The sequence below is a fragment of the Toxotes jaculatrix genome, chromosome 8 (genome assembly GCF_017976425.1).
Source record: "Toxotes jaculatrix isolate fToxJac2 chromosome 8, fToxJac2.pri, whole genome shotgun sequence".
NCBI lineage: Eukaryota > Metazoa > Chordata > Actinopteri > Toxotidae > Toxotes > Toxotes jaculatrix.
The window spans coordinates 21006106-21294463 of NC_054401.1; the positions used below are offsets into that span (position 1 = coordinate 21006106).

The following is a 288358-nucleotide window of genomic DNA, read 5'->3' on the forward strand; positions in this document are numbered from 1 at the left end:
AAGACTTCACCGGCCATTTTAATTAAATGTAGTTGCTTGATTATATTATTACATGATAAATTCACACAAGGTGCTTTGATTAATAGTAACACATCCTCTGGAATGAAAAATGATTAATAACATTGTGTTGGCACACAGAGACCGTGCATGTCATTATCAATGCATCCAGGCTGCTAAGCTGTGTTGGAATCTAAAAACGATGTCTTGTTGAGGAGTTTTATGATGCCACGTCTCATAAAAATGATGAGGACAAAGACGGTATTGTAAAGACTGTATCGCCCCTGAACTATTTCCATGCTGGTTTGCGTAGGAGTGGGTTATAGCACAATAATGGGGATCTGATGTAGGAAAAGGAAAATCCCTGCAGCTCAGACTGACTATCAGACATGTCTTGGTCAAGGCCGAACTGACATCAGCCAGGACGCTTTCCTGAAAGGAAAACAAAATGAGATGAGTTCACTCCAAACTCTCTGCTGCTACTGCTGCTGCAGAAATGTGTCTCTGTATCTTTACACTCACTCACAACAGGAAATGTTACTGTTAGAGTTAGGCACATAATGTATGTCCAGCATGTTTTCTTAATAGCAAAGTTCAGATACAAGTATAATTTTCTTCCAAGCCTTACACAGAATGAAGAAGTGTTTCAGATGCAGCTTAACAAGCACAAATTCCCTGTATAAAGACATGCACATTATGTTCACCATAAAACGGGGCCGGCAAGGGGTTCCCAAAAGGCCAAGATATTATGAGCAAAGAAATAATCACGCATTAAATGTCCAGAGAACATAGATGGTAAACATGCAGTCAGCATGTCTGCCTCCTCCTGAGGCAGCATTAAACAGCTAACTGTTGACGTATCCCTCGAAACAGGGAGAGGCCCAACAGAAGAATGGCATCAGCGTGTTGATTCTGACAGATAAAACTGCACAGGAGGGAGTTTCAGTGTCCAAGTGGTACAATGACATCAGTGTTACACTGCTGGCCAATGTATGGGAACTAAGTGGAGATGTTTAAGACTATATGTTTAGCACCTCACCCACTATTAACACTCACTGACACTGGATCTCACAACGTCATCCCACACACTCACACACTCACACACACACAGACACATAGTTGTGACACTTAGAAGATACTTAAATTTCTCACTGGTACTTGAAGGATCATTCTAGCTTTCTGTCTACTCCCAAACAGCTGGACACCAATACCTGACATTCATGACATCTGTTTATTTAGTTCAGCTGTGACTTCAAAGGGCATGTGATCTGCTGATCTGAATGAGTCCGATAAACGCTGAGGAGAGAAGGAACAGAAGTATATGAAAATGTTTTGTGTGTGCGTGAGTGGGTGTGTATGGAGCTTTCCCAGATCTCATTCAACAATACTCAACAGGTGCATGGAGTGGCTCAGCGCTGCCGCACGTATTCTTTAGCCTGCACACACAAGCTTTCCACACGAGAAGGTCTAAAAGTGCGGGTTCGTGTTCTAGTGTGTGAACTAGTTAACAAGTCTGTATATATACTTGCATGTTAAGGAGTGTTTGTGTGTGTGCGTTTGCACTTCATATGATACTTTGCCTGTGAAAGGTCCCGAGGGATGAATGGAACACAACAAGCAAAGCTGTGAAACTAAAGGTGGCGTCTGCATCCTGTATATCACACATAAAATAAGACGAACAAACCACTAACAGTTTAACATTGTATTTACTTTTTGTAATGTCTTACATGTCCATTATACCCACCTATAAGCATCATGATGTTAATTGGGATAATGTAATTCTGCATGGATTTTGTAAAATGTCTTTCTTTGCACCTGGAATACTGCATAATACATAACATTTTTGCTTATAACTTACTTTTAAGGATGTAAATATGAATCTAGACTTTTTTTGCTGGATAGTGTACCACTATTAAAGATTTTATTACATTTTCAAACTATAAACAGCATTCGCAACATTTAGACCATTTACTGCATTCCCCAGTGGTTAAAGAAGCTGTACAGCTGGCCGGTAAACAGTGTGTCCCTCTGGTTTTTCCAGGTATGTTTCCTTCTGTTTGATATTCGTGTGGGACCAACTCACAAGACAGGTGACGCTACATCATTAACATTATTAATGTTTTTCACACCACTCTGTTCTGAGGATGTGATGCTCGTCGTCTTCACAAATCACAGCACATTTTTTATATTCAGGCATCAGGGGGATTACTGAAGCACAGCTCACCGCTGACGGAAAAAGCCAAGGGGGAAACAAACAAAACCCCGTGTACACACACACGTACACACACACACACACACACAATAGAATTTAAACACACACACAGGCAGGAGTCTAATATCGGCCAACAGCTAGACTGATAGTCTGGCTGTTGTCTGACAGCTAGACTGATAGTCTGGCTGTGGAAGATGACAAACCTCTCAACAACAGTGTGACAGCTGCTATTATGGGAGAATTTATGGCAGGCTCTAACTTAAACAGGACTTATCCTCTGCTGGATTTTGCTGGAATGGAAATTATTTTGTCAGTGGAGGCATGGTTTGAAATCTCACTGTTTCTTTTCTTCCTTGCATTTCCATCTAAACACAGTCCTCGATCTCGAACAGATTCATCTGAATCAGATCAGCCGGTGTCTTTGACAGTAGCAGACAGACTGTGATCAATGGCACTGCAAAGGCATTAGCTGTACATAAAGTCCATGCAATGTTTAATGTTTCTCCATAAAAAATCATCACCTCACATCCCTCTGTGTGTGTGTGTGTGTGTGTGTGTGTGTTATGGCCAGTTATTTTGCTGTTGCTTGTTTGGATCCCATCACACACATCACACGTTTCGTTATGGTTCATCTACAGAATTTCAAACTGATGGCGCAGTTCAGCATTCCTTCCCTGGTGCAGCATGTAATGGGGGGAAAAGGCATAAAGGTCATATCTTTAAAAAAAAATGGCAGAAATAAAGATGTTCTGTCTGACAGGCTGCCTCAATGAACGTAAAACGTATTGTCTGCTGAAATAAGGCAGAGCACTGTACCGCCAGGAGCACAAGGAATACACTATGTAGTCAATGCTATTTGAGATGAGTGTGGGAAATGAGACACATTTTCCAGAAGCTGTGACGACTCTCCAGAATGAACACTCTCAGCCAACCGGCCCCTTTAATAAAAAAGTGCCACCTGCTGGCCAAATGGGTTATTGCTGTCTGAAGGAGCTGATAGCTGTGTTCACTCATCAGCATGGAGCTTTTCCTATGAAGAGATGACATTTAATAAGCTCTTGTACTGTTTCTAAAACTGCAGCTGAGATCAAAGAATAGGCAGAGGCTAGAATTTGCAGAGAAAACCAACACATGCCCTTAGCATTTAGTTTGCACAAGACATTTCTCAAACCTGAGGAATATAATTAGAAATACAAAGAGGCTGTCATAAGTGAATCTTATCAACAGTCCAAAACTCTGAGGCATAATATAATAAAATGTCAGTGTATTCAGCTCTAAGGCTTCTGTGAAATTCTCTTTATTGCACCATTGTGAAAGCTGCTCGGTAACAATAGACAATATGTGTCTGTGCAGAAACTGTGTATGATACAAGTGTGCTTGTCTGGTTGAAGATTTACACTTGCAAGGGGTCATCTTTTCATTGGGCAGTTTTAACTGATAACACTGCCTGAGGGTATAGATATTGTATGACTGACATATTTTCCATTTAGTCTGTAATATAAGAGCTACGCACAGTACTGCTGTTCAGATGATTAGGGCTCTGTTCATCTACACTAATCCTTTCCACAGTAAATCTCAACACTAGTGTGTATGTGTATGTGTGTGTGTGAGACACGGACAGAGTCTGTGTACGCTATCATCTCAGTATCAGATCATAGCCTCTCCCATAATAAATAATTGAGGAGGACTCTGCAGGGATGTTTGCTGTTTTAAGTACAGCTTGAATTCTCAAAGCCAACACTGAAACACACTCACCACGGCTGTAAGAGTAGTAAAACATTCAGCAAATAAAATTCAACAAACGTGATCCACCTAAATTACCACCTAATTATTTTTGATTTTTAATATATTTACAAAAAATTCTAAAACCTATATATGTTTAAACAATATAACTAACACAGACTGGTCAACTAGAATTTAGCAAAAGAGGTGAAGAGTCTCCTTTATAAAGCTGTCTCACATTCATGACGCTGTGTCTCTCCCGCGAAGGTCAAATAGTCAATTTCATGGTAGCAGGCTGGAGAGTCTGACCTTATACTGAGTTATGTTGTTGAGTATCGAGTCATCCCTTGAGAACTGGTCTCACGAGAGCACTAAGGACTCTGTACATTCCACTGACCAGGATCAGGGATGACCTCTGACCTCCTGTTGCACTGACCCGACAGCCATACAATGGACAGTAAATTCTCTCTTTGCCCAGTCGGACAGCTGACTGACTGGAGAGCTCTCAACTCAATCTTTCACTGGTTTGTGAATGAATATACACTGGATCCCAGTAGCAAATAGTCCTAGTAATCTTCACTGCCTAGAGATCTTTCAGGAAAGAGACTTTTATTATAGCTGCAATAGATAGGAGCCCCCTATCAGACTCTCCGCTAACGTTTTTACTCGCCCTCTCCGTGTACCTGTCACTCAGGTTAAGGAAGAGTATGTGCTGCATACACATCAAGGGACTGGGTTCAATGGCCACTCACAACCAAGTTTCAACCCTCACTCTCACACTGAGCAAACATTAGCGTGTATAAATCAAACCTCAGCATAGGACAGTTGTAGACATGTTGCCAGTTGGTGACATGTTGCATGGATGTTTTCCACACAGGAATGGACTGAGAGCAGGCTGGATGCTACCGTGACCCACTATCACCTCTTCAGGTACAAAGTGGTGTTACAAGACATGGGATAGGCCAGGGCTAACTGTTTAGCATGGTAACTTCATTAGATATCTCTGCAGCACACAATACATAGATGCTTTTGACAATAACAAATCAACTGTTGTTTCTTCACATTCTGCTGATAATCTTAGTTATTTTTTTTAAATGTTTTAAACTAAAATACTTACATATTGGCCCTTTGATCCAGATGGAGTCTACTCATTCCTACAAGCTGCTAATGCCACTACTAGGTAATAAGATCCAATGGTATTTAACTGAAGGCTTCACTTAACACCAGGTCTTAATAAGCTCTCAGTCTCATTTTTCTTAGAGACTTGTTCCCACAGGTGATTAGAACAGCATCTAAGCTGCTCTAATAGGTTATTAGAAAGATGAATGTAATTCAATGTGTAATTCAGAGATCTGCAAAGTTGAGAGTTGTCACATATTTCAGTGGCTGCTGACAAGACACAACAAAAGAACACCTCCCTGCTCAGCCTGAGATCACCAGACCTGCAGTCATACACACACACACACACACAGTTACATAGGGAAATAATTCTAATAAATGATCAGTTTTCATACTTCTTGCACCGTTTGTTAAAAACCAAAAGGGATTCAAGCTAATGAAAATGTTCACAACAACGGTGCTAATGTGTTGATGTTTAGCAGGTTTGATTGTTATGCTATGCAACGCTATGCATAGTGCATATGTCAAGAATCGTCCTCGCTACAAAACCTTTACAGCCACAACAAGCTGAACAAGACTAAAAGTCTACAGCCATGCAAGTGGCTCTGTTAGGCTGTTTAGGCCCAGTGATGCTTTGAGACTGACCAACACTGCCATGCTGTTACCATGGTTTAAAAAAAAACACTAGGAGTTGTTTCAAACTCCTTCATGCACAGAACAAGTAAGAAAGCAGTGTTTTAGGCCCCTATTATCAGGTGTAAAGCCTGCAAGAATTATAACCTTGTTTCAACCTTCTATTTGACGTCTGTGCATTTTTGCATTTATCTGTTTAGTTAGAAAATGTTTTTTTCAGTTCAAAGTTTGTAGGACTCTCTCTTCCCAATGAGGTCTACTGGATACATCCAGAGAAGAGTGCAGAGCTCTCTCAGCAACACGGTAGGTGGCTAACAAAAACTGTGCATAGTCCAGTTCTGATACACCTCTAGCACATGCTAATCTATGTACAGTAAGGGATTCTACAGCAGCCAGTTAGTCAGTCAGCAGAGCCGACAACAAAAGCTCAGCCTCACCCATGGGTGCTGACACAGCCTGACCTGGCCTTCTGATGGATAGAGGAAGAGAAATAGAGGATGTGGACGCAGGCCTATTGTAGGTGCTAAAGTTATCCAGACTTCCTCCTCGCCCAGCAGGAGCTCAGCATTCCAAAACAAACTTGATCAAAGACTTACTGCACTAAAACTGGCTCTATGAAAATTAGCACATCACAACATAAAAGGGGAACGCTGCACATCTTATTTTTGTGCAACAATAACAAGGAAGTCACACAAATAAACACATTCTACTGTGTCTGACCGGTCCATTATCAATCATCATTTTCCCACCATCTCTGCATCATTTCAGTGCAGACGTCAGGCTGTCCTGCCCCTCTTACAGAATTCATTTAATGTGGGTTTTTTTATGCATGTCTGCAAACACTTATACTCATGTGATAAGCCAATCTTAGCTCATAATATCAGCCCGCTGAGTGGGATCTACTGTTTTAAAAGCAACACATTGCAATGGATGAGGTATTTAATTTACACAGACATGAGTTAGTAGCAATGCCACTATAACAAGATTCACACCACTCAGGAGTGAATTAAGATGTTAAATGAGAAGTATATTATTTATACAAATCATGTTATAGAGGTGATACTCTAAAAATACATATATGGTTATGGCTGTTCACCTATTTCTTCTGTATGAGGCCTTCTCTGGCCATAAACTGTATAAATGTATCTAACACTCAGCGTCAGGCAATCAGCACATTACAGAGACAGTGCTGCTAACCCATAGTGTAAATAAATAATCTTCTTCCAGCATCCCTCAGTTGAATTGGACGGGATCCCAGCCTATTGTTTGAGCAAAGAGAGCCACACCTTGAACTTGGAAACCCACTGTCTCCTGCTACTTTCTTTGCTTCGGTGTGTAATGTTTATATCCTGTTCAGCTGGCAAAACTATCATCAGTCTGCAAGGGGAAAGAACTGCCTTACACATGTATGTACAAAACAATACTGTTTAGTTTCCTTTTTCCACTTACAGTATCACTTACAAGGTTAATTGTTCCTCAGTGACCTGGCATTTAAAGCTGCACCATGCAGGTCAAGGCAGCCTAAAATGCATAGTAGGGCTACAACAGAGAAGCACATACCACCATATCACTAACAGGAGTCCTGTTCTCCACCCCTCCCATTATCAGACAAAGAAGGCATCTCTTTTACATAATTTTATGATATTTAAGTCCACAAAATACAGGTGCGTCTCGCTGCTATTTCAAGACACCAAGAAGCAAACATGCATAAAAAGAAACATAGTACAAATTTGTACTAGTAAAAACAACTAGAACAAATTTGTGATCTGTTCAGTGGTCAGTCTTTCAAATTGAGCGCACTACGAATTGATGTCATGTTGTTTGACAAGCCCTGCCCACTATGTAAACAAGGACATTACCACAGACAACAAAGGCCCTGACATAATTAATAAATGCAAATGCTTTTCATAAGTAGAAGAGTCAACATTATGAATTATTTTCTTTCTTCTCTGCTCACAAAGGTTTCAAAAGCTTGATCAACCACTGGAGGTCAAATATAAGTTACTTAAGGTGCTTTTTATTTATTTTATAGTCACGGTTAAAAACGAGTACATGTACACACTGTACAACGGGTGTGAGAGTAACGCTGCAGTTTTTATAGTCATCCTACCTGCGATGCGAATTACAGCCCTCTCTGCTGGATCCAGGACCTCCCCTGAAGCTGATTTGGAGCGTTTGACCCTCTGGTGCTTGGACAGGTTCCAGGGCAGGGTGTCTCCAGGACAGGGGACGCTGCTCCTCTCTCCACAGCTTTCCTCCAGTGGGGTTCGATCCCTGCGTCTGTCTTTACGGGTCGCCATCACCTACCTACCGGAAAGATTAAACGGCAGTGTTTGAGACTGATTGCCATACTGACAATGAATACAGACCAGAATACACCCCATAACCACAAATGGTACTGAGGGTTTTCACATTATGCAGACCAACACAAGCTTCACACAAACTGTGTTTCGGTAACCTTAACTGGTACGCACCTGTCTCTTTAGATTTTCACCTATATGATATAATAAAAATATTACACACATATCTCATACTGGTAACGTTTTCTGATGCTACATTTGATTTGATTTTTTATTCTACTGTGTAACATCTTCTCTCTGAAGTTAAAATGTGCATTATTAAAAATGTAATATTCCATGTTGGTTAAAAAAAAAACAAAACGCTGCAACAGGGAGAGCGGCAACATGCTCATAGTCATGGTCATGATACAGTACAGAAGGTGGCCTACAAGGAGGGTAACCTCTGCCATCATTGATCACAAGGTGTTCCAGGGATTCCAAAAACTATGTTAGTTAACACTCAACAACTTGAAGTTCTCCACCTGAGTATTGGGCAAATCATTGAACCACCAGCTCTTTAACCTCACTGCCAAGAACCACAGTGTAAAAGAGACACCCATGTATTAGTAAACCATCCAGGGGCGGCTGTTGTTTCAGGTTTTCTTCTCTGTGCTGTGACCTCACTGTTCTAATGTTTAACTGACCCTGAAATGTGTGACGAGATAAAGCTAAAAAAGGCTTGATGATAGAGCGCCATAAAATGCAAAATACAGGGCTCTGACACACAGTGTACTTTGTGAAACATGATCAGTGGCGTGTGGCGATGCCTGCAGGGAGAGGCTTCATGACCACGATAACAGAGCTGTACGGATCTTTACCTGCTCATGCAAAATAGAACGGTGAAGCAACATTCCTAAACAGCAATCACGATTTTTTTTAAGTCAACTCTACATGAGCTATAGACTGAATACAAAACTCTGTACAGCAGCTGTACAGACATATAGTCAATAATATGACAAACATTCTGTATTTGAATATACTTTTAAAATATGCATAACTGTCCTTAACCACAAATGTGTGGGAGTGTAAAACCGCCTTACACTGGTGACAGTCTTTCTCTGTGGATTTTGTTTTGACTGTTTGTTCAGTTCCTGATCTTTGCCTGGTTAAATATTTACCAATAAAGTGCAGCATCATGATATATGACAGAGTGTGATTATGTGACGGAGCTGAATAGAAATAATCTGTGTCACTGTGAAATATCACAACTCACTACACATGACATCATACCTTATCTTATTCCCTGTTCATACTTTGAACAGGACACTGTGTACAGAGCTAAGGGGAAACAGATCCTCAATAATTCTCCTATTTGCAATTAAAACTCAACACTGGCTGATATCCACATAACACTTAAAAGTGTGTGAAAATAAGCTCTGGCTAATATAAGAACCTTGGCAATGGTTACTGCCTTAGTGAAAGTACAACCTCCACTGATGAACCTGAGCTCAGTCAACACACAGTAGGTAAATGAGTCATTAGCACTCATAAATACAGTGAGCTGGTGTTTCCTGAAAGGCTCACTGATCTGACACCTCCTGTCACTCTCTGTCATGTCATGACACAAATCTCATAACTTTCTGTCAGCACAAATATTTTAAGAGCGCCGTGTTACTGAAGAAATTGAGCAAAGAAATATTTCTGGAGGCCACGTTATGACTATGACACAGCCTCTATATGAGATAACACTCTGCTCAAGGACCTGTGGCGAGCACCGTTACAGTGGGTGATAACACTCCCCTGACATGCCTTAATGTTGTCACAGCTGACCTGAGTTCAGAGTTCAGTCCACTGTGGAGATATCGTACTGTACATGTAAATGTTTTGGCAGTCTAGCTAGCATTTGGATCATGATGTCATCACAGGCTGCAGGCTACAGCCAGCAGACACAGATGGAAGGCAAATAATATGATCAGAGCCACATCGGTTAATTAATTAGTTTCCATGTCAACAGAGAAAATATTGTTTCTGGACACTTGTAAATATAAATGGTGACGGTAAACATTCTTGAATACTATAAAGCAGCATACATACTGGAAAAGTTCCACAATACTGAAAAGGAGACTTTAACTTGTGTCAGTATTAAATAATGGTACATTTACATTGTGTCATTGCACATTGATATCATCCTAGAAATATATGTTTTTGGCCTATTTCAAAGTTTATTAGTGAGAGTTGTGTCCTTTTTAATACGAGAATGTGTTCTTTTTTTCCTTTCCCATTAGCTTGTCTTGTGGTTTTAATGCATTACAGACCACACTGATGACAGAAAAATTCATGGCCAGTGCTGCTGGATTATAATAAAAGCAAGTCCAACTAATTGGCTCATAAATTTTGTAATGTGAAAGTCTAAGATCTCATTGTGAGTAACCCTTCAGGCCCTCACCTAGTGCTCGTGTGATTCAGTCCCACATTTTTAATATCGTTGACAAGATTAAATTGCGAAATTGTCTGTATATTTGTAATTAGATGAGGTCATCCTCTGACTGATGCAGTTTATTAAGGGCAATGGTGAAATTAAACTATGCATGCTATTGCTGGGCACTTTCAGGGCTCCAAACCCCGCAATTTCAAACTGCTGGCCTGAGGCACCTGCAACAAACTGATCCCAAACGCACACCGGAACATATGGCATGACTCAGTAAGGCAAGTTAGCACCGGACTACTATAACCTACCGCTATTTCTTTATAGTACAGCCAAAGCCACACACACAGTACCAGCGTCATCATGCATTGTCTTACCTTACTGCTGTGCTTGGTCAGTGCGTAAAAGCCTGTCAAACAGCCATTAAATGCAGGTGCCGGTGCTTCAGTCTGCGTCTTCCAGGTTATCGTCAACCAAAACAAATAAAGTCGCCGTAAGCCCGTGTGTGTGTGTGTGTGTGACAGCGCACTGCACGCGTGTGCCGGTAACGTTGAAACAGCCACTCCTTTTACAGGAGGCAGGGCAGGAGGAGGCTGGAGAGACGACCCGCCGTCCAGAATCCGCAGTCATCTGTGATGTTTCTCTAGTCCTGCTCGCTCTTTCTCGCCCAACATCCCTCCCAGCATGGCGACACCTCTGAATTCAGAGTACGGTGAATCATTAATGCATTTGCTCACTGACACCCCAAAGCCGTGAAATGCCGCTTCTAATCTTCATAACTGCAGAGGAGGGACGGAGCAGGCGTCCTTGATGGGACGCTCAGTCCACGCCGCGGACCTGCTGTGCAGATACTGTACCGACCGAGACTCAATTAACGGCGTTTGCTCCAGCAGCATGATCCGGTGCTGCGGTGAAAAGCTGCAGCACTCGCTGTTCGATTAGTTTGCCTGGTTGTCCCGGGCTGATCATTGATGCCTTGTTGAGTGTAGATTACAAGCAACTGTAAAGATTTAGGCTGCAGTGATGTTTGGATTAATGGCGAAAGAGCAAGCATATATCATACATTCACATACAACATATATCACATGGCACAAGGTGCCAGTAAAAGTATAACCTGTTACTGAAAAGACTAATAGGAAATTCAGAATTTGCCATCATACCCTTTTGATCTCCCTCAGGATTCAACACAAGGCCAGCAATTACTATGAGCAGGCCTGAGTCAATGTTTATTCCTGCTGTGTTCTGTGCTTTGTAATGTTTGTTTTCTAATGCTTATCCACTCAAGTTCCTAATTAGATATTTTTAGACAAAAAGTATAGAAACCTACCATAGCAGGTGTTATTCGATCACTTAAAAAATAAATCAATTCAGTGGTGGTATGAAAATTGTAAAATATGAGTGTAAAATACATATAGTCTTATCAGTGTTTTCCAACCTGGGGGTCAAAACCCCTTATGAGGCTCCAAAATAAACCTGAAGGACGTCTAGATGAAAACGGAATGATTTTTGTCCCCAAAAATGTATTTTGAAACCAGGTAAGTTAGTCACACACACGAAATACTGAATGAGTATTGTTTCATTTTAAAGGGTGACAAGCCACTGATCTACTTAGGCACTTAATCAGGAGATATACTGTCCCCTGTCATTAACTCAATAAATCAAGTCATTTACGGTGGGGTCCAAAAGGCTAAGACCACTTTCCTGTTCACTTGAATGAGAAAGTGGTCTCAGACTTTTGGATCTTGCTATGGGCAGTTAGCTAAATGAAATTAGCATTCGGGAGCCAGGTGTCCATCCAAATGTAGCAGAAATTTCTCCAGAATCAGCAGAAGGAATGCAAATGAATGCACAATTTCACAAATATAAAGAGCTGTGGAAAACATGGAGGAAAGTTACAGTCTCCTCACTGGGCTACACAGATCTGATGTTTTTTAATTCATTCACTAAGTCTGTTTCCATTACACTTTGCCGCATTTTGTTTTTATTGATATACCAATGTTTTAAAAGGTTTTATGGTTTTTCTGTGTTCTCACTTCTGCTATTTTTTTATTAATTGAAAATGTGCAGAAAAGCAAGTGGAAACCCATTTTCATATACAATATTATACCTACAATATTCAGCTTGATTGCATATGGAGTAATGCTTTATTGATTTCTGTAAAATGGAAGCAGACTGTGAATCTGTTATCTACAGTGAATGCTGTTACCACCGGATATTCTCAGCACATGCATTATAACACCACAGTGCAGTTATAAGGCCCGTTGGAAAAAGCACAGATGAGTCAGGACACAATCAAACCCCAGCACAGAGGTCAGGTAAGGCATCTGCTCAGTGAATTTAGGTAGCGTTGGTTTGGAGATTCAGAACCAATAGTTGCAAGAAGATATTCAGGTGCTGACCATCCTTGATTCCACTATTCAAACAGAAAACAAATGGGATGAACAAAGCTTTTTAACTGTCCATCTTTTCCATGCTCAGGGCTGTTATCATAGACAGAAGTGATCCATGTCCTGGCTGAGTCTCACGGACAGCCTGAATTGTTCAAGGATCCCTCCTCTCGAGATACCTTATCTGTGCACCCGCTCACCTCTGCATATGTCAAGGAGAACTCAATTATCTTGTCAGTGACAAATGTTTCAGTCTTCTCTCACAGCCAGATGTGCACAGTTGACTGCAGCGCATGCACCAAACATTCAGGGCATGATTTTCATGACCTTCAGTGGCAACGGACAAAGGAAGGGATAAACAGATATGTGCAGAATCAACTGTCTCAGTATTTTTAAACTCCATCCACATGGTTTTTTGTTGCTGTTTTTTTTTGTTTATTTCACATAACCAACTGTTTACATTCTAAGCATAAAGGAGAGATTATAATTCTAAGGCTAGAGACCTGGAAAACAATTAATTGTGATGATGGATGGAATGACATTGGGAGATTAGGGGACACATCAAAAAGACTACTTAAAAAAAAAGCTACTTAACAAGTACACACGATAAAAAGATGTTTTCAATCTATTTCAAAAGATGAACTTGACATTTCACAGCAGACAAACTCACTAAACAAATCCTCTGCTATGCTTTTCATCTCAAAACTACAGACTAAAAAAGCTGAGCCTGAGCTCTTTCCGTTGTGACACAGGCTATACTAGCTTAACAGGCTGAAATTGGTGTGGTGCCAGTATAACCGTTGAATGAATTAAATAAAGGCTCACTTCCTAATGCAGTATGTACACTTATCATTATCTTCTCTTTGGTTGTATCAGTACAAATGTGGCAAACTGACACCCTGTGTTGAATTACAGTTTTAAGAATGCATGTTTTTGTCCTTGTGAATGAATCTTGCATTACTTTAGAGCAAGGTACACCATACAGTGTTTTAAGTATCGTCATATCGTTCGACCATTCGACTTACTTACTTCCACTTTACATTTTTTGTCTTATACTTAGGGAGACCCCTTAGAAAATGCAAAATTACATCTATAAAATGTGGTTAAATAACATTGATTTTGTCTTCTCTGTATCTGTGACTGGTGTTGACAGTATTTTTCATGTATCACCAACCCTTCTAATTAACAAATAACTCTATTTTAATTTCTTTTATATTATTGTTGTACTATGGTTAGAACAGTTTGAACGTAAGAGGTCTAACAGGTAGTTCAGCCTCTCTGAGGTTCAACCGGCAAGAAAAATGAGCAGTGTTTCCATGTAGGATGCATCTGATAAGGACTTTTGCATCTGATAATGACAATTAAATAACTTTTTTTTAATGCGCATCCCATTTAATGTTATTGTCATTATTTTACACATCTAACAGTGATGTAAATCAAATCTCAACAAAACAGGGTCAGCCTCTGTCTTAAAGTCTCTCCGTCATTCATTAACATTTCTCACTCCCCTGTTTAGTATCTCCTAGCTACTCCTCAGACCTCCCTGCTCTGTATTCTGTATTCAGACTTGTGTCTGAAGTCTTTCAGGTCTTGCCAAAACAAGACAACCAAATGGCTCTATTAGGTTTTCCTGTGTAATAGCTGTTCTCTGTTTGTGGCTGTGCATTATTCAGTCCTGCATTTACTTGTCCGTGCACAAGAGTTAGCAGGCAAAAGATTTATAGGCCAACATTTACATTCCCAGACTGAAGCTGTGTGCATTTTGTGCAGAATTCTTTATTAGTAGCTGAGTCTTAAACTGGACGATGTTAGCAAGCATATGCGACATATACACACCTCACCCTTTCTCTACCCTTACAATCTCACTGCTGGTCACTCTGTCCAAATGACTAATCCCAAAATAGCTCAGTAGTCAGGTGTCCCTCAGTATGGCTGAATCGCCATATAGTTTAGTGCTGAACAAGGACTGCTGAGACAGGTGCCAACTGAAGTCAGACCAGATGAGGTTGATTCCCCCTTTGAATGAGCTGACCTCAACGCCACCAACTCATCCAAACAGCATGTTTTACGCCCATGTGAAAGCCTGCGCCGACTTTTTTGTTGCCCACTGTGAACAATTTGGGAGGTTTATGAGTCATTGGGGGTCATACTAAGTGGGCAGGAGGGAACATAAAAGGAAGGATCAGTCACACTGACTTTGTCCATGTTTCCAATGACATACACACACTGAAAACACACATTCACCTGCAGCGGCAAGAAGTTATTACAAGACCAACACTGCCCTCCAGTGGAGATATAAGAAATATTTCCTCAAATTCTTTTAAAAGTGGGACTGAGTTCAAGACAGGTCATGGATTATTTGACCAATTCCTCGTGAGAACAGTCTTATTAAACCAAATGGAAGAAACTTTGTTTTATTCACAAAGCCTCAGACATAACAAATTGCCACATCAATAAAGATCATCTTATTCCTTAAGCACTCAACATTCTCCAGGCATCTACTTCCTCACCCAACGGAAATACCACCTAAGCCACTGAGAGGCTTTTTTCTGTTTAAAACATCATAGGATTCTTATTTTTTATGTGTTGGTGTGATGGAAGGCGCATATTTTCAGACAACGGTCATGCCAATAAAGCCATAAAGTAATGATGGAAATCTGGAAGTGTGGCAAATGTTATGTTCAGACTCTATATGATTTACATAAACGGTAAATGGAAAGACTGCACACTCTTTCGCAATGAGTCACTTTGGAGCAGACTGTATCATGGGAGCGACTGAGCAGGCAATAAAAGTGCATCACTGCACTTTGAGATATGCTGGCTATAATGTATGACTGTGTATTATTGATATTAAAGTGGATACGTAATGTGATTATCACTAACCGCCAAACACACTCGCACACACACAGTCACACCACACAGGCATGCAGGATGCAGTGCAGGCCAGATGCACACACAAGTATGCATAATCTACACACACAGCCATACACCCAGGAGTCCACACACAAACACACACACAGTCGAGTGCGAAACCACATACAGACACACAGGAGCACTCACTCGTCATAAACCACATTCATACACACACGCACACTCCTGCAGTGCATACCTCCCCACTATTGGTCCAGACCCAGACACCGCATGCCAGTGCACCTCGCTCCCTGAGCCACAGGCCGCAGGAGTAGAAGAAGAAACAGATGGGTACCAGCTGTTTGGATGAGAGCCCCGGGTACACAGCTACTGTATTGCACCACACACACACACACACACACACACACACACACACACACACACACACACACACACACACACACACACACACACACACACACACACACACACACATGAATGCATGAACACAGACTCATTCAAGTTGTTTAACTGCACCCTTGCCTATACTGTCTCCAGCATTTACTCACACAGCATTCACAGGTAACGTATCGTTGGCTCTCTGTTAAACAGCTTGTGGATGATGTGAGGTCACCAGCCTGAATTCAAAAGCTTTCACTCTGTTTGTGCTGGAAACAGAGCTTCCTGTTTCACCATTAAACAGCTTTTCTGCTAAGTACAGTGTGGTGTGTTTATGGTAATTATGCTGATGTTTCAAATTACTACCAATTTACTGATGTTAGAGTTCTACACAGAGCGCTTTAAAGAGGATATACGGTGCAGTTTGACAGTGTTTGGACAGTGATATCATTTTAGTGCTCTACCTTAAAGGCACACTTAATTTAAGGAAAGAGGGAGAGGAAGATAGAAGAAAATATAGAAAAAGGGCAGTATGCAATCCACATAGTAAAAGTTAAAAGGTCAAGAATAATCCAAAGAAAACAAGTGGGTTTTTAGATGCTTTTTAAAGATGTGCATTTCTTCATTTGGCTTCTCTGAGACTAGCACATTGGATTTGAAATGAAAACAACTGAGGTTAAAGTGCTGACTTTGAATGTGTTCACATCCATGTTAAACAGTGTAGGAATGATACAAGGCAACCAAAGAGTTTTTAGGGCCAAAATATAGTCACCCCTCTGAACATGTGTTTGACTTGCTGAGGAAAAGACTGAATGCAAAAATCCCCAAAAACAAGCAAAGAGTAACCAAGCTCTTGTCTGTCGTCTCATAGACTTCAGTGACTGATTGAAAAGGATTTGCTTCCAAATATTAAAGATGGACTGAACTTTTTTTTTTAAATAACCTTGTGTAACAGGAAAAGTTATTACTTGTAGTGACTATGTCAGAGAATTATTATCTAGTGCTGCAGTTCTCTTTCCACAATATGCACATTGTCTGTGTCTTTCAGCACATTGTTTTGGATTTAGGGCTCGCAGCTTCTCTGTTATAGTTTAGTCTCATGGCTCTGATCAAACTTGCATCCAGGTAGATGATCCAGGTGCATCAGGTAGCTGTTTTCATCAAAAAACGAGGCTCTGATAAACCCACAGTTTATTACCTGCCCAGCACCAGCAGAGAGAAGTAATTTGCTCAAACATTAAAAGGAGAGCGAATGTTGTATTTACATTTGACCTTTGGCCATAAACACAACTCCAAATGAATGCTCATGTCACTTCATGTCTGCCAGGCGTGCAAATAGACAACTGTTTGCTAACATGTTCACCATTTCAAGTTTACAAGGCCATAATTCGTCAATGTGGTGTTTACAGCTTGTTTTGCTAACCTAAAGAGGCAATAAAAAAATCCATGAGTACTATTTTAAATTTGATGACTTTTAATTGTCCATGTTAATTGTCAAAATTCTTAATGGTCCATATGTATAAAAAGGGCTACAATTACTCATCTAGTTCATTTGATGTAAACTACATGAAGTTGGTTGATATTTCCTAAATCTTATTGTTTCATTTCAAATCTAATGCACTGGCAGTAAGAGGTGTCAAAAAAGTGTCCCTATACCACTACTTACAAACTTGGCTGTATAGCAACAGTGTCATTATTACTGGTTTAAGGCTGCACATGTATGTCCTTAGAATTGTATTGGAGCCATACATGTACAGCTCTACAAAAAAAAAAAAAAAGGTTATGAAATGAATTTATTTCTACAAGTTTGTTTTCTCAACAACTGTGACCACTTTTCCATAAATAAATGTCAAGTTAACTGTCCACAATGAGGCCAGCAGATGCTGTTGATCATTCAGGATTCTCTTTTTCTTTCTTTCTTTCTTTGTGTTTCCTCCCTGAACCCAGCAATTTCTGATCCAACCTCAGTATCAACTTTCTTCCTATGAGTCAATTGAGGTGGTGACTCCTTCAGCTCATTACAACATGACTTACTCAAACCAAAACTCTCCTTCTTAAGCCTGAGATGCATGCTTCCTCTGTCTGAATGCCATTAGTTACAGCCAGTGGTTGTTCCCTCTTATTACATTCGCTTTGAACAAAATCTGTCTCATTAAATAAAAATACAGCATTGTGTGAAGTACAGTAAAGTTAGGGTTTAATTCATCAGTACTTGAGGCTGCTGTGACAGTCCTGCCACTACAAACGTGACATTAAACATCACAGAACACCATCTGCAGAGCTTACCGGCATCCTGGAGCAACACTCAATACTGTACCAGCTACTGAACCGTGTGCAGGAAAAAAATGACAAATGGAAATGGTATTGTGTGTATGGTTGACCACGGTCATCCTGTGACTTCCAGTTTCAGCGCTGATGTGGTCTGGCCAGTGTGGGTTTAGAGGGCAAACCGGAGCAACAGTAGGCTGGTTTAGGATCTTTTTCCCTCTCGAAGCCAACAGGATGTCTTTAATGAACCACAGCGTGTTTGAACTGTCGCATCTCACCATGCAACAGTCCAGCCCTCATTGCTGGCGTGCACAGCTTGAAAAGAAAGGAGCAGTGAAATGAGAAACATGCTAAAAAAAACTGAAGATGTGTCAAATCCAGGAAATGCTGTCTCTGGGACAAAGACCACAAATCAAAAGTTGGCCATAGAAGAGGGGAACGTCGTTGGATAACGTATTGTGGAGGTTTCAAGTGACGGGGGCAGCCCTGCTCTTGTTGTGCCCAAGTAAGTGTTTTTTTAATTCCCTGCCGCAAACGTCAGTTTTGATGCAACCTCAAAATCAGATTCCAGCCAATGCTTTAGTGAAGACTGTAGCTGCTTGTTGATGTATTTGAGAAGGTTTTAGGGAAACACTGTTGTTTACCACAGGTCTCACTGTACTGGGACTGACCCTGCATGATTCCTAGCTGCCGGTGAGTGAGTTTACCTGTGACGTCCACAAGATGGTGTTGCTGGTTTATGCTATAACTGACCAAGCCGCAGTGCCAGTTATTGTGGCAGCAACAAAGAGAAAACAAGCTCACATTATTATCACAATATCTGCAAACTGTGGTGATGGTTCAGTAACTGTGAGTGTTGATATGCTGCATATTGTTTCAATTACTCCAAACTGTTGTTCCAGACCATGCCATAGCAAAATGCTCAAAATACTCCATGTTTGATCTTGTGGGCTCTTGTGAAACTGGAAATGAATGGTGATTAACTATAATGATGATCATCATGGTGAAAGGTTTTGTGCCACAGGTTATTTGACTGTGCGAGCCAGTCTACGTAGAGAAAGCCTAAAAAGGAAAGCCCTTTAAAACTATTACTGTTTGTAAAGAACATGATATTGCACATGGATCATAGGAGCCACATTCCAGTTGATGAAACAAGGTAAATGTTATTTACAGTCAGCAAATAAATGTGCACCATGTTAAAACCATGTGTGATGGCAATAAATCAGAAATAAAAGTTGTGTAACAAGATTGTTTTTCTTTCCGCTTTGCATGACAGTTGGAGACAAATGAACTGCTTAAGTCTAGCTCAGTTTTATTTGTGTCAGTGTGTGTGTGTGTGTTTGTGTGTGTGTGTGGTGTTGTAGTGGGAGGCTTTGTAGTGTTGAGTGAGAAAAAAGGATATGGCTATGATTAAAGTAAGGCACTAAAGCAAAGGTGGTAATTGGGATCATAAACACTCACTTTTCCATTTACCCCTCTAATGAAGCATTTGTGTTTATTCTAAGCAGCCGATCAGAAAAGCAGCATCCATTCTCAGTGTTTAGCACCCTTCAGATCTGCTTATTATTGTGGCGCCATGATGAAGGATGTCAACAAATACAGAGTGTAAGGTACATGGCACAAACAGACATACCCGTGTGCAAAGACACAAGGATTAGGAGCAACTGAAACAGTAACAAAACCTCCATCTGAATTTAGAGCAATTGCATGATTAAATTAAATGTGATGGAAAAAGGGGATTTATTTATTTATTTTTATATATTTTTTATGTTTTAGATATTTTTTATGTTTGTGTATTAACTTGATGAAGGTTACAGTCTCCTCACTACTCCACACAGATCTGACATCTTCATCTGCCACCATTTTTTGGCAGTGAAAACATGTTTACATACATGTCATGATTATTTCACCGAGTCTGTTTCCATTGCACTTTGTCATATTTTGATGCATTTTGATTTTATGGATACACCAACTTCTCCATTTCAACATTTAAATATATATGTATCTTTATGAAAATGTGTAATTCTGAAAATATGCATAAAATCAGGTGGATGGAAACACAAATGTTTCAGAGGTGACACAGAATCCTCGGCCCTCGCAGATTAAGGCTGGAGCAGATAGTGACAATGTGTACTGCAGCAGGGAGTCTCAACCTGCCGACTGTCATACACGCAAACTTGTGTTAAACCACCTGTTTAGCCCCATTTAGTCATACTCTCTTCCCAGCCACTCTGGATTGGATTGCTTATTTTTCTTTCATAACTGCCTGCAGGTCTTGTTTATTTAGTTATATTTTTCAGTGGTCAAATTTAAATACATAGAGTCTAAAAATACCGGAATCAGTCCATAAAATACACAACATGTACAGTCCCCTTCTAAGGTTGTTGAAGATTTGACCTCACCGTCCTCAAAGATAAGCTGTAGCCCTGTCATCAACAATGACATTTTTATTCTTGATTTCACTGTTGATAAGTTTCTGTACGTGTTGCTCTTCGATTCATCTGTTCAGCTGTGAGAGTAACTGCTTACGCAGTTCTTACTCAGTTTATTCCAAAAACACATGAAACACGTAGCACATTTCTCTCAGGAGAGGCCTATCAGGGTAGAGCAGCACCGTGTAGAACAGCAAATATCCACCAAACTGGTGGAGGTTGAATGTTGTAGAAACTGGCAGTAGAAATTTACTCACAGGAAAATATTAAAGATAATTACTTTTTGGCAGGATGAGGTTGGTCTTAATTGCAGGTTTTACAGACTGCCACTCTGAAGCTGTTAAACAAAACAGAGAGGAAAAGAACATACAAAAAAAAAAAAGTAATATAGACTGTAAACATAATAAAAACAGTATATCTGCAAACTGATACATTAGTTTCAGCCTTGCACACTCACAAAGCACAACCACAGCAGAGCAAGAAGACGTAGTGTCTTTAGCCTCCAGGAAATTGTGATCATAAAAAGTTCTTTATAGTGGCTGAGATAAGCAAAAGTAAAGCTGAAGCTTCGGAGGTCATGAAAGTGTCGGAGCTAATTCTTAGCTAAACAGTAATTTTTCATCTATTTCTCTGCAATTAACCTTGCAAATGTTACTCAGTTTGGTCTCCCCCCGGTTGTTTCTTTATGAAAGTACATAACACTGGAGGACGGGGCTGTCACGCAGTCCAGACGCAGGCTTGTTTTACTGCTGATCTGAGTTCTGCCAGCCTCTCCTCACACCCTGGCAGTGGCTGCTGTAATACAAGGAGTCAGACAGAAGAGATATAAAGCCAAAGCAACTGGCGGCTCATAATCGTAAATATCACCGTTGCTTTTCGCATCAGGGCGAGGGTGTTTTTCATCAGTGAAGAAAAAGTCACAGGTTGTTCTATTAGGACATTAAACTCAGAGATGTTTGGATCAAATGTCGGGCGGCTGACGAGTCTGATATGTGTTTTAATGAGACATATCCTCCCTCCGCAGTATCACAGGACTGGTTTGACAGATGCTTTATTATGACTGGAAGTGTTTAACTAAATATTACGCCTGCCCTCTGGCTGCTTAGATTAGGATCTGTTTAACTTTCTTCCCTTTCCCTTTAAAAAGCTACACATATCTATTAGGCCATCTGAATTTCCAGTTCAGCCCTGCTTTTAAACATGATTCTTTTCGACTTTGCCGCACACCCAGTACAAGGAACTTTAATTTATCGTAATCCTTTGAAGAAGGGACCTGGAGGAAGCTCACCCAGTGAGTGTGTTCCCTTCACCTTTCCAAGTCCAAATGCTGTGTGGCATGTTTGACATAGCGAATGAAAGGGATAACGCAGGTTGTCAGGTAGGAAAGAGCCAGGCAACAAGGCCACAGCAATCAGGAAAACTGGGTCCGGCAACTAGGCACAACTTCAATAAAATACCACCAGTCCTACTTTTAAAAGCATTAGTCCAGGGCAAATTAAAAAGTAGAGTGCAATTAAAAGAAATCACTGTGTAAATGTTAGCATGTGGAAGTTTTTCTTTTCCTTTTCCCTTTTTTCCCCTTTCCTCCTAGCTGAACAAAGAATGCCCCAGAGGCAGAGCTGCGCAGCTGCTGAATATTACTACATCCATGTGTTTTGAATAAGACCCCATTATAATCAAAATCATAAAAAAGGTAGTGTGGTTCTCTCAAACATTTAAATTTGAGTTAACCAATGTAGAGTTCAAGCCTTTGAGAGCATTTTTTTGTAGTTCCTAATTGAATGAATCTCTGGGAGAAACAGATTAAGCAACCATCAAAGGGGTCATTATTTGTAACAAATATATTGCTCTATTGAAAGTATTTAAAGCAACAGTACATGCAATTCTGGGGATACTACTAGTTGTGTTTCTCTAAAATTTTGTGTTTGCCTTTTGACCTGATTCTGTGTCCGGGGAAATGCCTCTGTTGTGCAAGACGGCGATAAACTGTTTACAAAGGATATTGATTGATACGGTTCACTGTAGCACAAATGTAGGTAGGTTTTCATTCCTAACAAAATCAAATCTACACAGGCTCTGCAGCTGAGCAATATTAACAGCCAAATTATGGGGTGTCCTGTTGGGCTGGTGGTTCTTCCAAAAGATTCCTGGGTTTAATACAACTGACAATCATTGCTGCAAGTGTCTGTCTGCTTATTTCCTAATTTGATGTGAAAGACAGACTGTTTTCTAATGTGATATCTGTTATAAGAATTGAAGAGGTGACCTTCAACACTTGGAGAAGAGGTTAAAAAAGCAAAAGAATAAATAAGAATGTGAGAAAAACATAAAATATGCTTAAGCGAAACAGCTGACAACCTGTAGTAGTCAGAAGAGCTCACACAAAGTGGATCTGAATAACTTTATTTCTATAGCACTTTTCAAAACTTGGTTACAAAGTGCTTTACAGAATAAGAACAGACAATCAATAAAACAGCAAAAGAGAAAAAAAAAAAAAAAAAAAAAAAAAAAAAAAAAAAAAAAAAAATTAAACAATAAACAATAAAAGCACAATAAAAGTAGGATAAGACACACATTTAAAATCAGTCATATAAAACAATTTGGGCATTTCTACCCAAACGCCAATCTATAAAAGTGTGTTTTCAGTTTAGATTTAAAAGTGACCACAGAGTTGGCCAACCTGATCTCCTCAGGTAGAGAATTCCAAAGCTTTGGAGCAATAACTGAAAAAGCCCGATCTCCTCTGGTGAGGAGTCTGGAGGAGGGCATGGCCAAAAGGGTCTGACCTGAGGAGCGCAGGCAGCGAGCCGGAGCATAGGGAGAGAGAAGGTCACAGATGTAGGAGGGGGCAAGGCCATGAAGAGCTTTAAAAGTAATTAATAAAATTTTAAAATTAATTCTAAAACTAACTGGTAACCAGTGAAGTGATGCTAAAATAGGTGTTATGTGCTCGTACCTCTTTGAGTCAGTTAAAAGTCTTGCTGCACTATTTTGAACCAGCTGAAGACGATTCAATGTTTTTTGACTCAGTCCTGTGTATAGAGAGTTACAATAATCTATTCGTGAGAAGATGAGAGCATGAATGACTTTATTAAGGTTAGCATATGACACAAATTGTTTAATTTTGGCAATATTGCGTATATGCAGGAAGCATGACTGCACCACCTTTGTTATATGTGTCTCAAAGTTAAAATCCGAATCTAAAATTACACCCAAGTTACGAGCAGAAGGCATAATTAGAGGTCTCAAATTTCCGAGGCTTTCTTTCAGGTTTTCTCTCGCATTCCTAGGCCCAAAAACTAAAATTTCTGATTTAGATTTATTTAACTTTAAGAAGTTTTGAGACATCCAGCTCTCCATATCCGAGAGGCAGTTAAAGATGTGGGTCAATGAATCTGGGTCATTGGCTGCAAGAGGGATGTACAGCTGTGTGTCATCAGCATAACAGTGAAATTGGATGTTGTGTCTTCTGATGATGTGGCCAAGTGGGAGCATGTATATTGAGAACAAGATTGGACCAAGAGTAGAACCTTGAGGAACTCCACAGGACAACAAGGCTGAAGAAGAAGCACACTGTCCGAGTACTACAGAGAATGGCCTTTCTAGTAGGTAGGAGTTAAACCAGGAAAGTGCAGTGCCTCTTACGCCAACCCAGCTTTCCAGCCGCTGTAGTAAAATTCCGTGGTCAACTGTATCAAAAGCGGAACTTAAATCCAGCAGGATCAAAATTGAACAGGACCCATTGTCAGCGGCTAAAAGCAGGTCATTCATGACTTTAAGGAGGGCAGTCTCTGTACTGTGATGGCGACGGAAGCCTGATTGAAAAGTTTCAAAAATGTTGTTATTATTCATGTGTGCAATAAGCTGAGACGCAATTGACTTTTCTAAAAGTTTTGATAAGAAAGATAAATTCGAAATTGGTCTAAAGTTATTAAAATCTAGAGGGTCAAGTGTAGGCTTTTTAAGAAGTGGTCGCACTATGGCTTTTTTAAAACTGTTGGGACACACACCAGTAGACAATGAACAGTTAATAATGGAGAGAATATGAGGTCCAATTGTATCCAGAATCTGTTTTAAAAATCTTGTAGGCATCACATCCAGCTGACAAGTGGAGTTATTTGTTTGGTTAATGAGATGGTGTAACTCTGCTAGTGTTATTTGTTTAAATTGAGTTAGGTAGGAAGCAGGTTCAATCAGCAGGACAGTATTAGGTGAGGCTGGTGGGATGTGGAGCCTGATGTCTTCAGTTTTTTTCAAAAGGTGGTGAAGAAATTGCTCACACTTTGAAGCAGATATCTCAATAGGAGTACTTGGTGGAGGTCTGACTACAGAGTGGATTGTTTGAAAGAGTATTCTGGGATTGTTGCAGTTTTTGTTTATCAGATCAGATAAGTAGGAATTTCGCGCATCTTTTACTGCTTGTTGGTATGCATGCATTAGATGTTTGAGGTTTTCCAATGACACAGTGAGGTTATCCTTTTTCCATTTTCTTTCTGCTCTTCTGCATTGCGTTTTCAAGTTTCTAGTGTGTTCATTTAGCCAAGGTAAATATTTGTGCTTTGGTTGCTTGTTTTTGAATGGGGCAATTACATCTAGAATTGCTGTACATGTATTGTTAAAGCCATCAAGTAGGGTGTCAACGGATACATTAGTTGTGTGACAGCTATTAGATGTCAGAAACATTCTAACAAAATTAGCAGATGCATTAGGTTTAAATGTCCGTGTGCGTATACTTAAATGAGGTGTGTCTAGCTCAGGAGTATATAGTTGCAACAAGCAAGTTACAGCTTTGTGGTCAGACACACTAAAATCCAGAGGTTGCACATTTCTAATAAGGTCGCAGGTTGAAAGTACCAAGTCTAGTGTGTGTCCCTTGCAGTGAGTGGGAACAGTTACATGCTGTACAAGACTAAAAGATTCGACAAGATGAACAAAATTGGTGGTCAAACCAGAAGACATAGGGCAACAAACATGTATATTAAAATCGCCAAGGATGACAACCCTGTCATATCTGCTCATAATATTGGAGAGAAAATCAGAGAATTCATCAATGAAACTATTGACGCTCTTGGGGGGCCTGTAAATTAAAATGCATACTACTGGATGTCGGGCGCATATGCGAAAAACCAATGACTCAAACGTTGTAAAAGTGTCTGTTGGTAAATAGGAACATTTAAAACAATTTCTATAAATGACTGCAACTCCACCTCCACGGCCAGTGAGTCGGGGTTGGTTCAGACATAGGTAGTTGGGTGGGCATGTTTCAGACAGTGGAACGAAGTAACCAGGGCTTAGCCATGTTTCAGTTATGAATAGGAAATCTATGTCATTTTTTAAAATAAAATCCTGACATAGGAAGGATTTGTTGGCCAGAGACCTGATATTAATCAGGCAGAGATGAGCCATCGGGTTGGGGGACTGAGTTGAGGTCCTTACAGGAATCAGGTTATTTAGTCGAACTGAGTTGGATGAGTGAGATACTACATTTTGCCTTTTGGTGATTCTGGCTGGTATTATAGAAGGAGCAGAGAGAGTGGTAGTAGGGTTAGCCTTGGGCACACTGTCCTGATTTTCGCTCAGGTCTAATTTTGTTATACCATCGTCCGTGCTGTCAGACTTGCTTGTCATTGTGCCTGGGGTTTTGCAACGGTGCAGTGCACAGCTCGACAGACAGGGGGTGTACGCAGATTGATTGAGTGAAGATGGACCGATAGTGTGTTCCGGGAGTTCTGAAGGAGTGTGTGTTGTAAACAGTCAGTCACGTGTGGAGTTCTGCACAACGTGCTGTAGATTAGCCGCTAACAAGTCGCTGCCCTGTCGGTTTGGGTGAAGGCCGTCAGCACAATACAGTGAAGAGCGGCCCCAGAACAAGTTAAAATTATCTATTAGCTGCATGTGGTTCGACCTGCATGCAGACTGGAGCCATGTGTTGAGACCTAGTATCCTGCTAAACCGACCAACTCCACGGTTCAGAGTGGGGATGGGGCCGGAGATGAAGACAGATAATCCATTTTGATGGTAGGGTCGCAGAAGTTGAAAAAGTTCATTAAAATGTTTTTTCGTGACTTCGGACTGCCCGTGTGTTGTGTCATTAGTGCCAACATGCACTATTACTCTGTGGATTGTGGATGGGAGGGAATCAAGCAGAGGTGGAAGTTTACTTAGTAGGACTGGAACTGTGGCTCCAGGGATACAGTGTGTGACAGCATTGAAGAATCGACTGTTTCTTATGATGAAGTCTCCGACTATCAGGGTAGTCGGAGGAAAGAGTGGACGAGGCAGGGAAGAAGAGTGTGGCACCGTCTGTGGATCATCGGGGCTGCCTTGCTGAAGTGGTGGGCTGTTAGTCGGGGCTTGATCCACCAGCGCTGGCCGCTGGTCTTTCGGGATTATCGGTGTACGGAGTCCGCCAGAACGTCTCAGAACCGCCTCCTTAAGAATTCTCTTCCGAGCAGAGGACTTTGTAGGTCGACGTGACAGTTTATTGTTGGCACTGTCCAGCTGGCCCAGAGCTGTTCGAGGTGCAGGAGCATTTGGAGCTGGACAGGATAGCGCCTGATGCAGAGCCGGGGAACTGTCACAGCCGACGGGCTCAGTGGACACAGAGTGTGGGGCATCTCTCTGTAAGGCAGGAAAGTCCATAGACGACTCCAGATCGGGCAGAACCTGCGGTGTCACTGAAGCTGCAGCTGGTGGGACTGGTGATACTGGGGCCAAGGCTGCATAGCGGTTGGAAAGGCTCAGGCAGGGCACGTTTATGGACCCAGCCGAACGTCTCATCCGTACGTGGACTGTGTCCTCTCCGTCCAACGATTCCTTCTTCGGAGTAGAGTACGAAGATGGTCGTGATCCAGAGGACCGGTCCCAGATAACTGTGTCCAGGTATGCAGCGCTTATAGACGTTAAACGCTTATGTTGCCCACAAGCAACGTCCATAAGCTTGGAAAACATAGCTTCCTTGCTCTGTAGTTCCAGGGACAGTCGTCTAACATCTTCTTTAAGGTTAGTGATTGTTTTGAGTGCAATTGTCAGTGTAGTGTTTTCAGATTCAGTCTTATTCGGATCCATGTCAGAAAACGTCTAACGGTGTGTCTCCACTGAAGTGAATTAGTTTTCAAAGAAACCAGAGGACCACATTGCAGATACATTCTGTGGGGCCTACTGGTCTGCAGAAGTCTGCTATGCTCAACCCTCTGGTTAAAAGTCACTGAGGGTGTCGCCTCACGCCAGGACAGACGAGTTTCCATGGGAGGAATGAAGATGTCTGGCCAAATCCACTTTTCCCCCTTATTAAAATGGATATTTCCGAGCTGTCAGAGGGTGAAGTCTGGGTTTTCAGAGACTCGCACTGACTTCTCGCTGACAGTGGGCTTCCTTTCCCCATAGGTTCAGTATCTCCTGTGGCTCTCCCTCCCACCGTGAGGTATAGCGGGTTCCCTGTGGGTCCCAAGCCAGCACAGCTCTGGCAAGCTGTTCACTTTTCACTTAGCGGCACACACTAATTTACTGAGACTCGACACTGTTTTGGGTCCGCGGTGCAATTCCCACGTTCCAGCTGAGAAAATATATCATTAGTCCCTCATCGTGTAATGCTTGCCACGTTACGTTATAAAAGCTGGGTGTAAAGCGACATGGATAAAACAGGAGCGATTTCCAGTGTGCCTCATTTTGACCGCCTGCTTGGAATAAGTGGTGGGCGTCAAGAATTTGAAAAGGGGACAAGATGCGGTGTTGAAAAGGCCATTTTGCTTACTAAATACTCCTGGGTGGCTGGAAGACTAAGCATTTCCATTGCAAATGTCTCCAATAATGTATTACTGCCATACGAGTGTAGGTCTTTACGAGCCTGCCTTGAAAGTTATATGGATTAATTAACTTTCCAGGCAAATTAAGATTCCATGCTAATTGTAGTCTAGGTATGTTTAATGAGATCTGGACAGAAGATGGGTAATGCACAAATAAGTTCCTTCCCCCGCAGATGTTTACTCTCTGCTGTAATGCTTAAAATTAAAAAAAGAAGTTTGTTTACCGCTCAGGGGCCGAGTGACTTCACAGTAGACCAACAAGCAGGGGGACTGTTGCTGAGTTGAAACCTACGTGTTTGCTCTGTCATTACACACAGAGAGTGAGTGAAGACCCTTTTTTGGCACAAGACCACAGTTTTCTGGGTTTTTCACTTCACAAACATTTTTACAGGCGTGACAGGCTGCAACCGAGCATGCCGCAACAGACAGCTCTGTCACCTCAAAACAACCACCCCGCAGGCCCACACGAGACAGCTAAATATATCACCTCCCAGGAAGCACAAGAAGAAAAAAAAGAAAAAGAAAAGAAAGAAATCGTTGAGTCTAACTTGCTATCTTGTGGCTTAATTAACAAATACAGGACATTGCAAATTAGAGGCCAGTGGAAGCTCTCTGACTGGATTCTTTGTAGGCTTTGCCACATGGTGACCACAGTGCAAATGGCCTCTCATATCACTCATCGATGCTACATTGCACACCCAGTCAGCCCACTTCATGTACGCATGTTTACTCCCTGTTTACCAGTCTGCTTGGTGCTCCTGCCTGTTGGGGTTACTAGGAAACCATCTTCTACATCTCCATCCCTCTATTTTCTTAATCACAAGCGCACGAGTCACTCATGTGGCAGCAATTTGGGCTGGCCGACACCCAGTGGTGAATGTGCCTGACCCCCTTTCTGCCCCCTCTAGCCTCCCCCGACACCCTCTAGAAAGCCACATCTATCGTACCAGCCTTCAAGGCCCTGACTGCTGGCCCCAGCCCATCAAAGCCAAGCCGTCTGTACTGTGTGTCTGTGTAGTTCCTCATCTATGAACTGGAGGGATTACAGGTTACAAAACGATGTTCTGGGCATATGTGACCTAACTAACCTACCTAGCACACGGGCTGCTCAGTAATGAGCATGGCAGTGTACGGTAAACTGTATTAAACACATATAACAGTTTCAGGTCTGTAATTATATTTAAAAAGCCTTTTCCTGAGCAATTTTTATGGAAGTCTCTAGCAAGCGTCAGTGCAATGTCACGGATTTAATGAAAGTTATAAGCATCCTTGTTCCTTAGCAGATAATTAAAACAAACGAAACCAGCATGGCTTTGCAGTGGTATCTGTTTTATATATCTTTTATCAGAGTTAATGGAGAAGGATAAAAAGAACTTAGAGTAAAGTAAAATCCATTGATGCATTTATTAGATCCACATATTAGGAAATAGAGAAGTAGTTTAACATTTTCTTGCGTCCAAAATAGCAGAGCCCAGGTTTTTCTTTGTGCAAGTGCTCCTGTTAAATTGTTTCACTGCCACAGAAAGGCAGTGCCCTTTGACTCTGTGCAGAAGACATCATCCGCTTACAAGCTCTCACAATAAAACCCATGCGCGCCGTAATAAGCCCCGCTTTGTTTCTAATACATCCAAGTGAAAACATTTATTGGACTAATTACAATGGTCTCCCATTGGATTTTCTTCCTGTGTTACACATGCTTTGGCAAAGTTCCCAGTATTATGCCAAAACGTCTCACGACTCATGACTATGGTACCAACCGCCAAGCACAAAGAGGTAAGGACGGCGGGAAAAGCACAGTGGAAGAAAACGAGGAATAGTGGGTTAAATATTTGCTCCATTGCAACACCCAATGCATTTTCTCTGATGGTATTTTTTGCTGAGTCACACTAGCTTTTGCTTCCAGGGGCAAAACACAAAATTTGGAAGAGACAATCAAGACTTAAATGGTGGCCCAACAAAAAAATGAATGGGCAGCCCACTAGCCTGAACCTGACCGTAACACAAGGCCATCTGAGTCTGAAAAATGATAATCATTTCTCATGTTTATTTACACATAGAAATGCAGTTGAAGTACCATCACTGTTCGTGCCATAAGCCAGTTTTGAGGGAAGATGTAAAGACTCACAGTGCACAAATTTGTGCAGACAGTGCACAAATCTGCCTGTGGTACAGAAGGTATTGGTGTGAGAGGTGCAATTAGGAACATAGGGCCATGTATTATGTGGTGGGTTTGGTGGCAATCAAGCTGTTAGAGGTGTAAAAGTTGATTTGAGAGGTTAAAGTGATTAAAGTAAAGCTGGTAGGAACAGAAATGAGGAAGGAGAGCACATAGGATCATGCTGAAACATGGACAGACGGGGGTCAATGCCCAAGACCACGGAAGAGTGGTAGAGTGAAATGTGCCTCCTGAGGTGTGTCTGTCTGCTGTGCTGGGGCCTCATATGTAACCATTACATACACACAAAATGGCACTTGAAACACATGTACGCTATTTCCCATGGAAAGCTGAGATTAATAAAAACAAACTTGATGAGAGAATGTACGTACGAACATTTTCTGGGGACTGGGGAAAATGGAGACACAGATGGTGAAGTAGTGAATTGAGCCAAATTTTATGATGATCTTCTCATAGGTTTAATTTCACTTCATATTAAACAAGTACTCGTACAATATATCCACTATGTGATAAAACATAGTGGACATAAGTCCAGTTGTGTTATACTGTGTACCTTTTTATTTTAAAAGACACAAACCAACTCAAATCTTAGCCATTTACTTGTGTGACTCATTATTAATTACCTGACAGAATTTTGTTTTGTGACTGGTGAACGCTGACTGCATAATGAAGAGGGTTGGGCCAAATGATGCTCACACGCTGTCGCAGTCCAACCATTTCCTGACCTTGAAATTTGCTTTGCCTCTCTGTGTATTTTGGTGCAGTACGCATGGTGCACAGGTGGGAGGTTTATTCAGATGGACTTGTTAGTGTTGCTGTGCAACATCACCCCACTGGCACATCAGTGATTTTATCAATAAGAGAAAACAAAATGGCTTTGTAGCTTTGTTTGCCCAGAATATTGATGGCCACTGTTACTGTTAAAGGAGAATTTCAGGTTCCTGTGTATTATGCAAAAACTGAAATGAAAATCAGGGCATATAATTTCATATGAGTAGTTGTAATTGCTTCCTTTATACTGAGCAAAAGAGATTCAACAGGGGTTCCCATTTCTTGGTGGAGGATTTTCCATGTACTGTAGGCCAAAAAAGTACAGCAGTCATCCATGCAGTTATTACACCTGTGTAGTCTTGTCACCTAGCTGTTTTGTCCTAATACTCTCAGGTATAAGTATATAACATATAATATACTTTAAAACGAAACCCTGAACGAAAAAGTTCAAGGTTGATTTGATGTGGAACAGAAAATATTGACCACAGTCAAAAACAGAAAAAGTCCCAAGGCCCAGACAAGGTCAGGGATTGATGCAAAGTCCGTTCCTGGAAATAGGTCAATTCTGCCACTGGATGTAGAAATTTGATATCATGAAACAAACAAAAATACAAAACAAAAATAGAGAAATTCCCTTTCCCATTCCCAGAATTTCTCAAGGAGTGAAGCAAGCCCATTCCTGAAAGCAGGTAGAAGGCCGTCGTGCTCGCTTGTATTTACATTCAGCAGAGCTCTGCCACATTTACTGAGGTAAGAACCTGAGCACAACTTATTTCATTTGCTTATTAGCCATGACTGTCTTACCAAAACACTGAGTTTTGGTTTCTTCATGAACAGATACAACAGCTGGAGGAGGCAATGCGCAACAACAATCCAGTTGCTGAACATCAAGAGACATCAGTGGACTCATGGATGGTATGTTGAGTTAACTGAATGAATGAAACCAGTTAACATGACATCATTCAGATGGAACTGGACATTTCAAAGCCCACAAAGTTCCCTGATGCTGTGTTCACGCAAGCAGAGAGCATAAGCAGAGTGAGTGATGATGTTGGAGATGAACACCTTCTCATGTCTCTGCTCTTTCACACAGGTGCCATATAACAGACAGAAACGTGCCTTTAAGTGTCGCTTTTGCTGCGGCTGCTGTAGGCCTGGTGTCTGTGGACTGTGCTGCAAATTCTGAGGAGGATTCCTGCTCCAACAACCATTAAACATTCATTCAAGCAGTTTTATCCTTTAAATGGTTCTGATGGTTGTAAAATTGTGCTGATGTTCCTGGATTTAGTCATGCTGTAGTTAATGTCTGCTCAGTGATGTGACTGTATCATCCACATGTTATCCTAAATATCTGATACTGCAGTGAATTATCACAATAAACTTTAATGTCTCTATGATACTGACTGCAAAATTATTTTCATTATGAACATAAATCAGTCCTTTTCACAGAAAACATTTTGACAATTAGGAAAAACATGTAAATAATTAGTGACTGCTGAATTCTTTTCAGCTGCTTCAATTGTGGTGTTTCAAATGACAAACTGACAATTCATCTGTTAACAACTATGCAGAAACAGCCTGGGATTTTATTTATTTATTTATTTATTTATTTATTTATTTTTGTTAAAAGTAACCAGAAGAGAGCAAACTTTTGCTTTAGGCATCAAAGCTTTACCCCTTCACCTAAGATGCATCAACATATTTACACAGGATTTTGATTATTAAAGCTGCCATATCACTGTTTTTAAATCATGTGAAAAACTTGTTTGTCACAAAGACAGGACCGAGGCAAACAGGAACACAAGGGAAGATAGGACCAAAACGCAAAAGAGCCCCAAGACAAGCATTTGAGTAAACTAAAAGTCTTTTAATAAAACCAAAATCACTGGAAAAGTCCAGGGCCAGGGAACAAAACGTAAACAACTAAACTAAAAATCATCCACACAGGAGAAAAAGACTCAGGAACAAAACTAAATGAAAATACAAAAGTCCTTACTTGAAAACAAAAGGAAGGTAAGTCCACAAGAGGGAAAACACAAGGCACAGGAACATGAACGAAAATGGAGACTTGACAAGGCAGAGGAGGCAAGGCAGAAGCACACACAGGAATCAACACAGGGAACCAACACAAGTAAACACATGAGCAGACTCAGGTACAGACACAGACAAACTGAAAAGGACACAGGGAAAGAACGAGACTTATATAGACAAGGCAATGGGGAACAGGTGACACCAATTAGGGCGGGGCAGACAATCACAAAAGGCAGGAAACTAGACAAAGACAGGAAGTAGACTAGATACACAAGGGCTTTGACTTCAAAATAAAACAGGACCTACTAACAAAACTTAACAAACTAAACAAGAGTCAAAAAAGGTCCAAATGTCCACAAAAGAGTTCAAAACAAAACAAAATGGTTCAGAAAGCAGCCCCCTTAGGGACTGGTCATGACATTATTGTTGTATTATTTTTCATTCAGCTCCTGAAACCATGGTGAGGTCTTTCAATGTGACATCAGAGCTCACCTGAGAGCATGGAGTTCAGCTTTCTGTGTCTCTGTGTTGTTCAGGCTGCTGTTGACAGGGTTTTCAGAAAAAAATGAGGCCCGACATAGACACACAAATCAGTTGGACAAGCTGTGGCCAATTGACTTTATGAATAATGTTCACAACCAGTCAGCAATGCTTAATACAGTTGGACGTTGAAGGTTTCCAAATCATACTTGAGTACCCCTCATACACCCCATAGTCTTTCAGTCTTTATAGAAAACACATGAACCTGGCAGCTCTGCATAAATTTTAACAGAAACATTATGTGGAATCAAAATGACAAGATCAATGAAGATTGGTAAAAATATTGGACAATTCAGCAGCACCTCAACATTGGTGGAGACAGGTCCTTTGTGTCCATACCCAGAGCTATACTGAAAATTCAAACGGCCCCTGGTTTGATCAGCACCAGCAGCCCACAGTTTAGCATTTTCTACCTTCATTTGTCTTTTTTATCATTTTGTGTCCACAATTATTCATTTATTTATTGATTAATAACCTGAAGTTTTCTCAGATGAACAGGTCCATTGATTTGAAAAAGGAAAAGTGATGAGGAAGAAAAATTCCAGTGGAATCTAAAGTGTATTCTGAGCTCTTTAGGCAGTTTAAGTATAATAATCATTGTCCTAAGCTTTTGTGTGACACTGTTTAAAGAGATCCAGTGGATATGATTTAGCTTCATAGCTGCTAACAAGTGTCAGGACATACATAACTCGTTTTTAGTCAAACAATGCATGAAGCAAAAACATTAATAAAATCAGTTGTCACTGTCATTTTGTTTATGTGTGTTTGTCAATATGCTTCATAAAGATTGACAATAAACATTAAGCATAAGCATGTTGTAGGACAGAGTTGTACTTCTAGGCAACTCAGGAAAAGAGAAGAAGAGCATGTGGATTCAAAGTTGTTGACAAAAACTGTGGCAAACAAACAAAACTTGAGAATTTCCCATTTGTCAGGAATTTCCCATTCCCAGGATTACATACTGTAGAGATGCTGGGAAGAGGGAGTGTTCCTGAAAGCAGGTAGAGTAAGTGCTGCCAGTGATGACGCAACAATGGCCCCAAGTGAGTATAAATACCAGCACATTTTGCACATTCATCCATCAGACAGGTAGAAGTCAAAGGCGGTGAGAAGAGCCACCAAGACATCTGAAGACATCTTAACAAGCAACCCACTTCTACTCTCTGAAGATGAAGACGTTCAGTGTTGCAGTTGCAGTGGCCGTCGTGCTCGCTTGTATTTACATTCAGCAGAGCTCTGCCACATTTACTGAGGTAAGAACCTGAGCACAACTTATTTCATTTGCTTATTAGCCATGACTGTCTTACCAAAACACTGAGTTTTGGTTTCTTCATGAACAGATACAACAGCTGGAGGAGGCAATGAGCAACAACAATCCAGTTGCTGAACATCAAGAGACATCAGTGGACTCATGGATGGTATGTTGAGTTAACTGAATGAATGAAACCAATTAACATGACATCATTCAGATGGAAGTGGACGTTTCAATCCCCACAAAGTTCCCTGATGCTGTGTTCACACAAGCAGAGAGAATAAGCAGAGTGAGTGATGATGTTGGAGATGAACACCTTCTCATGTCTCTGCTCTTTCACACAGGTGCCATATAACAGACAGAAACGTGCCTTTAAGTGTCGCTTTTGCTGTGGCTGCTGCAGGCCTGGTGTCTGTGGACTGTGCTGCAAATTCTGAGGAGGATTCCTGCTCCAACAACCATTAAACATTCATTCAAGCAGTTTTATCCTTTGAATGGTTCTGATGGTTGTAAAATTGTGCCGATGTTCCTGAATTTGGTCATGCTGTAGTTAGTGTGCTCAGTGATGTGACTGTATCATCCACATGTTAGCCTAAATATCAGATACTGCAGTGAATTATCACAATAAACTTTAATGTCTCTACGATACTGACTGCAAAATTATTTTCATTATGAACATAAATCAGCCCTTTTCACAGAAAACATTTTGACAATTAGGAAAAACATGTAAATAATTAGTGACTGCTGAATTCTTTTCAGCTGCTTCAATTGTGGTGTTTCAAGTGACAAACTGACAATTCATCTGTTAACACAACTATGCAGAAACAACCTGGGATTTCTTTTTTTGCTAAAAGTAGAAGAGAGCAAACTTTTGCTTTAGGCATCAAAGCTTTACACTCTCACCTAAGATACATCAACATATTTACACAGGGTTTTGATTATTAAAGCTGCCATATCACTGTTTTTAAATCATGTGAAAAACTTGTTTGTCACGAAGACACGACCGAGGCAAACAGGAACACAAGGGAAGATAGGACCAAAATGCAAAAGAGCCCCAAGACAAGCATTTGAGTAAACTTAGTCTTTTAATAAAACCAAAATCGCTGGAAAAGTCCAGGGCCAGGGAACAAAACGTAAACAACTAAACTAAAAATCATCCACACAGAAGAAAAAGACTCAGGAACAAAACTAAATGAAAATACAAAAGTCCTTACTTGAAAACAAAAGGAAGGTAAGTCCACAAGAGGGAAAACACAAGGCACAGGAACATGAACGAATATGGAGACTTGACAAGGCAGAGGAGGCAAGGCAGAAGCACACACAGGAATCAACACAGGGAACCAACACAAGTAAAGACAAGGGCACACTCAGGTACAGTCACAAACTTGGGTACAGACACAGATGAACTGAAAAGGACATAGGGAAAGAACAAGACTTATATACACAAGGCAATGGGGAACAGGTGACACCAATTAGGGTGGGGCAGACAATCACAAAAGGTGGGAAACTAGACAAAGACAGGAAGTAGACTAGATACACAAGGGCTTTGACTTCAAAATAAAACAGCATCTACCAACAAAACTTAAACAAGAGTCCAAAAAGCTCCAAATGTCCACAAAAGAGTTCAAAACAAAACAAAATGGTTCAGAAGGCAGCTCCCTTAGGGACTGGTCATGACGTATTATTTTTCATTCAGCTCCTGAAACCATGGTGAGGTCTTTCAATGTGACATTAGAGCTCACCTGAGAGCATGCAGTTCACCTTTCTGGGTCTCTGTGTTGTTCAGGCTGCTGTTGACAGGGTTTTCAGAATAAAACGAGGCCTGACATAGACAAACAAATCAGTTGGACAAGCTGTGGCCAATTGACTTTATGAACAATGTTCACAACCAGTCAGCAATGCTTAATACAGTTGGACGTTGAGGGTTTCCAAATCATACTTGAGTACCCCGCATACCCCTCATAGTCTTTCACTCTTTATAGAAAACACATGAACCTGGCAGTTTTGCATAAATCTTAAGAAACATTATATGGAATCAAAATGACAAGATCAATTAAGATTGGTAAAAATATTGGACAATTCAGCAGCACCTCAACATTTGTGGAGACAGGTCCTTTGTTTCCATATGTGGCGAGGGGCACTCAGGGGAGGATTGAAATCACCGACAACGCCACCTGGGGACTTGCACCCCAGGAAATTCCTAGCATAAACTTCTTAGTAAATGTACAAGACACAGGTATGTTACTGAGGCAGAGACGTGAGTTAAAAGATTTATAAATGTATTTAATAATCACAAAAAAAAAACAAAGACTGGAACTGATGAGAACTGCTGGAAAAAAAAAGAAGGAAAGGTGAAAAGAATACCAGCAACTGAATGAAATAGTTAAAATGTATTTTATTACATTTTATATACTAAAAAAAGGAGGAAGGCCTCAACAATCAAGTTAAAAGAACAATATATTTAAGATTTTAAAATTCAAGTTAAAAACACTAGGCAGAGGCCACATGCAGAGAGGCAGACTACACAAAGGAGTGCCAGGAGTGCTACCTCTACTCACCCTTGGTGTAGCAAGTCAAACTCACGGCAACCTCACAGCAAATGGTGCAGTCTACAGTGTCCCTGTGTATTAACGCACATGCAATTCAGTGAAGGGCCCTCACCACAGGTGCCTATAGCCTCTCCACAGTAGCACTCCACCTAGAAAGAAAAGAATCTCAAAACAAAATTAAGCCACAAGCAAATGAACAATGATGGTCAAGCAAATATAACCCAATAAACAATAATCAGCCAAGCAAAAATACAAAATAACCCAGTTGGCCAGGAGCAAATTCAAACAAAAGAAACCAATAAGAAAATAACTAAAGAAATGAAGCCTAAACTCAAGGCAAAAGTCAAAAACAAAAGGTCATACTAAATCTGCCAGCCAAAACTAAATGTTAAAGATAAATCTAAAGTAGACAAAGGTTAAACTAAGGTCCAACAAAGGCAAACTAAGGGCAAACTAAGGGGCAAACAAAGGGGCAACTAAAGACAACTAAGGGGCAACCGAAGGGGCAACTAAAGACGACAAATGAAGGGGCAAAACAGCAATAGTGCAGGTGAACCACAGGATGATAAAAACTATTATCAAACCACTCACAAGCAATGCAGCACCTGGACAGCCACAGCAGGAACAGAGCAGGAGGCAAAGAGAGAGACAAAAGATCACAGGTGTCTTATATAACTTGTTCCTGATTAGGAGGAGTTAGGAGGGACTGGCTCAAGGCTGCACTCAGCAGCTCCACCTAGAGTAGGGGAGGATTCCCCACCACACATAACCAGAGCTATACTGAAAATTCAAATGGCCCCTGGTTTGATCAGCACCAGCAGCCCACAGTTTAGCATTTTCTACCTTCATTTGTCTTTTTTATCATTTTGTGTCCACAATTATTCATTTATTTATTTATGTATTAATAACCTGAAGTTTTCTCAGATGAACAGGTCCATTGATTTGAAAATGGAAAAGTGATGAGGAAGAAAAATTCCAGTGGAATCTAAAGTGTATTCTGAGCTCTTTAGGCAGTTTAAGTATAATAATCATTGTCCTAAGCTTTTGTGTGACACTGTTTAAAGAGATCCAGTGGATATGATTCACAAGTGTCAGGACATACATAACTCGTTTTTAGTCAATGCATGAAGCAAAAACATTAATAAAATCAGTTGTCACTGTCATTTTGTTTATGTGTGTTTGTCAATATGCTTCATAAAGATTGACAGTAAACATTAAGCATAAGCATGTTGTAGGACAGAGTTGTACTTCTAGGCAACTCAGGAAAAGAGAAGAAGAGCATGTGGATTCAAAGTTGTTGACAAAAACTGTGGCAAACAAACAAAACTTGAGAATTTCCCATTTGTCAGGAATTTCCCATTCCCAGGATTACATACTGTAGAGATGCTGGGAAGAGGGAGTGTTCCTGAAAGCAGGTAGAGTAAGTGCTGCCAGTGATGACGCAACAATGGCCCCAAGTGAGTATAAATACCAGCACATTTTGCACATTCATCCATCAGACAGGAAGAACTCAAAGGCGGTGAGAAGAGCCACCAAGACATCTGAAGACATCTTAACAAGCAACCCACTTCTACTCTCTGAAGATGAAGACGTTCAGTGTTGCAGTTGCAGTGGCCGTCGTGCTCGCCTGTATTTACATTCAGCAGAGCTCTGCCACATTTACTGAGGTAAGAACCTGAGCACAACTTATTTCATTTGCTTATTAGCCATGACTGTCTTACCAAAACACTGAGTTTTGGTTTCTTCATGAACAGATACAACAGCTGGAGGAGGCAATGAGCAACGACAATCCAGTTGCTGAACATCAAGAGACATCAGTGGACTCATGGATGGTATGTTGAGTTAACTGAATGAATGAAACCAGTTAACATGACATCATTCAGATGGAAGTGGACGTTTCAATCCCCACAAAGTTCCCTGATGCTGTGTTCACACAAGCAGAGAGAATAAGCAGAGTGAGTGATGATGTTGGAGATGAACACCTTCTCATGTCTCTGCTCTTTCACACAGGTGCCATATAACAGACAGAAACGTGCCTTTAAGTGTCGCTTTTGCTGTGGCTGCTGCAGGCCTGGTGTCTGTGGACTGTGCTGCAAATTCTGAGGAGGATTCCTGCTCCAACAACCATTAAACATTCATTTAAGCAGTTTTATCCTTTAAATGGTTCTGATGGTTGTAAAATTGTGCTGATGTTCCTGGATTTGGTCATGCTGTAGTTAATGTGTGCTCAGTGATGTGACTGTATCATCCACATGTTATCCTAAATATCTGATACTGCAGTGAATTATCACAATAAACTTTAATGTCTCTATGATACTGACTGCAAAATTATTTTCATTATGAACATAAATCAGCCCTTTTCACAGAAAACACTGACATGTCACAGTAGGAAAACCACATGTGGAAATAAAATGGCTGATGGATGAATTCCATTCAGCTGCTTCAGTGTTAAGGTGCTGGTATCGTTCATTCTGCTTCACTGTCGTGATTCACTGGGACATATCTAAGACATTTTTAAAATAACTCATGTAACTCAGAATGTTCAGGTGATACATCTATAAAGAAAGGTAGTATTTCATGTGTGCTCAGTGATGCGACTGTATTATCCACACATTTTACCAAATATCTGCTAAATGCTACTTTACTATAGTGTGTTTTGAACATTTTTTTTTTTTATCTCACAACCTTCAAAACATTCTCTAAATGTTCTACACTCCAGTTCTTTCAAATATGCACTGGTGAAATAATCTATAGAGAGTTCATGAATCATCAGTGTGGTATGATTCGGTGCGAACAGGAAATGATTCATTTGAGGTTTCCGGAAAAATTAGAAAGTTTAAACCTATGTAATTTTTGTAGAGGAACAGGACACTACCAATGAGGACATGGGTTAAGTCCTAAGCTTTATGGAGAGGTGCCACCATTCATGGTATAACAACCAGGAGCCAAGGATGCATCCTGCATTATATCCTATTTGACTGAAATTACCCCCAGTAGCCTCAGAACCAGCAGTATTAATAACTCAGTACCTTCACATTAATATTCGAAAAGGAAAAGAAAGATGTTGTTTTTGACTCAGAATTGCCCTCTGATGCTCAGGTGACTAAAGTGATGCCACTTGCTTTGCAGATAAGGTCATTTCTTTCCTCTGCAGACTCAGAAAAGCCTTTATCCCTTCTAGACCTGACTATTGCAACGCACTCTGTTCTGGTGTCAGAGGGCGAAACATCCAAAGACTGCAGCTGATACAAAAATGCCGCCAGGCTGTTGACACATACTAAGAGAAATGATTACATTACACCTGTCTTCGCTGCATTTCACTGGCTTCCTGTGAATTTTAGAATTCATTTTTAGATTGCTTGTTTTTACAACACTGGCTGAACTGGTCTCCAGCTGCATTTTGCTAACTAAACACAGTGTTTTTCCTGGCAGCTATAATCTGATCTGTTCATCATGACAAATTATAATGCTCTAATTAAAAAGAAATTGTCTGCAATACATTCAAACAGATGTGGAACTATTCATGTTACTGTTTGTTGGCACAGAGTGATCATTTGAAACCAGCACTCAGGTTGTGAAGGTTATCAGTGAATGAGACAGAGTGACATGAAGTGCGGGATTTTGGTTATTGCACAAGATTTGTGGAAAGACTGAAATTACTGAAAATTCAACAGAGTTAACTGTACTGAGTGTATTTGATAACTTCTACTATTGTTCATTTCTGTATTTATATCCAAATTGTTTTCTTGTTTGTTTGAATAGGCTTTTTGCACTGAGTAATAAAAACAATTTGAGCTGTCATTAAATCTTTGTTACATTCATGTGAAACTGATGTTTTCACAGAATTAGCTGTCATTTCCATTTTGTATGTTTATCATGTTCAGTTCTTTGTTGAGGAAGTACAGATGAAGTTTAAATAATTGGACACACTGTTGGTAGCACAGGAGTGCAGGATACATTTTGCTTTCACACTATGTATTTGAATTTTTGTAAAGAATACCATATTCGACCTGTTGAAAATTATTTAAAACTTTCAGTTTGTACTGTTTAACAGATAATCCCAAACAGAGAACATCCCATTCCCCAGGAATTTCCTACAACCTTTCCCAGAATCACCCAGGAACCTATGCAAATCCATTCCTGGAGGCAAGTAAGTGCTGCCAGTGATGAGGCAACAGTGGCCAAAGTGGTTATAAATACCAGCATGTTTTTCACACTCAGCCATCAGACAGGAGACTTCAAAGGAGCTCACAACAGACACTAAAAGCGGCAATAAACTCCTTCAACTGTCCAAAGATGAAGACATTCAGTGTTGCAGTTGCCGTGGTCATGCTTGCTTTTATTTACATTCAGGAAAGCTCTGCTTTCCCATTCACTGGAGTAAGTCTTTTTACCTAAACTCATTTAGTTTTGTTTGCTTATTAACTGTGAGTGTTTTGTCAGGATTCTGAGGTGTTGTCCATAAATGTGCACAACTTCATCAGCAGGTGCAAGAGCCGGAGGAGACAGTGAGCAATGACAATCCAGATGCAGCAGAGGAGGAGACGTCAGTGGAAACATGGATGGTGTGTTTAGTTGGTCAAATAAATTAAGTCATTTAACATGAGCTAATTCAAGTGTAATGTAAATGGATGTCTTTCCTGGAAAAGTGCTCTGATACTTTCTCATTTCTCTTGTGTTTGACACAGATGCCATATAACATCAGGCAGAGGAATTACACTGGTCCTATTAGATGCCGTTACTGTTGTGGCTGCTGCGTCCTTGATGTCTGCGGTATGTGCTGCAAGTGAGGATTCTTGTACCTGCCTGGGACTCCTGCTACAAGGACTGAAATTTAATTTGCTGTGCTCTCTGTCATAAATTGAAAATCTGATGTCACCGGATTTGGTCATGTTATAGTTACTATGTGACTGCGTCTTCAACACTTTATATTAAACGTCTTTAGATCCTGTGGTGTATTATCATATTTCACTTTAATGTAAATAAAATATCGTACCATCGAGATGAGTGTTGTGGATAAACTCTCAGCTCAGAGCTCGAATTGCTGTTATTGATATACAGTCAACAACTCATAACTAATATCCAAATCCACATTCTGGGATGTTAAGAAAGTTACATCCTCCACTGGCCTCTGACAAACTTCCAGAGCCGGTTTTATTTTCCGAGGGTGGTCTGTTGTCCAAGTGCTAACCAGGCCCAGCTCAGCTCTGCTGTGCTTCGCTCATTATCCAGTACAGTACAGGGAGGTATGGCATCTGGCCATGGTGGTATGCATGCTATTGTGTTACTTTCAGCATGGCTGGATTGTAACTCACAATTATAATGACCACAAAGGTCATCAAATAAATGATCTGGTGTTAATTCAGTGAGGAAATTATTAGGGAACACAGTCTCAGATGGACATAGAGTTATGAATAGTGAAGCAACATACAGAGAGGTCAACATATTGCAAGGGACAAACAGAACAACGGCAAACCTGTGGTTTTAGCCTGTGTGATGTGGCTTTAATTACCCACGTACACACAGAAGTGCAGGCACACTCTGAAACACACACTTTTGCTCGCACTCACACATGCACAGACTACCAGTCTGGAGCCTGGCGGACTCCAGCTCTGATCCCACCCTCATGCAGCCTTGCAGGGGGCTGAACGTGGTGCCAGGCCTGCCTCGCGCCCAGACAGATGCCCGTTGTACGCCCCCATACCAACAGGGCTGCTGCCAAACCACACAAGGAGATAGTAAATGAGAGCAGAGGGTTCTGTTCAGCTTCCTCACACACACACACACACACACACACACACACACACACACACACACACACACACACACACACACACACACACACACACACCATGTGGTTTATTTTATCCGACTCATACCCACATACCTACACACACATTCACGTAACACAACGCAGGCAGGCAGCAATTAGGGGCCTGTTCATCGGTGAACTCCAGTGTACTAGCTCTATAAATCTTCAGGCTAACATTTTTAAAGTGTACAATCTAAAGTGCTTGGGTGGTAAGCTGAGAAATCCACAGGAGATTGCTATCGTTGATCATTTGACTTTGAGACACTCTTGACTGGATGACATTCAAACAGAAGCTAATTAGCACTAAATGCAAAGTAAATGCATGAGGCTGATGGGAATGTCATTAGTTCTGCAGGTATTTGGTCATGAACCAAATTATTGTACATGTTAAAACTCTGACTGGATCAGGAAAAGTCAGAGGACAACCAGAGTTATTACTGCTCATCCTGAGGGGGACATGAATGCATTTACCAAATTTTATGGTAATCAATAGGAGACATTTCACTAAAACCCCAAAATGTCACCTTCACTGTGGTGCTAGAGGGAAAGTAAAACGATCACAAAGTCTGTATGCTTCATCCTCTGGGCACCTTGAATGGCAAACAGCAAACCTTCCATTAGTTGTAGAGATATTCCAGTTTGCAGCAAAGTGGTGGCTGATCAACAGACCAGCAGACCAACATTTTCATCCCTAGAGCCACGCTGCCATCATTGCTATGAATTATGAACTGGACTTTACTTTTAATGTGAAAAATAACAAGATTTAACTGAATGCAGAAAATTAGATCATTTCATGGTACGTCCTATCAAAGCTAGTTAACTCACTCTGTGGTTGGCAAAATAAAAAACATTTTACAAACTCATTTCTCCACAGTGAATGACGTATTGTGAGTAATATGTTTTTAAACAGATATCTAACACTGTGGAGTAAAACTTTGGAATTGCTTTCTATTAATGTTCCTCTTGATTGGATCCAGAGGGCCATATTACATACAATATTGCCCGCAATATCTCATTTGACTGCAATTGTTTCAGACTCTTAACCAACAGATTAGTCATCACTTTCTACAGTTAATCACTTAAACCAGCAACAGCAGAGCGTAGAGTGTGAACCAGAGGCTCCACCGCAGGTCACACTCCACAGCAAAGGCTGGGAGCCATTCATACACACACACACACACACACACACACGCATACACACAATCAAGGCTGGGAACCACTGACATGAGGTCAAGACCTCCCCGACAGCTGAGTTGATTAAACACGTTTCTACAACCCACACACTGCCCAATAAAATCTGCTGTGCTGAGGGATGATGAGTGCGTTACACTCACTGGGAGCATCACTGGCTCCAGTCTTCCTAGAGAGCCCAGCCCAGCGAGCGAGACTGAGGTACAACACCCTGCTCCATGGCTCCACTTCCACCTACTCGCTGTGCCTTGGGGCAGCAATCAACCTGGCTTCTTATTAGAAGGATAATGCCTGTTTGTACATGTGTATGTGTATGAATGAATATTTCCTCCACAGACCCTCCACTTGGGGGCAAAGGTTGCTTGTGAAGCATGGCACTGCATAATCCGGTCCTGAATGAAGGCCTGGGGGAAGATAAACATTCCTGGACAATGAGACCCTACTTTACCCCCTGCTGTACTCAAACCCACTTAAAATCTGCTTACCCACAATGCAACACTGGGCCTCAAGTGAATAGCGCCCCCCCCCCCCCCCCCCCCCCACCTACCGGAAGCAGTGCAGTGCCACAACAGAACAACATACCCCCTCTCCTAAAAGCCACAAGTGTCAGCTATGGCTCAGATACAACCCTTCTGGGTCCTTACTGAGCATAATATACCAGTTCAACTGGTCTTAATATATTTTAATAAGACCTGTTTTCGATTAATTCTCCCTTGAAACCGGTAGTAACACGGCTACTAGGCACATATAAAAATTGAATGAATGGAGTAGGGCTGCCAGAAAGTCAGGAGGGGGAAAATAGGAATCCTTGTGGATTTGTCCTCACCAGCTGGCTCTTGAGCCCAATATAATGGTTGTGCCCATGGCTCTCAGAGCACCGGTAAGAGGAAATATTTGCCCAGCCTGTAATGTGTTTAAGGTGCGCAGTATGATTCAGTTCAGGTCATAAAGCCCTTGCGTGTCACATCCTGAGTGGAAGGACAGAGCTGCTCTGCCTATATTCCCCTCAAGTGAACAGGGACAATGGCTTTGTGTTGTGTTTGGATGTCAGTGTTGGAGGAAAAGCCTGGTATTTCAGAGGAACATGGGGTTAAGTAAGCCAAAAAAATAATACTTATAGCACCCATAGGAAACGCCACACTGGGTCAGTATAAAAATGCCTGTCTGTTCCATGTAATAAATAAAAAAAAAAATCCCATGTCCCCCACTGCACCTGTCATTATGAAGCCTAACCACAGGAAAACTACCACCGCCAGTGACTCATAAATATTCCCCCATTTATTGTCCTGGAGTGAAAAAAAGTCAAACACAGCGTGCTTATGTTAATGTGCAAGGTGAACATTAAGGCCATGAATCTTTTCCGCTTCCTGTCGAGCAGGTGAGGCAGCTGTGGTGCGGCTTCATGACTGTGATCATCATCCACAAGGCTTTAGCAGCGTATTTCCACTACGGCTCAGAATCTTTTTACAGTTTCTCATTTCAAACGTCACTGCAGCAAAGCAAATAACTGTCACAGACAATTAGCTTTTATTGTAGAACGTATTTATTTTTGGGATTAGCTTGTTGCCTAGCAACTCCGAATGAAGCCAAAATCTGCATTGAGAGTTGACTTTGGATTGCATTGTTGCAATTAGGAGGGAGTTTAGTAATAAAAGTTGCCCATTAATGCCACCATTTAGCGGGCTTGTACACACCATGATGGCTAACATATGGCAAACTTGTTCAAAATATTAAGATCCGCTTGTCCTTTGACACCACTATGTTCCTGCTCTCGTTGCTGTTTTGGCCTGTGCCAAACACCATGGCTAACCAATATGAAGATTAATGATTCCAGATTTCCCTCGACTCAAAGGGCAAGCGATGGCTCATAATACAGTTATTAAAAACAGCAAATTATTACAACATTTATTATCCCAGGCAATCTTATTTGCCCCACCAATGTCATAACTTCCATTTCTGCCATCTGCATTGGAACGAATGTGTCACATGTGCCACAACTGCACGCTCACAGTAGGCCACAGTATGTGAATGTAGAGCAGAGGTCCCTTAGCCCCTTCTCTTATCCTCTTACTGTCATGTGAGGTGCATATAGTATGTACAATAGATGCACTTACATGCCATAACAACCTGCTTTAAAAGCACAGATTGCTATCAGTGATCTATACAGTTTCGAGCCCACTGGGTCGTTTCCTGTTTGTGGTTTCACTTGTTGTGCCTTTGAAGCAGGCTTTAATAATAGGACCCAACAGAACTAATGAAAATGCTCTCTGTCAGATTAAAAGGGAGCTTCAGTCTCAGCCACCTAACCACATTCAGTACAAACATTAAAACAGACACACACAGAGGCATGCATGCACACACATACACACACACACACAGAAGTGGTTTACACAGGGAGGACCATTCCTTCTGATGTGTGGATGACTGCTAACCCTCTTAACAACACTAAGAATACCATCAGTGTCCTGTTTCTCACAGCGGTAGAAAAAAATGAGTGGATTGATGTTGAAGGGGAAAGGTGAGGGGAAACAAACTGACCCATTCATCCAAAATTTGCAGTGTCATTCTTTTTTTTGTACCTCTTGCTTTTTCCACTGTGGACGCTGCAATGTGTGCTTTAGTGGTGGTCTTGTGCTTAATGAATCCACTTCAGTGCAGTTCCTCTCCGTAAGCCTTTAGGTTTAATCCCCCAGTCTGGAGCAGTGATAGTCTGGCCCAGAGGATGACATCTGTGAATCGTTCATTAACTTGTAACCAGCAACAGATGTCTTTAAAAACAACTTGCTACATCTACGCCTTATTTCATTCCCTGCAACAGTCAGTTTTGCTTTGCTTCATTCGCTGCTGGATCTGACTGGATACATGGAGCTGCTCACTGGTCTCAACTGTGCGATGTCAATGATTGTTTGGAAATAGTGCGCTGTTTTACAGCGGCGGAGGCAGTTTTCAAAACCCGCACTAAGTAAATTCAATAATGTAAAAATATTCAATTACAAGTAAAAGTCCAGCTTGCATTAATGTAGCATACAGTTTATATACAGTTGCATACAGTGTATACAGTTAGTAGTTTATTTCAGCTGTGACCACAAATCTGTAGTGATTTAAAAAATCTTTCTCTAATCTTTGCCTTTTGTGAAATAGTGGATAAGTTTATCTCGCCCTCCAACTGTTATTTGAATGAAAGTATCTGAGGAGTTAAGGGGGGAAATGTCTCTGCTAACAACTTGTAGACAGCTGAGACATGACAAGATGACCCAAGTATGGGTCTATGTTTTGTTTTATATTTTACAAGCTTATCATATGTATTTAAAAAAAAAAAAATCTTAACTTGAAAAGTGGTAAATAGAGCAGTAAAAAATACAATGTGAGGTTTTTCTGACACTGAGGGGAACAGAAGTATAAAGTAGCATAAAATGGAAATACTCATGGAAAGTACAAGTACCTCGAAATTGTACGTCTACAGCACCTGAGTAATGTACTTACTTTTCACTTTGAAAAAATACAGTTTTATACAGTGAGGACTTATTCAATGTGCAATTTTATTTGGAGAGGAATTTTTTTATATGCAGCAGAATGAGTAGCTTTAGTTGTGTAGCTTTTTATTTATTTGTTCATGATGTTTTTTGATTTGTCTGAAAACTTTTTACCACATTTTGTAAGTTTCGGGGCTCCACGGTGTAAATGTCACTCTGTGGAAGTGTTAAGCTGTGAAAATGAATAGCCTCCTGTGTAAAATATGCCGTGCCTCTCTGAACACCTGTGAAAGATGTTCAGGCACTTATGACTGCTGAGTATTAGGCCTCAAGGTAGACACGAAGTGCACAAAGAGTAGGATATTTCAACACGGACAGCCTCCCTATGGAAATATCATGTGTGATTTCAGGGGGGTTAACCAGGGCAGGAAGACTGTGGTCTGTGTCTCCCAGGATGATATATATGTGACACAATGTGATTCATCTGTTACTGTGCATCCATAAGCTGTCTGGCAGATCTGGATTTTTTTCTCCTCTGGGACAATGATTATACAGTGTGGATCTTGGGCTAAATTAGCCGTGACTTGCATTAAAACATTTTCTCTTCGCCCATGTAAGACTTTTATAAGTGGTTTTTTGATGTTTTCAGGACCATAAAAGTGAATAAGTGCAACGTGCATCACATAAAGAGCTGATCGAATGTGTGTGCGTGATGAAAGACAAGTGCCACCGCCAAATGCATGTTGTTAGGGCATTACAGTATGACGGTGGAAATGAATGAGCCACCAACGACATGCGCGGGTTTTGTAGCATTCACGAGGCTACGTCATAGTGAATTACAAACCCTTAACAGTGCCGTCATGCTGTTAAGGCCCAATCGACCATATCCAATCCTTTGGCTGGAGATAGAACTTGTGTCATGCAGTGTGACATGATTGATTTCACAAATGTTTTTGAAATCACATAATTGTACACTGAAGTGAGACAAGGAAACGGCAGTTTCGGAGTTTAGCCACATATATTATAGCCATAGACAATAATGAAGGCTCCATCGTACAGTCACATGAAGTGTAATTTAATAAAACACAATGTACACATATGCAGTCCTATGACCATACATTTGCTGGATCCTAATTATTAAACCTAGAATATGTCAAAGCATAGTTTAATTTGTCTTTTTTTTTCCTCTTCGTCTTTAAAACATTGAAATCAGTAGATGAGGTCAAATGAATGCAATACAACACTGTGTGACATTAGACAGAAACCTTTTCCACGTGTTAAAGATATGCACTGTTATAAGGAGCTCAAAGAATATTTCAGCATATAAGAGTAACAGTATGAGGCAAAATTCTCACTGAACAAAAAAAAAAAGGTACAAAATAGAATTAATAAATAAATCAAATATATACCATATAAATGAAATAGCTATGTGGCGGCTATGTTTATTATTTGTTTTTAATCATTTTAATCTGTAGCTTGGTATTACAACCTTTTTATCTCTAAAACATTTAGAACGGTGAACGAGTCAATACTGAAAATACAGTAATAAGCTTTCATAATTAGATAAACTATGTACACGAGTCTGTTGCCATGCTAGTCGAACAACTAAATTTTTTTTTATCCACACTATACAGTTAGAGCATAAAGCGGTCTGAACGTAAACAGTTTGTGCTGAGAATAAAATACTTTGCAACTATGCATGGTAATTTCTTTAATATTACTCTCAAAAATGTACATAACATAAAGGCCACACATGGGAACACTCCGTCTCCATTTAGAGGAAAGGTGAGGGTAGCTTTGACATAAATATAGGAACAAAAAACAGTCTCTTTCAGTTCAAGATGCCATTTTCTTGTCCATCAGCAACATTTGCTTATGCCGAATCTCTTCTGCCTCTCCATCCTCCATCTTTTTTATTCATCCTCCCTGGTTCAACCTCCCCCCCGCTCCACCTAATTGCGTGAGCAGTTTAGCTCGCCAGCTCCCTCACTACCTCTCCTATCCACCTCCCTCTATCTGGCTCTCCCATCTGCACAGTCTCTGGTTGTCCGTCCGTTTTCCATCACCTTGGATGGTTAATGACATTGTTAATGATGGGAAATGAGTTCAGTAATGTCAACTGTAAAGGTCCACAAGGCAAGGCAAGGGGTGGGGCAGGGCTGGGGGAACAGAGTCACCTGGCTGCTCACTGCAGTAGGGGGAGAAGCAATGGGAGGCAGAGACATGAAGCATGTGTTTAGTGTGTTGATACTGATACCGTACGTTAGACATATATTTTTTGTAGTGACAGATTTGTGAGTCGTGGCTGTGTGGGGAGGTGGGGGAGGACTGGGAGGCAGGTGGGGAGGTGGTGGGGTTCATGATAGTCATTTGTCAGAATATGGGTGCAGCAGCGGCTAGCAGCTTTGCGTTGGTTCTTTGTTCAATGGGTAGTTTCAGTCCTCACTGGCTGGAGCGCGCAGAGGCCAAGTGGTCACTGTGCTGGTTCTGGGCCCGAAACCGCAGCCTTTGCTTGTTCTTCTTCTTTGGTTCTTTGGGTCGGTGCTTCCCTGAGCCACCTGGGGGTAAAAAGGGAAAAAGAGAGAAATGGTTATCCCTTTAATCATTACTACCCACAACTGTTAGCTTCTCAAAGTATTGACCATCGTGTGTTTTGAACAACCTTATGCCAAAGTCCTTCTACTCAGTGTGATCTGGTCTGTTCCTTTAGAAAATATAATACATGATATCCAAGGCTAGATTACTAACTGGGCAAATCAGGTAACTGCCCAAAACCCTCAGGGGCCCCCAACTGCTTTGTAGTAACATGGTTAATCGTAAATTACTTGGTGATATGCGGCACTAAAACACAATAAGAACTTAAATGGTAAATGCCCTGAGGTGGCGCTCACACTCTGACCAGATTATTGCAGATTCTGAGGCTCTTGTCAAAGTGGGTTATATGAAAACTGTGGGGGGGCTCAATAATGGTCCTCCAGTGCATTTTTTTTCCATCAGGCCCCATAGTAGGTTCATCTAGCACTGCGTGTAATCCACCAAGCTTGTCTTCCAACAAATTCTGCGGTTTTCGACAAATAGTGTTCTACTGATTGCAAAAATTCAGAATGTCAGCATTTATCAGGTATTTTGTTTGTGATGATGTCCATGCAGGTCTGTCTTCCACAGAAAAACACCATTCAACAACATACATTCATCTCACAACCTCTCTGACCTGGCCTTACTATAACGAGACTGTTGGCAACTGTGTGGTGCTGTACTAAGCGTATTTGCTCTAAGTGCATCGGGGACAGTGCTCTAGTACTTATCACTGCACTTACATATGAATATTAATCAGTTTTTCAACATCTTGTTAAATTTGTACCTGATCATCAGCTCCGAATATGGCTAACAAAACAACAACTGATGGAATGATGCATCGTATTGATGGATGCAGAGGACTGGTTTCAAACCAACAAATTAATGATCTGTGAGCTACTTTATTGATTTTACCATAAAGCAAGGGTATATAAAAGCACAATCATGCAGCAGACTGCTGTAGGATGGAGTTTGTGAGCTCAACTTGTTTAGTTTTTGGGCTGAAGAACTCTGGACAGGATTTGAGACTTGAGCTTGGTTTTATCACGTTGTCCAAGAGATAAATTTGATAAAGGTGAAGGAAAAAAAAGATTTTAAGTACAAGTTTCTTAAAAGATTCGGCTGAACTGGAAGTGTGCTTGGAGTATTGATGGCCAATAAGGATTCTGAAAAAACCCTTTTAGCGTGAACCTCAGTACAGTATGAGGGAGAATCACATATCAGGTCTTAGTTTGCTCCAACCCTCAGGACTGAACCTCATTTTTAAACAACTGTCTGTTGAGTCCAACACTTTTCACTGTCACTGCTACAGAGAGGGGAGATAAGTATGGGAAGTTGCATAACTCTCTTTCCAAGTTGGAAAGGTCCCCCAGCCCAAGGTTAATCCATCCCAGGTTTCACTGGGATGGGCAAAGCATGCTGGGAGCTGACTTCCTGCTCTCATGGAAGCTTGTGTGGTGAAGGGTCTGCACCCACGGCTCTCTGTGACAGAGAAAACTCTGGCTACCGAACCACAAAGCAACAATCTGGCTGCCAAGGCCACAAATAAGATAACGAGGTGTGTGTGCGAGATGTATGTGTGCGAGGGGGGAGTGAGTGTGAGGGAATTTAAGGGAAAAGAAAATCTAATGGGGGAAAAGTGGAGTAAGGCTTGGATGATGAGACGCTATCTGGATACTGATCTAGAACACAAAGAAACAAGCCACGCTATGGTTCGCTGAGGGGGGAAGCACAGGAAAACGCTACAGAAAAACAAGTCTCGAACACAGGCTTTCGCTGCCTCATTCTGGGTCTTATTATTGCACTTGTTCAAGTTTTTTCTGTCACGAAAAATAGGTAACAGTGTGTAAAATGTGGCATTATCTCTAATTGCCTTCTCACATGTGCTGGCATTGGGGTGGCCTTTTAAGCACCCCTGCAAAAGACCTATTTCCCATTCTCAGGGCTACACTGTGAGGTAGATTTGAAAATATTCGCTCGTTTAAGCCGACACGCATGAGAGAGCAAGATATTGCTCTGCTAATAAGGTCTCCCAATGAATAATACAGATGCATGCAAACATCAAACCATCTCAGAGCTATTTCCTGCAATTAATCTAATCTTGTTATTTTGAGTCACATTGCCAATCTGAGCCATGGCAATAAAGTTTCTCGCACACGGCTCCCAGTTAAAATCACCGTTTCAAAACAACTTTCACATCCCCTCCATCAAAATCTCATGCCCTTCAGTTGAAAAAATATTACCAGTGGACTTGTGTACACTTGCTAAGCTGATGCCACTTTAGATTTTTTTGCGTGACTTATGGTACCATATGTTTGTTAAAGTAAATCTGGAGCTGAAAGGCATTTGGCCTATAGGTTTGTTTTCCTAATTGCTCTTTAAAGAGGTAATTTTCATTCAAAACAGTGTTGCTAGGTACCTGATAAACATGGCTTTCAGTGCAATCAACTCAAGATGAATTACATTTGACGGCAATAAAGTACATTGTGCAGCATTAAACTCCCTCTGTAACGGGCAAAGCCCTCGTGGGCCATTCCTTGGACGCAAGGCTGCATTTAAACTGAAAAGGCCTGCATTTACAGCAATTGCTTGAAACACAAATAAATATGTGAGAGTTAAGTTAAAAAGTAGTTTTCCTGGCTAGTTCAGGACTGGGAAGGAGATCTGTAATCCAAAGAGTTTTACGCTCTGTAACAGTGCTCACAACACACACAGAACTGCAGGACAGAAACCAATTCAGTAGCTGCACAAACAGACTGAGCTACCGAGGTCAACAGATATAAATTACAGATAGAGTTTCTAGGTTCACTGATTAATCATTTTACACTGATACAACAAGGCCTGGGAGACCTGGGCTTGTGTGCCTCACAAAGGCAAACTACAGTAACTACTACCACACCATTTGGTTAAATTGAGTTAAGCGCTGAATCAGTGAACTTCCATCTGTTTTACTATACAAACAACTACACAAACAAACTAGTTGGAATGAGACCAAAAAAGCTGAAAGATCATATTTTGTTGGCAATATACTGCGTTTTCCCCACATTTAATAAAGATTAAAGGCACAATCTTTATGTTCTAGATATTATTTGGGTTCTATGGCAGTGATTTGAGGGGGTAAAATAATCAGCTTAAAAAGACAATGAATTGATGATTTTATAGAATTTTAGTTTCAGGTTGTTCATTCACCCTGAAAACTTGAAACCCCCTTTTCTCGACTTCATTCCCTCTGCAGTTACTGGTCTTTGCATTTGTAGTGCAGCTTTGTTTCCAAGACTTTTTTTTTTTTTGTTCCTTGTTGTGTCTTTCACTGTAAGTTGATGACAGCCGTCAAGACAGTGTACAAGTCAAATTATCACACAACACACGGAACACACAAAACAAAGTTATGGAGGTCTTTGGAGCAGGAACCAAATCCAATCCATGAGCTGATCCCTGATGTTTCCCAGTCATTGCTTTTAAATTGTACCCTTATAAATTACTAGATTCTGGATAATGTAAAGATACTATGCAATATCCAGGAGTACTGACAGCTCCTTTCTACAGTGTAGCTCTGACATGCAGAAAACTTTTTCCCATCCTGGAAGATTTATTTTGTTTGGTAGATAGATATTGACAAGTTCAGATGTATGATCCACCAGTTTTCCTGTAGAAACTGAATACTAATCAGACTCCTCAATACTGTACCAGCAATATCTTTAAACCTTCAGCTCAAACTCCCCGAAATAACTGATGGCACTTCATAAACTCCCCTCCTCAGCAATTTTAGACCATATTTCATAACCCAATCTCAGTGCTGACAACTAGAGGGCAACCAATCCCCACATAAACCCCTTCCCCCAGCATCTGATACAGTCCTATTGAGATGGTCTGTCATATCTACCCAAGAACTCCCATTTAGCCTTTCCTCAGGGCACTATGCACTCTGAACACTGAGCTTTCATCATCTCATATTTACGACCGATGTAATCACTTAAGCTGATTACCAGGGTTCACAGAGGAAACAGTTTAATTTGCCTGGAAAGAAATGATTAAGTCATCTCAATTGCTTTCAAAACCAAGAACAAATTCATAAATCTTAGAGCATGTAAAGATAATTTTGTCTTGGAAGGCACAGTAGGTTTCAAATCATTTTCTGTCTTTGTTTTGCGTCGTAACTGGCACAGTACGAATCAAATCAAAAGAGTATGTCTTTTATCAGAAAATTATAATCCTTCTTTATACTTTTCTTTCCGTTCTGGCTACTATCACTATAGCAAACCATAATTTTGCCAATGTTTAGTTTTCCTTCATAGATACAATCTTTCCCTGCCAGCTTGACGTTTGTGTTTGAGTTCAAAATTAAAAGTAAATCAAACAAACAAACAAAAATCGCAAGAGTAAATCAAAATGTTTTGTATTTCTGAATCAGAAGCAGAGCCTGTGGTGGGCTGGTTGTTTACCGCTGTCAGAAATGACCTTTGTGGAATTCTTTTATGTATCTGCCCGTGTGTGTGTGTGTGTGCGCGCGTGCATGTGTGAATGATATACATGTCCTTTATGCCTGTGCGTCAGTGATTGTGAGCTTCTATATCACCTATGTGAGCTTGAGAAATACTTAGTGTCATTTCCAATCTTTTCAGCTGCCAAACCAGCGAGCAAAGAAATATTAAACTCCTCTGCACGCACTGTGGTGGACGTTCTTCAATAACCTCCCAAAGCCAGTTGGGATCCACCGCTTTTTCTTTTTCTTCCCCATCATTCTCCTTCTCCCTTTCCTCTCCATGTCCCTGCGATGCTATTTGAAGCTCTCAGCAATAATTGAGCCGACTGCATGGTGAAGATCCAACTAAGAGTTAAGCGCTATTATACGTATCATATTATTAGGCTTGCACTCCAGAATAATATCTCCTTGCGGAACGGCAATATGACTACTTGTCCAACTGATGCACTGAAAGATAATCAGTCAAATCCATATCCAGGGGGAAGGAAGCCAAAGCCAAAGCTCCCATCATCTGTGTCAAAGCTAATATCTTTGTTTTGGAAAAGGGGACCAAACTCAAGAATATGTATAAGTTTACATGAGAGAAAGTCTGCATCATGAAACAGTGTCATATTCCTCTGAAATCAGGCGTTTTTGTCACTGAAGATTTTGCCACTAAAGAGAAGAGACTTTTTTTCACTTTGCTGGCCACGAGGCTACCGTGGGATATCTATATGTTACCCTATAATCACAGAGGCCATGACCTGCTAAAAAGAGCAATGCACCGACTGTCGGCCAAGTGATTTCATCCACTAACGGCTCCGTCGGCATTGCAGGAATTGAAGGCCTAATCTTATCTCCATTGCTTGCGGTTTGAGAAAAATCGATGGCTGACCTCGAGAAGGCATTAAGACATACGGTAAATGGGATCCTATACTGCTGAAAACTCTCCCCCGCTCTCCTGTTACCCCATCCCTCCACTCGACGCAGACGGTCAATTAATAACTTTTGTAGGACACGGAAGGGGGAGGGGGCAGAAAAAAAAATCCAAACAATTTTGAAGAAGATTCGGGTGGACTTAAGGAAGGTAAACCCGGAATTTTTGGCGGCTCGTCTTTTTCATAAACAGGCCAAAGCGGAGGCCATTATTTGTGAGGGAAGGAGAGAACTACTGGCGCCAGTGAGATTTGATTTCAGTGGCAGAAATTGGATTAGCAGCCATTAAGGGCCTCCTCACACATACATTTATAATGCTGTGAAGGGGAAAGGATCTGTAGCCAGCCAGTGCTCTCTTTACTCACACACCGACAACTCCTCTGTCTGGGAAAAGGTTACGGACGCTGACACTGATCTATACTGCTGCTGAACTTAGCTTTCACTTGATTTATAGGTGGGACACACTTGTATGACTTCAAGTGACCCATAGTTCATTAAGGCGTAGGCCAGAGGTAGGCCAAAACTTTTAATGGCGCTTTGTGCTGTTGTCTGCCTTCAGGGAAATGCTGTAGAGGACTGATTTGACATTTGAGGCGGGGGAGACCATGATACAGATTAAAATAACGCTTAAGTGTAAAAAGGCAGAAGTGTGTAATAGATACAGATCTGGACGGAGTGAAAAAGCTTCAATACTTGAGAGAAAAACAACTGGGAAATACTGTGGCAGAGACACAGACGTCAGATGTAGGAAAAAAGAAATCAGCCTTTTGACAGAGAGGACAATCATTTACAAGAAGCTCATCTTGCCAACCAACTGACAAGAGGCTCTCTGCACAGCGTCACTTAGCCCTAACAAGGTTACTCTGGATCACACTCTTTCATTCACTCTTTCATTCTGTCGTTCCCTTTCCCCCATGCTCTGCTTACTATCACCGCGTTTCTAGGCGAAAATGATTTAAAACATACACATTCCGATTTAAAAAGCTAATGTTGGGATTAGGTCGGTCATTATTTTCTCATCTATGACCCGGTGGAGGATCTGCGCAGAGATTAAAAAAGCAGGTTAGCTCACCGCTCCGCTCTTTGATGCTTCGTTTCACTGACAATAAGTTAAAGCGAAAACCCGACTCGAAGATTAACGTCTCTAAGCGGAGAAGTCCCGGCAAAACATGCATGACTGACACGGTGATTAATACGCCCTATGGTCAGTGCAGACAGCATGCTTTTTCCTCTCTGGAGAAGGTCGATCTTACCAGCAAGAAGCAGTCACAACCTGCCCTGGAAGGTTACAGAACAGATGATGACCCAGCACATTAAAGTTCTTCTCCATCAGTCTACTCAGAGTTCAAAGTCATGCTCTGCTGCATTTCACAATATGGTAACTGTTCCCTTGTGCTGTTTGGGTTACCACCTCTGGCTTGAGCGCTCAAAGGTAGGTTATCAAGTAGAAACCTTCCATGACAGATGTTAAATTAGGCCGACTTCCAAAAAAGTCAAAAGTAAGTTCTGGCTTTCCAGAGCTCTTTCCTCTACTATACCTACACTTAAACACTTACACAGTGTTTCAGAAATGTTGGAAAGTTAGGAACTGCTTCTTCCTACTGTAGCACTGGGAAAATGCAATGGAAGGATCTCTTACGTCAGATTTCCATGTTGGAAACTTGGGGTATGATTTCTCAGGTTTTCAAGATACACTTTGATGTTGGCTTGTCAACACTGCATTGTCCCCTAAACACATCTAAGGATGATATTCACTGAAGCTGCACATTAAAACCCTCTAAATGACTGTGTGATTTGGGGCAAGTGGATTGGAAATTTTAATCAATTTGCCATTACTTATTACATGACCAACTGTTAACATTTGTAAACAGCAACTGTAATTAGCAGTATTAGGAGTTACATAATTTTTTGTTACTCAGACAGGAAAAAAGACAGTCAAAGCTCAAACGAAAGAAAAACGATGAGGTGAATGTGAAGGAAATTTTGTTAAAAAGTTTGGAATTTGTGGAAATCTGAATCCTTTACAGTACATCACTAAAAAGAATAATCAGTTACTAATAAATGCTTTGCTACCAAGCACTAGTGTGGCGACTTGCTAAAGATAATAATAAATAAAGTATACATTTTAAGTTGCGCTTTCAGTTGCTAGCTTGATATGATAACTTATGCTGAATATCACAGCAGTGGCTGTTTCACATACAACAGGATTTTACATGAACCATAAAAAAAAAAAACTTAATAGTGATAGTAAGTGTCCATGTTTCTCTGGCTCTATATCACTGAAATGTACAGAGGCACAAATTTTATAAACTCTGTAACTCTAAAAGTAGCATCTTTGTGGAAGAAATGCATATCCTCCAATTTTGAATGGAATCCAATTTTTCTGACCATATTGGCCTTAACAAATGAAGGAGACAGAATGCCATGTTAATGAATAACATTTATAACAATTGTTTAAAACAGCTGTGAAGTGCATTGACTTTTTCTGGACACTACTGCAAAACATGGCTACTGCAGCTCCAACTCTGTACTGTGGGAAGTCTAAAAGGGCTCCACACAGGACCAGATGGTTTCTCACCAATCCATGTAACGTTTATTAGTTTAAAGCTGCACTAGGCAAGATTTATAGGGAAAAATACACCTGGCTTTTTAGCCTAAATTGCAAAGCGAGGATTCAGCAGGGAATATCGTCTCATGACTGTTGTAACCTTTTTGCCTAAATTAATTTCTAGTAAAATATACAAAAATATAAATGCCTCTCCTGAACTGCAGTGGACAGATGCCTCATCTTGAGACAACTGCTCTCAGTAACAAGGGCTAGATTTCATCATCCCAGTGGTAAAGTGGTTCAGCCATTATTTCTAAATGTCTGGTGGGGGTACCAGACACTGAGAAGAAGAAATTACATCTAAGGAGTTCAATCACATGACGTTATATGGTTTCTGGGCAATGACATCCTGCCAACTGTTACAGTTTTCCCACTTCCAGTTGGAGCTGCCAAAATGTAAAGACTTGTAGTTTAGCTTGAAAGCAGAAATCTGTACGCACACTGTCGCCCCCTGCAGCAGTGAGAGGTTATTTTAGTGGAAGCCTGCTGTTTATATGACTCAGTCTCTGCAAAACTTAGAAAATGTGCCAGCTTGAGAGGTATGATAGTCACTCTTCATTTTTCATTTTTGAATCAAGTAGTATAGCTGATGATTATCAACCTTTTTTTCCCCTCTAAATTGATCCTTGCTGTATTGCAGTGGCTTAACGCAGCCCATGGTGTCATGAGGGTAACGTCAGCAGACAGGCAGTGAACAGGCATCACGACTGGCCCGCTGAGTCTGATGCGCCTTAAAACCGCAGGGCTCAGAGCGAAGTGAGCAGCCCCCTCTGCGGTCTGCTATCTCCCGACTGACTCATCGACACATCTGGGCCTAAGTATATGGGGCTCTCCTGCCCCACGGGTACTCGGGTAAATGAGGGATAATTAGCTTTAGTTGACTTTAATGAATGGCTTAATGTTGTGTTTCATTTCTGATGAGAAAAATATAAAGCTCAGCACTTATCAAAGGGAGGCCCCGCACTGATGTTCCTGAAGGCTGGTGTGGGTCTGTTTGTTTTTGTATTTGTTGTATGCATTTGGCTGAGGCAGAGCGAGCTGAAGATAGCTGCAGCATATGAGGGAGTGGTTTCAAATGTGACCGCAGAGCCAAGGATCAGGAAACCTGCTGGGATATACAGTAGCAAATTCATCATTCTAGCTGGGAAGTTACTACAGATGTGAACGCTGTTTTTCTTTACTCAAAGATAGAGAAGGTCATAGCACTTTGATTTCCATAGCTTCTATATCAAGATGAGATTTTTATAAAGGCTTTGATCCATCTTATAATTCCCACATGCGGTGATATAAAGCAGGAAGTGTCTTGCAGAGTTATGATAGTCATCCATCTTAGTTTCCGATAAGTGTATTGCATTGCGCTGATGAAATTAATCATTTTCAACAGACACAAGATCCAGCATGGATTTATTTGTTCTACTCAATCTTTGATAACAAGCTGCTCTCAAGCTTTTCTGATATAACTGTCATCTACATTTCCATGTCTTTACACTGATGCACTGTTACTTGCCGCTGCAGCTCAATACAGTTCATTATCTTTGCAGTACCATTAAGAAGTAAAAGCTAATAAAAGCGTGACTTGGCAGCTCAGTTTAGTGTACTTTTACACACTCTACCTTTTTGTTTTTACAGCAAATCAGGTTCCAGAGGACCTCACCAATCTTCCACTCTCTGTTAGCCAGCACCCACCAGGATTAACTGTGCCCTTTTAAAAACACACTCACACTGACAATGGATCAAAGCAGGAAAAGCACATCTTGCAACAGAGGAGATCTCTTTGCACTATTAAACAAACATTTGGAACACTTATTCTTTATCTGAGGAGGTGAATCTGCATTTCCAGGATCTGTGGAGCATACTTTAAGTTTAAGCTTCAGGTAAAACGGGAGGTCAACCCCCAACGAAGGGCCCTGGCTTTGGGATTGAGGCTACCTGGCTCAGTTCCAACCCCTGAGCATCTAGGTCTTCACGAACAATCCCTCTGCATTACAGCATATCACCCCACTTTATGGAGAGGAATTAAATGGTTGTTAACACAGCCATGAGGGGGAAGGCAATAAGGTGCACTAAGAGTAAGAGGCTTTCTGCAGCCCTATGGGTCTGTGAGGCGAAGGAGGGAAGAATAGCTGAGGTTTTCTATAAACAATTTGTCAAAACTGTAAACTACCAGGACACACTCGATCAGCAGTATATGTCTAAAGTAAGCCGCACTCAATAGCTTGACCAGCTAACAAAATTACCACCTAGTAAACCTAACCAAGCATTACATCCAAGGCCGAGAAGCATATCAATAATAACTACATCAGTTTGTGGGGTTCCAGGCTACATTAAAAGGTTCACGAGTAGCACATCCACTGTATGATACGATATTACTCCACTGTGAAGAACCAATTCTGAATGCTACGATTATGTTAGCAGCCATAAGCAAAGCAGGTGAGTGGTTATGTTAGAATGCAATAAAAGTCCAATATTAGATTTTTCTTTATCATCCTTATAATACAAGGACTTACTATTCTAATATGGCAATACAAGGAAAGTATTGTTTTTTTATTTCCATGTCTTCTACATGGATCGTCAACTGGTGAGGACTCTCACTTACAATATAACTCATGCACATGATTAAACTAATGTTAGCTCAGTCAGCTAACTGATAAAAACTTCCAGCGATCACCCTCAAAATCGACTGCTGTCTGCAAGATACAAGAAGCTGTCTTTTGTCTACATTTGTCTAAAATCAAGAACCTATTATTTCAAAAAAATATATAAATAAATGTGCCACTGTTATCACTGTAAACTGTAAGGTTACGTGCCATGCAAGAAGGGAAAGCTTGACAGGTGACAGTAACCGAGTGACGGAGATTGTGACATTACGGCTACATGAGGACAGAACAAGATGATCCTGTGTGATCCACAGTCACCAGCTCCAGTGTGCATGTGTACAATTATATCTGCTTGTGTTTTAGAGCATGCATGCTCATGTGCTCACTCTTCATTCCACCTGGTCTGCATCCTCCTGGTCTCTGTGGGTCTCTAGAGGAACAGGGGGAGATACAGGAGGAAATTGTCCAGCATGATTCCCTCTTTATATCTCATTTCTGAGCAAGTCCTTTCATCCCCCCTTCTCTCTACTGGGAGTCTCCAGGAGGAAATCCCTCACATGTTTGTACATGGTGCACAACTGTCCCAAAACAGGACCAGACCCTAACGACTGGGGAGCCAAGCTAAGTCAGATGGGCTTAGACACCAAAACAGAGACAGGGGCCATCAGGATCATGCCGCAATCCCCGTGCAATGGCCAGTGATGAGGGAATGAAGCCTGTCCGGTGCTTTTTGTTTTCTTTGATTGTTCTGCTAACTCTCAAAGGGCACTGTTGTTCAGACTCCTCTGATGATCCAACAGACTGCACATATTTTTCGATAAAAATAGTTCATTCGTTCACGGCGGAAGAAAGGGGGGTGGGGCTGTGTTTGATGTGTTCGCGGAGCTCCTGTTGCACAGGGAGAGAGGTAAAGCCAATTCAGGAAGGGCTTGATCCTCTGTAAGGCCTGTGCTGCATCAAACACTTGTCAAACACCAGGCAGACAGACAGCTGAGTGGCTCTGACAGATCTGATCACAGACACGAGCAATGAGAGTCACCGCCACTCAGCTCCTCTATCCAGGCACCGCTCTCCCACTATTGTCAATAATCCCCCTTCAACTCACTAAAACACAAACAGAGGGCTTTAAAGCATATGGCAGACATTTTCTTGTTGTTTTTAGCTGTGTATGATTACAGTGCAATTTCAACGGTCATTTCAGGGTCTCACCTCACAGAGGAGAGGTCTGTGTACTCCAGAAGGCAGCAGCATCTGTTGGAGATGCAGCAGGGGAAGGAGAAGGGAATCAAATCAAAGGGAGAGTTAAGCTCTCACTAATCCCAAAGAACCGTCTCTAGGCCTGTCGGGATCACGGTCCTGAACCTTGCCACCCAGCGGGAAGGAGCATTTATGTTTGAAGGGATTTGATATGGTACCTGGAATGGGTTGAGTTTCATGACACCAACCACTCAATCATGTCTTGAGACTGTCCTTGGAGAGCCATTATGTTATATGATTTGAAAAGGCGATTTAAGGGATATTTCTCACATGACAGAAGACTCAAAATGTTCAAATGTATTTTGAAAATGATGTAGAAGGACTAAATGCAAATATCAGTAAATGAACAACTACAGAAAACTAAATTTTAAAATTAAAGTAAAATAAACACACTGGTCTATATGTTCTGAAAATCTGGCTGCAACCACCAAGAGAGAACACATACCAATGATCCGTTCTAACACTGCACCTACAACTGTTTAAAATTACATATCATGTTCATAGCAGCATATTCTCTAGAAAAAAATTCCCCTTTGACTTCAGCACTGTGGAATCTCCCAAGAGAAATGTCTCCTTCCAGGTTTTTGTCATTAAGCCCACTTTTTTTCTCTTATTGTTCTGGTTTTAAATATGAGTTTACATTTTCTAAAAATGAGTGAAAATCTGTGAATGTGTGACCAGTGGATGAGTGCAGGGAAAAAATCATGTCGCTGTAAAAACCCCAAAGGGGTTTAAAGGGTGACATGTAGTCAGATGTTTATTTTAAAGAACATCTTAAAAGCTGCATGAATCATTGTTTGTGTATTATCAATGGCTGCCACTCACACCAATAACCTCAGACACGCTTATGGAAGCTTGTTGGCTGGTTGTGGTTTATGCAGTGAGAAAACGTGCTGAGGTCACAAACTTGTGATGATGCATTTTCTCCTGTAAGGTGAAATTGCTAACCTGTGACATCACTAGTGTTTTTCTCTTTTGTGTTGATGGGAGTGTAGTGCTCTACCTCCTTGGTAAGTTGGCCCTGGCCTCTACTTACCACTATAATGGCTCTGTTTTCTGTCTGCAGCCCCCCCGCCCCCCCTCCGGCCACTGTATTTGTCACTGTTAGTTCACACACACAGAAAAACATCCAGACACACAGACGTACACATAGCCAGGGGCCAGCAGGCCTATACTTGCTGCTTTGTTGTGTCTGCATGTCTGTACGCTGGGTCCACGCTCATGGACATGAGTGGGTCAGAAGCCACAGCCTCTCTCTCTCTGAATCACCAGCTGTAATTAAAAGCTGTGATGTCTCTATAAAGACGCCCGCCAGAGATGGAGCAAGAGAGGGAAGGAGGGTGGAAACAGGAGGAGAGCAGTGGAGTGGAGGGGAGAGGAGAAGGGAGGAGAGGAGAGGAGAGGAGAGGAGCTTCTGGTGGCTGAGCCAGTGCAACTGTGCACCAGATGTTTTCAGGCTCCCGTGTTCAGCTCCTAGCCTTCTTTCTTTTCTCCTCCAGCCAGACCACTGGAGAGGGAGAACTCCAGCGTACACTGAACTGCTTCGAACAATGTGCGCCACGCGAACACATCCCTGCTCTGTGGCATGCACATTGTTCCTCAGACAGCCACGCACTGATATGTGATACATGAGTGAATGTCATTTGAGTGTGAGACACGAAAAGAGAATGGAAACAGGGACGAGGAAAAGAGTAGATAATGTGGTGACTTGTTCTGCCTGTGAGGTCTTTTTTTTTTTTTTTTTACTGTTTGTGTCTATTACATGTTTCTCACACTCTGGCTGTGTAAATGTGTGTGTATGTGTGCTTTTGCGTGCATCCTCGTCTGCCTGGTGTGGTGTAGATGTGGAGATGAAAGCTTTTGCGGCCCACAGGAGAGCTGGCAGCAGTGCCGGACTGGAGGTCTGGCAGACAGAGAGAGGAGGTGCAGGGATACAGCACAATCAGACAGATCCCGCTCTGACCAGCTCCAGTTATCTAAATATGAAGTGAGAAACCCCGACACTTCAAACTTGGGTTAAAGCGAAACGGATACTTGATATTTTTGGACTGGACTGAGCCAGAAAACAGATGAATCTTTGCACCCGTATTTGACTTTGCTAAATTTCTCCTGCTTCAAAAAAATCTCCAATACATTTACGAAATTCAGTGTTTACCTAGAAATTTATGCCTGTCACAGTGGAAGAGCCTCTAGAACCACACTTGGGCCATCATGACACACTCCAAATCCATACTAATGAAATTGTTTTAAAGCAGTGTGAGCAGGTTTGATTACAGGTTTTACAGATTGCCACCCCCGAAGCTGTAAAATCCTTTAACACCTCGCTGTATTGATTCCTCTGGTTGGTCATCTGATATAAAATAAGGAAATAATCACCAACTGTGGTCATTGGTAAACCTCTGTCTTATCACAAGTGGACATCTCAGGGCATCAGATGTTTTAAAAAAAAGACCAAGAAGAGCCCCATATAGGAGTTGAACCCTACTTCAAAGACCCCATCACAAGCTGCTGCCATCCATCCTGTAAAGACACAGACTGTGTCTCAACTGCTGTAAAAAATTAAAATAAAATAAAAAAATCACAGAGTGTAACAGCACAAACTGCCCATCAAGGGATCATCCACCGAAGGTGGGCTTTACAGCCCCGGGCTGCGTCATTGACGATATCAGCCCATATACTGCACAGTGGGGGGAAATAGCTCCCGTTTGTGGGACATGAGAACATGCAAACACTCCACTTCTGTACAGTATCTCCCCCTCCTCGTCCTCCGCCTTCTTCTTCCCCCCTCCAGTTTGCTGCCACTTTGTTTGTTTGTGTACGTCTGTTTTTGATGGGGCTGTTGATGTCGGCCCATATGCCTCATTTCCTCTGCCAGAAGACGACAACGGAAGCCTCACAACCAACGCAGTGTTCCTCCTCTTTGACAAAGGGACACTCTGAACAATATGGATAACCAGGTTTTCAGATTTGGAAACGATTGATTTAGGTCACTGTTTCATAAACCTGTGCAGACTGTAGTCACAGATGAGTTTAAACATCAAGTTTTGGCAGTTGGTCATCTATTCAGCCTCTAAATGTTTTCTATAAAGATTCATACGTCTGCCAGTTTGAATTTATTGGGATAACATTATTACCAACGCACACTTCACAGTAAAGGGAGTCAAACAAATAAGAGCACGGCTGTATCTAATGTGTGTACATGAGTCTACAAAAGGCAGTTCAGCAAAACCACAACTCAACTGGGCCAAAGAGTGTGAAAAAAAACCCTTCACTCGCACCCCTCCTCTTTCTTCCTGCTTGGAAAAGACCAGATGACAATAATGTGGAGTATGAAGCCCCAATGAGTGCCGCTGACCCCTCCTCTTCCACCTCCCTCCTTCCATCCCTCCACCCCCTGGTCTTTGAAAGGCCTCCACATGTTTATGGCTCATGCCTGTGGTATGACGATGGATTCTCCATATAAAAGCCAGCAGGATCATGGGGTGTTTCAAATATTGCTCTCTGAAGGCAGTTGCTGACAAAATGACAGCAGCCATATTTATTTTGGTCAGAGAGCAGGGGCACTTAGCGGGAAGTTAATCAGAGACCCCCCCCCTTCTGGGCTTCCAGCATTGCACCCCGCCCCCACCCCCATCCCTCCACCACCACCCCCATCCCTCCACCACCACCCCCAAAAAGGAATGTACCCAGCACAGACAAGTCTCAGAGACTACTGGTAATGACTTTCTCCTCCAATGGAAGATTTAACACCGCTAAACTGCACGAGAGGCAGAAAAATAAACCCGAAAGTTTGGTTTGAGACTATCAGCATAAAGCAAGTGTTGATTGCCTGTCCAGACATGAGCCTAGATAATGAATTTTCATCTGGTTAGGAGGAGATATAAAACATAAATGTGGAAACGGGGGGAAAAGAGAATAATCTATGGCAGAGATTTGTGAATATGGGATAGCTGAAACAGAACTTGTGTTAATTTGTGACTGTGACCGCAGCAGTGACCATAACTGCCGCTGGCATAGGGATGCTGGAGACCTGGCCCAGTCACTGACAGGTTGATGTGTCTTTCCTCTTCACCCATGCTCTTATTCACTACAGCGCAGTGCAAATGTTCCAAAATACTCTGTCATCTCAGCTTTACGGTTTCACAGTCGTGTGTGCAGCATGAGGAAATCATCACCAGGTTTTTTTCATCTTCACAACCAGACCTGGGCGGTATTTAATTAAATTAATGAACATTGCAAGACTGAGGGGTGGGCGGTGGTGGCAGGGGGGTCGTCCCAGTCAGACCCCAGCCCAGGCTCTGTGTCCGGAGCCAGGCCATCCATGCTGTCCAAAGGAGGCAGGGTACTTCTGAGGCCTTCTCACCAGCTACTGTGTCAGCCCCTACGGAGCAGCCTTATTAAATGAAGATTAAGCCGTGGCTCCCCCAGTCACAACAGGCTGCGGTGTGAGGCACACATAATCACTATGACAGGGCAGCTGCCAATTAGTGCTCTCCTTCTGTCCTGGGAAAATGCTCCTCACTCTGCTCCCGCTGGCGGGAAGAACTGATCCGGATTGTCCGTGATATTACCCAGGCCAGAGATCGCCGTTAATCACCACCCGTCATTCCACCGCGGCAGAAATCAGAGCGAGGCTTGTCATCTGTGCTCCAGCTCTCCCATCCAGAAGTAGTGACTTCCCGTAGAGCACACCCGGCTAACATTAATTGGAATAATGAGATAAGTACATGAAGGAAGAGAAGTGCAAACCTCTGGTCTCAAGTGCTTTGGGTAGAGCTCAGAGTGGTGGCTCGAGCAGCGCTCGATTGTTGTTTGGCTTGGACAAACTGCACCATGAGCTCTTCTGCTGAGACAAGAAGAACATGCTCCATCAATTAATCTCAAGTTGAAAGCATGTGTCTGTTTTAGAAAAAAAAAAAAACGCTGGCCTGATGGTAGAAGGCTACGTCTGACAAAAACACATCCAGAAATGTGTTTGGATGTTGGGTTTCCAAGCCAAACACAGGCCAGACTCAGATGTGATCATGCTGAGTGCGTAACTAAAATGCTCAGAAGTGAATGGCATCTTTCGCCAGAGCTTAAACCTCTTGGCTCAGCGAGTATAAACACCAAAATTGTGTGTCACACGCTCATACGCATGCATGCGCATTAACTGCTCGCTCGTATGCGAAGACTGCCAGAAACCGGAATTGTTTGGCGTGTCGAGCGGTATGCGCTACAGACAAGGCGGCTGAGCTTCCTCCAGAGCGGATTTGAGGCAATCACCATTGCTCTGTGCATCGTTTTACAGGAGCAGAAACTTTGCAGCAGATGGTTTGCAGACGGTGAGGACCAGGAGGTCCACAGTGCTGTGGATTCACCGCAGAACCAGACTGACTTCAGACAGAACCTGGCGTAAATCCCACCACTCAAATCTTCCTGGGGTCTGGTCGATCCGGGGTGGAGCTGGGTTCACTTTGGTCCTCCGCACCAGACTGTAGGTGCTTGTGGGGTAAATTAAACAAACGCCCGCCTCTCTGTCACATCCAGTGGCCTTAAATACAGACAAAGAGCTTTCAGGGCCTTTTAGATTTCACACTGCAGAGGAGGGATGAGGTGGTAAACTGAGTCTAGGTGGGTTTATCCTCTTCTACAGTCCTGCCACAGAGTGTGTAACAAAACATGTTTATCCATGGTTTCAAATTGATGGCAGTGAGAATGGATTGAGCATTGTGACTGGAGGAGGTAGTTATCACAGTTACAGTATAAACACAAATTGCACACAGAAGTTATGACAGACAGTATTAGTGGTGGCTGGACCCAAGCACTCAGATGACTGATGGGATGGAGGGCTTGGCCTCGGTTGAGCTCTGCAGCAGCAACGGTTTCTCTGGTTACACACACGGGAGATCAATACTGCCACAAAGGCCTCTAGCTCTCCAAGTACAGGTACATAATCCAGTGGCCAAAGATAATCATTGTATGCTCCTTCTCTCTCTCTCTCTCTCTCTCTCTCTCTCTCTCTCTCTCTCTCTCTCTCTCTCTCTCTCTCTCTCTCTCTCTCTCACTCTTCCTCTCTCTGCCTCTTTCATCTTTCCTTCTTTTTCTTTCCGTGAGGTCAGCAGGATTATTGTGAGTCTTCATGGACTTGTAGAGGCATTTTCAGCATTGTTGTGGGAAACCAGGTCTTATGTTTCTGTTATCAGTTCCAAAATTTGCTGAGCTACACATTTTTATAACTCATAACTTCATATTGTCAAACTTCTATTCTTGCTTGTGTTAACTTTGGGCCTGGCCTCCTCCTCTGCTGCAAACACCTCTTTAAAAACTACTTTTACCTACAAATCAAACAGTGCTCCACAAATGTCGCTCCTTCCTGCTCCCATAAAGACTTTTGTGCCTCAGAGAATCTGAAAGCCGATTTATAAAACTGTCGGAAATTAGCCCAGGTTGCAACGGTGTGTTTGTGTTGGACTTTACTCCGTCTTAAATCCCAAATCAGGGATTACATTAAGAGTAGGAGTTTTGAGGGCTTTACCATTTTAAGTTGTTTACACAACATCTAATGTCAGTGACATGGCAGAAGCAGCTGTTGTTCAAAGATTAGAGGGGAGTGGGTGAGCAAGAGAGAAAGAAAGGAAAATACACAGATGGATTGATAGGCAAAGCAGGGAAGTAGAAAAAAAAAGAACCAGAGAAGGAGGAATTAAACTTGTCACACACATCTGTTTGTAAACCAGTGAATCCGATGACAGGGGGTTGCTGGGAAATATCTGTAGGGAATTCCTTAATGGCATCAATATGGAACAGCTGGACACTGCAGTGTTATCACTCTCCTCACCTTTCCTCTCCTCTCCTCCCATCAGCTCACAAGACAGAGTGAGAGAGGGGAGGGGGGACCCAGTCTGTCAATGCTGACAGGGCCGGAGCAGCTATTAATAAAGTCTCTTTATTGTTTATAGCCCGTTCAGAACACCACCACTGCAGGGAACAGGATGATAGAAGAGCATTTTACCGCCTCCAGGGTACAGTGCAAACACCTGGCACACACGCCAACCAATCAGCCACGAGACCAAACTTACTTATTCATCTAGAGATTTTCTAGCACACTTTCCACTCAAGTATGATATGAAACTGAAGCACCAAATTCAAAAAGCTGGATGGAAATTGACAAATATTTTCATCAACATTGCACGGACACTTTTCTGCTCATTTGATGTTTACGGAAGTTATGTGATTAATAGTAATGGAAACGTGTTTTCTAAATAAATAATGTGCCGGCTTTGTTTAATGTCATTGCCAAAAGCAAACAAGCAGGTCAAAGTATTCAACAAGGGTTTAGATGCTTTGTAAAATACCTGTCCGCTACAGCCTTCCTGCACTGTCATACATGCAGTTGTTCATTTTAACTGGAGTGCTGCACAGAATATTGCCTAAATATTCAGTGAAACCCAGCTGGTGGCTACGCATCAAATTCACATTTTATTTTTGACAAACTTCAAAAATTTGCTTAAAATTAAGTTGACACTTGGAGGGAAATGGCTCCTCTGAGAGCGCACCAGCACATACTTTGTGTGTCTGTGTGCTAGCGTGATACCGGGGACACTGCTGTTCTGGCAAACACTGGCAGAGAACAGCAAATGAATCCCAGCAGTGCGAATGATATACAGTGTTTACACTGATCGGCAACTTGTACGGAACACATCAGACACGGTTTACACAACTCGTCATGTTTGCTGTGAAAATGGCTCGCCTCCTTCATATTATCTGGGCATTCCTTTCTCTGCATGTGCACGCAGCACAGGGGGATTAGACCTTTGCAGACACAGAAGGGAAAGAAGAAGATCATTCGTATTGTCCCTGTGCATCTCAGCTAAGCTGGGAGACAGGGATCTATCACTGACGTCCAGTGTAATTTAAATTCGTAGAAATGTAGAAATGCAAGCCCGGGTGATCAGATAAGCATTGCCATAAATAGTGTACACCTACATGCTGCTTCCTCTTATTTCCAGTCTCCATTTAATCCACAGCATCTTTATGGTCTGCAGTTATATAATCCTATGCCTATCCTAAACATCGGTGTCTGGTGTCCAGTGACAGGAGCTGATGAAAATGTTCACTTTTAGACTGTCTTAAGTTTCAAGTGATCATTGTAAGCGCTTCCTATATTTATATTTCTGTCGGATTATACAGTCCATACATTGAGGTTACAGTTTTCTAAACTCTATTTAAAGATGAAATTGACCATACTGCATTGCAACACGTTTTAGTTTTAAGTAGCACTCAGGGCCTTTAGCTTTCAAAGTTCCTGAAATCTGTATAAATTAACCAGGTATTTCATCGGGAGCTCAGCCATACTGCAGCCCATCCTTGAACCTCTCGATCTTCTTCCACAGGCTTCCCACCACTTCCTGATCACCTGTATTTCAGAGGGTGGCCTCTCCTCCCATTAGACTGAGCTTTATTATCACTCACGGGAAGTGATTATTTTACAGTGTCAGCTGGTTGAGCTCCCATACGCGGCAGCTCTGGACCTGTGGAGTGGTTCTCCTCTCCCTCGACTTCAGTGGCTTACATTTTTACATTGTATTTATTTGAACGGAAGAGTGTTGCATTTCACTGGCTTATGCCAAGTGGGGATTTTTTTCACTAGCGGTCGAGTGGTGGGGAATTAACAACACATGCCTAAGTCTGAAATTTACCTTTATTAAACAGGCCACCACAGCACTTCACGAGCCCGGAGAGTCCTAAGATGCACACACAGTGACACTTTTACCACAGCTTTTAACTGCGCAGCTGAGGCCACTGATCTTCCACAGAGACGCAACTCAGTCATTGGATAAGGAACTGTACTGAGAGGTTTACAATGACCACATCACCAGGGAGCAGTAGTTTTAAGTAAGATGGACACGGGGAGTCTGCTGTCGGTTTCTAAAGGACTGAAGAAAAATGGTCTTGCTACGCACTCAATTTAGGCTTCACAACAACTTCCCATCAGTGACTTCATGCTTGAGATAATTGATGGCAGTAACCATGGACAACAATGCCAATTTTTAATTAAAGAAGGTCATAAAAGTTTCTTGGAAAAGGTCAAGCAGGCACGGTAAAGTCATGAGGTGGTGCGTGGGGGTTGGGGAGAATTTCCCTGACAAACGGGACAAGGATTTAGAAACTAAATGTGCCATGGAATCACAGTTTCCAACCCAGAGAGCAGGAACTGCCTTGGTAGTGCTGAAATATGAGAAACTATCAGGGTTTATTTCAAGTTTATTTACTCTTTCACCACTTCACCAAATGATCCTCCCATTCAACACTCCAGGCCAAAAATGGAGAAAAATCCTTGAGGTTACAATATTTTCCTCTATCTGTTAAACAATGTTTTTCTTTTTTTGACAGCCTGAATGATATCTGCCACTGTAATTGCTTCCTTATTTGGCAAATTAAATATTTAGACTTGGCCTAATCTAATCCAAAGTTTATGAGAGATGTAGAAGTACATTAAGGGAAAAGACATTTATTTTAAAAGCACTGCTGACTGAGGCCATCACCCCCAAATGGTGTGTTTGGACCATCAGAGAGCAATGGTTTACTTTAAAAAAAAAAATAGCTGTAGCTGTATTCAAACACAGAGAAATTCCAGATTTAACTTCTCATTTAATGGCCTGACGTACATGCTGTGCACACCACAAATATCTCTCAAGCTGATGGGAGGAAACAGAGACAGCCATTGAGGAAACCTGCAGCTCTTACTTTGAAGAATTCCACTGAGGAGAGTAAGGGAGATGGGAAAGAGGGGGGAAAAAATATACCTCAGAAAAAGAGCTGGCTCAAACAAGGCCGCCATGGAAAAATACTGACATTTCATGCACGGAAACGCAACCGCGCACCTCAAAAACACAGACGAAGAAAAAAAACAAGGCTGAGTGCAAGGTACAGGGGTTACATGAGACAGGTGGAAGTGAGAGAGGGGGAAGGGGTTCTCCTATGGGATAAGTGGGCTGTTTTCTTTAATATTCACCAGAGTGGCGTAACGTGTACGTGGATGGAGTTGGGACTGACTGACAGAATATCTCTCTCACACACACACTAACATATGGCTGCTTCACATCCTTACCTCTCCTGCAGTGCCTCATGGCCATTTTGCACATCCTGGACTCAGCGATGGTAGGACAGGGTATTGTGTCCTTGGGTGGTTTCTTTACAATGTGTCGCGTCCGGGTCTCCAGACCCCACTTATAGCCACAGGTTTTGTTTCTCCTGGTGCAGGCTCCCCATTCGCTCCACTGGCCCACCTCGCAGCCCTCTGCAGACACACACACAGGAACAGCGATGTGCAGTGAAACCACAGCACCCGGGCCATTTAGGGGCAACTCAGAGACCCCAGGTCAAGCTTTAATACAGGGTGAAGAAGCTTTACTGGGGTGCTAATAACCTCTTTGTGTGTGGTCCCAGTTGCACTGCTTTGTTTTTAGATCCAAAATAAGCAGGCCAGCTGAGAGGTTACAGAATACTGTGTACAGGTAAGGAAAGGTGTAAAAGACAAGTTTGTTTACTCTCTTGAAACTGGGTCTTTTCATGTTTTGTACATATCTGTGCTGTTTCACATACCTCCACACTCCATAGTATCCTCCAGTGGAGCAAAGCCCTCGGGGCACTTATCAAAGCAGCGCCCTTTGTGTAGGTAAAAACCCAACTTGCACTTGGTGCAGAAGTCTTTACTGAAGCAGGACTCGCAGTTCTCTATCCTGCACCCTGGAGGAAGAAGGAGAGAAAGAGGAGAGTCATGAGGGTCTGAGCAACCCTCTCATCTGGAGTTGATAGAGAGCTAAGGGGTTTGGGGAAGGGGGTTCTTGAAAGAATTATACTGTCTCTCCTGCAAAAAAAAAAAGAAAATCATTTCTCTCCGGGGCTCAAGTATATTTCAGAAAACTTGTTTTGCCTGACAGAGATTTTTTTTTCATGTTCCTGTTCTTGTTCAGAGTGTGAAAACACAACAGCAGACATGGTAAGTAATGCCACACTGACCTTTTTCGACAGACTGCACTCATATACAACAGACTGGATACAAACACACTAGCTCACGTTTTCAAAGAACAGCGTGCTGCAACAGGAAGAACTCATCTCATTAGAACCGAATACTGTCTTTAATATGCTGTCTTATCACTCCACACTGGTCCAATCTGTGTCTGTTTCCATAACTAAGGATTATTGGGAAGTCAGGTTTTCATTAATGTGTGAGTGATGGCTAATGATCACACAGCTGGCCAGCTGTGTGGATCGTTACGGTTTTGGCTACGATATGAAAGGGGGGCGGTGGGTTAGGAAGTGGGGGGAGGCGTGGGGGACAACGAGATTTTGCGCCACCTTGCCAAACAAATGCTGATACATTTAGTCAGCGAACACAACAGCCGCACTTATCCTCCCACGCCACACCCTGCCGCTGCGCTCGACACACTGTGCCGCGCTTGCAAAGAAAGGCCCGGCAATATGTCATCAAGCTCTTACTCTGCAAATAGCACGTCAGGCAGGGCCAAATTACAACAACCACACCAACAGGGCGACACACAGGCCCACATGATTAGAAGGAGCCTCCCAGTGCTGTCTAATTTATAACGCTCCTCAGAAGCTCTATGTGGCCCTGTTGCTCAATAGGCTTCCAGTGTCGGGGAACCACAGTCTATAACCTGCAGCCACCATCTCCTTGAGCTCGCAGGGGTCTTCCCAGGTAGTGTGAGTGTCATCTGCTCCGCTGATTGCACCGTGCATGGGGGACGCAACCATGCATTAACGCGTGTGCGTTTCTCCACACGTAAACCTGCGTTACTGTGATTTTCCACATGTGAGAGCGACGGAGGCTGAGGGCTGCTCTTTTATCTGTGACCCTTGCAAGGCCCGGGGAAGGGAAGGTTCTCACAATCACACCCCTTAATTACACCATCTCCAGCTAACCATCAGGCCTCCTCCTCGACATTCCTACAAAACGAGGGGGTCCCTCCCCGCTTTACTTTGAACCCTAAAGTATGGCCTCTGCCCACTCACTCTGGTCTCACGCTTTCCCGACCAGTCTAAACAAACCATGGACACACATATACACACAGATGCACAAACACACACACATACCAATCAGATATGGCTGGAGATAGAGCCACTCTGCAATGAAGCTGTACTCCACATTCTGAAAATATCATTCTGACCATAAATCACTAATCTGTTTGGTAATTTCCTGTGTTTTCACATTATTTCTACATTATTAATTCAATCATCTGATATTATTCTGCTTATCTAGGTATTTGTCTTGCTCCATTGGTCCATTGCTCCATTTTATCTTATACCTCAACATATGTCTTGGACCTCTGATGTTATGCAGTGCTGTAGAGATTTTGGTGTGAGAATGTGTGGGGAGGTACAAATACATTGTCCTGTTTTAGCCTTCTGTCTTCTTGTCCACATGTTTCTGGGTGAAACCAAATCAGATTTGGGTCTGATATAGGACAAGTCCAATACAGGGAGCAGGCTAATAAATCACAAAGCTAATTGGAAAGCACAAAGCTGTCTTTTACCCTTCACACTTCCCAGGCCTGTCATCACCTGAGAGACTTTTAGCTCCCAAACAAAAAAATAAAAGCGGGGGGGGGGGGGGGGGGGGGGCACACAAGAACATCTGGCAGTACTCTGAAACACTGGGGTTGTTGTGCAATCCTCAGTTATTGACAGTAAATGCGAGCAACACAGATGTGCAAAATACTGTATCCCTGTAGCCGCAGTAGCACATGACAGGGTTTTTGGTTTAAACATCACGTTATCGTGTTTTCTAAATAGAAGATAAGTAATAATGTCACTCCATGAGATGGATGAGGTGGACGACACATCAGTGCGGCTCCATGGGATTTAGAATGCAGGGAGGCAAAGCTCAAGGGTCAGAGGTCATCAGAAAACGAGGTGGGTAGGAAGGGATCACTACGACCGACATTTATCCCTCTGTTCAGTTATCAGGCAAAAGGCTATCTGGGACAGTGGGGGCTATCTGTGACACAGGAGGAGCTCCCACACTGGAAACTGGACGGTCAGCCAGCCAAGTCGACAGTCAGGCAGCTTGTCCAGCAGCTCCAGAAACAGATACAGGGGAGTGGGTTCATTCTCCCTGCAGGATTAACCTCTGGACCACCTTTAAAGTCTTCATCTAGGTGCCTCAGGGAGACTAATGAGAAATAATGAGGTCATCAGATCCCACTGAAGGCCCAGTGTTCCTGGGACTTAAACGTATTATCATCATTATCTCCCGGCCTGGTTCTGGCCGTGAGTTATATTATGAACACAGGAGGAAAAGCCTTATGTTTCAGCTGTCAGAGGGTGCACAATTCAAAGAGATGTCGTCAGCGCTGCAACAGCTCCACCATTGCCCATATCACTGTTACCCTTTTTCTGTTTGTTTGATTTTGCACTTGGAATTTATGTGGTTTGCATGTCAAGTGAATTTGAAGTTGAGTTGAGATGAGTCACACAGCGTCACTTGCAATCTGACGGCGCATGCTTGGCAGAAGCAGATCCCTCAGCTGCGGTCTGGACAGAGAAGCTGCCGATTTTATCACGGACACTCAAAGCCTCATGTCAGCTTCAGTCAACTACTGTTCCTCCACAGGCTGACAGCACCATCTCTCCATTTATTCACATGAATATTCACTGTGTAAGGAAAGGGTGATAAATCATTTTGTGAAGATGAATGAATCTCTCGTGTTCCACACGGGGTCTTTTATGTTAGTTGAGCTGGAGGTGGGTTGTGAGACTACTCATCAGTATACCGAGAGAGTCTCAGCCTCCTTCAGAAAGCTAACCAGACCCGATGTTGCGCAGCAGGAGTGTCCATGTCGTAAAAGGCCTGGCAGTGTGAGGGGGAAAACAAGCCCTACTTTTTCCATCCCTCGCCTCCAAGCTGAGTCGAAGAGCTCTGACCTACTCTCTAGGCTCTGGGTTTGGCTGACATGGAAGTTTTCGCTTGCTCGCTGCCACCCAGCCATATCGTGTGGAGCTACGGATGGCAGGAGTTCATGGCAAAGGCCAGAGCTGCCATGTTCTTCCCAACTCTCTCCAGACTGTTTTTTTCCACATGGGTGCTCCTCCGCACACTGGTGAAGAGCTAGGTGAAGCAGAGGTGGTGTTCCTGTCAATCAGCATCTTCCAGAAAGAGATCAGGGATGACAGATGTGTCAGCGGTCCTCCTAGCTTCTTTACTCCAAGGAACACAACCCGTGATATACCGGGATCTGCTCAGCCAGCTCCAGCATACACAAAGACAGACCAAGCTTCAGACAGTGGTCAAGCACAGACAGCTCTTCCACTCACACTATAGTATGCACAATTATGCACTGTTTTGAGAAAAAACCCAGTTCAACTCTGCGTCTGGCTGTAATGTCCTGGGATCAGGGCTTGGTTTGGTGGGTCCATTGTATTGTCTGGCAAATCTGAAAGTGCGGTTACTAAAGCTGTGATGATTAAACGTCCCTTGGTAAAACTCAAAGGCCAAAAGCAACTGGTCTTTTTGTTGGTTAGACTGTGCAATGGAAATACCCACAAGCTCAGAATTAGAGCAAGAAAGAGAGGATGTGAATGAGAGACATGTAGAGGAAGAGAGGTAGAGAGCACTGCCAGCGCTGCCAACTCAAGGTTGCAAAACTCGTTAGTTATTTTACACACAGCCTTGGTACCCATTTGGCTGAGTCCCATGATGCACGGCTCTTATCCACATCCAACAAAACATATTCCCATGGTGTGCTTTAAAACTAAAATGATCTTGGAAAAGATACATCCAATCAGCTTCTACTTCCAGCCTTAATTTGATGTGACAAAGCAGTTAGAAATACAACAATAGGATTTGGTAACACATTTCCTGAGTCTGCGAAATGCAGTAAAAAAGGAAATCACAATAAATTTTTTCTTTTTTTTTTTAAAATTACCTCAGACAGAGGAGTCTCTGGTGGCGCATTACGCTGGCACTGAATGAGCTGTGATATTTAAACCGTTCTTCCAGGATATTGGCAATCTCAGGCCTTGATCGGACTGGTTGCTGGTTGGCAGCAGACACAGCTGGGGTTTCTCTGTGTTTTAAAGCCACTGCACTGGGGTAAGGCAACTGGGTTGGTGGCTAAAGCATGCATATGCGTGTGTAGCAGTGGGGGGTCCATAATACACCCCGAGGGAGGAAGTTTTGAATGTAGCCTTGCTCTCATGCTGACCCTCTCAACACTTTCGCTCTTATAAAAGGCAGCTCTGATAGTTGCCTTTCAGCTCATAATTCTTTCAGCCAGAGAGCTCGCTTGTGATACAGAATGACAGAATATGCTTTGGCTTGGGAATGTATGTTAAAACCGAGGTATTATGAAATGTGACTGAGGGAAGAGCATGACTGCACCGCATTCACACAGATTTGGCTGTACATAACGCAGTACTCTGTGTGACTGCTGCCACAAATCTTCCCTGCGGAGCAGTGGGTTGACACCCACAGACATTGGTGTGGGGCCTCTTCTGGGCGGCTGATAAGAAACTCTGTGGATAACACTGGACTTGCTGTGTATGCTTTATGGCTCATATCAACCCATCCATTAGCTGCTGAAAGGAGTTTTTGCCAAGCAAAACCCAAGGAACATAATATATGGACGTATAGAAAGGTCTTATGTAACCTTCCTAACGAACCAGCAACATCTCAGTAATGGCAGTTAAAACTGGGGCTCCCACATCTCGGGCCTCGTTGAAATGCAGCTGAAGTGTAGCTGTAAACGGGCTTTCAGTTATGTTGCAGGAAAATATAGTTCCCATTGTTTTTGGCTCTAATTATGGTGTCATTTTCTCTGCAGTGAAAGGGAAACCCCCCACCCCAGAACAGTGAGCCTTAAATTTAACCTCCATCATGTGAGGCACAGCTTCTTAACTGCTTCTGAGAAATTAGCAGGTTATGCACAGTAAGCCTGATAAATTAGGATGCTGAATTAGTGTATACTGGGCTGCTTCTGGTCTTTTAAAGTCGTAAATTTTCCAATATTTATGACCAGATGGTTGACCTATAATGGCTAAAAAAGTGTATCTGATACCTAATTTATAGTCTAAGCTGTGGAATTTCACATCAACACATGGTGAAGCTGAATAGCTCAGTGATAATCTGATGACCTGCCCAGAGTTTTTCCCTGCCTTTCCCCAGTGCATGCTGGGATAGGCTGCAGCTCACCCATGATGAAAAGGAATACTTAAGAATGTTTTTAAATGCTGTTTTTTTCCCACCAATAAAAACATGTAGGCATATTTCACAAACTGATTATTTGTGTCTAAATTTAGCAGTATTTCACAGGCCTGAAAGTTCTTATTGCTCAATCTATAGTTGTCTGGTGACTTTCCTTGCGTCAAATTGCATCACATTGTCTGTATTCATCTCTCCACCCATGGCTCTCTCTGTCACATGCCTGTGAATCCTCGGGAGCCCCTTCAGAAAAACTGAAAGTGAGGTTTCAGCCAGCGAGTGGCTGAGAGTATAAGCCTTTTGCTTGTCTAGCCCATGTTTTCCTTTACCCAGGCAGTCCACGAAAAAATTCTTGAATGAGATAAGATCACAGAGACAAACTCTGGTGTAATAATAAGCAGCTGCTCCCTAAGAGATTTCAGAGCCTGTGTTTAAAAAGCTCATGATAACACAGATGTAAAGCCACGTTCCAGGCCTCTTTGGAAACCAGGAGCACACGGCACGTCTGACCGTGTCGGCAGAGAACCCCTCGCCGTTATCTGTCCACGGTGCCGTTGAGGCCTTGCAAACCAGTTGCCTGTGTCCACTCACAACTATTCACTGACCTGACGATTAGCTTCCAACCCAATAAAATATCCGTTTATGGACGTTGGACATGAACTGTTTAGTGAAAATGACATGCGGAGCGCAGCTGAGAATGAGGGTCAAATAGGAAACTGGATTAGAGAGCCATGACTGAAGCAGCGATCACATCAAAGTAGGTCTCGCTCTGAGATCTGATGCTACGTGACAATACAAGATGTTTCTCTATGAGCAGTTTAGGAGAAGGATTCAGATTAACTTGCCACACAGGGTAAGTTTAAGTCAAAATTCACCCAGCATGGGGATATATAGCAGTTAGAATAGCAGGGTTAGGGTAAAACAAAAAAAGACATTTTACAAGAGAACAAGATGTCTTTCTCTTCCACTTTTCTCTGAGTTGTGAAAACAGGGTGAAATGACTGTGGGGCCTTTAGGATTTTGCCTCTAATGTGGGGAGATTTGATGAACAGAAATACACCAACCCAATCAGCCACAACATTAAAACCAGTTACAGGCTTTAATATTGTGCACAACTATATAGATTATATATATATAGACGTGCCAAACTTCTGTGATCTCATTAGTCTAAACAACACAGTAATGCTACAACAAAGAACAACATCCCATCACAGGAAGTCTCATAGACTGACTCCAATTGAATTCTGATGTTTGGTACTGACACTGTTGGGAAATCTCTGGCTTCATTTCACAAAATCCCAAAGTGTCTCTTAAACATTACCATCAAGGCAATGTTAGATTCAGAGTGTTTGTTGGTCTCCTTTGATTTAAGTGCTGAGAAAGTTAGTGGAAAATAAAAGGTCCAAACCTTCTACACCCACACCTCACAATAGAAAGGCCTCTTTGGAAACCAGGAGCACACGGCACGTCTGACCGTGTCGGCAGAGAACCCCTCGCCGTTATCTGTCCACGGTGCCGTTGAGGCCTTGCAAACCAGTTGCCTGTGTCCACTCACAACTATTCACTGACCTGACGATTAGCTTCCAACCCAATAAAATATCCGTTTATGGACGTTGGACATGAACTGTTTAGTGAAAATGACATGCGGAGCGCAGCTGAGAATGAGGGTCAAATAGGAAACTGGATTAGAGAGCCATGACTGAAGCAGCGATCACATCAAAGTAGGTCTCGCTCTGAGATCTGATGCTACGTGACAATACAAGATGTTTCTCTATGAGCAGTTTAGGAGAAGGATTCAGATTAACTTGCCACACAGGGTAAGTTTAAGTCAAAATTCACCCAGCATGGGGATATATAGCAGTTAGAATAGCAGGGTTAGGGTAAAACAAAAAAAGACATTTTACAAGAGAACAAGATGTCTTTCTCTTCCACTTTTCTCTGAGTTGTGAAAACAGGGTGAAATGACTGTGGGGCCTTTAGGATTTTGCCTCTAATGTGGGGAGATTTGATGAACAGAAATACACCAACCCAATCAGCCACAACATTAAAACCAGTTACAGGCTTTAATATTGTGCACAACTATATAGATTATATATATATAGACGTGCCAAACTTCTGTGATCTCATTAGTCTAAACAACACAGTAATGCTACAACAAAGAACAACATCCCATCACAGGAAGTCTCATAGACTGACTCCAATTGAATTCTGATGTTTGGTACTGACACTGTTGGGAAATCTCTGGCTTCATTTCACAAAATCCCAAAGTGTCTCTTAAACATTACCATCAAGGCAATGTTAGATTCAGAGTGTTTGTTGGTCTCCTTTGATTTAAGTGCTGAGAAAGTTAGTGGAAAATAAAAGGTCCAAACCTTCTACACCCACACCTCACAATAGAAATAGAAATGAGGCGTTATGGTTTAACAAACAGCCAGTCTGTGTTTTGTAGCATCCACAGCTAGCTTTCAAGTTAATATCAAACAAACAAAGAAAAACAACTATTGCTAGGCCCCTAACTATCAGGCTCAAGCACATGCTACCCTCCATTACTCGAGCCACTCTGCAACTTCCCCTGGTTTTATACAGAAAGCCCCTCCTACAGGGCGTGCCACAGTTGAATGAAAATCAATCAAGCAACATTTGCAACTTTTACATACAAAACATTTCTGTGTATATCACTTAGTCCATCCTGACACAGAAGCACCTAAAAGTAAGCTCATATAATCCTCTGAAAGAGGATTATATGAGCATTTTCATTTTTATTATTACCAGAAACACCCCTCTGGACTATCTTACATGTGGTATATTCCAGGTCCCCCTCTCTACTTAAGGTCTCTGGAACCTGCCACTTTTGAGTCAATAAGTCAAACTGAAACCTCTGTATAAAGGTGATAAGAGATGGGTGCATTTGTTTTTTTAGCTGGTTGGGATTACTGTTATTGTTACCTAGTGTTAGCTTATTATACTAATGCTAATTGCTAAATCTAATGCTGATGGCAAAGACTGTCAGGGATACTTGGACAATGGAAAGAATAGTGCAACAATGGTGTTAGTCTATCACAATGCAAATAGCAACAATCCTACTCAGCCAACCAGAATTAAAAATAGACCTGTACATCCCTCGTTTGTGTGAAAGAGCTGTGTGCACCCTACTTCCTGGAAGTCATGGGGTGACTCATGACACTGCCTCCTGAAATATCAAGGGAGCATTAGCAGACCTCTTACATAACTGCTGAATTTCAAATTACAATGCTCGTTACTGAAAAAATCACAGCTTGACCAGGTGAACACGACCTCACTTTGCGGGATGCCTGGGTAGGGAAGTGTCAGTTTTCTAGACTATCTGGAAAATTATCCAAAATTGTCTGGTGCCTGCTTTAACATGCTTTTCATTTTCATAATCAAATGGAGTTAGCGGATGTATTTGCATCTAGGTCGGCAGTGATTGGATAAGCAGAATGTCGTTTTTTTTACTCTTCCTGTGGTTGCTGCGTTCATATTATTGGGCCTAAAGGTCCGGACACCCTCCTCTGGGGCTTCGTTTCAGTGCATCTGTCAGGAGTTTGGCTCAGGGAACCAAGTGGGTTCAAGTTCCTCTATGTTTTCATATGAAACACTCAGCCAACACCTCAGGCTCCGTGTAAACCCATAACTCTCTCTCTCTCTCTATCAGAGCATATTCCATATTAAAATAAGGTTATGACATCTGAGTGCTACTTGGGGAGGAGAGGGAGACATTTCATTAATTGGATTTTAGAGTTGTTCTTTAACAAGAATCATGGGAACTTTTCAGTTTCTAAATGTTACTGTTTGGGGTTTCTTTTTTTTTTTTTATAGTAAAACATAATTCAGAATGAAGACGTAGTCTGTTTTATGTTATGAAAACAAAACAAAGTTTTCCATAAATCAGTGTAGTAAAAAAAAAATTACTTTCTGTACTGAAGTCCACAAGAGTAATATGTGTAGCAACACAATGCTTAACAGCAAAATATCACACACAACTTTATCACTGAAACAATAAATAAAATTTGAATTTAATCATAATTTCCTTCCTCATAAATGTACTACTAATCTTAAGGGTTAATGCTATGTTGTCCCTTATCTAACTTCAATCAGTGTACAGTGGTTGGTGGAGCTGGACACAAAGCTGTGACTGGCTTTCTGTTCAAGGCCAAAAAATACTTCCTGCAGCCAAGAAATTACACTGTCTGGTGAAAGTCTCAATCCACAAACGCTTGCAGACAGTCGACAAAAGAAGTTAATTTCATGCTTTAATGCTCATATATAATCATTCCTGTAGCTGAAGTGATATTAAATGTCATGGCCAGAAGGGCTGGTTTTTACGTGTTTCTCTTAATGTGATGATAGGAGCCCCTGGAGAACGTTTGGCCGAATCTTCAGCGCGGATTTCATGCCTTCAAACATCCTAGTGGCAATAGGATGTTAGGTAATGCAGGTGTAAAGGGAGTGTTAAAGAGAAATGAGAAACAGTGCTCATTTCAGCCAGAGTTCACTGCTAAATCCCGAGGGAGACACTGCTGCACTACTTACATCCACCTGTATGAACAGATGAGCCGTTCAAATTGTGAAGTATGTGTGTCTCCTCTGGATAATTGACAATAGCTCATGTGTTCTGGGAAAGGGGGAGTTCAGAGAGTGTCTATGTGTGTCTGGGGAAGGTATTGGGAAAAGGAGGGGGAAGTCAACAGTGTGGGAGACAGAGGGGTAGAGGTGGAGCGCAAGGCTAGGTGGATTAGACTCGAGAGGGACTTACTGGAGCACATGTTGAGTTCGGGGCTGCGCATGCCGTAGTATCCGGCTGGACAGTCGTGAAGACACTCCCCGTACTGCCTCATCCTCTCCCTCCGCAGAAACAGGAAGAGTTTGGGCTGGCAGTTTACACAGCCGTTGTCCCTGGAGCACACCGAGCAGCCTTTACAGATGGGATACGCTGCATAGCTAGCTGCAGGAGAAGACAGCAGAGGTGATTAATATGATGAAATGAACTTGACAATGCCTGATGGACAAGCAAACAGTATCTGAAACTTCTCCACATACTTTTCTGACATCAATTTAGGGATGCATCCAACTATTTCTGTAACTTTCTGAAATCAATTCAGCAATTACACTCAATGCAGGCACCAGCTGAACAGGTGTGTGAGTCAGAGAAAGCAGGCAGAGTTAGAATTTCTCTAAAGACCTCTGTTTTAATTATTCACACAACTACTTCTGTCAAACGAGTGTGATATTGTGAACGCCTTTGAGGAAATATTGAACAGTGTGCACAGTTATCTTCATTTGAATGACTATCATGTCTCACTCCTCTCTATGACAGTGGGCCTGTTGAATGTGGTCCCTCACAACAGCTTTAGACACTTTTTCCCTCGAACGTGGTCAGACGACGACGCCGGCCTTAAGACTGAGTATTAACAAAACAAACAAGTTGCCCTCTAATTACAGCAAACACTATATCTGGCTTCCAGATCTTGCTGGGACACAGTGTCAGAAGTGCTTTCCATCATCTGTGATTTACATGAAAGTGACTGGTGATCCCCAGTAACAACGAGAAAGTTTAAATGCACCCATCTTCATTGATCATTGGATTCCTACCCATCTTCCCCTCTGAGGGAAGATCATTGCCAGTGTGTTTAATCATTTGTGTTTAATTTAAAGACATAATTCACTAAAAGTTCTCGCAAAGGCTCATTGGGTTAGTGTTATGCTACAGTGAGCATAGCTCATACTGCTGATCATGTGTAGAGGGCCTGAGAGAATGTAGCAATTTTAAATGTAGGTCAGCGCCGCTGTTCGTTTTTTGCTACAGCCGCATTGGAAAATGCATCGAGCGTGGTGGTTCAGAAGACTGTTTATTCTGTACTAGCGACAGAGAAGCAGAACTCTTTCAGATTGTTGTATCATCACTCATCTGTGGGTGACCCCGACTTCACCCGACGACGAGAACAGGGTGAACTTGAGACAATAGACTCAACTGTGGGAGGGCTGACCAGTAGAATACAACCCGAGTACAAGAATAAAACCAAAACAGCCATAATAGATATATCAGCAGGATATTCTCTAATTCATAGTAAACATGTCCAATTCAACAATTTGTCATTCATGCAAACTCTGGTTCCCCTCTTGACGTTCGAATGCTGATTGGTTATGAATGTGAATATTGCATTAATTCTGGTCAGAGCTGGCCTCCTGAACAATTGTGTAGAGACAGCCGATGAAAGCCCCCAAAACCGCAGTGGCTCTGGCCTCTGCTCGAGTTGCCTGTGGAGGACAAAGGAGCCAGTAAAAAGACAGTCCATTCCACAATAAGTGACTTTCAGTGTAAACTCCTTAGCGTCCCGTTTACAGGAAAATGTCCTTGGGCGAATCCAATCTCTCCAAACGAGAGACACTTCAATTGATCTATGCCAAGTCTTAAATATCACAAGCAGGGACCGGGTAACAGCGCTGCTCAAACCGAGCGACCTACCACAACGCTTAATAAAACACTACGCAGCAAACTGGACAAACCCTGAGAGACAGAGCAGAGCATGGCTGCGTTACTGGCCGTGGATCCGCATATTAGATTTCTCTGAACAGATTCACCCAGACGAAAGTGTGTGCTAAGTGGGCCCAGTGCAAGCATCAGTTTGTAATCATGTGAAAATCAGTCAGCAGATGTCAGTGGCTGCCTTGGACACATCTTTTTTCATTTCTTGTGCTGGAGCGCTGGGAGACACTCTTCAGAGAGGTATGCTGCCTCTGCCAAACTACACTCATTCTCCTGAAGCTGGGGAGGATGGAAGTAAGATTAAGTGCTAATCAGAATGTGTCTCTGATGGTCTTTAGGGATGAGGTTTACAGCGACACCCCATTGATCACAGCAGCACCGGGATGTGCACTCTAGGCCTATTCATCACACAAACCGGTGGTTGTTCATCTCCAGTCGACGCTTCCTCTGTAAGACGTGAAGGAGAAATGAAAACCCCAAATTATGACTAGTCTTGGCTCTTCCAATTCTCAGATGGAAAATTGTGTCTTATGTTCAACTGTCAATCCAGTGTCCAAAATATTATTTCTTAATTCAGATGCAGGTTGTCTCTCAATTCAATACAGCATCCTCAGAGTGAGTTGGCTCTACTTGGCAGACACAGGTGCTGTTTATCAAGAGTGTAGTATAGTGTAGTATATCAAATGTACAGCTGTCTTTTTAACTTTCTAATACAGTTTTTCAATCTAAATGAACCTTTCAGAGATTTCTAAAATAATGTGCAGGCATTTTTATCGTAACATATATTCATATTTTTATATTTTAATGTATAAAATTAAAATACTTGAGTTAAAAGGAGCTAAAACCAGAGTGAATGTCACTTTTACTGTAGAAAAAAAGTCATTTCTGCATTAAAAGTGTTTCTTTTTCCCATCAGGTAACAACACAAACAGAATTTCTCTAATATATCTCAAATTTCATTCTGTCAGTCCTTCCATTCAGTAAAACTAAACTCAAACATTAGACCAAACCTCAATACTTAACCATATGTTTCTGTAGAATGTACAGTCTGGATGTGTTTACTGCAAACTGACATTCACATTAACTTGGCCATATTTACTCCCTCTGCCCTCGCCAAACTTGAACACAACACTGACAGAAAAGGAAAGCCAACTTGGCAAAAGTAAAGAACTGTGAGGCTGGGAAGGTTATGTCTCCAGCTCATTTTGAGTGGGACAGACTCTACATAACTATTAACAGTATGCTAACAATACTATCCAAACAATAATAGAAAAATAAAATCTGGGATTGTGGTCACCTTAGAGCATTGGCCGGTCAATCAGCAAAGAAATTATAGTCACTGAAAAGCCTCTTCATGAGTCTGGCTCAAAGACCGTGCTCACTCTTTCTTGTTAAACATTTGTTTTGCTGGTTGCTAATCTAGCAATGCCCACTGATTGAGGATAATATAATCACACGCCGTTTGAATGCAGCAGATCCCACATCCTGGAATCAGCGTACAGCCAGGGGGCGGGGAAGGCTGTAAACTGCAGAGAGAAACTCTTTTGGTTCTGATCTTGGGAGATAAGCTTGAGTGTGTGTCTGTGGAAAGGTTTGGAGGTTCAGGCCACAGGTATGTCAGGAAGTAGGCCACAATTCACAGCGTCTGGAGCAGCGCGGTCCAACTCACGTCCTACACTACCGGCATAATGTCTTGCGCACTTTACATCAATCTGTCGACTGCCAGCAGGTTTCAGCCGTTCTGACAGAAAACACTCATTCATATTAGTCTGCCTTTTGAGACTAGAAGAAATATAGGAGTACTTCTCCTTCACAGCAAGAAAACTAAAACTGTAGAAAAAAATAGTTGCAAGAGGCTTGTGAGTAAAGAATGTTCTACCTCAGCATGCTTTATAGGCATGAAAATTGAATGCAGTTTACCAGTGCATGTAGCAGCCATGTTTTTAAGCAGCACCAAAGAGTTCTCCTCTCTGGTGCAAGTTTCTATAGATCACTCCATCTTAACCTCATGTGGCAGGAACATAAAGCTGTATGTTCAGTGTGCTGGGGGCTGTGTTCTCAGTTCTAGATGTGGTTTTTGTTTCGCATATTGTATCTTTCTCCTGTTCTCAACCAGCAGATACTTTCAAACCCAGTCTATCCGAATGCTAACCATGTTTTGACACATGCTCGACTGCCTTCTATGGCTCGGCTTCTTTCCCCACAAATCATATAATGCCTTGGCTCTTCTAGTGTTTCCCCATGTCAATCATGTTGAAACCGAAGTGACATATAGAAAAGCCGCACAGAAAGTGGTCACTGTGAGATTATGGATACCAGGTTTACCATACATGTTTTTCGAGACAGGAGAGGAGCGCACACGTCATTTGAAGTGCCACTCCCTGCACACGAACAACCAATGTCGTTTACGGTTTCAACCACATAGTACATATTACGTGAAACAAAACAAATCCGCAGTTCCCACTTCTGACAGCTAACTGAGGATCCCTCTGAGCCTCAAGTATTGTATTTACAAAAGCCAGAGTCCATATGAGCATCACTGAAGAAGGACTTTTTAATGCAAAATCTTATTAAGTGCCTCAGCATGTCATGTCTACAAGGTAGAGGGCTTTTATAAAGCTGCTGCTCTTGTTCAGGGACCACATGGATAATGCTTCCTCACTCATCAACAATCTACTGTGACACCCAGACTGAGCATGAGTCTTATGGATTAAATAGAGACAAATATTTCAACAGTTTATTAAGTATGCTTATTTGTGTTCTTGCCAAGAATTAGATGATTAGACCCACACCACTGATATGAAGTATCAGAAAAATGAAGCCAGTCAGTCAGTTAGCTTAGCATAATAATAATAATAATAATAATAATAATAATAATAATAATAATAATAATAATAATAATAGTAATGATGATCAGTTATTTTCTTGATCATCACTGTTTTTGAAACCATTGCATTTGACAGTTTCAAAAATCATAAATTCAAGCCATGAAATCTACATTACACAGTGAAATGGGCCTCACAGATATTCACTGATAAGCATCCAGGCTGTTCAGGTGAAGCTTTACTTTTTCATTCATGTGAAACAATCAGACTCACAACATGAAGAGTGATAGCATGTTTGGAGCGCAGCACTTTCATTGCTGGGAGGTTTTCTCTGAACGCAGCTCAAGAGCAATTAGGGCTGCAGTGAGATCCAGCAGAAACCCAAACTCTGTCTCAGGTACGTTTTTATGAGTCCAAAGCAAGCGTGACAGACTGCGCTCGCGGCTGCCAAAAGCCTCCACATATACAGGGGGTTCCACCCACAGCCGGCTAACTTCCTGCCTTCCATTCACCTACCGTTACCCATGAAATCATTCACATTGACCCATTCCAACTTTCTGCAACCCGAAACCCTAACAAGGCAAATTGCACATAATTTTTGTGTTTCTTTTAGAGCCCCGAACTTAACATAGAGAACAAGAAGACATTCTTACGTAGGGTTTCACTGAGCTGGGGCTTTCGCAGGCTGACTTCAATAAAAACATGTTAAAGCCGGTGCTGCTGAAAACTGATACTTTGCAACCATTTTCAGTTCTTTAAATTTGACTATTTTATGGTACTTCTAAAAGAAAAAATAACCTAAAGAAAATGCATTAGAGTATAATATAAACAGACTTTATCATAGCTGTCATATCAGAAGTAGACAACACACACTGTAAAGGATATTTAATAAAAGTTACAACATGTCCTTACAGTTTTAGTTGCCTTTCTTTATGTAAGACAAAATTGGATTAAGGAATGCCAAAACACATCATATAAATGTTTATATTTTCATCAGACATATATATTTTTTAAAAATATGGTCTGCCTAACCTGCTACCTCTACTTTTATAAGGATTAATGGGGGTTTTTTCGCCTGGAGAAACCCAAAGAAAGTGCTGTGGGTCATCCATAGTTAAATGGTAGACGTAAAATTGAAATTAATTCACATTAGATGCTGATGATATTGGGGACCAGACATATATAATGGAGGCTTGTGAGATGGTTGTTTTGATTAGAGCTAAATTTATCTCATCACATATTATTTTAACTCCACACTAAATGGAAAATGATAGCACAGGATACCAAATGTAAAGAATTGATTAAAATACTGAGATGATCTGGAGATGCAGCAGATTTGAATCATACGAAGCAATGAATTACAAACGCAGCAAATGGAAAGCAAGAGCTCATATTAAAACACAACCGTTTCTATTCTCACAGTTCTCCTCCATTTCTCCAAGGGCCCCTGGTATGTAAATCTAATAATACAGACTGAATGCAGCTAACCAGCAGCCGCAATGTCCATTGTTAAGAAAAGGCTCTTACAGTACAGAACACATGACAAAGTTTGGTATCGTCAAGTAACAAAAAAAGTAATTCACTTCATCCACTACATTTATACTAACTATAAATGTCATATGGCAAAGAGGCAGCGATGGCAAACCTCAGGTTTTGGAGTTACATAGCAGCAGCAGGTCAAGAAAATTTGTGCTCTCATGTGGAAAGCATCACAGTCACCAACAGAATTATACGCTTTCCTCGTGGCACTGAGACAATTATTGTTTATTGTCCACCTCCCTTGTTCCCCCTAAATGATGGTATAAGCTTACTGCTGCTCCACTTTTGAGGAGAAAGCTTGCGAGAGAGAAAGGGCAGACACAGGACAAGGAAGCGTTGCAGCCAGCGGCCGAAGGGTGGCAGGCTGAACTGAAAGAAGCAACAGCCGATTTCTGGATCTCAGTTCAAACTGCCTAACCATCCAGGTTCACACTCCATATCTGTTGTGAAAGGCAGGAGAGCCAGCAGCATCAACCCTCGCACCCAGAGTTCACCAGCTGTTGTAACGTCTCAACATTGTTCGAGCTCGTTAAAAGCTGGTACACGGAAAATGACATCAAACCGCCGGCTTTTCAGGCCCGTGACTTTATTTGTCATGGATCTGGAAGTCGCACTTAGCTCAAAAATTGTGGAGAAAAAAACAGAAGGGGTAAAAGGGGGGTACATCGGGCCTGTGTGCGCTGAGGGCACATTTCTGTTCCAATTTAGCAGAAAATATGTTGGACTTGCCTCCGTCTCTTTTCCAGCTGGAAATAGTCAGGTTTTAGGATCTACATTTCTTCCCCCCAGTTTACTTTAACAGATCATACTGTAAGCACATGTTTATAATTTAGGACAGTCCTGCTGCTTATAATGATTTTGCAGCATGAGGCTGAGCAAACACATTTGCTGTCAGACGTATTAGCTCGGCCAGAGTGTTCCTGTGACACAGATCCACCGCGCGAGACGGGCAGCGCTGAGATTTGAACCCTCACTTGAAAGGGTGGTGGTTTATATAGAGCCGAATGGGTAAAACAGGCAGCCTCGGTTCAAACAGGCAACTGGAAAATGGGGGCCAATTTAAAGCTACACTTTTTAGTGCACAATAAAACACAAGCTCAGGGTAATTTACTTCGGTGTGATTCAACAGGTTGAGCCGCAGTCACATGCAGGTGAGAAAACCGCATTTGACTCAATGGATGACCACATTATCGTCACACAAAGAAAATGTTATTAAAGGAATAGTTCAACCCTTATTCGTTTTCTTTAAGCGAAAAGACTGTCGAGACCACTCTCCCATCCACGCCCAGCTTAGTTGAAGAGACTACATTTCCCAGCTGTTACCTGTGCAGTGTGTGTCGATAATCTTCTTCCTGTCTTGTGTTTTCTGAACATACAGCCAGTCCGATAGAGACACTGACAACCTGGAGACGCTCTCTGCACCTTTCATCTATCTGTCCAGCTGAACTCATCATGGCTCTCACCCCTGCACTCCTTCCAAGTCTATATAAGGACCCCAGGTTAGTTCACTTCCTTATTAATATCTTTATGGTGGATTATAACTTAAATCCCATGTCCTGGGTCAGATCCCACATCTGGATCCCCTGATGTGAAAGAGACCTCATAATTCCTGTTCGTGGAAAATTAGAAATAAAAGGTGACCTAGCCGACCTAATCTCACGGTATGTTCTGCAGTCTTTTCACACTCTCTGCCACACTGATGGACACTTAAACCCTTGACCATGACAGACTTTTGACCGCCCTGGAAAGCTCTATGGTCACGTAAGAGGAAAAAAAACTGAGAGAATGACCTTGATGTGGTGGCCAAGTAACAGCATCGCCTCTTCACTGTGGCTTGCGGTCCCATAAAATGTTTTACAGTTCAGCCTGACCTTGAAAACAACGAAATATCTGTTCACAGTCAGTGTCCATATTATATAAACAATGCACTAAAACAATGCAAAACTTCTAATCAGTTAAACGTCTGTTCCAGTGGAGGGAAAATCCATCCTAAAAGAGTTCTGACACTGTTAAAAATAGCTATGAGTGAGGCTGCATTTATGGGTGCATTTTTATTTTTGGTGTTGTACTTTGTGTATTTATGGCGCAGCTATGACGCGGTTACACCAAAATATGGTGCATATTGCGGCTCTTCGTGGGAATATAATGACTGGAATATCATGAACTGAGGGGGATTTTCTCTCCAGTACACTTCTACCTCAGCACATATGACGAGAATAAAACCAAAACATGTTCTCCTTCAACATTTAAAAAAAAAGTTCAACCTGGAGCTTCCTGCTGAGTGGCATGTCATCGCTCAGCATCTGTCTTTGATTCTCTTGATGGTGATACTCGTCATACGTCGTGGTTGGTCAGCACAGGTGCAAAAAGGACTTTATGACACTCAGGAATGAAAGCACTAAGGGAGTTAAACCATAACTTACGAGTATGGACTTTATCACTCTCTGGGCAGAAGACGAGCATGTGGTTCATGTCTCTTGCCAACACTTCTACTTCTCCCCTCACCCATCTTTATTCAAAGAATCATGTTGATGTTCTTGTGAAATGCCCCAGTAAATTTCTACCCATCTCCATCATTTCTCAGCAGGTCATACCGTACCTTCGCTGCTGTTCCACAAATAGACGATCTAAGATCTGCATTTTAGCATTAAAATATGAAACATGCAGGCTCTAAGCAACGTGGCAACTATGGATCAACTAAATACTTTTCAGGTTTAGTCAATATAAAAGTTCACAACTTTTTCTAAAGAAATTAGATGATGAAATGATGGCATTTGTACGATTTCCGAAGATTGGACTGGATAAATTATGGCTCCCTTCATAAATTTGCGCCAAAAATTATATTGGCCTTTAGCTGCAAAACTATATGGAGTATAATAAATCGTTTTATAGCTTTCAGTCATGAGAGTCCAGGGATGATGCATGCCACATTTGGAAATTATTAGTTCGACTGTCCAGGAGGTGTTTGCAAAATACAGTGGGTTTTTTAGGAAATTGAAATTGTTGGGGAAATCTCTTCAAAGGATTCTTCAAAGTTTTTTATTCCAAGAAATCCTGTAAGCTGCAGAGAAATGTACCGCCTTTCTGAGGACAGGGGTGAGATAACGCAGGTGGATATAACTGCTGTGATTAGTCTTTGTTATATCTCATATAAATCTAAAAAGAAAAACCTTTTTTTCCCACAGGTTTATGACATTAACCAATCAAACTACAACCTGACGATGAAGTACAAGAAATGAGCGCCAAAAGAAGGGGAAAGGGTTGGAACTTTTGAATTTTTCAATATTTACACTCCCTCAAATCCAGTCAAGCTGTGGGAGAAATGTGTTTTCCCCTCAGAACAGAAAGAAGAAAAGGGAAAAGAGAAAAAGGTGGGTGGAGGAAAAGGTGGAGTGGCTCCGATTAGCCCACATGTTGGTAATTTATCACACATAAACCTCACACCTAATTTTCACACCTGTGGCTCAACGTGCTGGAAGTCTAGTAATTCACTCACTCACACACACCCACACCCTCCCACACACACACACACATACACACACACACTGCTGAGTGGGGCCTGGCCGTGGATTTCAGTCGATGCAGAAGGAGAACGAGGACATCACAGGCGAGGATCAGTAAAGTCGGCGGGCATGCTTGGCATATTTGCACCCCATGTAGGATTGCTCCATCTCTCCCACCCTAACCCGTGTTGACTCTCCCTTCCCCATTTGTCATCACCTTGACTAAACTCATCCCGACTTCCAGCTCACACATCTGAAAAACAAAGGAGTTGGATGGGGATTTTTTCTCACTTGCCAGAAAGCGCAACATATATGCAGATCCAGATGGGAGATACTCATCTTTTGCTGAGGTGTCACGCAAAAACAGACTGTAAACTAAAAAAATCTGAAATGTTCGCACAAATAACAGTGTTTTATTACTTCCTATCACTGACAGCGCAAGAAGAAGTAGCCAAATCCCTCACTTAATTAAAATGAGAAAAAGCCGGACGGATCATTAAAGCGGGAAAAGTGATGATATCCATTAAAAATGGATAAAAAAAAAACATAGTATTAAAGAGAAATGAAATGCACTGGAATATCAAAACTGGAATAATTTATTTCACAAATAAATCACGAGGTCCACTTATTTGCTTTTTCCAGAGCTTTCAACAGTATCTTAAGGCCTTTATCAGGAAATGGAGTTTGCTCAAAGCAATTAACTTTAATGTGTTTGAAATGTTTTTGTTTTGTTTTTTTCTTTTTCTACCAAGACCTTTGGTGCTGAATCTTAATTTATGGACTTGTGTTACATTTAATATGCAAACTCTTAGTAATGTGATGAGTCGAGAAGATGAATACGACACAAAATACTTAAAGAAAAAGTTTTTTTTTTGCTGAGAGTGAGATGAAAAGAGTCATACCACCCTACAATTAACAGTTTACTAAAGTAAAAGTACAAAAGTCATATCAGCAAAATCTGCTTAAAGGATCAAAAGTATTTATATTCTGCAGAATTGTATTATTATTATGTATTTTGTTATTGGGATATTATTCTCTCATTCCGATCTCAAGTAGGCATGACGTGAACGTCTCCCACAAAGTTCTACCTCATTAACCCTTTAACAAGATACAACCTCACACTCCTCGCCCGCAGAGGCCATCAGGGAGATCTGAGGTGATCGCCTGGGTCAAAAGTGGAGTGCACCACAGGGGACAGATGGCAAAGACCTGGTCTCACTTTCACACATGGTGCCTGCCACAGAAAAACCCCTAAACATCAAAGCGTTATTTTTCTCCCCCCCCCAAAAAATGGGCTGGATCCAATATCTACATTATGTCTTCCATGGGAAAAGGAGACAACCTTGCTTGTTTTCTCACCTAACTGAAGTCTGTTTCTTACTAGAAAAATGGCCACACTACTATTTAGACGGTTAAAAATAAGAATTTTTTTTTTCCACGGAAGCCTCACACAGGCAAACATGTTGTTCTAGCTGTCTTTAAATGTGGCCATGTCCTGATCAATAACTTGAAGGTTGTCACTAAAGTTCAGGCACACAAAAGAACTTTAAAGGTCCCACATCATGAAAATGGGTTTCAGGTCTTTTTTTGTTTTTTTACACACTCAGAGGTGTAAAACAAAAATCTGTGAAAATATGGAGCCACTTACTACTGCCATTCCTCTAGCTCCCCAACAATGAGATGCCCCCCAAGCTTTACAAGCCAGTAAGAATTTGATCAGGATAACCAATAGGTACCCAGCAGCTGAGGTTTCTGTGGGGACAGTGTAAACAAACTTGCGTTGGCAACCCTGAACTTTTCTAAACATTACACAAGAGAGTTTTGTTAACAATTGTTGAAGAGCAAGGACTTTGACATTTGGGCGGTCAAATCAACACTATTTGTGTGTTAACACCATTACAGGAGCGTTTCATAGACACACATAAACAGAACAGATATTAGAATATGGGACCTTTAAAGAGAAACAGTGTTTCACAGGCCTGTGATACACAGTTTGTTTAGATGGGTATACCGTATCCAGATGAGAACCCCTGCCTCCTCCTCTAGCAGGTGTCTGGGTCACATCTGGCCTCATGTTCTCACAACACCACAAAACTGCACTTGAATGGCTGGCACTGCCTGAGGTTCTTAACAGGAACCGGCTTGTGTTGGCTCTAAAAGGCCACGCTCAGCCCTCAGGAGCACACATTTCTTTTCTACAGTGCCCTTTGAGAGAAACTTGGAATAAATGCTTTCATAAAGTATGAAGGATGAGTGTATTCCACAGGCCAGAATGGAGCACATAAGGTAAAATGAACGACTATAACTGTGGTGCAAAATTAATTTCATTTCACTAGAAGTACTACATGTGCTCCTACGTGTTGAAATGTAATCTGTTGCCAAAAAAAAGGCTTTGGTATGCAGGTGAGTTAGAGTCTAATGAAGGTGTTAGATGTTGTGATAAAAAAAAAACTTTTGGATGAAGAGACAGAGACTTCCATCAAAAATCTCTGGGTGGCACGAGGCTGCTAAGAGTATTATTTCATGGAGGCAACAGAATCAGACACATGGAGCGTTACCTGTCTTGTGCCTACATGCCACAGTGTTTACTGATACAAATGAGCAGCAAATCGGGTCATGTATTGGCTGCTGTTACAACAATGTTCCACGGAGCTGGATGTGCCAAAGAGCTATGCACTAACTCAACCACAGAAGTTCTCTCTTCTTCTCTAAACAGCAAAAAACACACTTAGATATATTCTCTTGTTTTCCAAAAACAACCTTTAACCTCGCAAGTTATGTAAGCTCTTTTTTTAAGAATGTTTAGCCACTCCTATGAATATGCATGTGTGTGTGTGTTCATGGTGGTTGATGATGATAACCAGCCGCACATTGTCCATTACTGCACCGAGGCAGTACCATCTCTAAAGCCATTAGCTGGTAAACATGTAAACTACATGTGACCCCTGTCTACAGATACCTATTAGTTATGACTCCTGCTGGTGACAGCTGTTTACACAGCTAAGGCCGCTGCTCCTAAGACCTGGACCCAGTCCAAATAAAATAATATCCAGTTAAGGAGAAGTCAGCCAAGATGTAATACAAGTGCATAACAAGAAGGGAAAAAAGAGCGAAAGAATCTGAGAAATGTTAATGGACTTCTTTTTCTTTTTAAGCTTTATACTTTTCTGTCTAGCATTTGTCTCTACCACAGTCTTGTTTCATTGTCTGGATCCTAAAACAAGATTAGTGAGAAACCCTTATGGGGAAAGAAAAGTCAAAAGCAGTCACCACAATTGATGTGCTCTTTCACAAAGTGCAACATAAAAATGCGCTGCGTTCAAATCATAACACAGCTCACAAATTTGATCCACAATTAGACTTCCACTCTTTCTTTTTTTGTGTGTGTATGAGTGTGTGTGGATCTGTGTCCCGAGCCGGTGTGGCACGCAGCCCGAGCGAAGCCAAAAAAAAATCATACATGGGCTTAAGTCAACACAGACAACAAGAAGACAAACAACAACAAAGACCACAACCACACGACAGCTGGGTCAGTCATGCATTGTATTACACTGAACAGGGCTGGGCTCATTCTAGTGGAGATTGAGCCCAGCCACGGAGAAACGTCTCGGCTTAGGAGAGCGAATTACAGCTCAAATGCACAGGTGAACAGAATTATAACCCTATGTGCAGGATTGACTGGAGAGCAAAAGTTCAACTCAGCGAACTGTGACCTGGAAGGACTGAAAACGGTGTCATGATAGCCAGTTACACCTACAATTTTTTCCTGTATAATATTTCTTGTAAATACATTTAATTTGCAGCTGAAAATTTTATTTTACTGCCTGAAAAAAAAACTTTACTTGGACAAAGATCCTTTGCCAGCCTACATACACAGTCTTTTCACAGTCATCAAACTTTTGAGTAACCCCCGCTGCATCTGCACTTGTTTTTCCCCATTCATTTATCATGTCTTTCCTTTAATTTGTCACCTGTCTGTAGGCCATTTCCCTTATGAAACCCAACTGCAACAACCATGGAAGCAAACTGTAAGCTGTAATTGGATTGACAAGATGTTGGATCCACCCACAAAAGGCTGATTGTGAGAGGCGTCGGCAAGGCCGCCATTCAGTCTGGGTGTACTCACACAGTGAAAAAAATCCCAGCTTCTTTGGATGAATTTGCAGAGACTAACACCAACAAACCTAACCTTAAAGCAGCAGCAATCAATATTTTTATAATAACAATGGATCAAATGACTATGTGCACTGTGAAAGTTGTCACTCGCAATGATGAACCAACAGAGAATAATCACCCAGCCCTACAGTGCATTTTATAGTCTTTCAGCTCATTGTTTTGGTTTTACAACCACACAATTTTCCTGTTTTGGTTTTAGACACAGCAGGCAGTTAAAAAGTTAGTGAAACACAGGTAACGTAGAGCATTAATATTAGCAGCTGAAGTACCACATATTTCCCTCAGGTGTTGACGGAGATCAGACCATGATGTGTAAATAAGCAACTGTTTGCAAACAAGTTCCCCATATTATCTTTATAAGGTGATAATATGTTGTCCTTACAGCTTGTTGGGCTGCCCCCATGTGGACAACAAATCCATTAAAGTGCAAGTTTAAATATCCAGAACCAACAGCACTGTTGCCTGGAAGACTCAGTGAGTCTCAGAGAGTCCGTTTTTTTTTTTGTTGTTGTTGTTTTGTTGTGCCTAGTAAGGTAAGGCTATGAGGACAGTCACAGCAGTAACAGTAAAGAAAGGCAGAAAGGGAAAAAGTACAAAACAGCTTAATGTGTTCAAACATCAGTGTGGTTTGTCCAAGCTCAAGGACAAGAAAGAACAGAAAGACTAATGTGCTTGACAAATGTGTTAGCAAAAAAAACAGAGGTGCTTTCTCATCATAGAAGTAATAAGTTCATCAAAACGAGTGACAATCATTACACTGTGAGCAGGCAGGAGAAGCAATGCATTCTCCTGCCTTGAGGTAAAATATTATGTGCTGTAGCTTCCATTACATGATTGATCCACAGTCTTATTGCTATGGTCTGATAACAGACAGATGCATGCCTCATTCAATCACTCTTCTACTGCTCTGTGCATCCTCTCTTCTTCCCCATCACTGTCCTCTTCTCTTCTGATCATATAAATCTGCCAGTGATGAACCTCTAAGACCTCTTTACATCTTTACATCTGAAACGCACACTACATTGCCCTCTGCAGCCCCCCACCCCCCCAACACACACACACCACATCTCCACCCCTCTTTCTGTGTCTTCCTCTCTCTCCACAGAGGGAGTCAGGGAGACAATGAGCTCAGCATCGAGGCCCAGTAATGACTCCCAGCCTTGTTCCTGATTAAAAACACACCGGGTGCTTCTGCACTCCGCAGGCAACCATGAGGCCTTCCCCTTGTCACACCACAAGGCCTGAGAGCTAGGAGATAGAAGCACAAGCCAGCCACGACAAAGCTCCATGCCCAAGAAAACAAAAAAATCCAGTGTAAGCCTTACCCGCTGTAGTATTCAAGGCTCTTGTCCCAACTAGTCCAAGCATAATTCCACAGGCAAGTCTTCATTTAGTCTAAGGGTGCCCAATTACCAACATTAACCCCAACCTCAGCCAAAACCATAACAAAGCCATAACAGAGTCTGTATACAGTCCCTGGCTCGGATACATCAAGGGTGGGGCTAAAATATCCTGTCACATATTTGCACCTCTTCTAAAGTGTGCTAGGTTTACCTTTCGTACGAGATGATCAAACTGGCAAACAACCCAGGTGCTCCTGAAGTACTGGAGAGTATCTGTGCAACAGATTTGCTGTAATTCCTTAGTTTCACCCAGAGCCTCAGACAGTCAGTAAGCGACAGTGGGGGCTGCAGCACCTTTACCTTTACCGCTCCATGTCCATACTTGGGCCGCCAAATTACAGAGAGACGCTTTATTGCATCTGACCAGCTCACTTCCTCTCCATACCAAAGGCATTGCATGCTGAGCTTTATTTTGATGTGGCATGTAAGTATAATTAGAGGTCCCATAAAACCAGGGAGAGGGGGGGAAGAAAAGGGTTCTTGTCCATCTGTCGAGTGTTAAAGGGTGGGCACTGGGGTAACAATCAGAGCCCCATACCTCCCTGCTGCCATTCGAACAGGCACTGATGCAAACAGCCGTTAGCACCAAACGAGAGTCAGTGTGTGTATTTGTTTCTGCACACGTTGGTGTATTTTCTCATGGGGCCTCCTTGAGTTTCAGATTTCCAGGCCTTGCAGATCGATGCAAAGTAGGTACTGGTCGGCACGCACAGAGAGAAACACACTGACATGGCAAACAAAAGCAGACACAGAGTGTTGCCTTTTCTAGAAACATTCGACATTAAGATTCCTTCCAAGGGCTCTTGGATCACTAAGTCCTCCTCAGCACATTTAGGGAAGGTGCGAAATCAATTTCACAACGTGTCAGATATGCTTTTCCAAAGTTAACAAGTTGCATGACATATGTTGTTTGACATTTTAGGAAAAACACTATTAATTAGATGAGATGATTCACTCTTACATCTGTACGATGAATATGTAGCTGGCGCTTGCAGGCAATTAGATTATCTTAGCATCAAGACAAGCAACAGCTAGCCCAGTTCTATATGAAGATAACAAAATCCGCCTAGCAACACCTCTAAAGCCAATGAGTTAACACATTATATCTTGCTTAATCTGCACAAATACCAAAGAGTGAAAACAATATCTTGCTATTTTCTGAAAGGTTCTAAGTTATTTCATGCTAAGCTAAGGGCTGCTGATTGTAGCTTTACATAAGTGGTATTGAGCTTCTCATTTAACTCTTTGCAATAAAGCGAATAAAATTGCTTGAAACAACTGTTTAGCATTCACCTTAGTAACTGAGCCTATTTAAGGTAAGTGTGATTTAGTTGCTTTATTTTGTAAACAACAAAAGGGAAATTGGTCATTTTTAACAATCCCCATGATAACATTCATTGGGGAAAAAACACAATGGATGCCCATTGTGTCCGTGTCATTACCTTTAAACAGCTCTTCACTGAATTCTTTTAGAGGTGTGTATTAGTAATGTGAGAGGTAAGTAGTCTGGAAGTGCATTTCAGTGTACGCCTGAGGGGCTCCATCTCCGGCTCTGGGCAGCTCTCCTACCTATGAAGCCCTTGCATGAGTCATTTTTTCAAAAAATGCTCCTTTTGTGTTGTTGTTTTATGTGTGGCACTTAGAAATGATTCCCACATTAGAATTTTTACGGCCCAATAAACTTGAGAGCATCGGACCAAATTGGCTGGTCATATTTAGTAGCTTTATAAGGAAACGTATTAAGGTGTAATTGCTTCGGGGGAGTGTGCAATTGAGGCAACGGGCATAGGTGAGGGTTACAAAATCACCCTTGCGCTCTGGAGGGACACTGCAGTTTTTGTCTGCTGCTCGGGAGTTTCCAATCACCATGAGGAAATATGGAGCGTGTTATAAGATTTTATGTAATAAGTTCGTTTTATTTCACATTTCCGAAAAAATGAACGTTTACGGTGTGGTAAAATGTAGCATGAAATAAAAACATCTGTTTGGCATTTAGCTTTGCCAGCATATGAGATCCTCTGATGACAATGATTGAGGGTGGAAGAGAGAAGATCCCCTCATGTATTCCCCCCCACTGAAAGGAAAAGGAAAAGGAGGGACCAAATCTGTGCACAGTAAACATTTTTTTGCCCTGTGATGTGATAGATGGAAGTGTGCAGAAGTGTTACAAAACAAGCTTTCTCATCCATGTGAAATGGATCCTGCAACACCCAGAGATGACAGATGAGTATAAATCCCATCTTGCACCTCCCTGCCTTGCTCAATTCACAAAAGTACTGCAGAAAAAATGAGATAAAGGTTTGTTTGTCCGATCAAATTCACTGGGATTCATTCAGTTTTTTAGGATTATTAGGCGAAAGGAAGATTAGATTTTTTTTTCTTTTTTTAACCTGAGAGAATACAAAGAAAAAGTGAAACAGATCATTCCCACTTTGTCACGTGGTGCCCGAAAGAATCTCTCTCTGTGTCTTTCTCTCCAGCAGAAAGTTCATGCCACTGCATGTTTTTTCCTCTGCTGGGGTTTTCGGCAGTGTAGCATGGCATGAGCGCACTGAGGAGCCTTTCACCGGCTTCATCTGATACCGCTGTGACTCGGAGCAAGAGCTGCGCTACAGGCCAGGATCGACATGCATGGGTTAGTAGGTCAAACAAGGAGCTAGTCTTTCGACAGAGTTCGAAGGCTGGGTCAGACTAATGTGATTTATCAATACAGCACATAAGTGAATCATTGTACTTAATGGCCATGATAATCCCCCAGACAGACTGTGGATGTGATTGGCCGAAGAATCGGGGCGTGGGTGAAACTGAACGGGGTTGTTCCAGACTTGATGTCTTGATTAGAGCATCAGGAACATGCACCTGCAGGGTGTCCGTGGATCTCCCTGTACTCTTCTTCTTCTCTCTCTCTCTCTCTCTCTCTCTCTCTCTCTCTCTCTCTCTCTCACACACACACACACACACACACACACACACACACACATACTTGAGCACACACACAGATTTACACTTATCGAGGCTTGGCTGATGGAGCCTGGGAGAGAAAAGACAGAGCTCTGTTCCTTGACGCCAGAGCTCGGGCTCAGGTCAAGACTCAGCTCGCTGTAATCCCTCTCAGGTGATGCTGTTCACATTCAGCCATTTCCAGCTGATCTGCTTAAATATGCCTTCCTCATCCCCTAAAAAGCCCCCACTTCTCTTCAACTACCACGACCTCCGAGGAGAGGAGAGAGGGCTACTGCTGTTCCACACTGTCCAACTTTAGATCAGTTTTCTCCACTTCTGTACAGTGATCAATCAGATGCCTCACATGAGTAAAATAAACAAACTCTTTCAGATTCGTGGAGTAAGAAAAGGTCAGGATGCAGCGTTAACATCACCTGGATTAGAGCAGTGGCATCATGTGAGAAAGCCCTGTTAACAAACGTGCCATCTTAAGAGCTTTTTCACTTTTTCCAAAGGCAAGAGTGGCAAGGCTGGTTTAAAAGCAGCCTCTCAGAGAGCGCTCCCCCTCCTCCCCGTTAGGCACTTAATCAACGTATTATATTGCGCTGAAGTGCAGGGTTCCAACATTAACACTTACAGTCACAAACCTGGGACTTTGTGTGAGCCTTCAGCACACACAGGCCAGATTTCCAAAGCTTAGAAAGAGAAGTCACTGTTTAAAATCGCTTATCTCTGTCCGCGGATACTATATATTGCATTTGACTTTACAACAGTTGTAAATCATCTCTGTTTGCCATATTATCAACAAACTAAAACCACAAAGTCAATTCGCAATGGTCAAATACCTGAGAGTATCATGTTTTCACACACCCTGTGTGATTTTTCTTTTGGTTGAAAGAAGGGCACATCCAGCCACAAATCATGACTATTTTCTGTGTAATTTGGCATCAGAAACTCACCACACACACCCTTGTTGCTGACTGTCACCAGCAGTACAAAATGTCATGTATCTCTGACCTCACTCTCTCCACCCTGCATGCTGCACTGGTTTCATCTAATCACTTTTGTCCTTCAGAAACATCTGGGAATGGAGTTGAGTAACAGATTACACAGCTGAATATGATCTGAAACATGCAGCGGCCTGCTGGGAATTCAAATTTGAGATTTCGGCGTAGATGTGGAAGGGTTAACAGTATCACATGGCAACTTTTCACCACTCTTGACTGCTATTACCTATTCATTACCTGTTTAAACGTCTTAGGGCCCCACTGTGTGTCTCTGTTCCTTCAGGCAGCACTGGTACTCCAGCCTGATTTTATGTAGTCAGCAGGTGGCATCATTAGCCAGAGAATAAAAATGAAATGTAATACCCTTGTGTCTAGCTATGATATCATAGCAGGGCTCATTGGCATCATTTCCCTGTGTCTAGTGGGCAGGATAGGGGGTAAGGAGGTGTAAATTTAATATGTTTTGTCATCTGTTTTACATGAAAAAAATGTATATGTACAATTACCGCAGCCAAATGGGAGATTGGTTCATGCCATGCAGTGTGAGAGCAAGACAAGATCAGCCCAGAAACCACACAAAGATCCCAATCTTGACTGTGCTCATACATTTCAGCAACCTCGAGTCATAGGCAATGCCTGTTTTTCTCCTTGACATCCCTTAATTATAATGGCAGCTCCATCCCTTACACCTCTCTCAGTCATGTGGCTACGTGCACAGCGTATATCAGGGGCAAAAACTTTGTTTTTCATGCATGTAAAAATGAAAAAGACATTTGTTAAATTATGCAGGATGTGTTTTGTTACGCATAAAATAGTTACGCCTGGGGAGCGGAGTGTGGCCAAATTGAGTTTCGAACGTGTCTGGGTCTCAACACTCCTGAACGGTTTGGATAGCTCCCCGTGCATGCCAGACAGGCTGTATATAAAGCTGTCACAGGAACCTTGAGGGCTAGAAAAATATTCAAGCATTTCTGGGCCTATTGGACAATGATCTCTTACACATGCTTCTTTCAATATAACCGTGATAAATAAAGGAAGGAAGCAAATACCGAAAACTTGGCCGGCTGCCACTGCTTGCTAGAATGGCACTTTTGGCTCAAAGTGCTGCCCCCCCCCCAACAAAACACACACGCACACACACATATACACTTTCAGCATTACTGTAAGGCCAAAACCTGTACGTATTTGCATGGGATTAGTTTGACAAGTGTAACATCCGTTCTGAGAGCTGGAGGTAACAATGTGTAGTTTATAGTGCTCAGCCTAAAGCTGTTCTTGAGGTCAAATGTGTAAGTTAACCTCTTGATCTCATCCCCCCCAACCACCCTCTCTTCTCTCTCCTCTCTCCTCTCTCTCTCTCCTCCTCCTCTCTCACACAGACATGCACACTACATGGATAAACAAATGAAAAGACCTGATTTGCTGCTTGACCATCCAGAATACCTTCCACGGTACCAATAAGACATTGATCATGCTAAGAAGAATATTGAATTCTGTCTCCTACACACTATCTAAGATCACAAGGTCCACAGAGAAAGAAACACACAGAGGATCTGTAAAACGTGTGTGTGCCAGTACCCCGCAGTGATTGCCTGATTATTTGCAGATGGGCAGTGGAGGGCTTGCAGAGTGTGGAGGTTCCCCCTTGGCACGCAGCGCATATGATTAAATCTGTGATTGCCTTACAATTTACAAGAGCCCCTCTCCCCTGACTTCAAATGAGTTTTTCTACTGTACTACCACACTGTGACTGTCAGCGCTGCCCAACAGTCCGCTACACAGTCTCCTCTCATGGTCACCCTGGATGGATCTTGGTGATGTGTTATGTCACAGGTCTGAGGAGGGCTAGGCAGGGGTGTGGGTGTGTGTTGGGGGGGGGGGGGGGGGCATCTTTCCTAATCCCAGTGTCTCCTCATTCATTCAGAGTATAGAGTAGTATTTACAAAGGGGCTGATCTCCTCCTCAACTCCTGCGCCTCCGCTGAGCGATTGTTATGCGGGTTTCCTACCAACTGTTCAAAGTGGTTATGAGATCAATTAAAACCAGCTTAGGGGGCTCGAGTGGAGATGTGCAATTCATAAGTCAGGGGAAGGGGATTCCGTATCTATTCATTAAATAACTCCTACAATACGACCCCCTCCCCTCCTATAAGCCGCTGCTCTCTATAGACCGACCCGCTGCGGCAGCTTTTTAGCAGTTTCACATGTAAATAATATAGGGCGCCCTTTGTTGGGGCCACAACATCGGGAAGTTGCGTTAATAGCGCGCCCGACAGCGTGCTTTAAATACGATTAGCCAGTCCACAGACACAACATGTTTTAATATTCATTTTTGGACAGCTACACGCGTGGCCAATTTTGCGCACATTTTACGCATTAGCTACCGGCTCTGAAATCGTTACATAATGTGGAAAATGTTCTTTCAAGCGGTTGATAAATTACATCAGATGCTGCAAGACTGAATTATGGTTTAGAATACTTTTTTTTTCAGGGTAAATTTCTGGAATGCTCCTGGATCTCAGTCTGTGGCGCCAACTCTCACCTGTGCAATTTCAAAATCAAAGGTGTTTGTCAATATTTGATTATATGCTATTTTTTTCCTGACTTTCCACGCGCACTGCACTCTGTCAGAAGCTACAGAGAATGTACTCTATACATACACACACACGAAGAGAAGGAGACTTTAAGAGAACGTGAGAGAAACCTTGTTTAGGACCGCTCCGTTGCCTCCCGTGACCCACACAAACTCTCTAACCATCTGTTAAAGTCACTCCTTGGATGCTGCTGTAAGACTTATAGGTTATAACCCCGTGTTACCTCTTTTGTTTCTCCTCCAGCGGTGCGACGGCGCCTGACAGTTGCTGTACTCCATACAGTTCAATACGATCAGGGCAAATGAGAAGAGTCGAAACTGCATCTGGACGGCGATCTGTTGTTCGGACTCCAGTAAAAAGGTGCCAGCGGGCCTTGGGATGAATTCTCTGACTTTGTAATGTCCTCCTCCAGTTTCTTTAGTGGCTCCTCAAATGTGTCAAACATCAGACGAGATGCGACATGGTATCACGTCGCCGATTGGGATCATTTTATGGAGCGCGTTGATCCTCCAGTCAGTAAAAGTGTCCGTTTTGGTGCGCTGCGGGGAGAATGACAAAGGAGGTTACTGTGATAACAGTGTAACGAAATCAACACCTTCCTAAACAATGATGCGTGGGGGGTTCAAATTAAAAAAGAAAAAAAAAAGAATAAAAAGAATAGCTCTTCTGTGTGTTAATGTGTTGGAACAATCGCAGATGAAAAGGCAATGCGTACTGCTTAAACGCCCCCTCCAAAAATGAGCGCAGCCGTGCGTAATAGTAGCCAAAACGCTCCGTGAGATAACGTGTTGGTGAAGCTTCTACCTTGCATCAGATGAAGTGTAATTCCGCTCCGGTCCACTTTAGGTTCCCTCTGAGTGCAAGTGTGGCTCGGGAACATGCAGCATCCCTTTTTTTGTGAGAGAAACTTGTGTCTCCAGAAGAGAACCGAGGTCCGAGGAGGGAGGAAAAAGGTGGTAGCTGTGAAGGGGGACTTCCTTTCCTCCTCTCTGTAAAAGCTTAGATTCCGTTTACCTGCGTTTCCTCTCTCAAGCTTGTCCCGTCCGTGTCCTGTAGCTCAGCAGAAACAAACTCACATGTGTTGCTTTCTTTAAAGCGGAAAACGAGGGCCGGTGAGTGAGCGAGAGAGTGAGTGAGTCTGCGTTTTGCGCGCTGCTGAGGTTGAGCGGTGACTGACTCCCAACTGGTCCTGATGCTTGCTGCCTTTTTCCTCATATAGCGCCGTGCCGCCGTCACGTGTGGAGATTTCTAGTTTTGTGTTTCTTCTTATTTAAGATGTTGAGGATGACATTTCGTGTAGTCTCCCCCCACCCCCGCGCAATCACCCACACTGGCCGGTACGAGGATGCCTCTGGGTCCTAGTGAGCGGAAAAAGCTGGAAACATCCTTCAGGGGAAAAAAAAAAAAGTGAATGTAATATATTTTTTTTCAGGAGATTGCAGCGTGTGTGGTGGCAGCAGAAAGTTATTTCAACATCCAGAATATTCCTTTAGTATTCCAACGTGGATCCCAATTAATTAGGAATTCATGTCGGAATTACTCCACTTAATTGCCCTGATATAAGTTTCAAATTTAAGTTTAGTGACCACTCTCAACTGGAAATCCTAAGTGAACTGAGTATTTACTGCACAGTCAATCTAGTCACTATCTCGGTTCAGCTTTCTTCCACTGACGATTGCCCTACTGAATAATTAGAGGTTCGCCAAAAAAAGCAATTATCTGCATAATGTGCGTAATGAGGTGCGCCCGCAGCTCAACCATCTCGTCACGCCTCTTTTATTTCCCCCCTCCTCTTCCTTTGAAATTAATGATAATCGTCGGGGAGGCTGTAATTGTGGAACATGAATAACTCATTCAATAATTTCAGGGTTTTCCAGACCCGGAATTTTCACTCTGACCCGTGCGACCTCATCAACGGAGACATGTGAAATGGTCAATGGAGGCAAAGCGTTTTTTCTCCTTCAGTCAGAAACATCTTTACCTTGTGAGGGGAAAGACACGAGGGGCTGGCAACCGTCCATTCCTCTGTGACATTCAAACGCTGGCTGCTCGTCAACTCTCCAGATAAGTTCAGAGAATAATTACAAATCAGAGACGAAGTGTGACAGCAGTGTCAGGGAAAGCAGTAGCAGAGAGTCCCACAGAAAGAATCAGCGTGAAGCTAAGTTGATATATACAGGCAACCAAACACCAATACTGGCCTTTCTGCACAGGATTTCTGGCACCACTTCACCACCTTCAGCAGCTGCTCCCACATCCTGATTAGAACACAGGTTGTGAATGCTCTACCCCCTTCAGCCACTAGGTGTGGCACTTAATCTTTTATTTATTTCAGGAAATTATTTTCATGTGAGCAGTATTGTCCATGTCAGTAATACTACACAGCAGAGAACAGTAAAAGTCAGGACTACATACAGAGCCGTTCACAAGACACAAACATATCACAATCATGTGCGTTATTCAAGAGATTTAACTGTTTCCTATGTTAAGAAAAATAAATCAATGTTTTGTTATTTTTTTTACCTTAGGGTTGGTTGGCCTCACACAGGTCTGGTTTTACACTTTAAACACCAAAGAAACCGTGAAAAAGGGATTTCTATCCCCAGACAGTAAAACACACACACATTCACCAAAACACACACAATTGAAGTTTCCATTTCATCACTGGAACTGATTGAAAAAACTATAAACTATGTGGGGGGAAAACCTGTGTTAAAAAAAAAAGGAATCATGGTTGTTTCCTTGCCAAAACCTATAGTGTGACCTTTGTCCTGACTTTGTTTATTTATTTATCCAGAGAGCAGTGACAGAGATTGTGGTCAGGAGGGCTGTTAGCCACAGGCAGTGCCGCTGGTTTGGATTCCTCTCTAAAACAACATCTGAAAGTGCACGGTTAAGGTGAATGCGATAATTTAGGCCTCGGGCACTTTTATTTTCATGATGTGTCATGGAGAGGGGGGCCAGTAAACCAATCACTTTATTCTCTCCATCCCTCCCATCCCTCCCCTCCCTCCTACTCGTTGCAGTGCACAGAAGTGAGGGGGGGCGGGGGGTGACGTCAGCATTTGGATGGTCTGGCTCAGAGCCCTCAGTGCCATAACAGCAATGAGGGGAGCTGCTATACACTGTTCATCAGAGCTCCAGACTGGATGGTCTTCAGCGTGAGTTGCTGTCACAGTTTACTATACTGGCCATTTAAAAGTCAGAATCTCCAAAATGTCAAGGACAGGATGAGAGTGAGGCAAACTGAGAAAGTTCAGCTTATACTTAGCAACTTTCCATGTTTGCGGCTCCAGATGGAAAGGGTCAAACTTCAGTGTCCAGAAATAATCTAACATGACATCTGCAAACACATCTGAAACATTACAGACCACATGTACAACACAATTTTATAGTCACCTTAAGTCTAGTTGATAAAACTCTCACCTCAAGGTGTCTTTAGTAGCTGTTCTAAAGCTTGAAGCTTGAGATCATGTGATATGATCAAAAGCTCCAGAACACTTAATAAATGGACCTTGAGGTGAGGCCGTTGTCAAATGCTGTTTACACAGTGAAGAATGAACTTTGAACTTCCACCATAAATCTCATGATTCATCATAACGTATCAAAATCTGTCTTCTGAGTATGAAACTCAACGCCTGTGGCTGTGACTTTAAATAGTTTGTTTACAGAGAACTGAGGCTGTAGTCACGCTGGATTCCCACCAGTTACAGTGGATTCCAACATTTCAAAGTGGAAACCATTCATAAAAACCACTCCAACTTTAGACACCAAAACAAATGAGATTGTGAAATAAAGGTATATGCTCCTTTAAAAGGCCCAGCCGCTCATATAACTCATAGCCTCCAACATGAAAACACAATGTTCTTCCAGAGTGAGGAAACTTTTTGGTTGTTTCACCTGAGAGATTTCTGTGCTCTTCTTACCGTTTCGATGGGGGTGGGGCTCAGGTGGACAAAGGTGGTGTCACGCACTCTGGTGCACCAATCAGGATTTACAGGTATATTGTAGGGTTCTGATCAGGCAAGAAGATTAGCTGAATTTCTGAATTTTTGACTGTTCAGCTCTGAGTAAGTATTACACTGTGGGATGTTTTGTTCTGTTTATTACATAAATATCTGAAGTTCATGAAGAAAACTTTAAGATCTGAAACCAAGTTTTGCGGAGCTTTATGTCAATACTTAGAGATTCACTTCAAAAAAAAAAAAAAAAAAAAACATCTACAGAGCTCCATCATTCACACACATATCTCAAAGTTGTACATTTGGCAGCCAGCACTGACCTATCGCAGGTAATAACAAAACCAATGGAAACAAAAACAGCATAGAGCTGAACGACTGGAGCTTCCACCTTTTATACCACCTCTGTGTGTATATAGCTGTGCTGACTGAGAAGACACTTAGGGCGAGAGTTTTGTCTATTTTCTCTGCTCGCAGTGTCCTGACATCTCGCAGTGGTTTTGTAGTTTGGGAGCTGAAAATCTCTTTAGGCCTATTTTAAAAGTATACAGGAAAAAAAACATTGTATTTTGGGAAAAAATAAGAGGAGGAAAACGCCTGTCATCAGTCTGCTCAAGGGTCAGTCTGCCCGCATCACTCTTCTCTGGATGGAACAATGTCATACTTTTGTTAAGTTTAAAGTTTGTGAGTGAAACACACACGTTCAAGCAACGAGACACTCTTTGCACTTTTAAGACTTTTGATTCCACCTAATAAAGCAGGTGTATTTTTACATAAAAGCCTTGTTTGTTAAATTACATGTAAGAAGCTGAAAATTAAAGACGTTAAGGAATCGAGGCCTGTTTGTGAGCAACTGTGATATAGAAGGAGGGAGGGAGAGTCAGAGGACTGAGTTATGAGAAGGTCAAAAGCAGAGAAAAGCGGGGGTGGGGTTGGGACATTAAAAAGATTGTGTCCGTCTGGCTAATGGTTCTTTATGGCTCCCTCATGTCCTCAGATGGGCAGGATGACTGGCAGAGAGTGTGACCACTGGTAACTGTATATCACCTCTGTTTGCCCCCTTCAGCTGACGTCCCACTCAGCCTGAGACTGCCTGCCACGGTGAAGCGAACCACTAAAACACCATAAAACCAACAGACTAAACAGCCATTCATCATTACTGCGCACACACATGAGCCGCATCACACACACAAGTCTTAACTGTCCCACTCAGTGACTCAATGCACACATTAAAACTTCATCAAGTATTACCGATACAAAAAAGTCTGACCACTCAAACCTCAACTGCCATTTGTAATGTCCAGAAATAAGGCACTCATGGGTGAAAATGGTTTTGTTGGTCACTTTTATTGAATTGGTGATGACTTGAACCAAGTGCAAAGAAGCACTGTGCTCCTTGACGTACAAGTGTGGAAAAAAAGATGTTAGACAATGAGTGGGATGGATCCACCTCCACTGTGTTGCTAAAATCCAGTCTCCTGACCTGCCCAGCTCGGAGTCTGGAAGAAGAGAGTGAGGAAAAACTTAGATTAGACCATTTGTGGATCACAAAATTTTGCCGTTGATTGTGGGAAATGTGAAAAGTTAACATACATGTGCAAGCAGTTAAGCGCTGATGTTTTCCTTGTCGGGAGTGTGTAATGTGTTTGCTCTGTTGGTGAGCGCTGGGTGGCTGTGAGAGCTGACAGGGACCCTAAGCAGCCAGCCAGATGGCAGGCAGTAAATGTTCTCTATATGTAAGTGATTTGTAGCCTTGAGGACATCAGGATGTAGTAGTGCTCTGTGAGTTGTTTGCAGCCTCTTTTGTCTAATTACAAAAACTCCTTAATGAGGGGGGCCTTGGCTTTTTACAGGACAGGGTTATGGCAGCCCTCCTGCTGCAGATATTCAAACAATAGGAAGGAGGGTAATTGAGCACATCAAAAGATAGCCACTCAAAAGCTGGACAGTTAAAAAAGTGAATATTTAACATGTCTGTTGTAACTCCCTGGCCTTGGTGCTGCCGGGTGTCAGGTAAGCGAAACAACTCCTCAACCTGCTTTGACAGATGCGCACGTCTTCGTCGAGTCGAGAGTTGTGTGAAGCAACAGCTCGCAGCTCCAGTTCAGAGCAAGTGTGTGATTATGACATTCTGTGTAGTTGTAGTGCTTGAGCAGTCTACATACCACTAAAACACACAAGGTCAACATCAAAAACACTTAAATGGGATGACTGGACCCTGAGCCAGACATCTGCAACAGGTCCTAAGTGCAGGGAACTCCAGGCTTTGAGTAATGTTCACCAAAAGCCAGTGTGAGGATCCACCTTATTTACGTTGCTGAGCTGAGTCACTGAGCTCAGGCCTCGTTTTATGGTTGTTTGGAATCTACCTTGTCATTAGGCCTTTGAAGAGCAATGGAGGGATGAAAGCCTTAGCTCTGTTAAACTTGCTCTTACTGGCTTATTTCGTGTAAAGAGAGCTTTTGTTGATGGTTGTTCATCAACATTCTTTAGCCTTGTTCTTCTGAGCTGATCATTTGAGATGCTTTGAACCGCCCTGAGCTCATGTTGACCTTCTAGCAATCTGATCAGTAAAGGGAGGGATGGTTGCCTTCAGCGGGGTTTGCGTGCGTTTCGTATGTACAGTATGTGCGTTACTCACCTCATTCCTGTTGCTGTGGGCCTGCTTTTTCTCAATGTTCATTGCCAGCATTTGACTGCGGAATGAGAGGCTCTTGGTCTTCTCAATCACCTGCTGGTAAGGAGATACAGCGTTGTTCCCCATGACCACATGGCCCTGGAAATATGGATTAAAAAAATGGACAACAGATTCACAATAGCACCAATAAGCCAATCAAATTTGGCATTCCAGATACACCACACTACAAACACCAACCAGAGGTTGCACAGGTCCCATTCACATCTACTGTAGGCACAATCCAGATAATTCCATGTCATTCTGAAGGACTGGGCTATGATTTGCTGATTACAGAGAACTGTTGTGATGTGTATGCCAAAAAATTCAACATGGAGCCTCAGGAAAGGGACCTAACAAGGGTGAGATGTTGTGGTTGCGATGTCCTTACAGCAGTCTTTACCCTTCAATTACAAAATCGGGGACGCAAATAAAGCCTCTTTATCCTCCTGAGGACGCACAGGAGGAGTTTCAATAAGGGGCTACGTGACAGTCACAGCCACCGCCAAGTAGCAAAGGTCTGTTTAAAAAGCTTTGATTAATTAGTTAAGTACTGAGCCGATTGATTTAGGAAGAAGACAGAAGGTCTCACCAGTTTGGAGTCTATCTTGGCATCCAGCCTGGCGTTGCGGATAAGGTTCACGATCCATCTCTCAGCATCCTCAGGCGTCATGTTCAGTTTGTCAGCCAGCATGCTGTTGAAGAAACAGAGACACAAAGGGCTCCAACTTGGGTCTGGGTATAAAGCAAGAGAAAGGGTAAGGAGGTCTGTCTCAGCAGTGAGCAGATTCTCCTGAAAGTTAAAGAAAATACCCAGGGATGCATACAACAACTAAGAGCTCAGTCAACAGAACTGTTGGCATGGACCCGATGGACTGATTTTACTATATGTAGAGACCTTATGTTATTCACAAATCTCCTAAATTATGTTTTGAGGGATTTTTAATTAAAAAGAAAAAAAAAACTCCTCTAAAACCTTCCTTTTTAGACTCCACTACATTGTCTAAATTTTTGGATGGCAATGTTGGTGAGATGGTCAACTACACTGATAGATTACATTGGCAAAATGTTTTGTACAAATATTCATGGCTCCAAGAGGATGAATTCTAATGACACACCAGCACCACCATGAGGTCAAAATGTTTGTCCAATACTTTACGGTCAAATACCTCAAAAATGAATGACATTCCCATCTGCCTCAGCTGCACTGTTTCATGCAATGTTAGCATGTTAACTCACTAAACAAAGACAGTGAACATTGTAAACATTATACCCAATAAACATCAGCATGTTAGCATTGTCACTCAAACCTGAGGCTAATCATTTTTTTCTTTTTAATCACAAACATTCTCTGCCGTTGTTAAGATTCCCTAGGTAAGGTTAGTCTTTTGCAAACAGCGACTTCAGTTCGACTGCGCTGCTGTCTGAAAGCAATGTATCCTTAAAATATGTAATTGTACCAAATAACTCTTGGTTAACACTACATTATGATGAATGTTGTACATTAGTTGCCAAATGATTAGTCACTATTTTCTTTTGACAGTGTTAATAAATGGCCAACATACTGCATTTTGCGCCTCAGGCTAAAGGTGTATAATATGAAGCACACTCCAAAACACTTCTAATGGTCCTCTGCTAATGGGAGCTTGATTTACAGACTTGTATGAATAAGTCAATTAGAAGTGCTAGGACTACCCCATGTTGTGTGCTTCTGTGGTTACTTAACCTTTTATTTTTTGTACCTCTGTGCAGGACACACTCTCTCCCTGCCTGGCCACTTAAGCTTGTCATGACACACTGGTCCAACCACTGACTGTCCCTCAAAATTAAAAGCCAGGTTGGAGACTGGACTGTTCTTTGATACAGCTAGACGTGGATGTGTCACAGCGTAGGGAGGGGGGATATGAGGGTGGCTGGCATTCTTTGATCCACAGCTTTACCCAGTGCAGCTGGCTTCCCTTGTGGCTTTCAGAATAACTAGACCCCCTCGATATCCCCAACTAGACCCCCCCCACACACACACACACACACACACACACATTTCCTGCCCCCCTCCCTCCTGTCTGACCCCCACCACCCTCCACGCCTACCACATTTCATATAAGGGCCCCAATAAATATCCTCAACCCCTCTGTGCACTGCCCACAATTACTACAGCAACCTTTCTTCAAAAGCAAGATGCCGACCCCTCCCACCCCTGAAAAGCCTAACACAGATACTGTAGGTACAAATTTGTCATTGTGTATAGTCTGTGTTTGTTTGTACAAAATAATAGGGGTTATAAGGCCTGTACAAAAACAATTTACTCTACCAATTATCACTTCCTGGTCCATTAATCACATTCTGGAGACTCCTTCAGTGAGTAAGCTCGAATCTGCCCAGACCACACCACTTCTCACGCCATGGCTCCGCCGCCACCACCATTCCCAATTTTAACTGACACTCTCTGAGTCTGACTTCTTTAAGACATTCTTTTGGTGGAAAGTAATCTTATTTGGGATTTGTGATAATGTCTGTCTTACCTCAAGGCTCAAACAGAAAAAAGAGACTTGCACTTTCTAACCCATGAATGTTGGTCAAATGGTGGCAAAACCACATGAAGAAGGGAAGTGAAATGATGTCAGTGTCTGGATGGGGCATTAAAAGCATAAACAACAAATAAAGAGCATTACCTCAGCATAATGAACAAAATAGGGTTTGGTCTCCAAGTGACAGTGCATATCTCTCAACACTTCCACCACAGTGAAGTGATGGAAGAGGTGGATAACGAGTTAGAAAAACACCAGTTGTGAGTTGATTCATGTGCATCGCAGCAGCCCAGAGGAGGGAAAAGGGCACAGAGAGACTGATCAACCTGTCACTCACATCAGCAAACTAGTAACGCTAGTTCTGGTGGACAGCTGATTACACTTCAGGTCGTCAAAAAACCTGGAGAAAACGAGGTGTGACAACAAAATTGCTCCTATGGATCATTATTGGGAACCCAACAAGTTCGGAAAAGCGTCGGCTGCCTAATGACGCAAGTTTGGCCGTGATGGATAACACATGTCAGCAATCACAGCGTGACACTTTTAACACCAAGGATTTTACTCTGCAGGCCTACATGTTGCTACAGCTACTGGTGCATTGTTAACTGTTGCACCTCAAATTGATCGATGAAAAAAAAGATTTTGATTTGTCTTAGTGTTTTTCGACAAACATCAACACTTTCCAATGTAATCAAAACAAACACAAATCACACAGTGAACAAATGCTGAATACTACAAGCTTCACAAAGGTTATTTATTGCAGGACTTTAGTAATGGATTGCATTACAATGTATAGATGTGTGAGTTATGTCTACCCCATAAAGGTGTAAAAACTTCAACAGTCAACACCTGTTCAGAGCACTGCTCCATCATACTCACTGACATTCAGAAACGTCCTTCACTTATTTACCTAACAATCAAGTAATCTAAGGCAAATTCGAATGAAATTTGTTATTGGTTCCGATTTTACCCATGTGATTAAGTGATTGCTGTGCAGGGGTACCGGGTGTTTTGTTTGGCAATTCAGTAAAGTGGGGGCACATGTCAGTCAAGTCCAGGTCAGATATGATGATCAAAACAAACACGATCTGGTTTCCTCACCGGGGAGTAAAGCTAACCCCTAACCCCTCTAAACGTGATCTGTGCAGCACAACACAGGAACAGAGAGTGCCCCAAAAGGCCCAGGGCCTTGGCCTGTACCAGTCAAAGCCTCTAATCTAATTTATAAAAGAAAGTCTGGCAATGTTTTCCTCCCAGGAAAGACATTTGTATATCAGAGACAGGTTACTTTATCTCATTGTCTCTGAGAGAGGTCTACAGCAGCTACCCCTACTTAAACCTCAGAGTTAAAGTCAGAAAAGAGGGGAAGAAAAAAAAAGAGAGAAAAGAAGGGAGATGTGAGAGGGAGCAAGGAATGGGTCGGACTCAAACAACCTACACTATTGACATCCTTTGGCCCTTAAGCCAAGCAGACAGCCTCCAAGACTGGTTTCATTTTACACAACCATGATCCCGTTCCTTGGGGGAGAAGGGATCACTTTCATTTCGACCCTTTACTCACTCTGGCTCCTGAGCTTTCGACTTCAGGCTAGGGGGACTCCTGTGGGTCTCAATACCAACCTCACACTTGAAGAAAGGGGTCAGGGACTGGGGTCTAACACTCTTAGTGAAAGAAAGGAGGATCAGGGATCCTTCTCAAAAGTAGCCCCCTTCTTAACATGGCTGGCCTAAAATGAATGCATTGTTAAACACTAACATATGATAGCGTTTGGGAGACTCCAAGCCATTTGGAGGAACCTCGCTTTCGGCTTGGGGTAAAATTGATTTTTCGGGGAAACCGAAATGATCGTGTGGTCTTTTTAATGACTCAATTGTGAGGTGGAAAGATCCTCAGTGTTACATCCAAATACACAAGACACTCCTTCCAACTACCAGCGAGCTGTTGTGTACAAATACAATCTAGTGATGAGGGGGGAAAAAAAACGGCCCAAAAGATCACGTCTCGAGCATTTACTCAAAATGTCAAAGGACAAGTGTGCATTTGAGGTCAAAGCAGGGTCTCGCCACTGAAACGTTCATGGAAGGACTAAGGAAATAAACCCTGTAAATCAAACAGGGAAAACAAAGCTAAATTGGAAACACACACTTGGGACACTGAAAAGTCTAGACAAAAGGATGTGTGTGTATGCAATTACGAGTGCAGGCTGAATCACATTTTCACTCCCTACAGTACATTTTACATAAGCTTTTATTGCATAAAATAACTCAATTACGCAAACTTCTGGTCTACTTTTGTGTCCCAAGCTGTGGGTAAAAGGCGAGCTAAATATCTGTGAAACCATCATAGCCAACAGCTGTAAAAATGTCCTCATTAAAAACAGCCATCAAACTCATCTGAGTCCAGGCTTGGGTACAGAGGGCTTCTGGGCAGAGTACTAATGACATGGAATTTGGGTGTCTGTCAAAAATAGACATGTTCTGTCCATCGTCACAACACGGCCAAAAATAAACATGGAAATCCCTGAAACTGTCCCCGATACACGTCCCTGCTTCGGAAACCTCAACAAACAAAGAGCAAAGGACACAGAAAAAAGGTGAAAAGTAGAAAAATCACCGTTCAACTTCCTCTTTCAGTGTTACCACTAACCTTTGTGGTCCTTAACAAGTAAATGGATCCAATTGCAGTAGGTCTGCCAAAAAGAACCAGGACTCCTAATCAATTCCAGACAATCTGCAACTGGAGATTTCGACAGAGCCTGATCATGTTCCACGGTTCAACCTTGACTACAGACCTCCACGGCTCTATATAACAGTCAATGCAATCATTTTCGTGTCAACAGAAGTAATTCATTCCCTCTTTCCACTGAACATCATGTGTTCGTGGACCATATTTGAAATGCAGACCTCGCTTCAAATCTTCAGTATTCAACAATACGCCTGAGGAGCACCATACTATGAATACAGCTTTCTGAAAGCAGTGGGAAATTTGTACAATAAATTAGTGAGGAACAGGATAAACAAGAAAATGATATATGCATTACCTAACATCAGAGATTAGGCACATCAACAAGAACAAATCCTTCCTTACAAAGATGAGGATTAATGGCTGAGAGGGGTGAATGCCTGTGTCTTTATCTTTGTCACCCTCTAGAACTGATGTAAAGAGGCAGCCAAATCCTGTAATCTCTTTTAATTGCAGACAATTACTATAATCTTTTTTTTCCCCCCCCTCTCCGCTAATGCTCACTATAATTAGCATTGACTAAATTTCTTGGTTTTGGGGAGGGATCCAAGGTCAATTTTATTTTAATGTAACTAAACAAAATTTTGAAACAGGAGTCAATGGAGACCTACAGAACCCCCTGACCTCCATTCCCCCTGAAGAAAAGGAGCCGAAATGTTCCTGTGCATTAGAGTAGCTGGGAACTTCTGAAGCCGTCCGAATCCTGACCCCTTCTTGGGAGAAAACTGTTCGTGAATTGCTCTCGGACAGGTGGTCTTAAAATTTTAGTGAGCAGAGCGACCTGTGGAGACCTGGAAGCAGTTAAACCTCACAATGCTTAATCCTCAAGATGTGTGCGGTCAGCATGGCTGTGTGTGGACGGGGCAATAAACACTTATCTGTGAGGAAAATTCCACTAATCACAAAGGCCATGTTCTTACTTCCTGCTTACTGAATGCTCACAAAGTCTAGAGATAGCAAACATTACTTCCTGTTAGTCTTTAGGGACGTCTGTCTGAATTCTGCTGTGCAATGTGTTCAGGATTTAAGAGCAACCATAGCATCACCAGCGAGACGACTACTACTCATTACTGACTTCCAAAATGTTAGTTTCACTTGGTCTGGTTTGTGTTTAGTGACTAACCTGATGCTAATGCACTGGTGAATTCTGCAGAAGGTCTCAAAGATGAAGAGGCGGGCATTCTCAATAAAGTCCTCCAGGCAAGCAACCAGGAAGAAGTCATTCACAAGGACCTAAGAGACAGAAAGCATGTTACTTAGAGGCAGTGCAGATATTAAACAGATACTTATTTCTGTCTATTTATTGGGCCACTTCAAAGTTTCTCTTATAACAGTTTAAAGTTTGCGTTAGGGGAAGCAATTAAATACGTCTGAGCCTTTCTTAGACTCATTAGAACAATCAATCAGAGAACTTCAAACTGAACAGCAATGGTGAGTCATGAGAGCAGCATTACAGGCTTCAATCTTTCAGCTTCTAGGAATTCCTGTCTTATTCAGTTAAGCAAAAAATCTGCTCACTGAAACCATTTTCGATATATTCAGAGTAAACAGGGCAGGGAGGACCATACTGGCTACATGAATGTTAACAAAAGGTTGATTGTTGCAAAAGTTTTAAGGACAAAAGTTGACTCTATAGGTCAGTAAGTAAATAAGTAAGTAACCCAGGTCATTTAAAGTGCTTCAATTCAAGCTTAGGCCGCCACATGAGACAATACACTACGAACAGAGCCAACCACAAAGATGACCACACTGTGTCAGTCATCTGGTCTGGTGGTTCAGTGTCAAGTCTCCTGTGCAGGATCGCCAAATTTCACAGCTACAGTCGTCCAACGATGGCAGCACCACCAGTCCAAATAAACTCTCAGATGGCAGCGAGTCTTTTCAGCAGTCTATACACAGTATCACCTGTGTCTTGTTACCCGTAAGAAATACGGCCTTGCTTGGACTCTTTGACACTGCCGCATATGGCCGATTCATCTACTTCATCTACTGTAAATGTTCATGACCCAGCTATGGCCCCAGAGGTACCACTGTGTGAAATGTTCCCATTTCTCAGCGCTTGCTGCATTCCAACTCTCCACTGAGTGCTATTTCACATCACAGCTCTCCATCTTCAAAAGTTCTCTAAGAATTACCAGCTCTTGGTTTTGCTTAAGCTTAGAAAGCTGCTATCTGTCCAGGGTTCTGCTTGAATAAATCCCAACTACATGGTGCTATCAGGCAACGCACATTTCAGCTATGACAACGCTTATCTAAGGCTGATAAACTTTGAAGAATTAAGTGCCCTAATTACTGTCATCTGGGATTCAGACCACAAAGCTAAAACAAATTTTGAAAGGGGCCTAAATAGCTCTTTTATGCGCAATCTGAGGGCCTGACTATAGGTAGGCCTATACTTTTCATTCTTTGACATGAAAGCATCTAACATCTGAGAGTGATTCCTTATTCAGGTGGAGTGGGAAAGAAACAAAAAAAAAAGAAACTCATACAGCCTGAACAGGACAATTTACAACAAGCTAAACTCTCCCTCTGAAAGCACTTGGCTCAAATTATTGTACAGAGTACAGTGAACTGAAGACAGGGGAGCTGAAAACAATACCCATATCTTGCTATTACAGCAATCAGTAAATAGATGGGTGCCACTCCTCTCAATGGCTCAAAATTGATGCATTACAAATGCTCATCAAGACAACAGCCCATCCCAGTGGGGTATCCGTTTACCTCAATCACTCCACGCTCTATGAAACACCCTCTTACCTCTGAAATACTGCGCTTTTTAAAGGCTCGCGTGTGAATTTCTGCAGGGGAAAAAAAAAAACTGCCCTGACTTCAAAACAGGACCATTTTGGGAAATGTTTGCAGACCATCACAGGCAATGCATTAAAGGTGCTGTTAAACATTTTTTGGAACCACCCACCTCGCTAGACCCTGCTCATGAACTGAACAGGGCCAATAGAGGGCTTTAGTGTCTACTGGACATGCCCTGATAAGACTGACAGGTAGGCCAGTGTTTAAAGCACCTGGAATAACTTGGGCTCTGACCTCAGAGATTGAGCATCTGTTACAGAGCACCATGAGGCAAGGTCAAGACCAATCCAGAGAGTTCCTAAGAAGTGCATGCAAGTGTTTAACAAGGTCGGTGATTGAGGGCGTGTGTCATGTCTTAGCTGAAATCGGATACAGCTCTAATATTGTTGATGGTACATGTCATCATTTGAAGATGGCCCCTGGAGGCCTCTGAACAGGAAAAATCCCATTTTCTTTTGGAACAAGCTGTGGGGTTTTTTTTCTTACCAGATTTTTTTGAGGGTATAACTAAGTAAAAACAAATCTGCCCACATGAGTTTGGTTATAACTTGCTCATTTGTTGCTGAAGCTGAAGACTTTTTGTTATTAGCTTGAAAATAAGCTAAAACGAAACGGAACCTTCAGTAAACCACTGACGTGATTTATACACATTTACTCCTGTGAAAGAACCATTTGATCGGGCCAGATGTTTTTCATTTTGAAGGTTTATCGTCAAGAGGCAAAAGATGAAAAAGGGGCCAAATAACCCTTTAGCCTTTAATTCCTCTGTAGGTCCAAATTATCAAGTCATCTGGGAAAACCAAATTACAGTGTGTATGCAAAGAATGCACTTGAAGATCAAGTTATGCAAAATATACATATAACACCAGCTGGGACACCTGTTCTCTCTCTAAAACTGATTACAGTCCATTGATTGTGTCCCCAGAAATGTCATCAAGGCAACACACATAATTTACCATGAATCATTTTTCTTCTTCTTATTATTATTATTATGCTTTTACTTTTTAAAAAATACTATATCAGAGAGATGTTTCAACTCTATCGTCATTTTTCAGGCTGTAGTTTGCGGCGTCTTACTGGTGTGTGGAACCAATGCAGTCTAATACTACTGTAAAATATTATTCAGCTACACACCCTCTATTATTCCTGTCAGTATACATTCATGACACATATACTGTATGTGTCGTAGAGACATACAAAATGATCAAATGAAAGGTCAATGTCTTTGTCTTTTTGTTCCACTAAGCGGTAGATATCTAGATTGAGGTCACTTCAACATATCAAACTATAGCAAAGCATTTACTGGGTGTTCAGTGTTGTTGTCCACATACAAAGAGGACTTTTACTCTACTCTCACATCAGGGACTACAGATACATTTAGGCATTACAAACCAAAACTAAAATACATGCTCTAAATGGCAGAGCTGTGACAGATCTCGCTCTGAAAACGAGTGTCTGCACGCCTCTGCAAAGACTTTGCTTATAAAGCTTTCACTGTTAACTACTAGCCTGATGGGTCAATTACAGGCCATAGTAAAATCTGACTGCAGCCTGAGTCATACAGTGTCCAAGGAGACCTCTATATCTGACAATATGATACAAGGCACAGACTATCACTGTTTTGTCTGCACTAGACCCACGCAGAAGTCCAGCAAATAGAAACGCTGTGTGAACAGGCAGAAGGTCAGACAGAGATCACATGATTACTAACCATGTTTACTACAATGCTCTGTGTGAAAGTTCAGTAGTCTGACCCACAAATCAGAGGTCCTCAGAAGACCTCAGCATTGTCACGGAGAGGCACAATAACCCAAGACCAACTCCTGTCTCATAGTTTGGGAACAGAAGGTTGAAATGAATGTTGTTGAGGTTTCTGCAGCGGTTACTCACCGACTCACACTCCCTGAGTTTCTTCTGAGCACTGTCGAAGTCAAAGTTCACGTACAGGCACTCCACAAACTCTGTGATCGGATCCTTGTAGGTGTAAGATTCCTGAATAATATATATAATAAAATCAGTTATGATCTCCAAATACATCTATATGTCTTTATCTGTCTAAGCTCCTTTTAAAAAAATAAAAATAAATAAATAATAAAATAAAATAAAGCCAAGGTTTAGCTATGTTAAGGTGCAAATAAAGCAGACATATATTTACATATATACACACACACACACACATACATAGCAATATCTAGTAAAATATAATGTGATACACATTTACCACAATTACTAAATTTGAGTTTTGGAATCAACGTGTATATTCAGTAAAAAAATAACATAAATCCTAGTGTTGTTCAGTGACTGGTCAAAATGACCACCTGCTGAGCACAATAGCTAAATAAACAGTTTACAAGGACATGAGCAAAAACACATTTCAGACCCCAAACACTTGCAAACTGTGCTTACAGAAAGAATCCCAACCTGACCTGAGGCCACAGAGCAGAGAGCACTGAGCACATGTTTTAGTGATTACCCGCTATCCAAGATGGTGCTTAGCCCACCGAAGCCCCGTCTTGTCACTGGTACAGAAGGCACTGGCACACTGCATTCAGTCAGTTCACAAACATTTATCAGAGGTAATGGGTTTAAGGCTTCTGCAGCTTGGCCCCAAACACTAACGTACACTCTCTGCTCTTAAAAGAAGTGTTTGCGATGCTATTGGGTTACATGGTCAGTTTCTCATCCTTCAAAGCCTGTATGGCCTATAAGCAATGACCTGATGACTGTCTGGAAAGGACAAGTCTATTACCTGCTGTATGACCTTCACCAAATCCTTCAGAACCTGCCGACGCTTACGGACATCCTTGTTTGTGATGACCGCTGTGGTTAGGTAACGCAAGATGTGGGGGCACATAGTCTGGATAGCATTGAGGTATCTGGAATGAGGGAGTATAAAAGTAATCACTTATCAGAGCAAAGACATGATCTTTACAAGGACACACAATATAACATTTTGGCTGCTTATTGGGCTCGTGGCATTTAGAAGAGAGAAAAAAAGCCTTTGCAGCAGAACAGATAAATGTCCTAAGAGGACTCTCGCTGCTGGACATGGGTCCCAGATTTAAGCCGTCTCTTTCATTAGTGTCCTATGAGAGGGAGGAGGAAAAGGAAACCCTGACAAGAAGATATAGATCAGTGAGCAGGGACCTGCCCAGTAGCTGAAACCCAATCCATCAGGGACTGATGTTTCAACCACAGGTCAACTGGCTGAGGGCTGAACACAAGAGACAGGACGCTGTTACAGGCTGATTCTAATCCCACACCAACTCAGGAGACAGTGTTATGTAAAAACAACATGTAAGGTCTGCGCACACACACACTCACAAGTACACACCACTTTCCTTGTCAAGATGGCAGTCAGTCAGCATTAACTGTACCACCAAAACTCCTTATTGGTTTCTAAATATCTATCTTTGAACTTCACCCTCCACTCAAACCCCCACTGACCAAATTAAATCAGAAAAGAGGAAGTGGAGTGGGCCCCTTCAGGTCTCCTGTAGCTGAGTCCAGAGGAACACATGGTGTTCAGAGAAAGAGTGCCGACAAAAGTTTAATTAGTTGAAACAATTAAAGGGACGGGGGACCTGTGGCAGTTGTGATGTCGAGTCTAAAAACAGAAGTGGGCTGCTTGGCAAAGCCATCGTCAGCCTGGTTTTAGAAGAGCTCTCCTCCTCCCTCCCTTTGTAGTTTCTTGACTCCCGTGGAAGACCGCAACGCTCCATGCTGTGTTCCTGATTAACTTACACCTACTCACTCCCTGGGGGGGGGGGGGGGGGGGTCCAATAGCAAGAAAGTGAGTCACTGTACCATATCTGGGGGGGCATTCACTCTACCCCCGCTTAGGAGGCTTCATGTGTTCCTTTTTTTTTTTTGTTTAAGTTTTGAGGCAACAAGCATCACTGCACTGGTTTGCTGAAGATGCTATTGAGGCATGCAGCCAAAAAATCAAGTATGAGTTCAAATTTCCTCTGTTCAAGGGGGGGGGGGGCAAGGTCCCATTTCACAGCTCGTCTGGAAGAGAAAAAGATGTTGAACAACTGAACGAGTAATGCAGACAATCAACTGACTCTGCAGTAGTATTTTCCCAGTTTGCACCTGTATCATACTTATTAACTGAGCATTATTGGCTCTGAGGTCAGTGCAGTCTGTCAGTAGTACACAAACAAGGCTCTGGACCAACATCTGCTGACTGCAGGGGTAACGGAGGTCAAATGTGGAGCTGAAGGCCAGCCACTGGTCACCGACTTCAACCAAAGGAAGTACTGGTCAAGAGATGGGAAACTAGAGCCAAGCCAAGCCTCAGTGGGGAAAACATGAGGTTTCTAGACTGTGAAACTGCAAAGCACACAAAACTACCTCAGTTTATCCACACAGATGGTTGGGTGAGCTTTTCATGAGTAATTATTGGGCAGGCCTCCTTAATCATCCACAATAAAATTAAAAACTGAGTAAAATTCAGGGAACCAGACATTTGAGTGTGCTGTGTTGTGGTCGCCTGTCATACTGTCTGTGGAGCCCAATCATCTGTACAATTATACAAGCCTGCAATCAGAACAGGGGGGAGGGAGCTAAGACATCAAAATAGGTGGTGTGCAAATTTTAACACAGTGTATAAAGTTTCCGATTTGCAATACACATGGCCTCGTTCTCGACTTGGAGAGTAAACAGACCACACGAAAACACACACTTCTGAAACCACTTTAAAAAATACCAGCGGGGTTCATGAAGAAGCCCACCACCCAAAACTGTGTTATTACAGCAAATGGTTTTCTCTAAATCAAGTTCATGCTATAAAGTGACTGCCCTTTTCTCCAAATCCTTTCAGGATCAAGAATTATTTTGGAGATGCAAAGCAGTGCTCAATCCAATCACTTAAACCACACACATACTGTACCTATCACACAACACATCAGAAAAATACACACAAATGGTCGCAATACAGCAACACAAGTGGAGACAAAAAAACTATTTGTCAGCAACAACCGTTATCGAAATAAGTAAAGAGTTAGTTATATACTCTCAGAAGTATAAAGTGGCAGCTTTTGCTTGAATTTTCCAAAACATTAACCATAACCACTATAATTTAAGGTTGAACTAAGCTACACAACTTTGCCTTTCTTGTTGCCCCTGTTTAGCAGAAATTAATCTTTAAATTAATCTTTAAAACTACTTCCAGATATTCTCTCATGACTCTTTAATTTCCTGGGTGTAAAAGAACAAGAGAAACCAAGAGACTGAAAAAGTAATGTGTTAAAAATGTACTTACTGTGGCTGATACAGAAAGAGCTCGATGATATTGTCCCTGCCCTTGGGGTGGTTGAAGAACACAAAGAGAGACCAGTGAATGAGCCATGTCCTCTGCTGGAGAGACTGGAGAGGGGAGCTGACAGACTGGACAGGACAAAGACACAAATCCCAGCGGGCAGGAGGGACGAGGGGTGCAACAGAAACCAAGAAGAGGCAGACAATAAAGGGGAAAAAAAAAATTAAATTAATTTGGAGACAGTTACTGTACATAGAAGCAGTCCTCTTCTCCAACAAGGCACAAGAAAAACAAGAGACATTAAGTGTGCTTGCCTCGTAAATGGCCATCAATCAAACAGAGAAACCACTTCATACTCAAACCCAAGTTCCTAAGTAGTCAGATGAGTGCGTGTGGGTAAGGAATAAAATGCCACAGCAGAGCTGTACTGAAAGTGAAATGTCAATATGGAAGTCTATGTAAGGGAATCTAGATGAGGTATCAAATTCTGAGAAGTGGGGCATTTACGTTGTTATCGATAGTCTCCCTCAGGCGGGTGAGGTCCTCCATGGCTGCCTCCCAGTTCTGCATCAGGATCTCAGAGGCCAGCTTGCCCCACAGAGAGTTCAGGGCATTCCTGTCTGTTGATGGGACCTTGTGAACAGACAAGATGGGACACATGCTAAAATGTGTAACACAATATGTAACATTACAACATAGGAAAAAGCATTTTTTTCCACATTATTTAACAGACCAAATGCTGATTAAGAGCTTCATTATACAGGTTGGCGAGCTGTTCAGGGACATCTGCCTCCAACACACTGTGAGACCAGGCTTGCCACTACTTGCCTGGCTTCAGTGGCACTGCTGCGCGGCGCAGTCACTTTTCTTATTTATACTGGATAAACTGATTAAATTATGTCATGCTAGGGGTATGGAGCTCAACAGAAAAAGAGAAATGGATCATGAAAGACTGTTTAGCTTTTTATAAAAACCAAATTTGCTGCACTTTTAGATACGACGCCCACTGCACTGCAGCTGGCCATACAGTTTGATACTTTAGAATTACCGCATCAAGTAAAGGCATGTTTGGAGCATGTTTGGAGCATGTTTGGAGCATGTGTGTCACTGCGCTGTCCGAACAATTTGCAAGAACTAAATCATTTTAATAGCAGTGGAGTTTACTTGATTGTGTAATGGTGAAAGTCCTCAAATCTAATTGCATATCAGCAATGATAGACTTATAATCAGTGCCAATTATAATTTGGGCCTAGTTACAGAAAACATTTCAAACGTAATTAAACTTGTCTGTAGTTAATAATAATCCAGTGATTTAGTACGCTGGTGCCATAATGGCCAAAACTGATGCAGCAAAGGTCCAGATATCCTGTCTTTTATTTCCTAGTATGAAACAGAAGAAAAGACTCCAACGTCTATCTTTGAAAATGTGTTAATTTTATATGCACATTAAATGTAAGTATGATGTTTCCAGTGATATTTGTCAACATTGTTTTGCAAATTTTAACTCCACTTCAGTCATGACAATGATAACTGCACTGATCTCCTTCCATTACCTTCAGTAACTCTGGACAACTCGGTGGTTATCACGGGGTAATTAGGCTGAAATATGAACTGACACTAACAAGACACATCTTTGTGAAGATAATCACTCTGAAAAAACGTTGCAGGCTACTGTTTCTGATTTCCAGAACAGGCTAAAACAAACAAGAAAGAATCAGGTAATGAAAGACAGGTTGAGAGTGCCTCTGAACCTCAGCGGCGCAATCACTCTGCACTGGACATTGGACTACACCCTAGGGCTCCTGGGAAACTCTGCGCCACAGTAGTTCACGATAACACCAAACACCAGACGCAGTGACATGAGTCAAGCAGGAAGTCAGGGTGGGTGTCTGCTGAGCGGCCAGAGAAACCTAGATGCTAACCACACGCCCCCGTACATTGACGGACGGCCGCTGATGTGGACTGTGAGACACGACAGACGTACGAGTGGAGGAAACACTAAAAAAAGAACAGGTTTCCGCTAGAACCCCACAAATTGGTAAGATTATTCAAATATAAAGGTTTCTCTTTTCAACTTGGCCAAGGACCAATTACACACCGATAACATTTCAACAAACTGTTATAATATGAGACGGTGGCAGGTAAGGGGAAAATGTTTGGAAAATCTCTTGTGGTATTCCCCCAAAGGAGAACACAGTAAGACGGTGTGTTCTTTGATCACAGAGTACGGCTCAGGTCCATTATGAATGATTTTTTTGTTTGTTTGTTTTTTTTTTTAAGTTCAGAAGTCACAAAAGAGGTCAGTATTGTAACATCTAGAGAAAAAATTGGCTACGCTGCCAGGATAAAGGTCAGTGTTTCATCTGTTGAAGTGTTTTGTTTTGTTTGTTATTTTTTTCCCTCTCTTGGAAGTCCCTGCCTGCTACGTTTGGCTGACCTCCAGGTCATTATGGCAGCTTTCTACACACACACACAGTCTGGCTTTCACTAGTGGCCACGCTAGAAAAGTTTCAATACCTGGGTTTTTCCAGCAGTTACCTTAAGTTTCCATTGGTTTGTGAAATGGGCACATTTCGCTGACTGACCAGCAACAATAAATTTACTGTGCTGGGGATCCGACGGGATACTCAATCTTTATTCTTAACATTCAATCCCTGCATTAAGTGATGATATGAATAAGTTGCTCTTTTCGGGCTAGGCCACACTGTAACAAGACCTGAGGCATGGATTTTGCAAGGCTGGCTTCCTTCGTTTAATTGACTGGGTTTCCCACGTTAAATGACTTTATGGAGCCTCACCTCTCCCATACGGGGGAGGGAGAGACAGACAAGGGGCTTGTGAGGATGGGAGGTCCACAAAACACTGAAAAGAGGGGAGGGGGAGAGCAGTGCACAGACTCCCACTAATGAAATCCATTTCTACCCCCCTCCCCATCTAAAAAGCCTCTTGCATTGTCAAGAGTAAGCAACAGATATCTAGTTACAGAGCCCGATCTGGCTGGAACTTAAAATGAGGGGTTTAACAATTTGAGGAGTAAAAACAAAACAAAAAAACCCCTCTATGCTGGACTTTGAGCAACATACCTCAATTAGAGCAATTTTGGTTTATTTAGACTGAGTTGCAAAGCCATAAACAACTGTAGCTGGAACAGTGAGACAGATCCGTTGCAAGCTTTTGAAGACTTTTCTTTAATGCCTTTTTTTTTTGAGGGGGGGGGGTGGAAGTGGAAAGCTTGGGCAATTACTTGTCATCTCGTCTCGGATGCAACTCTTCCTTCTACAGATTTGAGCAGATCAGTTAAAAAAAAAAAAACCCATCAGATGAAGTACCCAACTGCTTTGGGTTAAGAGGGTTGTTTGTAGTGAAGAGGGTTCATCACTGCACGGAGCTGCTGCCAAGTTTTTCAGGAGGGGACACTACAGCACAGTGAATGTGCATGACTAGCCAGCGTCACTGACATCCCAAAGACAAGAGGCAATACAGTGCAGTATCAAATGCCAATTAGAATAGGAACAAAAGATGGTCCTAATGTTTTTCACTCTAATGAATAGACAAAATGTTGATCTTATTCTTGCCCATTCTTTCAGGGCTGGTTTTGGCACGAGTCCTGGCTTTACCGCAAAGCTAAAAGTTGAACCAAAGACAAACAAAAGCAAGAGGACAAGTGAGTGACACTTGGAAACCACTGACTATGCAGGCTGATTCCACTGGCCATTATGGGATGTTCAGCTGAGCTGAACTTACCAACACTTGGTGTGAGATTACACCATAAGAGTCACAAATCGCTAAATTTTCCGCTGAAAAAATTGGTTTTAAGCCAAGAGATAAAGGGGATAGACACAAGCTTGAGCATTTTTGATCTTGAAGGAAATCTTAGAGTAGACAACAGCTGATGCCACTCAGGCACTGCTGGACACAGGTCTCACAGTCGCTGTGCAGTTCCTAATCAAAAGTTATTTCTCAACATGGCCAATAATCTGGACTAGTCCAGAAGATAAAGCTTAACAGTCAAACCTTCAAACACTTGTTCAAGAATCTAAATAAAAGACAACCCTCACAAGATGAGGTGGCAACTTTCATACAATTAAAATATCCCATTATTTAATATGAGACACCTCTACAGTGACTCAAACGTAAGTCTCTGACTAAAGCTACGGAAAGGTTTTCAAGCCTTTTGAGAAGCAGCAGTCCCTGTAGCGGAGCTGCACCTACTCCATTCACCGCCTCGTTCATCTTTCACTCATTTCTGAGGCGAAGCGAGAGAAGCCACGAACTCCAGAACCCAGGCAACAAGTCGTTTTGTTTATAGAGGAAATAGGGAGTGTGCATGTGCACTAACAAGAATTCTGCCAGTGCTCTCTGTGAACTGTAATTATCTTCCTCTGCAAAACACACTTCAGCATTATCTGATTTTAGAAAATATTTATCTTGAAAATCATTTAATCAGACTCCTTTTCCATTTTCCTCCATTTTCTTCCAGCTCATCAGTTTAGACTGAAGTGCTGCCCACCTATCTCACACACTCACACACACTCACACACACTCACACACACTCACACACACTCACACACACTCACACACACACACACACACACACACACACACACACACACACACACACACACACTCACACACACTCACACACACACTCACACACACTCACACACACTCACAGACACACACACACACACACACACACACACACACACACACACACACACACACACACAGAAACACCTTGCAAACTGTGTGGAACCCTCTTCCTGCTAACGAAGAGATACCTTGCATAACTAAGCACACCATAAGCTCAGAAGTCGTGACAAGGGACTCTTGGCCACAGCACTCCAATCAATAAACTGTCTACCGAAGCCCACCCCTTGAGAAGACTACAGACAGATTATGCAGTCCGCCACTGATCACTTGGCCCAGTAAAAGATCCTACTCAAGTCCTAGAGCAGCAGTCTACTCCTAATACAGAAGACGTGCAGTGAATTGAATAGGCAATGACGTAGGCTTTTCACATTCAATTACTTCTAAGTGTTCTTTTCCTTTCCTATGCAAGCACTGGCCTTTTGAGGAATTAAAGCAATCTGGCAAACAAAATATGATGTTCAATTTTAATATGTCAGAAAAATGCCTTAAGCCAGTATAAATATGAGGGTAGTAAAACACCACAGACAACTCTGTAAAGTGAGGTGAGGTATACATCAGTCAGTAGACATCACTATTAATGTTTACTGGTGTTGGATGCGCATGATAAAAATCTGAAAACTTACCAGAACACGGAAGAAGTAGAGGTACTCTGCAGCACCGGAGTAGTTTCCACACTCGTACTGGAACTTGGCATATCTGTACAGTGTGTCCAAATACTCCTGACGAAACTTCAAGAGAAACACGAGCACATCGATTATTACAAACAGAGAAAATGTGACCCGCTGTCAGACCAAGTCAAACAATCCTTGAAGCATATTTTCAATTGGAACGTTGTCTTTCCTCTGTAATTTTATGCAGCTCTGGTGCCTCAGGAAATTCCACTTATTTGTCATATCTGTTGGTGTTTTTTCAGGGTTACGGTGTTGTATTTTGTTTTCTTTAAATCGTGATTTAAAAAAAAAAAATCTAATTTTAATTTCATATTTATTTGTAGCAGTGACATAGTTTCCCTGCTGTGGTGGCACACCACTGCTAAATGAATATAGTGTAAACACTGCTATACCGTATCAGTGGTATTTTGCCATGGCAAGAGAATTTTTAACTTTTGTGACAAATCTGCCAAGAAGTGGTCATATGAACTAAATTAGCAATGTATATGTATATATAGGACTATCATTTCAAGCCTACTTGTCTTCCTATATTTAACTGTCCTTCCTGCTGTCTGATATCTCAGAGCGCTGCGCACTGACGTCAGACTGTTCACTAAGGTTCAGTATAACTGTGACAGGCACTGGGTGCTCTGGGCCGCCCAAGCCTTTCCCACAGCAGAATGTGGGGCCCTGAGCCTGGGTTGTGTGGAGGTGCACTGAGGACAGCATGCAGGTCAGCGGGATACCGGAGTGGGAGGGGACCGATGGAGGGGAGGGTAAGAAGCCAAACATCACGGTAAATATAGAACCTCCGGCATTCTTGCGGCTCTATCCATGAGTCCCGAGCTACTCCGTTTATTCTTAACAATTCACCACAGAATGTAAATGTCCACAGAATTTGTGCAAGCCATACAAACCCTGAAAATGAGTTAAGGGTTTTGGGAAGTAATTCTGCATTTCCCTGCTCAGCCTGCCCCTCCCACTTCAACCCCTAAAACAACCATGGGTTCACACAAGAGCCATGGGAAATGCAGTGAAGAAGCGAGATGTCAGCAAATCAGGCCAACTTACGTTATGCTTTTCTGCCAGATAGTCAAAGAGCATTCGTCCATCTCTGCAACACACACACACAAAAAAAAGAAACAGTTCCTGTAGTTAGAAGCCATTTAACTTGAGTCGCCATTTGGCTGCCATCCTGGTGTTTGGAGCCCCATTCAGGTATATTTTTCCACTTCTGGTCTAAATCAAGAGCTGTGCATAAATGAAGACCGTTTCACTTCTAAAACAGTGCGATGGGCTGTTTATTACATTTGGTTTGGCTACTACAAATCTATGCTAGCCATGTCTAACAAATTATGTCTGGTGAATAAAGTGAACACTGATTTCTAAGCACAGCCTCAGAGTCTCTATGGCTTTGTCAAAATAAAGGAATGCACTGGCTTTTCTAAACTCTTCTGTCCCAACTGCATTTTACAACTTTGTCTGTGACCTAAAATCTTGGTATTTATGTGGACACCACACTGAAACTACGTGTCATTTTAGGTTACGTGCACTTTTAGAATGTGAATCTAAGAGTGCATTTGCTGGCACGAGTGATGTGTGTTTAGTGAATTTGATTTATTCTGCAGTAGGATTCTTCACTGCTTAAGCACAGGTTGTCTCCTGCTTGTTGCCTAATAAAGGACAGACTCTGTAAGGTGTGTTATGGGAACACTGACCCTGATAATATGTATAAGTCAATCACTTTCTATTCCTGTTGGAACCAAATTGTCTTTTTTTTTTTTTTTTTTTTTTTACTTTTTAAACTGTGTATTTTTTTAAACTAAACTGCAGATGTAACCCCCTGCACAGACACAGAGTGAGCAGGAGAACAATATCTGCGCCATGTCTTAACAGGGGTACAAAATATCTGACATTTTACTTTTCACTTGTTATGAGATTTAGATGAGAGCCAGCTGCTGAGATGTACAACAAGTGGCAGCTGTTCATGAGGACGTCTGCACAGCATTACTGCCACCTTCTGCACTGAAAAAGTCAAGGAGCCCTCAGCAGAATGCTGACTCAAAAACCCAAAAGTGGTTTAATTGCTTTAACAAGTCCAAACAAATTAGAACCTAAATCACAGACCACCCTAATGAGGATCATAATCCACAGAGTGTATCTAGCAATGGCAAACTGTTTATAGATATGATAATAACATGATTTACTATGATGGCTGGGCTTGTTTTCTGGCTTCAGTAGATGTTCAAATAAAGCCTGGTAAGGCCTGTAAGCTAACCATTCAATAAAAATACAGAGACCAATAGGTTCTGTTACCCTGTGAAATGCTTTGTGGATCTATGTGTACTAACCCCAATGGACAGGGCATTAAGGTTCAAATTTCAACCCATTTGTCATTTTCAGCCCTGGATGATTTTCTAATCCAGACACATTTTTAAAAACAAGCAGCTGCATCAAGCATAATTTAGGCCACACTGGTGAAATAAAACTGGCTTTGGAGAGCATTCTTCATTGACCCCAGATGGGTTTTCTATTGTTTTACAAATCCAGTGGTATGAAGGATAAAATAATGTATAACTTAAGACAGATACATGATCCCTCATCCAAAAGGAAGATTTCCTCCTTATTCCATACCAACGAACAATAACATATAACATGTGCTAAATCAATGTTGATATTATCAGGCTTCAAATCTCACATAACTAATCTGTGGCTTAAACAAACAAATGTCTACAGCCCAACTAAAGCGATGTAAGAAAACGGTACAAACTGAGAAGAGATGAAAATGGAAAATGCTTTTGATTAACTATAAAGACTCTCGCCAAGAAAGAAAAGAAAGGATAAAGACTGAATATGACCCAACTATTTTAATCACAGTAGACGACAAAACAGTCATAATAAAGTTAACCACAACATCTTGCATCTTTGCTGACTTTGCTCAGTGAAAGCACTGAAAAGGCTAAATAATTTTTTCTTTCGAAATACAGTTCCATGGACTCTACAAAATCCCTTTGCAATACTGCTGTGCAATCTACTGTTTAAAATGACAGGTTTTTATTCATCCTAGAATGATGGAAAGTAAGTCCAGCAATAAATTTCCCATCCTCACTACAGTTAATCATATCCTACATAAAATCAGTTTCAGGACAATATCTAAATAAAGAGGAAAGATACTTGTCTTCATTTAAAAAAAAAAAAAAAAATCCAGGCTTTACCTGGTGGACTGCATCTGCCTCGTTGTCTCGGGGTCCTCAAACATTTTCACAATAGGTTCTGTCTCTGACTGCAGCTGCTTAAGCTGGGCCACAACCTCCGTCCTCTTCTCCCTCAGAGCTGACACAGGGAGGATAAAAAAAGTCATTAGCTACAGCAACGACATGAACCAACATGTGCACGGCCTGCACCCCAGCACTGTAAAACAAAGTTTACTGCTAAATCAATTCTGAATGGAGTAAGTAGTGTAGCGCTGCAGCTCTTTATGATGTCTATCAAGTAATATTAATATCTTCCTTGGTTTTGTGTGTGTGTTAGTGCTGCAGAAATGGGGATGAGGAGTGTGTGTACACCAAGAGTCAGGACTTACACTGGGGAATTTCCTTTTCAGAAAAAAGGCTTCTGTACACATCCATAGCAAAGTCCACCATGTTTGTGTCACTGAGAAGGTCCAGTTTTCCATGAAGCAGTTCGTGCTCATTGTAGATCTAGGAAACAGAGTCAATTATAGAAGACAGAGGTGAGGGGGAGGTTTTTGTGCAATATTATTATCTAACAAGGAGCCCCTGACAAATTTGCAAAGACCGAAGTAAGGCACAAAGTATTTTGTAGATAATGAATTTGTCCCATTTTCTCCATTCATAACTTGTGGTCGTGCCTTAACTACCCAGGCCCTTTTGGTCATGTGATTTGTATCAACGTTCAAACGCTAAAAAATATATGTATAGCTTTATAACGTAAAAGCAACTGCTGCCTAAATATACATAGCAAATCCTTCTGGTTTGCATGTGTACCACTTTGCACGTGTACCACTTTGTTCAGCTTCCACGGATTAGCATCGCCTCAGAGAGGGCTGTTCTGAGTGTTTCCCTGGGCAGCAACATCGCTGACCTGCAGTGTAGTAACGTGTGTGGGAGCACTGCTCAACAACTGTGCACAGCTTAATGCTCCAACTTTATGAAAAGCACGCTCCTACAATCGGCAATCAACTGAATCCGTAACAGCGCGTGGCTGGTTTAGCCAGTGTAAAGCTAATCCCAATGAAAAGCACCACTTCCGGTACTGTCCTTTTCAAATGTAAAATTTAATTGAACTCTTTCGTGTCATGACATAGTGCGCAATACTTTATATCGTAATGCTAATTGTATTTTCACTGCTAACATCTAACTAATTGCTTAATTTTTTTGTGGAATTAATTCTGACTGTTGACTGTGACAGTTTCAGAGTTTCAGTCAAAAGTGACGCGTCGTTCCACTTTTATTTTGAAAGCCGCAAGCTCAATTTCCGTCCCCGCTCCGGTTAAGTAAAGTTTCTTAACACAGCTGCGGAAAATGTGACTCTCTTTAGCGTTCGTGGCTTTTACAAGTGTTTAAAAGTCATAAGTTGTTCCCAAAACCAACAAAAAATGAACCGAGGTGTTCATAGTCTCATTTATTTCGTACCTCTTTGACAGACAGGAACTCCAGCAGAGGAAAAACGAGATGACGGTCTAAAAAGTGGGCAATTTTGGTGGTGAGGTCGTATTCCGCCATCTTTGGTCCGGAGAAAGGGAAGCGGATGTATGATGCAGCTGTGTTCAGAGGGACTGACCAATCAGCGACACTCTCATCATACTCAATAAGAAGTATATGACAAGACTTGTGATGCTGATTTTACAGTGCTAATATGACGTTTGTATGCTAATAGAATTATGTATATAGTATAAAGTAATGGTAATAGAGCACTTAGTAAATGATTGATAGCTAGACAGATAAATTTACTTTATTTTGTAGGTTTTCTAGAGCTTTTGTAGCACACTACTCTTTTTTCACCAAATTTTATTTCTTTCAGCTATGCAGGTATGTTTATACTGTTAAGTTTTGTTTAGTATTTTTTCAGTTCATTCTCTAATGGCAAATCATCTAGGTTCAGACCACTCTCCGGTTGTTTATGCAGTGTCCAGGACCTAATAATCTTATGACTTTGTGACTTTGTTCATGCCTTAATGGTAAATGGCACTAAAATTAAAGTGAGAATGCTTTCGAAAGTAACAACCAGTTCTCCTTGGCAGTCTTGTGCACCATTATTCAAGGCAGGTAGGTTGTTCCAAGCATTTTGGAGAACTTGTCTCAGTTCCTCCTCGATTTAGGCTGCCGCAGTGTCTTCTGTCTCTTCATGATCCCAGACTCACTCCATGGTGTTGACATAAGGACTCTGTGGAGGTCAGACCATCTGTTGCAGGACTCCATGTGTTTCTTTTTGCTGAACATAGTTCTTTATGAATCTGTAACTGTAAATTTGTAACTGACCTGACTGACAAACACCTAAAGTCCCTAAAAGTTTTTTTTATTTTTTTCTGGTTTCTGAGAAGGATGCATGACTGTGACTTGTAAACCTTTCAAAATTCCCATAATTTCCTTGTGGTGTTGATACAGTGAAACATTTCATTTATAAAGAGGGATCCAAGTGAACATTTTGTTGAATGTGAAAACATAGGCTTTCCTCCAGACACCACCAATATGTCTCCTGAAAGCCTGTGTGTGACTTCTTTATGAGACTAAAACCATTTGAGGGCAAATATAGTCATGATGAACCCCCACTTACCAGCCTGCTAAACTTAAATGAAAACAACCAGATCATTTCCAATCATTTGACTTTTCCACAAGGTTAGAATGTCTTCACTGTGCATCTGAACCATCCTTTTTCCTCCCCCTTCTTTTCAGCAGCTGCCTCATAAAGGTGCCCATGTGTCGACCATACACAGCCGACAACAGCCAATATCAGCTACTAAATGACCCATCTCTAATAGGTTTCACTACTGCCTTGTTTTCTTGACAACCACATGGCACTGTCATGTATCCTCACACAATTCTGCCCTTGTTACCACTGGGCTCTCTTTCTTCCACTCTCACTTCTCCCTGCTGCCTGACAGCAGGTAGAAATGAGTCATAAACAGACACCACTCACCATGGCCAGCTGCTGTTTTACTGGGTGCTTCTGACATAGTCAGCTCTGGCTCAGTGGCAGCTTGCTTTAAAATGAAAGGAAAAAAAGAAAAGAAAACACAACTTTCAATATAAAGTTACAAGGAAGTACCTTCTGTGTTGAGGTTTTATTTTCACTAATGTGAACAGGTAGCGCTCATGTGCATTCCTTCATGTTCCTATTTTCCTGGTGTATTTTTACATTTTCCTTCTATTCTCTCACTTCTGTTCAGTATTTTTTTGAAGCATTTGAATTGTTAAATATGTTGTGTTTAATATGTAATATGCAATATGGAACACATACGTGTGTTGCATAAGCTGCTGTTTAAGCATTGTTCCTCAAGGAACAACACTTACAATATCTATCTTACTTTTTTCAACATAGTTTTAAAGTAAGGAATTGTATGAAAATTCTATGGGTGGCAAAGAGGGTCACAAAAGAGTGAGGGTATTGACATTTTTCTCTCAGCTAAAGGAGGTAGGGTCTTCTGACTTTTTTGGGAGAGCAGGTCAGGGTCTTTTTTTCCCCTAAATTAATATTTTATTTCAGCCTTCCTTTGCAATATAGTTAGATAAATAGTTACATCAAAACTTCCATTTGCACCATGGATCACATAAGTGCACTTTGCCATATACAGAGGACAACACTTCTTTCTCTGCATGAGGGTTTCATTCATGTGTACATCTGTGGTGTATGCTAGAACTTGCAATAAGATATTAAGGTTTAAATCGGGGTTCACAATTAAACATGAATGCCTTGTTTTGTAAAAAAACAAGCTCACCTGTCATCTGTGTAAGCAGCTTTCTACGACCCACAGTTACGTTACATTGCTTGGTGACTTCCAGTGGCTGTAGTAATTATGACCGGACTAAAGGAGGAAGTCAGGTGACGTAGGATATAGAGAGAAAAAGTCCACGTCAGGAGGAGGTTGGGGTGGTTGGATGGGTCAATCAGACAGAAGATATTTACACAAGAGATCACTGATTGTCAGCGTTGTTTCTTTTATCCACGACCTTTCCACAGCCTTAGTTGCACATTATTATTGTAACCATGACAACAAAAAAAGCACAGATAACCTTGGAGAGGGTCTTGGTTTTTTACAAAAAGAAAAAGCTAGCAATAATTTTTGTACAGTCCCTTACCAAGAAGAAAAACCTCAATCTGTCCTTCCAGTTTTACTTTAGTGCAAAATGATAAAAACCCAGCAATTGTCCCACCATGACACAAACACATGTGCACCATATTGTCCATTTTCAGTGTAATGTGAGTTGTGTGCTTGCATTTTATGTGCAGGCAATAATACTTGTTATTACACAATATTGAATTAGGAAGTAGTGGGGAAAATCTTCACTGGTGTAAGCAAAGCCAATAAGCATTCTCAGATAAGTTAAATACCACAAGCTAAATCCAAAATGACAAGAAATCATGTATTTTAAACACTGATATCAGGGCCAAATTGCATTGGTTTCTCTTCTTTCAACTAGCCAATCTACATTTAAAAAAAGGTGGTATTGGTATTTTGGAAAAATGTGAAGGGGAATTCTCATTCCTTTATTCTCTTTCCTTCCTTCTGATCCTTGATCCTTGATCCTTCTTTCCTGACGCAACACAAATGTTATTTTGCTGATAACATGTTTATCTTACAAATACACATTGAATCAGTTCATCCCATTCATACTTCAAACTCTTTGAATCATTGTTCTGATCGGCCCTAACCCTTGATCAGTTTTTACATACACTAAAAGAAGTCTCAGATAGAGTACATATTGAAATTTGGAAACCAAACAATCCTAACCACTAAACATTAGGACCTGAACTGTGCTCAACCCATGTTTTTTAAAAGCTGCAGTGCCAGTGGGCTCATCCATCTCCTTAGAGAAAAGCAAAGCCAAACCCATGAATTGCACAGTTGGGAAAATGGGCACAGGGTGATTGAAACAAGCAGTAAAGCAAATCTGGGGGACGGATCCAGGCAGTTTCAAGCTGGATACTTTCTAGTAATATTTTGAACAATAAATATTAAACATACGATAAATAAGCTGCTGGAGACAGCATGGAGGGAGGGAAATAATATCAGCTCAATCTGTAACATATGGACAATACTTTAGATTTGACTTTAGATGAGTTTGTATTGAAAATAAAGGAGACAGTTTAGTGAACTGATTAGAGCAAACAAACCAAATGCTCCAAATGCTTAAAAAATCGTTTGGCAGTTTGGGAATTTGCAGAGAGTTAGATGATTAGATCTACACCGCTCATATTGGTTCTTTCAACATGAGGCTGGGGCCAGAGGATAGTTAGCTTAGCTTAGCAATAAAGACTGGAAACAGCTAACTTTTGCACTTTGTAAGTTTTTGCACAACTGTATCAACTAGAAATACCCCAATTATAAAACTGACAGGGGATTATGTGCCCAAATGTTCGTTGTCCATGAGCCACAACTTCCCAAAGTCTTGTTTACAAAATCTAAATCAGGAGGTTCTGGCCAAAAAATAGTCTGGCCCAAAACTCTACCAAAAAAACTAAAACTTTACCTTTTAACACTTAAGTTTTTGTACAAATTGAACAAACAAGATGTACCGTATTAGTTAGTGGTCTTTAGAGGTGCTGGTAGGCAGGTTTTTTTGTTTTGTTTTGACAGAGCCAGCTGGTTGTTTCCCTCTGTTTCCAATCTTTAATCTAAGCTAAGATAACAAACTACTTGCTGTAGTTTCATATGTGGTGTCCATATATGAGAGTATCAATCGTCTGCTCTCAGTCTTGACAAGAAATCAAATAAGCATATTTCCCAAACTCTCAAGCTACTCCATTAAGGCAAAGGCAATGCTGTTGTGCACAGTTATTGGAAAAAAGATGAGCCCAATCTTATTTTGCTATGATTGTTGTTCATAAGAATCAACTGTCTGTGTGGATACCGTTTATGGTGGTCTGATCTCTAACATAACTATGACTTGGCGATGTTTCTGCAACCTCTTAATCTCCTGCCAACAGGGTGAATGTAGCTAATGATTTGTTCCCAGCAGCAGCCCATTCTACCCAGCCAGGCTAGTGAATGAAGAGGTTTTGGGCTAAAGGCTTATCAAAACTTTAAACAAAGTCCATAAAAGTGGAGTAAACATAAACAGTCGTCCAACATTTCTGTCTCTGTAAATCAAAGTATGTGTGTGTGTTTTTGTTGGACGAAGCATTTGCAGTCACTGATGGCTTTGACCACACATGATATCCAGGTTCAATACTGGGATGCTGTCAGGAACACCAACACATTTCAGCATGCAAAACAGTTATCCATCATTCTATGTGTTTGCCTTGCAGAAAATACTCCTCGGCCTTAATGGGATAAACTTAAAGGGCGCTGGAGTGATGGGCCAAATATTCCATGAAAAACCTCAGCTCTCCAGTTCCCTGAAAGCTTTCTTGGTCAACAAATGAATCGAAGAGAGGGAGAGGAGATGACACTGCCAAAGACACCCACCACTGGCCTCATTCTAATATCTGTCAAAATATAAATCAATGAGATCTGAAGACAAATGACTCGGCGCTGGATGTTGCAAAGCCAAGCATCCCTGCTCTGAATCCGAATTCCAGCATCTCATATGAATTTCAATTATTCTTTTGTAAACTCTTTAGATATGCATCACCTCGCTCCAAGTGCGTGTCAGGTTATAAATCAGCAGCCCACACTCCTGATTCAGAATCCAGTGCTGACTTCAGCACTGTCACACTCAGTGGCAGTGGGATGAAGGTTATCGACCTGGCCTATGGGCCAGAAAACAACATAAACTTACAGCGAGTACCCAATGGCACCGAACATGGCAGAACATCTGCACAGCACATGTCCACCGCACAAACAAGGAGCGACTTGTACTCGCACACATTAGTACTATCACCGAAGGCACACAGGGAAGTCGATCAATATTTGACCCCTCTAATCCTTCCCCCACAAGCTCTGCTCCCATGCTCGCTCTTTTCGTTATGCATAACTTAACTTTTCCTCTGCAATTTTCTTTGAAAACATGACATTACAGAGAACATGGCGCTATCTCCAAATTTGCGGTCATGAGCATACTTACCAGAAAAGAAAAGTGAAATCTGATAACTCTAGATTATGCTGTTTAGTTACAGGCCTCTGCTGCACGGGGGATGGGATTTGAATATTCCTCTTCCTGTGGATTTAGCATTTCTGTAATAATTGCTATTGTGTGTATTTATGTAGCTAAGTGGAGGCCTCTGAATAAAACCACTCTTGAAATAATGGAAAGAAAGCAAGACCAGTGAACAATAGCCATGACTTCTATGAATGTCAAACCTCAACACAGACCCCCTGAGAGGTTGTAGAAGTGATTTATATTTCAAGTTGGACAGAAACAAAAAAAATGCTGCTGGAATGACTGAACTCCACCAGCTGCCGCAACAGAGAATGAAGATGATGTGATTCTTGGATACAACAGAGAAAAAAAATTCAATATTTGGCTCAGAGGTGTCAAAATTACTAAGTTACAGCCAAATCCTCTCTTAGAGATCAATCTTTCACTTTAATAACACTGCATGAGTGTTATGTAAGATTAAGCTCAAATGTAAAGTTTTCCAATGTAATTTGTTTTTACTTCCAGGAGGAGAACAGCGATCTGTTCATGTGGAAATCAATTTATGGAGACAAAAACTTGTAAGAATGAATAGTTCTAACTCCAAATTACCATCAATCCTTATGATGAATGTGGCACGTCACCTACAGTCTGTGCTGATGTCTGTTGGAGGTAATCTCATGCAATAGTAATGTTAAATCCTTGTTTGACTTTAATGAAATGGGATGATTGGCTATTAAAACCAATCCAGCAGCACATAATATACTACATGTGGTAATACTCCAATCCACAATAAGCAATCATACTACTACATGAGGTGTCAGGGGAGCAATACATCCAAGGCTTTGCACTGTGTAAGTAGTGTCAATTCCCAGCATGGTGCTGCACCAACAAGGAGCTGAACATTGTACTTGACACCGAAGCCAAAAGAGAGAAGAGCAGGAGAGTGAGGAAGCTTAATTGTGATGTGTCATAATTTCCCGCTCAGGGCCTCTCACTCAGGATATGGGTGAGGTCAAAGGTGCAATAGAGGGAGTCCATCAGAGGTAAAGCGTGCTGAAGTCATCTGTACAGAGTTATTCGCGGTGAGGTGAAAGCAACTTGGTCAGACAGGGGACCTAATCAGATTTCAAAGTAAACACAGTGCCGCCGGCTCCAGAAGGCTGAGTCCAAACATTGTTGCTAATTGCATCTGTCTTCATTTTCCGCAACTCACTGTACAACACCAACGAAAAAGAAATCTAGATGGAACAGGAACTATTTCAAAACCACAGAGAGCACCTCAACCTTACCTCAATTTTTAGTCCATAACTGTTCATTTTAGAGATTGCCAACTGTGATTGCTTCTGTCAGAAATCAAAATATAATGTCTGTGAAGTGTTTCTACTGGAATATTTCTTTTTTTTTTCTTCATGCACGGAGACTGAAAAGGAAAATATATATATATGCTTGTCCCGTGTGCCATATGTGGGGGCTTCCAGAGCATGGAAACCTACGTAAGCACCAGTCAAGTAGTACAATTTGGGTTTTCAGATGGCTGCAATTGATCTCCCATATTGTGACATTTCTGTACAAGAAAGCTGCTCCAAGTTAAACAGGCGCCTTATGTCAAGAGGCTTTTTTCACCACCACCACATCCAGCTGCATCTCAAAGTTATAGACAGTTTGTTCACAGAGCTCTTTTACCATCGTGTCCTGAAATCCCAAGAGTTACACCCACGGCATGGTGTTTATTGCAGGTCACTATTAGGGCCCTGGCCTTCAGTGGCACCTTGGCAGACAGGGGAAGCCCTCTACCCCAGAGGATAGTGTATGATTGTTTTAATGTGGTTTCTCCGGTATTTCATGTTCCAGCAAAAACCCAACCACATATCAACTGACTGCCATGTGCAGACTTGAAAATTACAAGAGCTCAGATAGCCAAATCTGAGCGTAACTCAAACTGTACACAGTGATATTATTTGTATTCCTGAAAGAGATGATGGCATTTCATCGTTCTCTTGTGCACTTGCACTTGCCCATTACTGATGATGATGGGCTTTTTTACACAGTCAGCGTCCTTTAGAAAGAAAACATCTCTTTGTGGCCCTTTCACAACAGTACATCAGAAAAGTATGCATAACAGTAGGCTACTGTATGCACCGCGAGCAGCACTGGATATGACATCAGATCTGTGAAATGTCTCTGTAACCAAGTTTATGCTGAGTCCACATCAACAAGTGTGTAATGTGGTAAAGAGAGAAGTGTGTAAGCAAGCATACGCAGCGTGGGGATGAGATTCACAGAGGCTCCTGAGGGAAATCAGGATAAAATGGTAGCTGTGCTTGGAAAGCACATTTCATTTTTTCAGGGCAAAGTGATAGATTCTAGACTCAGCTGACTCTCATACCCAATACTTAAGAGGGAAATTGTATAAAAATGGAAATGGAGCATGAGAACGACATCATCTGGATTGTAAATGTCTGCTGTAGCCTACTAACCATCATGCTGCATATTGCTGACTGCAAAACAGTGCAATGGTAGTGTAGACTTACAGTATGCTGGAATCACATTTGCCCTGTGACTAAACCAGAGCGTGACCAATTTGGTCTTCAAAGTCAAAATTACAAGCCTTAAATAAACCTTAATGCAAGTCGTGGAGAAAACATTAAGTGATGTTGTTGATGCAAATATTTAAGATTTTTAAATGAACCATATCACATCCCAGTACTACACAAATACACAAAAAATGCCCTGTTCACAAACTACTATTGATAACTGCAAAATATATTGCTATTGCTATTATTATTATTATTATTATTATTATTATTATTGTTGTTGTTGTTGTTAGTGGAAGTAGTATTATCAGTAGTAACAGTGCTACTATTACCATGTCTTTAAGCAACGCCCACAGCTGGCAAGTCCGTGACGTAGGCGCGCACGTATGTTGTCAAAAGAAAAAAGATGGCGTCGGTATCAGAAATGTACGATGTGGGTTGGGAAGGTAAGACTAAAGATAAAACAGATTCTCCTCAAGCGTCAATGAGACGTGTATTTCCGTTCCTGGGTGCAGCTGTAGTTTTCTCCGTGTGGGACACCGTGGGAGAGTCATCGCTGTCAGCGACTGAAAATACAAGCTCAGTCAGCGTGAAGTGCTCAGCTAATGCTAGTTAGCACTGTCAGCTAACGTATCGTGTTCGTCCATACAGTAGATCCATACCGGCTCAATAGCCGACATTTTAACGTAGTTATTGATGGTGTTACAGCAGCATGTAAGGTAGAGCAGGACTGTATAACTTAAGCCGATGATGGACTTACGTTAGCTATAGCTGCAGCTCAATAGATCTCTGGTTTTGCAAAAGCAGTATAACACAGTAATAATAAAAAGAATAAAATTGATAATGTTAGAGCCATTTCTTGTGCACTTCCGAGTGTTCTAGTATCAAAAACATAATCGTAAGCGGTTATAACTTCTACTTATTTCTCTGATTATATGAAAATATGAATTGAATCTGAACAGACCCAGTAACTTTTGTCCCATCGTCCACATCAGTTCACATGTTGATGCACATCACAGTAAAGGTTCATATGTCTTATTTTTCACACACTCAAATTGTGTATCTCACAATCCCAGAGTCAAAGGATCAGACTGGACACATTGGGTTGATGAGACTATGTATGTCCTTATGATTTAGTATTTTTGTCCACAGAGATGAGAGACAAGCTGCGTAAATGGAGAGACGATAACTGCAGAAATAGTGAACAAATAGTGGATGTTGGTGAAGAGCTCATCAGCGAACACGCGTCAAAACTGGGAGATGACAGTAAGTTTGCCAAGATCAAATAAATTAGTACAGAATTTTACATCATTTCAGAGAACACTGAGGTGTTGGACAACATAGACTATGAGGCGCATTGTAATTTTCAGATGGACCATCAGTCCACATTAGTGTACAAGCTGAAAATGCCTCTTTATACACCAGTCTTTAGTTTGTTTTATAACATTAAAATAGATAATAGACAAGTGTAAATTTACTGTAGCTGAGGAAATTCTGGCCTTTGACAAACACACGTTAGCAGGGAAAACACTACTGTTTTGGTAAAAACAGTGGACAGCTTGTCACCTTGGCAGCTCTCATTAGCAAAGTAAAATTTAAGTGCAGCCTCCAGTTGTGTTCAAATTTTAAAAACAATTTTGAATGAGGATCTTTTGCTTTGTAGAGTCCAAATCTACTGAATGTTCCTCTGTAAAAACAGTCTGGCTAATGTTACTGACTGTGGGTTCGTCTGTACAGCTGTGTGAGTTGTGATTGATCTGAGTGGGTGATTTTCTGCTTTCTACTTTTCTTCTCTCCTTTCTTTTGTGGTATATATTTTTCTTTTGGATCAGTGTCTGAACAGATTCTAAGGTTTCCTTGTGATGTGGAAAGCGTAGATAGACAGAGTCATGGCTGAAAAGCCAAATCTAGAAATAACTGGTCAGTTACATAAAACAGATGATTAGGAGAGCTGAGCGGAAAAGGTAGAATACTTAAACTGCACAAGGATGAATGTAGACAGGTGAATATTTTCATTTATCTTAGCTTAATCACATAGGGAGTGAGTAGACAACTTCACAAAAGATAAGCAGATTATCAGTGAAAGGAGAAAATAACTTTTAAACATGACTATATTCCAGATAGTAAGCAGGGATACATTTGGTAACAAGTAACAAGACACGTCCAATGGTGTGAAAGGTGTATTGTACTCATAGACTGTTGCCTAGTAAAGCACTGAATACAGTATATTGTTTTCTTCAGATTTTACTTTTGAAGCAGCAGTGAGTTTTACCTACCATAAACATATCAAAGGTCATGGTTTCCTCTATAACAGAGCTGTCTTTTGCTGCTTTACCCCATAAAACTCCCTTTTCCCCAGTCGTTATGATTCATACAGTCCTTAAAAGAGGCGGATAAACACTTAACATGCCATGGTTTTATTGAAACCAACTCTTAAATTGGCTGTGAAATGGGATGGCAATTATCAGAACAAGAGTTGGCATCATTAAAGTCATGAAAAACTTCAGGCATTTGTTTGTTTTGGCATAACCTGCCAGTTTTTGGGTGGTGTTGGGTTTTATTTTTCTTTTCAATTAACAGGGGTGTTCATTTGGCTGAACGTGTCCCGTTTGCCTGTCAAAGCTGCCTGTCTAACATGTTTTATTAATTCCATTAATTGGCTCCCGTAGCCAGGCTATTAGTCAGTGTGTTATAATGTTACAGTTGACTAAATGAAAAAGTATTTCAGTAAACGTTTAAGGTTTTTTTTTTTTTTGTAGCTAACCACTAAGTGAAATATGTTAAAGGAATGGTTGTGTTGTTAATGATGGTGCTCAACACGCTTTGCTCTACAAGTATATAAATATCACAGTGCTGAAATTTTCAGAGTTCTTTGAGACTGGTTTTATGTATCTAAAAAGCATGTTTGACAATATTCTACACAAAAGAAATCTCAGTAAGCATCATGGAGTCGAACGTGGATACTACAAGCACTCCAAAACAAAATGTACAGCTCGGTATCACTGTGTCATGTCACAGTAAAATTAAAAAACCAAAGTGCTGGGATGTACAAAAGTATACTTTTTTATTAAATGACTGTTGTCAGAGCTAATGGAGGATTCATATTTAGAACTCGTATGTAAGCATCACTCACTGATCACGTTCATTTCATATTGTGTTTATGTAGAAACTGGTACATACACATTTTTTGTTTATAGTGAAAACACTTACATTATGTCGCTAACCCCAATCACATTTAGCTGTTAAAACCTGTTCTGGCGTGTGAGCTACAGTAACTACAGTAACTGTTAACACAGTCACACTACTCAGAGTGGGGGATGACAGATATAATATTAGTTCAGCTGCTTTGGTTTCACCAAACATCAACAGTGTTTTTAAAAAAAAAAATGTTAGCAATGTTTTTTACTAAAAAAAAAAAAAAGCTCACCCAAACCACCCAGTTTGTGACTCTGTCTTTTTTTTCCCTCTCATACCATTGAAGAGCCCCTTTTCAGGGTCTCATCCATAAGGGTACAGAGTGTGTGGAAGACATCTAATAATGAGGAAAGTTAATTATGGGTGGAAATTGAGAGCTGATCATAACAAACGTAACAGCGTATTTTCCTTAATATTGTTACACTTCATTTCCTTAAATGCAACATCATTACTGAAATTGAATTAGTTATTTATTACCGACTCACTGCTGGCAAATAAATAACACGATCGTAAAGCCTTCCATAAGGGCGTTGCATGTTACACAATGTTCTTGCATTTATGATTGTTATTATTGCAGTGGTGTCCAAGTTTTAAATTAATGTATGGTTTTTAACAAGTAACATTATCTTTACTACATGCCAGGCAGAAAGTAGTAAATGTAGCATTACATGCTAAAATGAAATGGGAAAGTACTTTGAATGAACTCTTACGCTGTTGATTCACAACATGGAAGCTTGTTTGTGTGTGTGTAAAAAAAAAAAAAACATGATGTGCAGCTGTTGAGGACACACTCTAGGTTTGTACGTCAAGTGTACAGTTCAATATATCATGTTTTCATGTTACACCAGACAGTGGAATGGAAAGGGCGTTAACACAGTCTTCTTTGTGTGTGTCTCTTCTGCCCAGTATGGATTATTTATGAGCAGGTGATGATTGCAGCGCTGGACTGCAGTCGGGATGACTTGGCTCTGGTAGGTTTTTACCGCGCTTCCTCACACACCCAGGAGCTTCAAAAGCAATCGTTCACTCTCTCACAGCCATTCCTATTTTGCAGCACCCGCTCTGCCAAATGTGAAAATCTGATTTTTATTTGGCCAAATGGTATTACTCTGTCTGTAGTTTGGAAAAACAATTTGCTGAGAGTTGGAATTAGAGGGTGTAGCAAATGAGAGGAGAAGCATGCTTCAAGTGTTAGCTGAACTTGGCCATCATTGATGGAGTTCAGCTGCTTTTTTCCCCTCAGAATTTATTTGCCATCCTAAAGCTTAATGTGATATTTCTGAGTTGACTTTCTGAAATGTTCATAGCTCTGGAAAGGGTCAAATCTGCACGGGAAAAGACAAAGACAAGAGGTCATACTAATTGAAATGGTTCATCTCTAATCAGTATGGAAGTGACGACTCCTTTGGCAAAAAGAATGACTCATTGAGTACAGAGAAGGCAGAACTCAGTCATTAGAAATAGTTGTCTGTTGGCTATCCTTCCGGTCCTGCTGCCAGACTTTAAAAAAAGCAGAAGGACCAGACTTCAGCTGATGGATAGCGCAAACGATTCAGATCACACTGCAGACTTTTCCGTCTCATTCAGGATAATGCTGAATGTGATTACAACCATTCCTCACCTCTTTCACTACTGTGTGATCAAACAAATTAAAGCTCTGTGTCGAGAAAGAAGAAGAAAAAGAAGAAGGGGGCATCCTCACTCTCCTTTTTATAAGCTGCCCAAATGGGTAACACAGAGAGGGCAGTCTGTTTTTAAACCACTGTGTTAGGTTTGTTTAGCTGAAACATAAGCAGAATCTGACATTTTTAAGACAGGTGGCCTGTGTTGGAAAATCATGAGTATCTGTAGCAATAAGTGTGTGAGAGCAAGAGTGTAACATAAAGTTTAGTTACAGCCAACTATAATTGCTCTCCCTCTCTCTCTCTCTCTCTCTCTCTCTCTCCTCTGCCCACATCCTTACAGACCTGTCTACAGGAACTGAGGAAGCAGTTTCCAGATAGCCACAGAGTGAAGCGATTATCGGGCATGAGGCTGGAAGCTTTGGAAAGGTAAGCATTGGATCCCGAAAGCTCCAGAGAGAGAGAGAGAGGGAGAGGAGGCAAAAAAAGCACAGCCTCACTCTTATGTATGGTACTTTGGGAGGCTTGGGGGCGAGAAACTGTTAGCGGATCCTAAGTGGTGCACTGGTCTGGGTGTGTGTTTAAGTACAGTACAGTATGTGTGTGGGGTAGGGTGTGTTTATGTTGGATCACCCAGCATTCCTTTGGAGAATAGGGGAACGGAGAGAGGGAAGGTTCAACACTGGGTAGTCCTGTGGCCCTTTAGCCTGAGTTAGGGATTCCCGGGAAGGAAGTGGTTGGATCCCACTGTTATTCTGGGGGTCCCTCAATCTTCTCTGGTTTCTATTCCTTCGTTGTTTTCTTATTTTGTTACTCCTCATCTCTGTATTTTTTTCTCTCTTTCCCCTCCTTTTTTAATTTTTTTTTTTTTCCCGTTTTGTTTTTGTGTCCATGCATAGAGTATGTCTTGGCCCTGCAAATATTGACATGTCATCATAATCTCAACTTTGCCCCCCTTTGTGTTTTATTTTGGAACCTGCAGTTTATATAAAAAGTAAGCAGGATGGCGAGTGTGAGCAAGAAAGTTAAACAGGGGGTATTTTAGTCTGCACTGAGCTGAAGTAAGGGTAATTTAATCTGTTTACTACCTCACTCACGTTCCCCACCCGGATCACCATTGCTGGTTTATCGGTTATGTCGGAGTTTATGTGATAATTGAGAGTGATTGCTTCAGCACTGTCAGATTAAATAAACGGCACACTGGGATCTAATTGGCAGCAGACAGAGCTCCACTTGAATGACAGAGCTTCAAACAGCAAGACCCTTCCCCTTCACACACACACACACACACACACACACACACTTGGTTCCTAAATAAATAAAGCAAATCAAAGTGGCTCGTGAGTGGTTGCCTGGTGCCATCTGAAATCTCCCAAAGTGTGGCTGAGTAATAAAGTGAATGTGAGGGAAGCGGCAGCGCTGGAAGTGGGGCTGCTCAGTGCTAATGGAAACCAGAGTTGCTCCTGTCTGTTTCAGGCTATGGGCGGGACAGTTTCTGATCACTGAACCCCGCCTTTGGCTGCTGAAACGTCAGTGTTGCAGATTGCCCCGTAACAGAAAAAAAAGTTGAAAAATCATCCTTCAGCACTTGATTTGACAAGACAAGTGAAGTGCACATGCCTCCTATTCCCAGATTTCCTTACCGTATGATTTGATATTTACAGCTCATAAATTTCCCCTTTAAACAGAATCATGTGGGCTCAGTCCAACAGTTTGAGCTTGGCTGTGTTGGATATTGTTGCTTATCAGGTTCATATGTGTGTATTGTTGTATAATGTATGGGCCAAGAGACAGACAACTGAACCAACAACTTAGCTGCGGATCTGGACAGATGTAAAAGCAGCAATTTCATTTTGTTTAAAGGTGAATCAAACTGGGTCCAATCAAATGAAAATACAGTCTTCATAACAGCGCTCTCTGTTTGTATTGATTTCATGACTCATTGTGAAGTGATATAAGCTTCTCACAATGTTGGCCGTGTAACCAGCAACCTTAACTTAAATGAGTGTTTATTTCTTCCTGTAGATCACCACTGATTTCTGCACAGCCTGACTGTAATCATAGGAACCTGCCACGCTGTGTACAGAAACTCGTTTACCTTGAACTCTGTTTGATTTCTGCACCACCTAATTTTACCCGACTGGGGATTGGTATAAAAAAAAAAAAAAAAAAAAAAAGCAACTGTGTATTCTTTTCTCTCTCTCTCTGTCTGAAGGTACGACGAGGCCAACAAGCACTATGATACCATTCTTCAAGACGACCCCACCAACACGGTAAGACTGAGAAGCAGGGGGAGAAAGGGTAAAGAGAAAAAAAAAATCCCTCTGCTTAGCGTACTTTGCTTCACTTTGTGGTCTCAGCTTTTTGGAGGGCTTTAAATCTGCCCAAGCACTTTGGTGTTAGTGGTGTGAGTTTGCTAAGTTAAACTCCCCTTGGCCTCCCTGACCTCAACCACAGTGCTGATCAGCCTATCACCCACACAACTGAAAAGTGTTTTAGGTGGGGGGTGGGGGTGATTCATGGTCTTAGTCAGTGGCAGACATGTTTGGTGGAAGTAAAGCATAAATAAGGGTCTAGCCTTTGAAGATGGTGATTTACTGGACCTTTCAGACCCCCACCCTGGGCGAACAGGGTTGAGCTCCTGTCTCACCTTCTCCATTGTCGTCTACTGGCTTCAGGTGCAAAGTCTGCTGTAGGTTGGGCTGAGGAGTTAACGCAGACAATCCCTGAATAACCCTAGCTCCTCTGAATCTCTCTCCATGCTATCTTCTCTTCTCAGTTTACTCTTCATCGCTGTGAAATGACTTGCAGAAGCATGTCTAGCCAGTGTTCTGCCAGTCCCACACCACCAACTCAAAACATAATGTACCTGCTGTAAATTGTTTCCATAAGGACATGTGGCCATGCAAGAAAATAAATCTTTTAAAGGGTTTTCAAAAGAAACCATGACCTTATTTATTTTGGCTGTACCCCTCCCCCTCACCTCAGAGATGTTCAACAAGTTTCCTGTACCATGCTGACATATGGCTTGCCTTAGATGTATTAAATATTTTCTTTCAGCTCGCAGTTTGCAGGAGACACAGCGTAGACATTAGTTCTTTCGATGCCATGTGAATATTCTTCATATCGTCAGCTGTGTGCTTCAAACAAATAGTAGCCTTACTGAAAACACTAATAATCCATACCTCGCTCTGATACACCCCACCCTCAGCGCCTGCTCTCACTGTGGCACAGAGGAACGGCATCCTCATCTTCATGTTGCCCTGTGAATAGCCACAGCTGCTCCGTCCCACCATGCTCTGTCTCACTCCCAATTTCACTTTGTCAAAACCGTCTTTGTTTATTTTATGATTTTGTTGCTGTTGGAAGTTTGCGAGTCAGATTGGCAAGTCAGGCTTTAAAACAAGGGATAGCACTGTTTTCATGGGCCAGTCCCTTCAGTTGTGTTTCAGTTTAAAAGAGTGCACAGGTTGCAGGATACATTTGTTTTTAGGGCAAGGTACAGGCTGGATTTCACAACAAAACTGTATCAGTTCTGAGCTACTGTGACCAAGCAATTTCCCCCGTGGATCAATAAAGTCTAAGTAGTAAGTTTTTAAGTCGAAGTCTACCAACCAGGACTACCGACCAACCAGCATCATTTCTCAGAATTTCTCAGTCTCATGGCGGAGACATCTCTGGCAACGTTAAAAACAGCAATGACTGGCAGAGACATTTGTGTTTAGTGATAGTCTACTTTCCTAAATTATGCTCGAGGCTTGTTCCTTGCCATGTCTGACAGGAAAATAACCTTTGGATGGTTGCAGTGAATAATCTGAAAATATCTTGTCCCATTCATGCTGATCAAGACAGGATTGGACTAAAAGCCACAAATCACATTATTTTCTTGTAGCACTGTCATTTGTATATACCAAGTGGGAGTTGCTCCAGCAAATTTATGTTCAAGTAACTGGCGCAATCTCCAACAAATTGCTTCGCATTCATCCACTGTTTTGACAATGGGAGTAGTAATTTCAGTGAATCCCAGGACACCTCCCCGACACGGCACAGATCTTCTGAGGATTCCAGGGACATCCTCGGAAAGGGAACGGTCGGTTTCCTGGTCTCTGAATGCTGGGTGCTGCCACCCTAGCGAGCCTAGGCTGTCAGTCAAACCTGGGGCCGGGAATGGAACAAAGCAGCAAAATAGGTTCTCTGTTCCCGGGATGTTAACCTTAAACCCTTTTCCCACAATCCTTGTCCTGGACGATTTGGGTGGAGTGATGATATGATGCGATGTGGTTTAGGTCACCTGTTTTGCAGCGAGGGCTATCTCCTCCCTGTATGTTCTCCAACATGCTCTTAAGAATTGGGCAAGGGATGGGCCTGAGAAATGGCGGAAAATTGGCGACCACAAGGAAGACTTGCGAGGCATCCCAGCATGCGAAGCAGAGATTGGAAACTGAGCTGTTGTAATTACAGGCTGTGGAATAGATGTGGTACCCATTAACCAAAATTGTTGAATCAACAAAAATTGCTCAAGGTTTTTTTGCCATGGCGGTGTCCAAAAAATGTTTCAAACTCTTAGCCCTTCCATTGCTCGCTATGTTCCAATACCTACAGCAATGATCTGGCAAAATTCTTGTCTGAGTGCGTAAATGCATTTCTTTTCCACCTTGTCATTTCTCCTTGTGAGTATTTGAGATTGTGCAGTGCCCACAACATTTGCATACAACGATGTACCAATTTATTTTTTACTTAGCACTGAATGGTCTCAGTGACAGCGTTAATACTGAATTCCAATGCTCTCATTTCACCCTAAATTGTTCAATATAAAAAGCTAGTATTTCTTAAATAAGCCACTGAGGTCACATGGACAACTCCTGAGGTTGACCCACAGTCATATGCAATTACACATTCACTGTAGGACGAGATTATATTTGTGTGGGTCAAGTTATTTGAAATTGAATGCCTCAATTAAGAATTTTTTGACCACATACATGCAAAGTATATTCACAAAAATAATACAAGAGTTTGACTGACAAATAAAAAACCAAAACATGTTTTGTAAGGGATCATAATTGAAGATATACGCTTTCATTGCTACAGTGTAAAGATGTAAACAAACTTTTAACAGCATCATAAAATATATTTGTCTAGTGAAGACTTTTTGTTTTCTCTTCGTTTTTCTTTCATCCTGTTTGAGGTATGTAGAGTGTGCTAGGTGTGCCACCCTTGTTGTGATGTTTCTTATTATAAAGGAAGGTTGCGGTAGGTCGCAGCAAAGAGCCAGGGGTGATGTAAATAATCCAGTCCTCACTTCTAAGGTCTCCTCAGAGCGCTAATTAAAAAAGAATCACGACAACAGAGGGATCAGACCCACTGCCAGGTTTTTCTGGATCATTAGTTAGAGAAAGGAGGAGAGAGAGGAGTGGTTTGGAATTGCTTCTCGTTTAATAAAGTGCTGTGTGACTCTCTGGGCTACCAACTTCCATATGTTCCTTTGAGTCCCAAGTGGTTCTTTATCTGGGAAAGAAAAAAAAAATCTGGGAGAGAAGAGAGGTGGGTGTGGTGATGGCGGGAGCGCACAAGTGCAAAAATCCACATTCAACATCACTGTAAGTGTTTGTTTTATTCTGGGTTTTTTTTCTGCTTCCCCTTTTTTGGTATTGGATGAGGAAAGATCCCACATGCTTGTAATTTAGTCTGAAGTGAGTATAAATTCCTGAATCTCACATAGCACCACGTTCTGGTGAAATGTGCTGGATATAAAATGGTGTGATCTTTGTTTTACAGTCAGAGGACATAAAAGAGGAAATAATGGGTTGACCTTTCACTGCTCCCCGTTGCTTGACAACTTCATAATATATTTGAATAATTTTCTCTCATGTTGCCTTCAGGCCGCGGTGATAGAAAAATTATACACTTTTTCAGATCTGCACAGTGTGTTTGGGAATAAGATACGTTGTGCTGTAGGTAGAAATCATTACTGTTGATGTTAGAGTCGTTGTTTTTCACATTGAGGTTAAAATATTGCCTGTCAGTTGAGGCCGCAGTGTCTCTGCAGGTCCCTGTCCCAGCTTGATGGATAAGTGGATTTCTTACGATGGAAGTGTCAGAACAGGCCCAAATTTACAGCCCCGGAGACATGACTCATACACAGCCCTCAATAGCTTTGGTTATGAGTATAGAAGAGGAAGCCCCACTCAATCAAGTGCCAGTCCATAAATAAAATTGTGGCAGGGTAGTGCACTTCTAATGGAGTGGCAGCCTCCTGTTAAGGTTTTCACTTACTACCAAAAGAGGGAGGGGGGCTAGGGGGGGGAGTAAAACATTTGGAAAAGTCAAAGCAGCAGGAGTAATACTTTCTAATTCAGATTGATGAGAATCTAATCCACCTTAAGGTCACTTCAACATCAAAACGAAGCGGAAAGCAATTTTCAGCTGATGTAAGTTGGGCTGGTGCAGCGCTAGATGCGTGCCTTGCCGGCAGGAAGACAGGCGTTGGGGTTTGGGGGAGTGTGCCATTTTCCCCACTTGGTTAGAGGATGAGTCACCGCTTTATCTGAGCCACTGAGCTCATTCCAGCTCCCAAACATTGACTCATAACGTGTGTGTCCATCTCCTGTTGGACATGGCCACTAACTATCTCCATTTATGTCTTGGTAGGCTTAGATTCATTTAAATTTCCCCGTGATAATCTAACTTAATGGAGGAATCTCTGCCTTTCTTTCTGTCTGGATTTCAATTTTCCCGACAGCCGCCCATCTGATTGGCTTCAGACTTTGTGGGTGTATTGCTGAGGACCCGAAGAAGTGCTGTGTCGAGTGTGAAGTTGTCGCTCTCAAGAAACCTGGAGGCTGGATTAGGGCAGGCAAAGCAATCAGCCCTTATCAACAGACACATGTTGAACGGGCGCTACACTACAAATAAACTTGACAAAATGAACTTCATGTAAAAAGTATCTATGCCTTTTGTCCTGTCATTTTCACAGCTGTTGCAGTAATGCACTAAAGTGCTGATTCATTTTATAGATTATCATAATATCTACAGGATTTATCTTTAATTAATCTGGAATTCGTTTTATAGATTATCATAAAATTATTTGCTCTCATAGGTGAACTTGGAGCAGGATTGGGGCACACTGAAAACACACCAGTGTCGACTCACAACTGTTACGCTCACTCATCCTCTAACCCCCCCACCACCCCCCCCACCCCCCCCCCCCCCCCCCCCCCCACTTCAGACAAACACTCGAGGAGCTGAGTTCCTAATCCTGTTTACTCTCTGCTCTACAGGCAGCAAGGAAGCGTAAGATCTCCATTCTGAAGGCCCAGGGGAAGAGTGCTGAAGCCATCCGGGAGCTCAACGAGTATCTGGAGCAGTAAGTGTTTCTATAAGATGGGAAGAGGGTCAGGCTACCCCCCCCCGCCCCCCATCCCAAAGCCTCCCCTGGCTTTTATTTTAATTAAAAACTGAGTCTGCTTTCAACTGTGCTGGTACAAGTTGTGCATCAAACGCTAGACACCTGTTTCCCCTACCTCGAAAGCTGGATGACTCTCATTATTACTATTGTAATATTATACTTGCTTTTTTTTTTAACCTTACTTTGTTACAAATGCATTCCCTGTTTTAAATTACTGTAAAGACTTGATTTATGGTACCGTGTTTGAGGAAGACAATGTGTTGTCATGTTGTGTTTACAGGTTTGTTGGGGACCAAGAAGCCTGGCATGAGTTATCAGAGCTCTACATCAACGAACATGAGTAAACACATTTTTAAATAAAAATCTTAAAATCAGTTAGGCTAAAGGCCAAAGATGAATTACGATTTATTTCCTAATGGCGTTTTGCAAGAGGAGTTATTCATCACCATAAACAAAGGACAGCAAGTATGGTTTTTAAAGTTGCATTAAAATGCTGTTTCAGGAAATGTGAAACAGTTAGGACATGCAGGAGATGAGCAATATTTTTAGCCAAGGCAGTGTTCTGTTTAATCTCCGCACACCCTGTATTTAAATAGTTAAGCCAAAGAAGAAACCCATGTCCTTTTCCTCATATCACTTAAAACAAATTAGCATGGCATCATTATGCTCGGCTTCACCAGAACAACTGATCTGAATATGAATTTGTTGTTCGTACAAGCAAAAAGATAAAAATTAAACAAGGAATAGGTCTGAACATATGTAGCGTAGCTAAATTCATACTGTAGAGGATGTTCTTGGTGGAGCTTGATGTGTTTCTGTGAGTCAGGTTGTTATTTTAGTGTGAACCACTCCTTTAATGACAAATGTTTGTTCTATAAAAAGTGCCTTAGAAACTAGTAATCTGTGTCCAGTAAAGCCGCCATATATTCAGAGCGTATCTGTCAGTTTAACAGAGTTTCACTTTAGACTGATGGCTTGATCTCTAGAGGCCTGTTGGATGACCACAATGGAAGGCGGTGAGATGCCAAACTCAGCCAGGGGTCTGAATGGAGCCCTGTCCATGTCTGTCACATAAGAGTAGTTTAATAGGATTTCAGTCTTAAGTCTCCTCTCCAGCATATGAGAGCAGAAAGACTCCCTGGCCTCCCACTGATATCTCAGTTGCTAAGGAGAATTGCCAGACAGACAAATGTGAGCATTGTAGGGAAAAAAAAATGATTTTGTTTGTGTCACCTTTTATCCCTCCTTAATTGTCTGGGGCTCAGAAGTTGCTGAAGCAGTGTGTGTAGCTGAACTATGGTTTTGTATGTATGTACGTGTGTGTGGGCACGCACCGCTCTGGTTGCTCGGTTGCTCTGGTACGAAGGCAGTGGCAGCAGGAATGTGTAGCACGGTGAGAAGGCTACTTATTGGATATTTCTTGCTTTTGTCTGGGAGGCTTTATTGCTGTAGTAGTCAGAGGAAATCCAGGGGTGAGCGGATTATCTCCCAGCTTATCCCAACACTTCTAATATCACACCATTCACTCCCACAGCTCCTTATCTACAGGCGTGTCAATTTCTTTTCTTTGTTTTCTTTATTTTGGGTTACAAACTCCCTGTTTCCCCTCCTCCTCCTCTTCCGGATAGCCCGGCATTATCGCCACTCTTTTCCAGAGGGATAGAGCGGGAGGCAGAGAGAGAGAACACTTGCTGTGAAATTCCCAGGAGAAGTTGGTGGCACCCCCCCCCCCCCTCAGTCAGAGAAAACAGAGGGTGATGGAGAAGCGAGCAAGAGAAATAAACTCTCCTCCCCTCACTGCACAACACCCTGGGAGCTAAAAATAAACAAAGCAGTGTGTTTCTGCACTGCCATTGTTACGTTGTTAGGGTTGTAGCGGGCATCGGTGTTAACACATTAAAAATGTACTTAATAGCCTCTGAGTTGACACTGTTAAAACAATCCTTATGCCAACAGTGTTTAGACTTGAGTTTATTTTGTCTGTTTGCATGTATTGCATGGAGCCACTGTCAGAATCTGCTGTTGGCTCTCGTTCTTCTGACCCAGCTTATGAGACTGTTCAACAAAATTGGACTGGTCATCCAAAATTACAGGATAAATAGTAATAATTTTTTCAAACATACTTTAGACAGTCTGAATCCATTTTTGTCTTATATGCAGTCAGAATGTGGTAATGAAATGGGGGAAAGCCACTGCTGATGGTTTTACTAACCTCCAAGAGAAACAAATACGATTCTTACAGTCTCGCACATGATGGTGGCTACAACCTTACTCAAGAGCTGTGGTAAAGAGGGAGCTTAGGAGCAGCCATAGAGAGTGGCTCGGTGATGGTGGGGTTAGATGGCTTGGAGGAAGAGCCGGAGAGGTAAGGGTCTGGCTCTGGTACAAGATTCTGGTTGATGGCTGATGGAGCGAGCTCTGTTGCAGGCCACGGCCACTGCACGAGCACATCTGAAAGTCTTTATGGAGAGGAAGTGGTAATTGTAAGCAGCCCCCAACCATCCAAGCCCTCTGATCTCCCCCTCTACTCAGCCCCTTCCCCCTGTTTATTTCTTTCTTTCTGTGTCCGCACCTTCCTTTCCCCTCCTATGCTGTTAATCTTTCGGCTAGTTACCATGGCAGACTTTAAATAGACTGAGAGGTTCTTCGTGTTGTGGCAGGCAGAATTTTGATCATTTGGTTCCCGCAAAAAAAAAAACTCTTAGCATCTCAGCGTGTCCCTCATTGCTCACGAGCAGAGATTAAAAAGCACCTATCTTTAGAAGCCTGTTGATGCTAGCTGGGGTCTTTTGGTCGTTCTTTTAGCTGGTATTGTTTATTCAGAAACATTTAAAATTTTGTAGAATAAAAAATAAATAAATATATCCTGCTCAAGAAGTGAAAGCATGGCAACAAGAAAATGATCCTAACTTTGAGTTAGTGTGACTCTGTTGACAGACGGCCAGTGTAGCTGCATTTTCTGTCGGTTGGTCTGCTTCTGCCTTGGTCTGTGTGCGTTGGCTTCTGTTTTGTTAGGTGTATAGAGATTTTATGGCTTTGTGTTTCAATGATATACTGTATCTTAGCTCATCTTGGCCTGGTACAGTGAAGGGGAAACTGTGTATTAGAAGTGGAGTGGCAGCAGATTAGTGTGAGGTCAACAGCTCAGCAGTCTGCTGCTGAGAAGTGATCTCATCTGAGTATAGGCACAGTGTGCCAGCTCTTACTGTAGTGCTGACCTCAGGAAGGTAGTTAACTACACATTAAAGGCTGAAAAAACACACAGACGGACAAGATTGATCCTCAGTGTCCCCAAAGGAGGGAGAATCGCCACACTAGATAGGCTTTTACCTTTGCCAGCTGTCTGGACTGAGTAACCTTTCCTGTAAGCCTTTAAATAAACTTTATGTCATGTGGTAGATCTTTACAGATCTCCGCAACATGGGCTATAAGTCTGTCACATGTAAACTGACCCGTACCCCGTGTAGTTTTCAATTCAAATTTATACCTGTAAATTTATTGGGCATAGATGTTGTGCTTCACAGTTGAGCAAGCTGAGGGATGACACATCCACAGCTGTATCAATCGGCTTACTGTTTCCCTTGTCATTTCCACAGCTATGGAAAAGCTGCGTTTTGTCTGGAGGAGCTGATGATGACCAATCCTCACAATCACTTGTACTGTGAGCAGTACGCTGAGGTAGGTACTCGCCTGGATGTCCATCATCAAGCATGGGGGCAAACTGTGGAATAAATGTTAGCTCTCTGTGAATGGTGCCTCTCTCTGTAACACCGAGAGACACCGACGCACACTTAACGTCACTGGGAATATAGGCTCATGAAAGGAGATGTGTTTACACGGGGTTGTCATGTATTGCTTATTCAGATGTCATGCTGTCATTGCTTGAACTGCCCTTTAGCACAGCTTATTGGCCGTGTTTAATGCCTCCTCACCCAGGTGAAGTACACTCAGGGGGGGCTGGAAAACCTGGAGCTGGCCAGAAAGTATTTCGCCCAGGCGCTGAGGCTGAACAACCGAAACATGAGGGCATTGTTTGGTCTGTACATGGTGAGTACTGCTTTGCATGGAGAGAAAGTGGGATAGAGAGAGAGAGAAAGAGAGAGGAAGAGAAAAAAAAAACAAAAACAGCAGAACCTTTTTTGTAACCCTGTGGTTTGTCAAGGTTGAGGCTGGCCACTGAGTGTGTCAAGTAAGACTGTAGTGTGTGTGTGTGTGTGTGTGTGTGTGTGTGTGTGTGTGTGTGTTAGTGTGTTTTTGGGGGGAGCGAAGAAGGGGCTCTCAGACAGGTCAGCTCATTGCTGACTCAGACGGTGAACTCCAGCATCGGAAAAGTCTGCCCCTCTGGAGCTCTTTATTTTAGTAATAATACCCCTTTGGTGAGACCTTCTTTATGTTTATGACTTAAATAAATAAAGTAGGCACAGAGTAAAAAAGAAAAGCACGAAAGAGAGAGAGAGAGAGTTCAGTACAACTGCTGTAAGCATTTTGTCACTGGCAAATTATCCAACCAGGTGCCAGTTTGATTGTAGTCTTGGCCGAACAGCCGCTTCATCTGCGTGTTTGTTTAAACAGGATGTTGTCCGCTAGCACCAATGCATCATATGTAACGGAGACCTGACATAAAAACACAAACAGAGTGGTGCAGGGAATAAAAGGTGGAGAGGGGAAGCAGGTCTAACACACAGAGGACCCCAGTGTTTTCCTCTGTGCAGCACTGGGATTCTTCAGGCAGTCCAAACACCTCATAACAGCCCATACACTCTGAAACCACTCGCAGGAGTAGGCAGGAGTACAGGAGGAGCAGGGCAGGGTCAGACCGAGCCGCTCGCTTCTGTTAACTCTCACGTTCATCTGGAGAAAGAGCAGGCCCTGTACGGCTTCCTGACAAGTCATCTACTGACACTCTGCTCTTTAATGGATACTTCAGGTGGGAGTTTATTCTTTATCAGTCGCAGACCCGTCCGAGGAGCGCGTTTTACGGATTGTCAGCTCGTCTCGGTGGTGGAGCCCTTGACAGGTGCAAGAAGTTCAGTGAAAGGGCATGAAACTTTCACCATCTCACACCATCTGAGTCAGTTCCACAGAAGACCTGGTAGCACTGACCACAGTTGGGTTGTGGGTTAGTTACTCACAACGCTTGCGTGGGGATTCCCCTCCATAATGCTGCACGCTGTTATTCGGGGATAGCCTGTCTGGGTTGACATCATCTAAATTGAGGTTTCTCTTAAGTTTAAAAAAAAATAGAAATAATGAAAATGCTTACTAAAAAATACAGAAGCCAAACCATTTTATAGAAAAAACAGGGCCAGGTTGATTGGTGTGTAGTTAAAGTTTCAGCACACTGGTAGAGAGGGCTTTGAAGTGCGGGCAGGGTAAGCCCACTGGGGTTTGCTGTGTGGAGATGATGGCAGGAACATGGGAAAGACATGGGATTTGTGGTTCAGAGGGGAGCTGTCGGGGCAGGCAGAGACCGTGATTCACACGGCGCTCTTCTCGCCGTGTGCCGGGTTTTCCTTTTTGCGAAGACATACAAGGTCCTTTCATCACCAGGAATCGATGGTGTTGGAGAAATTAGGCCCCGTTAAGTGACAATTTACGTATGAAGCATTAAAACGCTCACTTTTTCCTCCCATAAATGATTTCTCCTGTGTCATCAGGCCAAGGTCTGTTTTTTCTCTTCATTCTGCCACAATGACTAGTGGAGTGGTAGATGGTAAGAGTGGTTGCACATTCATCTCAATTACGCCTTTATTGCTGTTTCACCACGTTTTGATATAAGAACACCCCTTCCCCTGTTCTCTCCTTGTGCTTCTTCCTCCCGTTTTCTGTTTTTCCTCTAGTCTGCAAGTCACATCGCTGCCAGTCCTAAAGTTAGTGCCAAGGTGAAGAAGGACAATATGAAGTACGCTGCTTGGGCTGCTACTCAAATAAATAGAGCCTATAAGGTGAGTCACATATAGATGTTCACTAGACTTGTTGTAAGAGCTCATGTAAAAGCTTCATTATATATTTTCTTCTTGCCTCCATATGTTTAATGTCCCTGTCTTCTACTGGGAAACATGTCTTTATTTTTTTCCCCACATCACCCTTCATTTTGCCAGACACCGAAAACCACCAATCACATTGTCTTATGACTTTTCTTTTGTGTTTTAGTTTTCATGGGGTATTTGCACACAATATCCAGACATCCAGAAATCCCCCTCATTTGCATAGTATGCAAAAAGTATTCACCACCACCAAATGACCCCTGAACGCACAGCAATCCTGAAGGATGCCTTTGACTTGCAGTGTTGGAATAACAACCCTGGTGTCTTTCAGTGTGTCTGGGTACATTTACTATTAATGTGTTGACTTAAGGCCACGATGTGTGCTAAGACTTTATCCCACACCCTGGCTTCACAGATGAACGTCTCGCAGAGCCACAAGCTGATTCTCCGAGGACGACAATCACGCTAGACTGTAGCAGAGAGTCATCTAGTTCATTGGTTCTCAAAGTGGGGTTCAGTGATCTTCAAGTTGAACTGAGCCTAGGAGGTCCCCAGCAAATTCATGTGTTATGTCTCTGACCCACTGCCAAAGGGAGAGGGAGAGGGAGAGAGAGGGAGAGAGAGGGCAGAAAAAGACAGATAAAGGATGAACGTGTACGTGTGTGCCTGCATATTAGTGTCTGCACGTGCATTGAAAGCGTAGAAGGGAAAAAGTGAGGAGCTGCCCAAATGGTATCACTAAAATGGTTTATGCCGTTGTCATGGCAACCTAAGTATTAAAGCATATTTAAAAGAAATCGTATTTGCCGTACGAGCCATATGTGTTGCTTATTTGGGCACCGACAGTTAAACATGTAATAAGTGGTTCTTTGCTCAGCATGTGTGGGTCCTGTTGAGAGAGAGACTTCCCGCTGAGCCTCTAAAGACCTCGTCTCACCACACTCAGCTCTCCTTGCCTTATAGACCCATTTCACATGTTGAGCTCTCAGACAAGTGAGTCGCAAAAAAGTGTGTGTGAGTAACGTCACAGTGAGTGGCTGCTCGCTTTTGTAGCTCTTGTCGAAGTGTCATGGAAGAGAGAGACTCTTTTGCTTGTTCCTTTGGGTTTGAGCTGAAGTGGAATGGATGAGGACTGAAGAGGTGAAGCTTGTTGTGCCCTGGCTCATACTTACTATGCACAGATAAATCTCTTTAATAAACAGAAAAATGTAGGGGTGGTTTTGGTCAACAAAATCAGTCAGTCAAATGTCTCCATTCCACAATGCTCATCACTTTGATCAGTGTGCTTCCTGACCTAGCCTCGCTGTCTTAGAAAGTCTTTGATCCCAGCAGGAGACAAGATGGATATCTCAAAGTGTAAACTTTTCATCTTAAGTCAAGGGCCCAAAAGAAGGAGAGGGACATCCATAATCCATAATCAAACTGATTTTGGATTCATTATTTGCAGTTGCTAGGATATATAGAAGTAAATCAGACAAGTTTTGGAACAGACCTGTTACAACTTTTGGACTTCATCTGAAACGTATTACAGGGATTAGACAGTAGCATGACCAGTAGTGGAGCACATGTTTCCCTTGCTCAAATATTTTCTTTATTGCCAGGGAGGTGTGGGAGAGGGTTTACCCACAGACAGGGAACAGACATCAGAGTTTGGTGATGTTGGCTGTAATGAATCAAATAGATAGCTATTTGCTGCCCAAATACTGACATACATGTGTCTTTAACAGTCTAGCATACTTGTTACTATAGTCACTAAAGCTCATAGTTGACACTATGAAATTATTTTATAGAGAAACATAAGAAAATTACTTTTGATAGAAGATTGAACCTTTTTTCCTAATTTTTTCTACAGCTTTTAATATATTAACCAGCCCGAAGTTGCATTTAAATCTGTGTCAGGGAAGCCAGCGTGTGCCTGTGATAGATAGGCCATGCTCGAGTGGCGCAGAGGAAAATAGTTTTGGCTGAGTTGTTATGATGACAGAGTGAAAAAAAAAAAAATCAGCTCCTCTCAGAGACCAGTGGACAAAGCTTAAATGTTAAAAAGTTGGACTCTGTGTGGTTTGGATCCCCCGGTGATGATAATGAGACACCTCAGACAGTCACACCTTTGTCCTCCAGGGAACATGATGTGAGCTGCATCACACCCCTCTGCTTCTGCCCTGGTCTGCAACCTCTTCTATTTGTTTAAGTTGCCTGGTAATAGTGGGGTTGTACTGGGATTTCAACTCAGCTGTGAGTGTGTGTATGTACAGTGTGTGTATGCAAGCCTGGCACATGTGATTTTTTTTGGTTGCTGTGTGAGACAGGTTAAATGACCAGGTGTAAGGTTGCCTCCTTTGTTTTTTTTTGCTCCCCACCTCCAGTTAAATGACTTCTGAGATCTTTAAAAAGGGAGCGGCGGTGCGGGCCTCAGTCAGACAGCTGCAGGCTGCTGTGGGCTTGTGCTGGCTGATTGATGGCCCCTTTAAAGCGTTGCTTGTGTCAGTCGTCCACTTTTATTAGGCCCGTGTACCTGGTGATTGTCATACCTCAGTGTGAGAAAAAGGTGGGCAGGTGAGTGCAAGTGGGAGCAGACGTCAGTGAGAGGTCATGACTGACTGGAGCGCATTTAAAAAAAAAAAAAAAAAAATTGTAATTACCTCGTTGGGGTCGGCTGACATGTAAAAGACCTGGAGATGTGTGGGTTGTAGGTTCAGGGGGTTTCAAAGCAGCCCTACATGGCCTGCCCTTCTGCCCTAACTCTGGAAACTGATGCTCTGATTAGCTCCTCTGTCACGGACTGCAGGCTCCCGCTGCGTCATGACTCTATTATCAGATGCTCTAAATAGATGTGGAACTGTCTGGTCTGCTCCTACTGTTGTAGAACAGGGCAGGAGTTAATGTGGTGGTCTCACCTCAGGCTGAGGAGATAATTGACTACCGGGCTCGGGGTAATGGCGCATTAGGCAGCAAGGCAATGAAATGCACTGATCATTATAGCTACCCCACCACACACACACACACATGCGCGCACACACCCTAAATCTAGAAGAATGAGTCACCATTGGAAAGTACGCGGCCAATTGCACACCTTAGCCAACTAAACCTCTCTAAGTTGGAGTTTGGCAAAAGAGAAAGGAAAAAAGTTTTGCCATGGAAATAGAGTATAGGCTAGGTTTAGGCTACACTTAGTTCCTGTTTGTAGAAGCCTGGCCAGGACCAAAGGTTGAATGAATAAATGTGTCACAGCATTAAAATCAGTGTTTCATGATGAATGTAGGATTGAGCTTGCTTGTCTGTTTTGCAGTTTTACTCCACTAACAGAATGTGGAGGAGGAGGAGACTGTATGTGGTTTTGGAAAAAAAAACAAAAAAAAAACCAAGATGCCACCTTCAGTGAAAGCACAAGACTTAAATTTCTCCGGCCAACTGTGTATGTTTCAAGTGTTGAAATTATTGTGTTTACAATGTGTGTGCGCGTGTGCACACCCTCTCTAGGGGCTCATCCCTCACCTTGGAGGACATGCAGAACGTGCTCTGTTGTCCAGAGGTAGTGTTGCCATGTGGTTGAAACAGTATCCCCTGCCTGTGTTTGACTCAGGGTAATGGTGTTTTCATAATGGTTTAATTGAAAGGACCCTGCAAAGCTGCTGCCTCCTGCTTGTCCTTCGCTGTCTCCTGCTTGTCCTTCGCTGTTCAGCTGTGTACTTGTAGTTGCTGATGACACATCTTTCAGGGCCTCTGCAGAGCAGCGGGTCATTTTCTGTGTTGTGTACCTGGGACTGTGATGTACTGACGGATGAGCTGCAACTTTCTCTCAACCTAAACAGCAGACTTTTATTTACACAAGTTTTAAATTGCAAGTGGTGTATCAGTATCTAATGCTGATAATGCCACTCGTTGACTCCAGAGTGTTGAACACCATTGTTTGTCCCCAAGATTATATCACATATTTTTTTTTGGTGCTAAGTAGCAAACGTTAGCATGCTAGCACACTAAACTTAGATGGTAGAGATGGAAGACATATGGCTGCTAATTATCAGCATGTTAGCCTGCTGACTCATAGTCCTGCTTATTGCTTATTTACTCTTAATGCAACTTTAATTCCCATCTCACTGTGCAGGCGATAGCTTGCAGGAAGTGTGACGCAACATCCAGTGACTATAATGGAAAATGGGAAGAACTTGCATATGATAGAACTGCAGCCCATATTGTCTCCTTACCAGCATAGCAGCTCAATACACCTTACTGTATATTATACTTTTAAATTCTTTTGGAGAGACTTCATAAAGATACATGTTGGTCTATAGATGTGGGTGAGATGAAGAGAATTTGTCTGACACTTTCTTATTTCCCTGGTCCCCTGCCCAAGGTTAAGGAAGTTGTGTTTCTCTTTGGTGGGTTTTAAGGGGATGCTTTGTCTGTTGCAAAGCTTAATTGGGTAGAAAAAGTGTGTGTCTGTACGCGCCCACATGAGTAATCTTGTACGTGTTTGTGGATTATACTTTGCGGCACTTCCTGTGAAACCCCATGGACACAGTGCTAAAATTGGAGTGCAGTGTTATGTACTTCTGTACTAGAGGCTATGGAAGTGAACTAATGTGGGCATTGTTCTCCGGGGCACACACACGCACTCACACACACAGAAAAATGGCACTTATGCAACAGTTTAGGAAAAACCCTCAAATTAGAGGTATTACTTTACTTTGCATGGCTTGATTACCAATTCTGTCTAATGACCATTGTTGTCTCTTGGATCGTTGTTGCTTCTGGGACAGGGATGTTTTCGCTCAGTCGGTGGAGCGTGGTATAGAGTGGATGAGGTTATCAGTGCCTCCGTGAGGTTGTGTTCAAGTGTGTTTGGCTCTCCATTACTTTAGTTGGCGCAGAGACCTAATGAGCTGATGTTCTCTTTTCCTCTCCCCTGCTTTCTTTCTCTCTCTCACTCTTGTGTTTCTCTGCCTTTCACCTTCCTTCTCTGACATGCAGCTGGCCGGTCGCGGGAACAAGGAGAACAAATGCTCCATGAAGGCAGTGGAGGAGATGCTGGAGTCCATGCAGATCACCATGTCCTAGGTGCCCTCGTCCACGCCTTTCTTCCTCCCTTCTGTTCATGCGCAGTCACTTGCAGCAGCATGGCAGCTCAGATAGCCTTCCAATGTGACCAGAACCAGATCTTTAACTGATTTTTTTTTCTTTATCCCGTCAAGTTTGGTTCTGTAATTGAGTGAACTTGACATGGACAATGGAAGACATTTCTTCCCCTCAAGTGCAAAGATTTCCCCATCCATCTGGTACCAACAACAGCAAGATCCAAGTACTCCAACTTACTTAAACAAGTTCTACGTAGTATTAACCCCAGCAATGATATTCCTCAGGCTGGACTATACTATTCCTCCCGGTCCCATACTGCCTTTTAGTTTCACCTTGAACTAATAGCACTAATTACCACATCAAGGCTATAACCATGTGATCACAAAAAGATAACAAGCTGTACAGTAACTGCTATTTATAAAGACAGTTTGGAGATCCCACCTGTCTGCACTGAGGTCCTTTACTGTTTCCATACTGTTCTGTAAATGAAACACCTTTAATAAAAATGTTTTTTTTTCTTTTGTCAAATTTATCAAAATGTCTTAATAAAAGTAGAACTGATTGCTGAGTTGGTAATATATTTTCTGTGTGAGTGTTTGTAGCTGTGTAGGAGATGAGTTAGCGGGTTGTTTTTGGGATTTCCATGTATCTAAAGAGTCACGTTGTCCCCGGCAGTGGCACTTATTGACACATTTGAACCTGCTATAACTATCCTGGAAAAAGATAGACATTTGTCATCATGAAGGCAGCAGTGGCAACAACAGGGGCCTCTTCTTTCTCAGTGATTCCAGCTGGGAAATCCTTCCTTTCAATTACCGCGGACAGCAGCTGAACCAGCTTCAGCACACTGAAGAACACCTCTGTCATTTCAGCTTAGAGAGCCTCGGAGAATGCTGCCAGTAATTAACACGCCACAAGTTGGAAACAAAAAAAAAAAATTGTATTCATGAATCTGGGAACACGCATGACAGGCGGGGAAGAAAGACATGTTAGTGCTGCGTGAGGCGGCCCTGGTTTCCTCTGCTGTTAGAGCGGTACACTCAGTTCACTTGGTCCTGTAATTGTTGAATCTGAATTGATCCAAATAATCATCTTAAGTTGTCGCTCACCCGTGCAGGGTCAGCTGTTACTTCCATTTCTTTTGTTTATTAAGTCATGGCAATTGTCTCATAATTTCACTCTTCGGATGATGGAAAACTTGAGTGTTGAGTTTATGGTCTTTTTTGGACAGATTTTAAATTGAGAGAGGTCACCAGCTCAAAGCCCAGAGTGTGGAATGCCATTTTCTCAGCTTTTTAATACTCTCTGGCCTTGGTCAGTGGATGAATGTGTCTGCATTTGATTTGCTTCACCAATCTGGCGGAACCAATGAAAGCCAGGGGACGTTTGAGCATAAACTGACTTGAGTTATTTTTTACAGGAAAAGGGCTGAGGCTAAATGAAGCCCTTTTTTTAAACTTTTTTTTTTTTTTTTTTTTGAAGAGTTACAGGGTGAAAGTTGTTTGATTTGAGACAGAGTGATTCCTTTTGTTGTAGCTCCCATGTAAATACTGCTGCACTTTCAAAGGCCATTTATGAACTTGTAAAAGAAGAATAAAGGTTGTCAATCAGTTTGATGGGCCATCATTATGAGATATTGCTCTCTGGTGCCAACCATACTGAGGCAACAGTGCCATCTGTAGTCTGGATGAAGAACTCATGAGTGTAGGTAAAACCTTTGCATGCATCAATAAGTGACAGTGTGCACCTGGAAGTAGGCTGTCATGCTCTAAACTTAACCTATATGTAATATTATTTCTTGCCTGTCTGCAACTCTGATTTGCTGAACAAGAAAAAAGTGGGTTCCGCACCATTTATCAGTCATGAATCTGATAAATCTCTTCCTTGCGTTCAGCTGTGCTTTCCAAACATATCCTTGTAGAGTCAAGAAAAATAGCATCTTGGCCCCTGCCTGTACTGTAGAGTCTGAATAAAACCGAGCATCACTTCTCACCTCACTGTTTGCAACTCCTCCAGCTCCTGACAGTCTTTTCAACCTTTGTCCCAGTAAGTCCATACCTGGACAGCAGAGCCAGATAAAAAGCTAGGCGAACGAGAACCTTCTAACTCCACTAAGCCGCTGGCTCAGCTTAATGTGTGTAGGGGAGTCGCTATTAGTGCTGCCCATAATCCTGGATTCCCTGGGAGATTAGCCCCTGGAGAGGGTTTGCTTGTCCTTGGCTGCTCTACAGTGGCCAGGTTAGCCGAACAGGATGAGCCGCAGGATGATAAGCTTACATTGGGATTGAGCTGTGCCTGGTCAGCCCCTTCATCAAAAGCAAGGGCGATGAGAGTGATTTACAGATGTTTGAGGATCACATTGAAAAACAAAATGTTTCTCCAGTAATAGATATCCTCTTGGCAATATTTAATCTTTTATTATTAAAATAATAAAAGGACATGTGAAATTACAGATCACTTTTTTGTTACAGGTTGCCTTTGTTTAACAGCCCATCAAGATGACTGACAAATGTTAAAGCAAGACGTTTACAACTTGGCTTCTGCAAGAAGTAAAGTTTCCTGTTAAACCACACAACTGTCAAATAAGAATGATTTGCACGCTAAGATGAACACATGCTCCTGGAAAGCTGCTGTGCATATTTCAGGCTCTATGGATGACTATGCTGGTCTTTTGGTCCCACCAGTCCAGTCCAGACTGAAATATTTCAGCAGCTATCAGATGGATTACCACAGTCCCCAAGGAAGATTCCTACTGATTTTGATGATCTCCTGACTTTTACTATAAGGCCATCAGCAGGTTTGGTTCTTAGTTACACGTCTTAACAACTGTGGAATGGAACGCTGTTTAACTAATACAGGTATTCATGGTGTCCAGAGGATGACCCTGATTATCCCCTGACTTGTGCTGCCAGCAGGTCAACATTCTCACCTATCTAGACGAATATCTAAACATCTTTTGGATGGATGGGTGGATGAATACATTTGTACAGACATCCATGGTCCTCAGAGGATGAATCCCTGTGACTCTGGTAATCACCTGGCTTTTCCTGTAGAGCCACCACCAGGCTGACATGTTGTTTTGAGTAAAACAGCCTTTGGTGATCCCTGACTTTTCTTTGACGAGGGGTGGTAAGTTTTTTGCCTGGGGTAGGAGATGAGTTGCATTAATGTGCAGTTCAAGTCTTTAAGTGATCATGCTGTCTGAGAAAATGGATAACATCGGCCTTCATGCAGTCATCCGGAGGTCCTTGGCCTGGTTTGACCTGATTTGGCACCTTCAGACTATTACATTTCTTCCCAAAAATGAAGAAGGAGCCCAGTGGTCACCATTTTGACAGTGTGTCAAATGTCATTTCTGCTATGGACCACTTTTTGGAGGTCCTAGATTCCAACTTCTACAGTGAAGGGATCTGTGTGCTGTATGCTGATGTGCCAGGTTTTCTAAAATGGACTCCTTCTACCTTAGGCCATGAATTTACCTATCAAGGGAATGAGGGCGATCAAAGCGAAGGTAGAAGATGAGACAGTGAGGGCGCTGAAGGAAAAAGAAAGTGGAGGGCTGCAAGACAGAAGGAAGAGCGAGCTGCTCCATGATGCTCGGGAGGAGTGAGTGGAAAAGGAGAGCAGGGCTCCAGCTAGCTCATCTGTCTCTGTCTGTTTTAGGGGGAGATGCTGGGAGTGCTAAAGATGGATGAGGCATGCAGTGCTAAATCCTGCTCTGCCCAGTCACACAAACAGGCCTGGTGATGAAATAGTGTTTTGGCTACAAGTAGAGACAGCCTGACCCACTCCCTTTTTTCTGGGAATGGAGATGCAGGAGAATCAGAGAGTTGGATCCGTGGCGATGGATCAGTCAAATAACACCTGACATGTAGAGGAGAGTTGTAAGGAGATAACCGCTCTCATTGCCATCCAGAACTCACTTAACAAATTCACAATTATCTGTGCAACTCTGAGCGCTTCCAAGCTTTTGATCCATTTCAATTAGCTTTGAATATTAACACGCGCACACAGCAATAAATGCACATTCATTATTTTGGTGTATTTGCATAGATTTGCTTGGCTTGTCGCGTCAAATTAAGTTGGTTTTCATGATGGAATACATTTTGTGGAAAATAATGTTTGACAAGCATGCATTCATCAAAGTAGGGGTTTTTTGCCTTGGATACAGAACTGAGAGTTGACCACATTTCATTCATCCGTTCAAAGCACAGTCAAAGCACCAACTGCTTTACTACATACTGATAAGGAGGCTGGATGTTTAAGTGGAAAGGGGGAGATTTGAATTGCAGAATGAAATGCAAGTGCTGCATATGAAGCAGGAGGGTCACCTGGCAAAGTGATGCTTTTCTTTCTGGTCACTGCACAATGTTTCCTTGTTGATTCTGTTTTATCCCCCCCCCCCCCCCCACCCAATTGCACCAGCATGCAATGCAAACTTAATTTTTTCTCCAAGGGGCACGGATGCTGGGAAATAATTTCCTCTCAAGGCAAAAGAACATCCCTGAGCAAAGACTGTGTGTGTGTGAGAGAGAGAGAGAGAGGGAGGGGGGTGTGTGGTTATAAATGTGCAGACAATGTGCAGGCATGCCTTTGTGTCAGCTCGAGTTTGTATGCGCATGAGAGTGTGTGTGTGAGTGAGACTATGTGGTAATTTCAACAATATGAAGAGCTTTTGCCCGTGGAATTAAAACTATTGGCTTCAGGCAGTTCTTGTCCTCCTAAGCCTCTTGACCAGGAGGCTCCAGACTGCTGCGATCTTCTTCCAGAGGATATTCTGCGGCCTCCACAAGTCTTTCTGGTTGTTGCTCCGGCTTCTCAGCTCCAGGCTCTCTGGCAAAGGCCTCGACCCGTGCACATGTCGAGGCTGCATCCTGTCTGCAAACTCTGTCACAGTGTAGCGCATGTGTCAAATCAGAGAGGGGCAAGTTGCTGGCTCCAACAGACAGTTGTTCTTTCCAGCCCAGGCTTCCCAAACCGCAAATCCCCTCTCAGAGCGTCTTCTCAGCCAGAATGCACAGGCTTACCCCACACAAGGCCCAGGGCCTAATTACAGAAAGGAGGGAAAACCAGAATTGGCTACTGATTGAGCTTCCTGGGTGAATGTTAATGGCAACCACAGAGGGATATTTTATACCCTGAGAGGGATGCAGCAGAGACTGGGAGTATGTGGAAGTAGGGAAGGCTCGGGGCTGTACAGACAAGGCTTTACATGGGTTTATGAATACAAACAAGCTATAGCATGTTATTTTATTCCATAGGCATTGTGAGACATTTCATCTGTGTGTACACTGACATAATACCATCCAGGAATGGTAAACACTATTTTACTACAGTGCTGTCAAAGGAGTTCCACTCATTCCAACTGTGAACAATGGGACACACATTAAAGCTTTCTTCTTTGCAGTTTGATTACCCACATACCATGGTGTCAGTCACAGGATGTAACCAAGAACTTTAACTCAAGTACTTTACTTGTGAATTTCCATTTTACACTACATGTATTTTTAATGTTAAAAGCTGTTTGGACAAAACCAGGACAGCTGACCCGATTTCATGTCTTTGTGCTAAATTAAGCTAACCTGCTGCTGGCTTGAGTAACATATTTAGTCACAGGAGTGGTATCGCCCTCATCTAACTCTTTACAAGAAAGGGAACAAGAGTATTTCCCAATATGGCAAGATGTTCATTTAAATAACTTTTTGCATTCACCTTAGTACCTGAGCCTGACAGGCCAGAAATTTCCCAGCTGCCCTAAATATGTAGCGAAAGAAGCCTTAGAAGATCACTTAAGGTCTGATGTCTCATGAAAAGGCCTTATATTTGACAGATATTAGAGTGGTATCAACCTTATCATCTAACTCTCAGCCAGAAAACTAGTGTATTTCCCAAAATGTATGCATTTGGCTCTTGATTCTGCAACTCTCTACCTGTTACACTATGAGGCACTAAGTCCTCGGATTAATTCCAAAGCATTCTGCTCTAACTCCAACAGCATGTTTTCCTTTTTAGTAATCCACAACAACATCGTTATTAATTACATCCATATGGGTGCAAAAGAGCTGCAGCCATGCATGGTTTAATTCATCAGTTGGCTGGTTCTTCTGTCCTCATGGTAGCCATTTGTCTCGTCCACTGTCTCTGGGGTGACTGGTCACTGTTCATTTCCCCAGCTATGATAACTGGCAAACACAGAGGGATTTTAAAAACAAGGATCCCTGGTGAAAAGGCCTGATTCAGCCTGGTGCTGTTTGATATGTGTAAATTATGGCATCAGTGAGAGACTCAAACCTCCATCTGCAGGACATACTGACATGCAATGTGGTCTGCTGACTTGCTTTGACTGTATTCATTTCCCCACCGTTCACTTGCTGTCTCATTTCGCAACATAGTAAGGTTACCGTATTACATCCTTTCTCACATGTCCAGTCAAGACCCATCACTCTCTTTCCCTGTGACATGATCTGTAATGCACACGAAAACATACAGTGCACCCTCTGTTGTGGAAGATAAGGGGAAATTTTCAAGTAGCCCTTCGCGACGGATGGAAATGAACTCTACTGTGCTATTGCCACGTACAATTTTATGTGCGGTCACGTACACACATATGCACCAATGGATACTTGTGTCACACACACACATTCTCGTCAGTGTAAACTTGGCAGGCTAGAGACGCTACCATCTGCTTGTGGGGAGAGGGATATGGCAGGCGGACGACCACAAACAGCCAAGGTAATAGTGATGGGTTCCACTCAGTCTCTATCTCCCAGACAGAAGTAGACTCCTCATTCCACATCGTTTGGACTTTATACAACATGGGCCACGGCACAACGACAAAGTGCTTCTCCAGTTCGCTGGCAGCTACTGTAACATTTCTCAGACATTTACGTAGTTTTTGTAAACCAAACAGAATCTCTTATTCATACAGTTCTTACCCATGTAAAGCTTGGAGCCAGTTTCCGCCAATACTTCCAGGTAGGGATTTTTTAATAAATGCTAACTGGGGGAGAGCTCTCCTTGTGGGGGATTCTTTGCTTGTGGAGACACGAAAAGTAAGCAACAGAAACACGGAGAGAAAGCTTGAAACTGTGAGATGTAGCAAACAGGCTGGTAGGAAAACAGAAAAACAAAATAAAAGAACTTGGTTTATGAGTTGGGTCCTCAGCAAAATGAATAGTTAGAATCCCTGCCAGAGTTCAAAAAGCTTAGGCTACAAATCCATAACCTATGGCAGTATTTTAATGGACACTTTGTTCATCTGGACTGTAGACAGCAAACACTCTTAATTATGCATTTCTCTATTTCAGGAACACTAAAACATCTAGATATTCATAGAGCCACTAATGATACTTGTTAAATCTGGGTTTGAGTGATCACATTAGCGTTACAGGCCGTCATCCAACATCATGTTTCTTCAATCTAATACACAGTAGGTGTAAATTCTCACATATAAATCATTACATTTCCTATATTAAATGACACAGTTGATCAGCTAAATTGTGGTTGCCCCTATGACCTCCCCTCAGTATTAGTATTGGCTAAAGTTTGCAAGTTTTTCTTCGGTTTCCAAGAGAGCCAAACCATAGAGTCTAATTTCACCACATACTCCTTTTAGGTCAAAGCGGGATCTTTCACATGAAAACACATTATGTAGGTGCTGCATGGAGGATTTCCACAGTCTGTCCCGTTGCAGCGGATTGTAACACACTCAACATTGCAGATGTATTGCACTTTGCAAAAAGCATAAAGCATCTCAATCAATACTGGCAGAGATCCATGTTGTCTGTTCTTAATTATTCATCAGTTATGCATCAAAAGCAGCACAGGGAAGGAATAATTATAGACGCCACAGAGGCAGACAACACATATACTTCACATGGTTGTTCATGATCAAGAATGCTTCCACCATTTAGAGGACTATAACTGATATCTTTATGGTAACAATGTGTCAGATGACCATGTGAAAACGATGTGAGGGGTCGATCTCGGTGATGAACCCTCAGAGAATTATCTCCAGTCAATCTGCAGCTCGCCTCGGCTTTATGGAGCTTTACAGTGAGTCTCAGCTCATTGTTTTTTTCCAGCAAAAGAGCTCTAAATCCCACTGTGCACTGCCTGACCAGCACCAAAGGGCAGAGAAACAAGGCTGGTGAGAAGCTGGTGAACATAGTCAGATATTTAATATAATGCCAATAGTGGAAAATAGCTATGTGTATTAGCTCATACTGAAGTGTAAGTAGGGATGCAAGTGAGTGCAGTTTTGCACTTATGCTTTATTGAGTAAAGTCTTATTGGTTTAACAACCCCTAACAAAAAAGCAACATCTAGTTGGGGGCACCTTGACACATTTCCATGGTGCATACAGTTTTGCTGGAAAATAAATCATTTGTATGACGTGTTGTCTTACAATGTCTTTAGGCAAAAACATTCTGGATTAAATGTTGATGTGATGTTATAATCATTTAATAAGGGGATAATGGCTCACACTTTTAGCTCACATGAACAGTGACAGAAATAGTTGTCCAGACTGAAAAAATAGAGCTAGAGACTGACAACTTAAAAACATGACTGAAGTTTGAGGCTGAAAACCATCAAATTATCCATTATTTCTCCAAAAAGCTAAAAATAGGGAGAAGTCCAAAAAGATTTTCTGTTCTTTCTTCTTTACTAACCCTTAATCATCTCACGGCCCCTCAAATTTATCTTGTGACCCTTTGGAATGGGCCCAACCCCTACTTTGGTAACCACTGGACTAAACCATTAAACTGTATCTAAAGTACACTGAAAAAAATGTTTTGTTGAATTTACTCAATGTTGAGTAACATTGAGTAACACTCAATGTTGAAAGTGGTTGCACGCAATACATTCATCTAAATCTAGACATATTTTTTAAGTTGGCTGTACTTAATATTTTTGAGTAAAAATAAATTATTTAAGTAGTTTCAGCACAAAAATTCTGAGTATTTGTTACTCTGATTTCCTTAGTAATTCTAACTGAGCCCATATTTAATTTACTTAAATTCACTATGTAATTCATATATTGTGGTTATCTAATTTGTTATTGTGCTTTAAATTAAATTGTTTTATTCTACATATGTAAAATATTTTGATTCAATTCACAATTTTATTTAAAACAATCAAAATGCATATGTAGATGTGGGGGTGGCAGAGAAACCCTGTATACAACAATGAGTTGTGGCAGTCTGGAGCAATTCCCCATTCCATTTTATTTGAAAATAAAATGGAGTCTTGTTCAAAAACTCCACAGTAAAAAATGCACATTGGGCCAACTAGAAAGATAAAAGTAAGCAAAAAGGGGGGAAAAAATTCTCAAGAGCACTTCTCAAGTAGAATCAAAATAATACAGAACAAAAGAATTGGCTCTAAACTGCCTTTCTGGTTATACCCTTAAAGTTTGGGCCCATGGCAGGAGCTACAATCTGGAGCTGTGTTCAGGAGCTGTGCCTCTCTCCTTTAGGCTCCGGCCACCACAGCCTCCTCACTTTTATACTGGTGGACTGCACCAAGAAATCAATATCAATTATCTCTTCCAGCACACTTACAATAATCCCAATACTAAATAACATATTATCAAATAGAAGTTCAGTTAAACTTACTTTAAAAACACATATTTCTTTTTAAACAAGATACTTATACAGGTCATTTCACCACAAAAGACAAAACACCCCTCCCACTCTACCACACTTGGTTTCTTCTCCTGTGAACCCCCCTATTTAACCAAATGGACCGCTCCAGCTCAGGTTTGGCTGTTCCTGGTCTGACAGAGGAAGAAGTGCAACAAAGGAGACAGGTCAACAAAATTTAAATTCAATAAATCAAATACTCGATCACAGTGTGACTTCTCTCCTTCACCCCGTCCTCCAAATGTTCATACCACACACATCACCACCAGCACTTCACACCAGGATCAACATTCTGATAAAATCTACCTGAGAACATGTAAGGCACACGTGTAGCACATGTGCCTTACTTTAGTGCACGGGGTCTCCCTGTGACAGTAGCATAAAACAATTTAATTATTTTGATTCTTCTTGAGAAGTGCTCTTGAGAATTTTTCTCCTTTTTTGCTTACTTTTATCTTTCTGGTTGGCCCAATGTGCATTTTTTACTGTGGAGTTTTTGAACAAGACTCCATTTTATTTTCAAATAAAATGGCATTGGGAATTGCTCCAGACTGCCACAACTCATTGTTGTGTACAGGGTTCCTCGGCCACCCCCACATCTACATATGCATTTTGATTGTTTTAAATAAAACTGTGAGTTGAATTAACATATTTTACATAATGTAGAATAAAACAATTTAATTTAACTCAGAATTTTCGTGCCGAAAGTGCTTATATAATTTATTTGAAATTACTAGTACAGTCAACTTAAAAAATATGTCTAGATTTAGATGAATGTATTGCGTGCAACCACTTTCAACATTAAAATTGAGTAAATTCAATGAAACATTTTTTTTCAGTGTAGATGAAATAGCTCTTAGCCCCTCCTCAACTGGCTACAACATTAAAATACTGTTTATGCATGAATACCTCTGCATCAGCTATCAAATAGTATAAAATATGATAATATATGAATGTTTCTGCAGAGCGAGTACTTTCGTTTTGTTGATAATACTCTGTAATGTATTTAAGTAGCATTTTGAATGCAGGATTGCGTATTGGTACATTTCTGTAGGTAATGGATCTGAGTACTTTTTCCACCACTGAATAAGACAGTATTGGGATTCAAGGCTATCTTTTCAAGTAATATTATCACACAGGCTTTAGGTAGAATTACTTAAATGACACCAGTCTGGATATCGTAGCTATGTATCAGCACATCCAGGGGAGCATCAACAACACCACAGTGAACAGAAAGAAGAGATCGTGTTCTTCTTTAAGGCATCAAATTCTGCAAGGTCCAATAAAGTTTACCTTCTCTTTGGCGAGTGAGACACTTTAGTAGAGCTTAATAATCTGAATTGCCACTGCCTGCTCACATTAAGCCCCCTGTATCATACAGCAGAGCAACACTTGTAAAGATCTGGATAAGTAATGCATATCGCATGCTGAATGTTGCATAGTCATCAGAAGGGTAGGATTACCTTTGTGGTGACTGTTTGTCAATAATTACACTGTTTATACCTTTGGAAAACTTCTGCAAGAATGTTCTCCTTCCTCGGAAAATAATCATTGATGCAAATTTGTTTTGTTGTGGAGGCTATGATTCAGTCCAAGATCGAGACCGGTCCGGTTTCCTTGCAGCCCAAATTGGGCTATTTTTCCTCCGAGAGGTCTCAGCAAGTGGGATTAAAAAACCAAAACTATTAAGTTCCTTGACTGAGAGCATTACTGTTTTGCCCTCGTGCGTCAACACTCTTATGGTTCTTATTTTCTTTTGATACATTGTTGGAGTGTTATCAAGTCCTAAAAGGAGTAGAGTCTGCAGGAGTACCTGAATACTTCGTGGGCATACTTGAAGTGGGAAAAGACAAATTCCTTTTCCTCCTCTGATTCACAGTCAGAACAGATGGTAGCGTGAACTTAGTGGTTGTGGTATTTGAAAAGCTGAATTTGACTTGTTGCAATTGTAAAAAAAATAAAAAAGTGCATAAGAGCAGGGTTCCTCTTTCTCACACAGATCAGTCGAACTCATATACTATACATTTGAAGGGTAAAGGGACCCTCGCTGGTCCCTTTTGGCTCGGGCTAGTCTCTGGAGATTAATGATGCAGGGTAAATCCAGCAGACACTCTCCCACAGACACCACTGTAATTCAAACTGACAGATCAAGGGTTGGCACTTTAGGTATATTTCACTGGAATAAATAACTCTCCTCGGTGAGACATTCCATTTCATTACTTATCCTCACTGCTATTACAGATGGCATTGCCACAATAAGAGCTACAAGGGTTAAATATAATATAAGACACTTTTTTTAAGGGTTGAATCAAATGTTCCCTGTCTGTTAGCAGTACAATAAGGAAAGCAAATGGTACATCATCAAGAGGCAGAAAAACAGTGATTTGTTCATGGCTGTCCAGTCCAGCCTGTACCAAATCATCCAGAACAGATGCCCTGATCCAGCTCACTGGCATCTCAGCCCACCCTCCTCTCTCCTTGCTGGCCAGCTCTGGAGTCTGGGAATCAGGGATGCTGTCACTCATCATCAGCCAGTCAAGTGGGAAGCCAGAGCTTTATATGGCTGCCGAAGTGGAGAGGGTTAGAATGACAACAAGCCAGTGGCTGTGAATCCCCAGCTGCTGGTGCTGTTATTTTTAGTTGCGGCAAAAAGTGTGCAGTAGTAGTGGTAGCAGCTGCAGAAATGATGGTTGAGTAATATACACTGCAACTACGACTTCTACCGATGATTACGAAATTGCTCTGTTTCATCTTCTTATTACTATTATATATCTATATATCTTTATAATGTAAGTATTCTGACAAATGTAGCTAATTTTTACTCATTAATTTTATTAAAAGTAATGTATCAGCAATTTTCTTCAAATAAATGAATCTGAAAATAAATCATGGCTGTACAGTCTCCATGTTTTGCTTGTAAGGTCTGGAGATTTTTTTTTTTTTTTTTTGGTCATTCACACAGTTTAACAGCATTAAATAAAGTCTGTCCATATCAGAGCCAGCATGCGCCGGAGGTAGCATATTTCACACCACGTTTGTATTTTCACACACTGAAATCGAGCATAAGCCCAGCAGTACTGCTCGCTGGCAGATTTTACAAGTTCTGAAGTGGATGATTCAAATAAACAGCACATTTCCACACAAGCTTGTACAACTGAGCCATCGCTCTGTGGAGCTTTTTGCTGGCTGGTGAAGCTGACAGCTCTCAGGAAATAATTATTCAAATTGTATTTATTGTCAAAATAAATAAAAAACTGTCATATAATAAGCAAAATTAGCAAGCAAACCAACACTGAACAACCAGTGGACATGTAACATGTAGCTACATTGGTCTGACTACTTTCACTGTCAGTAAAAGGGTGATCAATCACAAAGAGAGAAAGAAAATAGCCTAGGTCTATTTATATGTACATACTTGAATAAACTAAGTTAGTTTTAGTTACTTTAGTTTAGTTATTAATTTTTTGTTTCTCTTCCTATAACCTTCAGCTGTTGGTGCAGTCTCTAAGATCCTCCTCTCTTTAGAACTGTGCATTATGCCTTTTGTATTAATGTTTTAAATTCCTTTGTTGCAGGTTTTTTTTTTTTTTACTTGTCCCCGCTCCTCATTTGGAATCATTTCCAGCAGCAATGATGGTGTAGACCGCCTTGTCCCACATAGTGTCAAAAGCCACTTTCGAAAGTATCAGCAAGACAGCAGCTCTCATCTGTCAGCAAGTACAGCCTCTATCTGTTGACTGGTGTCAGAGTGATCAGTGACAGTCGGTTTTCCCTCACAGTCCATTAATGATATCTGGATATGCTGATTATTTTGGGACTGTAAGTAGGTATGTAGGTAAACTTTTATCCCTACATACTTGCAATAGCAACAGAGTGGTCAAAGAAAAAAAAAACAGAAGAGAGGGAAAAGATGATTGGTTCTTCATATTCTATTTTCAGCTGTTTTCATGCTATTACCAAGCAATAATTTATCCCCCAATCTTTGGACAAATGGACATACATATAATTTGAGGTTAATATTGTATGCATGGAGGTTGAGGTTTTTATTTTATTTTTTAGCAACCCTAAATGATGAGTCTACAGAGACAATATACCGTATATTTATTAAGTGCTCGAAGCTTAATGTGTGCTTCAATTCATCAAATATGCTTGGTTTTATATGTGAATGAACCTGCAAAAAACAAGGTGTAGTAATAAATAAATATTTATTCAATAGTGCAAAGATAATATACTGTTGGGGGTTATGGTTTCCTGGAACTGTGTGTATGTTTGAAACTATCACATGGCAGTATAGGCATGTTTGGGCTGCATTAGCAGGTCTGAGACAAGCCAGAGTCTCTTCCTGACCACACATAGAAATCAATTCAGTGGCTGTCATGGCCCTTCAGTAAATCTGATGGCTCAATACAGGAAGTGTCAAAGTGCCGTCTGGGGATCCAACATGATTTTCCTGCTGATCTGTATGTCTGTAGAGACATGGTCTCTACCAAACACTTTGAGTCAACACTAGTCCAACCAGAGGACATTGTATTCATACATTCTCAGAAAAGCATTTGATATTTCTGAGAATCAACAAGTCACTTTTTTTTTAAACATACCAACACCATGTTATTTCTGTAGTTTGTTTCTCCTTTTTCTTTAACTACATAACCATGTGCTGATCGGCTGACAAAACCACAGTCCACTATTAACCTCATACACCCTTGGATAAAGACGCTTTCATCACACTTTCTTTACTGAGGCTTGGCAGTGGTGTCACACATGTACCGAATACAGTCTGATCATGGTGGTCCTTCAAAATTCAATATCCAAGCTGGATAAAGAGAGACGTGACAGTTGTGGTGTGAATGTGAATCCAGTTTTTTAAGTACGGCCAAATCCTGAACCTAATGCTGTGTGAGGAATGACAACTAACGGTGAATATAGGGTGTTTCACTGTCCATCTGCTGTTGGCTGATATATGGTATAGTGACTGTGGTTGTGTCACTACTTAGCATAAGGGATCAGATAATAGTAGGGGAAATGTTCAGCTAACTAAGGTGGACCGACAGACCAAACGACAGGCTGACACTGCCATATCTAAAGTCATCCCACTAGTATGGCTAAAAATCTTCAGCCATGGAGAAAGGAAGACTCTTGAAGGACACCTTGCTCGTGTTGGTGGTCCCTCAAGGGCCCTTTAAGGACACATTTCAATCTGAAAGCCCATAATAATTAAGTAGCTGTTGAATAAATAGACTGTGGTGAAGAGAAATGCTGGTGTGACCTGTTCCAGTTGTGAGGAATCTGTGAGAATGTGCTTCAGGTCTCCATGTCAAATTTGACTCCTGGAGAGTGCTTGGCTCAACTGCGAAAGGCTCTGAGTTACTAAACAGAGCCATTAGTGTTGGGTAGACGAGTGGTCTGGCCTGAGGGCCTTGCTGAGCAGCAGGGGTCCTGTGGTAGGAAGTCGTGGTCTGTAGAAGGCAGGCAAGGGGCTTGGGAAGCGTGAAGCCCAATACACATGGCCTGCTGGCTGGACCGTAGTATGAAAGAGATAGGGTGTCTGGGAAAATATGTGGATATTTTGGACTCATCACATTTAGTGACCACAGAAGACACTGAATCTTACTATCTATCTTCCACCAAAAGTTTCCTGACAAGCATAACCAGGGAATCGTTCTTGTATAGTAGGCAAATGTTATTTCATCCTCTTCTTTTTACTCTCTCTCTCTCTGTCTGTTTTCCATACAGCAGAAAAATAAGATTTGCAGGATTTATACTAAAGGTACTCTACGTATTGTATATCATCCAGGAGGATGTTAGAATCCTTGTGTCATTCATTGAACACATAAAGTGTTTGATCAGGATCAGTCTCTGCCCAGAACACAGGTCAGTACAACATTATTTCATGTTAATGTGAATGTTAAACCACACTGTAGCCTCTTCTCAAAATAGCTTGGCTGCTATTGAATGTCAGTAGAAAAATTTATGTCATCATTGTTTTCAGTCTCGGATTTTGTGAACTTATAACCATTGACTTTGGCTGAACACTGGAAAAAGAGGAAAAAAAATGTTTTTTTCATGTAATATTTTTTTTGCAGTGTTAGATCTGAGCCATTTTCAACTGTAATCATCTCAGTGCTGTGTCCATCATAATTTAATTTGGACTGAGGCCATTAGTTAAAACTCTATTATAGTTACACATGCATGATTTGGAGCACATAAAAATAATGTACTCTACATTTTTTCTGATCTTTATTTAGTAGAGTATAATAAAGTCCAGCCGGACACCAGCACCAGCTGGTGACAGCAGGTGACAGCAGAGCCTTCAGGTGAGTGGTGTGGCAGCAGGTAAAGGAGTGAGCAGAAGTGCATTTGATGTGTGTTATTTGGTGTTTGTCATGTGAAGGCTGCAGCAGAGTTAGAGTTGGCCGCCTAAATGAGTTCACAGGCATCACACCTAACTGAAAATGAGGAGAGGCAGATGCAACGTATCTGACGCACATTAAATTTAGTTTTATTGTAAATATACAGCACAGTGAGCAGGTCTCAAAGTGAGTGACTTCATCACGTCTTTGGTTGACTACAGCCTTGGTGGAGTCTCTCTTAATACCAGCGGGCCTTCCCTTTCACATGTCCTGTCCGTGAATGAGCCTTAGGTCTGAGCAGAATCTGAACTTGTTTTGGAGAAGCTCACCCTTATAACTTCAAACTTCATCCCACATCATTTTGCATCCAGGAGGGTTTTTACCTGTGGTTGCATGTTCTTCCAACTCTAATGAAATCCCACAAACCTAAGGGCAACATAAAAAGCCAACTGCTAATTTGTTTACTTTCAACAGCTCCATTTTCTTTTCATGTGATCCCTGTTCTTGGGGAGATTCTGGCACCTGCCGGGGGGTTTCTCTGAGGTAAGGGTCAGCCAGACTGCCCTCATCACGCCTGTGACTCACTTCAGCCACAATGAACGCGGGGGAAGAAGAAATCAGGCTGTGGTTCTGTTTAATTCCCGGTGCAATGAAACGGTGATATCTTGTGAATAACGGCCGTGGCCAGCCGGGAGGTGGTGCCATGTATCAAATCCTGATTGATTTTATCATTACATTAGTCTTCCTGATAGTTCATTGTCATCTCATCATCAAAGTCCAACCTTTCACTCATGTGCAAACACACACACACACACACACACACACACACACACACACACACACACACCCTTTTACAATAATTTAAAGTTGGTGAGCGCTGAAGTGTATCTCTAACTTAAACAAATCAAATCAGTGGCATTAGGTCAGGAAGTAGAGTATAAAATGAAACACGCAGGACCTTTGGGAGATGACTGATTCTCCTGGTTTCTTTTATCGTGCTCCACCCTTGCACCCTTGCTCTGCCCTCTCACTGTCTCCAAGGGAGAAGAGGAACATCTGAAGACGATCAGAGAGGTTAGATGCAGACCTTGTCTCGCAGGGGCCAAACTGATGCAGTTACAGTACAATGGGGGGGGGGGGGGGGTCATCATATCTGTGGGGTCTTGGCAGAATGACTCATGCTGGGTTATATATTGGTCACAGCTGGGCTTCCGTTCTGGAGTTTGCCACACTTCTCAGAGGATCATCTTTCCAACCACCATAGGGCTAAATTCCTCATGTGCGTGTGTGCGTATGTACTTTTACCTAAAGCTGGGGGTAGAGTGGAGATGGACCAGCAGGTGTTATCTGTTACCTAAAAATGAAGATGCCTGTCCCTCACAACAGATTAATGGTTTGGGGCAAAAAGACTCAACTGACCAGGACAGAGTTTAAGAAATAAGTCCTGGTAGGTACATATGTTCACAGAGATAGAGAACGTGATTTTATACAGATGCACAAACTGTGAACTTCAATAACCCTGAGGCTGCTTATAGCTCTTATTATGTGTACTTCAGTGCTTTCCATATCAAGCCAAATCCTCCTTGTCCTCTTGGGTATACTTTATTTTCAACCTGACCTCAGAACAACATCCACTTTGAGCTGGCTTCAGATCAACTTCAAACTGCCATTACTTCACTGTTAGTATACAAGACATTAGTATAATTCCTGAAAAAGAAAAGGGGGCGGCACTTGCTTAAATCACATCAAATCAGATGATGCACCACTTACTGGATGCAATGCACAGATGTGTTTTTGTCTGTTGGCTTCCTTATCAGATGAGTCCGCAGCTCAGGGAATGAGTCACTTTTCAGGAACATCAATGAAATGTTCATTTTCATACTGAGATCATTCAAAGTGCAGCTACTGTGCATATTTTTTTTCATTTTTCAAAAGGAGAAAAAACTGTTTTAGGACTTAAAAGCATCTAAGATTTAAACCTCTGGAAGGGAGTTTACGACAGCAGCTGTTGACTGATATTTGAGTTCTGGCTATGCCAGGAGTCAGGAGACGCATGGTCAAATTTCATGATGCTCTACGCACAGGAGCACATCATAGCCCTTTATGAAGTTAGTGATTTCAAATGCATGTCCTGTTTACAACATTCAATACTTAGGGCTCCTCCATTTGCTTAGTGTCATGTTCACCTCACTTTATTCAAGGGAGGCATCTAGCTAGCACTGTCTCTGTTTCACAGCTCTGTTTGTGGTGACAGCAAATGACCAGATGGCCAAAACTGACAGCTACAGTCAGTCCTGAGAGCGCAGCACTCTGTCCGTTTCTCTGCGATTGGAATCATACAGAAGGGAGCTGAAATCACAGATGGTACAAATGCAGTGGCATAACAATGTCAGCCCCGCAGCTGGTTAACTGCATGTTCGTTGAAACTAAAGTAATGTTATAGGCTATTTTTATGCCTGTCACACAGATGTTGCACCAGTCAAATTACCAGCACCAACACTGTAAAACAGAACAAAAAAATTCACATTCCCTGGGGAACACTGAGGTATTGTACTTTTTCAATACAACTTTTATAGTACAATTTTATTTAAATCAAAATACATAGATTTCTTTTACTTTTTAGTTTTACTTTAAAAAGAACAAGTAAATAAATGAGATTTCTTTGTACGAGTGAAGGAGCTGAGGGGAGTGTGTGAAAGATTTATTAAAAGAGGAGTCTTCCATTCATCCACAGTGCACTGTGGCACAGTCTCCTCTCTAAGTGATTATCATTTACCACTCATCGATCTTTACTGGCTTTTTATATTGCCTGTATAACACCAGAGATGCTACAGTTTAACTCTCCCACATGTGCTGGAGACTCTTCTGAAACTCTGCATGCAGTTCTATACATTTTATCATTCCTGTAGTTTTGACTTTAACGTTCTGCCTTCAACACTTTAGGATTTATGGAGGAGCCGTTCTAACATCCACGAGAGGTTTATGAACCCCAGTAAAATGTTATTTTGTTCAGTCTTCCAAATGGTCAGACCACAAACCATCCAATCGTGGCATTAACAGTCAGTGTTGACCTGTTTTTCTGCTGTGGCCTGCTCCCATGGCATCCAGTCAAGACTCTGAAGACAGGCCTCCAGCCCAAACCTTTGCTTGGATGAAGGGAGCAAACTGAGCCAAGTACTTCTTATTCTACAATAGTCCAGAAAATTTGGATATCTTCCATTGTCTTTTATTGGTTCAGGCTCTTTGGGCTCTTGCCTTGATCACAGCATCAAACTTTTAAGTTTCTGGGATGTTTTCGTGTGAACCAAGGATCACACGGGGTCAGATATTTTAGAGCATTCCCTGTGTGTTTGTCTTTGATAAAATCTTTGTTCACCATGCTTGCACTGCAGGCATGTTTATTCTGACTGAGGTGACTATGGAGATCGACAGCCATCTTGGCTGACTCGCTGGGTTTTATGATTTTAACACTGAACAGGAGATTGAACTCTATAAAGTTCTCAGAATATTATATTTCAATAAGTAATAACTTCTGCATTGGCTATCATTATTTCATTTAAATGTAATGTTCTATCAGATTGGACAATAGAAATTATATATTTAACTTGTCAATTTGAAGTCCTGCATGAGTTTCATTATTGACTCTTACTTTTGCCCATTATTATTTCCTATGCTACAGACAGTTTACTCTGAAACCACACAGAATCCTATCTTTGCACAGTTCTGGCTCTTCCCTACGATTGAAAATGGCATGAATGGAGACAAAACAGCGCTGTGTCTCCATTCACATCAATTTCAATCATAACAAAGAGCCTGTGTTTTAGATACAATGCCATGTGGTTATTTACAAAGACATGCTTGGTGCTATTCCTCTCTTTTGGATGATTGACGAGCAAGGCATCTATACCTATGTGAGAGTTAATGAATGTTACATAATAAATTCAGTGTTACGGTTATTTTTATCTCAGGAAAATCCCAGTCTATTTTTGTCCATTTCAAATGGCATCAAGGGCGTCAAAAGCACTGTTATCATTTGCGATGAGAAATAAATCCTATGACAATCCTGAGTGTGAGTGTGGTGTCCTAAGGTTTGGAGGAAAGAGCCTGACATCTTAAACTGTACAAGTGAGAAATACATTTTCCCACCACAAAAGGATTACATGAAGGAGACATGACTAGAAACAGGCAGTGGTTTGACATAGAAATAGCACAGTGGAAAGTAAGGCTGTTGTGGTTGGAGTGGTGGAGGGCTATGTACTTTTGCCTTTAACTGCTGTGACCCAGGTTCAATTCACAACTCATAACAAGAGGGCTTCAACTGTAAGTGGCTTTTATTGTAATTAACTTTTGTAATTGTTTTGTTGCATTTAACCTAACTACCTTATTTTTAGTTGCTTAACCTTTACCAAATCATTAGATGACTGTTCTTAATGTCATTTTTATTTGCCTGAGCCTGATGTAATTCTGACTTTAAAGCTGCTGTAATCAATATTTTCATATAAACAATCAATCAAATGATTAGATATAATTTAAAAGGAGTCTCTCCATAGGGACATACCCACAGAGAACTGTCACCTGTAAAGTTCCCCTCAGCACTACAGAACAGTTTGGCATCTTTTAACTCATTATTTTGGTTTTAGGGCCTACAACCTTATTTCAGTTCACACTCACTGCTCTTATCAGCATTGCTTACAGCAGCAATAGGTGTTTACAGTGGAAAAGATCTAATAAATCAAACAACAGGCAAACACAATGAAACATTTAGCGCAGCTTCTCTCAGGTATAGATACGTGATGAAAAAGAAACAAACAAAATTTAAAAAAAAAATGGAAATGCAGGTTTATTAAAGTTTTTTTTGTTTTTTTTTTTTATCCTGGCTTGGTTTCATTCAAACAAAACATCTCATGATTGCTATATTAGCGTGGTTCATTTCACCAGGTATGAATTTTGCAAACTGAACCATTGAACCATAAAATACTATAAAAACTGAAGAAGGCTGCACGAGGCCAGTTCTCTTCCAATCAGAAAATCATTCAGACTCATGAATGATTTTCTTTGTGATGCAAATGCACGTGGAACAACCTCAAAGCCGCCTCTGGTATTTATGACAGATGTGTCTCAACTAATGCTCATATCCATTTGTTTCCATGATATCTGTTTCTAATCCAGAGAGGATAAATAAACCCTTTCAACACAGTTAAGGGAAACATCATGAGTAGTTTCTTACCTGAATCAACTTTTCTCTAATGATGCAATGTAACAGCTTGTCCAGTATCTGTCAGTGTGACTTCAGTGCATTCAGGCTCATGTTATTATCAAATTAAAACACCTTTTTCTTTTCATTTGCTGGAGCTTTGGTCTTTTTGGCTTTTGCAAAAACTGTTGGAAGAGAAGAACATTTATTCTGTATCATTGTTCCCCTGGGCTTTTTGTATTAATAATATCAGTTATAAAACAGAACAGCACAGTGAAATGATGACAAATCATAGTGAAAGACAAGTGGCAGGCTGCCTGCTCAGAACTGATCCTGCTATAATTGGAAAGCTACAAGATTTATTCACACAGGTGTCCACATGTGACTGTAACCTGCCATTTCTACTAGAGTGTCCCCCAGAGACACACTGAACAGCCACAACTGACCACAATACAAACTGAAAAAAATCCCAATATATGGTGCAATATACTGTGAAAGTCAATATGTATGACTGATGCTGCACAACCACCTCTTATCTTCCATGTTCCCTAACATAAGACACACATTTGGCACTGCATGTGTAAGGTTAGTCTTGGAAACTGTGCTGCCATGGTCACACATACTATGACAAGTACATTTCCATGTGTTCTGTCCTCGAGGCAATGAATCAATCAAGCTAACATGCAATAAAAGCAAAAAGGGGGTGCGATTATTATTATTGCATTAAATGCTATGTTGTTAGAGTGCCATTTTTTTTTGCTCCACTGCTGCTTTTACTGCTGGTCACAGATGAGTGTTTTATGGCCCCACGGCCCCTAGCGCATGGTCTTGATGCAGTAATGGGGCCCTCACATTCCCGTAAGACTGCTTTTTAAACAGACTGACATTGTAATTATGCCTGGCAAAGGGCTATGACACAGCAAAAAAGCAGTGCGGCTATCTTCGTGCGGCCTGTGTAAAAACCTCTCCTGGAAGTCTGGGGCCACATGACTGCGAGAAAGACCTCTGTACCAGAGCTCACACGACCCTCACTGATGGCTCGGCCAGGGAAAACCATCCTGCATGTGTGTGTTTTTTTTTTTTTAGGTTCTGAAATAACAACGAAGAACAATGGAGGCGCCAGGCCGCAACCCACGCTAATCTGGACACACCTAGTGCAGTGTTCAACTGACGCTCAGCACCCTACACCGAATTACTGCAACTATGCGGTGTTCGTATTCTAAAAGAGCAAGACGGACAAATGAAAAGAGTGTTAGCGAGTTATGGGGTGGCTTATTGGACCCCGGTTAGAGACATTGGCCTCAGCAGAGGTCCGAGCTGTGAGGTAATCCAGACAGAGGGTGGGATTTTTACACGCTAGTGGCCGTCGCTCGGTGGGTGGTGCACAGCGAGGATGGGGGCCAACTTATTAGCTGTCATACTTGTACCCACATATTGGATTTCTGTGAAATAATATTTGGGTTTCCTGGTGACTCCTCCTGCCCAGCATTTGGTCCAGACTGTTTGCTTGGCCCCAAAACCCAGGAGAAACATGTGAAAATATCAAAGATAGCGCCTCAAAACCAAAGAGAATGTATAACAATACCCAGAGGCCAAACTTGTGTTTCCTTCTATTTCATCCACTGCATTTCTTTCACAGCCTCACAGACTTTGATTTATCTGTAATTTATTCTGACATGACAGTCTGAAAAGAGTTTATTGTGTTCTCTAAGTGAAACAATCCATGTCAGGGTGCTGTGAAAATTATAAATGACTTTTATAAGAAGTTACTTGGGAATAACACATCTATATATATATGACATGCAAGCGGCGGTGAGACTACCATTGTGTAAGTCTGCTGTCCTCCTACATTAAAGAACTGTTTGAGGAGAATAAAGGGTAAGCAAGGCACTAAAGGTGATGTATGAGGAAACAGGAAAAATGGAAGAAGTGCTCTGCTATAGGACTGTTACAGACGTGACCAGGCAGCTTTGAGCATTGACATCTCCTCCTGAAGCTTTTTAACACTTATTAGACGGAGGAAAGATGAGGGACATGGTGTCAGGAGTGAGTGTGCCTCTCTGTCTTTCCAAGAAACTTCAGAGCACACCCCAGGGTCACTCTTCAGTATAACTTATTCTCACTTCAGCAGCTGAGAGCACTAGGACTGCCCATAAAACATATTTAAAATTTCCCAAGCACAAATCTTGAAAGAAATGTCAAATGTCTTGATGCGACTGCAGTAAACTTTATTCGACCCAAAGGAACCTGGCCTTTATTTTTCTAGACTGGGAACTTTCATAATTTCTACTGTTGTATATTTTTTCAATTTTAATAAAGAAGCCTATCTGATTTCTAATCTGCTTCAATTATGTTATCTTGCTTTTTTAATGCAAGTTCATCCACAGTATTGCCCTGGCTTGCTACTAGGTAAAAACATGTCAGGGGTCATGTCAACTTTTTGAACTTACTTCAAACATGTATACAAGCCAGTTTACAGCTACTGACTGTAAAGTCATTACATTGGCTGTCTGGGTCAAACTCAGACTGCACGAATGGTTCAGTAGTTAAATTTGCAAGAGTAACCCAAAGCAAAATGACTTTGCTTTATGTCTGAACACACCTTACGAGGTCCCAAGGGAGGCTAACTAGAACAGCAGCTGCTACAGTCATGAAAGTGAGCATTGTTGCTAACTTTTTCATAACACCATTTTCACAACTGAGCTTAGAAAAAAAATTTTGAGCTGATGAAAATATGACTTTGTGCCACAAAAAGAGAGAGTGAGAGAGCTTTAAGACAGTTGTCTTCTTGCTAATTATCACACCTGCACTGTGCTTTTCAAATGTCAGAAATTGGTCCTCAGTGCACAGCCAATATTTGTTGTGGGGAAAAAAACTTAGTATAGTAGTAGTACAGTATTGGAGAGGCAGCCATTTTTTCACAGAGGAAAATCACAGGTGTAAATAATAAAACTGATGATGGCTGAATTACATTTAGCGGTTTCAGGGTCCTGATATTGCTCATGCTGGCCATGGACTTTGCAGCCCTTTGCTCATGTGCATTTGTCTCTTTTGTCCCTTTCTATTAGGATATAAAATCCTAATAGAAAGAGTAATAATTCACCTTATTTGCAGTTAGATGTCTTGTCAACAGATTTACAGATGACTCTTTTATGATGGTCTGTGGAGAAAATGCAGTGAGGCTAAGTGGCGGCACCGTATCCAGTTCTCTTAACAACATCCATGATGCTGGCTCGCTGTCACTTGAACACGCTATAATGGAGCCTTCGTTATTGTTAGTGACACCTGTGTTTTTTCAGCTATGGGAAGTCAAAATGTCTGCTGTGAAAAGGGCCTATAGTCATAATTCACCACCGATAGACTGTCAGCAAGCTTGTCACCACAGCTGAATCAGATATCTGTGTTTATTTCCCTTCCAATGTGATTTCAGGTTTTAAGAGAAATGCCACCTTTTACGTTTAAAACTGTCAAGAAAATGATGAGACTACGCAAATCATCCCAGTTCGCAATAACTTTTATTTTAAGTACTTCAGTAAAATCTAACTCCAGTTCCTGGAGAGCAGTTGCACCCGTTGCTGGAGGCAAAGTCATGCTCCAGAATAATTTTGCATATTTTCTGTCAATTTTCTGTTAATGCTACCTAATTAGCGCTTGCTTATTCATTGCAAGAAAATTCCTGAAACATGGTCTTGATTTCTCTCATTTGACAAAACACCACAACAGAGTAGATAGACCTCACCCCCTGCCCAGTAATCGTATAATGGGAATTACCACATTTATGACTGTCTGACTGTGAAAACAGTCATGGTTAGCAGTCGTAACAGAACAATAGCAAAACTCCACAGTCATAATTCTGCCTCGGAGGCAACAGAGGCACTGGCACGAACGCAGCCACTGAAGCTGAATAAAAACGGAACACCGTCAAGGTCACAGTGCCACAATCCACTCAAGCACATTGCTATGGGAAGTGGGAGATGTTGAAACAGATGTTTTTCATATTGGCTTTGTGGCGTGGACTTGATGAGAGCTCTGTTACATTAGCACAGCATGCTGCGCTGCTGTAGGAATCGCATTCAATTTCATCTCTCCCTAATTACTCACAATAAGCTCTCACTCTCTCAGCGTCGATTTACACAGGTCCCTCTGAGGACCTGCACTGCCATAAGAGTCATCCGCCACCCCATACCCTTTTTTTTTCAGAGCTAATATTGGTGTGTTTGAGTATCCTCTAAAGGTCTATTAAAAAGCCCCTTCAACAACATCATTTAGACAATTTACATTTGAGGATCAAGTGAAAGCAGCATGTGTTTCATTTTTTGAGCATAAACTTTTCTCATGAGAAATAGAAATGGAAACCAAACATGGAAACCCTAAAATAAATAGCCTTTTATGATTAACTTTATTGACCTGAAGCGTAGGTGGGAATATTTAGGACTTTCCAACCTGGACAGCGTCAAAACCTCTCAGCCCTTGATTGCCAGGATATTTCATTTTTGTCCTGCCGTGCCCTCGGTGCACCTGGCTGTATAAATAAGACAGGATTTGTGCTTGGTTTGTTAATGATGTTTGGAAGCTTGGTATGGTCATGAAAGCAGTAGTAAAGTAATAAATAATGAGCAGATCTCATCCAAAGTATGCACTCTCATGTGGATGGATCTTGTCCAGAGCTGTCAGATAAATTTGTGTTTGTCCTCTGTCTCCTTTCTCTACCTCTTTTCTCGTACAGATAGTACATGTACGCACACACATGCACACACAGACACACTGCTGTCCCAGCCTGGGAACAAATGAAAATGGACATACGGTTAATGATATTAAAAGGAGTCCAACACTGGCTGTCTCCATTGCCCTATACCTCTGTCTCCTTCTGTCCTGTCCCTTGGTTTCAATGATAAAGTGGGTTGTTTCCCAATTACAGCATTGCTTTCACTGTCGAGAGGCCAGGGAACAGCCTCGTCCACGTTCTAGCATTTGTTTTAATCAGTGTCGAAGGCACATGTCACATGCAACACTTTAAAAAATGTGTGTTTTACTTTACAAAGGAGAGATTCAGTGATTCAACTTATATCCTCATTGTTTCATCCTCCGCTGCTTTATATATTCTGATGAGCTGAAATAGCTAATTAATTGAAAGAAGTGATGTAATTTAATTTATTCAGACTTAACAGGGCCTTTACGGAAAATGCCACCATGGAGTTGGCATAGATGATAATTATAATTTAGATCTAAGGAGGGAGGCAGCTGGTCATTATTATTATGGCTGTGTGAGGCTTTTTTTAAATGCCTTTTATGGTGTTTTTTGATTTATTAAAAGGAGTAGTTCGACATTTTGGGAAATATGCTTATTCAATTTCTTGTACAGTTGGCAGCGAGTTAGCTTAGCTGAGCATAAAGACTAGAAACAGAGGGAAACAGATAACCTGGCACTGTCCAAAGGTAAAATCAGCCCACAAGCACATCTGATGCTCACATTATATCTTTTTAATGTAATTTTTACCAAAGCAGAATTGTATAAACAATACATTGTGATTTCACAGGGTGTGTATGCTGAACTATTTCTTGACCAGGAGCAGAAATTTTCTTCTGCAACTGTAAGAATCTTTTTTGTTTTTACCAGTGCTCGTGCTAAGCTAAACCGGCTGCTATCTGTAACTTCATATTTCTTGCACAGACATGAAAGTGGTATAGATTCAACTGATATAACTCCTCACGTAACTCTAGCAAATAAGCAGGTGTATTTCCCAAAATGACAAACTATCAGTTTAAAGTGACTGTTCTTAAAAAGGCAAACAAGGCCTGTATTGAGACTCGTGTGTTAAGGATCATGGTGCATGTCTGAAAGCAGACACTAGTAGACTATCACTGAGAGGTGGCATGAAGAGGCGAGAAATATTGAAAAGGGTGAAACAAAAGAACACAATTCCTCTGACCACTCTAGCACAACACAGACACAAAGAAACAAAGCAGAGACACAGTGGAAAGTGTGCTGTCATTTGGTATCGTTTTCTGAATCCTGTCTGGCTACTCTTTTTTTTAATGCAAGGCCAGTGGAAACAAGTGCTACTCCGGACTCCCAGAAATCCCAATATTGCTGCACTTTTAGAAATAAAACAGGCCGAAACAGTAACCAACCAACCTATCATCTTCATATAATGTTACAAAATCACTTTATCAAGTACATTTGCAGTGAGCATGAGTGACTCATCATTTTCACAGAGAGCACGTCACGTCAGAGCTCTCCTCCCCTCACCATCACCCTTTCACCCCAGAGGAGGGTTTATATTTCAGTTCAGTGCAATACGCCAGCAGCCCTCAAGCCACACAAATGCTTCTTATTTTCACTGCAACCTCTCTATGTCTCTTTTATGAGGGTTTTGCCAGAGCAGGACGGCTCTTTGGGTTTAGGAAAGAAAAGGCCCAACAGCTGCCAAAATCTATCGGTGGTTGAGAAACAATGGCACGCCCTGTGTGATTCTCACTGCTCCTCGAACCCCAGACGTCCTCCTAGCTGTAATCCTCTGTTCCTTTCATTTGTCAGATCATGGTTGCGTCCTCCAATTGGTTGTGTCAGCTTTGGCCCAGGAACACTGAGACGACCTGACCAACATGGTCGTGCCTCTTGCCAAAAGGATGGAGAAGAAAGGAATGCTTTAATTGCTGCAAGAATCTAGACAGTTTGGGAAAATTTGTTTGAGAAATGTGCGGGTAATAAGACGGAGGCGAGGTGAAAAGTGGCAGTGTGATCCAGCGAACTCGAATTTGCTGCACTTCCTCTTGCGTCTTGTGTGGCAGACGCTCTTCTCCTGGGCCCGGGGCCACACTGGGACAACGGCGGAGAATCAGAGCAATTATAAAAGTGTGGGTGCGTGTGTTTGTCACAGCGACGGGGGTGGTGGCGGTTATGTAGATGCAGGGGAACGCCATGGGTAATTGATGTTGACAGTTGCGGAAGGGGTCTACGTGTCCAAGATGCAAAGGGAAACAATTGAGTAAAGATGACTGAGCAGAGCCAGTCCCCATTGACATGAAGTCAACACACCACAGCCTGCTGATAACACTCGGAAGTATGATTTATTTTTTCTTTTACGCATGCAAACAAGTGAGACATAACTCTTTCATGACGACGTTGCTAACTTGGAGTTTGGGATCTTGGAAGAATAATTCATACAGTAGCAATTAGTATTTTCTATGAATATGTGCAGAAAGCTGCTTCATCCCTGAAAGTTTGGGCTTATGCTGAGAGCTGTGAAAGTGATTACCGCTGTGGTTTTTCAAACGTCTGAAACAGTTTCATTCAGTGTTCGATTCTGACAGAAAATATTTGAATACAGCACAAAACTGTGTCATCAAATACCTACACACTCGTTCATTTTGGAGAGGTCTGGAGCAAAGAGACATTTACGCCCATTTCAGTGAGTTTATTGGAAGGGACGCGTGGGGAGAACAAGATTAATGGCTTTAACTTTATCTTGGCAAATCAAATTCCAATAAAGCTCAAAGAAAAATTAAAATCTGGCCAGTGTGAGCACTAAACTGTGACTTGATTGATGTGTGAGGGTATAGTAGTTCCAAAAACCTGCAGGTGATTCTTTTACAGCCCTGATATCCAATTCAAACTGGAGGTTTTTATTAGCGGACGATTGTTGATACAAGGACGCTCATTTCCTAAATGAAGTGCTGCTCACCTGAATGTGCCTGTCGGAGAGGAAGATTTATAATCTCCTGGTTTAATATTTCATTGTGTAAACCGCTGGACATTTAATTAGAACTCCTTACTCTTTGTTAAAACACAGATAATTTGAGGAAAACGAGCCCAACAAGCAGGGTCATATTTTAAGCCGCATTCTTTTTTTGGCTGCGTATTATAATGAATTTAACAGAGACAATGTTGTTACTTGAGACTGTGTCATTCATATTGAATACCAACAATGGACACTGACGTGCTTTTGAAGAAAGTCAAACAGTTACTTATTCTAGATTCATATGTCCAAAGTGTTTAGTTACTTTTCTTCCTGTAAAGTTCAAGCAGTTCAGTGTTGGGGATTTAACAAAGACACTTCAGCAGGGTGAATCTGAGGATACCAGAGTGGGACTGGAACTACCAATCGGTCTGACCAAACAGGACTTTGTCCTGTTTGGACAAAGAGAAGCCTTTGTTTAACGTTTTGATAGTTTGATGACTCAGACTTTTCTGGGTAAAGAAACTATGTCATGTCATTGTGTATAAGCTCTAACTTTACGGGCAATTCTCCAGCAGAAGAGTTACGACCATTTCATAATATGTTCCTCTCTCTATTGCTGACTGTGATTTTCTCATTTTCTTTCGCCTCTCCCTTTCATTCCTGCTGTCCTCCTTTCATCAATACTGTCTTACATCTAACATTTGCATTCTGTAGGGTCATACAGTAGGTCGAGTCTGGGCTAGCTCTCCTCCACCTCCTTCACTGCAGGATGCCCTGCTGTCTGTGGGGTTCAGGATGGGGGCAACCAAGTGATGGTTGCACTCTTAGAGGTACTGATAGCCGAGGCCGAGGGGCAGACCAGAGGGAGGCCTGATGGATGGAAACCATTATGGGTGTAGGGCCCCTTCAGGCTTGGGTCAAAGAGGGCCAACATAGAACCAAACTACACTACTACACTGAAAAAAAATGTTTTGTTGAATTTACTCAATTTTAATGTTGAAAGTGGTTGCACGCAATACATTCATCTAAATCTAGACATATTTTTTAAGTTGGCTGTACTTAATATTTTTGTGTAATTTCAAATAAATTATGTAAGCAGTTTCAGCACAAAAATTCTGAGTGTTTGTTACTCTGATTTCCTTAGTAATTCTAACTAAGCCCATGTTTAATTTACTTAAATTCATTATGTAATTCATATATTGTGGTTAGCTAATTTATTATTGTGCTTTAAAATAAATTGTTTTATTCTACATATGTAAAATATTTTGATTCAATTCACAATTTTATTTAAAACAATCAAAATGCATATGTAGATGTGGGGGTGGCCGAGAAACCCTGTACACAACAATGAGTTGTGGCAGTCTGGAGCAATTCCCCATTCCATTTTATTTGAAAATAAAATGGAGTCTTGTTCAAAAACTCCACAGTAAAAAAAAAATACACATTGGGCCAACCAGAAAGATAAAAGTAAGCAAAAAGGGGGGAAAAATTCTCAAGAGCACTTCTCAAGAAGAACCAAAATAATACAGAACAAAAGAATTCGCTCTAAACTGCCTTTCTGGTTATACCCTTAAAGTTTGGGCCCATGGCAGGAGCTATAATCTGGAGCTGTGTTCAGGAGCTGTGCTTCTCTCCTTTAGGCTCCGGCCACCACAGCCTCCTCACTTTTATACTGGTGGACTGCACCAAGAAATCAATATCAATTATCTCTTCCAGCACACGTACAATAATCCCAATACTAAATAACATATTATCAAATAGAAGTTCAGTTAAACTTACTTTAAAAACACATATTTCTTTTTAAACAAGATACTTATACAGGTCATTTCACCACAAAAGACAAAACACCCCTCCCACTCTACCACACTTGGTTTCTTCCCCTGTGAACCCCCCTATTTAACCAAATGGACCGCTCCAGCTCAGGTTTGGCTGTTCCTGGTCTGACAGAGGTTCTTCCTCTGTGCAACAAAGGAGACAGGTCAACAAAATTTTAATTCAATAAATCAAATACACGATCACAGTGTGACTTCTCTCCTTCACCCCCTCCTCCAAATGTTCATACCACACACATCACCACCAGCACTTCACACCAGGATCAACATTCTGATAAAATCTACCTGAGAAAGAGCACATGTAAGGCACACGTGTAGCACATGGCCTTACTTTAGTGCACGGGGTCTCCCTGTGACAGTAACATAAAACAATTTAATTATTTAGATTCTTCTTGAGAAGTGCTCTTGAGAATTATTTTTTGCTTACTTTTATCTTTCTGGTTGGCTCAATGTGCATTTTTTACTGTGAAGTTTTTGAACAAGACTCTAATTTTGTCAAATAAAATGGCATTGGGAATTGCTCCAGACTGCCACAACCCATTGTTGTATACCAGGTTTCTTGGCCACCCCCACATCTACATATGCATTTTGATTGTTTTAAATAAAATTGTGAATTGAATTAACATATTTTACATAATGTAGAATAAAACAATTTAATTTAAAGCACAATAACAAATTATGTAACCACAATATATGAATTACATAATGAATTTAAGTAAATTAAACATGGGTTTAGTTAGAGTTACTAAGGAAATACAAAAAAGTAACAAATACTCAGAATTTTTGTGCCGAAAGTGCTTATATAATTTATTTGAAATTACTAGTACAGCCAACTTAAAAAATATGTCTAGATTTAGATGAATGTATTGTGTGCAACCACTTTCAACATTAAAAATGAGGAAATTCAATGAAACATTTTTTTCAGTGTAGATAAATATGGATGACCTGACAGGAAAACGTGATTGTAACCTCTGTCACCCCACTGAGACCTTGGAGGATTCTGTAAACTGAGTGCCTCTTCAACTTATAACAATAAAATACAGATAAGCACAACTGCTCAACCATGTATAAATAACTAAAGACACACATGCCCGTCAGGTTTTCCAGGAAAACATCATAAAGACAAGTCTGGCATTTTCACCAACATAGCAGCCAGTCCCACCACTATTCTCACTTTCATTTTTAAGTTTTATACCATAAGTGGCACCTCAGGATAATACCTGTTAACACCAGTGTGGGGGCATGGGCCAAGGCCAGGGCGATGTGTGGAGCTAGAGCTGAAGTGAATGCCAGTGTGGTGGCCTGTGGTCGGGTGCCAGTCAGGCCATCATCAGGAGAAGGCCATCCCCGCGAGAGAAGATATCACCATAGCCTGGTTGGCTGACAGCTTCAGGGCCCTTATTGAAAAATCAATGTCCATTTGTGCGTCCAGCTCACCTGGCCGTCTGCCAGCTCGGCTGAAGTCACCTAATGAAGCCCGATCCCGTTACCTGATTCCTGATTCACTGAGTCAAAGTGACTTTGCAGCTGAAGTCATCCACCCATCAGGGACCTCGGTGGCGAGTTCAACATGAACCATGCAGCATGTTGTTGTTGTTGTTTCTGTTGTTTCAGTTTGCATTCTTCTGCTCTTGTCGTTGTAGAGCAGCATCCTGACACGCAGATCTGCTGGTTGCATTGATCGCGTGCAATCGTGCTGAATTCTGTCGCATAGCTTATTAGAGATTATATTTATAGTTTTTGATATATACATATATGTACTTTATACTCACTGTTCATGTACATATGTAAAAACATTTCTAAGTTTCATTTCATATAAGTGTATTTCTATATTTGTATTGAAGTTTTAGAGACAGAAGTCGAGTAAAAGACAAAAAAAATGTCTTTTATGTTTAATTTATTTCTTTTATGTTTCCTTTTTTATGTTAACATAAGTGAGAAGAGTGAGGAATGATATTCTTCCAATCACTGTGTTGTTTCAGCATCGGAAAACTTGAAACCCTTCTGTTTAAGGGCATACCGTAAATGACTCATACTAGGACGGATTGCTAAAAGCAAAATGCAGCCTCTATCCTAGACTATACACTGTGCAGTAGATTGTAACTGTGGTCATCCTTTCAACCTTTGCGGATAAACCACCGTAATATCACAGCTGAGACTGAGGCTTTTCTTCCAGTCACTCCACTCACAGTTTACCATTAGATGGAGAGAGGGACTACACTATGGTATTGTGTATTGTGATTCATTTTTAGCCCATGCGAAGACTGTGGTCTAATTGTGTCCGGGAAACCTTTCCTGTGTGTAAACGCTCGGCCACTCTGACTGATCATTATGCTAAATGTCAGCTGGCTTTAAAGTTGTGGCTGAGGCAGCTGAGTAGCAAAGCCACCCTTCTTCGGTGGATTACTGCTCTCTGTGAAGTTTCATCTGTCCACGGATGAACGGCCGACAGCGGCAGCAGGCTGTAATCCTTCAGGCCACAACAGCAGTGCCTGGTCCAAGGTGGAATGAAACATCCAACTGTAAAACCCCAATCAGAATTAAAATCCCAGTAACTCCAGTGGACTGGGGCAGCAAGCTGATCCAACGGCTGGTGATTACTATGGTACGTGACGCATGTACGATTCCTCTCCATGCAACTGGGTGCTGCATCCCCCCAGCCTTGGAGAAGAAAAGGGGGTTTTGATGATGAAGTGTTTAGAGGAGCATTCCTGATGTACCTTCACTAAAGGGTGAGTCATATTGGGGGGAGAGGAGGGAGGAGGAGGAGTGAGGTCAGTGAGGGTGAGGAGGAGAGAATGATGAGGAGGAAGTTGCCGGAGGAAGGAAAAGAGGAGGAGGGGAGGAAGGGACTGCCGAGGGCATCGCTCATGATAGGAGACACCATCGTCCAGGCGGGAGAGTGCTCTGCCTTTAAAGTGGCCGATGCTCTCAAAGTTGAGCTGGCATTCATTACCAGAATGACGTAGTCTGTCTGTGCACCTTGCCTATCCCCTGTCTGACCCTGAATTCACACTGGCCCCTGCTTCCTCTCATTGAAGGGGAACTGAAAGAGGAATAATCTTGAGTGGGGCCTGTTCAGCAGGAATTCTTCAACATACATGCGACAGCAACATAAGGTTCTGACCAAAATCCTTCTAGATATTGGGAACTGCCCCCCTTGGTGCTTCCAGCTTCCCCCAATGCCATCCATGCAGTTCTGACTCTCCTGTCCCCCCTTCCTCTACACCATGGAGCCTCACGGAGGAGGCAGTGTGTAATGCAATTTGGTTGATTAAAAGAAAACATTAAAGCACTACCTTATTGAATTTGACGGCACGTACGGATCCGGATCTCACTGGCCACTCTGTTTTATTGGCCAGGATAAAGGGGATCACGTCATTCCCCATCACCTCCCACCTCCACACCACCCTCCCCACCCAGTGGCTCCGCCTTCCTTCATCCCTTCCAGCCCTAGACAAACCTTGGCAGGAGGACGTCCTGGCAGGACAGAGATTTGTTTAGACCCCCCTCTCCCTCTCTTTTCCGACTCCCCGCCCTTTCTCATTGCGCCTCTCTAACCTTGGCCACCACAACAGAGAGAGAGGGGGACAGAGTGACAGAGTGAAAGACATTACAGAGAGATGAAAAGAGAAAGTGAGAGAGACCCTTGGCATAAGTAAAGAGGAGTCATTTTGTTTGTGTCAATAAACAGGATGATAGGTCATTAATCTCATGAGCGGATGGGTTAGAGGTAGTCACCTCCGTCACTGTCTGTCCAAGATGACTCATCCGTTGTTCCTAACAGGTTCCAAGTCTTGTAGTCTATAATTTAGAGTCAGACGTGCCTTTTGAGGGGACTGGGGGACAGAGACGAAAAGAGAGGGGGGGGGGGTTTGCCTTCAGTGAATATCAAACACCTGCCAATCTCCTCAGCGGAGGCCAAGTATGCTCTCAGCTCGCCATATCCAGTCCATTTATTAGAGTTATAGTGATGGGGCCGGTCCGCCCGGTCATGTATGGGAGCAACAAAACAACTTCTGAATGGAAGTCCTGTGTTTAGATGACATCATCTGTGGCTGCTTCAATTACGCTGCAAGAAATGAATAACAGCACACAAGGGGTGACGTAATGTATCGGCACTATGTTGAGCCACTGAATTTAGACTTTTAATCCATATTGGCCAGTCAGTGCATTGTTGACTCCAAAGACTTCATTACATCATCTGCAGTCTGTCCTTAGCAAAAGAGTGATAAAAGAAAAAAACTTTTTTGTCCGCAGAAGGGGTGACAGCAGGCTTACTTTGCAGAATTTGGGATTGAAGTTGACACTGGATGAAGGTGATTGATGTTTTAATGAATAAATACTGTCAGACAGCGTCTGTAAATAATGCTGTTTTCTCCAAGAGCAGAGTAAGCGGTGATAACTGGCAATTTTGTTATGTTGTACCACATTTTATTTCTGTAGCATTCAACATTACATCACATTGTTAGGGGTGAGCTTGTTTGCGCCACACCCAGCCTCCTGACCTGGAGGTCTGACTCCAATCCAGATTGGCTGAACCTGCGGGGAGCTATGAAGTCCTCAGGCATAGCTTTCAGGATCTTTGAGAGACACAAGCCTCTCCACTATGACAAGGTAGCAACAGAAGGAGAACGCACACTTTGTGCAAATTAATTTGTTTCATCCCTCAGCCAGCTAGCATTTGTCAAAAGAGGAGAAATAATAAATAATATTCTGTATATTTTGATAGTCAATAGTAAAAAAACAAAAAAAAAAAAAACTGTCTTGTTTTCTGTGGCAACATGTTAAATACTGATGGTCACGTGTGGGAGGCCACACTGACGGAGCAGCATGGAATAATGGAAGTAAGGCAACTAAGTACTTCTACTGTCATGTACGTAATGTTATATGTATAATGTGTAAGGAACAGTTCATAGTGGTTCTGATGAATATAGTCATCACACTAATCAGCAAAATCTCATTTTGGCTCCATTACTACACTGTTGGTAAACTAAGACAGAATTACATTGCTTCTTGTTACTGCCCACTTCTCATGCATCTAAATTTAACTGTAACAACATTAACTTTGGATGTTGAGACGTTCGCTATGAAACTTTGGCAGCAGGACGTTTTCTTTTCTGTAGGAGAAGACTAACAGCTGCTTCTGAGCAGACCCACATGTTTTGCATTGTCAAGGGGAAGGAGGGAATACAATATCAATTAGAAGAGGAGGAAAGCTTTATCAAAGCAGAATTCCAAAATCATTAACAGAGCAGAGACACCTGCAATAACATGCTTGACATGTTTGACAGATTTATTGGCCACATGGACGTCTTTTAGGTCACGTAATTATGCATGCATGCATTATTTCAATTCCTCACTGTCACGTTTTGTACCCAGTTTTCCTCTGCATCATTGCAAGGTGGAGCATGAGGTGGGTGAGTGTAGGAAAGGGAAATATGAGAGAGAGGGAAAGGACAGGAGAGTTGCACAAAGAGGGGGAGGATGAGGTGATGGCGGTGGAGGAAGAGGAGGAGGAAAAGCAAATTTGAAGGTTAGGATGATGAGAATGCAATGCCTTGCATCGGTGTGCTGTGCCACTGGGAAACTTGAGATGTGAGCAGATACGATTGTATGCTAGAGTTTCCCGCAAAGAGCCCCCCTCACGGCGGAGTATCGAGGGAGGCGGGGGAGGGAGGTTAGCAGGGTGGAGGTATTATTGTGTTAAGACATCAGATCCAGGACATCATCATCTGTATATCAGTTGCATAACACTTTCAGTGCCAGTGCAGAAAGGTAGAGAAAACTGTGAAACTGATAAATGAGAGACAAGGATGATAGAGGCAGGGACGAAATGGATAAAACCGTGGAAACGCAGGAAGAGAAAGTGTCGGAAGATAAGAACAAGAAGACAGATGTTAGAAGAAGCGAAAGTCAAGAAGAAAGTGGAAGATGTTTAGAGGTAACCTCTCATCGTCTCAGACTCCTGGTGCTGTGAGGAGACACAGGCCCAGATGAATTATTCAGTTTCTGACTGGTTGATCTCCTCTGGGACTGATGCTTGCTCTCCTCGAATGTTAGAGCACCACTTGACGGTAAATGCTCACTGGGACAAACAAGAGGTTCTTAAAAAAGACCTGTGCACTTAACTCACACTACAACCCCCACCACTCACCCCCCTCTTCTTGACCTCAGCCAAGATCAATACACAGTTGTAGCCAGATGTTGCACAATACCACTCTAGGGAAGGAAGGGTTCGAGGAGGAAACCTCCAGAGGAAGTTGTGTGCCTGCATTTATAAATGTACTCATGGGCACGCCAATAGATTGTAGGGGAGTGAATACATTGACGAGAAGGGGTAGAGAGGCTTGCTTGAAACTTTCATGTAATTTTTTTTTTTTTTTTTAAACCATGTACATTTTTACAGAACCACAGTGATTTACAGAGCTCAGTGCTGTAATCCAGGGATTTCACACAGCCTATTCTCAGAGCATCAGACCCTCAATGCTGACAGGGCAGTAAGTGCGACGCTTGGGGTTCAGACTGCAGGTTGCATTGTGAGGTCCAATGCTGCCATCTTCAGGCTGTCTGCAGGCTAAAATAACACATTGTAGATTAAAGCAAAACCACTGAATATGGACGATTGTAATCCAAGTCCACTGATTATTATCACAGCATAATGTAACTGACACTGCTCCGAGGACTCTGAGGCAGGCAGATACTGCTACTGGTACAAATGAATAAAATAAATAAAAGTGATCGTTTATGAAGATGAATGTTCTGTCTGCTGCATCTGGCTCTCCCCATCCCTCATCATATAATCTACAACATGTACCCTGAGGATTATTGCTAAATATTGTTAAATGATTTATCCGTCATTTGTAGACTGCTCTGTTTACTCAGTGGAACAGAGCAGTCTATTTAGTTTCACTCACAACTTTTGATTCTTACAAGTTAGATGTGGTTTTTGCTGTTCACAGGTCTCATTACAGCATATACAGAGGGCCTCTACCAAAAGACCTCACATCACTCCTTTAGGATAAATTTTTCTATTTTTAAAGTTTTCTGTCTATTAATTTATTTTGGGATTTGTACGTGACAATTTGGGTGATACAAAGATATGTTATTTTATCATCCTGTTTTTTTTTATGTATTTTAACATCAACAGTTGTTTAAATTGTCTGCTTTTTTCTTTTTCATTTTTAACTTTTGAACTTTGATATAAATAAAGCTGATTATTCTTATCTGCCCTACGTAATCCTACTTCTTTTTTAAAATTTTATCATATTCATCATTTATACTTTATACTGTCATGAAACAATTCATGTACATTTTCTCAAATAGTGTGTGTAAGTGCACGTTTGACCTACTTCTTCTTTACTTAAATATTTACATTTATGTATCAGTTGTTGTGTCAGTATTAATTATCCAGTAATATAGTAACATAACACACTGACTTTAACTTTTACTTGTAATGGAGAAGTTTTATGTGGTGCTGTTGAAATGACCCAGTTTGTTCACAGTGATCAATAAATCTTATCTTGAACATCAGCTGAACCCAGCTGAAAGGTAGTGTGTCAAAGTCAAAACATCCATACAGCATTATGTGTGTATGTGCATGTGTGTGTAAGTGTGTGTTCCCATATGTGTGTTCACCCTGTCAGCATCCTCCCTGTCCACATCCTGCTGGCTCTCTCCACCTGTCTCATCCCTCATCAATCTGATGCTCACTAGTAACACAACACTGGAGGTAAATGAAAAGCAGCACAGACAATCACCTCTGCAGCTCCTGCTTTTGGTCTGCTGACTCTGTCCAGAGTTTATCCCCTATCTGCTGCCCGGCTCTTTGTCTTAACAGAGCTGATGGTGTAGATCAGTTTTTTCCTCTTCAACCTGAGCATGCTGGAGGTGCTGGAAGCTATGAATACACATATGTTAACGTGTACAAGCAGACTGGACCTATAGTTCTAAAGGCGCGTCTTGGGGACAGGATTAATCACATTGGTTGAGTTAAACCTCTGTGGGTGGGCCAACAAAGCCACAGTTTATGTCTGAACATAAGCTGGATAAATGCCAAACCTGAATGCCAAATAATTGAATTATATATGAAATGATGGTGACAGTGGCATATTTTCCCCGTTCCATTATATGCATGGCATTCATGATCTTGCAAAGGTCAGTACCAGCCAGGCCAATATGGCTAATTCAAACTTGGAATGTCAGCTTCTTGCTGTTTTTAGCTTTGCCAGCAGCAGCATGAGTGATGTGTCTGTGACAGTCTGTTGTTCTGTCTGGCAACAACTTTGCTCCAGACTGAAATATCTCCACAACCACTGGATGGATCTCCTATCCTTATTAACTTTTGTTCTTCCTTTAATAGTATATAATATTTTGGTTTCTGAACACCTGCAGAACTAATGACACTCAGTTGTACTTTGTGTTTAGTGCTATTTAGCAAGTGCTAAAAACATTAGACCCACTAAACATATGCATGATAGCATGTTGACATTAGTATTTAGCTTAAAGCCCTGCTGTGCCTAAGTACAACCTCACAGAGCTGTAAGGTAGTTGGTACTGAAGAAACATCTGTAGAAAAGCAAAACACACAGACACATAAGAATCTTTATGTTTAGGTATAAATGTATTGTTTCGGGCAGCATGCTTTTCCATTGTGTCTTGTTGTTCAGACATTGTAGGAGTAGACAAGCTGTTTTCTTGGCTCACTGATGTCTTTCTAAAAGCCACACTCTAGCACACTTACAGTATTTACTGCAGCAAACTAGCAAGCAATCATTATTTACTGTAATTAGAGGTAAATGCATAAGCATTACGGGGGAAACATGCATACAAGGGAGGCCATGCATGACGAATAACTGCATTAGCAATTTGATACAAATTAAATCAATGGAGCCCAGCACGACCGTGTAATTTACAACAGAAGGGGCTAAACAGCGAGGTGATCAAGAGGTGAACTGAGCATGTGATTTGTTTGTGCAATGTGTCTACATTAACCATATCTCCTAAGCTGATGGGGGCATTTACCTCATTGAAAATATAATGGTAATGTTGTTGTTAAAGCAGCCATTGTATAACCACAGCACCGCCACTGCAAAGAGCCCATTTAAAATTCACAATAGTGGATGATCAGAGAGGCTGAGAGAGACAGAGATATGTAACCTGTATTGCCTCCCTGCAGGGGTTGAGTGGTTTTACTGTAAGATTGATCCAACCGATCACCTCATTTCCTCTCTGATCTACCACAGCAGCCAAAGCGCTGATAGTTTATCCGTCTGAGAAAGTGATTTTAAGGTGCCAAGTACAACACAGGAAATGGCTCCGCAGACGTTCTCGTGTCGGGTTATGGCAGGCCTGATTGCCGGCTGTGGGATGAGGCAGCTAAAGAGGCATCAGTGAGGTTGACCAGTGAGCGAGTGACAAAGCGATTCTGAGGACTGTTTTGGTGTCAGCCATACAGAACACTGCTGACCGGAGACATAAATCGATTTGACACGGAGCACTACCTGTGGTCTGTTCTTGTAAGAATAGGGTATTGTTCAATCTTACTACGCAGCATAGGAAACTGCTGAGCCGTTGAGGATTGCAAAATAGTATGACACAAGAAAAAGGACAGGACAAGACAGTACTGATGAGGAGGGGGTATCTAATAATAACCTGACTTGAAGAGAACACACACGCAGGCAGAATAAACATATTTTTCATGAGCTTTAATGCCATGTAAAAATGAAACCACAGGAAAGGGCTTGGAGGAGGCTGAAGAGGGATGTTCTTGCAGGCTAAATGTAAAACAGCCTAGTTAAGTGCATCATCAGCAATGAGCTTTGTGGACCACATTTACAATACAATGAGCTTTCCAAAAATCCACGTTGACTAAAAATATCCTGTCTGAGTAAGGCTATGGAGGGAGCAACCAAGAATGAAGTCATGTCCCTGAGGAGCTTGGCTTTAGTCTCCCCCTCCAAAGCAATCAATTGGAGTGGAAACTTTTTTTTGGCTTCACTATCCGCAGATAGATGGAGGTCAAACTCACCACAGATATGAATATATCTAATAGGTATGACAAAAGAGAGGCTGTCCTTTTTACTTTTAGTTTAAAGCATGACTGCACACGTCACATAGATGCATGTACACTGCACCCATATTAAAGGTACAGCTTGACATTTTGGGAAATATGCTCAGCTGATTAGGGTAGCTTGGCAAAAAGACAGGACACAGTGAACTGGTCCCAGATGTATTTTTCCTCATTCTGTATTCCCATTTCAGTTTTTTATTTAGACGATATGCTCAACATTATTTAACATACTTCCACATTATGTAACAGCCATATAGGTTTATGTTACGGCCACCAGAGTCAATAATTTGCAAACTGCTTCAGAGAGATTGTGTTTTATGTGTCATTTTGTCATGATGGTCTAAGTACTACAGTACCCATGCTGCTAAAAACGTGCCATATTCCAGAGCTGCTGAATACAGCTAAAACTGATCCTGAATTTAAAAGTAAAGTAATTTAAGCTGCAGATTGTGTTTTCACTTTTCTAAACATTGTAATCTTTAGCTTACACCTGCCGTTAGCAACGCACATACCAGAACTTTAAGCTTGGTGACTGAATGTTTCTTGCTGAAATGACCCTGGGGGCTCTTAACATCTACTTTTACTTTTCAGACAGACACAGGAGTAGTGTCAATCATCTGCTCTAACTCTTGTCAAGAAGGTGAATAAGCACATTTTCCGACATGTTGAACTATTCTTTAACTCCCTCTCCATATATAGCACTTCCATGTATTGTTGCTCTCTCTCTCTCTGCATGGCTGCATTTTCCAGAGACTCTTATTCTTCCCAGGGTGGAAAAGGCTTATTTAGACCATCGTTGGACACAAAATGTCTCCACAGAGACTATTTGAAATGGAATTTTTAGGTCAGCAGCTCTTTAAGGTGATACACAGCACCTGTGCAAGGTCACATGAATACACACACATACTCGTGCACACACATGTATCAGCATTGACAAGATGGGGGAGTGTAATAACACCTTTGGGAAATTAGCTGATGGCAGCAGCTCAGCCGCTCCTCAGCCTTACCTGAAGGGATCGACTTACGGAGGAGCCAACCAAATATCAATAAGGGGTGATTTAGCTGTGCACTGCTCAAGGATAAAGAGCTTATGTGTGAAACCTCTGGAAATACACTTGAGCTTGGCGTGTAAAATGCTGTCGCTTCAAGCAAATCCCTGATTAAATCCCCCAAACACGTTTAGTTGGCTGTTTGAGGGGAAGCCTGGTGTTGGCTATGAGGCACGGTGCCAACCATGGAGGAGGACAGAAAGAAGGGGGGAGGATAAAGAAGGAACAAGAGAGAGAGTGTGGGGGAGGAATAGTGTACATCTAAAAACCTACAGCGTAGTAGGTTAGATGCTGCAGATGAGTCTGTTTGAAGTCTGCATTGTTAATGGTTCCTCTCAAGCATTTATGATTCTCTATGTGTTACGAGAGTGACATTCTCACAGATGATGCCACCTCTGGATATGACTTTGACACTGAAGGCAAAGCACTGACATACTGTATGTGTAATGTGGCCCTTACATTGCCGCAGTTTGAATTCAGGGCTCAGTATTATCATTCATAATTTTTGGCACTGGTACTTTTGTTGTTGGTTGCCCTTTATGTGCTGAACAAGTTTAATTTCACATGAATGAACTGGTGAATAGGAAAGAAAGAGGAAGTGGTAAGAAACGAGTGTCCAGCAGCTGAGCATCGCACTGTGTTTCCAGAGCCAACAAAAAGAGGAAAGCTCGCTAAATGAAATATCGCTTGAACATCTGTAATACTAGTGGTGGATTTACAGCTTCTGTGAGGAGAGCAGGACAGCATTGCCTCATTTGGATCATTAATTTTTATTACCTTTCTTGGAAACCTCTTCATTGCCATTTTGAAACATAATGGTTGTTTTTGAGGGATGCACGCACGCTCGTCAGCTCTGTGGCCACAGACAGAGGAAACGAAAAGCTGTGGTAATACAGACTTGCATTAGTTCATTGCTGCAACAAATGATTTCTGAATGATAATGCTGGCTGAATACCTTATCACACTCCAGTTAGCCAGAATGCTCTGCTTCATCTGTCTGTGCACTGACTGGCACTTAGAACACATGTATATGCAGCGACAGTACATACGGGAGCAATGCAACAACTGAATGAAAGCACAGCAACGGCTTGGCCTGGAGCTGTTTACCATAGAGTAATCAGCCTACACATCTCATTAAGAGAGGCTGACTCATGTCATTTTGAATGTAAGCCTTGAAATAGGGTCACACAGCCTGGAAAGTGAAAGGACAGGAAACCAAGGTAACAAGAGTGACACTGCATGAGAATCATTAACACGTCTCTTGCAGAATGCAGCGGTTGGCTGTGTATCTGCGGCGTATATGAATATATGCAAATACGAATGAATTCTAGTGGTTCATGCAAGATTTATGAGCCTTACAGGATAGCCTACACGAAAAAAAAAAATCTTTGTTTTTCAAAAGAATTGCATGGCATTCTTTATCCTTTTCCGCAGGCCTCTTCAGACTGCATCAACAGTCATGAGGGAAAAAGACAAGATTGCTCTCACATGGACTTAGTTTAGACGGAAACGAAAATCTTCCTCAACCAAGAAAAGGAAAGTTGGTCTCTGACTTGTCTGATCACTAGGGCATTAACATTTTTAGCAAGTTAGCACATGATAAACCTCTTTTCTTAAGCCCTTTGTGTCACCTGCAATTTTTTAGTCAGCAAATCACAGGGATCGCATCAAATGTAACCTTTTTAAAAAGAATGATACCTCACTTTGGATTGGTAATTTGCTCTTTGAAGTAGTAACGGCTTAAAGTTTTGGAAGTAGGGCAAATCTTTCATGTGTGATTAGGTGTTCCTTAGTCCACCCTCACGCAAAGAGACACGGAAAGAGGAAACAGAGAGTCTGATGGACCCTGAAAAGTCACAGGCACTTGTGCTGTGGTCGTCCAGGACCCTTCCCACACATTTATGTAGTGTTGATATGTTGAAGAGAGCAATAAGGCTCTGTAGGAGGGGAAAAAGGCTCCTGTGGCAGAGAGGACTAGGGAGGATGAGAGAAAAGAGGAGCAGAGAGGATCAACAGAGAGCTGAGGAGGGTGCACAGTGCATGTCAGCACTGTCGAATGCAGTCAAATTGCTCTGTACAATCAAACCGACGTGGAGCTTTGGCTCAGATGCACGACGCCAGGCTTACTGGCTTACCTCAGCACTGCACCAGAGAGGGACTGTCACTGGATATTACCATGTGGACCACTGAGCTGATTCCCCCACATCACAGTGGACAGGGACAGCTATAAATCCCTCCTTACTCCCACTCTCCTGCCCTGGGGACACACACTTCCCTGACTTCCTGAAATGTGTCTGCGCACAGTTTTGCTGTTGGAAACATTCACATTAAATATGAATAGCCTTAATAATAAATGGAAGCTCTCAGAGATTGCATTCTGGGTACAGAAAAAAAAAAACACGAACCAGCATTTGTGACACAAAGCTCTTAACCTTTATGGTGTGGTGCATTTTAAATCATTTGGGAACAATCTGACACCACATAGCTATTGCTCACTTTTCATTAGAGTGCTTTTCTTGTCCTTTCTGCCTGCCAGTGGATACATGATAGAGGATCTGCTCTATTTCTACAGGATAAAAATGTTGCACTTATATTTTCAATGTATGATACAGTTTTAGGCTATGATATATTAGAGAATGTGTGTGAATGGCATTAATTCCTCAGTTATACACAAAAGGTTTATATGCAAAGCAGCATTTTAAGTCAAAGTCTCCTCCATGTCCTCTTCCAGGGACAAGTGCGCAGATGAGTGGCTGGGACTGGATCTGGTTTTCAGGCTGATTGAGCCGTACAGTTTGGCGGAGCGCTTGGAATAAGCGATGACCTTTCTCCTGTACATTTCCCCCTTCCACATGGAGATCATCAGCAGCGTGGAGAGCACCACACCGCCCAGCGTGAGCAGGCACAGTCCTGCTATGACGCACCGATCCAGGTGGGCACCTATCCGGGCACTCTCCATCTCCAGCCTCTCCATCTCCCTCGCAGACACGCTGTCACGGTCCACCACCACATCCCGAGGCACTGCGTAGGAGATGATCACCAAGGAGATCCCAGTCACCAAGAACGTGACTGCACTGATAAAACCGTAGTCTATAGAACTTCCCGAGCCCTCCCCGAAGGAGAGATCATCCTCGGACATGAAAGAAAGCTCCGGTAACGTCTCGGAACAAGGCTCGCCGTTGCGCACGGGTCTGTGAGCACTTCTACAACTAGTCTCCGGACTTGCCAGTCGCAGGTTAACATTCTCATCAATGTAGGTGAAAGATGTCTCTAATTCCTCGTCGCAACAAACTCGGACTTTCTCCTCGCCGAGGTGACCGAGTTTAAGCTCCGCGCCCCCCTTGCGCGGCGCCGTCCTTGGTGCTGAAAGACACCGGCCATGGCAGCTGCGGGCCGGGTTACAGCCAGCCTCCTCTGGGAGCGCTCCTCCTGTTGATCCGCCCGACTTGCGGACATGCAGCGCGCTGGAAACTCGGTCAAGGACGTCGGAAGGATCAGACTGCTTGCCTCCCTCATCTGCAGGAAGCAACTCTGGAGAAGCCATTCGATTATCCCCACCCGCTGGTTCACTCTGAGCCTTCCTCCCACGATGATTTCACTGCACAGCATCCCTAATAAGAGGACACAGCTCTAAGTTAAATGGTGCATCTTAATTAGACTACCCTCACTACAAAGCGTGAAATCTTATACCCACTAATGCGCAAAAACTTGTGCGTAATTACGGAGCGGTGCGCGAAATGCACGTACCTTTAGAGTTATACTGAAATCAGCAGCGCTTAAAAGTTGATTAGATCGTTAAAGAGAAATCCGTGGATCCTTCTTGAAAGACGCTTATAGCGGCTGTGATTAGCTAAATACCTCTGTATCCAATTAGGAAAACAATCCACGTATTAACCGAGATTAAGCTATAACCCATTCTAATTCTGTTTTAAAATGGACACTACCCATGCAATAGATGCATTAGTTTAAAAAAAAAATGGGCTACTGGGCTAAAACTAAATCAGACCCAGAACATGGACATGTCTATAGTTAGTCTACTTCCGAGATAAAAAATCATCTGCTTTGAATTTAAATAATTCTTCCAGAATGTGTCGGAATACTCGTGCACACTTTCTTTGAATTCTGCAGGAGACGTGAGATGCTCCTCTGCATAAGGGTGGACCAATCATGCACAATCCGGTTTTTATTTTTATTTTTATTTTTTTCCGAATCCCTGACTGAGACCTCCTCGGACTGCTCAGATGAAAAGAAATAAACTCACCGCGCTACTTCAGCATCCCCTCTCGCCTCCTCTTCCTCATAGACACTACAGCTGGTGGGGCCACATATCGGGGACAGATAAAGAGCCTTATCAGTGAATACGCTTTGAATAGCCCGTAGTCTCTTCCCCACTCGATGCTGTGGCAGCAGGCTGCGCTGACGGGAGCTCTCCGTTAGTCCCTCCCACACACACACAAACACAGCCTCAGCTGCCCGCGCTGTGGCGCTGAAAGGAGCGCCGCTATCTGTGAGCCGATTGAGATCACTGCCAGTCAGTCAGCATGAAAGGGATGAGGATTTGAAGGGCTGACGGGGAACCCTGGGACCTGACGATCATATTTTACTGACAATGCCCTTTCCCGTAGGAAGCATTTTAGGAGCCAATGAAATGTCAGTGAAGAACTATAAAGCTCCAGTGGAGTCCAAGGGAGATTAAAAAATAAAAATAAAACAGCCAAGAACTGAATACTAAGGCATCAAATGAGTCTCTGTGTGAGAATTTACAGGAGCACAGGTGCCATAAAGGTGCTATAAAGTCAATACTGAAGTATAAAGACACATTAGAAATTCCTATAAGCCTCATACAAAACTATTATACTGATGCTAATGTGATAAATACACACCCCAAATCACAGCAGGCTTTTGGCTCCCATAGGCCATTTAAGGGATGTCATAGCAGAGACAACCACACCACACCACCATTAAAGATCATGGACATTCACACAATAATCTGTGTTCTGTGCTGTCAGTTAATGCCGTCATCATATCAGAAAAATCTGTCCAGCTGTGTGAGGCGAAGAGCATTGTTAAACTGCGTGTATCATGCACCATCTGTTCTGCTGTGCTCTCTCAGAAGATTACTGGTCACTATGTCAGAGCCATCCTAATCCATGTTTAATCTAGAGATCTAATAGGTCATCTTATCTGTGACCCCCATGTAGGCTAAATCTTTGGAAGGTTCATCTCACACCCTTTGTCTTGGCAGCATCTTCAAAGAAATATTATAAACATTTAACGCAGAAAATGACTCGTTTATTCTTGGAAAGTGAGACTTTGTAAACTAGTTGCTAAGTGCAGGCCACCATCAAACATTCAAGTGCTTAATCCCACTTTAAAGTGAATATTCATTTGCTGACTGTTCCACCTTCTCTAGCACAACCAGGCAGCAGCTATAAATATCGCCGCCACTTTTCCTGGAGTCCTAGTGGCTGGGTGAACGGCTTTGGCTCATTTCCCAACAAGACTCCATTTAACAGATGAGTAAAGAGAGAGAGGGAGAGGAAGAAGAGGCAGGCGAAGACTTACTCCACCATTTTTGTTCCAGAAATGAGTTTGCAGAGATGAGAAACACAGATACACTCGTGGGTCATTGGCTGATGGATCATAATGGTTTATGGTGTGTTTGGTTAGGCTGTAGTCAACTCTACTCGGCCTCATGCAGAGAGACAGATAGAGGAAGCTGAAATCTGACTGTGTGCTCATATGAGGGGGTAACAACAGCAGACTATCTGATGCTATCTGTCTGCAACAGTGCACCACTTTTCCTGTTGGCAAGGACACCAGGCTTGGGAGAGGAGGGGCATCTGGGGAGTCAGTGCGTCTAAAGGCTATAAATCCTCAGTGTGTGTGTGTGTGTGTGTGTGTCTCCTGCCACAGGCATGTACCCAATCACAGAATAAAGATTATGAAACATGGATGTAGCACTGATTTTTCTTCAGCCAGTAGCAGATATCAAAAGGTGATGGGAAGGGGAGGAGGAGGTCCCTCCAAAGGCAGCCGTAGGAACAAGAAGAAGAAGAAGAAGAAGAAGAAGAAGAGGGATGCAGTGCATGTGTGGGAGTGTGAATTATGAAGTGAATTAATGAATGAGGGAGTGGCTGAGTTCACCTCACCTCCAGCTGCTCCAGGAGCTGCTGGAGCCAGTCAGTGTCTGACAGTAGCAGACTGTGTCGCAAAATAGATGAATGTGAATGAGTAAAACTGTGTGAATGTAAAATATGATGCAAGCTCTGAGGCCCTTTGCACCAGCACTTGTATGTAATTTCAAACATACAACCTTCCGGATTACCAAATTATAACAGCATGCATCATACAGACAAGTTCAGAGATTAGTTGTCATCAAATATTTACACACAACTGTCAGGTTCTGTGCTTCATGTTCTCGTCAGATCGTTCAGAAATTAATTCAAAGCAATCGACTCGAAAAAAAAATGTTCTTGTGAGTCTTTGAGTTGTAAGTTATCTCAGAGTTACAAATATTAGGATTTTTTACAGAACACTGTTTCCCACTTTGGGAAAAGAACTACTGAGGTGTTATCAAACCTGTGGCAGTAGAAGCTCAATCACTGGCAGTTACATCTAAATAAAATCTTATATTAACACAGATTATGCTAATTGAATAGGAGCTATACACAGTTTGTTGGTATCTGGTTTCATGTAATTGCTCCTAATACTCTTCACTGCCAAAGTAGCAACATTAAGCTGTGGATGAAAGCTTGAATGATGTGACTACAAGGATAACAGTGAGGTGAGCATGTGTGAGCTCTCCCAGGTTAGAGTGACCAAAGGTTTCCTGTGCTTCACATTTTCACAACATTGTGTGAACGCAGTGACACAACTGGACATCTTGGATCTCCAACATGGTCTCTCATCCAATTCAGTGATGCAAAAAGTGTAATATAGTAAAAATACTGCATTTTTAACTCTCAACAATCGTACAACTTTTATTTTGAGTTGTCCAGTGAAGTGATTGTTTGCATGGGAACCTTTCTCATCTGTTCCGTCCAACTTATATGATGTGAATTCCCCACAACCGAAACCAGCTGACAAAGCTAACATCAGCCTGCTAACGTATGATCTAACATGACCCTCAATCAAAATGCTGTGAAATATACACCAGAAAGATTTTTAATTACTTTTCAACACTTCTCATTATAAAACATCAACTCCAATGACCTTTTGCTAATTGACCCAGCATAATCTGCCATTTCCAACTCACTCTGAACTGCATGAAGTGTAATAACACTGAAACCCATATTCCTCAAGAGACAAAGGGCCTATCCTAACATTTACTAAGGATGTGAAATTAAGTTTAATTGCTATCCCCACCTCAAATTCATTGCTGGCAGTTACATTACAGTTTCTGATGTTACAGTCACTCAGTTACTTATTTCGTGGTACAAATATTTTGTAGCAACCAATTTACACGCTGCTAAAGTATTTCTTAAATTTTAATAGTGAAACATTTAGGAACAGCTGGTGCAACCTAATCCAATTAAAAAAAGACAAAAGACAAATCACTGAATTAAAAAAAAAATTCAATTGTCATAGTTAATTTAAGAGCACTATCACACTTTACAAAAACCACATATATATTGTAGGTCACAGTAAAACATCAGCACACTACAATCTGCATCTTCCCCACCAGCAAGCACAAAGTATCCCGAGGTCTCCGACAGGGTAGTGTGCCACGGCAGCAGGGTACTGTAGATTATTAATAAGCAGGTGTACAGCATCCCATGGGTTTGTTTGGGCAGTCTGGCACGCAAACCCTCCAGTAGCTCTTAAAAAGCCTTCCAGAGAGGAGAGTGCAGGCAGACTGCAAGATGACAGGGGAATTAAGAGAATGGCAAACTGAGGTTCAGTCTGGATTCTTAATTTTTTTTTCCTCCTCTGTTTGAATGGGTGTATGTGTGTTGGTGGCAGACACTCTTATGAAATATTTAGTACTTGAATCTTCAAGTTAATTTACAGCGACTTGCCTAATTGAAGCGATGTGGCTGGGCTCAACACAGACACTGTGGGATAATGGAAGGATAATAATGGCTTTCCTAGTGCCTTGTGTGTGTGTGTGTGTGTGTGTGTAGGCAAAGATTTATGCTTCATTCAATGATAAGTCTTCACAAAAAAGAAAAACTGGTGATTAAGCAAGCCGACTCGGATAATTAATTCTATTTCATCAACCCTTCTTCTCTTTGTCATCTCTTTATCACAGTAAATGTATGTGATCTTATCCCACATGCCACAGCTGCTTTTGCATTATAATGCCCTCCATAGCTGATAATTGTCTGCCCTGTCTTCTGCTTCTGTCTCCATCTCGAGCACTGATTATCTCTTACAGCCATTCTGACGTTCTCTGTTATAATAGTGCCCTAATTATAAAACAACAAACATTTTGTTTTAGCTGCTGGATCCCATTTATTTTCACAAATGCACAGTCAGGTTCAGTTTAGCTCTTGGTATGCTCTTGTGTGCACTGAATAAAGTCAGAGCAGCTACTTAGTATGGACGAAGCAAACATTTCAGACAGGATGGGATAAGTTTCATTCATTAGGTAAATGAGAAAGTCTTGAGTTCAGGCCAAAGATGTCATTTATATTTGGGGAACACAGTGAGCCAAGCACTGAGTAAGCTGCTGGCACCACTGCTACTGATAAAATGTTCACTTCTGAATTTCTGTTGGGTTGTTTACCTTGGATTTTTCAATTAAGAACAAAAGGACCTCTCTCTTAAAAGCTGCAGTGGATGAATAATGCATTATATTAACACAGAAGTCACTGCTGAGAATTTGTAAATGCGGCCAGTGGTAAATATATTCAGACATTTGTCGTCACTCACATAACATTTCTTCATTCTGTCTGGTAGAAACAGACATGGAGTATTCCCTTTACAGCTTTAGACAGCCGGCTCTCCATCATGGTTTGTTTCATGTCCTCCAAAGATCGTTCAGCAATAGATGAAACTCCCTGGAGGCGAAATATCAGCCCCAAGAAAGTCTGAAGGAATGCATTTCATAAATATAAATGAATTTGGAGGCAAAGGGAAGAAAACCTTTTTCCAAACCCTGAGAAAAATGTTAAAGAATTCAACAGCACAAAAACTAAATAGGTATTAAATCCAAGTAACTTTTGCTTTTCAAAGCTCAGTGATATTTTGCAGGCCAAAGCATTTGTTTGGCTTCATGCCGCTATGCCAGGCTAAGGGCCCTATATTTACATTTACACAAAGGGTTTCAAAGTAAAGGATGAAGCAAAGTTATGTGGCAGACATTTGAAGGGGCATAAGTGTTGGGTTTAAAGCAGAATGGAAATGCTTCACAGGCTTTTAGACCATACAGATGAATGACATCTTTGGAAAATGTGCCATGGTCTGAATAACTACAGTAGCTTGGCTGCCCTCTCTGGTTTAATGTGTCAGTATCAGCATTTTCCCACCAGGTGGCAGTGAAGACCCACTAAGGAAAAGGAGGCAGTATCAAGCTCAGGATGAAGGGAGAAAACTACGCACTGATCATTAGTGGCAAGTCCATCAACCCAAGTACTTAAATACAATTTTTAGTCACTCATAGTTGAGTATTTCCACTAAATGCTACTTTATAATTACACTTCACTTCTTTTGGAGGGAAATCCTTTTGCCTTTGATACTTGTAGTACATCCTGTTATAATACTTCCGTACTTTTGTTTGACAAACAACAATTTGCTGTTTTACAGGTGGTGTATGTGCCTGACTATTTATTGGCAGGGTCCTGTTGTAAAACCACCAGACTGATAAACTGCTGGCTAATAAACTGTACTCCTCAGCCGTACTAACACTGGACATGAACATGCATTTTACTGCTGCTGTGCACTTTATCTTTAAATGCTGCTGCTAATCGCTGTTACTACATATTCAGTGCAACACACCTCTCAGGGTATGCTACAACTTTAGATCTGTTTTACTATCTTTATTTAACCCTATTATTATTGCTTATTTCCTGCTGCTATGGCTATTGCTTTTGTTTTATTTTTATTAGTATTAGTATTTTATTAGTATTAGTACATCAAACTGTTGCTTTAAGTAAGATTCCATTTCAGTGGGATGGATACTATTAAACCAAATGTGGTTGTTTATTACAACAGTAAAGACATAAACAGATATAATGTGTTGATTAGAAAGCTTCAGAGGTTCTGGTAGGTGAATAGAGCCAGGCTAGCTGTTTCCCCCTGTCTCCAGTCTTTCTGCTAAGCTGTAGGCTGTAGCCTCATGTGTAGCATGGAGACAGCAGTGGTATCAATTTTCTCGTCTAACTCTTAATTGCTAGGAAGCAAATAAATGTATTTCCCAAAAAGTCACATTACTGCTTTGAATAAGCCAGGAGCTGACGTCCACTGGCAGTGACCTTTTCAGTTCAGAGGGATGTACAGAAATGAATTAAGGGTGTTTATCAGGTTATGAACCAATAGCCTTGCAGTTGTGTTCATAAAGCACAAAAGCATTCAGTGTACTTGATCACAGATCCAGATGCTTAACAAACACATTCACAGCCTTTAATAATCTCCACTGAATGTCATAGCAGACATCACCATTCCCATTAACAGAATCAATATTCACTTAGCGTTACCTTGGCAAGCCTGCTGTCTCTGACACCTCTGGTGGATGTATTCTACAGGCAGCCATTACAAAATGCATCACGCACCTGTGAATTGTGTGATTTTACCTCTTGGCCTCCTGGCGAGTGAGGAGTGATGATCTGTCATGGTCTCCCACCTGAACCTAACACTTCATTTAGCCCTCCTCTGATATGGCGTAAGAGATGCAGGGAGGATCGATACAGAGGTGACGGTGAATTAAAACCACATGGTGAGTTATGTGCGCACTGGTATGAAATCTTTAGAGAGATCGTGGGTTTTACCAAAGAGAATTAACCTGCTGGAGATCAGGAGACGTAGGAGCACTTATAACCACAATGATCCACTGCTGAAATCTAAGAACACAGCCATTAACAGTCAGGTACTCTTAGTTCTTATCCACTGATCTGTCCACAGTCCAAAAATACTGAGATGTGCTGCCTTCCAGGATGTTTTCCTGCAGACTGCTGAGCTCCCATTGTGAAACCAGCCTCCTGGGAAGGTTATATAGACAGTAATATAAACAGCTGCATCACCTACTGTGCTGAAATCTGAGTAATTTTCATCCTCCACCTCCCCGTTTTTCACTCGAGCCCATGCAGCCTCCTCGGGAATAACAGTCACACTAATCTGGACTAGTGTTGAGCGACCGCCTGAAACCTCAAGCCAGTTTGTCTATCTTTTTGGTTACGGGACCTACAAACACCAGAGGGAGGGAGAATGCTAAACACGAACAGTTAAATCATGAGCACGAACACCTGAGCTGTCGCTCCACAGCGGATATTCTGCAGGTGGAGATGAGCGTGGACAGCAGAGGACCTTTTCTCCCACCGAGAATCAGCTTCATCAGACACATGTCTCCCTCAGCTCCTCTATGTGATGTTACAGGTGTTTACCTCTAAGGGGGAGAATTGCTACAACACCACCCATGGGTGTTGTGATAGCTCCTGAGAAATCACCCCCTCTGTTTCTACATTACATTGCTGTAATTTAACTGAACAGCGTGAACCTTCATTTCCTTTCACTGTTGATGAGGCGTAAGAAGTCCTCTGGATGCAGGTAGACAACGGGAAGCGAGAGAGAGAGGGGTACGGAGACAGAAAAACACTGAGGCAACGAGACAGGTACTGAGAAAGAAGCATAGAGACAGACTATTTCTCTGGTCCACGGTGTTTGTGTGCAATTCGGCTAAATACTGAACAAGCTGTACTACACTGCTAAACCGCAGGCCCAAATGAGCTAACAGAAACAGAGCAAATAGGCTGCTGTCGTGCTTCCCATGATTCCAAGTCTTGCTGTGAGCATTTTGGAGCCACCACAGGAGATGACACATCATAACAATACTGCACTAGAAAAATATTAAAGAGGCTGTGTCCTTCCTTATGACATTTGTATCTCCCTCCATCACTGTAATAGTCCTATAATAGGGTAACATTGTGCCTGTAGGACTCACTAAGTTTAGAATGATCTTATTGTGCTTTATGGGATTACTATTATTATTATTATTTTTATCTCTTATAAGACAGACTTGTGGCACTTGGTAACTGAGCTACAAGGAACTCAACTCTCTTCATAACTCTTTCTTTTCTTTGTATCTCTCACTGTAGGAACATACATTTAATCTTTGTACTGGTACAAGTGTGTACATGATATAAAGTAAATACCTCATTAAGAAAAATACTAAACAACAACAATAATTAAGAAGGTGCAATTTGACTTATAAAATTATTTGCTTTTATTAAGTTAAACTGTCAGTAACCTGAAAACCAGACTAACTACATCCCAGTGTTTTCAGTTATTCTTCCATGATGCACCATTTTGAAGTTTAGTCACAAACAGCGTCACACTCAGGAATCAGGAAACCTTCTGTGTGATTATTATGAAGTGGAAACTAAGTGTTAAACGTTTAATGGTTATTCAATGTCATTTCTGCAATATCAAATAATTCAGGTGCAAATAAAGAGATTGTTACTACCCCTCCTCTTATTTAATTTAATTTAATTTAAATTTATTTTATTTTATTTTATTAAAGAAACAGAAAACAGTGACACAAACGGCTGCTGATAGGTTTCCCTCAACTGATGGATGTGCATGGGAGACCCTGACATGGGAAGAAAAAAGAAAAAAAAAAAAGTTTGTGTCTCCGGTGTGTGTCACCCCGTGACTTCACTGAGCTTTGTATGTGTGAGGCTCTCAGAGCAGAGCGGCAGAGGCTCCGCAGGAAGCTCTCAGTCATGACTGTGTGAGCAGTGAGACAACAGCAGGGCGCGGAGCTGTCTGCAGGCACATCCTCCTCTCTGCAAACTTCAGCCAACAACCGAGACTCCATTTACTTGTTTTTTTAAATTTTATTTTATTTTTATGGGAAATGTACTGGAGTTTCATTTGATGGCTTTGCAATATCAGAAATTGGATTTCATGGAGAAGAGAAGGCAGTTTGACTGGATTATATCTAGGTAAAATGAAGTTTTTGGCGGATTTATAGGCGGGCTCCTGTTGGACTTTTGATGCCGGGGCCCCTGCAGTTTATTGCAGTGACTTTTTTGTGATTTTATTTTTGAATGCCTGGTCTAATTTTCGTAAAAGCGCACAGAGCTACAGCCTCTCTCTGTTGTGGAAACCCTCAACATGGATAACATGACTGTGGAGAATGACACGTCGGTGCAGGACAATCAGACCCTGGGTGAATGGACTGACTACACTGTTGAATATAAAGTGGTCAGCGTGTTTTTGGTGTCCCTCATATGCGGGGTGGGGATCGTGGGGAATGTGATGGTCATCCTGGTTGTCCTGACCACCAAACATATGCGGACTCCCACTAACTGTTACCTGGTGAGCCTGGCCGCGGCTGACCTGATGGTCCTGACGGCCGCCGGGCTGCCCAACATCACCGACGCCCTGTACGGTCAGTGGGTGTACGGCTACGCGGGCTGCCTGGGGATCACCTATTTCCAGTACCTGGGGATAAACGCGTCCTCCTGCTCCATCACCGCCTTCACTGTGGAGCGCTACATCGCCATCTGCCACCCCATCAAAGCGCAATTTCTGTGCACTTTATCCAGGGCAAAGAAAATCATCATGCTGGTGTGGGCGCTCACCTCTGTCTACTGCGTCATGTGGCTCTTTCTGTCAGACACGAAAAAGTTGGTGTATGACAACGTGGTGCTGCTCAGCTGCGCCTACAAAGTGTCCAGGAGTCACTACCTGCCCATTTACTTCACAGATTTCGCGGTGTTTTACGTGCTGCCGCTCATGCTGGCCACGGTTCTGTACGGACTGATCGCCAGGATACTCTTCCTGAACCCACTGCCGTCTGACCCGAAGGACAGCACCAAGAAGTGGAAGAAGGAGACGACTCAGGGAGGGAGGATGGTCAGCACCAGCTCCTCCAGCAGCACCACGGCTGCTTCGCGCAGACAGGTGGGGGCCACGGTTTGTTCATTAACATTATCGGTGTGTAATCAGTGTGTTTGTGTGTGCGTGTGTGTGTGTGAGCAGGGGGACAATGGGTCCAGCTGTACCACAGAGTCCAGCTGTAAAGCCTCAATGTCCTCCAACCAGAGACAAGTTAGGGTGACATCATTCAGCTCCTCGGTGTGTCTCTCTAATGACAGAGAAGACCTTCTGACTTCATCTTCCATACACTGTCAAAAAAGTGTCAGCTGATGGAAACATGCCATCTAATCATTTAAGTTATTCAATTATTTTAGGACCTGTCACAACATTGTTCACACACCGGGGCAGCTTTTAATAAATATATTGACATTACAGGTTACAAAAGGCATTTACCAACATGAACCTGTGGTTTGGTTGAATTATGTTTTGCTTCCTCATTGTTTGCAGGCTCACAGACCCAGTGCTAGAGCTATGAAAACAGTCAGCTGTTTTCTCCCGTTTAAATACTTTTTAAATTTTCTTCTGCCCATATTGAAACCCAGTATTTAACACTATCACAGTGCTGACCCTTTGATTTGCCACAAACCGAGTTTGCACATTTGATGAAGGTGACAGAACGCAGAAATAAAAATGAAGCAGTGTTACTATGCCAGACAAGGAAATACTCTACGTTGTATATGAACAAATACAAATTCATTTTGTCAGTCATTCATCAAGAAATGTACAGTATGTTATCTTACATACAGTACTAATGCTGCTTATGTTTCATGCCAATTGAGCTTTCAACAGTCAACACCAATCAGTGTGTATAAAAATCCATTGTCTTTAACCATGTTTTACAGCTTAAAGAGCCCAAACACAGGTGATATGGTATTTTCTTTATTAGACTTCTGAAACATACCATCAGTACAAAACACAGGTTTATAGGCAGTTATATGCACTTATTTCCACACAAAATATGCACTTTCTTTGCATTTGTTTAAAAAAAAAAAGAAAGAAAAGAAAGTGGCCAAACAGCTGACCCTGAACACCCCCTTTTGACGCAGGCCAGTGCATCAAAGTGCTGTCAGCTCTAATTTCATTCAGGAAGTGCAAACTCACGCTCCAACTTTTCAGAAACATCCTTTAAAAAGTCTGAAGCATAAATGTATAATTCAGCTTGCAGTCAACAGAGGTCAAACTAACAAAGTGACAAAGACAGCAGAATCTTTCACAGTCGGATTCTGTTCATATTGTTGGATGTTATATGGAGCTCAGAGCGAAGCAATCCTTCGATTTGCCTCATTTCCTTTTAGTGCATTTTTGTTCATGTTTGAGAGAAAGCTTTAAACAAAAACACACCAGCTGATCACATAAATTCAAACTATCCTACATAAGACTATGTTTCATGTTTCTCTGAATGACAAATTCCTTAAAAAAAAAAAAAAAATCTTAAACACAAAGGGTTTTTACTCGGTTAAATATAACAGAATGCTCTGAAGGCACAAAGACAGACATACTGTTCTAGACACACAGGTAGATAGCAGAGCCAGACGTTTGTTTATCAGTTCAGGGGAAGAAGCCTTCCTGGAATGACAGGGGGTGTGGTACCCTGAGGGAGTGCCATGCTCTATTGGATAGTCTAATCAGTTAACCCCAGCTCAAATAGGCGTTTGGCTTTTTTCTCCATCAGTATTACTTGGGTTTTGCCTCTGACAAATTCACACCCACAAAAAACACAACCGCATGTGTTTCTGGTGGTCTGTGTTAACCCGCTCATTGTGGACTCAAGGAACAATCCATACCATCTACCATGGACCTTACTGAATTACCCAAAGGTCAAGAAATAATGAGGATTGGATAATTCGCTCACTGATGACACTGGCAGTGTCCCTGCCCAGTCTAATAAGACTCCCCTCACTGCAGACAACACAACATAAATATGGATAAGATTTAAACACAGACAACTTTCACATCAGGATTATCGCCTGGTAATTATATTAACAAATCCAGGCTTTGTTAAGTTGCACACGCGGAATTCATCAGTCTTCCTCATTGGAAATGAATCGACAGTATCTGAATGAGCAGTGAATGGCCTATGAGGACAACAGTGGGGTGTTTTTTACATTGCATCACAAAGTTTTCCCAAGGAACCGCTCCTCACAAAACTTATGCAGGTGTCTTTTCAAAAAAGTTGTAAAAGTTGTAAAAGTTGCAAAGTTGTAATGTTTCATTTGAAACACATGTTAAATTGTAGAGATCGTGATTATACACATAAATATCTGCTCTATCAGAGTACAATTAAAATTCTACAGATTTAATCTGTTGGTTAGATTCTGTGTTGGTTATGGACCCGTTACATGAAAGAACAAACCTAAATTTTAGAGCAAAATTAAAAACTCTGCCCTGAACAGCCTTGATTAAATATTCAGCAGAGGAGTGGACAACATTAGATATTTGTGTCTTTTGTCACATTCAGGTACTTTGGGAAAAAAGTGCTGTGTTCACCCCAGTAATATTAAGTGTGTCCTTAGTGTCTCTACACTCAATCTCTTTTTAATCTCTTAAGCTTGTTCGCACCAAAATAAATTAAGGGGGAGAAAAAGAGGGCAGCAGTCCAGCAGTGACAAAGTCTTGATCACTTCTGTGGTCATTTCATGTGCAGCACAACCTGACAAATCTGCTGACATGTCCGTGGCCTTCATCAGAGGATCTGAGAGTGCTCTTTTTAAAGGACACCTCATGCAATCAGCAGGGAAACAGTCACACCTGTTAAGACAAGCAGTGGGTTGCATTCAAGAGTTCTCAGCTCACATGATATCAGTTAAACCAAAATAAATCTAATGAAACAAGAGAAAAAAAAAACCTAAAAAAAGGACTCTGGAGTCTTGGTCCAGAGTTTTCTTTGAACATTAGATGGCGTGGTTTTATGATATAAATGATTTCTGACCAAGTTTGCCCAAGTAATGCCAAAATAACCTGTTCAAGACCAACAAACAAATGAGAGGGACTAGTTTGGCTGCAGACTATTTTGTGTTTCTAGCTGTAATTGCAGTTTTATGCTGAAATATAAACTTCACTTCATCTTTTGTTTGTTTTGTTTGTTTTTACTTTGGTTGACAGGTTTTGAAGCATGAGCAGGACAACACATTCATGACAGACACTGTTGGAATCAAAATGAATGATTAGTCTGTAGCCACTGAGGGGACCCTAAAAGTCTTTACAATCTTTGCCATGACTGAAATTGCCAGTAGTATTTTTCAAGCTCACTGAAAGACATTTACGTATGAGAACTCTTAGTCCAGAGCTTTATATGAATATTAGACCATGTGGTTTCATGATGTTGGGTTTTTCATGGCTGAAAGACTGTCCTTAGGTCAAGTTAGTGATATTTAGAAGGAAACCTGTGTCATAAAAAACAAATGTAACACGCAGAAGAGGTTAGTTTGTTGTAACTGTAAAAACTGCTTCTTTTGAAGTTTGTCTGGGGCTAATTGTAAATAGTAGTTTAAATGGTAATGTTTTTTATCTGTAGTATGGCATAAAATATATATACAAACTCCTAAACCGAATTCTGGAGCTCTTCTATGTCATTCGAAAAGATTTTAGCTCAGACAAAAAGACAGAAACCTGCAAACATGGAGAGACACCAGAAACTGACATAAACAACTTACAAATGTTCAGTTTCTGAAATCTTTATGTTAGTCTATAACCTTGAACAGGAGTTTTAAATGCAGTTTCATCTTTAACTTATATCAGGTAATGATAACCCCCTGCCCCTGGATGTGCTGGTTTCACTGCAGTGTCTTTGTTGTTTCAGTTGTTTTTTAAAGCAACGTAGGACCTCTTTGGATTTTTAATTTAAATTTATTTTTTATCAGTAGTTTTGCTGTGGTAAAATGTTTCTCAGTTTGGTGGACCTATAAAATTTAAATTTGTGCCATTTAAATTTGAGAACTTTGCTGATCTTGGACGCAGCTCTCTGTGAGGACACAGGTGTAGCTGCTTTCCTGCTGATTGCTGATTGTCTGACTTGTCGCGAGTTCTGCAGTTTTCCACACAACCGTATAAGGTGCTGCTGAGAAATTGGTGGTGTAGAGCCTATTGACTGCAGCTCTTCACCCACCAGCTGTTACTCCCTTTAAGATGTAAAGCACTGTCAAAAAATACCAAAAGCAACTGTTTTGTTTTGCATTGATTCATTTCTGATGAATGACCAATGTCAGTGCTAACCTCTGTGACAAAGGCATTTCCTTTCCTGTGACTGCTTCACAATAAACGTTACCCCTTTTTTTCACCAGTTGAATGCTTTTAAATGGGATGCGGCAGCAGTAGGAAGTGTTCTGCTCAGTAAACAGTGAGACTGATATAAACAGGATAAAAATACAAACATTTTACATTACAAATGGCGGATTCTGCTGGGGATTGTAACTTTACAGATAGACTTTTTATATGGAGGACGTTTTGATATGTCATTGTAGGAAAACCACAGGTATAAATAGCAAAAATAATGATGGCTGAATTCCATTTAGCTGCCTCACTTTCATGGTCCTGGTAACTGTGCGTACTGGCCCACTGTCACCATGTCATGACTTACTGGTACAATACCTGCTATGAAAAAAAGCCTGCAGACCGTGTGCCTTGTTCTGTGGCTCATACAGACCCCATGACCATGAGAAATGTAAAATTCAATTACTTATGTAGTTTTATGTGATTTCGTTTTGTTGTAGCATTTTTTTTTTCAACTCATGATTGAACATTATTAGGTGACCAAGATGCTGGCTGTGGTGGTGATCCTCTTCGCCTTACTGTGGATGCCCTACCGGACCTTAGTGGTGGTCAACTCCTTCTTGGACAAGGCCTACCTGGACACCTGGTTCCTGCTCTTCTGCCGTCTCTGCATCTATTTAAACAGTGCCATTAACCCGGTCATCTACAATGCCATGTCCCAGAAATTCCGAGCTGCTTTTAAGAAGCTGTGTCACTGTGGCCCTCAGCGCATGGAAAAACCTGCTTCTTACAGTGTGGCGCTCACCTATAGCGTCATCAAGGAGATGTCCAATGGGGAGAGTCCCGACCACTTCACTACTGAAATGGATGAGCTACACACACCGACAGATCAGTACCTGCCCACCAGCATCCTGCCCACCGCTAAGACGATGCCCTATGAGGAGCCGTCCATGTCTGGAAGTAACGTCAAAGCCTGACTAAAACCAAACTTACCCTAAGGAGGGTATCAGAGAGTCTGACAGCTGCAGTATGGATTCAGACAAACATTAGACATTTTACAGACGTTTTAAGTAAAAGTGCACTAAGGGGTTTCTTTTATTGGACAGGCCCAAGATGAGAAAGGTGCCCTATAGGCTTTTTGGCAATTTGTACAAAATGAGTGAAAGGATATATCATGAGTTGTCTATAATACAGTGTGATACATGTGTACAGCACTGAAGAGAGAGAAAGAGTAAGACAGAAAAAAAAGTTAATGTAATGTATTTGGAAGCAGGAAGCGTTAGTTGTTAATGCAGGATGTTATGGACCTAACCCTTATGATATAATGCAGAGAGAACTTTATATAAAACTGAACCTAAACTGTTGTCATTAGGTTTATCCTACAGTTCCATGGTTGCTTTGGTTGAAGCAGACTGCCTCCCCATCTTCTCTTCCTCTCAACTCTAATCATAGCCAGACTCTGTAAATTAAACCAGTAGTGTATATTTTAGAGCTGGAGGATGTCAATATTTAGCTAAACATAAATGAAGTCACTACTTCACCATGTTCTTTTGAGAAGAAGATTTCCATTAAGCTGGTAGGATGCAGGACAAGAAAAATGAGTGTAAGCTCATGGTACAGTTTGCTGCACGGGTGTTTCGTCTGAGAGCTTCAGTGTCCTGTTTAATGAGGCCAGATGTAGCCAAAGTGTGTCCACACCACTGACCTCTTACTACCTCGTTTATTCCCAACAGCTCTTAAATTTAAGGTTGCTGTGGCTGGTCAGCAGTCGCTTTTTGTGCCAACGAGGAAAAAATTTTCCTCAAATGTGTATTTAGCTAAGTCAACCAATGTTGCTACCTATCTTGGGAAGGACGCTCTCTGTTTCTGAAAGGCTATGACTGGTGTTGGGCCGTGACTGGTAGTTTGAAGGACGGTTGATATCGGGAGGTCTGAGGAGGTGGTTACCAGTTAACGAGAAAATACAACTCCCCACAATGCTAATGTTATCCCATATACATTTTGTGTCTTGTTGGCCAGCCATCTGTTAAATCAGTGTCTTGTTTTCTTTTTATTTATTTATACTTTCTGTTTCATTTTATTTTTCAATGTGTAAAACAGAAGATGTAACGTGTGTGTGTAATGTAGCAAATTACTTTTTCTGTTGAGTAATGAAAGTAACTTTATTAATCTTTAAATGAGTTATGCTCTATTGTGTAAATGATTCAGTTTTTCAAGGACTTACCCCACGGCAGATATGACGAGTTAGAAATGGATTTGTTTCTGTATTGGGGTTGGGTTTGTTGTCAAGCAATGTAAGTTATTGCCAGAATATAAAAGTGTCTAACTTTTTAATCAAGGAAATTTTCTATTGTGATGAGCGTTTATATTGTTTATATCACCCATCCAGGATATCATTGTACCAACTCAGCTGTACCCAGGTTTTACCGATTACTTGTAGCAAACGCTTCTCCTCTTTGTTCATGCACCTTCCCACCAGAAGCCATGTAATCCAAATGAATCCAAATGCACAACACCGTGACATTTTAATCTTGCTACTAGAGAGAAAGCACAGATATGGAATTACATGGCCTTTTTAAAAAGGTCCAAGCAAAGAAAGGGACGGATATTACAGCTGCTGTGTTAACCTGCTGTGTTAATTTCAAAATCAGATCTTAACAGTGGCAGACGCTCCAGTGACCAGTCCAGTGACCTGTGAAGGTCACTGGACAGTGTATAATAACATACTGGCCAGTGGGAGAAACGTGTAACCCTGATGCGCAGACAGAGAGGCTGTTCGTCAAAGGCTCTAATAACTGTCGTGGCAGTAATTCACTGAAATTGGCTGAGACTGCAGAGTGCAGCACTTTTCTGTGATTTATCTGCTCAGCAAAACCCACAGAGCAATGACGGAATGTGTAAATAGATTGCGACAAAGTGCCATACTTGAGCTGGTGCAATTCAGTATGTATATAGCTCACCCTGCTATTAAAGGAATAATTTTCTGCTGTTTCTTCGAGCGATGTATATGTGTAAATTGAAGAGCACTCAGAGGGAATGAATACTGAGTGAACTCAATGAAAGAGACCTGTTTCTTACTGAAAAGCAGGCTTTTTTTTGTCTTCATTGTAAAGTTGCCTGAAATTGATTGTGCAGTGCAATGTGAAATTAATTCAATATTGTCTTTTCAAACGTGTGCCGGTTAGTGCATTTTTAAAATGATGGCTTGTTTTCATCCACTGTTCCATCAATGTTTTCTATCATTTCAAACCAGTCAGTGAAAGCTTATAATGTCCAAAGTGGAACAGTTGAGAAAATATAGTTAATATAGTTAATATAGTTTGTCGTGTAAAGTACCTGTAATTTGTGCACTTTTAGTAATTTCTCCCTTTGTTCTCAGTTGAAACACATTTTCATTTTTGGGAAACTACCAAACTGCTGTGATAGAGATGTTTTCTGTTCTGCACAATACACAGTCTCCAGCATGAACACAAGCTTTTGTGACGTTAACACAAAGATGACTAAACTTGATATGTATTTTCATCTGAGGCAACGGGTTGTGCACATTTTTTTTTCTCAAGTCTCTGTCTCTTTTTTCTGCTCTTGCTGTTTGATGGATTGTTTTGTATTTTGTATTGTTCTTTGTCTATAATAAACACACAATAATTGCAACGCCTTGTGGATGGTGCATTATTACTACAACTTAATGTTTCATACAGTGAGTTCTTTTGTTCCCAACTCTCAACAACTCCACCACAACTGATCCACTAACCAGCAGCTGTTGAAGAAACCACCTCATCCAAGGCTCTGCCATGAATCAGGCACAGATAGCTTCTGTATGAGCAACGACCGTGCCGAGGACATCAATCAGAGGGGTCGATGGCTGCGTTTTGAACTCACTCAGCATGTGGTGGCTTGCTTCAACACAAAGTAATTTACTGAAGCTATCAGAGGCTGTAGTCCCAACACAAACAATAAGACACCCTCATGCGATTTATGTCCAGCTACTGTAGATTATGTCACTCTAAATATCTGACTCATCAAACCCTCCTCAGTTTGGTTAAGTAATAATGTTAATGCTTCTGTATAAATTATAGTAATTATGTGAGCAATGTTATGCAGCTGAAAGGAGGTTAATCTAGGGAAAAAATGTCCTTAGAACTCGGGCATTAATTGGCAGCTGCTGTAACATTTCATTAGCTGTGTGAAATGCAGCCTTAAATTTTAATGACACACACTGTATTTTCAGGTTAGTGTATTGTATATACAATGATTTTTTTTTTCCCCCACAGAAATCCTTGCCCCCCCCCCCCCTTATGAAGAATGGTAATAACTTTAGTGATCTTCTTGCTTTTCATCTTGCTCATTCAAAAGGTCAAAATTTTAACTTGGGCCATGCTTTGGTTTATTTTACCAAATACCTGCAAGATTAAAGACCTATCAGCCTCTGCTAAACATTGTGTTCAGGGCTAATTAGCATGCTAGGAATTAAAATACCGAAACGCTAAACTAAAATGGTGAATGTTGTTAAGCCTGCTAAACACAGTATTTTAGAATTTTCAGTGGGGGCATGTTACCATTCAGACCACATTAGCTCTGAGGACAAAGCACTGCTGTCCCTAAGTGCAGCCCCACAGAGCTGTTGCATGACTCTAGACCCTCAGCTAGTCTTGTTTCTCTCACAATATCTACAGTGCATTCACAGAGCAGATCTTCCAAGCACAACAAAGTGATGCCAATTGAACTTATGACCTTTGAGCATCACCTTTTGTATCAGGAGCATTATACTAACTTAATCACGTGTGCTGCTCACTCATTCACCTTGTGTCTACCGACCGGCAAAGAAAATGACTGAAGCCACCCTCACTGCCAAAAGGTCAGAATTCAAATATTACATTTCACATTCTCATTTCTGTTTCCATGTTAAAGTTCAGAAATGATTAAAGTCTCCACCTTGCTAACAACTTAAGGTGATTCCTATTCTGTAATTGGTGCTTCCATGCAGCAAAGTATTTGTCTTCAAGCAATAGATTTATACTCTATCTCTCATGCATGACCTTTAAGTCAAAGATCCATCAGATGTGGTCTGTATTGCACTCTGCACCGAAAAATGATTGATCTCTGAGAGAAACAGCTGTGTGAGACAGTGGGGAGAAACATTATGTGAAAAATGGATACTCTGTGTTGTGTGTCAAACTCATGGTTGCTGAAACACAGGCTGTGACTGTACTTCAAAAAATGGGAAAAGATGGGATAAAATGGGATGGGAAAAATGGGATAATTTATTAAATTATTAAACCATGTATATCCACCCACAACATTTTGAGAGTTGTGCTATGAAAGGCAGTGATGCCAGTAAAGATTTACTGGCCAGGAATAGCTGCACTGATTTGGCGAAGAGTAAGAGATCCAAATGTGTGAAAATGAGCCACTGAGCAGAGCTGGACCGGTCGAGAGGATGAGACATCAGAATAAAAGCCTCGGCAGTGGGCAGCTGCACCAGTGAAATGGCCCTGGCTCTATGAACGTTATTTATTTCGCCTGGCTCTGCCTTCCAGCCCTTCTTCGTTAGCACTGCTGTACACTTTTATGTTCATTTTGATGATGGGGAACAAGAAGGGGAATTATGCTTTGCCAGCAGAATGCCAACAAATTTGAATGAGCAAAGAACATTTTCCTCTTGTACATGATTCTAGCCTGTGGCTCTGACAGTGAATCGTGTCTTTTATTTCTGCTCTGCGGTTCATTTACATGTTTATCAATTTATTCAGCCGTTCTCCAGATAATCAGTCTTGGACTGAGTAGATATTATGTCGGTTGAATGCGTTTTCATTCTGCAGATCTGCGTTTTACCATTTGTGATGGAGGGAGCAACACAGTCGACAAAGTGTGGCTTTTGTCTCGAAATGTACAATAAATCAATTTTCAAGCTTGTTTATTCAGATTATAAACTTCTTAAATCTAGCTGCGTGTCAGCTACGTCGAATCATCATGTACATACATATGAAGAGAGCTGAGAAGGCACATCTGGCATTTCCCTGAACCTCAGTCTGTCGATATTTAATAGTTTGACACCCCAGGGGCATTAATGAACACAATCCAAGCCAATTAAAGTGGAAATGTTGCCTTGAAGTTGTTGTTTAAACCACAAGTTGCTGGGACTGACAAGCTCTGCAAGAAACGCTCAACAAGAATGTCTTGTTGAGAAAAAGCATTTACGCTTGACTTCACCACGTCTTGCACCGGCACACAATCATTACTTTAGGATGAGCTATTGAGCCCCTGTATGCAGGTGTAAAAACAAAGGAAACAGCCAAAGTGTGATTGATCAGGTTCATGAGCACGGTGCCTGTTCATCATCTAACCTTTCATCCTTTACTCTGTCCTTTCTGCTTCTTTCTTGGAACAAAATACTAAACTTAAGATGATTTGGTTCAGTCACAAAGAACCAGCTTTGTTACAAGCCAGTTGATTTATTTATTTTTTTTCTGAACAGGCTCAACTGAGACAAATGTTCAAGTATAGCAGTTTCAATATTGACAAAGCAGGGAAGAAATATGCAGGTCAACCTTCAAACCACTGTTTATTGCTTAACATTTCCACCTACAGCTTATTAAAAGTAAAACATCTGAGGTGGCCCGTTTTTAAGCTACTGATATTATAGAAAGAAAAAAGGAATAACACCCTTAACAAAAAGCAAATACTATCATTTACAATTGTCTGTGCACACTTGAAAGCTTAACATACATTTTAACAGCTGGGGTGAAAATTATGCAACTTCACTGTATTGATCAGAAGAGATAATAATGCCAGACATATGATCTCTTTTCTCAGAAAAATACATGTAATCTGTTATAATATTTATGTTATTACTATTATTGCAGTATTTCCAACACACACTGGGCATTTAGAAGGACCATATAAAGAAAACCAGAACTTCTGGATCCTGCCCCTGAAATATATTAAAGAAAAACACATTCTTATTTGTAATAATGTAAATTATTAAAATTCCAGCTTTGGAGCATGATCTTATTCAGCAGTATGCCGTCTGGTTCACTCCATATGTATAGTTGAGCATGGTAAATATTATAGTTTAACATGTAAACAGTGGCTTTTAAATGAACATCATTTCCCATAAGTCCACCACCCTCAAGCCTTAAATGTCACCCATATGACAGCTAGTTGAGATATGGCTGCTAAAACAGCAGGACACGGGGCTGAACAGTGTACATATATTTCAGACAGCAATGATTTAAAGCTAAAAAACAGGGGGGAAAAAGACATTAGTACACTGGTGGATATCATAAATATGAAGGATTTGACTCAGAATATATATAGAACAGAGCCTGGCTCAGATATCACAACTTTGCATGTTTCAACTTCTCCTTGTATTCCAGTATAAAACTAAAATTCCATAACTTCAAAATTTGTTTTGACTGTGAACAAGTGACAGCGGCAGTGAACAGCTACAGCTAACAACTATAGTGTCCTACCCAGCGAGAGCAACCCTCAAAACAGCAATACTATCATTAAAAAGACCGTTTTCTGGCTGTTTGTTACAATCTCTCTCTACAGTCATTAGTTAACAACAACAAGAGTAGCACAGATAAAATTTACAACCTATTTCTAATGCAGTATATTCAGGTTTTTACAGTTAATAAGGTGCACTGCTCATTTTACGGTAATATTACTGACTCCCAGTATTCAGTTTCCATGTGCAGTATGTTAAATGTGCACATAAAAACTTTGCAGCTTCAGTCTGCTTTTCGTTTGCAGACTAAATACAGATGCTGCTCAGCGTTTGAGGAAAACAAACGAGATGTGCCATTTTAAAAAATATATAAAGTAGAAACGGGTTTATGGCCATCAAATAGCAATGACTCATATAACATGATACATGTATGTACACTGTGAAGATCATCGAGCAAGAGGTTAAAAGACATTACTTAGATCTACAACTCCAATAACTTACACAGCATCCAATCACAGGAAGGTCAAGGCTAAGGAACAATTGTTGGTGTTTCCTGCCAAACCAGTGAGCGCAGCACTGTCAGTCACCATTTATCTGCTGATTGGCTGAAAGGAACAGAGCTCCTGGGATTATGGGCTGACCCTCTGTCCAAAACCCTGCACTTGGTCTGTTGAGACTGTTGATCATTTTGGGGACATTGTGGGGTACCTTCAGTCTTAGTGTATGATTGCAAAAATGTTTTCCCTTTATGTACATTGAATCTATTTAAACAGACAGTCAGTCTCTTGTGAGTTTCTCTGTGCACTAACAGTTAAATCCTGTAGAATTTGTTTGTGGTTAAGAGTCATATCAATCTTATGTAACTGTCAGTGAAGAGGTTTCTGCAAAACCCGTACGGCAAAAGCTACAAAACATCACTGTGCATCCAAGCACCACATCAGGCGTGAAAAATCCTGACAGAAGAGAGGTAAATAAGTCCACGCAGGCTAATGTTTCCATCACCTCAGCCAATCAAATTGTGAGTAGAAAGAGAGAACGTGGTATGAAAGAAGCCTGGTAATCACAGCATGTTTCTCAGGCACCCCAGGAAATTTCTCACAGGAGTTCAGCCTTTATGAAACATGTCAGCAGTCAATAGGACCAGAGGGGAGGAGGCTGAAAACAATTTGCAGGAGATGAGTAAGTCACCTGTAAGCTAGCTTTGTAGAGAAGGTCATTGCAGGAGTGTCATTTATGCAACAACGGTCCACAAATTTGTGAAAATCAGTGCTGAAATACAGGTTACTTGTGTCCCTAAATATTAACGTTTCTTCACTATAACCTGGACTGTCACAGTAGCACCAATAATGAACTAGATGCTTTGTGTTTTCACTGATTTATTTTTGTAATATAAACCATGATTTCAAATACTTGTGCCAACATGAGAGATATTTTTCAAGTTGGTTCCATTAAAGCTCCAGGCCTGATTCACTCATATCCAAAGTTTCTAGAAAATAATTATAAAACTATTCAGTCTCCACCACACTCTTAACAGGGACAAAGCTGTCTCCCAACATTAATATGTAGCTGTAAAACTTTTACATTTTAAAAGTTCCACTCACAGTAATGCATTTTCTGCTTTCATCATTTCTCCACATTCCTTCTCAGAATAAGACTTTAACCCAACAAGTTCCTCTGGAATATTTTAAGACCTACTGTCTGTCTTTTTAAAAAGCAATTAAACCATGAGACATGCAACATGTCAAGTTGATTTTACAGAATTATGGCTTACAAATGGCATCCTCTTCTTTTTGGTATATTTTTACTATATATTTTTCAAAAATTTCAAAAAGGTAGAATAAAAATCTGTGGAGGACTGCAGACAATAAGCAGAAACCCCATCCTGCATTTGCCCACTAGCACACAAAATCATTTACAGTTTAGGTAAATTTAGATAATTTTAATGATTGTTATAAAAGAAATTCTTGGCCAAAGCCTGCTTCCATCTCAAAACAGAGGCACGTGAAATGAACACAAGTCACTAGAGTTCAAGGCAAATGAACAAAGAGCTGCTTTTATGCCACACCACTCTCTTTCCACTTGTAATGTGGAAAGAGAGTAATGCTTCTAGGATGACAAAGTGTACTTCATGTTACTGAATGTATTCAGTTCAAGGAAGGTGGATTTTATTTATGAATTTCTCCACATTTAAGAAGAACTAGCTGTACTTTGGCACACTGGTGCCTTGAGCTAAATGCTAAAGGAAAAAACCATTAATCTGAGTAAGAGATATTAGGAATATCTCACAACTCCACTTGGTAAAGAAAAAATAAAGACATGTCAACAAACATAGAACACAGGAACATAGGAGGATATTTCATTCTGGACCTAAGTGGTGGGCCAACCAACTGACAGACACTGCCTCTCCAAGTGTTATTGTGCATAAAATGTCCAAAAGGTTGCTTCACATTAGCAAAGGCATTAATGTCCTATGAACTTGAGGACAAGTCAGATGTGAGCATATGACTGGACAGTTTTTCAGCAAGAGTAATTAATTCAACTGACCTCGCCAGATCTGTCTGAAAGGCCTGCTTACCAGCAAGACATTTAAGCATGTATACATTTTATCTAGAGTAATCAACAGTGAAATAAGTAAATAAGTAAACTGTCCTCCACTATCAACAGGGTAATTACTCACTTCCAAAAAAATTCAGTGTGCAACATTAATCGAGACAGTGAGTCAAATAAGACGTGAACAAGAGCAGACTCCTGAATCTGTGTCAGCTGGACCGTGTTTTACAGTGGTTTCTCTCTCACGGCAGCTACTTCAGGACAATGAGGGCCCGCGTGTTTCCTCAGCTGGTGCTCCAGATTCTGTTCCTCACATGTGAAAAGTGTCATATGGATGCGTATTGAGCTTTAGGTTATTTAGCTCCTATCTGCCAGGATGCTCTTAGGTTGTACAGTTCAAACACTACAGACCCGTTCCTTATGAAGATAATGATTTGTGGGTATTTGCTTGGCACTGATGCTGGCAACTGTGTGTTGACAGAGCCAGTGATTAGGATTGAAAATCTGCAGGTATTAAACTAAGGAAACTGTTAATTACAGAATGATAAGAAACTTTTTATAGAATCAGTATTAACGTCACTCAACGATAGTGCAGGCACTATTATAAATGAGGCAGCTGCATAACTGCATGAGCATAAAAACATCATTGAAGCATTATCAGATGATTCAAATATTTGCTGTTGAACAAATATCTTGCTATCAAATATAAAAACCACAAAAACAAAACAGCTCTAACAGAGGAGAGATGTGTAAATTTGCTATTGACTTGATGGGAGCAGTGTCAGGTGTGTGTGTGTGTGTGTGTGTGTGTGTGCAGTGCAGCACATTTAATTTCCAGCTCACATTCCTGTCATATTGCTGATGGGGTGAGGAGCAAGGTGTCTTGCTGACCTTGGCCTTGTCTTTCTCCTTTTGACAGATAAAGGAAATGTTGCTGAGCAACAACAGCTAGCTGCCCCTTCAAGTCAGAACAGCTGGTTTCCCACTAAACTTTCAGGAATATAAATGAGCATTCATTGAACTTTTTAATTATATCCTTGAGCCTATAGCCACGAGGACAGTGGTTTTGAATTTGGCTAATTAGTTTTGATGGATAGCTGTGGTGACTACTTTTTGCAAAACAATGAAGAGGACGTCCGGGCTAATTTCTTTATGAACATTCCAAATATTCTAAAGGTTGATTGATTTCCTTTTTATAACAATTTCCTGTATTCGGCGGAGTGGAAAATGACGGATGACCACCCCCGGGCATTTCACAGATCAAGATCAAGCCAAGAATCCACTCCCAATCAAATCTCTGCCAGACCTCCTTCTCTTGCCCATACCTTTTCTTTCATAATCAGTATACACAGTTGAGCACAAATCGCATAACTTGAATGGAGGAGAGTCTAAAAGAAGGCAGGGGTGGGCCTTTTTGCCTTTTCTAATCTCAGATGTATTCTTCATAAATTCTTCTTTTGTGAAGTTTATTAAATTAAAAAAAAAAAAAAAAGTCCAAGACTCTAGAGTTAAGTTTGGACTCTTGTATATCTTTCAAACATAGATTTATTTTGTTATTTATATATCATATTGATATATTTATATACCAAAGAACATTAAATATATGTTAAAATCGTCCATTTATGTGATGAAGCCGGGTCAAAACACCATGCATGCTTCATATAACCTTAAAATGACGAATAATAGGTTTTAGGCTCTTCATTTGCAAACACCCGAATAGACGCACCAGCAGCAAAGCGCTGACCATTTGTAGGCTCACCTACACAGAAGTGCAGGCTTCACACACACATGCTTCATAGCACTGAGCTGATGGGAAAAAAAACAGACAGGAGCAGGTGAGCAGTGGAGAGTCTCTTTCATTTAGTTGACCAATAACAGTTAGATGAACATTGCCCTTTTTGGGCCCCTTCAGTCTCTCTCTATTGAATTCAAGGCCATATACCAAGTTCAGCCTGCACAAACAGGGTTTCTATTTGTGCATGCTGACATGACATCCATAACAGCAATTATCAAGGACTCAAACAAAAAGCTTCATTTTCCATGTATTGACTCATTCCCAGGTGTTACCAAAGCTCAGCCTAAACTGAGGTGATCTGGCAAACACATGGAACAAAAGGACATCTCATTTTCAAGCTTAATTTTTGAAACTAGTCTTGTTGTCTTTGGTTTATTTGTTGGACATCTTTTTGCAGCTCCAGCTGGATGAAATGACTTGTGACCCAACAAATATATATGTTTACATACTGATAGATATTTTTTCCAATACATTTTCAAGGAAAAGACTGCTGGGAATTGAGAACTTGGTTCATTTTGCAATAAAAAAAACGTATACATGGTGGGTGGGTCTTTAGGGTCTTTAAGGTTCGTGTCCAGTGATGTGGTTGAGTTCAGGCTGCTACACTTTGGTTAAGGAAAGACCATTGTTTGGTTAAATAGTGAAAAACTAAACATCCTGTCTCTTCTTACAAAGGCTGACTTGAGAATATATAACCAAGGCTACAATCCTTGCCTTAAAATATATATTTATATCTCAAAAACTATAATTCACAGATCTTTAAAACAGCTCTACTCTATACTTTCTATGCTAACAATGTTTCAAATGACAGTGTAAACACAATGTGACAGTATGAAAGGGTTCACTTGTAGTGAAGGATGCACAGTGAATTCGGGTCTGCAGCTTTCCTCAACTTCATAGCGAGTCTCAGCTCATTGTTTAGCTGTCCAGCTGTAGCTTTACTGTTCTGGTTATTACTGTTCTGTTATTACGCTCATAGTGTTTTTGATTACAACATGCAGCTGTTTTCAGTGAAAAAGCTCTACTGTACACTTCCTGCTCAGCACCAAGCAGCAGACAGACAGAGAGACTAGCTGGTGAACAGATAGTGGAGCATTTAGCAGGTAAAGAGACAGATATTTCCCTCAGCTGTTGGTGGAGACCAAAACAGAGGGAATATTGGACTTGCATTTATAAGATGCCATGAAATACCACTCCAAATAAATGTTAAGATATTGTTCTGTAACTGCTAGATGGGGGAATAAGTAAATGTTTGCTAATAAGTTTGCCATATCACCTTAAAAGGTGATGCTGAGTTGATGGGTAGACCTGGTGCTACCTGACGAACCAAGCGACAGGATGGCCAAGCTTTTATAATTTCAGTCCCAAATTGCATCTGTTTGATGAGCCAATCTGGGTGCCACTCCAGTCAGGATCCATGGCTGTGTCAGGAAGTAGGCATGATGGTGCCCCATGCCTCCATCAGACCACACACATACTTATATTAATACGATGTATTAATATGATTAATCAATATAAATATGATCATGGATGCTACTGGTGTTGAAACCACATGGTGTAGCTTATGTGCTGTCACAAGTAGAACTGTATAACTGCTGTGTAACTGTTCTGATCTGTTTCAAACAGGAGTTTAAAAGCACAAGGCTATATTACCCTGACGTGTAGATGACCACAACACTGACACCAACACTAATCTGTCAAAATGACTATTTCCGCTGAAAACAAGACATGTACTATCAGGAATGTCTTCCAGCCTGCAGGTTAGTTATTTCTTTATCAAAAGGCCAAATCAATAAGGTCAGAGAGGAGAGCCAAGCTGAGGTCTGGACACGCTGAATCCCCTCCATCAGAATTCCAATCATACACTGAACTGACAGATATTTGCATGGATGTGCAGAAGTCAGGTGGGTGGTATCTCATTCACATTAAAACAAACTTGTTTAAATCGAATCAGCTCGTACTTTTACTGCTCCTACAGTGTTTGTCATTGGCCCTGTTCAGATCTGGCATAAACATGCGTCTCTGGTGACCCTATCACAAGTGGACAGCTGGAAGTACAGATGTGAATGCACCCAGTATGCACTGAGGATGCATTTGACCACAGACCACATTCAGAGGTGGTTCTTTTGGGAGAGTGAATGCAAATGTGTACTGGGCCACACTGAAGGACCAACTACTCAACTGACATCCTCTCTGGAAGCAGCCGTATGTACTCATTTATGAACAAACACAAATCATGTAAGCTTTGTCCACGACACAGGCCACATATGGGCAGTTTGGGTTGCCTTGAACATGCTAAGGAATAGAGCCAGTCTGTGTTGTTTTGAGTTCTTCTTCTGCTTCTTTTACTTTCTGGTGTTCTAGGCACAGGAAGTGCATTACTGCCTCCCACTGGTTAAAACCTACTACACCTTTTGTCTTTGTAATAGCAAACAATATTCGTGTTTGTGGGAATGGGAAAGTGAGATCCAATCACAAGTGGTCACTCAAGGCATATGTGAAGATGCATTTTAATGCCAGCTGTGAGCTGACGTGCTTAGAGCTGTCTGCTTGTGATCTGGTCATCCAGGAGACATGTAAATGCCAGGTCTGAACAGGGCTATTGTCACTGTGAAGTACATATGATTACATAGGCCTGACTAAGCTGTGTTATTGTGGTAGTTCTCTTTATAGTTCCCCTAAAGAGATGTGGAGCCGCACGCCCCCTGAGTCTTGAGTAAGACTAAACTTATTAAATACTAACATTAGATTAAGGTTGACCTTCTCTGTAGGGGGAATATCAGGACAGAAATTACTTTGTCAGATTTCCACCATGGCCTTTAACTGAAAATCTGTTAATAATTTATTGCACAGGCCATTCAGAAAATGCCATTTTGGGATTTTTGCCTGGACTAAGATTGATTACCTTATAAAACGCAAGAGTTGGCACACAGTAGGATGGAAAGGGATTTCCCTACTCCCTGTCTTCTAATACTGCAGTGAATATGAAAGTAAAATGAAATGGTGGTTGATTTGTGGGCCTTGTTACTGATAACCCCCCTCAGTTGGTCAACAGCTTCTGTAATTGCCATGGATAGCAATTACAGCTTAGTGGAGAACTGGCATGTCTAATTGGCTTTGCTCATTTATCACAAAAGTATTAAATTTTCTGTTAATATATAATGTATAATCTCTCCCAACCAACGTCAACATTATGAGTTTGGCTGCACCAACTCACAAACACAAGTAATAACCAGGAAGTTAACTACAACAACATGTAAAGTCCTCATACCTAAATCTTTAAAGCCAAACTTATAAATATTTTTATATAAACAATGGCAAAAAAAAGTTTGTCATGTGAATGGGATCACTTGTAGTGAAAAGCCCACAAATAATTATCACTGAACTGCAGTTTCCCTCATCCCTGTAGAGTTTTTGTTTTAGCATCTCTCAGTTCATTCTTTTCGTTTTACCGCACACAACTTTACTGCTTTGGTTCAGTCTCACCTCTTGGTGACCATCAGGTGACCAGAAAACAAAAAATAAGTCAGCCAGTTCCATTTTATAATACATACTGTATTATGTGACATGTGTGTGGCTAGTGTGTGAAGTTCTGTCCCCTAATGGCCAAACAACACTGATTAGAGAAGCTTTAAACATCTTTATGTGTTGTGAGGTTGGAGGTGAACAATACTGTCATCAGCAGTGATTCTTCCTCTGGAAGCAGAACTGACTAACAGTGTATTTTAAAATGAAATTCATCACTTCCTTCCAGTAAACATGCTCAGACTTTCATTTGGGAAAACATGGACAGAAATGATATCTCAGTTAGTGTGGGAGGGAATGAATTCTTCTCCATGTGATGAAAAAATGGGAGGATTTTTATGTGAAATCTTGCCACAGGCAGGGATATCAGTAGTAATGTCTGTCTGATCACAGAAGACATAACATCTAACACAGTTACATCTATTGTACCCATCAGTCTCATGAAAGATGCCTTATTGATAATTTGCTTAATTATGTCATAACATGTTATGCAACATTTCTTCTTGACATTAAAGTAATTGCAGCCAGTTCTTTGAATGGCATTTATGTATTCCAGTTGGGCCAAACACAGAATCATGTTCTGCACTGGCTCATTAAAGTGACTCAATATGGCTCTGCCATTTCATTTTGTGTAAATGACCTTTTTTAGGTAATAGTAATTACCCAAGGAAAAGCTTGAAGAAAGGTCATATGAGTTTCAGGCTCCTTGATTTTCCTGATCACAATGCTTTTTTGTGAGTTGGTGCATGGAAGTGGTTTTTTTTTTGTGTTTGTGTTTTCTTTTTCATCATCATTTTGCTAATTCAAAAGGTAATTTATTTAATGATACTCATCACCAAGGCAACGCACGGGGACCACAGTTTTTTTTTTCATCACCAATGAGTATGTTTTTGTGAAAAATAAGCAGGCAGTTCACCATCTCAGCGGTGACCCAACCAAGACAAGATTCAGAGCAATGACTTCACACAAAGAGCTGCACTGCCGAATTCATCAACATTTAATAAACATTTAATAACGTATTTCCCTAATTAAAACTGACACTGGTGGCAATACCTTCAGCTCTGTAAACATAAAACAAAGACTTTAAAGTCCCTGCACACTCAGGTAGGCAAAGCTATGCTGGGCATTGCCTGAGGTCACTGGACAGTATAATTCATCCCACACTGTTAGATGTGACAAAGCTAACAGCAGAGTGAGGAGGACGTCAATCAAACACCCTCTGTACACTCCCACACAATCTTGAGAAGAGCACTAATCATCCAAAATAAGTGAAATCACCTATGTGGGCGAGGCCTTTAACATTTGAACTGTCTGATGCTGCACAGTCAGTTCAATAGCACTTTAGAGCTTATTAAATTTTATTGTTTTAGGAATTTGCATTTGAAGATTAACACTGCTGTGGTTGAGACACACACACACACACACAGTAGCTCTGTGAGGCACAGCAGAGCCTTTGAACCAACACGCTCACAATGACAATGCTGTTGACAGCTGTTTAGCAGGTATAATTTTTCTTTTATACCATGTTCACACTCTTGGTTTAGCATGCCAGTATCACCAATGTGATATGTGACAATAATTCATCTTGTGAGGGACGTGAATGTCTGTATTATATCTCTTGGTAATTCATCTCTTATTAGTTGAGACACTTCACTCAAAACCTAAAAACCTTAATGTAACCCTCATGGTGGTGCTAGAGCAAAAGTCAAGGGATTATGAATGTTGTTAAATAACATATGACAAGTATCTAACAGATGCCGAGATGTTTTATTGCATAAATGAAAACGTACTTTGACCATAGACTAGACAATAGTGCCAGAGGAAAGGTCAGCAGAATTTATCTTCTGGGGACTGTGAATGTTTGAACCAAATTTCATGACAGTTCATCTTATATTTGTTGAGCTGAAATGATCCTAGAGAGGGTGCAGAAGCATTGAAAGCATTGTAACAGAGACTGAATCAGGTCCATTTCACCACTGAAGGGCTGAATAAAAAGGCTGATCGGTCACATATGCCCAGTGCAGTCTTAGAGAAGGTCACTGATTTTACTGGGAAGGAACAACTACCTCAACGTGCTGAGAGTGAGGAAATACAGGCACAGAAATTCCAAACCTTGCAGTAGTAACACAAGGAATACAGAAGAACTTAACCTGAGGGCAAATGAAAGATAATTCATGGGGGAAGAACCTATTAGACAGGGAACTTAACCAATTAGAGAAAGATGTCCAAGCCAAAGGATTAAACTTTTCCATCACACCACAGCATTTACCAATAGTTTACCTCATTACAGCAACAGAATCATCCATAAGGAAAAACAATCCGGCAGAAACTGAGGTAGACCAGCTCAGGTTGAAAGTATCAGCAACCCTTTCAAATACAAAGTCGCCTGTTAGTGTGGCTAAAATGTTTAGTTTATTTTTGCTCTTTAACTTAACCTGTGAAATTGTTTTAATCAAGTTATTTCCTTTTTTTTTTCTCTCCTTTACACGCTTGTTATCAAGAATCCCTGTAGCTCCTTGAGGTGGAAAAATAGGGTTTAAGATGAAGTACGTTCATGTCCTTGTCTTGTCATCGTCTACAGTTTGTGATTTACCCTGTGAGATTTTATATTAATATCTTGCGGCAAGACATTGACAGTGTTTGGGGGGAAATCATCTGATAAATGAAGCATTCACAGCTTTTTACTGAACTTCATTTAAAATGATTAAGAGCTTCTCAGACAAGAAAAATGCAATCCTTTCAATTTAAGGATTCAGCCACTGAATCGCAGCTTCTCTCCCTGCTCCAGCTTCCCAGAGGAGTTGCCTGTCAACACTCAGCACTGGTTCTTTTTCAGCGTCAGGAGGTAGAACAGGGCGGCAACAGTAGCTAATTGGCTTTTACGACAAGAAAGTTACTCAGTGCCATTGTTATCCAGTCGAACTGAAGCTACATTAGGTGAATCTTGATCTGCTTATTGCTTTATCATCAGCTTGACAATAGTGTACCAGCCACAGCAGTAACTAATATTTCTATCTCCCCTGTAATGCTTTCTTCGACTGTAGCTCATGTAAGCCCTATTCAAGGCTTCTCTGCTTTTCTCTCCTATAAGTAAAGAATCTGTCACGTGATACAAGATGATAGATATTTTACATGTGACATGTTTAAAAAAAAATCACAAGCAACTATTTCACATAATATGATATAGCAAACACAGCACATGAACTTTTACATAGAAGCTCAAGCTGTTTATCACAGGTAAAACACAGGTGTGGAACAGCATTTCACACATGATCAATTCTCATACAGGTAAACGTGTTTTTTCGTAAAAAAAAATCATGACACGTGGGCTAAATATTTCACGTGAAAATATTACTTGTGCATTTGCATTGTCTTGCACAAATGAGGAAAAACTGAAGTGCATTTTGGGTTGACCACAATTTTGGAGGTATTCTGTGGTCAAAGCCATTCGGTAGTCAACTCTGAGCCTTTTTGTTTTTGTTTGCTTCCTTTACCTGGTGAAATGGTATGATAGTGTTGTGTGAAAGGCTAAAATAAGAAGTCCTCTGATGGAAAAGGTTTTTTCTCCACTAGTTTACTTTAGCTCAACCTTCAAAAGCTACAGCAGTAAAAAGCAACATTCACATTAATGCAGCTGTAATATTAATCTAAAAACTTACTCAAGTAAAGGATCTGAATCGTTCCTGCAGTAGGTGGACTCAATGAAACAATATATTAAATTTTCTAGCAATGTAGTCCTCTCTCTTTTTATGCAGCAGTTCTGAAGGAGACAAAAAGAGGGACAGACGGTTGTTAGTAGTCAGTGCAGGCAGTGCAGTAGTGCACTGAGGCAGCAGATGGAGATGACTGACAGTTTGGATTTCTTCAAGATTTTTTTTTTTATCTCTATTTTATAAATTTCAGCTGCCATATTGATAGTAATATTGACATTGGTCAAATAACAACAGCAACAGCGCAGAGAGCGCTTCAATCCTACATGATGGATAGACAGAAAATCTACATCTATTTTTTTTCTGTAGCTTCGTTTTCATAGTTTATGGGCTGATGTTGACATAGGGCTATAGGTGCACAGAGGGATGTCGCTCCCCACAACACGGCTTGCTGTTGTCAGACAATGAATCAGCATGAGAGCTAGAAAAATACTCTAACCTTTTTGAAGACCACTCATTTAACACACACGTTGATTAAAACAGGAACCTCTTAGATTTAATATTCACCGCTGTGAGTAGAGAAACCCGCCTCCCTCGAGAGCTGTGAACTTTCATTTTGAAAAACGCTACAAATTAAATGTTGTGTGGCTCTGTGGTTTAGGTTGTGAGTAGGTAGCATCACTAACAAGATGCTGTCAGAATTTATGAGACTTTCCTCTGACCTGACAATCTTGTTTTCTGTAACGAACAGAGTTACCACAGCGGGTGATGCCACTCTCTTTTAATACGGTGACCAACATGTAAAGGTGTGATCTGGTTTGACAGCAGGGATGGGGGAAAAAAAAAAAAAATCACAGGTCTGTGGTTTACACTGTGCGCTCCACCTGGGTTTTTATGCTCAGAGCGGCATACCTCAGGATTACCTCACCCGTCCATTCCCCTCAGTGAGCCTAGCAGTGCCTGAGGGGTGAGGTGAGTTATTTTGGGTTCATGCTGGTTTCTATTGGAGGGGAGATTCTGTCTGGATACACTGATCCTTTGGAACCTCAGGAGGAAGCTTAACCTTTTCCATCGTTGATCACTTTGGCACCTCATAAACTACACTCCTCACCTCATCATTCTATTGATTGCATGTGACACATTATAGATTGTCACTTTGATAAGTCTGTCACTTATGATTAGCAAGGTGACAAGCCCAAGGTTAAGATCATACTATTCCTTTCCACAGAGAGTACGAGCGACCGGGCCAGGAGCCCACGAGAAGAGCTGTTTGTGTTCACAGGTCTGACGTAAATGGGCAGCAAAGCTCCATGTCAAAACCTCTGTCCTTTAAGGCTCATTAAACCCTGCTGGTGCATGGCCACCTACAGGCAAACCAGCAGACAGGAGGTAAGGCAGACAGCCAAGCAGGGAGGCTAGCAGGTAGAAAGACGACTAAGCACGCAAGCAAGCATGAGCTCAGTACAGCAGGCTCCTGACAGAGAACATTAACATACCCTTGTTCTTCGTGCTGCCCACATGCCTGATTAATGAGGACAGGCCCGCTGGATGGCTGAGTGAGGTGGTGAGCACAGACAGAGGGGGGATAAGTAGACAAAGAGAGGGGGAACAAAAGAGAGACGTTAGGGACAGAGGTAGAGATAGTGAGGCAGAGAGAGAACTTTGGAGATAGAAGACAGGAAATCAATTACCGGGCTTAGACACAGTGATCCGACTTTCAAAGCTCTTCACTTCACAAGTTTGAATACTCTCAGCCTCATTCTAGACAAGGTTTCCTTTCGTAATATCATCATAGATTCATTAAAGATTCAGCCTGCTGATTCATATGTGGAAAAAAAAGGCCTTTAATCCAGATAATCCAGCTTTCAGCCTCAGCGGTGGTGCAACAGAATATTTCTGCTTTGTATACATCAATCCCAGAGATTAAGTATCCATAAAATTACATATTACAATTACTCATAATTTAAATTTTTCACAAAACAATATCTCATTAAAACAAATTACCCACATGTAATTATATGAAGTTTAAAAAAAAGAGCCTGTTGAGTGAATAAGTTTATGTATGCATTAAGACATGTCTGTGGAGAGAAGAGGTGAGAGATAATCAGTGGAGCCGACACAAATCACAATTGCTCACATTCATTATTTAGAGCAATTTCCATCCTTCAGACTCTGTCAGCTGAAGCAGGTGACGTCGTGACAACTTGTGGAGTTGGTTGGTGAACTGCAGAAGCTAGGGACATGGTGTGTCACAATAGCTTCCTGAATTTCTTTTTATTTTCTCTGTAAGGTACCATTCATCCTCCCCTCTGGCCCATTATTATCAGGACTTTCCATCACAGTTATTTCAGAGGGTGGAAAATAAAGCTCTCCTAATGACCTTGCTAACTGTTATTTAAGAAGCTCATTAGCTTCGTCGCTAATGTGACACTAAATTCACATCTAGTTAGAAGATGTATTTGCGCCATCAGCTTCTGTCTCAAAGCTGTTTGCAAACCATTGTTATTTGTGGAGCACTTTACATTCAGACAGAGCAGGAATGATTAAACCCAGCAGACACTGTCTGGATTTAACCCCATTTTAACCCCAAAGTAACTATCTCCAACACACTTAAGATTCAGGCCAAGGTGAGACGGTTGTGACTCCTGTTTACAGTCAGCAAGCTGGCTGTCGGACCGTTGGATGGATTGCTAGCATGTCACATCTTTCCACCTGTCCTGCAGTTGGAGGAGTTCTTAATACAAATTCCCATAAATTAGAAGCTACATCAGTGGGTTTCTGTGAGAAAACAAGCTGACAACCTACTCTTTGTTCCCCCAAAGGTCAACACTGTCAAGACATCTTGCTATTGGTCAACAGTGTATCCAGGTTCACTAAAGTGTACCAGAAAATTGCACAAATTTCAATCCTAGGAGTGAATCCATGAATCCCGATGATTTCAATTGATTTTGTTGCAAAATTTTATACGGGCCTATATACTGGAACATAGAGGCTAAAGCTTAAACACTTTTCTTGCTTTGTGAAGTAGTAACACCTAACACCTAAATCATAAGTAATACCTGTAAGTCTAAATAAAGATTGAAAGAACAACCAAATAGCAGCCCAGAAGAGTGAGTTAAGTTTAAAACAGAGACCGAACATGGCACTCGGCAGGAAATACCTTCACATCCAGAGCAGCACTTATTCAGTCCTTTACAAAGATGTAACACAGTGCCAAGTCTGCCAGTGAAGCTCTCCAGCTGTGGACTACAGTGGTACGTTTCAGCAGGGGCTGGCTGGAGGGAAGCCGTCTGTTCAGCCTCAGTTTAGACCGAACTGGACGGCGTGACAGGAGAAATGTCAGCCTCCACCCAACCCTGGTGAGCTTGATGTCTTGTTGGCTACAACAAAAAAATATAGATCTAAACTTGCTGCCATGGGGACAGCAGACAATGGTCAAGTGCTCACGTCCCCAAAGCTTTGAGTAAATGGAAAGACTCTGATCAATATGTGACCAGCCATAGAGAAAAGATTTTTTGTAGAAATATCAATATAATAGCTCACTTCAACCAGCGTCTGCATGGTACTCCAGAGCACAGCCCAGTATGTGAGTGAAGCTGTTTTCAAAAGCTTTTCACTGCTATTTTCTGTGACTGTATGAAGCATCCATTACATAGAAAGTATCCGCATCTTCAGTAAGGTTTTCAAAGGAAATCTGACATTTACATTTCACATGACGAGCAGACAGCTGCACGTAATTCACCTGTTTGCTCTCTCCGTTTCACTAATGCGTACACATTCACAGGCATTTGCCATTTTTTTTTGCTGCGAATGAGCTGTCAGCCTCTTTCACCCGAGCCTGAGAAGACGTGGGCTTATCACAATAGTGCATGACAGAATAAAATGTTAATGGAGGGCGGGCCACACACAAGGAAGCTGCTGGAGCTCTGATCAGCCTCTTGATGCTCCCTCGTCAGCCGGAGCTGTCACGGTTAAGGTGACAGAAATATGCCCCGCTGACCTTATCGCTTTTCTGGAGGCTTTCTTAAGGATTATGAAACAAGGAGCTCAGCAATAATAGCAACAGCGTTTCTTTGTTTATGTACTGATGGGTAAACTTCAGGGACTTCAGGATGAAACAGCAGTTGACATCCAACAATTTATACTATGTTGTTCGTGGTAGATGTTTATTATTTAGTAGGCAATTTCTTGGATATTGTAGGTTATCACTGCACAAAGGCTTATGTAAGGAATCGTCTGACATTTGGGGAAATACACTCACTATGCTCTCTTGCCTAGAGCAATAGTTCCAAAACATTTTTAAACCAAGGCACTCCTTCATAGAGCATCTTATTAATGTCTCCCCTCCATGCTCACTCATCCAGCATGCATACATGTGCAAATCTCTCAGCAAATACCAGGAGCTCTAAATGTTAATAATTAGCATTTTGTTATCTATGGACAGAGCCAGGCTAGCAGTTTACCCACTTCCCGTCTTTATATTAAGCTAAGCTAACCTTCAGCTGCTTCATATTTGCCATACAAACTTGAGAGTAATATCACTCTTCTCATCTTACTCCCACCAAGAAAAGTGAATAAGTGTTTTCTCAAAGTGTAGATCTATCTCTACACCATGTTTTGAAGTAAATATTATCAGAGCCGGCGTCTGCAAGCAAAAAAGAATTTATTGTGTTTTCAAGCCATCTGAAAATGCAGTGGGATTTGAGTGCAGGCTGGCACTGGAAAGAGTGAACACAAACAGATGTGTCAATGACTAATCCCAACAGTATACTGCTCCTTGAATTTGAGACAGACTGGCAACTGCACTTCTGTATGGAAAGTATGGCACTGTGATTGCGGTGGCACGAGTCAAGAGCGGTTCAAGAATCGTTTGAGACACCTGCTAAAAGGCCCTCACACGTACACAATCTCAATTCAGCATCAGTGTCAGTGAGGCTACTGCCATTTATTCTGCGACAATGGATTTTTTTCTTTTTTTTGTTAAGAAATCAGGGCTGGAAAAGGCTGTGAACGCCGAACAAGAGCAGCAGAGGAGGATCAAGAGAAGTGAGGGCATTACGGAGAGACAAATGGAAAACCTGTTTTTAGAGGGAAGACAGAGGATTGAAAATCCATGAGGAATGTCACACTGATACGTTTTTAAACCTGAGCTTTGGATCACCAGCAGCTTTAATCTATTAGGTTTCGTCTCATTGCACTCCTGGAGTTTAACAGTGGCAGAGATAAATGTGAAACAGTATAACGGTGACAAAAAAACATCTTTTCCATCTTCAATCGCCGTACTGCTTTTCACCGCGAGATAACTTTAATATTAGACAAAAAGAAAGTGAGAGAAGTGAGTGCACAGAGAGTGAGATCACTGTGTAGGAGTTTATCTTTATGACAGCCATAGGTGCTGTTTTATAACAGTGTGCCCCATTATCTCCTAATGCATTATTCGTCAGTAAATCAACTCCATAATACCCCATGATGTGCTGTGGGGATTCCATGAATGAAATGTCACCATCAGTATGCTTAGAGACTAACATTAGATGGCACTATCAAGTACAGGAATCATGTTTTTAATGTGCAGATATCTGCCTCCTCAGATTCACTTAGCATCACCAAATGATCTTCTGCGGCTTTGTTGACAGGTTTTCAAACGAATTTGCGAGAAGCAGAGATCAGTGTGAGAATATCTTGAGGAGTGTGCAGCCAATCGGAGCCCCTAAGGGAAGCATAGAGGGATTCATTATATCATAATGGGGAATGGAAATTATTTTTCGCTCTACCAACTGGGACTGTTTCACGCATGCATACAAGCGCACATGTGCACGCGCTCACCATCTAATATGAGCCCATCTATAAGAGGTTCAGATTAACTTCATCCCCGGTAGTTTCACATCAGGGCTTTCTGAGGCAGCTCCCATCTCAGCACAACACATATGGGCCTCGGGCCTCGACACAGACTGCTCTCTTTAACAATTTACCTGATTTACAGCCTCTTATACCAGCTGCGATTCAGTCTGAATAAACAAGGAGCAGATGGCCACTTGGAGGCACAAGTGTCAATCAACTGGGATGGAGGGAACAAGAGACACTGGAGAGCCTCAAGACGCCTGTTTGAGAACATGTAAATGTATGCATGCACATACACGTACACGCAAACACACTCCCAAGCCACACACTTACACAGAAGGGTCAGGCCAACATTTCAGGTCTGTCTTAGCCTTTCGACTGAAACTGGATTTTAGCTATACATTCAACTCTGATGTGATGGTGGCTCCTCCCTGACTTAAAGTCAGTAAAGAAATAACATTTCTGATGACTTTTTACAGCAATCGCAGATTTCTGGGTGTAATCGCCTTGTTTTTATATTACATAAGGTGGACCATGCACAGGCACTGCTGTAGCAATCGTTATGTGTCTCTTGTCTTTCCTGCAAATTTTTTTTATATGTCAATATAGTCAATTTATGCATACCTCATACCATAACTTGCTACAGGACATGCTATTCAAAAAGAGTTCACAAAGGCCAGACCTGAATTATTCAAGGAAAACAAGCAATTCATAAATTAGTGAGATGTACTTCTTGTACTCATTGATTTAACAGTATTTATTTATACCTTTTATTAAATGTATTCTGACTGAAAAAAAACATACACAGTCCCTTTGAGCGACACAAACTAGAACAAAGTGATTTGCGTCCGGAGGGACTGCAGATACTCAGGCAGGAACAAAAATATCTGCTCCTTTTGTCACACACTGAAATGAAGTGTTGTTTGCCACTTTATCTCTCACTCACTCGCTCACACATCTGGGGAGACACTGGACAGGGATCGGGGGTCCTGGTGGCAAATCCTCACATGGAAAATCACTGGTTAATAATGAGAGCAAAAAAAACCCTATTAACATCACTGTCTGAACTGTGACCCAGCGAAGGCTATCCTTGTTAATATGCATCTTCATTTTCCCATTTTTAAAACAATCCATAATAGCCATTAATAGTCATGTCTCACAAAATTACAAATATTAGCTAATGTTTCGTGAGAACAATGCAACACAGAAGATTTTACATTTCCATTTTCATTATAACCTCTTTAAAGTTACTTTAATGAATATTTTTATATTAACAATGGATAAAATGACTGCTTTTAATATTAGCGGTTGCTCAAAACAGCCTAGTGACTCATAGACAACATACTGTAGCGTTTAGCAGCTTAAGTGTCAGACATTTCCCTGAGGAGTTGGTGGTGAACAAAACAGAGCTTGATGGCGAAGTAGTATTGGATTTGCATTTGTCAAGTGGACACAAACATGACTCATAATGGATGTTAAAGGTGCTCTGTGTCTGCTGGGGGGTGTAGCCCCTTTTTGCAAACATGTTTACCATATCTTCTTTATATGGTGTTGATATGTCAGTGTAGTGGTTAAACTGTGTTGTGCTGCGCTCAAGGGACCATAAAAATCAACTAAGGTTTAACAATTCAGCTGTTCTCTGTGGGCTGGGCACCAGAGACAATATGTAAAATATATTCCAATGTGCATTTTCTGATACCCATTACGAATAAAATCAACAAATACAGTTCTGTAGAGCTATTAAGCTTATAAGACCAGAGGTCTTTGCTTTCTTATTTGAAAGCATCCTAGCTTGTGTGTTCTTAGTGTTCACAGCTGGTGAGGAAAAAGCAACAAAAAGCTTGCTGGAAGAACTCCTCAGACAAAGCTAACAAAAATGGCCCAAGGGAACCAAGTAACAGAGTTATTTCTCCCATCTGTAAATTCTGTGAGACAGAAAAATTCATTGCCATCGTTACTTCCCACTGGACTGTCCCTAATACAGTCCACAGAGATCCACAATGGTAGGAAAAGCCACAGCTAGAGATGAGAATGTTTATCATGGAGCTCATTAATGTTGCCCTGGAGGATTCAGACTGACATTTTCATTGACTTGATTGATTTTCAGTTTGGTCCAGCCAAAGAGTTGCCAACCTGAGTCCAGAAATTTTGATTAATGTTAGTTGTAGTAGTAAATAGTTGGAAATTTTTATTTTTTTGTTTTCCTTTCCCCATTATTTTGATCTACTGTCTTGTACTTTTGATTAGTTTCTCATCTTGTGCAGTCCAGTTTTGTGCTTTACCTCACACACACTTTATGTTCCACTTCTTCTCTTACTCATATGTGGGGAAAAAATTGAGCTGTTTGATCTGACTTAGAGCAGCAGTCTGCTTCACCTATGGCTTCATCTCATTCAATCACATTCATCAAATGTATGTACTGTTTAAAAAAAAGAAAAAAAAAAAGACGAGACAGCCATGTTGTGGCAACACTTAGGAACAGAGCGGAGACAGACTGGAGACCAAAGTAAGGGAGGAAAACCAATAAGTGCTTTATCCTAAAGAAAGAAAAAGCAGGTACTGTTTCTGATTCCATTTTGTTGGGGTTACTGCCTGGACAATAGGTCTGTTTCTGCCTCTGAACTGGAAACGTAAAAGGAAGAAGAAACGTAAAAGCACTGATATAACATTATGAAGTCGGGCCTTTTCACATTTGTTTTAAATGTTTGTTTTCATCATTAGTGGATCACAGGTCTTCTGTGGCTATCCACTGCCCCTGCCATTATGCTAATGACTGAATGCATGACTTCACTGGGAGTCTAGGAGCACTGTTAATCCAATACAAAGAGCTGAAACTTTCAAAATACCCTGCATCCACAAAGTCCAGCAGAAATTAGTTCTTAGTATTTATTTAGTTTTTAAAGATTTGTTTTTTTTCTGGGAAAATGAAAACTACGACGTACGGATGTTTTCATGCAGCTTTCTTAACTGGCTCTAACATGGCTTTAGCTGTTTTGTTTATAGCGTCTTTTCACATTGTTTTAAATGCTGCTCTTAAGAGCAAATGTTAAAAGCTGATCCATTAGAGTAAAACAATAATACAGCAGAACAAATAATGATGGGATGTGTTGTGTGTTCTTGAACTGCAGTAGCCTCTCTCGCTAAAATTTCTGTTAACTTCGTCTACACAGTGGCCCAGTGTGGTGTTTTCGCCTCTCATTTTACTTTTTTTTTTCTTATGAGAGCAAGTTAAAAGAAATTATGTTCCTGCGTGTAGACAGAATTAATTAGAAAGGAAAAACATGCCATATTTCATTGAGATTATAAGAAAATCCGAGCAGTGGTAGCAAGTGAAATGAGCCATTGACCACTCTCGTCTTTGTTTGTGACATTAAACGCCCCTCTTCAAATCTCATGGCTTAATAGGTCACTAAATTAAGATAAAAAGCCTGCTGTAAAAAGCAGGAGCTGGGGGAGGAGAATTAGTAAGGAAGTGCATTAACCTTTTCAGGGATACTGAATAATGACACATACTCACTGACCCCTTTTCGGGGACTATACAATGTGTTGTACTGTACAACATCCGGCCGCGCGGCATTCACGGTAATGCAGTCCACTCAGTAGTTACTGTGGCAACCTGATAGAGTGAGGAGTGGGTTCATAATTTTAAAATGAGTCAGTCTGGTTCTAGGTGGCGGCTCGGAAGGATCACAGGAAGAAGAGAAGGGAGTGTATTGGGTACTGGGTGTTTGTGCTTGCATGAGGAACTCAGACATTCAGGTTAGAGACAATGAGGAGGAGGAGGAGGAGAAGGAGGAGGAAATTTGGAAAATGCACTGATGATAAATGTTGCCAAAATCCCTGCTGTGATTAAATATCATTTTTCATATATTATTAAAAAGTAATAAGTTCTAACCTCCTTTCTGCTAATGTGTCAGAAGGAGACAGGAATAATCACACGTACATTTTCATCCACTAATGGGAACAACAAACTATGAAATAAAAAACAAAACACATGCACATCAGCCGAGTCAGACTTTGTGACTTTGTAAAGTGAATCCACTTTAATCAGACAAATGTTTTGTCAACACAGAATAAAAGTCACTGTTCACTATACAGGTTGAATGTGTCTCGTCCTTGTGTCTCTGCTTTGTTATGAGGGTGTGTTGCCCAAGATTAACCTGACCACACTAAGTAGAAGCAAAGCCTTGTTCAAACCAGTGTCTCATCGGAAGGTTTTGCCTATATGGGCTCCACCCTCCAAAAGACGCCACAAAATCAGCAAGTGCACTTTCAAACAATCATTTCTTTTGAGGCAAACAAAAAAAAAACTGCCTGGCTCCTGTTTATGGGCAATGTTTTATCCAAGTGCTTCAGCTGCTGCTACATGATAGAGTGGATGCTGTATTGAAAGAGTGGATAAGTGGCTCTTATGGCACTTAAAGATTAGAAATACTGCCCTACTGGCCCACTGGCCAAGTCAGGCCATAAAGCTTTAAAAGTAATCAATAAGATCTTTAAACCAGTCCTAAACCACACTGGTTTAAGCCACTTTGCTGATCAACAGGGGATCATTCAGCAAAAACATTAAACCAGGCTCAACTTGTGATGTCATCCTCCACGGTGCTGACTTAGCCAATCAAAATATGAGGTAATTGCAGTGGTTCTAACTTTCCAGACGTGTAAAATGCTGTCTCCGCTGTGCAGCGTTTTGGCATCTGATAAGCCTTTTACACCAACAAGCCCCTCAGGTTCAACAACAAAATCCATCATTTCATTACAAGCGTTTTCTAATCTGATGTCTCTGCTGGTACAACAGAATCATTTTTCTGTGCCCTTTACAGTTAATACAACTATTTACAACTTTGACACATCATTGTTGGAAAAAAAAACTGTTTTATGACGTAGCAACACCATGTTTAAGGTTTGGTTAGATATGCAATGTCTAGGTTAGGGTCATTGTTTCAATAATAAACTCGAGGTAAAGGTTATGGCACAGTTGTGATCATGCCTTAGAGAAAACCACACTGACTGGGAGTTACACAGCAAACAGTGGTCTCCCATATCTAAGCCCACTGTTCTGTTGTCCATTCATCCACCCACCACAACCACCTCCGTCCTCTGACGCTGGTGCTCCATAATAACATCACCTTACTTCCTCCTTTGCTCATGTCACAATTACTACAGCCAGCGGAGGACTTTGTCACTTCAACATAAACATACACTCAGTTCCCACTTATTATTAGTCACACATGAAGGTGTGTATGAAGGTCATAATTACCCGCTGTGACAGCGTGGCTGGTATTGTTTTCACCTTGTGAGTCTGTGTGCATGTGTGTGTGTGTCTTCATAGCAAAACGTGGTCCTGGAGACACCTGCTGCGGCAGGAACTATCACAGAGGCGGTTTGAGTAATTTGGCAGGTGTTTACATGTCTGTCTGTGGACAGATGTTGTCACAGCGATAGTGTTACAACTGTGCAAGATGCAGTCACGAAACTTTGTGACTGCAAAGTGTGTATTTGAGATCAAAATGAAGGCTGAGTTGTTTGTTTGTTACAGCTTGTTACAACTTGATCGTTTTAGAGGACGTAGTTTGTGGTGCTGGTGAACTTTACAGCATCACACACAGAGGCGTTTCTGTGATTTAGTCTGCCCTCAATCATATAAATTGGGTGGACAAAATCATTCTGTCGATGCTTCTTGGGAGGACAGTGTTTTTTAAATGAATAAATCTGTTACCTCTCAATGGTAACAGATTCATATTTCATTGTCTCAATGCTACGTTAAACAACATGCCACCACCATCACAGCCCCCAGCACTGTTTTAACACAGGACTGATTTTAACATCACTGTGAAGAATGAGTCGCACTGGAGGGGTTTGTCATAAGTGGTCCCTGCCTGCTGCTCTGTCTCTCTCTTGATGAGCTTATGTGATGATGAAATTATGCATTTTTATTAAAATGCAAACTGTCACCCCATCTAGCCTGAGTGTGGTGCCCACATACACTGCCACATACACTGCCTGAGGATCTCAAGCAACAAAGAGGTTTTTGTCACTATAAGGTCACAAATATAGCAAAATCCAGGCCACAAAGAGCCTTAACAGTAATCAATAAGATCTTAAAATCAACACTAACACATAGTGGGAGCCACTGTATGAAGTATAAAACAGCAGTGGTATGGTCCTGTCTTTAGCCTGTCAATAGGCTATCAGTCGAGGAAAGTGAAGAGGCTGTTGTAATCAAGGCATGAATGGATATAATCAGATCTCTGTGTCTTTAAAATTGAAATTCAGCCCGTTCCACATGTTGGACCTCAACCTTTTCCGTAACAGGGTAGAGACCAGTGAACCTGTGACCCAGTTGCTCAGAGTACAGCTTGAATATAGTGTTTCATGGACAAATGATTCTGAGCCCAATTCTGAAACTCATTCATGTAGAAATTCGACCTATACTAAGAAGAACAGGGGATATTAGACAAGCCCGAATGCAGGTTTTTAAGTTGTTGTTTTCCTGCATTCTTCTGTGTGACTTGATACAGATGCTTCAAACAGCTTTATGATGGTTATTTTGCAAGTTTTAGTGAAACAGGCCGCATGAATTAAAAACACAATTATCCTTCAAACTTCCCTGCAGCTTTCATAAAAAAAAAAAAAAGTGAGAGACATCTAATGGGCTGTTAGTGGTCTCATATGCAGCAATTAGCTACATAACCAATATGTTTAAAAGCTTATGCAACAGGCAGCGATTGCTACAACTACAGTGAGAAATGCAGTCTGGAAAGCAGAGTAGGGGGCCTTTGGGTAGATATGATGACTAATCCTGTCGTGTGAAAAAAATATAATTAAGGGTGAGATTACCCAAAGATGTTTAGCACATTAATGACATTTCTGTTTGGCTGACAGGATTTCTCTCTTCTTTGTCTCATCTCACAGAAGTCATCGATCAGTGCCCAGGCTTTCCAAAGTGAAACGGTTTCAGAAACAGACTTTCCCATCATATCAGATAAATCTGTCTTTTGGGCGCCTGACAGAATCCCACAAACTCATTACCGGCTGCTGGACGAAAAATGGGCACATTTCACGACACTGTAATACCGTAGACGAGCACAGTGGACTAATATGGAATAAAAGAGCTTTCATGTATGATGCTGAACTGGAGTATATGGTTATGTATGATACATCTAGCCCTCTATGATGAACCCCACTATTCGCACCAAACAGAGTGCCACAGAGCATGAGTGCAGGTCTGGTTAACTCTGCACATAAAGTGAAGGATAAGTGTCAAGGAAAAGCAATGTAACTGGTCCTTATTTTTCATTCCCACACACATTAGTGGTGGTGAATCATTAGACTCTGAAGCTCATCACTGTGATGATGAATGCAGAGCTGTGACAGCGTATCCAGACAGTGGCAAACACTTCAGCTCAGTCCTTTCATCACTGACACCACGATAACTGCTTCTGTCTCCCTGTAACAATCATGACAAAACTGCCCTGACAAAGCACTGGCTGCATTTTTATTTTTATTTTATTTATTTATTTGAGGTTTTTCCCATTTGAGAGAGTGTGGAGCCAAGTGTGTGTTGTTGGTGTTACATGTGTGTATGGTATAGCCATGCGTTTCCACGCAGTCCCCTGATTGTGTGGGTTATACTGTGAGTGATGTGACAAATGTTTCTCACCAAGTGGACCATTTATCAAGCCCGGCTGCCCTTCTAGTTAATGAAGTCAGGGAGCCTCAGAGCACACAGAGCACTCCTCTCCCACTAACATGGACAAACAGCAAAGCATGAGCGATCACACCTCTCTTACTGATACCCCCCTCTCCCCACCCACCCCCGTCTTACCAAAAAAAATGAGACAATTGATATTTAGCTTGGCACAGGTCAGAAAACAGAGGAATATGCCTTCAGGCAAGTGCTTCTTAAAAGGGGAATGTGTAGGAATTGGCCATCCGTCGAATTCATACTCCAAACAAAATGGGGCAGCATATGACCAGAAAGTTGGGGGAGGTCAAACCTTATCATAAGCAACAAGGAAATGCACTCACCCCCTGTGCCATAGTCAGACTGGCTATTGAGTATACCGGGACAAATCCCAATGAGCCGCTGCATCGATGTGCTGGTGGACCTTCAAAAAAATCCATAAATAATGTTGCCCACACAAGTTTTTGTCGTAGGAGTAGAGGACGAGCCAGAAGGGGGCGAGGAACATGAGGGAGGGCAGCAGCATCAATAGCTGAGCTTAAGGAAAGAGTAGAGAAATGTCACAGAGAGCAAGGATATCTGCAACACAGGTTTACAGCCTACTCACAATTATCACTTCTTCATCCATTCATGTTGGACTGACATGTCCAGATATTCTTCAGTATACACCAGTAAGTGAACACGTCACTGCTCATGAAGCCTGGACATTCAGTCAGGTCATTACAGAACCAGATCAGGGAAAGAGCTGTTTATAAGCTTAATCGTTTTGCAGTGTTTGAAACAGAGCTATCATATGTTTATGTTTGTACATGTACTGAACACCTTTGTAGCTTGCAAGCCAACCACTGCTTGTTTTAGGTGTCACCTGGGGCTTATTCACAGCTGGGAAGACTTCTTCTGGAGTGCTGTGTGCAACCACCAGGGCAGAGGCAGCTGCTGATGGTCATTACATAACCTCAGTCTCGCTGCTACCACAACGTCGCATTATCTATTCATTAATTACAGAAGATGTGACATTTTGGTGGAACAATGCCAAGTAACAAAAAATTACAAGCAGCAATTGCAAAAGTAATGTAATTAACCAGTTTTTTGAGGTAAAGGTCAGAACATGATTAAAGGGACATGTAGAAGAAGTGGGAGCTTTGGCTAAACAGATAAAGAAAGTGAAAAGTGCCATTTACAGAAGCTCAGACTTAATGTACCAAAGAAATGATCCTTTTATTTAGCTGCAGTGGTCTGTCTCTGCAACACACACCCTCACACTAACAGCTACATACTGATGATCCTCTGGCTTATCAGTCTGCCAAGGCATGAGTGATGATGCCATTTAATACTGCAACTGGCTCACCACTGTGTTTGCTGAAACAGACACAGGACAGAGGAGACAAAATATACGAGAAACACCCTGATTACCTACATACTTACACTATATTTCAGTACAGTCTTTAAGAAACAAGCCCATTTTTTTCTGTGGGGGCTTCCATTGTTGGGCAAAGAGAACAATTTACTGGAAATGGTAATACTGAATTCACATTTGTGGTTTTGTGAAGAGTACAATCTGTTCAGTGACTATAGGGCAGCGTGGGGAGGGGCCCAGAGTGCTGCGAGTTGTCCTCCTCTGGAAGCTTCTGCAAAAATGACGGTTATCTAGTTTTGGCAAAGTTGGAGGAGCAGATGGCAACTGGAAATGATCAGTCAGAGACTAAACTTGGGTGATACCGGAGGCTACACAGCTAGGAAATGGAATGTCTTAAATATTTCTGGCATCATGATGACTTTTGAAATGAATTTTAGGGAGTATCGCTTCAAGATTAATTTATCAGTGAAATTAGCAGAAGAAATTATAAATATTGCATGATGGACAAAAGAGCACTGGTTTTCTTTCCCCACAGCGGTGCTGATTTCTTCCCATAATGCACTTCTTTACAATGCATGTTAAAAAAGGGAGACGATAATTCAGATTAGTTGTGCTCTGCTCCTAATCATGGATTAGTCATCAGATTAAGATGTAAATGGTCATTTGTGAGCTGGTTATTATCGGGTGAAGGCAGGTGGTTCCCACCCCTACATTTCCTGTTGCATCTTGTAAGAATTTTCCCTGCGAACCGTGTCAAGTGTGAAGCACCATACATCTATTATTAGCCCATCACATCACACACTGAATTGACTTCTTTGGGTGGGCAGGGCTGTCAGCTAGAAGGCAAAGCCATAAAACAGACAATTTAATGCGGACACCCAATTTAGAGTTTTAGAACAGGGTCTCGGGGGCTCGTGGCCAAAGGCAGAGCAGTATCATCTGCTTCTTAGTCTGAGGATTATCCTCCTTTTCTTCATGCTTTCTCTTCCTCATTCAGCATGTTGCTCTGTTCCAATTCAGGCAGAGAAAATAATTTCAGCTTCACATGAAACAAAGTGAAAAACCTCATGCTATGCCCATGAAAAATACCACCACCGGGCCACATCTTGTGATTTATGGTTCCCCAACTGTAAAGAAGAACTCAGATGAGGATCCCTCTGAGGTTTGTTACTTTCTTGAGAGTGCAGCACATCTCTTCTCCTAACTGTCCAGCTGCCTCAGGCTGCTCCAGCCGAGATAACTGTGGTAATAGGCCTAGACTATGTCAATTGTAGAGGGGGAGGGGGAGCAGATAAGGACTATCTCAAAAGCTCTGAGTGGGAGGAAAATTCTTTATACACCTTGTTGCACCGAGGCCCTCCCCTTATACCCTCAAGGCACATCTGCTTGAGCATGTCCACTAAACTAAAGAGAGGTATAAACACCTCGGATTCTGTCTGAGCTGTAAAAATGATCACCAGCACCAATAAAAACCCTCTCTAACTTTTCACCCTCTCCTCATTGTGCCGGCAAACTGACACCAGAGAGGCAGATGATTAACCAAGGCTCCACACACACACACACACACACACACACAGGTTTTCTCTGTGTCGTGTAGACCTGCACTCACATGGAAGACCATTACTCTGCCCAGAGCAGGTAGGGCATCAATCAGCCTGTCATGAGGTGGTGCAGGGGGAGGCATTTCCCACTTGAACATGAGAGGGAGCCCCACTCTCAGACAGACAGGGAATAATTCTTGGTGAGACTTCAAAAGGTAGATTCTCCTATTTGGGCATGAAATTTAAAGTCCCGGTCAGCCTCATGCATTACATATAAAAGCTTCCCATCCTGTCTCTTCTCTTTGAAAGGTTTTCTGGGTATCGTGCAATGAGAAGCTGTCAACTGTGTGACCCTGCTGGATTTTAAGTAAAGTAAATGAAACACAGGCAATTAAAGTTATGCAAGCTACCAGAAGTGAGCGAAGTAATTAATTAAACGGAGCAACTGAGCAGAACAGGAGTGCTGGCTGTGTCACGGGGTCGTTCGTAATAAGGCAAAAAGTGTTTCAGTTTGAGAGTTTTCAAAGACTTGTTCAGACTCAGTAAAGTTCTTACTTATTACTTGTGTACAACAAGAACCCACAGAGTCTTTTGAGATTTGTGGACTGAGACAGGAAAACTCTATTTAGTGTGACTCATGATCTTTGGATTGTCTCTTTTTTTCCATTTTTCTTCTCAATTTTAATCCCCTTCCTTATTAAAAAAAAAAAGTTACAGTTACAGAACACCTAGGTGTTAGAACTTGCACCCTACTGCAGTCTTTTTCTTTTACATTAATAAAGCTAAATCCACTTGTGATTCACACCATCCAGCCCTGCCTGTACAGATGAGAATATTCTGATAACCTCAAAAAAACTATTCACTATTCACTTTAAAAAGAAAGCCGAAAGCTTACTCAAAGTTATCACTTATTTACTAAATGAAAGACAAAGACGTTTTTGACATCTCTTTGCCACACAGAAGTGTAGTTCAAGATTTCAACAATTAATAATTGAAGGCGAGCGACAGAAGGCAAGTTTAAATGATGTATTTGTTACTTGAAACCAGCGAGTATAAGAACAGCTTGTCATTTCAAGAGACAAGGCTTCTATCATGCTTTAAACTGTCTCACAGTCACCTAATATCCCATCAGTCTCAGCTCAGTACATCAACAAACACACAAAATCCTCCAACTGAACTATATATACCGAATCTGTACCGTTTGCATCAGAGCTGGTGACTGACAGAGCTGACGTTCAAGTGTCAGCACCAAGCTCCAGGAGGTCACGTGATCACAGCCGAGTTTACAGTCTGTTGTGCTGAAAGTTTCTATATGTGTAAAAGAAACAAATTCTTCAGGCAATTCTTCTGCTACTCATAAAGATGTGATGATAAAGTGCTGATTCTGACTGACCCCAGTTCAGCCTCGAGTATTTCCTTATATCACGCTGAAATATAAATGCCACCTCGATGAGGTGCTCCAGGTGATGCATTAAACCCAACTGCTGCAAAACTAATTTGGTTAGGTAAAATTACAATCTGATCCAGATAATCCAAAAACAAATATGACCAGCGTCTGAACAAACACAAGTCTTAGAGTCTGAACTTGATACTTAACAGGATAAGTGTAAACTTTGACTTCTCCTGTAGTGCCACCGTCAGATCAGAGGATCACTAAAGTTGTTAGAATTGTTTCCTCTAGTGATCTTGAAAATCTGTTGTAGATCTTATGACAGTCTATTTAATAGCTGTCAGATGGAAAACTAATTTTAGGTTAGGTTGTCCTCTGGACCCCAGCAGGTTTTAAATGTTGCCCTCTTCCTTCTTAAGCCCTCCAGGATCTGCTGCAGAGAAGTCTCCCTGCATGAAGCTTAAAAAGCTCTCATCAGACGTCTGTTTTCCACACATCTTTAGACAACAGCTATCAGATATTTTGAGATTTTTTTTTCAGCAGGTACAATATTCATACAACCATGGAACCCTTCAGAGCCTCCACAGGCCTGCCTTCTTAGTGCTCTGCTTGATCCAACACAATTTCTGAATGTGAATATAGGCACTGTGGTGCATTATCAAGGGCACAATCAACATCACACAGTTAGGACAGCATGAATAAAAAACGTGTGTCACAAAGGACTGGAGGATGGCAGTTGATCTGGAGAAGCAGCTAAAATTTCCCATCTATCCACATCACTGAGCCTCGGCTGAGACCACACATCCTGCTGCATCCAATTTCTCTTGTTTGTTAAAGAAACCGTTATAAATTGCATCCATCGTTTTCACTCTGATGATTCATTATTTGCCAATAATGATTTTATTTTAAAATTTACTAAAAAAAAATCCTGTTTGTTATTTTGACCAGCTTGACATTTGTGCAGCTGGCAGCACAGTGCTGTAATTATACACTTCTTGCATCCATTTGTATCAGAGGTGTGGATCTTAGGGACAGTAAGGCCTGTATCAGCAGCTCATAATAACCCATTGCTCACCACTTCCCTTTCTCTCTGGCTCTTCCATCTTATATATACACGCCTTTCCTGACTGACAGTGTGAAATGTACACACATGCTCTCGTATAAACTAAAACCAAATCGACAGTCACTACATCAGACAACCTACAGCCCTTATTTTGCTTTGTTCTTTTATAATTGTCCTTTTTCTTTTTTTTTGCAATCCTTGTGTTGTCCTGTTAATGTTCTGTCTTCTGTCTTGCATTTAAAAAAGTGACAAGCATCAAGTACATGATAAACATTTTTAGGACAACTCAGACACACTTACTAACAGCTGGTGCCATAGAAGTTCATCAGGAGGTTCGTGGCAGTGAGGGGATGCTCCAGAGCCTTAGAGGGTGTTATCCTTTCTTTGGTATCCAACTTGAGCATGTCTTTCCAGCAGCTCTAAGAACCTCTCCCACAAGTGGTACTTGTGGGAGAGGTTCTGGTTCCACTGCATTTGGGGAGGAAAAAAAAAGAAAAAGTAAATAACACTTCATTCAACCCCTCTTCAAATAAACACTATTACTCAGTGTGTTTGCTTCAGTGAGAACACATTTATAATTACATGAACAATAGTGCACAATGAAAAATCAACTATAAATACTATACCCCACTGTGAAATACACACACTGCTGAATATCTAACCTGAAAATGTGACAAAGTTGTCAGAAGTTCTATTATTTTTACTGTATTATTGTTAAATAAAACAAAATAAAATAAAAAATAAAAGCACCTCTGAGGAACCAACCGCAACAGTGATAGCAACTGCGGACATTTCTGAATGAGACAATGGCCGGTGAGAAACCCGGTTATTAGTAATTTCTTGAAGTTCTTAACAGAAACGCAGGAACTGGTGACCAACGTGATAATATAAAAACGGGGTTTTGAAAAAAGTAAGGTGAGCTGAGGGGTCAACGTGTGACACGCATCTGTGATTATATTCATTTGCCAACACTGCGCCCGTGTGGTCTCCCAGGGTACTGCATATAACTAGGGCGTAGGAACCATTGTACCGACCAGTGTTTCCCCTCGGAACGTAATTGATGTTGGTGAAACACAGAGCGCAGCCTCTCTTTCTTCGTTAGCCTCCTATCAAGTCTAACTTGTTTGAAACTTAACTTAGTCGCAGAGCTCAGCTCGTAACGACTGCAGCATTTTGTGATGCTCGGTCCAAACATGTCTGATATGTTGTCGCTGCCGTTCAACGTCTTGTCGTCTTAACTTTTTTTTCATGTGCGCCACAGAGTCAGACACCGATTGATGCGACACTGAGGAGTGAGACCTCGTTTATTCACCTTTCTCTGGTGTGTAAATAAACAGCAGTCTGCCAACTTAGCCAGCGAAGACTAGTCTGTCATTATTTGACAGTATAAACACACACGGTGCTGTTTCTCTGTGTGAAGGCGACAAAATATGAGCAGAGAGTCCAGAATGAGGGCGACGATAAACCAGAAGCTGACAGAGATGGGAGAACGAGAGAGGTGAGAAATAATGCCGCAAACAGCTCGGTGTAAAGGGACACATTCCCTGCTGTGATATTAATAACGTAACCAGCAGAAGGCAGACACATGCCTGCTGTATATTTATCAGCCCGGTAACTAATTTACCATGTGGTATTAATACTGAAAAGCTGCTCCACACATTAAGGAAGGGGTCTTAAATTATGCCCTGTCACACACTGTTTATTCATCGTGCACGGAAGCATCAGTCTGGGTACTGTATGTATGTAAGTGGTAGGCAAATAGTGGTCTGTGGGCCAAATCTGGCCTCCTGGCAAAAATATTTGGCCCTGATGAAAGGTGAAGATTTCACTTTTGTAGTTTACAGCTACATTTATTTGAGTTTGTATGTGAGTTTTCACAAATTTACTGTAGGTAACACTGTAAATGCAAGACCCTGTAAATCCCAATAATACATATTATGAAATATAATATCTAATACTCTGCTGCATGAAAAGAGAGAGCTGAAAACCACACTGTCTCGTTCTGTATTGAGCTGTTTTAAAAGCACAGGGTGCTGGAATAAAGTTTGATGAATAATGTAGATAAATAATATCACTGAATGGCTTTAGTTTACTTGACAGTGTCAGATTTGTGTTGACAACAATACTTACAACAATACCTTCAGTTCCGCTGCAGCTGAAAAAAACCCTCAGCATACCACAGAGAACTGTGCTTTTATCCACACCACAAATAGTGATGCTGCAGTCAAGACAGAGACGCTGCCAACTGTAATAAATAACTTATTTAGCAGAGAGCAGAAATGGGCCTGGCCTGCCATATTCTCATATGTCCCTGTGTCTTATTGGCAGACTGAAGGAGTTACTGAGAGCTAAGCTCACTGAGTGTGGATGGAAGGACCAGATGAAGGCTCACTGCAAAGGTAAAATTACAGCACTGCTGTTAAAACACATAGCGGGAACTCACTGATTCACTGAAACGGTTCCACTAGCAGACTGGAGGTTTGCTAGTGGAACTGCTGCTTCCTGAGTTGTTCTGGTTATTTGCATTTTGTTCTCCTGTAAACGGGAATTATCTTAAAGGGTGTATTTGCAGTTCCATGTTTTAATGCATAGCCAGAGAAGCTTCTTCTCACCTTCTGTACTTGCTGTGTTTTGATCTATTTGTTTTTTCTCCCTTTTGCTGTTCACCCAGTGTTTGCACTGTGATTTTCAAGCATCGTGTAAAATATTCTCAACATGTGTTTGCAGAAGTAATCAAAGAAAAAGGCTTGGAGCATGTCACTGTGGAGGACCTTGTGGTAGAGATCACTCCTAAAGGAAGAGGTACAGCCTTGCTCTGGAGTTACTATTTAGCATCAGTCATAGTAGATACAGAGAGGCCACCGACAATATTCTCAGAAGAAGATGCTGTTGTGTTTCTAGTTAGAGATGTGAGTGTCAGCACAGACACAGAAGTTGAAGTGTAAAAATATTTCTGGTTTGTTATGAAACCAGATTAGACTTTTGTGAGCCTCCACAGTCTTGGTAAATAATGGGGAAACACTTCTGCAGTGCCACTGTCATTGTTCTGTATCTGTGCAAAGGAATAAGTCATAGTTGCTGATTTCTTTTTCTCTTGCAGTCTTGGTGCCAGACAGCGTCAAGAAAGAGCTTCTCCAGAGAATAAGAGCCTTTTTAACTCAGCATGCCACATAATGTTTTATTTTTACCATTTTAACATTTCATTAGACCACTTGCCTATAATTGATGATACAGAATATTTTGACGAATAGATTTACTTGAATTTTCAGTGATGTACAGTGCTGACTCGCACTTACCTGTGACTACAGTGATCACATATTTGTAAATGCACTTACCTTGCACATTTAGCTGAGCTTTGTATATGAGAAATAAAGTTTTTGATTTACCGGATGTGAGTGGACAGAATCGTTTATTTCAGAACCAGCGTGTCAGGATAACATGAGAGGAGTTAACAGGGACATGATGGCGTGCTACAGAAGTACGGAGTAAGAGATTTATATATTTCTTAAAAAGGAAAAACTGAAATATCACATTGACATAAGTATCCAGGCCCTTTACTCTCCAGTGCTTGGAGCAGCGATTACAGCCTCTAGTCTTCGTGGGTAAGATGCCACCAGCCTTGAGCACCTGCATTTGGGGATTTTCTGTCGTTCTCTGCAGTCAGATCTCTGGCTGAGCCACTCAGGGACATTCATAGGGTTGTGTTTAACCCACTCCTGCGTTCATAAAGGGTATCTCTGTACTTTGCCCTGCTCAACCCTGACCAGACTCTGTGTCCCTGCTCCTGAAAAACAGCCCCACAGTGGGATACTTCCACCACCATGCTTCAGTGTTGGGATGGTCTTGGGCAGGTGTTGAGTGGTGTCTCGTTTCCTCCAGACATGATGCTTAGAATTGAGGCCAAACAGTTCAATCTTTGTTTCATCAGACCAGAGAATCTTGTTTCTCACAGTCTGAGAGTCCTTCAGTCCTTCAACTTTCACATGTCTGTCACTTCATTTGGCAGCTCTAAAGCCCTGATCGGTGGAGTGCTGCACTGATGGCTCTCCCTTCTCCCCCAGTTGCTCAGTTTGTCTGGGCTGCCATCTCAAGGATGTCCTGGTTGTTCCTAACCTCTTTCATTTAAGTATCGTGGAGGTCACTGTGCTCTCGAGAAACCTTCAGTAGCCTTCCTCTGATCTGTGCCTCCACACAGTCCTGTCCTTGAGCTCTGCAAGAAGCTCATTCTACCTCATGGCTTGGGTTTTTGCTCTGATGTGCATTGTCAGCGGTGGAAGCTTATATAGACAGGTGTGTGTGCACTGTATGTCCAGGACTAATATTGTACTGAAAACAGAACCTAAGTAAATGTACTCTGCTCATACATTCCACCACTGCTAGTCTCTGTTTGCTCACACAACACAAGAAATTAATTTGTATGAAGTTCTTTTCAGGGTGAAAGTTTAGACTAATACTGAGTCCATAAATAAAGCCTTATTCGTTTTCTTTGAAGTCTTATTACCACAGTGGTCCTAAAAGTGTGTGCCAGAGCCTCCAAAGGAGTCTTCATAAAGGGTGGGAAACAGTCAGTATAATTTAATTTGCACTGAATCATGTGCACGTCCAAGAAGTGTAAAAATGACTTAATCATAGTTTCTGTTCCCTCTGATTTTCTTCCCCCAGCTACACTGTACAGTTATGCAATTCAGGATATAATGAACAAAATCATATGTCATCATGGGCCATGTTATCAAACAGTCCGAGTGCTTTTCCGTTGCACTTGACATTTAAATGAGGATCCAGTTGTATGTGCAGTGTGTTATTGCAGTTATCAACACAGCAGCAGGCAGCTTCATACTCGGACTGTCAGAGATGGAATAAAAAAAAAAAAAAAAAAGATGAGAGAATGGTCCAAAAATAGTTGGCAGGAAAAACAGATATTTTCCATGGTGACATGAATCACACCCAGGTGCTGATGTGAATTAAAACTGTCCTTCAATTAAATGCACTTAAATCCACAAAACTATGATCCTGTAATGACAAGCCTGGTGCTGCTTTTACTTTCCCAGAATAACAGCATGTTCCCAGCAGAGGGGCGAGGAGGGGATGGTGAGAAGGAAATCATGAAAAGATAAACAGGAGTGACCCTGTTCACAGGGAGAGGTGGATGCACCAGGGGACAAATTGCCTTCACCGAAACTGGTTGTCAGGTTGTTTCAAGGTCCTCGGTGCGTTGTGTATGAAATGAACAAGTGCACACAAGTGTTCCAAGCGAGAGAGTCAGCAGACTGACAAGTCCAAAAAACATAAGTTACGTAGGCCATGACGAGATAGTCTAAAAAAGTTCAACTCTGTTTTCATTTTGATGTTGTCGTGCAACTTCAGGTCAGTTAAATAAAGACTATTACAGGAATGTTTGGTCCTGAAGGACTCTTTGTTTCCCTTTTTTTTTCCTGTCCACATGCTAAACCACATCATTTTGTTTTGTTGGAAGGTCTCTATAGTTACACACGCACAATGCCTAATTGGTTATGGATTACATTTGCAGAGGCCATGAACCCAAAACAACGCACCCCTCGGCACGAGTAGCACATTAGTGGGTAGTGAGTGAGTCGGAGCTGGTCACCCACCCAAGACAGAGCGTGTGTTTTCTTAGCCGAAGGACCTGCTGTGACATCAGCCCAGGTGACAACATGCTGATATACAGTGCTGTTGTGGAGGCCAGATGTAATGCACCCCTCCAGCCCTGCACACACGCTCCCTTAATGGCCTACATCAATCCCCATGTTATCAGCAGATCTCTCCGGGCCCCCACATATAAAGGAGGTTCTGCACACTGCAGTGTACCACAGACCGGCACTGGATAGAATTACCAGTGATGCAATTTATTATCATACAGATTTTTATTTACTTTCTCACTCTCTGTTCTCAGCTTTTCTCCATCACTCAGGACCTGTGCAGCTTTGCCGAGGAGCTGTACAGTAACCAGATGACTCTGCACATCATAAAAAAAAAAAAGTAGAAAAGTAGAGAGCTGTGCAAATAAATGGAAATTGTGATTTTAAAAAATCCAACTCTTTCCTGCTTTTTGGCTCAAGGTTGTGCGTCTTGGGTGGGGCAGGGAGAGATTTAAATGAACCGAGAAGACCTGTTTCGCTGATCACAGCGGCGGCTGATAGCGAGGAAGCCAGCACCGTAGCATCCTGTGAGGCAGCCTCTGAATGAACCACCATCAGTCCGGCAACAACAAAGGGCGAAAGCACCCTTATTCCACCAAAGTCAATATCAAGCTGTGTGTGAGCAGCACTTAATGACACTTAAAAGGAAAAGACAAACATGTTGTGTGTGTGTGTCTCCATGTGCTTTTGTGTGTGTGTGTGTGTGTGTGTGTGTGTGTGTGTGTAGGTAAGTGTGTGCAGATATGTTCACCACCCCTGCCGGATCATTGCAGCCTGATAGCAGCTGTGTCAATAGGCAAAGGAGCCAAAAGCGTGGTCCTGTATTCTGAGTCCCATAGGTGCTCCCCAGTCCTCTCTCTAGTGAAATTGGCAACATCCAGAGGCCATAAACACCTCCCCTACTGTACAAACAACTGAAGAAAAGGCAGCGCATGGTGGAAACAGATGGCAGAAACATGTTCCTATTATAAACAAATGTTGGGAAATAATGATGTTATAGCACATTGCCTTATTTGGGATCACAGTGCACCTGCTTCAAGGGATAAGAGTTTAAGAAGTGTTCATGAAATACAGTATCTCAAGCCCTGGTCATATAACACAGAGAGATAAATATCTGCATGTTTACAATGGTAGAGCTGACATGTCTTATTTATAGGACACAGATATAGATTTTTGTGTATCATATATCTTTCCCTATCTTTTTTTCATAATGGAAAGGGCAAAGACGTTGCATAAGCAGACAGAGGGTCAAAGAGGGTGTTTCAAAGCAGAAAAAGGGGCCATGTGCTCCTACAAATTCCCAAGACCCGGTGTGCAGTTGGCCCTCTTTACTCTCAACATGTGTGAATGCCATGCTCGATAAAGTTTTCTTTGAATTCCCTCACTAGAATTTATGAGACGTGCAACATGGGGTTGCAACTCTTTTGAAGCCTACACACTTGCAGCGCTCAGTGCCGTTTACATTCTCATTTCGAGGGGGGAAAAAAAGCAGGAATAGGGCGAAGTTGGCGCGTAGCATCCTGCAGTGTAAAGAGTTTTAAACATATTTACTCTCTGTTGTGTCTCCTGGGAACTGTTTTCTACACACTAATGAGGCTGAGGAGCAAGTTTCATTCTGTTATTCCTGGCATCGACGCACCAGTCGCAGGCATACCACTCACACTCTCTCCCCCCCCTCGTCCCTTTTCCCTCTCAGTAGCCCAGTGCAAATAATAAATAAGAGGAAATACATCATCCCTTTTTCAATCCGAGAGCCAAGAGCAGGTCTGCCAAAGTTAACACAAAGCAATCTTAGGTAATGATCAGCAAATGTGTATAAAGTTTCATAGAGCATGACTTCACATAATTCTTGTTTAGATCATGTTGGCTGGCTCAATCTCAACTGTGATGCTGCTGCAGGAGAAACACACACACACTCACACAGTTTTCCCTCCTGAAGCTTGTTTGTCTCACACTTAAAAGCAGCAGTTCTGTTTTATAAGTTGCTGTAATTGATTTGATACAGTGTAACATTGTGGCGAGGATTAGCTACCAGTCGTAAATCGTGGAATTTTAACAGAGGCTTTATGGCGCGCTCATTCATTCTGCAAATATGTGTCAGATTTTCCAGTCATTTACACACGTCGGTGGCACAGATACCAAACATTTCATCATGACTCAATTGATGAAAATTATTGGCTCAATGTAAAAAAAAAAAAAAAAAAAAAAAAAAAAAAAAGCTTCATTGAGTTGTTTTAGTGCTCTACCTACAGCACAGCCAGTGTGCAGATGGGGAGCCGGGGGGTCTCTATGCAACAACACAGAGGAAAGAAGCGAAACACAATCCAGACATTGTTTACCCTGTTTCTGATGTAAAGGCCACTTACTGTCGTGTCCAATCCCTAACCCTTAATTTGCTGCCCTAGCCTTTGAAGTGTGTGCATATTTCTGTTTCCTGACACTACCTTTCCTCTCCCTCTCGCTCTCTCTCTCCTCCGAGCCCTAGCAGTTGATATTGCAACTGGATAGGCCATGTTTCCATGTAGGGGCTCTTTTTAGGCCTGCTCTGATGATAGAAAACACAAGTGGGGAAGGGGAAAAGGAGTGCTGGGCGCACAGATCCACAAGAGAGGCCCCAGCCCCAGCCCCGGCCCAGACAACGCTGCAGGGGATTAGAGCACACCCTGGCAGCAGAATGGTTTCACTTAAGAATTTCAGTAATCACTTTTAGGAGTGTAATATATAGCTGACCTTCGGCAGCGCCACACGACCCCCCGCTCCCCCAGCCATTTGATCAAAGGAAGCGGCAGTGGCTGTGCAAACAGGCACTATCAGTGGACTCCAATGGATTTACTGCCTGCTTCTTCTCTCTTGTCTCCCCTGAGTCGTGTGCTGATACACACAGAAACCCAGTTTCATCTTACAAAACCTATTTTTCTCCCAGTACTAATTTACGGGCCAGATCATGACTTGAGGGAAGTTAGAGGAGGAGGAGGGGGCTCGGGAGGCCTCAGGGAAGGGGAGAGAGTGGTGGTGGGAGCAGCTCGGGGCCCTTATCCACTGCCTGCTGACTGGGCCGAGCAGAGCGGTTCTCATCATCCTGGGAAAAGCCCAGTAGGTGCTCTCTTCTCAGCTGGAGCAGCCAAACACCGTGGCCCATGCTCCAGCAACAATAACAGCAGATAGAAAAGGACAGAAGGCTGGCCCAGTAGGGTTTATATAGTGCCCTAAATCACAAGAGGTTCTCACAAAGAAGTGGGGAGAGAGGATGTAGGTATCATAGCAACTATTAATAACCCAATATATACCGGTGTGAGCACAGTCGAGGTGTCCCTAAGTCTCTCTGATGCTGTAGTTTAATGTTTCCTCATTTTTAATTACACTCATGCACATGTTCCCTCTTAATATACCAGCCCATGTTACCCAACTATGGCATTTTAATAGACTCCTTTATTGCTTCAAATGGCATAACATAACATTTTCATCAGTTATAAACAGGCAATTACTGTAAACATTCCTCAATGAGAAGCAGACGATCAGAAAACAATGTCAACACGTTGACCTTTATGCTTTTATGGGGAAATATCTTTCAGCTGGTTAAATCCCCAGTAATTTGTAATTTGTGACTCATATGCTCTTCTGTAATTTCATGCTCTTGTTAAAATATTTCTTGCAGTACCCGTTGTGTTCATGCAAAACTGGTTGTTTATTTTGTCTTTGTTTAATTTAAAAGAACCCCCCACCCCCCATCTATTTGTTGTGTTTCTGTCAACATGAATGCCAGTAAAAGCTGCATGATGTTGTGGTTTGGAGAGCAAGTACCGCCTGTAGCCAGTTGAGGGCGTCAAAGAACAGATGACAAAAGAGAACCTATACACTTAGTATGGGAAGATTCAGTAGGTCATTCTTAAATATATAGAGTACTCAAACCTCATTTAGCAAATTTCCCACATAAACTTGGAAAAATGTGGGAAATATGTTACTTCAAGTGTATCTTTTATGTCCTTTGACAAATCTAAACTCCAGGAGATATTATACATTTCCCCCTGGGCTGTACAGATTAGAGTTTTCAGGATCATAAACACATTTCATTCACAGGGACTTCAATGCTAATGATAAAACAGACATAACTTCTTTGGCTGGCATGTCAGGGAGTGTTTATGTGACTCAGTTGATGACATTGCGTGCCGTGCCATTAAATGACCGCAGGAAGTCCTGTGCTTTTATGAGCTTCTTAGACAAGCTTGAGGGAAAAAAAAACAGAAAAATGTTTCCTGATTCGAGCATGTGAGAGCAACTCACCACATGTTCTGTCTGTCCCAGAAACAACAGGGAAGGACCCAAACAAAACCTACCACGCCAGGGCTCTAAAACGCAGACTTTACCCTGCTTTTCATCTCCGAGGGTCACGGCAGGTCAGCAAAGGATTTCTTTGAGGCTTTAAGTTACAAGAGGTAAAGGGGTATCCAGCTTCTTCAAGTGCAAATTTACACTCATCTGAATCCACTGTAGTAGTAATTATGTAAACCCCTGTACACTGAAAAAAATGTTTTGTTGAATTTACTCAGTTTTAATGTTGAAATTGGTTGCACACAATACATTCATCTAAATCCAGACATATTTTTTAAGTTGGCTGTACTTAATATTTTTGAGTAATTTCAAATAAATTATGTAAGTAGTTTCAGCACGAAAATTCTGAGTATTTGTTACTCTGATTTCCTTAGTAATTCTAAGTAAGCCCATGTTTAATTTACTTAAATTCATTATGTAATTCATATATTGTGGTTAGCTAATTTGTTATTGTGCTTTAAATTAAATTGTTTCATTCTACATATGTAAAATATTTTGATTCAATTCACAATTTCATTTAAAACAATCAAAATGCATATGTAGATGTGGGGGTGGCCGAGAAACCCTGTATACAACAATGAGTTGTGGCAGTCTGGAGCTATTCCCAATTCCATTTTATTTGAAAATAAAATGGAGTCTTGTTCAAAAACTCCACAGTAAAAAATGCACATTGGGCCAACCAGAAAGATAAAAGTAAGCAAAAAAAAGGGGGGGGGGGGGGGGGGGGGAATTCTCCAGAGCACTTCTCAAGTAGAATCAAAATAATACAGAACAAAAGAATTCGCTCTAAACTGCCTTTCTGGTTATACCCTTAAAGTTTGGGCCCATGGCAGGAGCTATAATCTGGAGCTGTGTTCAGGAGCTGTGCTTCTCTCCTTTAGGCTCCGGCCACCACAGCCTCCTCACTTTTGTACTGGTGGACTGCACCAAGAAATCAAAATCAATTATCTCTTCCAGCACACTTACAATAATCCCAATACTAAATAACATATTATCAAATAGAAGTTCAGTTAAACTTACTTTAAAAACACATATTTCTTTTTAAACAAGATACTTATACAGGTCATTTCACCACAAAAGACAAAACACCCCTCCCACTCTACCACACTTGGTTTCTTCCCCTGTGAACCCCCCTATTTAACCAAATGGACCGCTCCAGCTCAGGTTTGGCTGTTCCTGGTCTGACAGAGGTTCTTCCTCTGTGCAACAAAGGAGACAGGTCAACACAATTTAAATTCAATAAATCAAATACACGATCACAGTGTGACTTCTCTCCTTCACCCCCTCCTCCAAATGTTCATACCACACACATCACCACCAGCACTTCACACCAGGATCAACATTCTGATAAAATCTACCTGAGAAAGAGCACATGTAAGGCACATGTGTAGCACTTGGCCTTACTTTAGTGCATGGGGTCTCCCTGTGACAGTAGCATAAAACAATTTAATTATTTTGATTCTTCTTGAGAAGTGCTCTTGAGAATCCCCCCCCTTTTTGCTTACTTTTATCTTTCTGGTTGGCTCAATGTGCATTTTTTACTGTGGAGTTTTTGAATAAGACTCTAATTTTGTCAAATCAAATGGAATTGGGAATTGCTCCAGACTGCCACAACTCATTGTTGTGTACAGGGTTTCTCGGCCACCCCCACATCTACATATGCATTTTGATTGTTTTAAATAAAATTGTGAATTGAATTAACATATTTTACATAATGTAGAATAAAACAATTAGTAAATTAAAAGTAAATTAAACATGGGTTTAGTTAGAATTACTAAAGAAATACAAAAAGTGCTTACCAGCAGCAGAAAGTGGTACGAAAGTGCTTATATAATTTATTTGAAATTACTAGTACAGCCAACTTAAAAAATATGTCTAGATTTAGATGAATGTATTGCGTGCAACCACTTTCAACATTAAAATTGAGTAAATTCAATGAAATATTTTTTTCAGTGTACTTGATGAGAGGTGATGGGGAGGAAGTGGAGGTGCGGGCAATCTTCCTGAAATATTCCTGCATTCCCCTCATCAGCTGATAAGGGTCCTTGTTTGGAAAGCAAACAGAAGAAAAAAAGTACCTGCCATAAATTCTTGGCCATGTAAGTATTTTATGGTGTGACACAGCTATGAGCAGACTGATAAGTCTGACCCCTGAGTGCTCGCCATGTCATTACCGTAATACAGCTGGTCAAACGCTGATTGATGCTAATTGGTGTTGAGTCAGTTACAGTAAGAAATAATAACTTCTCGCTTGGCTGGAAAGAACTCTGCTCAGACTGTGATAATGCAATTGCCTTATTAGTCTTAAGTTGAGAGCCAGCTAGATTAACATGTGGTCAACAGTTGCTGTTGGGAAAACACGGAGAACTCCTTTGACCCTCATGATTATTGCTAATTTTGCGGAGGAGTGTGCAACTCTCTGGGTGGGCGAGTAAGCTATCGAGCTTAAAGATGATTAACGACATGTCTATTTTAATTTGCATCAAGCTATTATAACAGTTCCATTTTGGCTCGGTGCGTTAGAATTGTTATCATCCAGCACCATCTCTCACACACATCCTGTTTTGGCCCTCTGATCATACAGTAGATCCGTGTAGGCGAGCAGGTCGGGCTGTGTGTGTGCATGGCATTGGGTGTGTGAATCAGCTGAGGCTCATGTGGCTGGCCTGGCCTTGCTCCCTGCGACCCAGCAGGGCTCAGCCACCAGCTGCCTAGCACCCACTACACATTCCTGCTTTATTCCCAAGCTCGCCTCCCTCTGCTACACCAGTCAGGACAAAATGTATACCAGCTGCAACATCATTAAGTAAATGGGATCCTTGCACAGGTTCTTTTTTTTTTTTTTTTTTTTTTAAAGGCACCGTATTGAAAAGTTAGCCAAATAAGTTGTGGGAAAAGCATGTGCGCAGACAGGAACATAAATGTGCACATGGAAATGAATTCACTTACAGACACACAAAGTGGGTAGCATGAAGTCACCATGCACAGTGAGCTGCTGCAGAGTTGCAAAGCACTTGCTCTTATTTTTTTAGCCATGCTAGCAAACTACTAACTCCCTGCTCTGCTCCTCAGCCTCTCTGTCTGCATTACATGTCAAATTGCTGCTTATAAAGCACATTGAGCTGCAATATGGAGCCACAAGGTGCAGCATAAATCAGATTTATTATTTTTTATAAGCATTACACATACATTTATTCACCCTGAAGGCTTAGCCTCTGGAGTCACACACATACACACATACACACACACACACACACACACACACACACACACACTAATATTTGCATACCAAGATCCTGCACACAAAAGTGTCCACATTCACTACTAACTATCAGACAACACACTGCCAGACACACACACCCTTCCCTCCAGACCGCCGTCACAGCACTCCAAGCACAGCTGTCAAAACTCAGGGATTTCCAACACAACAATAGTGAGATGGCGTGGGCGGGCCAGAGAAGGACAGGAGATGAAGAGCTGACACATCCGAGCAAACACAGGTTACACAGGTTGGATCCACATTCCCTGAATTGCTTCACCTTTTCTTCCTTTCACTCGTTCCTGTCACTAATGTTATTCAACTCCTTCTCTGTCTAATAATCTCTCTTTCCAGCCCTCCCTCTGCCTCTCTCTTGCTCCAGGCACTGTCCACTGTGTTGTCTCACATCAGTTCTCATAACAGCTCCGGGAAGACCTCCCTCAACCTCACGCCTCGCATGTGAGTCCACACGTCCGAGAGGAGTAATAACACTGAAATCCTTCAAATCAGGTCATGTCAAATTAAGAGAGGTATTTCAGGAGCCCACCCAAGTCTCTGAAGGGGTCAAGTGAAAGCTGCTTGAGGCCAGATTTGCATGTCAAAATACACTTGATGATTCAGACTACATCACAAAGTGGGACTGAAACTCGGACTCTAAGTGTCTCGTAGTCTCTGAGATGCTGTAGATCTGGCCTGTTTGTGTGAAGTCAGGTGTGGACACGGGTGAGAACTCCCGTTGGCACGCAGAGATTGGCAAATCAAAACTTTTGACTTAATTGCAGCAAGCAAGTGCTCCTCGGTTGAACTGGCTGCAATAATATTTTTTCACCATTTCCATTCCAAATTCCTGCTAAGAAGAAGAAGAAGAAGAAGAGGAAATTTAGCTCTGAGACGTTTGCATTTATTTTAATTTGCGATGCCACATTTGGACACCAAAGTCATGTGTTTCCTGGTGTTGATTTAAATGCAAAAAATGTCGCCTAGTGTGTGCAACTGTAATGGATTACAGTTGCACACGTGAAGCTGTTGTAGCTACAATGCAGGTTACAGCACACAGTTTAATAACTGTAACCTTAACAGGGCTTTTGGGTTCTATTACTGGAAGGATAGCCTACAGTAATGTATTCTGAGGCTAAAGAGATCACTTCTATCACAGCTTTATCTCTGATAACACAGAGATGTGTTAGACGCTGATAAGGTTTGGACCTTGCTTGGACTTACAATCATTTGGCAACTCAACAAGCATTCCAGAGAAGTTCACACTACCCAGTGATTTATTGCCAGGATATGGCTGCATAGTGGGAGTGTGTAGGCTCCAGGTTGAAGTAGCTGGTGGCATAGCAGGTCAGTGAGATAGCCGAGCCACAGAGCAGTCTGGGATTCATTCAGGAAAGCTCCCGAGGGGGCTGTTGACTGGAAGGAGGCGATAAATAGCCATTTTGAAGACTTTGTTTTGCTGATGTTGTGTAACATCTTTTCAGGAAATTTGAGCTAATCTAACCTAACACACTGGGTCATTGTAGAGTCTGTTGTGTGAGGTTTGGAAATTTAGAGGAGGATGGATGGTTGCAATTACTGTGGAGCATGGACACAAACACACCTCATTCTATTGACTGAGCTTTCAAACGCATTTATTAGAGCCATGAAGATGAAATAGATGTTTTCTATGTAAAAAAAACAAAACAAAACACATTTTATTTTCCAACAAAACCAATAATGAAGTGATCTTATTGATAAGTATTATCTTATAGCCATTGAGCTCCATTGTTGTCCAAAAGCTACACAACAGTGAACCATGGCATTCTTTTAATATGATGAACATAGGCACAATAGTTTATTTAGAGTCAATCCCATAAACATGGACTCACTAGAGCACCAAATGCATATTAATCCACAGACATCTTCTTTATTCACTATTCTTTTAGCTCTGTTTTGGTCTCCACTAACTCCTAAGAAAACATCTGATTCTTTAGCGGCTAAATACTTCACTGTGTTCACCCGCTAGTTGCTGGAGTGGTTGGGGTGAACAAAAACACTAAAGCTGTGGGATGTAAAACCCAAACAATAAGCTGAAAGATCCTAAAATGCATCTTCTTCATAAAATATGAATACAATAATGAATAATAAAGTACAACCTCGATACCCAGTTAAACTTAGACAAGCTGGAGAATTTCGGGTCTTGTGTCTTTCTTAAAGACATTTCAACATGTGAATAGGAGGGGCTGGGAGTCAAATACCATCCCTACAATCAATAGTCAACCTACTATACAAACCTACCAATGAAAGTGTTCCATTAAGATCATAAAGTTTGGTGCATAACATATATTTACAGATTCTAAATCCATATTTTTAACCACTTACTCCTCCTGGTTGCCATTTTGAAAAGTCAGACCTCCTGGTATGAGGGGCACACCCCCACAAATGTAATATCACTGGCCAGGATGTCATCTACACAGGGCTACAGGCTACTGCAATGCAGAAGAGAGACATATGTCCCACACATGAAGCACACATTTGGCTGTGGTGAGCATGAGCAAGTTACAATTTCAAGTTACAATTTCCACTTTCTGCTGCTGGTACAGTAGATGAAAATTTGTTAAAGCTACAGCTGCAACAACTTTCTCATCATCCTCTTTTCCTCCACATGTTCACCACAGTAGAATAAAACAAACACACCCTAAACTCATCTGCATGCTCTATCTGAGCAGATGTATACAGTTCCTCAGCAGCCGAATGAGATGCCAAGCACTGCTCAAGTGCGAGGAAATGGTGCGGTTTCACAATTCCTAGATTAGGACTGAAATCTGCAGTTCCCTCCACCACTTTAAGTGGCTGTGGTGCACACACAAACCCACTGAGACCATAGAAACATACACAGTGGTTTAGTGTTGGTCTGTGGCCAAGATAAATGACTGCTTCAGGTGAAAACAAACCGTGGCCCCAGCAGATTTTTTTTTCCCCATTTGCAAGTTTTGGGGCGACTTCTCTTTGTGTGTCAACTGTTCTTACACATATGCTCCGCTTTGGCTCCTCCACCCTCTAACACTCTCTGGGCTTGTGAATTATTCAGAATGAGGAATTAAAGTTGAAATGGTGCTCTGCAGACAGAAGTGCTTCACATGTGTTGAGGACAAAAGGTGGAACGACCCTTTTCAAATCCATTACAGAAGATATTTGTGACATCAAGTTTAGGAAAATAAGAGAAAGGAGTGGAGCATTTGTTACCCATGAAGCATGATCTTGAAAGACATTTTCACGTTACAGGCCCAGACACGCACACACACACATATTCACACACAGTGAACACCCTGAGGTTTATTCATTCACTCTACAGTTGACCACAATAAAAGTTCTGACTATACCCAGAGCTGCAGTAAATCCTGTATAGGGATTTTTACCTCTGCTGTGTCATCGGGTCATTTACCTGTATGCAGTTTCATAATCATATGTTTGTGTTTATGAGCCAGCAATGCATATTATGAGCTATTATAACTTGTGGTGCACAAGATAAGGGCTCATATATTGTAATTTCTTTGGCATGTATGCCAGAAGAGCAGAACAGGAGAACTAGATGTCTGTGAGAGGATTTTTTTTTTAAAGATATCAGCTAAAGTATATTCAGTAACTATTTAATTACACTCTTGGACCTGCACCAGGTTTTTTAGAGTTCATTAGTTTAGTTTTGAGATATCTCTGTAGATATTCAGTTCTAAAGACAAGAGTACAGTCCCAATAAACAAAATGAAAACATCCTTCTCTCTCAGCATCTTTGAATGATCACCTGAGTCCCCACCTGAAAGTTTTGAATGATCACCTGAGTTCCACCTGAGGGAAGTGGGAAAAGCTTGTAGAGGCCCTGAATGGCTTCAATTAAGAGAACAATTGCTTTAGTCACACAATTATGAGCTCAGGGTAACTAAATGCAAAAGGCCCTGAAGGAGCGCAGCTAAAGATCTCTGGCATCCCATTCAATGTGGTCCACCCACCCCCCGCTGCTCATTACTGGGGACCACCAACTGGGCACAACATTACCGAAATGAGCAACAACAGAACAGTGCTGCTGCAGCCATGAGGAGTAAATGGAGAGGGGTGTTACAGAAATGAGCAACAAAGGTTACTGAATGATGAGATTGCGATGCAACAATGGATGGATTCATCTGGGTTTTTATTGTAATTGTTAAACGGCACAACTGAGACACAAGCTCAGATGATTTTTGATACACAATAATATGCGATGGAAGAAGTGCTTTGCACAGGTAAAAGTACCAAGGTCCTGGATTCAAAGTAAAAGTAAAATACAGCCATATTAGCAGCTACGTGAGACTTTACAGTTGTGCTTTGTGCTAAATGCTACAATCAGCATGCTAACATGCTCACCACTACACCACTTGTCGTGAACCATAGCACTGGACAAATTAAAATGACCAAACCTGCTTAGAACTAACTTCTTAGGGCCTATGCCACTCACATGGTTATAAAGCTCTTTTGGAATAAATTCAGCATAAACAATAAAGCTTGCTGGAAACCGTATACATTGTAAATACACTATCAGTGGCTCTGTGATGATGTGGGCTGTTTGTTACAACATAGATCATAGCTGACTTATACTGACTGATCATCCAGTCTCTCCAGCTGTACAATGTTGGTCTCAATCCAAGTCCAATAAATTCTATAAACGTTCATTTTAGATAACATCTGGTTATTTATATGGCTGACATCATTTGCATGCTGTTCAAATTACCTGATGGACATTTGTGCCATTGTTGAAACCAAGCAAAAAGATACATGTTTTCAGATGAATGTCAAAGGATGATCAACCAGAAACTGTTTGAGTAATGATCAGATTCAGTGATTGTTTGTAGCCCTCTAGACAATTCAAACTTCACACAAGCTAATAAAGAAGTCCCACAAGGAGACACCTGGGATTTTTTCACAGATGCCTGACCGTACATATCTGCTCCTTCACTTTGAAGTGACAGATTCAGGTGGAAACAAGTAAACCATCCCTACACCCCACACAAGAATGATTTAAAAAAGTAGGAATCTGCAGTGAGGTTACCAAATTATTCAGCACTATACTGAGCTCATGGAAAAGCTCTAGATGAATGGTCTAATAATCTTTTAAGATATTGGTATGTATACAGTTTGCGGAGAGATTAGCTGTCGAATTAATCATTCGATGTACTCATGTTTGTGAAATCCCTTTCACATGCCAGAGGGTTTCAGGACCGAGGCAACTTGCTCTGACATTCCATCAGCCTCTCCTCCTCCTTCCCTCGTCTGTTTGCTGAGTGTATTGCTCGGAACCGTAAATGTACATAAATATAGGCTTGATACATATGCCCTCACAAGTCAACAGGATCTAAATGGGTTGATAAAATCGGCAGCCATCTTGGGTACACTGTTTAGATTTGTAACTCAGCAGAGCCGCACACTTCCACTCGACTCAGGCTTTGCTTTGGCAACAGGATTTCTCCTTGGAGAGGAATGAATGTGCAAATGTGTTACAGGTGGGATTCATTAAACTGAGACCTGGCACATTGGTACTCACTCTGCACAATTACCATGTTACAAAACCAGGGAGCAGAGAAATGCTAACATACAGCTACTCTGTAGATGAGCATACATTTCATGCGCCAAAAAAAAAAGTGTAAATGGAAAAATGGTTATACGGTACACAAACATATTTACGCACGTTCTGCATCCACAGCTGAGATTTAAGAGGCTGATTTCATTGCTCTCCAATGAGCTCTTCAAAACAAAATAACCTATTAATGGAGCAGTTTGTGCCTGTGTTATTTCACAGAGGATGAAGAAAGAAAAAGTTCAAATTTCACGAGATCTTTTTATCCCTTTTCAGCCTCCACTTCCTTCACCCCTCAGATAAAGCTTTACGCTGTCAATGCTCTATATTTTTTTTTTTACCACATGTTCCTGACCTCAGCTTATGATGATAAGTTTATAACTCTTCCAGCTTATTGTCATCATTTAAGTGGTTGTGTTAATTTCGATGAATAATATATGTGGGGTGTTGTTTCCGTTCAGTGACCTGTGGTCACATCACAGAGCATTCTTACAGATTCTAACGTCCTCCACCCTCCTTCATGTTGCACAGAGACCAATAAAGAACTAAAGGGTTTTTTTTTTTTTGTGCGGTGATACTGAATATGTAAGCGCTGGGTGGAAACTGAAGGTGTTCAACAGATCCTAATTATCACTGACTACTACAATGCGTGGAATTCATTTGCAGTGTTGGAAGCAATAAAGCCTTGGGTCTTACTGCACTGATGGGAACTGGCTTACATAGTTGTGTGCTTTTTGATTTGATTTGAAGCATATTTGAAATTTTCTCTTGCAAACTCTTGGACTGGCAGCTGTTTTTTGTCTCTCCACACATACACTCTGCATTCTCTGTGTTTCAATGTAAGAGCATTAGGATGCACACTTGGCTGCCTGGATAACACATTAAAGTACGACTATGTCACTTTTTTATGCAGAAATAACACATTCCTCTTAAATGAGCAGTTGAATTCATCAGTAAGCTATAACCAGTAGCTTACAGTGGCTAATGTTAGCAAACTTTAGGTAGATGTTGCCCTTTAAAAGGACATTTTGCTGATTTAGCCTTCTAAAAGTTTTTAAGGGCCAAGCGATAAATTAAACTTAATTGCCAACCTCTGAAAAAGATGGTTTTACAATATTTACAAAAATCAAGAAATGTCTATAACTGGTTCTTATTAAACTGTACTTACCTCTATCATTTGGTCATTTAGTCTAATATTTGTAACATTTGGTAATGTTGGGTTTACTTTGTTATTTTTGTGAAATGCACTTGGAGTGGAGTCTTTCCAGCTTCCCCAGTTTTGTCAGTTGTTTCCCTTTGCTAAGCAACAGCTACACCCAGCAGTATTGGGTGTAAATATTTAGTAACAACTAATCTCTTTGTAAGAACTAGTTTGTGTGGTGATTTAATTTAGCAATATGTAAAACTCCACTAAGAAAACACTTATGAACTATGTAGGCAAAGTTTAAACTAGTTTAAACAAAAAGACACACATTAGTGGCCACCCACACACACAGTCTGTAACACACACACACATTTCACAGTAGGAATGTAGGTCTCTCTCCCGCTGGACAGCTGTACGTCAGTCACAACCATCCACCCTTCACACCTGGTGATCAAGGCAGGGTGCATTCAAGTGACCCTCTTCCCAGAGTCCACAGCCAGATAATTATTTCCAGTTGCAATTAGAATAACCGCAAGACTTTTTCTCTGTGTGCAAAGGGGATCAGCAAATATCCTTTTCCCTCGTTTTTGCTTCTCTGACATGCTTGTATAAATACCCTCCACCTGGTCATGGGAGTGCCTTTAGGGGAGCTATCAAAGCATTCATAAAAATCAAGATGTATGTGACATCCAGTGGATTTCCCTCACAGTGAACACGGCAGGCCAACTAAGGAGGGCCAGAGCCGGGGTAAAGTTTCCCCTCTTTTCCTCCCTGACTAGCGGCTGACGCCTGATTGACTGTGATGGGCTTTTTTACGCCCTGCACGTGTTGTTCCGCTGCTCAGCCCTTGCTCCATCATCTGTCTTCTCAGCATGGAGTTTCTCTGGCCTCTGCTGCTGCTGCTGGACTTCTACCTCTAATGTGAGTTTGTCAATCCAAAACTGGACCTGAAAGCATTCGCCTGCTCATGTACTTCACGCTTTATTCTTAAATAACTCTCTCACCACAGCGCTCCCATTACTCCCCATGCTTCGTTTACAGATTAGGGCCTGCGTTGGCGTATGTAAAAACACAAGAGGAGGCAATCGGATATTAGGAACATGACTGTGAATGAATACATCTGCATGTGTAGATCCATCAGCATCGCTGAGCGCCTTGGCTTGCGTGTGAAACGTTTATAAATTTGGGACTGATGACACGCACACTCATATCTGGTGATCAGAAACTCTGGGAAGGCGGCCATGATGGAGGGCTGTCTGACTCCTGTGTGTTCAACCCTGCGAAGACTGATTGTTCTGTCTGAAAACAGTTAGAGCAAACTGGGAACGCTCAATGAAAAGGAAACAGATTTGTTTGGGGGGGGGGGGTTGGGAGGGGACGTGCAAAGCGGGGACTCAGATCTGTTTGTGGGGTTTAGAAGGAAACACAAATGTCTTTGCTGTTTGGATATATAAACAAGTGGTCTTATAAAGAAATAGCTGTTTGTATGAGACATGTCAGTGTTAGAGCATAGCTTTTGGTGTATGTTTAGAAAAATCATCCTAGATCCATTCTCATTGCTTTTCACTTGACTCTACATTGCAGAAACGGTCACAGACCTGTAGGGGGCAGTCTTTGTTTTACTCAGTAAGGTCTGACTCTGGCCATAACAGGGCATATATGGTGCAGGTGAGAGCAACGACTGCTGTGGCCAGCCTGCAGAGATGGCTACATACTTTCCATTCTTTAATGAAGCCCTTCAATGACTCCTGCACTACAGCACTTAAAACACACTCACACACGCACATACAGACTTTCCACTGGTGTAAGGCCCCTGATAATAGAATCTACATAGGAGGCCTGTGAAGTATTTCAAAATGCCAAACGGCTGCAAGGGTGTAGACGTTTGAAGGACACTAATGTAGGAGCTGAGGCCTAATATAAACAGCATTATTCACATGAAAGCCAGGCCACGGCCATTAGGGCTTTTCGGAGAGGTGGCACTTCTCCACCGGCACCCTAATGGCACTTGCCATTTAAACGTGCAGATCTGTGTATTCGCCAGTGCCTTTGTAATCTATCTTTCCTGAAACAATCAGCTGCAAAATGATTTGTTACTCTTTATTTTACACGAACATTTCCCAAGCTTTGGGATCTCATCAAATCATAACACAAGTCTTCATCCAGACCTTCAGGGGCTTTTTTTGTTCAAAGCGTGTGCTCTCTGTATGCCTGTTATCCCATAATAACAATCAATATTCTGCTGAAAAGCAACTATAACAGCTGTTCAAATACACTCTCCTTTCCATTGTGAAACCCAGAATTGCACTTTTTTTTTTTTTTCATTTTGAAGCCTGTAACTTAGAACCATCTGGAGAATATAGCTGGCCAGTGGATCGGTCTCTCATGAAATTATTAATCCTACAGAAACGTCGGCCCACCATCTAACTGGGAGAAACTGTTGAACTCAAACAACTTGTGCGGTGAAGGCACCAGACCTGACCACTGTCAGCAGCAGTATAACATGGCCATCCCACCGGCAGCAGATTGTAACATGAAGCAGAACAAAACATCCTTGTAATCTTTGAGGAAGATCCAATCGGAAGAAGTGGGGAGGAACATACAATAAAGGGGAGGTGATGAGGATGAATAACACATTTCTTTTTTGGCTGTGGCTACAACGGCCCACTCAATAGGAAATTAGACAAATGAAAGTGTTTTCAAAGTCAGAGACAACAGAGATGAAATAGATTTGAATTGTTCTCACCAGCCACAAGAAGTAAGCCATCTTGCATTTTATTGGTATGGTTTTGATCAGGGAGAGATGAGACGGCCAAGTTGGTTGTTGCTCGGCTGTTTTTGGCCTCTCCGCTCCACATCCATCTTGTCAACACATTGACCAACTTCCCCTTTCACTGATAGTGACTCAAGAGTTTTAAACCGCTGCCATCATTTAAAGACCCAAACTGACAGGGAGGATAAAAAAAAAATGCTTTGTTGTTGGTTTTTTTTTTTAACTTGATTAAAGATTTTCTATGTGATGAATTTCACAGAAAATAAAGGACAGAAAGATATGTATCCAGTACTGCTGCGTAGTCTGTGTGCAATACTGCAATACCTGTGCAGTTCACTGTCCAAGTGATCCCTTTGATGAGTACACCCCTTCAGTTGCAGCAAAGCACGTCATTACTTACAATATAAGCAGTGTTTGTGCAGTTGCCTAATTTACATTGAAAACATTTAAATCACATAGGAGGCGTATATAAGAAGGCGTATATAAAAGAGTATAAAATAGTTTTCTCTTTTACTTTGTCAAGCTCCAATCAAAAAGAGCTCAAAAATAAAGGAAACTCCCAGTAGGCATTTGTGAGTGAGTGACACAATTTTCTATGGGATTTAGATGAACCATTGAGTCGTTTTGGGTTAAATCCCGCAGTACCACTCTGTGACCCTTCCACTGGCCAGGCCCATCAGAGATTAAAGGTGAACACAGGGGCAAATCGGTTATCAAGTCAGAAACACTCATCGTCAACTTCCCACTGTGCCATTACTGCACAGGCACACATACACACAGTCAACCCTCATCCTTCCTGCAATGGAGGTCGTGACCCCATGTACCAGTACCAAGAGAGGAATGAGGGTGAGGATGCATGACCCTTTAAAGCCAGAGC

The 288358-nt window shown here is 41.6% G+C and overlaps 9 protein-coding genes across 11 annotated transcripts; 6 read left to right on the forward strand and 3 right to left on the reverse strand.

Moving 5' to 3' along the window:
- Window positions 1–35147: 35147 nt before the first annotated feature.
- Window positions 35148–35841, forward strand: LOC121186020 (hepcidin-like). Its single transcript, XM_041044600.1, has 3 exons — window positions 35148–35299; window positions 35387–35464; window positions 35643–35841. Exons 1-3 carry the CDS (start codon window positions 35216–35218, stop codon window positions 35733–35735), a joined length of 255 nt encoding a protein of 84 aa, XP_040900534.1. The 5' UTR covers window positions 35148–35215; the 3' UTR covers window positions 35736–35841.
- Window positions 35842–39342: 3501 nt separating this feature from the next.
- LOC121185879 (hepcidin-like) lies at window positions 39343–40175 on the forward strand. The gene is made up of 3 exons (XM_041044369.1): window positions 39343–39514; window positions 39602–39679; window positions 39858–40175. The coding sequence occupies exons 1-3, from the start codon at window positions 39431–39433 to the stop codon at window positions 39948–39950; spliced, it is 255 nt and encodes an 84-aa protein (XP_040900303.1). The 5' UTR covers window positions 39343–39430; the 3' UTR covers window positions 39951–40175.
- A 1968-nt stretch (window positions 40176–42143) lies between these two features.
- Window positions 42144–42874, forward strand: LOC121185877 (hepcidin-like). The gene is made up of 3 exons (XM_041044368.1): window positions 42144–42227; window positions 42335–42412; window positions 42536–42874. The coding sequence occupies exons 1-3, from the start codon at window positions 42144–42146 to the stop codon at window positions 42635–42637; spliced, it is 264 nt and encodes an 87-aa protein (XP_040900302.1). The 3' UTR covers window positions 42638–42874.
- Window positions 42875–50021: 7147 nt separating this feature from the next.
- On the reverse strand, window positions 50022–124855 carry rspo2 (R-spondin 2). 3 transcript variants are annotated; one of them, XM_041044421.1, is made up of 7 exons: window positions 124851–124855; window positions 117368–117372; window positions 105679–105802; window positions 83736–83924; window positions 73345–73488; window positions 72851–73039; window positions 50022–50881 (listed from the first exon to the last, which is right to left on the reverse strand). In XM_041044421.1, the coding sequence occupies exons 3-7, from the start codon at window positions 105776–105778 to the stop codon at window positions 50766–50768; spliced, it is 738 nt and encodes a 245-aa protein (XP_040900355.1). In that variant the 5' UTR covers window positions 105779–105802; window positions 117368–117372; window positions 124851–124855; the 3' UTR covers window positions 50022–50765. The 3 variants fall into 3 exon arrangements, with proteins under 3 accessions (XP_040900355.1, XP_040900354.1, XP_040900353.1); XM_041044420.1 differs by lacking the exons at window positions 117368–117372; window positions 124851–124855 and adding an exon at window positions 106470–106659 and having other exon boundaries at window positions 105679–105994; XM_041044419.1 differs by lacking the exons at window positions 117368–117372; window positions 124851–124855 and adding an exon at window positions 106260–106659 and having other exon boundaries at window positions 105679–105994.
- Window positions 110743–135492, reverse strand: eif3ea (eukaryotic translation initiation factor 3, subunit E, a). Its single transcript, XM_041044418.1, has 13 exons — window positions 135389–135492; window positions 134317–134434; window positions 133949–134066; window positions 131805–131847; window positions 130707–130811; window positions 125938–126063; window positions 125434–125558; window positions 122917–123043; window positions 122058–122159; window positions 118483–118592; window positions 112681–112783; window positions 112056–112190; window positions 110743–110913 (listed from the first exon to the last, which is right to left on the reverse strand). The coding sequence occupies exons 1-13, from the start codon at window positions 135476–135478 to the stop codon at window positions 110878–110880; spliced, it is 1338 nt and encodes a 445-aa protein (XP_040900352.1). The 5' UTR covers window positions 135479–135492; the 3' UTR covers window positions 110743–110877.
- An 8433-nt stretch (window positions 135493–143925) lies between these two features.
- emc2 (ER membrane protein complex subunit 2) lies at window positions 143926–167382 on the forward strand. The gene is made up of 11 exons (XM_041044739.1): window positions 143926–143975; window positions 144682–144795; window positions 147631–147695; window positions 148690–148775; window positions 150562–150619; window positions 155624–155709; window positions 156032–156091; window positions 159348–159429; window positions 159688–159798; window positions 161592–161696; window positions 166710–167382. Exons 1-11 carry the CDS (start codon window positions 143936–143938, stop codon window positions 166794–166796), a joined length of 894 nt encoding a protein of 297 aa, XP_040900673.1. The 5' UTR covers window positions 143926–143935; the 3' UTR covers window positions 166797–167382.
- A 43953-nt stretch (window positions 167383–211335) lies between these two features.
- LOC121186305 (transmembrane protein 74) lies at window positions 211336–212181 on the reverse strand. Its single transcript, XM_041044993.1, has one exon. It carries the CDS (start codon window positions 212179–212181, stop codon window positions 211336–211338), a length of 846 nt encoding a protein of 281 aa, XP_040900927.1.
- Window positions 212182–221903: 9722 nt separating this feature from the next.
- trhra (thyrotropin-releasing hormone receptor a) lies at window positions 221904–227866 on the forward strand. Its single transcript, XM_041044836.1, has 2 exons — window positions 221904–222704; window positions 227426–227866. The coding sequence occupies exons 1-2, from the start codon at window positions 221913–221915 to the stop codon at window positions 227864–227866; spliced, it is 1233 nt and encodes a 410-aa protein (XP_040900770.1). The 5' UTR covers window positions 221904–221912.
- A 37930-nt stretch (window positions 227867–265796) lies between these two features.
- eny2 (ENY2 transcription and export complex 2 subunit) lies at window positions 265797–268125 on the forward strand. The gene is made up of 4 exons (XM_041044780.1): window positions 265797–266233; window positions 267064–267134; window positions 267463–267537; window positions 267836–268125. Exons 1-4 carry the CDS (start codon window positions 266166–266168, stop codon window positions 267907–267909), a joined length of 288 nt encoding a protein of 95 aa, XP_040900714.1. The 5' UTR covers window positions 265797–266165; the 3' UTR covers window positions 267910–268125.
- Window positions 268126–288358: the final 20233 nt, after the last annotated feature.

Bases quoted from the DNA above. Each gene is read 5' to 3' on its own strand.
- emc2 (XM_041044739.1), top strand. From the start codon at position 143,936: ATGGCGTCGGTATCAGAAATGTACGATGTGGGTTGGGAAG. The intron at 155,710-156,031 runs GTAAGTGTTTCT...TTGTGTTTACAG, and splicing joins CTCAACGAGTATCTGGAGCA to GTTTGTTGGGGACCAAGAAG. The intron at 161,697-166,709 runs GTGAGTCACATA...TCTGACATGCAG, and splicing joins AAATAAATAGAGCCTATAAG to CTGGCCGGTCGCGGGAACAA.
- LOC121186305 (XM_041044993.1), bottom strand. From the start codon at position 212,181: ATGGCTTCTCCAGAGTTGCTTCCTGCAGATGAGGGAGGCAAGCAGTCT.
- eif3ea (XM_041044418.1), bottom strand. From the start codon at position 135,478: ATGGCGGAATACGACCTCACCACCAAAATTGCCCACTTTTTAGACCGT. The intron at 112,191-112,680 runs GTGAGACCTTCT...CCATATTTCCAG, and splicing joins CCAAGATAGACTCCAAACTG to GGCCATGTGGTCATGGGGAA. The intron at 110,914-112,055 runs GTGAGTAACGCA...CTCTTCTTCCAG, and splicing joins CCCACAGCAACAGGAATGAG to ACTCCGAGCTGGGCAGGTCA.
- LOC121185877 (XM_041044368.1), top strand. From the start codon at position 42,144: ATGAAGACATTCAGTGTTGCAGTTGCCGTGGTCATGCTTGCTTTTATT. The intron at 42,228-42,334 runs GTAAGTCTTTTT...CTTCATCAGCAG, and splicing joins CTGCTTTCCCATTCACTGGA to GTGCAAGAGCCGGAGGAGAC. The intron at 42,413-42,535 runs GTGTGTTTAGTT...TGTTTGACACAG, and splicing joins CGTCAGTGGAAACATGGATG to ATGCCATATAACATCAGGCA.
- LOC121186020 (XM_041044600.1), top strand. From the start codon at position 35,216: ATGAAGACGTTCAGTGTTGCAGTTGCAGTGGCCGTCGTGCTCGCTTGT. The intron at 35,300-35,386 runs GTAAGAACCTGA...CTTCATGAACAG, and splicing joins GCTCTGCCACATTTACTGAG to ATACAACAGCTGGAGGAGGC. The intron at 35,465-35,642 runs GTATGTTGAGTT...TCTTTCACACAG, and splicing joins CATCAGTGGACTCATGGATG to GTGCCATATAACAGACAGAA.
- LOC121185879 (XM_041044369.1), top strand. From the start codon at position 39,431: ATGAAGACGTTCAGTGTTGCAGTTGCAGTGGCCGTCGTGCTCGCCTGT. The intron at 39,515-39,601 runs GTAAGAACCTGA...CTTCATGAACAG, and splicing joins GCTCTGCCACATTTACTGAG to ATACAACAGCTGGAGGAGGC. The intron at 39,680-39,857 runs GTATGTTGAGTT...TCTTTCACACAG, and splicing joins CATCAGTGGACTCATGGATG to GTGCCATATAACAGACAGAA.
- eny2 (XM_041044780.1), top strand. From the start codon at position 266,166: ATGAGCAGAGAGTCCAGAATGAGGGCGACGATAAACCAGAAGCTGACA. The intron at 266,234-267,063 runs GTGAGAAATAAT...TCTTATTGGCAG, and splicing joins GAGATGGGAGAACGAGAGAG to ACTGAAGGAGTTACTGAGAG. The intron at 267,538-267,835 runs GTACAGCCTTGC...TTTCTCTTGCAG, and splicing joins GATCACTCCTAAAGGAAGAG to TCTTGGTGCCAGACAGCGTC.
- rspo2 (XM_041044421.1), bottom strand. From the start codon at position 105,778: ATGCAGTTTCGACTCTTCTCATTTGCCCTGATCGTATTGAACTGTATG. The intron at 73,040-73,344 runs GTATGTGAAACA...GTGTGTCTGCAG, and splicing joins GGATACTATGGAGTGTGGAG to AGGGCTGCGAGGTGGGCCAG. The intron at 50,882-72,850 runs GTAAGGATGTGA...TTTTACCCCCAG, and splicing joins CATGAGGCACTGCAGGAGAG to GTGGCTCAGGGAAGCACCGA.
- trhra (XM_041044836.1), top strand. From the start codon at position 221,913: ATGGATAACATGACTGTGGAGAATGACACGTCGGTGCAGGACAATCAG. The intron at 222,705-227,425 runs GTGGGGGCCACG...GAACATTATTAG, and splicing joins CGGCTGCTTCGCGCAGACAG to GTGACCAAGATGCTGGCTGT.